This window comes from Tauraco erythrolophus, chromosome 16, assembly GCF_009769465.1.
Source record: "Tauraco erythrolophus isolate bTauEry1 chromosome 16, bTauEry1.pri, whole genome shotgun sequence".
Classification (NCBI taxonomy): domain Eukaryota; kingdom Metazoa; phylum Chordata; class Aves; order Musophagiformes; family Musophagidae; genus Tauraco; species Tauraco erythrolophus.
Genome location: NC_141480.1, coordinates 2,235,500 through 2,523,857, shown reverse-complemented (window position 1 = coordinate 2,523,857; position 288,358 = coordinate 2,235,500). Strand labels below are relative to the sequence as shown.

General features: G+C 44.2%; 2 protein-coding genes across 6 annotated transcripts; both read right to left on the bottom strand.

Moving 5' to 3' along the window:
* Positions 1 to 70,949: 70,949 nt before the first annotated feature.
* Positions 70,950 to 200,017, bottom strand: RAPGEF6 (Rap guanine nucleotide exchange factor 6). Of its 4 annotated transcripts, XM_086621717.1 has the most exons (31): positions 199,892 to 200,017; positions 172,695 to 172,765; positions 172,024 to 172,080; positions 170,609 to 170,692; positions 156,891 to 156,960; positions 151,079 to 151,222; positions 118,259 to 118,390; positions 111,424 to 111,607; positions 110,456 to 110,592; positions 109,347 to 109,505; positions 108,324 to 108,476; positions 107,643 to 107,807; positions 106,239 to 106,346; positions 105,672 to 105,875; positions 104,831 to 104,939; positions 102,604 to 102,847; positions 102,133 to 102,290; positions 101,069 to 101,083; positions 98,484 to 98,724; positions 96,625 to 97,008; positions 94,451 to 94,662; positions 93,262 to 93,385; positions 91,374 to 91,397; positions 88,525 to 88,745; positions 85,599 to 85,790; positions 83,989 to 84,123; positions 82,471 to 82,584; positions 78,926 to 79,151; positions 76,467 to 76,978; positions 73,362 to 73,673; positions 70,950 to 71,701 (listed from the first exon to the last, which is right to left on the bottom strand). In XM_086621717.1, the coding sequence occupies exons 1-31, from the start codon at positions 199,958 to 199,960 to the stop codon at positions 71,676 to 71,678; spliced, it is 4,986 nt and encodes a 1,661-aa protein (XP_086477843.1). In that variant the 5' UTR covers positions 199,961 to 200,017; the 3' UTR covers positions 70,950 to 71,675. The 4 variants fall into 4 exon arrangements, with proteins under 4 accessions (XP_086477843.1, XP_086477842.1, XP_086477844.1 ...); XM_086621716.1 differs by lacking the exons at positions 91,374 to 91,397; positions 101,069 to 101,083; XM_086621718.1 differs by lacking the exons at positions 83,989 to 84,123; positions 91,374 to 91,397; positions 101,069 to 101,083.
* Positions 200,018 to 219,673: 19,656 nt separating this feature from the next.
* Positions 219,674 to 287,460, bottom strand: FNIP1 (folliculin interacting protein 1). Of its 2 annotated transcripts, XM_086621543.1 has the most exons (18): positions 287,363 to 287,460; positions 256,343 to 256,469; positions 247,725 to 247,868; positions 243,268 to 243,368; positions 242,940 to 243,014; positions 242,309 to 242,400; positions 239,626 to 239,709; positions 238,581 to 238,652; positions 237,657 to 237,792; positions 236,924 to 237,125; positions 236,032 to 236,117; positions 229,699 to 229,845; positions 227,521 to 227,690; positions 224,544 to 225,966; positions 224,001 to 224,169; positions 221,966 to 222,163; positions 221,372 to 221,487; positions 219,674 to 220,388 (listed from the first exon to the last, which is right to left on the bottom strand). In XM_086621543.1, the coding sequence occupies exons 1-18, from the start codon at positions 287,449 to 287,451 to the stop codon at positions 220,310 to 220,312; spliced, it is 3,510 nt and encodes a 1,169-aa protein (XP_086477669.1). In that variant the 5' UTR covers positions 287,452 to 287,460; the 3' UTR covers positions 219,674 to 220,309. The 2 variants fall into 2 exon arrangements, with proteins under 2 accessions (XP_086477669.1, XP_086477670.1); XM_086621544.1 differs by lacking the exon at positions 239,626 to 239,709.
* Between the last annotated feature and the right edge of the window lie 898 nt (positions 287,461 to 288,358).

Sequence of the window (288,358 nt, the reverse complement as noted above, 5' to 3'; positions counted from 1 at the left end):
AGTAAGTCTCTCTCGTAACTGCATTATTCATTGTTCCATCGTCAGAAATAGATCTTGTCAATGAAAGCTACATAAATTATATTTATCCTGCAGACTTAAGCAGAGATGGAAGGAATCCTGCTAAGGGTTTGGTATCTTCTTTTTAAATGACATGTATTAATGTGGTTGTCAGGTGGAGAGAGGGATAAGGAAAAGATAGAGGACTTTCCCAGCATCTTGAGCAAATCAGGGACAGAATGGAATAAACTGGTAAAGACAATACAAATACTAACCTTCACTATGAAGGTGATGTTACCACTTTATTACAGTGCTTCCTGCATATCATGAAAACATAAAAAACTCTAAACTATAACAAAACTTAACACTATCACCAAGCAATTTCTTCCATAAACAACTAATTTGGGTTGCACTAACATCATCTCCAAAGATCCTTTCCAGAGTGGTCCTCTAGTAGATGCCAGAAAAGCCATTACTGTGGTCTAACAAGACCAGTGCACACACACACGTACCCTGCACTGGGACACAATACGGCACCTCTGTCCAAAGCATGAAGAATAACTGCAAAGTAGCAGAATGTGTGCATGTATATATATTTATCTAAAATACTAAATTGAGTGGCTCTCTGAAGATGATGTGTATTTTCATCACATTTAGCAGTCAGGACATGGCATGCAGCGAAGGATGTCCTTTCCCCTCTTTCTCCTACAGCTCTAAAGTCTGTGACGTGGCATTACTGCTGTTTCAGCCCTTCCTTATTAAAAGCTTTTTCTAGAGGACTTAATTTAAATGTACACTTTTGCTGCTCACGGCCATGAGTTTCCCAGGTGAGAAGGTTGGCTCTTAATGTCACAACTACCATCTGTTGACTGTCTGAGATGTTCAGGGGGATCTTTCCACGTGGTCTGATTTGATTTCTGCCTGAGATCCGTGCTCCTCTCTTTGGATGACATCCAGAAAACACCTGTGATTTTTCATTTTGAAATACCATTTGCAGCTTGCTACGTGCTGACTTGGGAGTTAAGAGATCCGTGGGGAAAGGAGCGACACCAGCACGAGCAATTTGTCATAATGACTCAGAAAATTACAGGATAAAATGTACGTATCAGCACTACAATAAAAGGAGGGTTCACTTGTCTCTCTCTACGTGGGACTTTCGGCACCAGACCAAGACCCCCCTCACCCCGTGCAAAATTCGGAGCACAAGGCAATGGGCCATGCCATGGTTTGCAGAACATTCCCAGATGATGGACACAGCCTCTTTCACCCCAAGAGCCTGCAAGACTGAGGTCTAAGACATCAGCAAAAAAAAAGCAGGAGCTCAGAGAGCAGGAAGGAGGTGGCACTTTATGGTTTGGAAGAAAAACGGTCAGTTGGGTGTGGGGAGGAGAATGAACCAGGGATTAGTAAACAAACACTGTTTTGGCCACCAGCTAAGCCTACGAACCGCTGTGGTCTGCTTGGAGCGTTGCTGTCCGCTCCGTGCCGTGACGTCTCCGCAGGGACCTGGCAGAAGATGAACCTTGTGAAAAGGAACAGGTCGGAGACGTGGCCACGGAGCTGGGCTCTCGGCCGCAGAGCAAGCTGCCAGGAGCAGCAGGGCTCTGTCAGCTGAACAGGCACAAAAATAGCTATAAACAAAAGTCATAGTCCAGCGAGTCATCCCCGGGAAGGTTACTGCAGCCAACCTCTAGACGTGGCTGTGGGTAGTTTCCCTTCATGTTCAGTAGCTGTTCAGGGCTCGGAAAGGGACCTCTGCCACCCTGGCTTGTAATATAATAATATATGTGTAATATCTGAAGATGGGGATCATCTCTCTGTTAAATTAGATAACAAATAATTAGATAGTTTTTAATTTACTTTATGAATCTTCTAGAGAGTAAACTGCTTACAGGCAGCTAATGCAATAAACTTACTTTATAAGCAGAGAGCAACATCTGTTAGAATGAAGAGACTGCAGCACACATTAGGATGCTGCGCACACCCAGCCGTAGTTAGAGTAAATGTATCATTAAGTTGGTATCCTTTCCCATTCAAAGCACACTTCCCAAGATTTATGTACTGCAGACAATAAGAGAGCGGGAGAATCAACTCGCGCTCGACTCGTCTTGCGTTCACCTCCTGTCCCGTGGCAAGATAACGTTGACAAGAAGGGTAGGACAGAGCGTGGAAGGTAGGTCACTTCTATGCAAAGGAAATACAATTTCAGTCCCACGCTCATCCAAAGGCATGGGAAAGGCAGAAGCTGTGCTAAAAGGGCATCGTCAAGGTCACAATATCAAGCCCTAAAAAAATTCAAGCCACTTTGTCATACGGCCTTCCTTGTGTACACATTGCTATCGGAGGTGCAATTGGAGGCAGCGTCCCACCCACCACCTGCCCAGTGTAGGCAAAAACCTGGATTAATATGGCTTCTAAAATAGTCTTTAATATCTTAGCTGAGTATGTGCAAACTGCAATTTTCCCAAAGGTTTGTAAAATCAACAAATTAGGCAAATAGAAGTGAAAGGGACAGTCTTGATAAAGAAATCTGCTCTTATCATGGATGTGATGTACCTATTCCAGACCTGAAGGGTGCTATAAAGGATCAACAAATGTATTTTCACTTGGGCAAAACAACATGTTTAAGGGAACATGTAAATCCACACACTTCCCTTTTTCAAACTTACAATGATATCACATTTTCAAAAGTGACCAGTGGTTTCTTAGGTGCCCTCTTTGTTTGAGTTGTAGAGGAACGTGTTTGTTGGAGGATTTGCTGCCGTTGATGCAGCATGTCCATATTTGCAATTGAACTGGCAGCACAATATGAAAATAAAACCAAATCAGCCGAGCAACGCTGCTGTGCATCTTAGCAGTAACAGAAAACCACACTGTCCCTTCAGGCAGATGAGCAGAGCACTAATGATATCTCCTGATGTCATATATGTGAAAGTTGCATTTTTATTGTAAATTAATCTACTGTGTCTGTCACACGTACAAACCCTGCCAGTGGTCATCGCACACTCCAATGCTTGCTTCTGGATTTCGCAGTTGCTGACTTCCTCTGTTTGAGGAGAAGGCAACACGGCAGTATTGATGGGCAGGAGTTTGGTGATAAGCACAGTTCATCTGTCTTGGTAGGAGAGAGAGCCAGCCCCTGGCACAAGCACGGGGCTGCGTTGCCCTTGTGCTCGCTGTGGGTGAAACTGCCAGGAGACCCACGGCAGGTTAGTTGGGGAGAAAGATCGTTGTAGCTGCATTTTCATTAGCAATCATGAGCTCTTATAATCCCCCTCTCCTTCTTTTTAGAGTCTGGGGCAAGTCCCAGCAAGGGCCACTGTGTGTATGGATGGTTTGTGTCAACATTTTCAGCTTTGCATCAACAGCTTCCCAGAGGGAAGATTAAAGGCTTTGGGGAGAACAAACTCGAACAGCAAGAAATAAAGGAAAACGAATCAACACTGGAGCCGCATCAGTCACCTATGCAACAAAATCTCCTCCCAAGACGTGGTGGAAAATGCAGCAAAGACAGCTGATTTACTCTTCCAGACAGAGCTATTGGAGAGCTATCCTCTGTGATGGGCTCTAGATAAGATGCAATCAAAGCTCCTTTGCTGCTGGAAGGTGTGTCTTGCTCTACATAAGGACATAGAGATACTGGCATGATGGATGGCCAAGAAACGAGCGTGACAATGCTAGCGCAAGTTTTCTGTAGGAGTTGCTATACACCGGTATCGGAGCTAACCACATCTTAAACACGGACATGAGGCCTTGTGATGTCCAAGAGAGTGGGAAACAAAGTGCTAAACCCTTGGAAGTCGTAGCCCTGGTGTACAAGAGCTTCTGGTTATACTTCACTGCTGTACTCAGCAACAAGCTGCTACAAAGACGTTTTTACCTCCTGAAGATTATTCCATCCTAGACTAGACTGTTATTAAAAATCCCTGAGGCTTTCAGCACTGAGGAGCAAACCCCTGTATATTCTCTACCCTTTGCCCAGTGGATGGGAAGAGTCTGCCTGTCCTGTGTCCTTCTCCAGGCAGTTGCCCACAGAAGCAGCTGGAGGAAATGTGTGAAATTCACTTTGACTCTGACTGTGAATTTTCAAAGTAAAGTTCAGCGCACACCTCAACATGGAGCTTGAGGTCAGCATTTGTCAATGAGCATCATACAGGAAACAGAGGCTATTCTTAATCTCTTTGTTCTCCTGGTCCTGAAAACATGCCTTTTCCCCTAAAAAACCCAAGCAAACAACTTAACAGAAAAGACTACGACTGCACACACTCCAGAGGATGACAAATACCTCTCTTTCTGTGTTCTGGACCTCACATATGAACATCAAGCTGTGCTTTGCCTGCGTGATCCAGAAGTAACCAGGAGGAAAGATACTGAAGGGTACGTGAGTCTTACTAGGAGAGCGTTAGAGAAGATGTACATCCACACCCTGAAGCACAGACCTGGAGCTCGTTCAGCTTTAGACAGGCCACACATTAACCTGTGGATCCTGCGATCACAGCACTCTGACTGTGAAAATTGGGTTGAATACGGAGCTTCATGCTCCAGATTTTGTCCCATTATCTGTGATTGGGTCATCTGGCATAGAAATACGTGTAAAAGAGCTGTCTCAAAACAGCTTTCAGCCTCACGGGCCGCTCAGAGAATTCCAGGTTCCCTACAATTCCCATATGTGCAGAACGACCTGTACGAGCTGTGACACGAGCTGCTCTGTGGGAGGAAGGAGGTAGCACCTTAAGATGCACTGAAAATTTGATAACTGGATTAGGCACAAAAAATAATTTCCTGAGGGGGCAAAAATCCACATCTTCTCTACTGAAAAGGATTTCTAGACCCATCTCATTTATCATGCATTCATTTGTTAAGTAAATATTCATAATATATAAATGCTAGTGTCACTTTAATACTCTGATTAGCATGGTACGTCTTTTCCTCTGTCTAGATAACGGTGAAAGTCATACTAATTGAAGTAATGTTGTGTGTCAAATGATATAGAGCTGATTTACTTAAGACTTGAATGTCTGCTCCAATTAACTTCCAAAGTAAATTGCACTGAAGTTCCTTTTTCTGTCTTTTTATGAAATAGAATGCATAAAAAGTGTATGTGAGTTGCAAAGCAAATCTGCCAAAGTTCTCTTACATTACCTCTCCACGTATTCACTGACCTTCTGCCAGTCGTTTCCAAAGAGAAGCCTGCAAAACTCGAAACTGTTATCCCCTGCTCCTGCAATAAACTCATATCTGTTTGCAAACACAAGATTGGTGCACTGTCTGGTTCAGGTTTCGGGCTTTTCCGTACCCTGCACAGCTGTTCCAGCAAGCAGCCACACGAGAGAGAAAAAAAAACTTTGTGAAATAGAGGATGTGAGCAGTATAAAGGCCATATGGTTGAGTGAAACAAGATCATTGTGTCTAAATTGCTTTTTTAACTGTTGCTGGATGTGTTTATAAGCCACCTTTACAAGTCGCACAAAAAAGCAGCACTGGGGTGGGCTACCACTGAAAGCCTGACCTTATTAACACCCCCTGTATCTTGTCATCTGGGCTAACATCACTGCAATACCTTGGACCCACCACTCCTACAGTTTTGCAGTTCAAAAGGGTGTTTGAAAAGTAGTTTACATGACAATCAAGCATCAATTTCAGGCCAAGTGAACGGGATGAACAATGACACAAAAGGAAACATGAGCTGGGCACCAACAGTAAAACCAGAATTATTTTGGCCACATCAGTTTCTAATGAAATGAAATAGAACAAAATGTTTGGTGGCTGCACAGATATTACTTAAGAGTAGGAGGGGGAAAGCATGAAGGACTGGAATCCTGGTTCCTTAGATTTTTATGTAGTAAAATTACTAGTTGAGTTGCTAGCACACTGCTTATATCTCAAGTCTATAAAAATTGACTGTAGGAGACCTTCTTCAGGCTCTGATTCAAAGCACTTCAGCCCAAGGTGTAACTCCACGCTCCAAGCTAAACTCCTTCATACTCAAACCCACACAATCTCCTGGACGCTGGGCACTTACTCACGTCGCAGTGATGTGAAGGGGAACTCAGATACAGGCTTCATCCCTCTGCTGAATCAGCTCTTAGCGGATCTGCTGGACTTCCACAGTCTGTAGTGTCAAATCCCAGGAAGAAGCTTATGCAATATTTACGATTTCCAAGCGCAAAGAGTGCACGAGGGGCTGTCCCAGTGGCTTTGTGGGTGCGGGTGCCTGGATCCCGCGGGGCTCAGCTGAGGACCACCACCACCGCCGTGCCCGTAGCCCCAGCCCCGGGCAGTCTCCCATCGCAGCCCAGCCACTCCTCAGCACTTTGTTCCACTTTAAATTCTCCTGATGAACCAGAGGTACCTGAGAAGGAACAAGTAAATATTTAATCTACTGTCTGAGTTTTACCAGGTAGTTCTGGGGAGAGCTATTGAATTTCTATCTGCAAAGATGATTTGTGTGCTCAGAATATCAGAACCTGATGCTCACTCGGGGATGTTCAGAAGAGCGAACTCTCCCAGAAATACTCGAATTACTAACATTTCAGCTGGTCTTTTAATGACTCTTGCCTAAGCCGAGGGTGCTTGATCAGTATTCATGCAACGGAACGGCTGGAGAAGCTGCAACCATATCCCTGAGTTTTCAAAGCCAGGAATGACGTGGATTGGCACCGATCAGCCGCCAATAGCAATATCAAATACACTTTAATCAATAGCAGCTGGCAGCGCTGGAACAGCTTTGGAGGTGCAGACGTGTGCCCAACCACACACACCAGCAGAGCGGTGGATACCAGTGCGGTGGCAAAGGGGACCGCGCTCCCACCGGCTCAGCTCCGGCGGCACAACCTTCGGAAGGACAGAAGCAAAGAGACTCAAGCCTGAACTTTCTTATTTTTAATTAAGTTAATTCCTCAGGTTACTTTAATTTAGCAATTTGTATTTAATTTCCTGCTCAAGGGGGGAAAAGGATGAGGAGAAACAGATGTTGCCCCCTGCTGTCTGTAGAACAAAAAGAGCCATGAAACTTCATCTGTCCACTTGATTGCTTTTATATTAAGTAACACAGATGCTGGAAGTGTGGCAAGAACTGAGGTATGTCAAAACATTAACTTCTGTTTTGTTGGTTTTTTTCATTCTGATTTGAATTACCCAGTAAAAATAAGATGGAAAATAAGGTAGTAAACCTGCTTGCTCTTCCAGCCATTGAATACACAGCAAACATCTGGTTTAGACTTTTTTTCTAATATATGAGAGAGGAGTGTGACTAGGGACTTTCTGCAATAAAGCACTAATTTTTCTAAAGGCTCTTTAAGCAAAGGTTTATTTATGTGCTTCACCCGTAAAGGGTCGGTGTTTCTGTTTCATAGTCAAAGTCATAACTGCTAAAAAGGGTGCAGGACTGATTTAATACAGGTTGACATAAATGTAAGTTTTGGCCACACTGTTCAAAAACCAGTCAAATGCTGCAGCATCTTGATGGATCCTCTATGCAGCTTGGTATGGGTTGCAAATGCAAAAAAATAGCTTTAAATTGCAAAGCAAAAGGAAGCAGGCGTGCTTCTGCACGAGATGGGGCAGTAAAGTTAGGGAAGAGAAATAAATTCTTCAGCTCTGTTTGGTTTTAGCCATTTTGTCAGATCTGTCAAACACATTAATAGATTCAGATGTGAAATTCTGTAGCAACAGATATATAGGTTAAATGGGGAACGGCCTCTTCTGAACATAAAAATCTATTAATCCATTTCTAGAGCTCTCTGGTTGTAGTCAAACGATTTTAAGATAATAAAAATGAAATTGCTGTAACTGTCCTTTGATTTCAAGTCAAGCCATCGTGAAATGAGGAGAGCTGAGAGCCGGAAGGCTGAGCCTGGAGGAAACACGGAGTGCTCGTCCAGAAGCAGCAGCAGAGTAGCCTTGGCCATTGTTTTGCTCTCCATCACCTCTCCTCCTGCTCTGCCAACAGAACCACTCTGGTCTCCAGGCTTTGGCTCACAGCTTCCACTCAGCTGTTCCTCACTGGCTCAGCCATGTCTGTTTGGAGATGATCGTCATCAAATTCGGTGGAGACCCTCAAGATCCCTTGGTTAGACCATTTACACTGAGAAATAGTTTGACTATTTCTGGTCACATTTCCAGCTGGAGGATGCACCTATCCTACATCTTATCCATGTAAGGATTGTTTTATCTACTTGGGTTTAACCAGGCAGAGAGCAGCGTGAGCTCTGCTTTCCGCCAGCCCCAGGGGCTGAGGGATGCTCAGGCCCAGAGGTTTGCCTTAGGTTTGTTTCTGGTAGAGAGGAGGAGGCAGTCTGCAGGCGTTAACTGGAAGAACAAAAGTCATAACTTTCCCCTGGGAAAGTGTGCCAGGATCACATTTTTAGGGAAGAGATCATTCCACTGGAAGAAAATTATACTGTTTCCTTCAATTAAAAAAAAAAAAAAAAAAGGATTTCAAATCATTAAAATATGCGAATCATTCTTTTATATTCCACTAGCTTGAAACCATAAAAATTTACAGCTGAAGCCAACTCCGTGGTGGGCTGACGCTGGTAAAGGAGACTAGACCATGACTTGTTATGTAAATAAGCCCATAAAAGCCTTGAGATTTTACATGGAAATCAGCTCTGCAACAACCATTCTGCCTTGGCTTTGCGGATTGTTTAATTTGTATGTACACGATTATGCAGCGTTGCTGCACAGAGAAGGCGTTTTATAAATCTTTAAATGATCAATCAGTTAAATAAATAAAGCATCTCTGGTGATGCCACACTAACTTTTTAGGAAGCGCCGCGTCCTTCTGTCATTAACCTAATAAGCTTGAATAATGTTTTCACAGCAATTACCACCAGTGGGTCAATGTCTGCTGTTAGCAGCCTTTCCTCCATGGATCATGAACATAATAAAGCATGACAGCCCCAGAAGACGGGTGTCAGAAGACGTTCTCCAGTACTGGTGCCGGGCTGCCTTAATGTGGCACGTATTGTGACAATAGATTGTCAAGAATCACTCAACGCAACGACAATTTACTGTCTCAGTGGGAGTTTTCTCATTTTGAGAAGTTCAGCAAGTGTTATAAGTCTGTAAATTTTATCAGACAGAAGAGGAAAGGACCTATATACCAAAGTGTTTTGGAACAAATAAAAGTTTTACCTGCTCGGAAACTGCTCTTTCAACTTGTGTTGCCTCTCCCTACGTCGTTACCTGTTGGCATTAGTTCACATGGGGTCAAGCTGGCACAACATTCGGGCTTTAAAGCATTTTGTTGCAGAAGAAATGCCAGGAAAATGTTTTAGAACAAGCAGTACTTGGCCACTAAACTTAATTAAAAGCAATATGATTTAAACCCAACACCCAGGGGTTACCTGGGGGTTGCGGAGGTTAATTGCAATTGTTACAGTATTACTTTCCAAACTCAAATTTTAATTTCTTGTATGCAATAAATCCTGTGAAGTCAGGTTAGAAAAAAAAAAAAAAAAAAAGCCCTACATACAAGACATGCATCTTCTCTCCTTCAAGTGTAGGAAAGCGTTCTGCAGACAGTAATTAAACCTCTCAACACCTTTGAAGAGCTGGAAAATAATGCACTTTATAGGTTGGTGGAACTGATTTTGCAGCCTTTGTGCCAGACCCCCCCCGGTGGCTTCAGGGTAGGTGTGGGAGCAAAACCACATCTGCTCCCGAGGAGCAACCTGGAGAAGGCACCTGCCCAGCACAGAGGGCTCAAAGCAACAGGGTCACTGAAAAGCCTAACGCTGCAAAATCTTCCGTTGTGATTAAAATGCACATTTTTCTCATAAATACATTGATAGGGTTTTTATTTTCTCATGCAAAATACATGCACAGACAAACCTGTCCACAGAAGTCAAAAAAAAAAAAAGAAAATCTTCCTTATTTTAACGGTGATATTTTGCCCTTACCTCCAGCCTAGGGATTTGGATCCTCTGTTGGGCGCTTCGGAATAATTTGCTCCCTTCTTTTTACCACTGGCCCTTGCAGAGTGAAACTATCACCTCCTCCAGTTTGGGAAAGGGAGCGGGGGCTTTCCACGGGCAAAGGGACTGCGAGAGCCCTGCTCAGCCTTCACGATGGGCACTAATCCCTTGGTGAGCGATAATGTCAGATTTCCTGAAAAATGCAGTTTTACTGAATGAGCAAGCAGAAAAAAAAAAAAAAAAATCAAGCTCCTACAAGCGTGTGACTATCTGAAGTCTTGATTTGAAAACAGATTTTTGTCCTTGTCTTTTAAATTCTTTTCTCCTGCCATTTTGAAGTAACCACCACCCAAGTCTCATGTTTGGTGCTCTAACACACAGTAAATTATTGTATTTAGTCTGTAGAATTTAACATGATTTATGCAATTGGGTGTTTGAAAAACAAACCCCACCTCTGTCTTTTCTTCTTGGAAACATTTCAGTTATTCCCAGTTTCAATTATTTTCAATTCCAGCAGTGTGATCAGCATATTTAAAATTCAATCAGCCTTCTCGTTTAAAACATTTCGTGTGTGTCACACTAACAATCAACAAGAGTCCTGAATTTAACATCTGTTCCTACTAGTAAATGGTTTTAATTTGAGAATTGAAAAATATATAAAGTGATTACCAGGCACTCAATCACAATGAATAATGTGTTTGCTACCAGCAGTTCTGTCCTGTCAGCAAAAACTCGGGAGAGGCAGAGTGGCAGAAAAGCAGGATTGCTAGAAACTGGGGAAAAAACTCAAAATATTGAAAGTGGGAGCAGGACGCTGCTGTGCCATACCCCTGGATAGACCCAGGGAGCACAGAGGTTGTCACTGGGGGGGACGTGCTAACTGGTTTGTGGGATGTTATGTTGGCTTCTGCATCTCATCACATCATCCCTCTGCCCGTATTCTTGCTTGCCCTCTGAAACCAGGTTGGATTTTGTCACTGCAGGAGGCAGGGTGGGTGCAAGAGCCGCAAACACTGCCGCGCTGGCTTTGTCCACCACCGCCTCAGCAAACATCCCCCACTTTGCTGGACGCTGACATTTCATGAGTTGAACCAATATTTTTTCCTGCAAGTGCTAAACCTGGTTGGCTCAAGAATAAAAGGAAAACCTGGAATCAAACAGCAGTGAGTCTGCGTGTTACGGAGCAAATCCTGCCCACGCTTTGCACGCGGACGGATCCCATGCCCTGCAGAACAGGTGTGCTTCTGCCACGTAGGCATGAGAAGGATAAATAGACAGCTCAGATACCACGAAGCAAAGTCTTGCTTTTTTTTTGCTCGTGGCAGAGGGGCTGCTGGGGCTGCTCTGCTCAGACCCAGCCGTTATCCCCGGAGACCTCGCAGCTGCTCCGGAGTCACTCGGCAGCTTCCCCAGGGAGATGCTGTCCTCCTGTCAAGTCCACAAACAAACAAAAAAATCACCATGTTTTAAAAAACCATGAATAGATATATGTGTTGTACATTATACAAATTTAAACAAAAAAACAAAACAAAACATTTTGTCTGGTTGGTTTCCTATGCGGCCAAGCACGTCATGCCTCTTGGGTTTTTTAGCAATCAAAATTCGAGCAAAGAATGATTTCTGTCCTTCTGAACATTAAAAGCTTTAATGTTGAAGACTTCACTGGGCTGGAGGGATTTTCACGCCGGGTGCTTCTGGAGAAAACAGGACTGAATGCCAACAGGTCTCTGGAAGAGCCTGGACCAAGAGCACAGACAGACCAGACGGGAACGTGCTTTTTACCCTAACGTAAAGAAATCGCATCTTCTCTCCCGTTTGATGTCACTGTGGGCAGCATTAGCACATCCTGGTGCAGCGGATTCATCCCCTGAAGAGGCCTCACCCCTCGACTCGACCCCGCAAACGGCACACGCCGCTGTTCGACACGTGCAGCTGGATTCATTTTACGTGTTCGTTCCTTCCCGAATCCCTGGGGAGGATGTAGGATGGCATTGCCCACCATCGGACAGACCGCCTGGCACCTTCACAAGCCGCTCGCCCCGTCGGGGCCGGCGTCTTCTCGTGCCCAACGTGCTGAGATTTCAGGGTGATGGACTGGTGGGGACATCCAGCGCTGCCCAGAGCACTGGGAACAAGCCCTGCCTTTCATTTCTGCTCTGATACTGACGTTTGACCTTGGCACTGGATGGGGGTTACAGCAGTTACCGAACCTTATAGACATGGAAACTGCCTGCACGATGTCTGGGGGCAGCTCTCCCTTTTTTTTGCCATTAGAAATGATTCCTTGAGGCCCACAGGTGGATAGAAGTGGTTTTGAAAGGCACCACGCCTGCCACGATACAGCTCCATCCTGTAACGCTTTATTCCTGACTCCTGACAGCCCCTCAGGCGATGACTCCAGAAGATCCAACGCACACCTGCAACACCGGAGAAAGAGGCCCCATCCCAACGCTTCACTCCATTGACTCCACCATTAAATGTCTTTTGGTATTTGGGGAATACGCTTTCTCTGCCCTGGGGAACAGGGATCCTGGGGCAGAGGTTTGTGCTACTTATCCAGGACACTTCACTCTTTGCACCCACATCATGTTATATCCCAGCGGTACGTGAACCCTTTTGTGAGCATCTGACACGGGCAAGCAGTGAGAAAAATGAACAGAAGTCGGCCATCCTAATGCAGTTGAACCTCACCAAGGAAAAAGAATGATTTCTTGCTTTTCTGAAGTGCACTGTTCCCTCCAAGCTCACCAAAAAGGGACATTTAATGTTGCTGCTAAATGCAATACCCGTTACAAAGATTATATACTCTGCACAACATCACTGACCTTGCTGGAATAAGGAACATTGTTCTCTCTTTTCATGTAGTCCTCACAGCAGAAATTGCCAAACTGCAACAAAAGGCTGCAAAAAAATTCCCCATATGGGATTTCGTTATTTGATGCTACGCTGGAAGCCCCATTACAGCCAACGACAGAAGAGGGAAGAGATTCGGCCTTCAAACCAGTGAATGAGCACGGACCTACGGATCCCTCCAGCAATGCTGCTGGGAAATCAGCACATTGACCAGTTTTGTGCCCCTCAGAGCAGCTCGGCAAGGTGTTTGGAGCAGGGATCAGTTCCCTGGGGGTGGCATCACACCTGGCACAAGGGAAAGGGCACCGCTTCCATGCCAATAAATAACAATAAATTACATTGCTGTCCCCATTGCTCCCACAGGTCAGCTTGGGTCTCAGCATCATCCTTCGGACATCATTGCAATTCCTAAACCACCCTTCGAGTCTCCTGTCATTACCAAGGCATCGGAAATTATCAAGGTTTTCATTTAAAGGAAAAAACCAGCGATACTCTGCATCGTGACAGCTGAGCCCTGGGGGCTGCTGGAACACCCTTTCCCCACACTCCATGGAAATATCTTCAGTGTTAAATCCATGCGTGCACCGAAGGAAGGGAGAAGCTGCAGTGTGCACTGGAGCACAACTGGTGATACTTGTCAACACACTCACGTTACAAGTGGTAATTTTAATAATTTTCAATCCTTAGAGAAATTACCAAATTCTGTGCAAAATTACCATTTTTTGAGGTCACCACACTCCTCTCAACATTTCTTTTATTCCAGAAGTAACATTTTTACTTGCAAATCTCTAATTCTTCCATTGCAATTATTTTAACTGTCATCGAACAGCAATTAAAACATCCTAAGCTGCATTCTCTCTGCTGCAAACATTACTGATATCAATTCCACTGAAGGCAATGCAGGAAAAAAAAAAAAAAATAATCAGTGCTTCCAGCTCATTGGACTTAACCCAGAAAAAAAATACATATTTTATAGAAACATCTTCTGATGATTCACTGTACAGTGAGGAGGAAAGGGAAATGCCAGAAGAAAATATGGGACAGAGTCCAAATTATTGCCATTATACTGACATCAAATTAAAGCAGTGAGCCAACAGATCGGTTTGCAGTGTCTAGAAATAACATTTTTTTTTGCCAAAATGTTGTTTTGTTGAGTTTAACACAGGCATCTTTTGCTCATCCCTTGGAAATACAGAAATCAGATCACGTAGCACTTTATTCCTAAGAATTAGTGCTCGTGGAGGTGACACCGGATGCTCTCTGGTACAATGTGGCACCTGTATGTGTCTAAACACACTCCGTAGCTCTTACTCAATAGGTATCCAGCCTTGCTTTGATATTAATATCAAATTACATATATTGATATTAATAAACTAAACCTCATGCAACGCTGCAGTCAGTCAAGGCCACATCTGGCGCAGTTGTTACCTCTGAGTGTGCCTAGAGGTGCAGTTAACCAACAGAGATACTGACATCTTCCCAATGCTGTTTGGACCTTTATTTTTTTAAAAAAAAAACCATTATTTTTAGCACGTTGTCAGACACAGGAAAACAAATGGAAACAAAATGGTAGTTATGCTGAAACATGGGGATATAGAAAAGGAATATTCACTCCTTTTTGCATGAGAAGTGAGAAAAGTATTTCCCTTCTCATATTTGCAGGCGACGCTCCATTCGGTTCATAATTTAGATGTACGATTTTGTACTTCGGATCTGCTCAGTCAGATGCACAACACAGTTCTTAATTATTTCAAAATGGCTTAACCGGAATAATAAATTTAGCTTTTGATCTAACGTGGCTGCCTGGCCCAAAGAAATATGTGGGTAATTATCATGCTTCCCAAGTGGAATTTTTTTCTTCCCCAAATCAGTCACTATTGGTCACACTCACAATGATCATTTGGAGTAATTATGATGTTTTGACGCATTGTTTCGGACAAGAACAATATGATCCTCTTAATGGAAATAAACCTACAGATTTTCTTCCCAGGCCAAAATGCAAATGTAGTTGGTCTGACAGTTCTGAACGTAATAAACAGAAGGGACTTAAAACCCCCAAAGTTAGGAACTTGCAACACTGATTTTCTAAACAACAAAACTCAATGTCAACCCTGAGCCCAGGCAATTTGTGCAGACTCTGGAGAGACCAACATAGTGTCTCCGCGATGAAAACCCAACGCCACCCAGCCAGGACCACACCGTGCTACCGAGAGCTGTGCCTCTCGTTTATTTGCCTTTTTTTTAACTAAGCAGAGAATTAATTCTGTCTTTGAAAGTATCTACAGTTTCATTATCATCGCAGAACCCTTAACAAGGTCATGGCAAATGGAGGTAAACGTAGATCAGTCTAGTAACGGAAGGGTCTAGCCATGAATATAGATTTTTGGTTAGAAGAAGAAAAATCAGTGTACTTCAGATACGTTTTTAAAACTTTTCTGTATAACAGCTCCCATGTGATATAACCACTCAGAATCCCACCTTCTCAGTCTAGCACAACCTTCTAACTCCCAACTTTAGGTAGCGAAGTCCTCTTCAAAGGCCAACAACCTAAATTAAAAATAACCAGCAGTAATAATATTGATTCATCTCTAGAGGTGTGTTTTTCACAGGTGTCCAGTTAAACTTCACGTAATCTCCTCAATTAGGACACTTCTACTCTCAGTGCAGTTACCCAAGTGCAGGTTTCAGCTGCATTTAAAGATATTCTCAGGTTTCTAGTCCATGTTCTGTCTTTGAATGCTCTGGGAAAACGAAATAAAAAAATAGGTTGCTGAAGCATGAACAAGGATGAAAAGAGCCAAGAAGAAGACATGAAACAAAAGCTCTGCCCCCAATCCTGCTCCATTTCATAAATCCTTGATTAAATGTGGAGAGGGTGACATAACCTCAAAAAAATTTCCCCCGACTTCTGTAGTATTTCAGATGAAAAGAAATGTTCCTTCTCACTTTCCTTTTAGTCTGAATATAGCTTTTTTTCTTGCTGTATTGGCTTTAAAGAAAAATACAGCTTTGCCTACATACTATGGTATTTCTCATTCTTTAATTGTGTGATAGAAACATGTCTGTTTGCACAAAAAGAAAGGGAAGGAGCAGCCCTGCACACAGCCCTGCCTTTTTGTAACGGGCTTCCTGCATGTTTAACTTGAAAATGCTCCCATAGCCTCTGTCTCTGCAAGCACGATGCCTGATGTACCAAAGTGTGTAGTAATACGTAGTGGGAACCAGATTGCAAACTGGGTTTGTGTTGTTAAAAAATGCACGATAAAAAATACATATATGAGGTACTACCTTCCAAATAACTGTCATATATGTATATATAAAAACATATATGTATGTATATATGACAAGTTTACCTATCTATATATGAAGAATAGTGTATCCAAACTATGAGCTCCTTAATAGAAAACTTTCCAAAATATAAGCAGCAAATCAGTTAAACAAAGCTCAGGGATGGCATCTTCTGTGCTGGAGCTGGGAGCTGTGAGTAATTTCCTCTGGAGAATCGCTCTAGCAAAACCAGCACAAAAGGTCCCATCCAGGTGACTTAACCTATGGAAGAACTAACCAAGGGACCTGCAGAAAATGCATTATGACTAACTCGATTTTGCTGGTGTTTCATAGGAAATGCATGATTGCAAACATCGGCCAGAACAAATTCACCCCCAATTCTCTTAGATTTACTGTTTGCTTTCAAAAGCACGGAGTGTGAGCTGATCACAGCAGCAGCCAGCAGCTGTTTTAAAGATGGAAAACCCTTAGTGGGTGGAAATAAGAAAGGTTGGCTTTGTCACTATTGACCATAAGTTGGTTTTCTGAAGACTTTGCTAGTGAAGCTGTCCTCCATCTCCGCTCAGCCTGAAGCTCACCCCAGCACCGTGCTGCTGTCACCGCAGAGGACAAAAGTCACCCGAGCCAGTGTCCTACATCTCTTTGCTATTCTGTGTCTCTTTTGAACACATTCACACGGAAGCGAGGCGGGCTAATCTGACTCTTATCAGCAATTGCCAGGGCTTGGGATGGTAACTTTGAATTAACATGAAGTGAGTAATTCCCCGAGTCCTTTGCAAGAGCTTTAAGCCATAGCTGCTGTACGAAATTATTCATTTCCCTTTGCTGTCAGCAGTCCTTTTATTTACCATGATTTTTCTATCCTTTATCCCCAGCCCTAATTTTGACCTTTAACTCATCAGTCGGGTTTTATGCTCTCCACAGCCCTCATAAATCTCTAGGACTCGCAGAGGCTGAGCGGAAGATGCTGTGTGACAGCGGGTACCGCTGCTCTCGCTCCCCGGCTCCCCCGCAGAGGGGCTTCATATCAAGACTGGTTTTGGCATGTCTGCATCCATCAGAAGTGCTGATATACAGGAGCAACCGATCATCCCTGGCGGGGCTGTGGGAAAACACCCTCGGGGGCATACGGGAGGGACTGGAAATACTCACCAAACTTCAGTTTGTCTCATAAACGTGCACATCACACAGACAAAATTAAAGTCTTTACGATGGGAAAGGCAAGGCAGGGAGCTCAGCTCAGGTCCAGTTCTGGCCCCGGACAGCCTCTCTCGGTCAGTGCAAGGAGCAAACAGACACATCTAGCAATAACGTTTGCTGCAAGTGAACCCACATGTCTCCATTGCCATTTGGATGAGTTTGTCAAACACACTCAGCTCCAGCTCCCATCTCGCCTGTGCTCCTTGATGGAGTCAGCACATCACGGGTATGAGATGTCACACCGTTACCCGCGACGTACCTGGGCCTGGGGACCAGGAACACCGGCGCTCATCCCTTCCTGCTGATGGTGGAAAGGGAAGGCAGCGACCACCACAGCTTTGGCTCCTCCTCCACAGTGGCATATTTCAGTCAGAATGGCTGGTTCTTTAGTTATTTCCTCATCACATATGATACAACACCACTTGTGTGAGAGCTGTTTTAACTAATGTGGGTTTTGCTACGGAGAACGTGAGAGAAAGCGCTTCGTTAATCAGCTTTCCTGCAAACAGCAATCAATGGGACTATCACACCCCACATGACCAGGAAAATGCAAATTGAATCGTTCCCACATCTTTCATTTATGCACTTTCCATCCAGGTGCACGGAAAACACATTTCTTATTAAATCCAAACCACGTAGTGGACATAAATTTATACAAAAGTATTAAATTGTTTCTTTTTATAAAGGAATTCTGGACGAGATTATAGATTCCTGGCTTGGATTGACTGCAAATTCTCCATCCTGTGACTTGATTAAAATGCATTATGAAAGAAAGATGGCAGGAAGGCAGCCTGCCTTTTCAAGGCAGGAGAAGAGTGTCCTGCTGAACGTCCTTCGGAGCGGCAGGAGCTGCTTCAGCCGACTGCTGCATCTTTGCTGCATGCTCAGATAAGCCCAGCTCCAGAATGCCACATTTTCCATTCCACATTTCCATTTAAAATTCCTGTTTCATGTGCTATTCTGAGACCGGTTACTTGCAATCTGGATCTTAATGCAAATATTTAAAGCCTAAGATAGAAACAGGAATAGCTAGCTCGAGAAACTGATAAAGCTTTAGAAAGTCTTTTATCTTTCCAAGTTACCATTTCACATTTGATTCAGCGTTGTAAGGAATTGTGCATGGGACCGTGCACGTGTTCTCATTAATGAAAATAAGGACAACAAGAACAAACAACTGAAATGAATGTCACATGAAAATGCAATTTTTAGTGAAGGAGAACATTTCCCATTGCTGAGCCCCGGGGGGAGGTGAGTGGGGAGAAGGGCTGAGCCGAATGCGAGGGCTCCAGCCACCCCCCGGCTTTCCTGGGGATTGCTGGGAGCTGGGGGAGCAGGGCTGGCTGGAAAACCACACCACCACCAAATCCTTTATATACATGTATTTGTGTGTATATAGACATCTACTTTAGGTAGATATCTATATATTTCTTACATATGAAGTTTACGTATATAACTTCAGATATATACATATCTATTGCAATAAATTATGAACTCTTCAACTTTGGTTTCATTCTGATTTGACAACTCTTTAGTTTTTCTGGCCTGAAACTACCCTTGAAACAGCTGATACCGTCAGCCTTTCTTTTGGGGAGGGGAAGAGCCAGTTTCAAGCTCTTGCACTGCCTGATCTGGGCAAGGTCTGATCCTGCACATGTTTCAGAAGATGAAGATATCACCACTGGGAAGCAAAAACCCCTCAAAACTTGTAGGAAATGATAAGGCTCAACACTGTCCTTTGCCATTGGACCTGCAGCATCTTTGACCCTCCGGAGCTGGTTCTGGCCATGCAGGAATAACCCAGAACTGACACCAGCTGCAGTCAAACGAACCGACCTCTTTCCCTTTTCGATTTGCTTTGCCCAGTGCCCCCAGTTGAGCAGTGGCCAGGTGGTACTGCCAAGACCTGCGACACCTTCCAGCACCCAGCCCCAAAGCCCAAATCCTGCCTGAGACCCAGCAACGTATTGGAGACAACTATTCCACTCTGTCCTGAGTGTGGGTACCGTGCTTCGAGGCTGGGGCTCTCCTCTAGCATCATGGAAAACCTAATTTTGCATCCTTTGCTAAGCATTTCACTGTCCTACACTTCAGCTGCTGCTTCCAGCAGGACTCGCACACCTGCTGCCATCGGCCATGGCACACAGAAATGTTATATGAGATCAGATCCAGGATTTCTCCTCTCTATACAGAATCTGAGAGTGTCCAGACTTAGGTATCTCACAGGAGGACACACAGATCCAGGTATTGCTCTGTATTATCCCTGACATTTGAATTAAGAACAAAGCACATGGCTTGAAACCTTTCCCAAGAGTTTGTCAGGTGTAATTGTGGGCATCCCTTGTAGCCAGAGGAATGGCTAATCTTCCTGGAATCTGTAAAGCTAACAGTTCAGATTTAGAAGAAGATTCCAAGAGGATGTTTCTGGATTTTGTTTTCAATTTCATCCTCTCTTACAGAGTTAACAGCAAAATATCCCTAATGTCGCTTTTATAGGGATAATGGAAGACACGTACCACAGCAAATATACCTCTAATAAAATAAGATGTCGGAATTGAATTTAATGAGATCCTGTTGATATCTTTTGCTGGAAAATCAACCTGTTTCTTCTTAAATTAACCTGGTCTCCAGTCTCTTAACACCTAATTGTTACTTCCCTAGTGTCTGCTAATGGGTTTTGAATCAAAGGAACGCAAATGATAATTGGAACTGTTTAAATTCCTTCTCATCGATTTGGTTCAGCAGTTTCCAGCTTCTTGAGTCTGGCTCTGCCAATGCACTGTGTGTGTGTGTGTGCACACACGTGTGCCTGTGTGTGTTCCCACACGTGTGTACGTGTGCACACGTGTGTGCCTGCCTGTATGCACGTGAAAATGCTCTGAAGATACACGCACACACATGTATGGCTCTGGTTTTGTGCTCATGCAACACATGAAACTCAGCTTTGAAATGGCAAAACCATAACAATGCATATTCAGCCAGTGCTAAATTTTAGTTTGCTGATGAAATTCTCCAGGTCTGTTAAAATGACATCTAAATACAGTGCTTTCTTGGGATTCAGTACGTATGGAACTAGCAGACTCTCATCTAATTTTTACAGTCCCATATACGATGATCAGTGTGGTGTGGGAAGCTGGGAGCTCCTGGTTGTTCTCAGGGCACGGTTTGGGGTCGGTAGCAGCTATAACGAGTACCTGATGCTGTACTTTATCTGCTCATATTTTAACCTAGTCCCAGAAAGTCACTTGCTTCTGAGCTGTCACTAGCTCCAGCAATCAACGACATCTTTGACAGTATCACCCCCCCCTCCCGTTTGGCCCGTTCAGAACTCTCTAAATAAATCATAAAAAAATGACTTTAGCATTCCAATCACACCTGTCTCCTCATCTGGTTTCAGTAATGCCAGCCGGGTGGAATTTATGCTCAGTGTAATCAATCCAGAGAGTTTCCTTCCTTGATTAATTTTCTGCCTCATATTTTGATCTGGTGTTAATTCTGCTCCTTCTTATAATCCTGCCATTTTGTCATCGGGGTGACCACGGGACAGGTTTATTGGCACAACCCTGTGCACTGGAGCTGCACATGGTGGTGATTGCCCACCCCGTCCCCTGCCCCTAGTTTCAGCCCCACCATCGCTCCCTCCCTGCAAACATAGGGGTCAGGGCTCCCACTGCCACAGCTGTGACTTCTTCTCCCTTCCCAAAATTTCAAGCATTGCCTCCAAGCAGGAGCTTCCAGTGTATTCTCTGCTCATTGCCTGCACGGTGTATGTTAATTCAGATTTTAAAATAGGCACCTCTTCAGAGAAAAATAGAGATTCCCTATTACAAGGGAAAAGAAGACTCCCAGCAACACCAGCACCTCCAAGACCCACGCATGCCTGAGAAACAGAGGGTTTATCTCTGCATAACCGTGGATTGGAAATATTCCTCTGCTCAAATGAGGAGATACAGCTGAAAACCGAAAGATACAAAAAAGGCAGTGCTTATAACACCCAGAGAGATAAAAGCAGTGTCATTCACGCTTACAGATATATTGGAAGGATTTGAAAAAATCCTGCAATTTGTCTCTTCTTCTGACAAGCAGAGGATGCTCGTGACCTGTTGCAGATGCAGGTAGTGTGTCAGCACAGACTCAGACCTCAGCACCGTGCTCGAGGGCAGGTTTCCCTGGATGGGGCATTTTTCCTTTGAAGTGAACACACCTTCTCTCCATTCCTTGCTGTAGAGCACAATCAGCTGCAAAAGCTTTAATCGCTCCATGTTGGGCTTCTTGGTCCTGATTTCCAGAATAGCAATTAAAAAAACCCCAGCAATTAAAAAGAAAAAAAGGCATCCCTGTTCTTTCTGAGCATTGACCTCTACGTCCATCAAGATGTGCTATAGATGTTTTCAGACATGGCTCCAGCCACGTCTCCAATATTTACTTAATGTTCAAGCAATCCCCGTTTTAAACCTCCCTTTTTTAAACACAGTTCTTACCGGTCACAGGGCGAACGTGTAGAGTGTGACATCTCACACTGTGTATCGCCGGAGGAAGATGTGATGGGACAAGACAGCGCTCTCCGTTTGGGATTCACGCTGTGGCCGGACGTACCGTCGCTGCTCGGTCATTACTGGGCAGAAGCTTCATTACAAACCCTCCAGAGCAGTGAGAGGGGGCACAACATTCAGACAGAGATCTCCACGGCTCTGCAGCCACACTTTTCAGCCTACAAACTGAGAAAATACACAGATTTTTAAGCTGACCCCAGTCCGTGGGCTCCAGGTAATCTCTTCTTCTTGGACTATGTGTAGCTGTGGCTCTCTGCACAGTGCTGAGATGCTGCTGTGGTCCCATTTCTCCTCTACCAGTGCTCTAACAGACAGCTCGGAGCTGGCCCAACGTCATCAATATCAGCCCAAAAATTTTGACACCAAACCAGGAGGGTGAGTTGAGTCCCGTGCTCTGGATCCACTGATGGAGCCAGAGATCTCGGAGAGCCCGGACCCATGCCATGAGAATCAGTTCATGCAGAGAGGTCATCACCCTTTGGATGGAGCCAAGACCGACAGGTGATGTGCAAAACACGACACAAGACAGCAGAAACTGAAGCAAGAAAGTGCGCTTTTAAACTGGGCAAGGTGAAAAAAAATTAAACTTTTTCTTTTTTAATGCTATCAGTAATTAGATTTTAAATTTTTCCCCAAAATGAGGATGTCTGAAATACAGATCATACTCATCATATGTTTTCATTGGAGAAGATAATACAGGTATTATATGGTGCAGCACACCTTGAAGCAAAGTGTCTTGATCCCACCTGGTTTTAATTAAAAATACTGTGAGCAGGTCCTCTGAAGCATATTGCATTAGTCCTTGCAGGTCTTCAGTCAAAGCCTTTCTGTAATCACAAGGTGCAAGGCAAGTTTAAAGTAACCAAATTGGTGTCTCCGTCATTGCCAGGGTTATTGAAAATAGGAACATTTTTATGCACGGAATATTTTATCGCTCAAGGCAAGTTGGATATTTTCTATCAGGTTATCAGCAGGCGGTAATATCTCGATGCTCTAATGCTACTGAAACAAAGACATCACAAAAAGCACACTGCACGATTTTTCTCTCGAGGAAATCTAATACAATATGCCACTTCAAATTGCAGTTACACGTCCTTACACCATAAAGAACAGCAGGTATTTTGGCTGCACAGCAGAACAATTCTTCCACATACGACCTTTCCCAGCTGCATGACGTTTCACCCTTACCTTTTCGAAGACAGCATTGTAAGACAAATATTATTAGCACACAGAGCTTTAAAATCACACTACCTGAAAGTTTAGGCTCTGGAGGAACACAGCAGTTCCTAAAGACACCAAGGACCACCAGGATGAGAAGTGGAGTAGACCTTCTCTTTTGTCTCAACAAGTATTTTAAATCCTTGTTGAAAAAGCTCCGAAATTACATTATGAGGGAAAGTATCTGAGCAAGTAAATACTCTGTGATTTCCCCTGATACAAGGGCATGCGAGTCGCTCAGACATTTCAAGATCACTTTGCAGTTCAGGCAGGAGCTGATGAACAGCTCACGATAGGTAATGAGGACAAAACTTCTTCACTTGGAGAGCTGGGAAAGCTTCCAACGGGAGAAGGGAGCTTTCCTGTTTATGTTACAAAAGATCCCTCGTGGTGTGAGGGCCAGGGAGTATGACCTGAGACACGTGTGCAGCCCATAGCAGTACTCTTCCATTGCTGATAGATTATCTATATAAAATGGCAAATATTAAAGAAACTCCCTGGTTTCTAGAGGAGACGACTTCATCTCAGTTTGCTTGGAAAGAGAAATCTTCCCTTATTTCATAGCCCAATCATAGAGAGTGGTCAGAGTCACAGAGGTGAGAAGGAGGAGAGCAGGAGATCTGCACAAATGAGGAATGGAGGAGCTCAGTGTCCACAGGATGGATCCATGTCTTAGTACCAAAGAGTTTTTCCAGCCAGGTATTTTGTCACAGACCTTCGTGCCGACCTGTAATGAGGGTGAATGAAGTTGGCATTCACCAGTTAATGCTGCTGGGGCAGTGAAATGATCACAGGAGTAAAATCTGGTCCTTCAAAAGAACTGATGGCCATCTATAAACTAATACCTACTGATATTGCTGACCAAAACAGCTGTTAGATGGAATAACAATGGAGACCTACATTGTCGATGTCTTTGTTAACTGCCCATCCCTCCCCTGCAGCGGTGCAAAAATCACAACAAAGCAGCAAACGTTACCTGAACCAGCCTTTTTTTGTAAGTGCTTTAGCCGCCCTTAATGAAAGAAAATCAAATTAAATAAAACCAAAACCAAACCACTAACACAGCAGGACAAGAATCAATTTTGCTTTAAAATGATTATTCAAACCTGGTAACGAGCTTATATAAGCAAAAATATTCCCAAGTTTTGCACTTTTCCTCCCCAGCCCTCATTGCCTGCCAGGTCTCGTGGCTCCGAGCAGAAACTCTCCACCCAGCAGCAGTCCTGCAGTCGGGCCGGGGTGATGGTGCCAGGACCACGGGTGCCTGGGGTGCCCAGGGTGCCAGGTACCGCCGCAGACCTGCCCAAGAAACTCGGAAACATTCAAGCAAAGACATTTCTGAAGACAAATATATGCAGCAGAAGTTTGTTTCCAAGGGTTATGCTCAGCCCAGGAACGGGGGTTTACCAGGAGCCCAGCATCTCCCTGCTGCGCTCAAAGCAATACCTTGTAATGAAACATCCATGAGAAAGTCTGTGCTTAAAAACAGCAACTTTTTTGTGGATAATTTAAACACAATAAGGAAGATGGGATTTGTCAAACAAATTGTGCATTCAACAGAAGCTGCTAAAAAGCTTCCACAGGTTACTGAGCCATTTTTAGGCTCAGGATGTCTTATGAATATTTCTCTGAACCGCCTGGTTTCCTACCAGCTGCACTAGCGCATCGTCCCACTAGATGGGAGTTGAATTTACATAACGTGCGCGGATCATCAGAGTTGTGATCATTTACATGAAACAAATGAGACAAATATTTAAACAAATAAACAGTCTATGGTTTTGTGAAAACATGATGACTGCATAATTAATTCTTCCCAGGCAGGGCGAATTCCTGCGTGGTTTGAATCGGTGTTTTCAGAGTGTGATGTTAAAAAAAAAACAGGAGAAAAAGCACTGGGGCAAGTCTGAGAAGATTGCCCTTCGTGATGCTGGTGCCTCAGCACTGCGACCAGCCAGGAGGACTTGGTGGGCAGTTGGGTGGGCTCCTACCCCATCCCTCGGCGTTGTCTGGGCATCCACAGCCCACACTGCCCACCAGGAAGGAAAAGCTTGCCATATCTTGAAGATCTCAGGGACCAAATGTTGCAAAACACCCCAGGGGTGCCCAACACTGCAGGTGGAATATCTCCTCTGCCGTTTCATTTTCTTATCCTCCTGAAATGCTAAGATTAATGACTTTGCAAAGTCTGCCCAAGCACTCTCTTCTGGATGTTCCACTTGAGGAGTCCTCGTTTCCTCAGCCACTTCCACATGACCCAGTCGCTGGGACAGTAAGCCCCATTTTGATCTGAAATTCTTCATATTAATAATGTCATACATTACATTTGACAGCCTCTAACTGATTCTCTGACTTTTATATGGCAAAAACTTCTGCTGGTGTTATTGGCTTTCTCTTTTTTATTAACTGCTCTGACTGGCAGCGAAATCCCCAGCAGAAACGGATGCTCCCGGGGGAATTTTTCAAAGGTTAGATCCTCTCATGCTGATGCAACATTTTTGTCATTATTCAAGAAGACAGATTAATCACTTAGGCCTATATCGTAATCACAGTAGGGGAAAAAAAAAAGTCAGACAGGTGCTTAAAAAAGGTTTAAGCATTTAAATATACTTCACAAATTTGGTCCCTGGTAATCAAGCACTGGAACAGGGAGAGCAGGACAGGGGGAGAATCAGACACAGGAATGGACGTTCATTACGAGCCCAAAGACAACGAAGCAATACAGCATCAGGAATGGAAAACATGAGATGTAGGAAACTTTTTTTTCATAACAAGAAGGCAGAAACTAGCACGAAGAGTATCAACCCTGCAAGCTCAATAGAAATAAAAATAATTCACAGCTTCTGAGGACACTGAAGCTGCAAGCCAAACTCACTCACAAATGGATTCCATAGGTTATGCTGGAAAATAGCTCCATAGTTTCTCCAAAGAACATAATGCTGTACTGCATCCCTACAAGGGAAACATCCAAGTGAAAACACACAGGCCAAGAAAAAACAACATACAAACTTCCCTGAAGTGATTCACCGTTTATTATAACTCCATCAGTCCACCTTGCCCTTCTACATCCACAATAGGATAATAGTTACTTTTTGGAGACATCCATTGGAGAGAATCCTCAAAAGGACTTGAGAGTAACAATCTGAATTGGGACATTTAACTACCTTGATCACAGAGACTCTTGTGATGGGTAAGATACTACTGAGAAAAGTCTAATGAAATTAGTTATGTTGAATATGCTTACGGTTAATGGAAGAGTGGAGCAAGAGCCATTTTAGCCATCTAACAGGTGAAAATGAGTAATTCTCTCCTGGAACGGCAACGGACCACAGAAGAAACCTTTTAAGTTTGCACTAAATCCATTACCAGCTCCCATTTGAACATCTCATTTTGGCTGCATAAATGGCTATTGACAATCTGTCTTCCAGAACTTACACACTAAAACGCTTTGTCTTCTGTTTTCTTGTTGTGTGCTGGAGAGGCAGATGGTTAGACCTCTTCCCTAGGTGGAAACTCTTTATTGGCAATACGAAAATGTGCTTTGAATATCAATCTCTTCCCAGGTGCACCTTTAGTATATCAGGACACTGGTGAAATAAAGGACTTTTTCTCTGATTTTCCTTCCTGAAGAATTTCTACTTTGCTTCTGCTCCAAAAATTCTGCCTTTAAAGGAATTTCTGCTGTCTCCACAAGCAAGTGATGCAACTAACACACAGACTTACTCCAAGTTTCTTTGGATCCAGATTACACCATTTCTACAGGTAGATGCGTGATTTCTTTCCCATAAGTTTACAGTGCCCCTGAGACAGCTCTGAGTAGGTGGAATTGAATGTTGAGAAGATAGAGCTGAACATTACCTCCAGCACAGGAAGTGAAGGTGTATTGGCCCTTTGTGATGACAAACTTCTTTTGTGGAGTTGGGCCTTGGCTTTTGAGTTCACACAATTAAGGAAGGCCCCAAAAAGAAAGGCCAATTTCCACCTGCCATGACTGACTGAATTGTCCATCTCCTCTCCCCAGCTCCCTTCCAATCCAGCTATGGATCATGCTCAAGGTCCCCTTGACTGAGCAGTGCAGACCAGCTCCTTTGGTTCTCAGAGGGCAGATCATTGCTGCCACAACAAGTTTATCTTCCATCGCACTGAACGCTCCCGGCTCATAAATTGTGCAAAGGTATATTTTGACAGGTGAAGTATATTTTCTTGTTGCTGAGCCATAGTGGAGCTCGTCTGTTCGAATCAGCCCCCAGATTGTTTACATTCCCGTGGCAGAGTCCTGCTCATCACAAAGTCAATACGAGGTCCGATTATTATGGTCAAAAGGCTCTCAACTCTCCAGGCAAGTTGACTGTTGATCTCTGAAAAACCCTGATGCTACTTGACTTCAGGCCTCCATGTGAACTCTAGATGAATGAGCAGAGCTGCTCCCGCGGGGCTCACAGGCTGTGTTTGTTCAGCACCACGTACGATTCCCTAAATACCATCGCTTTATCCATCCCTATTCTGGATTTTGTTGTAGGATTCTTAGTTTGAAGGAAATTTGGCTGAGAAAACGTGTTCCAGCTCATACACAAAAACACTCAAGGCAGCATCCTAAAATAATCTAAATAAAGTCATTCTCTTCAATGAGAGGCAGAGCTGAGAAACGAAGGCTCTTGGGCTGTTTCCATGTACATGTGCAGACAGACAACAGGGTAGTTTTCTTTGTAAACTTCGAAGAATCACAACAAAAGTGTTGGGACTGTGCTTAAATTCCAGATTTTTAATTCTGTCACATAACAAAGCTGACACGGTTTGTCTTCCTTCCAGACGCTGCAGCAGTAGCCAGCAATTTAAACCAGATCATTCCCTACTTGTCAGATTAGCATAAATCCCTGTCTAACATGCAGGACAAAAAAAGCTTAAAATTAATAAGAAGAAAGAGGAGATTGCCCAAAGTTATACAGACCATATTTAGTGTTGAAAGGTCCGATACAGACTGTTGGAATGTTCCTGTTAACTCCATGAGATGCTGAATCGTACTCTTGGACTGCTGCACGCACATGCATGCAAAAATGAACACAAAAGAGCAGCTCACCTTCTATCTCTGATCACTACTCAGCACAGAGAGCCCGGCGTATTATGAGAAAGTATGCATTTTAGAGGAATTTATAGATCTTTTAAATTTATAGATTATTTCTCGCAAAGAGGAATTTATCATAGTCAATTGAAAATGAAAATCTTAGTACCTTTTCATCCGAAGTAACAAGGAAATGCATTTATTCTTTACTCTGCAAATCTCCTTATTTCAGTAGACAGCACTTTTTAACTGCTGCTGTACATTTGTCATGGCAAAGGCTTTTCTTTTTCAGATCCCCAAATATACAGTCTTCTGGAAAAAAGGCTCTCCAATTGTCCTAGAGGTATTTTGTACAGGGTACAGACAGGGGGAAACGTGTTTTCACTGTTCCCTGAGGAGCTGAAGACATGATGCTTCAACAGTTAATTCTTTCCCTTCCTGAAACACACCTTGTGCCTGTACAGACCTTCGCTCAAATACACGGTGAATTACAACAGAATTTCGAGAGCAGAATCTGTCCGTCATCGTGGTGATAAAATTTCGTGCAAAAAGAAGAGTTTCCCTGTGCCCAACCATACTTACAGACATAATTGTAAAACTCAGCCAAGCGTCCAGACTAACCAATAATTTATTTGTCAAGTTTCATTTATTTGTCTTTAAAATGTTCAAGAGAAGATGTTGGATTTATTCTTGACATTTCCCCCCTGAAGATAATAGCTTGCATAAACATGGTATGAATATTCAGTGTTCAAGTCTTAAAATTTGGACTGTCAGTTAGTTACACAAATCATGTAGTATTATCGCTTTTCCTTTATGACATATGTAGCTAAGCAACAAATCACAAATTTAAATATTACATTTATTATGTTCTGCCCTTTTCACTGTGGTAAGTGATATAGAGATCTCAGCTTAGCAAGAGGTGAGTCACGCTGTCCTAGAGGTGGAGAGTCAGAGAAACATGTCAACTCAAAATCGAAATGATGCTGCCTATTCTGGATTAGAATTTACATAATGAGCATGATTGTCCTGGCAAGGCTCAATTTCCCACTTATTCCCAAAAAATGAATTCAAAATACCAAGAATGGGGTCAAGCCTGTACTTGTTCTTGAATTCAGATGATGATGCAGAAAGACCTACATGGCCATGGCCACCACTTTATTACCGGTTGTAAATTGCTAGAGCACCTGAAGAATTCATAAGAATTGCTGCAGTTCGTTGCAATCAAAAATGGGATGTGCTATGACAAAGAGCTGGAAAAGCAGTGCAAAACGAGGAGCTCTCTTCGAAAGAGCTGGAAGAGACATTTGTCATTTAAAACAAAAATTGAAGATTTCTAAGGGGAAAAATGGCAGAATAACCTTAGAGTAAGAGGTATTAAGGTACTAAAGGGAGTAACCTTTAAAGCCTGTCTACAAAATGGATCCCTGAAGCCCTGAATGATAATAGCAGAGGGGAGGAAGAGAACCAAGAAATAAATGAACATTAGTCCAGAAATCGCCCAGAGACGACGGAGAGTGCAGAAGTTTCATGCTAAACTATTTTATTTCTTTGATAAAACATGAACTTTTAAGCAGCACAGAGTACAAGAGGAAAGGGGAAAGAAAGGATAATAGGAGGGGAAGTCAATCTCTTTAAAATACATTTAGTGGTGTAGCGATAGGGGTAGGGATTACACTCAATTTAATCTGAATGGATAACACAGGCCAGGATATTATCTGCAGTTTTCTTAAAATCTCCTCTGAAACACGGCTTTAGCATTTCTTTCTGCAACAGCAGCTTTGCTCCCCGGCTGTGCCATTTCCCACGGCACTCCGCGGCTCAATTTAGCCTTCTGCAAAATGGGCCTTGTGACACAGCACAGGAAAAAAATAGTTTAATTCTAGGGAGAAATTGAACTAGTGAATAGGGTGGCAGGAGTCCTGAGCTGGTTAATTCGGGGAAAATTATACGAACCACTTGTGTAAAACAGCAGGGGATCCACCAGTAACAAATGTCAGCTGCTGCTGTTGTTAACCAGACAAGAAGAGATAAAAGGGACTGCAGAAAGACCTACCCAAAAAAGTCTGCTATTTGTGTTCACCTGCTTTGTGCAGCCTTTGTGAAGCTGAGAAACCATCCACAGTTTTGCAACACCAGGTTGCAATGACAGGTTGTATTTGTAACCTTGCAAATTAGCATACCTTGAGCTGTGTGGTCCAGATGGATTGCAGCTCCTGGCCACTCCAGCTTGCCGTCCTGCTCAAAGATGCCCGCTACCTGCTGTCACAGGGATGCAGGAATGGGTGACCTCAGTGAAATTCAGGAGTTGTTTGATCTGGATTCACTTCTCGTTCACTTCAGTGAATACCCCACGGCAGGATTACACCTCCTGAATCTCTCACCTCGCTTCATGTTCACGTCTTCTTCTGAAGTTGCTACCTAGATACCAGACTAAGATTATTTTACATGATCTAATAACACAGTGCCAAATATGAGATAGACCAAATAGATGAAGAAAATGAGTTCTATTTTTATGGCAAACTTCCTACTAGTGCTTAATTAACGACATTAGAGCGGCTAATCACTTGGTGGTTCCTACCTCCGCTCATTTTCTCGGTGGCACAAGGGCATGCGACAGGGGTGAGTGGCTGTAGCACGTCTGCTTGCAGTAATCTGTCACTTCACAAAGGGCTGTGGTGCCATTAACTGGGTTAATTGGGTTCATAATTGTTGCCAATCCAGACATCTGTGCTCAGCTGCTGTCACTTAAGAAGAAAAAAGAAGCTAAACACAAGTTCCTTGAAACGCCACCCATGAGAAACTTGCCCCTAGACAGCTTCTACGTCCCAGAGGAGTCATGGGGAGAAAGAGGGTGCACAGGGGAGAACCCTCTGGGCTGGTGAGATTTTCCTAGTTTCAGAATTTATCTCCAGAAACACAGTTTCCAGAATATGAACTCCTGATTCCCCAGAACAGATGTAGGGAAATTTCTAGGTAAATAAGACCAGAAACGCAAATGGGATTTGGCAAAGGAAAAATATCAGGGGAATGCTTTTAGCTAGCAAAACGTTTATTTTTGATTAATCTTCAATACTGGAGATGCCTCAATTCCTCTATAGTACCTTTCTCAGAAGAAATACTGGGAGGAAGAGGTTATTGTTTCCTGGCTCACAGGTGAAGAAATGCTACCTCTCCCTTTCCATAGGATGAAGAAGCTTTGATTTCTATGGGTGACAGAAGGGCTACAGGTAAATGGTAATTTAACTTAGTGAATGTGTTGCATTAGACTGCATCGTGTGAAAACTCAAAATTAAAGAGATTTTTATGAATGAGATTGAGAGGTTTTGGCTTTTCCTTTCCCTGTAGCTAACATTTAATGTGTAACTGTTCTCTGTGATTGACATTACGTTTTAGATGAGAGTTTTGTTTTGTTTTTTTCATCTGCTCTAGAGAATGACACTAAGTTATTTCATGGGATTAGCGATGTAAGTAATGTGAGTAGGTTGGTTGTCATGATTAGCAGAAGCTAAAGCAGAGCAGTATTTGCTAACTGCAGAGAATTGAGACGACGTGGCTGGCCCCAGTGGCTTATTAAATGTATAATGAGCTCAGGCAACTTATAAAAGGAATCAAAATTCTGTAACACAGGGAAGCAAAGTTCCTAAGTATCAGCATATTCCTGTAAGACTCTAAGGTGACATGAGATTATTATAAAGTATTGAGTGGACAGACATTTGACTGAACACATGAGCATAGGGAAAATAATTTAGGACAGTGTGTTTATCTGAGAAAAATTTCCAAGTTTGAGTTAACCAGGCCAATAATTATTTGCACTGCAATGGTGCTGAGGTGGGAATCAGCCTCTCTCCTTGAATCACAGACCATTTTTTCCAGCCACTAAAGTATCACCATTTGAATCTGTACATTGCTTCTGGAGATCTGTTTTGGCTTTCTGTCATCTGCTACACTGAAATTCTGCTGGCATCATGATATTCCCACTTTAATCAGACCCTGCTTTGATTTCAGACAGCATCCTCCCGGCTTTGCCTTGCAGACCTCTCTCTCTGCAGCCGTTGTCTCTCGGAGAGATCTCAACACGCCTGCCTCCAGCCTTCCCCTTTCATTTCACACGGTTGCTACCAGCCTGCGATGTAAAATAATAAGGTTTTCAGCAATTTTTAAACTGTTGACTTCTACAAAACACATACAGCTTACTTAGCATCTTCTTCCTACAAATGCAGTGCTTCCAGTGAAGTCAGGCTCTGTTTGTGTGGTGTTTACATGGTGTGTCCCCAAAGAGGCACAAATCTGGATCTCCAGAAAGCGTGGCTCCAGCGTGCTGGTTAGATATGGGGGCAGGTGGTGGACATCTCATCAGACACTGTAAGAAATTAGGAACAGCTGTAGGTGAGCGAGAGCACTGCCAGGAGCAGCTTTATCAAGGTTATCAGTTTTAGGGGTTTTTTCCTTGCAGTCAGGCAGGAGACTCCCCATTTCCATCAGGTCACGGGCACCTCCTCACTTCTCAAACCCAACAGTGCTTCTGTTATCGAGTCCAGCGCAGACACATCCCTGCTGCTTTCTGCTCATGCTTCACCACTACAAAGCCTGTGTTCCTCCTGCCTCCCGAGCTCCTCAGGGCTGTTTGGGAGCACAGGGCAAGACTCTACAGAGGATGGCAGTAACCTTTGGGTTCTGCCATCCTCTGAGCAGGTGAAGGAGCAAACGATGCTGTAAAGGGCAGTGCAACTGAGTGTTGCAAGAGCTCTGCACCCTTTTTAGCAGTTAACTCACACAGCATTGTTGCAAGAGACTTGGAGCAAATTTGCAAGATCTGCTGTTACCGATGCTCTCCAAAGCATCGCGCTGAGAGTCATCTCCTGGCACAGGGCTCAGCGGACACGTGGGGAACACGACGTACCACCAAAGGTGTCGGAGCAAGACTTACAGGAGTACAGCACAGCACGTGAACAGGCAGAGAACATCAAGCATGAAACTTGCACTGAGTATTAGCAACATCTGGGAATCTACCTCCTTTCCACTCCTCAAATATCCTTAAATCCCTAATTTAATTCAGGTGCTGGAATTGATGAGGATCTGCAAGCGAAAGGAAAATGTTAATTCGGCCCGGGCTCCATAGCGTTGTGCTTATTAGGCAGTTCTCTGATTTGGGCATGGATGGGCTACCTCGAGGCAGGGGGTTAACAGTTTTTCTCCAATAGCAAGGAAAAAGTTTTTTCATTTCCTTTTGTGGAGAAATATATACAAGCTAGGCAAGAGGAAAGCCTCGGTTCATGTAAAATGTAGGAAGATATAATGGAAGTTGCACAATACCCTTTCAAAGTACCTTAATACACATTAGGCAGACTATTTCAGCCACTGAATTCGTTCAACATTTCCCTACTTTCTGTTCAAAACTTGTGAAATATGGTGGTTTTATGATTAGAGCGCTGCCATTTATCGGTTTGACTTCAGTCATTCATTTAGCAAAAAAACCTTTGTCTGGCCAAAGAGAATAATTTCATCTCTGTCCAGCTGGGGAATATCTAACGGTGCTGTTTGGCCACAGCCGAAACTCGGGGCCGAACATACCACCCATCTCTTATTTTCATCTTATTCCTCCCAACTCAGAATGTTAAATAAATTATTTTAAATAGCCAGCCTAAAGAGTTCATTCACTGGAAGCAGCCAGAAGAAAATTTCCTGCTTGCACAGGAGATATAATTCCAGAAGGGAAGTGGCAAAAGAGACATTTACTATTCAATTACAGACCCACTCATGTGTCAACAAAGGTGCTGCAAAATGCAGTTTTGGATTTCCCTGTAAAAGGGGAGGCTGAGCACTCCGGGATACTGCAAATATAACATGGGCTGCCTCATCGGGGGCTTGAATTCAAGCCAGGTCAGATCTCACTGCAATGAAATAGCAGAAAATTTATCATAAATTACACACCACACCCTCTCCCTGGCTTAAGAGGATTTGAAAGGAATCTTACACATGCTGGTTTGTAACGACGATGAACTTTCATTATTTGCTCCAAATGCACAGGTCAGCTGGCAGGAGCAGCCGAGGGAACAAGAGCCAGGTGTTGGTGTGCATCTCCAGAGGGTTTGTCTTTCCTGCATGCATTAGTTGGCTACACACATGATTTTAAAAGAAACCCTTCGGTTTAAGCTGAAAAGGGGGAAAAAAAATATTTGGGTTAGTAATTTCAGGCTCCTTCTCAGAGCAAACTCTCTGCTCAGAGGAAGAAGAAAAGTACAGTCAAAAGACAGCGAATTAGCTGCAAAGGGCAGATTTTGACCTGATAAAATTGGCGTGGCTATTTAGGGAGCAAGATTTCATTAGAGTTGCTATAGCAATTGGAACAGTTTGACAAAACCTAATGAAGGATTATGACAGAAATAGAGAAGGCTATAAGCCGTCAAAAGCTACAAGAACAGAAGCTTCATAGGTTTCTGAGCAAAATCCCTCCGGAAGAACACTGATCTCCCTGGAAGATATCACACTCATTTCAAACATTTCTCCGGGGTATTCTTCACGGAGCAATGATTGCAACACAAAACTGAGTGCCCTCCCTACTGCAGAGAGTTATTCACGGATTTTCCTCTCCGAGAGGCACACTTTATTATTAAGTGCTTTATAATAAAAATGCTTGGCACTTGCATGGCACCTCTCATCACTGAGCAGTGCAGAAGTTCCTCCTGATGCTGCGTGTTAACCTCCTCAAAGTGGTATTAGATACACCCCATGGTTGAGTAAAGGGAGCCTGAGATATTAAAGGACTTTACTCCAGCTTTTCCAGGGATGAAGCAGGGATGTGCATGATGGGGGGGCTCCCAGATGCCCAAATAAACTTCATGGCACATGAGCAGCGGGTGCCCGAAGAGCTCTTGTCCGCACGAGGTACCACCACGGCGGGCAGATGCCACAAAACGTCCTTTGGATCTGGCTGAGCTCCTGTGTGCTGTGGTGTCTCTCCGAGGTGCAAAATCAAAGGTGCTCTCTGCAGTGGATGTTCTGAACTCGAACTCTGCACGGGGCCAAAAGTGTCACTCAGGAGCCACATAACAATATATATATTTATTCCATTCTATAATGCCCAGCACAACCTCTCCTGCCAGGGTAGAGGGTTTTCCCTCAGATTTGAGACTGAGAGGAAAAAAAAATTGCCTCCAGGTCAGCAGAGCACACTTAAAACAATTGCCAGCCAAATTGGCATGCACCAAACTGGTCCAGCCTGCAGCTGCTCATCCATCGCAAGAGCCCGGAGGATGAAGGCTTCCCACCTCTTCTTCAGCTCTTGGACCATCCCAGTTACTGCTGGTTTTGCTCTGCCCTCACAGTCAGGGCTCTCAGGAAGGTGAAGGGCACTGATTTTACGTGCAGAATTTTTAGATTCTTGGATGCGTTGGGCAGGAACCCTCCTGGTTTCATTAAGTGGGAACTGCTCCATCATGGGATGGATCTTCAAGGGCCAGACATTCACCTGCTGCAGGGAGTGAAACAATTTTTTCTTTCTTAGAGACTTTTGGGTTGAGTCTTTCCAGCATAAAAATCCAAACCAACAGTAAAACCTGTCCTTCACATAGTTGGACTAATGTTAAGGGAGTTAAATGGAGGATAATACAATACTGGGCTCTTTGAAGCCTCCAACCCCAGAACAGCCCCCAAAGCTTCCTAGAAGGGTATTGTAAATAAAGATTGGAATGAAAAAGTAGATTCCTTTTCAATTTTGTCCCAGCTGGGCAGTCAGGTCCTGGGTGGCCAGCCCGGGGGTGCCGAGGGGGCAGCTGGGACGGAGCAGCACCAACATGCAAAGCCTCTCTCTGCTATAGGAAACAGCAGATAAAACATGTTTCCCAAACATTCCCGCTAACAGCTCTATAAATTAATTGTCCCTGTTTGCTCAGATGTATCAGTCAGCTGCTGGTGAGGGTTTGGAACGTGCCTAAGCATCAAAAAATGTATTTTGACATTAACTTCGTTTCTGGCAGAAAACCCACAAAACATTTAACACATGGGAGGCTTCGACGTGCCGAGTCAGTACACGAGCCGCGCTGCCGAAGCTCTGAATCACTTTGGAAAAATTACTTTCCGACTGCTTTTGTCGGACAGGCACCAAAACAAACAGAATTGGCTCCCCAGGGTCGGTGCAGAGGGCACACACACACATTTACTGGTCACTGTATGGAACCTGCAGGTGATGTCCCACTTCAACCAGAGCCATCAGCCTGCTAGCAACTGTGGCTTTAACTAGATTAAAGAAATAAAGATGTTCTTAGGTGATTTGGAATATGTCTGATGTTGAAGTCCTGCCTTATTTTTATCCTGCTTTAAATACTTCACAATCAGACAAAATAATGGAATTTTAGTTTTTAAATGGAAGAGCTTTGTCTCACGACCCCATTACGCTCATTTCCTATGAAGCTCAGGATCCTACCTGCAGGTCCCACCTCACATTTGCACGCAAATATGGACGGAAACACATCTGGAATTCACACCCAGCATCCTGCAGTCTCTCCCTTCCCACGAGGGCCACCCAACATCACACCCCACACTTAGCACCAGTGAAGAGAAGGTGAGCAGGGTCCACCCTCAGTGTGCCAGCCCGGTCCGCGAGGCTTTGGGAAGAATTGGGAATGAGACTTCGTGAAACCTGCACAAAGAGATCAGGAAAATGGCATTTCCCAGCCGATGGGTGTGTGTAATGTACTTTTGAGCAGAAAACGGAGAAGAAAATACAAGGGTTTGTAGTGATAAGACCAGAGGTAATGGCTTTAAACTGAAAGAGGGGAGATTTAGATTGGATATAAGGAAGAAATTGTTCCCTCTGAGGGTGGTGAGGCACTGGAACAGGTTGTCCAGAGAAGTTGTGGTTGCCCCATCCCTGGCAGTGTTCAAGGCCAGGTTGGATGAGGCTTTGAGCAACCTGGTGTAGTGGAGGGTGTCCCTGCCCATGGCAGGGGGGTTGGAACTGGGTGATCTTTGAGGTCCCATCCAGCTCCAACCATTCTACGATTCTGTGCCTTCCACTCTGCGTTATTCATTCGGCTGTAACGATCTCTCCTGATACCCACTGCAAACACACAGGTGTGGGAGGGAGCTCCTGCTGCCCGTTTATCTCACTGTGGGACAGTTGGCACAGCACAGCTCAGCACTGAATGCCACTTTGGAAGTGACTGCTGTTAATTCATGAGTTTCACATCGAATCTCCCTTGTTCAAAAGGAAGGTGATAGCCTTACAAGAGGTCCATAATCTAACCATTTCTACAGAAAGAGACTTAATACATGCAAGGGCACGAGCAAGCCCTAAAGAACGAAATATGAAATTATAGTGGTGTGCATATGCAGAGGGTGGTATGCTGATGATCTGCCACATTTTGTGCACAGAAATTATAGTCTGGTTATCAATTATAATATCCTTCTGGCAGGATTTTTTTTTTTTTTCTGACTGAAATTTTTTGCACAATTATTACCAAGAAAAAAATAAAGAAATCCCTTTGGTTGGATGGGCTACGGTCCTGCATTATAACCCGCTTCAATTTTCCCTTTTGGTCCCTTGTTAAATGCTTTTATTTTTGGTAAAAAGCCTTTTCAGGATATTTGCAAAGAGAGTCTAATACCCAATACTGTGTTATCCTCATAGCACAAACACATTTCTCTGACAGCATGAGCAATTTGGAGGAAAAAAAAAAAAGAAAAGAAAAACTAGTGATAAGGGGAAAGAGATCTGTGTTTCTCTTCAAAGGGATGGGGAAGGGAACCTTTCCAACGCTTGAGGGAAGCGAACTCAGTTTTTAGGTTGTTCCAAGCATGTTAGTGATAGAGAATGAAAAATACATGCACTGACTTCTCTGTGGGAAAGGAAAAAGCACAGAACTGGTCCCAGGTCGGTTCTAAGGAGGCTCCTGGTGTGGCACAGCCAGGCTCCCGCTGCTCTGAGAAGGAGTGAATGGTTTGGTCATGATGAAAAGGAAAACTGAACCCACGTACGAGGGGCCATCCTAACTTCAGGATAGGCTAATACAAAACATGTGCATGCTTTAGGGACTCAACTCTAAACATAACTTTTCATTTTCATTCATTTAATCATTAAACTCCTCAAAATTTATTATGTTAAAGTAACAAGGACCTGGTTTTGTTGCAGAAAAGTAACTAGATGCTGCATTAGCATTTGATATAAAAAAAAATACACAACAAAAACCAAAACTTTCTGCTTTTTGAGTTGAGAGCAAATTTGAATGAATGTTTGTTGAAAGTCATTAGCAAGAAATAAAAGTTTGAAAAAAAAATGAACAAATCAAATTTATTTGAATCCATCCGGCTGACACACAGTTCTGCTATGGCTTTGGGAACATTTTCTCTGTTCCACTAACCCAGAAACCAAAAGGAAGTCAAGAGGCCTCCTCTCCACTCTATTTCTTCTGGCACTGAGCAGTGATTGATGAGAAGTTAGATGCCTGCAGAAACAGCAATACATCTCTCCACTGATAAACCGCCTGGGTGGGAAGCAGATAAGCCAACATGCAAGCAAGAAGACCTTGAGGTCACAACAGCTTTGGGCATGACAGGAGCTGCCCAAGCAACCACCTTAAGACACTGAGCAATTCCCATTGCTGGGAGCTGATGACACCAGGAGCTGGAGCTACACGGCATCAGCTTCCTTATCAACTACGTAAAGATTTTTTTTACAGAGTTGTGGCTTGAGATGGAACTGTTACCATAAAAGGACCAAAAAATCCCCTTCACAGGCTCACAGTTTCATACCAAGTGCACTACCACACTCCTCACATCGTTAAAATAGTGAAAAGAAAGCACAACGACGTTTGTGGGCTACTCTCACACCTTAGTATCTCTGCTTTCTCGCAGGGCCATTGATAGAACCAAACATATGAGCAAAGTGAAGGACAGGATGATTAAGGCAGGTAGTCATTCAGGCCAGCCTTAGCCCCATAACCCAATCTTTTCAGCCAACCTCCATACTCAATGAATGGCCAACGTGAATCCCCCACTCCAAGAACCTCTCTCTCTCTCCACTGACTGTAGAGGCAGGCAGGCAAAACCAGGCTCACTAGGCTAAGCTTAGCCCCTCTCAATACCTAGCAGAGGAAGTGGCTCAGAAAAATGCAAGGAAACGGTGATAATAACTGGAAAAGCAGCAGGAAGCCTTGATTCACTTAAAAGATAATAGTCACAGCATCTCCCAAACACTTCTCTTCATTTTCCTCCGCGCAGTCACCTGCCAAGCTTCTCTCTGCTGTCAATGCTCACTCCTACACTTTCCATGTGTTTAGGGTCACCACGGAGTAACTGGCTACAATATGTTTGGCACAGTCTGGAGTAGCTGGGGTCGCACCATTAGACTGTCGTTTTCTTAGAACTTCGAAAACAGCCCCAAAATAAGAAAAAGTAGCATTTGGGGAAGTTTTTGACATATGGCTACATGAGCAAATTTTAAACATATGGGCTATCAAATGCCTTCAAGATGTGTTAAAACCCATTCAGTGATCCCCAGTCAGTTATTACATAAGATTTCATAAGACAGAGGAGCTAGGTGCCCTTTTCAGCCTCACGAATAGTCCAGGGGCACTCTACCCGCAGGAGAAAGATTAGAACCCACCTCACTTAAAGGGTATTCATTAATTTATTCTCTGGGAATTTGAACAGTAACTCACTCACCTTTGGGATTTCTCATCTTTGGTTCTGATACTAAATTATATCCATTTGTTACTAAAGAATAAAAAAGATCAAAATACGTATTTAATTTAATTTCATGCAGGAGAGGTTCATCCACCCTCTCTTAAAAATGGAAGCAATAGTAGGTATTGTTGGTTATATTATCCCACTGGGAGACAGAAATAAACCTGAATCGCAACTTGCAATTTACTAAAACAAAACAAAAACTGGACAAAACGCTGTATCTTCTCTTTTTATAGCAATATCCAATGCAAAAATGACAACAATGGCAATTCATAACTATTAATAAGTAACCAACGATAGCAGATCTTTTGTAACGCAAAAAATTGTTATATAAAGCTGTAACATTTTTTTCCTCTGTGAAGTAAAGGGCTCCCTGTTGTCTTAAGTATTACAGTGAATCATGAAAATTATTCATTCCAAGGGTGAAAGTAATGGGTGGCTTGTAAGACCATAACTGTACCTTTTTCCTATAACACAACCCTAAATGAAGATGTCTGTCCTAACTTACACAACAGATACTCACCAAGGCAGCTCCAAAAGTGCACCTGAAATTCGTTACTGGAAACTTGATTCTGCCCTAGTAAAGACTGACAAACTGATTCATAAACCTGACTATGAGGAGTACACCTCTCCAGTGGGTGCTCTGGATAATACTGTATAATAATAATATAGTACTCTGGGTAATTCCCCTTCTGAAAATCAAAAAAAAAAATGCTACAGAAGGATTAGGGGCAGAGACCAGGCATGGTGGTTTAAAAGAAAAAAAAAAAAAAAAAGGAAAAAATAAAGAAAAGAAACAATTTTTAAAAGAAAACACCGGAGTGTTGGAAGGAACCCAGTTCTCCAGGGGTAGCAATCCCTTTGCAACCAGCTCCCTTTGCAGCCACCTCCTGTCTGTTTGCACCAGCTCCAGAAACTAAAGAATCTTTCAGCAAAAGGCATTTCTGCCAGGTTATCTTCCCCGGGGAGAACAGCTGGGACTCGATATACTTCGGTGATCATTTGCTTTACAAGGCTCATTAACACTTACAGAGAGTGCAGAAAAGTTTGGGTTTCACCTCTGCCAACCTGTTCACGGGCATTGCTGGTCCCCGCCGGGCTGGCGGTGCGGCGAGAGTCCGGCCGAAGGCTCCGCAGCATTCCCGGGAAACGGGGTGAGCAGCATGGACAGATGGGAGGCACGTGTGGGCTTTTGAATAGCCCTTCTGAAGGACAACCACATCAGAGACAAACAAAAGGAAGAGGAAAAGCGGAAGGTCACCAGGACAGTCAGATAAACATTAAGCAACGTTCAAAATAAATAAGGAGGGAGAAACCATGGGAAGCAGCGGCACCTTTAACCAGATTGCCATGGTAGAAGTAATGTGTTGGGAGAAATGGTGTAAGGAAGCGTTGGTCAGAGCTCCATGGCTGTTCCCTTTGGCAGTGATGTTATTCAGCCCGTTCCCAAGGTCCGTAACCTTCGAATTATCTTTGATTTTGAGCCACCTCTTGGGAATCACGCTGGCCGGTCACCATGCCGCGGGCACGGCTGGGCATCCCTGCTCGCTCCCTGCCTGCGGCATGGCTGGAGCTCCTCATTGGCAGTACCATCCCCACGGGGCAGCTGGCACAGAGTGGATTTCACGAATGCCAGGAGCTGGACCCTGTAGCCACGGTCCAGCTCAGAGGTCTTGCTCTGCTTTACCAAAGGGAGCATCCCCCCTCGCCCAGCCCCACTCTCGTGCTCGGAGGGGCTGCTGTCTAATTTGCACGTCCGGCGTGTTACGGTTGCAAAAAGGAGAGAGACCTGTTCTTTCCCTTGCCCTTTCTTTATTCAACGAAATGCATTGTGCTCACAGACTGCAACCCGAGCCCTGGCTGAATTTAAACTTTGTTATTTCAGTTTGCTTATTCGGTCTGCCATTTTCCCAGCCTTTTACCATCTTTTCTCCTACCCAGCCGTGCACATGAGAGGGAGGTTTGGCTGAAGGTCATTAACACTGTTGAGCTTGTCCAAACCCAGCCCCGCAGCACGTCCCCCAGCAGCTTTCAGGGGACTGCAACATCCCCATCACAGTGCTGTGCAAAACAGGGTGCTGGGGGAACTTCCCCCTCCATCCTGGGCGGTCAACCACCAGCTTACATCAAAGTACAATGGCAAGATTATAATATATGGAGGGATTAATATAAGGAGGAGACATTTTTAAGGGTAAAATAAGAACGATCGCAGCCAGCGTTGCAGTTCTTTGCCAGAAAAACTCTTCACTGATGAAGGCTGAGGAGGCAAAGCGTAGGACGTGACCCTTAGCAGAGAAGACTCTTTAAAACAGTCAGATTTAATTGAAACCCTTGGAAGCCCTTAATTTTGTGAGAAGTGGGCCACGTTTTCCTAACACTGAAAACAAGAGCTGTGTAGTGGAAGCATGAAATTTAACACTCAAAAGAAGGACTATAACATACAGTAAGTGCAAGCAGCCATTGAATTCCTTGGAAAAGCAGAACCAGAAGGATGGTTTCATCTGGGAGTGCTTCCTCCAGACCACCTGATTGATCTGATACTTGTGATTTAAGCAGCTACAGTTTCTGGATGTGACTACAACTCGCATCAATTGAGTCAAACACCACACGGTTCACAAACAAATATAAAACATTCAGTTGGACCAAAACGTTTTCGTTTGAGAAACCAGGCAAACAAGTAAAACGCTTAGGGTAGCAAAGCCACAGAAGTCTTCGGGGATAAGAAAGACTTACCTGGCCTCACAGTTTCCATATCACAAAGTAATTGTTGGCCAAATCAGAAATGGGACATCTTTGGTTAAAACACTTCGATAAAGCTGTTTCTTCTGCAGGCAGCAGTCGCGGGGGGACACTGTGGCTTGCGTTGCGTTTGCTTCACACCATCCCAGGTGCAATCAAAATTGGGTTTTCATATCAGCCTCTTCGTTAGTTACACGAGTGATTCCACCTTAGTGATGCAGAAAAACAAGGATGGCTGGTTAGCAGCTACCCCAACCACTCCCAATGCATTTGCTTGTCCATGCTGGAAACCAGCAATGAGAGTACAAGGTTATTCTGTTTGGGAATGGCACAGCCAAGTTTCACCCAGTGCATGCCGTCCACACCTCGTGTTTCTGTGTTTCCACCTGTATTCGGAGCAATGTATCCCCAATCACCCCACCACTACCACTTTTTGGACTCAGCACCTTCAGGCAACAACTTTTTCCATATGCTGACCAAGATGGGGCCCAACTGGTCTGTCCTTCAGCCTTTAACACAATGCAGAGGAGCTTAATAAAAATCAACAACCTCCAGCGAAACACCATTGCCCACAAACACCCCAGTGACTCCCTCCTCAGCGTACGAGCAGTCAAAAAAGAAAGACAAACAGAAAGCTTTACAGCAGGACAAACCACGTCCCGTATTCTTTGGACGCTCTCCACATTATAAATCCCCCACGAAGGTGATAAATGTGTGCACTTAAAACAAAACACACGCTCTGCTCCACGGGGCTGTTCAGCATAACAAAGCTGCCGGAGGGCAGCTAAGCTAAAATAAGCATATTGCTCTTATTGGCATTTTTTGTGGTCTAGGTGAGCGCACAGCAGCAGGGCCCCCCGATCCGCCGCTCGCTTTCTGCTTTGCCCTGCAAGGGCTCCCCGCCACGTTGGCCTGAGCAAACGCAGAGCGCGAGCGGCCGGGCACGTGCTCCGCACGCAGCGACGGGCACCAGGATGGGCTGTTGCACTTGGCATGCAAGGCTCGCCACCCCGGCAGTGCTGATTCCAGGCAGTTAGTGACATTTGTCCTTCTGTTACACTGACTCCCTTCCTAACACCTTCATCTCATTACCTGGAAGGTTACGTTTTACAGGAAAGATAATTATCGGATTCTGTCAGCTGCTGTTTGATTTCTGTATTCCGTTCCAGCGAGATTTTTTTCCTTATAACGATGTCTTTGCTAACGGACAGTCCTCCGTGCTGCCCATTTATAACACTTTCCCTGTTATACCTGCCAGACGCAGTCTGACACCGCACAACAAACATTACTGAACTAAACCTTAGCTGTAAAGTAAGCAAGCCTTATTATACTCAATTTTACAGTTGGGTAAACTTACATACTGGAGACATTTAAACGACTTTCCACAGCGTTACAGAATGAGTCGGTGCAGGCACAGAGCCTAGAAAAGTTCAGCTCTCAGTCACTCGCCCCAGGACCCCCTTCGAGAAAGGAAATTTATTAAGCGTGTGGTTAATGTTAAGCTTATGAGCAAGGGGGCATTAAGCCATTACAAAGCTCCCTTCCTTCGACATGCCAAAACCCTGCTGCCAGCCAACAACAGGATATTCATCGTGCCTTCCACCATCCCCACGGCCAGAAGGCGGCGGTGATTTATTGCTTTGCAACGAAAGGATGTGACATTCACGGCTTCTGGCACAGAAGTGGAGGAAATCATGCCAGGTTAGGGGGGGGTTGGGGCCCGTTTGACCCCAAAACTTAAAGGAAAGCTCAAGCAAAGTGATAAAAAATGATATTGCTGTCAGAAGCAGGACAGAGCATTTTACAAAATTCCAATGTCCCTTATAGGGATGCCAGCCATCCCAGGATTTGCTTTCCTCTAAAAAGCATCAGTCTCCAGAGATTAGCCAACTGATCTTGTATAGGCACCAACAGAGTCAGCCACTTGGAGGTGACAGCCACGTCGACGGAGGCCTTGGCTGTCCCACCAGCCGGACAGCTGCCAGGGACCGGCTCAGTGGGGAGATCCGAGCCTCAACCTGCAGCGCAGCCCGGGAGCTGAGCACCGACACATCCTTTTCCATCCTCTCCCAGCTGCAAGACTATTAAAAATCCCAACTTTTTCATGATCATCCCTTCTGATTACCTGGCTGTCTGTAAACAGATGCATTTTCCCTTCTAAGTGCCCAATTCATCCTCCCAGTTCCATTCGGTAGTGCTGCCGTGTCGCCTTGTTCACATCACTGGTCACGGAGACCGCAATTCCGTTGGGAACACTGGATTGCCATTATTGGCAGAAGGCAGGAGAAGGAGCTGGTGGTGAGGAGAAGAGGGTTTTATTCAGTAATAACCAAGGCAAACGAACATCTCCAGAGAGAATTGCACTAAATGCAAGTGCTGCAATGGAGGGAGGAGGGGACTCGGCGGTGTAATATGTGATTTTCAGGGTTTGGGGGGCAGAGTCTTCAGGCTGGTTAGAAAATCAGCTGAGGAAAATAGTCTGCGGTGGGAAAATTTAAACCAAAATTATTCCAAATGCAAGAAACTGAGTCACTGGTGTGTTTGGAAACTGCTCGAAATGGGAAATTCAGCTTAACCTGGAATTTGCCATCAGACAACACACATGGAGCCATGCTCTGTCACCTTATTTTAGCAATAATTAATAACTTGAGAAAACGAGAACTGATTAAACACTAAGAGAAGGGAGCCACTGTGTAATTGGAGTAGGAATAGGCCAGACTAGAAAGGAGTTGGGACTTGGTAACAAATCCATCCTCCAAGACATCCCCTCTACGCCAGACCCCAAGCCCAACCTCTCGTCTGCAAAGCCTCCAAACACAGATGGTGGCCCAGGAGCAGCACTCCTTCCCCTGGTTCTGCCTTACTTCTCCTGTCCTGATCGAGTTTTTGTGCTGAAAACACATTTCTTCTGGAGGAACAAGAAAAGGGTAGGACAAATCCTGGCTGCCTTCCAGTAGGCTCTAGTCATTTCAACATCAACCTGAGATTTAGACCCTGAAATGAATTATAAATGGACCGATTTTGCACTGTTTAATGAGGCTTGTACAAGGCAGAGTGGGGATTCCAGGTCTCCTGCCAGCTGGGGCAAAAGCCTTAGAGGTGCCGTGTGTTTCATAACCTGGGAAAAACTCCTTTGGGATTCCTCATCAGCAAATTCAAGGTGCCCACAAGCCAGATAGTCCTCTCACTTACACAGATACATTCACTAACCCACACAGAGGGAGGGAGGGAAAGGAGAACTGAGGAGAAAGCAGGTCGCAGGGAGAACTTTGAGGGTCTGCAGAGAGGGGCTGAAGCAAACCCTCTTTACTTTTTAACCAAATCCAACCGTGGATGGGCGAAGGATGCTTATGCAAACACCAGCTCGGAGCTTGAGCTCTCCTTTTGCTTTCCATGACACTTGCTGAGCTGGGTTTAACTAACATCCCCGGAGTTTTGTCACCCAACAGGACCATTTGGGACAGGTGAGGACACTGGCAATATGTTCAAGAGGGCTGCATCTTTTGTCTGAATCCCTCAGCGCTCGCCCTTCGCACAAACTTCTGCCAGATCTGTGAGGCCAGCAGTTCAGAAATAATGATGCATAAGTTATTCAGCCAAGGACAGCTGCCCATCATGTGGGACCAGCTCCTTTTCTCCCCATTTCAGCAGCTGCTGAGGGAGGACAAGCACCAACATGCTCTTTGCTCACCAAAACACCCGGGGAAAACTCTCCTTGCTCAGTCCAGATGACATTGCACCCCGCGTAGGAGCTGTGACATTAAAACTTTCTCAGTGCCTGTTACACAGAGACAAAGGAATGAGCTGTATTTCATCACGTGAACTTTACAACCAGAAAAATCGAGCACGTGTCGGTGCCGCTGCAATTTCATCCGCTCTCTGGTCTCCACAGCATATGGTCTGATGGTGCTATTCCATTTGCCGTCCCTGGGAGAGCAGTTTGAAACGGAGAGAAATAGCATGGTACATTTGAGTTTATGGGGTATTAAAAGGGCTACAGTGAATGGTAGCCGAGGCACCGAAGTGAATTATTTATAGTGCAATTGCACTTTCTCCTAAACTACCCTTCAGACGGGTCAGGCCTCGGACATTCGCGTTAAGGTCTTGTTAAATCCAAAGAAGCCAAGGCTGTATCTAACAATACAGATATCCCAGTTTTACATTAAATTGTGTTCAAGTAAAATTTCTTCAAAGTAACACTCTGAGAACGACATTACTCAGTTCTTGGGTTAGGGGCAGACACAGATTTTACATAAACCTCCCTTCATCTAATTTTTTGGGTGACGCCTTCTAACATCCCATGGTCTCTGTATTTTCAAAACGTCAGGACAAGACCAGACTCCCTCTCTTTCCCTGACAATACTGAATATGAGAGTTAGCCGAGGGATCTCTTTGAGCTCAGGTACCAGCCAGGTCCATGAAAATCTAATTTGCACAGAAAAATGGCACCAGTTCTGCACTGCAGAGCGCTGCAGTGGTTTGCTGCACCACTTTTATGCTGTTGCGATGTAGATCTCACGGTTTGCAGGAAAAAGCATTAGCCTTCCCAGGCTGAAGTTTTTCAGCTAGAGGAGGTCTCCCCTAACCGATGCAGAACCCAGACACTGCTCAGCACCCTGCCGAGCCCTCTTTTTGGTGGGTAGAGTTTGCTTTGGCCAGGCTGGAATCAAAATCAAAACCTAACAGCCTAGAAAATTAACCAGGGCTCTACAAGACAAAGGTACTACAGAAGAGGGGTCAGAACAAACCCTTAAGCGTAGTCAGGCTACGATTCTCCAGGAAACACTAATATTAAAGACTCCTCAGCCTACGTTTTCTATCCAATTATGAGCAGTAACGGCTCATCTGCAGGCAGGTGTTTCGGTTCCTGTCTTTGGGGCACAGTTTCATGGCTAGAAGGGGCTGGATTGCACGGTTAGATTTTGTAGCAGGGCTGGAAATCACTGCTGCCCTCCTGCCCTTGGACTCCTGAGCATCCTGCACAAAACCCCAGCCCAGCTGGTCAATGGCCAGCTTGAAGGTCGCGAGCAGGACGTTGGCTACCTGGGCTCTTGCACTATGGAATGAAGGCATCCCGACATTCCCGGTGAGGAGCGGCCGCCGCACTGCACACACTCCTCCTCTGCCTTGGCCATAAGCAAGCAGAGCAGAAATACTGCCTCAGCAGCAAACTAGTGGCTACATATTTTTATGAGACTTGATAGCACTTTAATTGATTTTATTGCAATTCATGGCATTTGCATAATGCTGTGAGTCAATAGGAGGACAGTGAAGCTGGAGGTTATGAAAAGCATTTCGGAGTCTCATTCTCAGGGAGCTGAGTCTATCCCAGCATTTGAACATTTCAGTTTTCTTATTTTTGGTAACGCAGTTGTTTTGCATAACTTTCTGAAGAAAGTAGCAGCTTTCTGAAAACATGCTGAGTAGCGACAGCATCTGACAGTGCTACCTAGGAAATACCTGATATCATCAACTGATGGAATTAAATCTCTAATTACAGGCTTTTTAAACCAAGAAATCAAATTCACCTTGATAAATTGCTCTGTAAAGAGCTTCTCCATCACACCAGAAGCAGCGCCACTGTCACGTTCTCCACCAGCTCTGCCCTCCAACTCGAAGTTGTTGCTCTTGTCCCGGGGACACAGGCCATCTTACCAGCCAAAGCACAAGATGTAAAGATGATTAACAGGACAATATTATGATTTAAACACAACTAATGAAGACCTTGTTACCTGTGAGGAATTCCTTAGAGTAAACGTTACGGAAGAGTTTAGGCGTTGAATCAATGCAATGGGGATCCATTTGAAAGGAAAACTTGTAGGTAAGTAAACGTAAGATTATGATCATTATTAGAGAGGGTTTTTTCCAGCACTGGTGGCGCAGCAATCATGATCTATAACTGCGTTAAAAGCAGTGCTCAGTAAACAAAACTTGGCCAGTGTCTCACAAAATGACTGCTGTAAACGGGAGCGTTGCCCACAGACACCTCATCCAACAGACTTTGCTGCCTTGGCAAAAATGGAACAGCCCCATGAAGGATTGGTTTCCATCATGCATCACAAGCCACTGCCCTCATTCCACTCACCAGCAATGGGACTGAACCAGGAGATTTTTCTTGTTCTCCTAACGGACTCCAACAAACGTGAATTGTTGGAATGAGAATTCTGATTATAAAAAAAAAAACAAAAAAAACCCAAAAAACCAAAAACAAAAAAGCTGTAATTAATGCTTGTTAACAAACTTGTGGAAGCAATCAGACTAACTTTCAGCAGAAAATAGTCTATCTTGATATATTATTATTGGTGGTGTTGTTATTGGTGGTGTTATGGTTAAACACGATCCTTTCTAGACCCTCCTGCTTCTCTGGGTCCAGTCTCACACACAAACATCCAACAGGCCAGATTTTTAGCAAACTCACACTGTACTTCCAAGGCCACATTACAGTGCAGGGCTTGCTATTTTAGTACCAGCAACTAAAGAAATTAAAGTAGCAAAACACGAAAGGGGGTAGGAATTAACCAATTCTAGATCAAAATCTAAATAATTGTCTGTTTATTCAAATGCATAAATACTTTTTTGGTGCTAATAGCAAACTGGTAGCAGCTAGAATTCAGCATTCCTTGAAAGTGAAAGAAGCAAAATCAGTCCTTTTATGGAAGAGTCTTTTCTTAGTTCCTCAGTAGCTACAACGACACCCAAGAAAACAAGGTATGTGATCACTGATCCATGGTTGGCTCTAACGGCAAAATGCCATGTTGCCTCTTTGCCTGGCACTGCGATGGCATCAGGTGGGAAGCAAAAAGCTGTCAAAAAGCACAAAGCAGGACTCACGACATCACAGGTGAGAGGGAGGGGTCAGAGGGAGATGGTCCCCCCCACCCTGGGAACAGAAATGGGAACAGCAGAGCCCAGCAGCCACCCTACAGCCCAGCGACCCCCTGGAGAAGCCCTGGCCAGCACCAGAGCAGGGACTGGAAGGGGCTCTGCCCCGTGGGCTGTAGCCAGAGGGAAACAGGTCCCACCACCCCACGCAGCTGCTCAGGGGTGGCTCTTGGGGGCTGGGGCAGAGCCACACAATATACAACAGCTCTGCTCTGTTCTTGCAGCTTCGTCTGGTCAAACGTGTCCCACATAAAGTTGCCATCTTAATTACAGAAATTGAGTAAAACCCAGAATTAATACTAGTCAATACTTGGACTTTCTTTCAACTGACAGTCCAAAAGCACTTTTAATTTAATAATCTTCACAGCAGCCATGTGATCGAAATGGGTTTCATTACACTCCTGTACAGATGAAAAATGCAGGGACAATAAAATCAAGTCACAATTCCTCCCTAAGCCTGATTTCGGGTTAGGTCATTTGGCAGAAGGGCAGCTGCAGTAGAAAGCAGAAACTGTGACCAAGAGGGAGGGCAAAATCCCACCCCCAGCTCTGAGATGGGAGCATTTCACCTTCCTGCCCCCTCGGAGGGGACGAGAGGCTCAAGTCATTCCGTGCTACGATTGGGTGTGCTCCACAAGATAAAATTACAGCTACAGATGGTCTAGACAAAAAACTACAGCTAATTTTAGCTTAGACAGAACCTCGTGAATGTATCTGGGGGAATAAAATTAGATGCACTTTATGTACTTTCTAAATTATCAAGAAGAGCTTACCCCGTAAATAAATGTCAGCCAAAACCTAAACTTATGCTCTGTATGATGCAGTTCAGTGTTTAGTTTTTTTGTGAAATATCACAAGTAGCAGAAAAGCATATTTCTTTTTGGTACATCTACACAGATGTATTTAGAGCTGGGTATTTTTTGTCTATCTTGTAAAATCCCATTATCACACAGTAATGCGTCCCTAGTACCCTTTCCAGATTATTATTCTGCTTTTCCAATTCTGTTAAATAATTAGTGGTAATTGCCCTAAGCAAATGGTTACCAAGCAATCCAATACTGTCAGTAAGCAATTTGTGCTTTTGAGATGCCCTTGTCTTCACATGTCTGCGTCAGTGGAGCCCAGAAGAGAGTAACAGCTGATATCAACACCTACTGCACTGCTCTCAAGGTTCTCGGGGGCAGTTAGCAGCAGGATTTGCACCACTGCCTACGGGTTTTGGTGTAGGTGCCACTGGAGAAAAGAAGGGCAGGAGGGTTGGGGTGAAGGATGAAGCTGCCAGGGGTCAAGGAAGAGATAGAGGCACCATCATGCCGTGGTGCCTGCCAGGAGGTGGTGGGTTGTCCTCCATCCCCAGACTTGCATCTGGTGAGGTTGGACAAGCCAACAAGTCTGTGGACTCGCTAACAAGTTGGTAGGTAGGGTCGAAAAGATCACACTCTCGGGAAGCAGGTCTGAAATGGGCGTCTGCGAGAGAGCATCTCCCAAAGAGACGAGGTGGAGGAGAGTGGGAAGGGGCTGTATCTGGGGAACGACCCTTCACATCCTTCAGCATGAACAACAGCTGAGTTTTCCAAATCAACCAGGAAAGCTTCCAGCTCACATAGTTATTTCTCAAGACATCAGATTGCCTGTTAAAAACTGAAAAAGCAGTGCTGTGCTTCTCCTCTGCGTACCTATCTCTTGTTAGCCTGAAAATTTGTGATTTAACGTTTTACAGTACTTGTGCAAGCTAAAAAACAAATTGGTATCTTTTAGTGAATCATAGAATCATAGAATGGTTTGGGTTGGAAGGGACCTCAAAGATCATCTAGTTCTAACCCCCCTGCCACAGGCAGGGACACCTTCCACTACACCAGGCTGCCCAAAGCCTCAGCCAACCTGACCCTGAACACCTCCAGGGATGGGGCAGCCACAACTTCTCTGGGCAACCTGTGCCAGTGCCTCACCACCCTCAGTGTTAGTGAAAATCCAAACATGCTGTGCTTACCTCAAACACACTGAACCACCGAAACACGGTACGTGAAAAGAAAACCAGAGACTTATTATGCGTGTGGCATCGCCGTTCTGCCCGTGGTGCATCAGCCCCTGATCATGCAGCCCAGGACCGAGCCCAAACGTTCGATGTCAAACATCAGAGATTTTCAAGCCTGCTCCTGGGAATAACAACAAAATAATAACATTAAATGATATCAAGTCTTTATACCATTGCATGCGACGCAGGAAATCCAGACTTACCTGGAATACCTCTTCTCTGGGATTAATTATTTGTATTATAGACAGTGATGTTCAGGTTGGCTCTCAGCAGTCAGCGGGTGTGAATGGTAAGTACAGCCTGTTACACGCCAGACAAAGGGCAATTTGCAGCTTTTACACAGTGGTATGCAGAATAATGACACTGTTTATGCTATTCAGTACCTTTCATATGAAGAATTTAAAGTTTTTTTGAGAACAGTAGCTCTTAAAAATCCCCGTGTGGGACACTTCACCTTTTCTTCATGGACAAGGGAGGCAAAAGCTGTGTTCAACTTCTTCAGACAAGGCTGCCGAAGGCGATGGTGTGTCCCCTGTGATCAGATGTTGTGATGCCAAATCATGGCTCAGGCTCCCAGGACTATTTTTAAAATAACACATGTCCTTCATGTATCACTGTCATTTTATTCCTAATTCCTCCATACTATCACTTATTTCATGATCACTTTTTCCAGCTGTACAAATTCTCTGTTTCATATAACACCTGTTAATGGTTTACAAAAATATATTAGCACTCTTAGTACTTACATAGCCTGGATGTGCTACTCTAATTTATGTTTTGACCCTTCAGCTCTTCAGGGATGAAAATCAAAACCTTCTAAATCTACTGAATAAATTGCCATCTTTATAATAAAGATATAACTAATATAATTCTAGTCAATTCAGAATATTGTGAAGTATTGCTCACGGCACCGCTTCTGGATAAAAATAAATGTTCAAACAATTTCATACTTCAGCACAGTGATATCTCTGTGATGCATCATCTCGGATCCACATAATTATGAAGTAAAACTAAAGTGTATTTTAAAAGACCTTTTTCTCATTTCTCATATATGTAAAAGCCTCATCACTCATGCATGCACGATCCCTGTAATGGCACAAGTGGCTTTGTAGCGTGACTATTTTGACAGTGTATTCTAAGCAATTTTTCATTCTCAGGGAGATCTTGGGTTTTTTCTTTTTCTTTTTCTTTTTTTTTTTTTACGACAAACCTAATAACCCATTATGCATTGCTTCTAGCAACATCCAAAATACTCAGTAACAATTAAAGGGAAGAGCCCTGCCAGCATCGCTGTGGCATTCACCAAAGCAGAGGTGCCTCAGCTGAAGGATCCTTGACCTGGATCAACCAGCCCAGCAGACTTCACCGAGCTCAGATCCCACCTCAAGGGAAAAGCAACCGCAGAGCTGACCAAGACAAGAGAAAAACCCCAAAAATACAGAAATATGGAGGCAGTGCTGACCCAGGAGCCTGATGGGGTGGCTGGGCAAGGCCACCACGGCTGTCCCACCCCAGCACTGTCTCCTGACACTCTTTCTCCTCTCCTGCACCCCAGCACACTCACTTGTCATGTCTGTCCAAACCTTCTCTGGCAGAAAGCCCTCAGACGTGCACCCGCCTGCTCTGCTTTTGCAAACTGCCACGCAGTACAGAGCCCCCAAAACCGGGTGCACAGCAGAAGCACCCCCACCCCCCCCCGAACTGCTGGTGACAATCAAGGTGCAAATTACTGTCCCCAACAATGCCGGACCAAGGTGATAGCACCCAAGAGCCCACCTGCCCCCGAGCATCCTCACTACCCCAGACCCACAGTCGGAGGGGTGTCAGGATTTGGCCACAGTGCCACTCTGACCCAGGTTACGTACCAACCAAAGCCACCCATCCAGACAGGCTTTGCCAACTACGCAGCACACACGGCACACAAAGTGGGCATTGTTTCACGCTGATAAGTATTTTACAGCTATATGTCCAATCTCTCTTTTGGATTTCAGTAAAATCTTATCAAAATAAATAAGTCATTTATATGCAGGATCGTATAAACACTCGCCACTCTGTCTTTGTCTTCCCGGCAGGCTACATTTGCCTCTCAGTTACCTGGATAAACAGATTGCTAATATAACCAATATATGTGATAATATTCCTAAAGCATCGTTTTCAAAAGGGCAAAATTATTTGACCCAAACAATTCCCAATATGCCTTACGTGTTACTGTTGATAGAAATCGCTCCTGCTTCTCACTTTAGCATAAATGAAAAAACAACTACAACAAAAACCCTTCAAAACACTTTTTTTTTTTTTTTTAATAAAAACCTGCAATTCTCCAGAAATTACTTTCTCACTGGCATGAGCAATTTTGACCTCATCATAGGTCTGAGAAGCTCTGGTTCTTATTTTAGAAACTGCTCAGATCTAGAAACGTCTGTTTTATCCAAAGTTTAATGTGCCACATCAGTCCCCACCTCATGGGGCACTAAGAGGGAAATTTGCAGAAGCATTTAGGTGCCTAAAAATGAAGATAAACATCCCATGGGACTTGAAATGAACGGGAACTGGGCTATTTTTGTCCCCCTTTGTAAGAATTCATCCGGGCTTCGTAACAGCCAGCAGCACAACTGACATCTCCATCATGTTCCTGCACAGATAGTCCAACACCCACCCATGGCTGAGCACCTGAGCGTTCAGCACGGTCCATGCGTTAGACCTGCTCCTTCAGCCACGTGGCTTGGGGATAAAGTGGAAAAACATCAGTGTGGCACATATCTTGTAGAGTCCTGGAGTTGCATCATCTCTACAGGAGATGCCCTGAGAGGCCATTGCTATCACAAAATGGAAACCCCTGAAGATGCGCGATGCGTGTGTGGGTCATCATCTTCAGTGGGCACTTCATTAATGGGTTCTCAGGGCTGACAGAGTGTTAATCTCTTGACCAAAGACTAGGACCCATTTCACTTCATCGACAGGTATGCAGACAGCTTTTAACAAGTCAAGATGGACCAGCACATTGGCTTTGCCTTCCACCATCCTTGACCTGCTATCTCAGCCCACCTTCAAAGCACTCCTGCCAGCCACCGCCCAGCACAGGCTCCCAGTTAGTACGGAAGGTGACTCCACTGGGGCGCAAGATCTGAAAAACCCCACTGCAGCTTCATGTGTGAGTCAACTCCAAGAAAAACCTGTCCAAGCCTTTGCCAGGAATTACATACTTGTGTGGTTACCCTGAGAATCCTCGCTATGGACTGATGGTCCCGTCGTTGGCATGGGTTGGAGCCTGCGGAGCCATGAGCCCTCTGCTGCCCTTCTGCTCCAGCACATCGGTGGGGCATTGTCAGTCAAAGTCATCTTAAAATAATGAAATGCCTTACTCCTGTTAGAAATAAAAAGTCAGCTTAGGAAAAGACAAGGCAGTGCAACGAGACCGCTGGTCAGGGATGTGGACAGGCAGCGGTCGGTGCCGTGCCACCCCAGCGAGCGAGCCCTTAGTTTGGGGCACCAGCTTTGCCCTTGGGGTGCAGCACCGACTTGTCCTAAGAAAAGTGGCCTTTTTACCCCGCTTAATCTAATTTAGATTTCACCCCGAGGATGCCAGTTCACCTTCTGCTCAGCCCAGATGCTGAGTTATGTCACAGCGGGTTTGTCCCCGGCTCTCCGTGCCCACCAACAGCCTCGCCACATCTGCCCCGCTCTCCGGAAACATCTGCATCCGCCGCCCAAACCCCTTCTCCCTTCCCTGACTGTTGACAACAGGTCTGTGCCTAAATCCAGAGTCTGTGCCAAGTGGCTCCGGGTTTGCATTCCAATCAGCTGGCCGAGAGATCTTTATTTCTGTTTTATCTGCCTCGCGACGTGCGCCACGGGCTAGAGACAGGCGGCGGGCAGCGAGGAGCCCTGCATCCCAAGCGGGGGTCTGGCACGCAGCGGCTGTGTGCAGGGAAACTGTAACAGGAGAACTAGGGAAATGCTGAGTGTCATGAACCTTCTCTTTCCCTGCCCCGCAGGCTCCACCGAGGCAAATCTGTACATGCTTGATTTTCATTAATAACATCAGTATCTGTGCGCTTGTACACGTACCACTGCAAGTTAGCTTTCAAAAAAAAAAGAAAAAGGAAAAAGGAAAAGAAAAAGAAAAAGAAGAAAAAGAAAAAGAGAAAAAGAGGAAAATGAAAAAGAAAAGGAAAAGGAAAAGGAAAGGAAAAGGAAAGGAAAAGGAAAAGGAAAAGGAAAAGGAAAAGGAAAAGGAAAAGGAAAAGGAAAAGGAAAAGGAAAAGGAAAAGGAAAAGGAAAAGGAAAAGGAAAAGGAAAAGGAGAAAAAGAGAAAAGGAGAAAAAGAGAAAAGGAGAAAAAGAAGAGAAAAAAGAGAAAAAGAGAAAAAGAAAAAGAGAAAAGAGAAAAAGAGAAAAAGAGAAAAAGAGAAAAAGAGAAAAAAGAGAAAAAGAGAAAAAGAGAAAAAGAGAAAAAGAGAAAAAGAGAAAAAGAGAAAAAGAGAAAAAGAGAAAAAGAGAAAAAGAGAAAAAGAGAAAAAGAGAAAAAGAGAAAAAGAAAAACCTGCGTATGAGTCTCTTCCCCACAAATGGACTCTGGGAAAATATCTTCTGCTCTGTTTTTCTGAAGTCATCAGACCACCCAAGATCTTTGGCTGAAATGTTCAAATTCAGGTGCTAAACACAGTTCAGTTCCAGATTTGTGTTTCAATAAATGGCCTCATTTTTTAAAAGCTAAAAACCCAGAAGATCTCAGAGTTACATTAAAGGGCGGCATCTAAGCGAGAAAACAGTTTCTCTCAGCTTTTATTTTCTGTCATTATTGTAAGTATTCTGCAGGAAGGGTTTTTGTCCTTGGCATAATGATATTTAATAAACCATAATGTCACTAATTTGTGTCGGTTTCTCACAAGGCTGTTCTGAAAGGCTCTATTCCTTTATTCCTGCGTTTTCTTAATGAAACAAACTTTGTTCTCATCCTGTCATCTTTGCTGGGGTCTTTCATCTGCTGTTCAGCTATTCTTGAGCTTTTCAGCCCATTCCATAAGCCGTGACATAGACGTTGCCAGATAAAAAACCCCAAACAAACTGCATTATCACCTCCAGTTAAGCAATCAGGCTAAGTGAACTCACCAGGGAACAGGAGTGTCTTCAGATCACTCAACCTGGGGTGTCTCTGCTCCCTTGGGCTTTAAATTTTCATTTCTTAGGTTGCCACAGGCAGTTACATGGACATTATTCCGGACAGAAATATTGCCATGGGTCACTCCAGGCAGCTGCTGGCGCAGCCCTGCAAAGCCAGCCCAGATAGTCTGGAGGAAACCCATGGAATGTCACAGCTGCTTCTCCAAAAAACCCACACAACCAGACTGCCCCAGTCCTCCACCAACGCATAAATACCTAAAGCCTCTGAGTTTTATATGCAGGGCACTGAGCTCAGTCCGAAATATGAAGCCACACAGGAGCAGAGGGACGGGATGCCCAGTGATGGGGACACATGAAGCCTTCAGAAGCCCATTGATGGTCTCCAAAGGTCTCCAGGCACCGGGCAGGGCAACTGCTGACCCCTCCAGCAATGGGAGAGGGCTTCTGGGCACGGCCAGAGCCAGCAACGAGCAGCCAGAAAATGCAATATTCCAGTCAATGGCGGTCTGGGGGATTAAAAAAAAAAAAAAGCATTTTATTTTACTTCTCATTGTTAAAATGACCTTTGAAAGGGATCTAATTTCTGGGGATTCACCCCACACAGATGCTCAAGGGGGTCCCGCTCTGGACTGACACCACATCTGGACTTTTGGCACAGGAATGAAAAGGGCAGCCAAAGGGCAGCCAAAACGTAGCATCGACGACAACTGTGACACACTGTGATCGAGTCTTTAAATCATGTTCTGACCCTAAATAATTCATCAGGCTCGGAGCCGGATAACCAGAGGTGAGGCACTGCGGGACCGGTGCCCAGCTCCGGGGAAGACACTTGCCCTTTGTGGAAGGGAAAAAGCTTTTTACAGTGACCAAAGGGTCGGGAGCCTTCTCCCTGCAGCAAGATCTAATGTCCATCTTAGCTAATATCTGAATTTCTTTACATCAAGGGCTCACAGGGCTACACTGGGGATGCTCCCACCCTGGGAGCACCCCAAATGCACCCTGAGCTTTACCCTCCTCTGCCCAGGGACAGCAGCACCCGCGTCTGATCCTGCTCTCGCTTGCTTCCTTTAATGTTAGTAGAGGTTTTAGATATTCCAGGGATTTTCTTTGTAAAATTCATAAAATGCCAGTTGAAGCGTCATTCACGTTGAAAAGCTGCCTCTCTCCATCAAGGCTTCTTGGACTAAACACAACAATATAACAAACATTGGCCATTAATAATTGAGAAAACTCCTTCCCTGCATGTTATTTTTCATGAGAATGATGTGTTATTAGTTTATAGGTATATATTTTTTAGCTGAAGGCTTTTTTTGGCAGCAATTTGGCCTTCACAATAATGGCCTTTACTGTATGTAAAGCCTTGGAAAAAATAATCTTTTTGAGAGAGGCTCGGTAGTGAATGAACCTGGTTTGGAGAGGGAATTTGCTTTACAGTGAAATAGGAAAATAGTGCCATCTCTTGGACTAACCGGCTCTGCCAGCATCTGGAACGGGTGTCGAGACGCCCGAAACCACTTATCACCTCAACAGCTGGATTTAGGTCTGGCTATTGCCGGCTCAAAAAGTCTTATTTTTCCCTAAACCCACAATAATTTCTGGCTCCAGTACATATGCAAAGGAAAGAACATCTATCCTGGAGGTCAGGGCTCTGGGGGTTCTCCCTTCCGTGCCCAGCTGCATCCCTACTCACACCTGATACACACAAGTGTTCGTGCCCTGGAAAAGCACTGCAACGACGGGATAGCAAACTTTTTCCCCCGGATCTCACTTAACTGAGACTCCAGCTGTAAACCAAAAGGGCAAATACCATCAAATACCTGAGCAGCATGTGCTGTTTCACAGCAATGCCTTTTCACAGGCATTTCCAGCAAAACCCGCTCACGTTAAATACCATCTGAGGTTTTTTCCTCTCTCTCTCTCAATGTATATATACATTATATACCTCCATCAATCCAGCCAGGTGCCTTGTAATCTTTTTGGCACTAGCAGTCAGTATTTAGCCAGCAGAAGAGTATTTAGCCATTCAGCCCCCCGTGCCGGTCCCCGCGGAGCTGCTCGCACCCCTCGCTCCCTCCGCACCAAGAACTCGGCTTCGGGGGATTTAAAACTGCTGATTTCCAGGCCCGGTTTGACAAATTTCCAGGATTAATTCCAGTGCAGGGCTCTGAAAATCAGGGGAGAGAATTTGAGCCTCAGCTCTATGTCCAATTGACGACTGATTAAGGGTAGTAGTAGCTCAATAATCAACTACATTAAAAGGTTATACTCCCAAAGTGCAACACACGGTATCGAGATATTTTGCATTCGTCTCATGAGTTTAGCTTTTAATCAGTATTTTTGTCTATACATCACCTTTTCCTTTCTGCTTTCACAAAGGAGAATCTTCAAATACTTTCCTTTTTATTCTATAAAACTGACTTATTAGAACAATTTGGTAAATGTTTATCGTCCCAAGAAAAAGACACATTTTGGAGCTATTTCTCTGGACCAATGAACATTACTCTACAGCACGGCATTGCACAATGCTTTTTTTTGTTTCCTAGAGTCTTGGAGAAAACAATATTCTAGTTTTGTTCTAAAGATCGGGAGTTATTTGACACAGAAAAAATCGTAGGTGAGCCAGCATCCAGACATGTCCTGCAATTAAGATCCTGAGTTATTGACTTTACATTGACATCAGGAAGTCTATTAAATGCTGCTGTGGGCAATATGTATTTGACATTGTACAGGTGCACAACACACTGGCAAAGCATCCAAATGAATGACAAAAACCTACAGAGCTGCAAAAATACCCTCCAGCTACAAGAACAGGACAAAGCTACATCTTGATTAGTCAGCAAAGGCTGCTGACGGCGGTGATGGAGAGTCATCACCAAGGAAAACTGCTGTTCAAAGGCAGATGACATCTATTAAAAAGTCACAAGAACCCAAACAAATAAATATGTATTGAATTACATAGATATACATATAGATATTGCTTCAAGACAAAACAATTGAAGGACAAAAGTCAACATATATTTAATAGAGTCATGTCAGCTGCTGAGCTCGGTAGAGATGTTCATATTCCATAGAGGGGAAAAAAGACATGTTGCTTCACAATTTAGCAGTCTAAACATTCCCTTTTCATGCAGGCTTTTATTATGTTGTTTCTTTAGGTATCAGGGTTAGTTTGGTTTTTTGGTGGAGTGTTTTCTTTTTCCTTTTACACAGATAAGCTCTTGCGGGGAGTTTCCTCTGACCTTGGAGACATTACGACTAGCTTAGCAATCATCTCGGATTTTATTCAAGCTTTAAAAGTGAGCAGGAGTGTTTGCACAGACATCACTGGGATATAGAGCTGGCTTCCAAAATGTTTGTCCTATAAAGACTCTAATGACATTGTGCCTGTTTTACTACCGCTGCAACGCGAAACCGTATCACAACTGACACCAGATTTTTATATCTGTAATGACTGTCATCTGCCAGCTCTACCCAACGCCTTATTATCTTGCTTAACCTTCACTTCCCAGCAATTAGAAAAAGCAATATTAAAATTCCTCCCTAGGCATTTGCTTCTCAAAGACAACAACTTGAAGCTTCATAACCGCCGGTAGCTTTTAAAAGAACAGAAATCAGAAAAACTAAAATGCAAAAGGAAAGAGAGGAAACCCAAGCTGCATCAATCATTTAACCATTTCAGAACATGTCTGAGATTTTTATTTTTTTTAAACACCTTTTAGAAGAGACAGCATTTAAAAACCAGCTGCACTGAATTAAATGCGTCATCTGGAATGGAATCTAAACAACTCCCCTGTAAGCCCTACACAAACTTTGTGCCACAGGATCTTTTTGCTCGACTCACTGCTTATTTGAATTTCATGAACATGAATGTAAGGGGTGTGTCTTCTAGGAGGATGAAAAAACCCCAGACAGAGATCAAATATTGTTCTGATGCATGGCAAGTATCATCAGCCTAAGTGGAAAAGGAGCTTACTGCAGATCCTGTCCATAAGGCAAGCAAATTCCCCGCAGCTCACAGAAGATATTGCAATGTAAAAGGATTGCGTTCTCTATCCAGGGCTTATTTCTCTAGGAATAGAAAAGGAACTCTTAATAGCTGCTGAGCTCCTCCACTACTTTCAAATCTCACATTTCCAGCTCTCACCCCTATGACCACTGACAAGTAGCAGCAGGCACGGAACAGTAATGTCATTTGAGCCCAGCACCAGCTCGTTGTAGCTCTCTCTGCCTCTTCAGCTCAGGAAGCCCCTTGGCAGGCAGCAGCCCGTGCTGCCCACAAACCTCATCGCCGAGCTGCCGCAGCAACCAGGCTCTGGTGTTCTGCTCTGGTTGGGTTTTTAAATAAAAATCCTGCTTACAAATAGAAATTTTAAGAATAGGGAAACACATCTAAATGGCTTTAGGAACCTCAATTCCCACCTTCAGGCATGACTTAGTCTTTCAGACCAGAAGTGCTGAAGTGCCTTAGGACACAGATAAGCAACGATAGGGATGCAGAAACCACCGTCCTCCCACCAAAACTGAGCACAGGCAGCTCCCAAGACCAAGTACATCTTGGAAATCCACTGCATTTCCCGAAAGACCTGACAGGCATTTACCTTGATTCGACTCCGTGGCCTTTGGGAGCCCACATTGACTCAAACACCATGGAGAAACCCAAGTTACTTGTTGCCTGGGGAAATTCCTCCGACACCCGAGCCTTAACGACCAGCCTCATGCCTCCCAGGAGGGTGGCCAGTTCTGACATCAAAATAACGTCATTTTAGTGTTATTACTCCCAATTCCAAAATCTCCATCAAAACATAGCAACGGGAAGGGCTTTCTCCTTTTGCTGTGTTATTGACTTATCACCCACCCTGGCTCATGTCTGAAATCGAGACAATAAAATCGAAGCTGAGGGACACAACCCAAAACCCTGAAGTGCATCGAAACAGATTTTGCTTTGCCATTAACACTTGATTTTTGTGAGAAGCAGAAACAGGATTTGTGGATAGTGCTCCACGACGTCGAACTGCGCTAATTCTCCTTGACAACTTAGCTAAGCACATCACAGTCTCGCCAGAAACTGGTGCAATTCAGCTCTCCCTCCCTGCCCCTTCCAAAGCCGAGCTAAACTGGGAAAACCTTGACATATTTGCACCTTACTCACTGCTACTTATCCTGAAATGCGTCTGGAGCGAAGCTACCCACAAAGCATCCAGGAGAGGCTGCTTTTCATCAAGAAGATGTAAATTGATGTCAAAAAAAAAGAAAAAAAAAAGGATAAAGATTAGAATTTTCCTAATTTTGTTAGAACTGGCTTTGCCTCCTTTATCCCGCTGTTGGAGGAAGGACCGCGGATGGGCACGGTAGCGTAGTGGAAACTGGTCCCACCTCCCACGTCCATCCCCCAGCAGTTGGCAAGTCCAAGAGTTCGGCGTTTCCTTTTTGCTTGTCAAAGAGGCCACGTACACACACGGCCTCCTTCTCCCCCAGCACTTAATATTTACACTTACAGGACTGACACGGTGATGGAGCTCAGCAATTCAGGCTCCGATGTTTCTTCGATCCTTTGCAATAAGCAGAACAACTATGTCGGCCTTAATGCTATTTCCAAGCACTCGAGCTGCCTGTCACTGAATTATTGATCTGAAGAATTCAAGCTGGCCACACATCATTTGCCCATTGAAAAAAATCTGGTGACGCTATTGATGCTCACCACATGCAGTCCTGGCTGCGTGATAGAGCGGGCACCCCTGCCCCGTGCCCGGCTGCTGACGGCACGGAGCCAACCTGGACCCAACGTCCAGACCCTATGGGTTAACATGCACCACGGGTCCTCCTCCCACCCACACTTTTCTTGCTTGGCAAGACTAGATGAAACGTTTAACGACGCCTGCAAGTCCTTCACGTTTGCGCTACTCGTCGGTGCACACACGGTGTAAACACCTGGTATCAAACACCGGCACAAAAACCACTGCACTGCACTGAGCTGCCGGGTTAGCCACCTGTGGGATAACAATTCACATTAAAAAAGTTAAACCAGAGCGTTTCTCAGGCCTTTGCTGGAGCTGGATAGCAGCAAATCACCGCCCATCGCAGACCCGCGTGGTGCCCGGCCGCAGCTCGGGCACCGCCGTTCCCACGCAGTGATAAACACCGCAGCTAAAACGCACCCGCAGCTCCCAGTTTGGAAGGCCAGGGCTGTGCTGCATGTTTAATTCCCCTCGAGGGCCCGGCTCACACCTCTCAGGGTGACATTCACGAGTCCAAACCACGGAGGGCACTTGGCAGCGAGTGCCAGCGCTGCCGCCCCCGTCCCCATCGCTCCCAGCGGCACAGGTCCGCTCCCTCCGGCTGCAGGTGACATTTCCATGTGGCAGGAAAGGGCACAGGTAACGGCAGCAGCAGCCACTGCATTTTTTGGTTTATATTTTCACCAGGCTTGAGGAGGAGAGCTCGAACAAAAGGGGAGCCAGCCCCACGTTTAGCCTTTTTAATTGGCTAATTTCTAATTGACCAGGTTTCTTCATTTCTGAAAACCACACCGTCACCAAAGGCTGATTTTTTAGTTTTAAACTGTAAAATTGGCTAACAATTCTGTTCTTTTTATCGTGTGCTTCAGTCACTAAGGGCTCTTCAAAGCAGCAAAGGTTTTACAGCAAAGTCAGTCATCGAAGTGCCTCCCCCTCGTCCCTCCGCAGTGAGACCAGCGCTGGAACGGGCTCCCCCAGACCAAGGGCAGCAGCCAGCTAAGAACTTTCTTAGCTCCTGTTGCTGCTGTTATTTTTAAAAAACATTGCTTTGCTGGTGATACATGAGGTGCTCTAACAGCAGCAGATTTCTCCCACCCGTTACTGCCAGCAGCATCGTTTAATTAAGCTCAGGCAGATGCCCGCTCCCACTGCGGTGGGCACCACCGACGGAGAGGGGGTAAAATAGCTGCTTCACCCCACACATCACTTCTGCATGTCCTTGGTTATGTGTTTGTTTGTTCTTCCTGATGTGAAATGTACTGCTGGAAAAAAAAAAAACAACCACAACAAAACATATGGCCTTGTTTAGAAGTCACATCTCCAATTACATTTAATTACTACTGCTGTAAAAGCGAGGGTGACTTCTATTAAATTTAATTACTTCCCTCCGCAGATGGCAAAGGTGGGTGGCCGAGGTGTGCCTCCCGGGCACCGTGGCTACTCGGTGAGAGGCACTGAGTCACAGCACCGGCACGATGCCCCTTGCCCAGCCAAGCTCAGAGGCAGGACATGATGCTGCAGCATCGATCACGGGGTGCTGCTGCTCCCCAAAACCTCCATCACTTGCGGGAGCAGCTGGGACGGGCACCCACATGGCACCCATGGAGCTTGGCTCAGAGTGACAGCACCAGCAGGCACCGGGTCCTGCCGAAACCTCCCCACACCCCGCTCTGGTCCTCCAAGCAGGAGCCTGGCACAGACCTTCCTTTCCATCAGCTTCGCTACTAACATAGAAAATGAAATGACAGAAAGCAAAGGAGGCTTCACATTGCATCCATGGGTTAGGGCCGTACAGTCCCAAAAATATGGCACATGGAGGTGGAGACACACAAGGTGTGCTCATCATCCCGGGCAAGCAGGTCCTGAAGGTGTCCATCAGCCTCTGCTATCCCAGGAGAGTTTTTTCCCAGGTTTGCAGCAGGGTTCCCTGATCCTTGTTAGCCATAATTCCCAAAGGATGGGTAAAACACCGGCCGCCCTCTCCCTCGGGAGCAGTGAGTTTTGCCATGTATCAGTGTCCTGCTGAAGGGAGAAAGGGACCTCTGCTGCTCCACGTGCACTCGCCGGCCCCAGGGCTACTGCGCTGCGGTGGTGTTCAACGCGAGTCGTGTTTACTAATAAACGAGTTTGAATTTATAATAAACTTGATGGTGCCTAACTGATCGGTCTGAAACCAAGGCAATTATCTGACACTCTCAGCCACGAGCCTAAACCAGATGTTTGAGTATATAAAATTATGTCGTGAGGTTTGAAATTGCAGATACAATTACAACCTTCATCTTCATTACTGCTCGTAAGCGTTAAATGCAACTACATCTACATTTGAAATTCAGTTCTTACCGTTTTTCTTCATCTCTCCCAAGCCAAGACTGACTTGCAGCATTGTCATACTGGTAATTACTCTCCTCCTCTGGCGAACGCAGGGGAATGAACAGCGGTGATTGTGGAACTCATTTAACATTTGTCTTGTACAAATAACTTGTTTCTTCCCGCGTTTCCGGGAGTGTTGGCTCATCCAGGAAAACAAAAGTCTTTGAGGCAATACCCTGGGGAAAGATCTTACGCTTTTAGGCTGCCAGGGAATCACAGAATGGTTTGGGCTGGAAGGGGACCTTAAAGATTGTCTGGTTCCAACCCCTAGAAGCAGAAAGCCAGAGCCAGGAGCAAGCAGCCCAGCAGTGACAAGAGCCCAGGGGAGGTGAAATAAATATGGGTCTTATTTCCTTTCCACTTACTTCTTTCTTTTTTTTTTTTTTTTTTTTTTTTTTTTTAAGAATACTCCTTACAGTTTGCATTTTCAGGGTTTTCTCCATAGCTACAAGAGCTGCTTTACGTACCCAAAAAAACTGCATCGGTTCTTGACACCACGTGCCTCCGGGACCTGGATCTGCAAAAAACCTAAAAACACTGCAAATTCTGGGACAAACCACAAGAGCTGATGCCACAGCCTTAAAGCACACAGGGAAAACATCACTGGCTCCATGTGCTCCTCTTAAACAAGGGTGATGGTGACTTCTCCAGCCCCAAAAGTGCAGGAATTTGAACCAGAAGAAGAGGGCAGTGCAGAGGGAGGGTTTAGCACTCCTGGTGCTCAGACACGGTCTCTCTGGCTCATTTTACCCTCTCAGTAAATGACAGACAGCAGAAAACCTCCGGCTGACCCTGCCTGCAGACCCCCGGGGTGGTGGGGACGGCTCGGGCTGCCGGCCCACCACCAGTGACGCTCCTCACCCCTCCTTTAGGCAAAGAAAAAGCAGTTTTCTGGCAGGAAATGTCTGCTAAACGTTTCTGGCAGGATATGTCTGCTAAATGAGCCGCCGTTTGCGCGAGGAGGGGGGATTAATCTCTCTTTTCATATTTACTTTGGAGGGACAACTCCCGACGTTTCTTTGAGCTCATAACACAGGGCATTACTGCAGTCTAACAGCAGTCACTAATTCTTCCCAATAAAACCTGATTGGTACTTGCTTGCCAGCAGAAAATTAGAAAATACACTGGATGAGTGCCCTTGGTGAATGAAACTCAAGTTTAGGTCGGCAGCTATTTGGTGCAGTGGCTGCTGGTCCAGGGGACCTGGAGCACACTGAGCACGAAGCTCTGCTCATGCAAGACCACTCCGACAGCTGCAGGTCTGATCCAAAGGCTTGGAAACAGAAAGGTGAGGATGGGGAGAGGTGCAGTATGTTGTGTGTTGGATTCCCGCTTCGTGGAAGGGGCAGGAGACTTCCCCAGTAGCTCAGTTGGGGCTGAAGACTTTCATGGGATCATGGGTCCCATGAGCTGCTCCAGGCAGCCGGGGTCCAACGAGCTGCTCCAGGCAGCCGGGGTCCAACACTCGTTTCAGGGGGGTGGTCACTCGCAGCCACCTCCACCACCAGGTCCAGGCTTCCCTTGCGCTGAGCCTGGCACAAACTATGGTGATTTTGGGACGGAAGCCTGGTTTTGCCAGACTCCATTTCCCCACAGCCTGGGTTTGGTAAATCCTCGCTCCCGAGGCGCAGAGGTGGCAGCGGGACAGACCTGGGCAAGGCTGACACTGCATCGGGGGCGAGGGTGCCCGCTGCCACCTCTTCAAAGTAATTTTAGATAAACAGCAACAAATTCGAATGCGCCAAATAGCTTTTAAAGCCACTATAAAGAAAAAGGAAAACAAAAAAAAAAGTAGAAAAGAAAAGCAGCTTGTCCAGACAAGCGAGGAGGGAGCCTGGAACAGGGGAAATGCACAGGAGCCGAGAAAAACCGAGGCAATGCTGTCCTCTTGTGGCAGCTCCTGTTTCTTCTTCCTTTTTTCTTTTCCTTTTTATCTATTTTTTTTTTTCCTAAAGATGAGTGGCAATTTTTCATTAGTTTAGGGGAAAAAAAATGTAAAAAAACCCTAAGAGCCTCCCAGAAAGTGCCTGAAATCAGAGACCCCTGAGAACAAAACTGAAAACTCCCAAATGGGGGAAATATGATGGTGAACAAGATGAAGCTCAGCTCTCATCTGACCTGGCAGCACCTCTGCAGCAGCACCCCCATGTCCAAGGCAGGGGAAGGGGCTGCACGGGGGGAGAAAAAAATGCCATTTGGACTGGGGAAGCAAGCAAGAAGCTGCAGGCTCTGCTTGTCTAAAAAAAAAAAAAAAAAAAAAAAAATAGGGGAAAAAAAAAAGTATTGATCCATAAGGTTCCCATGGAGCTTACCTTTTGGATGATTAGTAAATAAATAGAAAAAAAATGAAGTTCCAAGCCGGCCGTGGCAGCTGGAGCAGGCGGGTCCTGATGCAGCTCCTGCTCCCCTCGCCCGTCCCACCCGCAGCATCACACTGGGGGCTACCAGGGGCCGTGGGCCAGCCTGCAAAAATGAGGGGAAAAAAAGGGAGTATTTTCAGCTCTGTAGTCCCACCCTCACTCCCCCTACACACCTTTACACACATTTTGCAGGGTGCAACAGCCTGCAAGGCGCAGTACGCAGCCCGACGGCGTTTCTGCATCAGAAATTTGATTTGCATTTGATGCATTTTCTGCATCTCGTTCTGATTTTTCTGGGTTCGAGGTGGAAGCAGCAGTGCTGGGGCAGGGCCCCGGGCCTGGGGAAAGATGTGAGTCCCTGTCCCTGGGAGCAGAACCTCCCTGCAGGTCCACGCAGCCCTCGGTGTCCCCGAGATGACTCCCTGTGTCACATCCCCACGAGGGCTCCAGCCTGGGAGCGTCGCAACGCTCCTGCCAGGCTCTCCCCAGCTCCCACCCTGCACTGGCTGCCAGAAAGGATCTGCTTAAAACAATTAATATATGTAGATTGTTTATTGATTCCAACATATTAATAGATTGGATAATAAACAGTACTTTTAAACATTCTCTTAACCAAAAATATAACAAATATTTACAATCACTCAGTAAAAATACAAAAAGCATACAGAGGCACTGTCTTTCTAAAAGACATAAGTGTAAGAGGTATCAAAAAATAGGAGACAAACATTGCTTGTTACAGAATACTTTACAATCACTGACTTGTGCAGTACAATTGCTATTGGAATATCATTACATCTGTGCAGTTTTGCCAATATGCTCACATATTTAGAATTTAATTAATACCAAGCTAAACTGCATTCCAGGTATATCAAAAATAAAGATAAAACAATAAAAAGCACAACAGAAGCAAAAGCTGGGTGGGGAATTCCAGGTAGATCACCCTCTATACAAGCGTCCCAAAATATAATGTGTGAAGCTTTTCTAAAGAGAGAGTATCCCTTTTTTCTTCTGTGTTTGCGAAGGCAGTGGTAAGTTTATCCTTTAAAAAAAAAATTCTAATTCTAATGTTTTATAAAAACTTAAATGGCAGGTTCGCACTTCCACTGTTGCCTGCGATGGAAGGACTTGGGAGATGATGAAAGAGGTTTTGCAGCTCCTGCAAGTGCCATCACCAACAGGTTCAGCCCTTGGGCAATGGGGACACCCTCCACGCTCAGTGGGTGCAGGCAGCCCTCAGTGACCTGTGCACCCCATCCCGGGCAACGGGCTCCCAGCAAAGCATCGCTCACCTCCAACTCGTTACGTGAGAAAAGGCAAAGCCAATGGGCCAGGGGAGCGGCACGTTGCCCGTTGCCAGCAGATGCTCACCCATTCCTGCATGTGCCCACTGCAAAAACACAAACTGCAAACATCACCTTTCCGGGTTTTTGTTGTACATTTGGGAGATGAAAGCAGTACTCAGAGGCTCAGGATCTCATTTTCCCCTTCCTGCAGCTGGAGAGGCCAATTCAAGTTTACAAAACTGCTCTGCTTTTTCAGGAGTTACGTGGAAGTTCCAGATTTACGAAGCAGAACGAAATACTGTGCGGTTAAATCACAAATAGCTGAAACACGTCTTTCACCTGCAAGTCAAGAGCAAACAAGCAGCAGAAAGTGGGTAAAGTGAGGCAGGGCAGTGGAAGAACGTGACATGAGGTGTATCCCATCGCAGTCAGACCCAAGCTGGAGGAACCTGGCAGAGGTACCACGTCAGGAAACTGTGATCCAGACGACGTCACTTCGATAAAACAGCGCACAACAGGTCCTAACCACCGTCTTACTTCCATCTGAATTACTGAAAAAAGGGATAATGTCTCTTCAAATCCATACCAGACACACTACATTCGGCTATTGGCCCCGATCAATGTGATCGGTTGATTTAAAAACAAATAAACAAACAAAAACCCCAGCGAGGGCCAGCAGAGGCAAACCACACTGCGCAAGGCAGGAGAAGCAGAAGTAGTAGTAGCTCATTTCTCCATAGCTCATGGGTGACTTATTTACACCAGCTGTACTGGATAGTAGGAAAATATGATTAGCAAGACTTTCACTCACTTTACAAACTTTTCAGCGCCCGGAAAAGCCCTGCAGAACCGACGGATGCTGTTGATGTGCAAACACCACGTTTCGGGGGGTGATTTATTCAACTGCTCTTACGGCTGCCAGAGGAGACCCCAACCCGTATTCGAGCTTCTCCGTATCCTCAAAGACAGCACTGTCGGGTTTTTGGGGAAAAAGGAAGTCACTTGAGTAACAACCCCTTATCCCTCAGACTTTTGTTCAACAGGCTGAAGTAAACTACAGCTCAACACCCGAGGTGATGGGAATGGTGTGATTTAATTTACCTGGCACGACACTGACGGTTTTCCGATGAAACACGCAGCCTGTTGCACACTCCACGGAGAAGTTCACTACAGAAGCAACTACAGCTGACGGTGGGATTGCTAGGACTCGGATTTACATCCCACAAAAACATCAATTTAACAGTTATATTCTCAACATTACATGAGCTGAAAATAATCGCTCTGCCCTGCATTGCTTTGACACTTACATTAATCTTTACCCATTAAGGCCTGTGCAGGTTCGTTATATTCATTAAGGCCTCAAAAAAAGGAAAATTAATTTATCATGATATACCTCAACCGATCTTTACCATCTTTTTTTCAGCCATGCACTCCTCAGAAACTTGTGCCAAAAATTCACACAGCCAACCAATTAAGTTATGAATTCAGCATCCCCTCCCCAGCATCGCGGGTCGGTTACGTGCTCCGAATTCCCATCAACACGGGGGAGTTCCAGCCACACGCTGACACGGAACCTGGCACCGCTACCAAGGTGGACACGGGCTGGTCCTACACGTTCACCCAGCAGTACCAGTCCCAGGCTGCTGTGGGGAAAGCACATCAAAGGCTCTGGGTTGTTTTTGGTACTTGTGACGGTTTCAGAAAACGTTGCATTCACCTCGCACCCCCTGCACACAGACAGGGGAAAAAAAAAAAAAAAAATACAAACCAACCTTAAAGCTCTTCACAACTAGGGATATAGAAATCATTTTTGAGGCACTGTAAAAAGGACAAACATCATCTTTCTAGCTTAGGCTGTAAACATCACAACAAAGATTTACAATTAAATGTTTAAATACATATTCACACATTCATGTCCAATTTTAACACTAGAATGGAGGATCATGTGCTAGAAGAAAGAAAGAAAGAAAGAAAGAAACTGCAGGTATTTCCAGTTTTACCCCTCTGCGCTCTGGCTGGCTAAGCAAAAATCAAACAATTTATTTGACAACAGTCAAACTGGAGGATCACGTGTTAATACTGGTTGGCTGCAAGTCAAAACTGTCATTGACATCAACACCACCAGGATTTTTACCCTAGGATTTAAAAACCAAAACCTTTTGAGATCATCTGTGTTTCCCAGATGAACACAACAGGGTTTTTAACCCATCATAAAATGCACTATACTCTTACATAAGCATTATGTCATTTAATACTCAGTTTCACAAATTTTACTGTGAAATGAAGGTGATTTATAATTTTACTTTATTTTTTCAAGATAACCTTTGCACCCAAATCCTGTGCAACTCTGGGAAAAGGCCAGAACGCGTGGGATGATCTTAGAAGCCACAACACACGGTTTGGGTTTGGTTTCTAGCAGCACGCTTTGCATGCTGAGCTCTGCAGGGCAAAAACCAGTTAAAGCTCTTTCGGGAAAGCTTCAAACTCCCCTAACAGCTGCGGGAGCTACGGCTCCCACCTCTCCAATGACTCCTTACTAGGGCAGGAGAGAACCAACTATTGCCTTAGTTGGCTGGCAGCTAAAAAATTTCCAAAAATCCTTCAAGGGCAGAGGGATTTTGCTGGGTCCGGGAAGGAGGGGAGCGGCAGACGGCAGGGCTGCCTGCGGGGCTTCGTGCTCTATTGATATTGAACCTAAAACCACTCTAACATCCAGGTATTTCTGCATCTGATCACGTCCCATTTCTAGTTTTCTGTGTTTGAGAGCACAGTTTCTGCGTAGCTAATTTACCATCACATTGACCAAACATTTATATTAGCCAACCAGAGCACTCCCAACACAAATAAAGGAAATTCCCATCAAAAAAAAAAACCCTTAAATTAATAAATTATTTTCAGATACTGCAGCAACGTCCTTCGCTTTTGCTGACATTTTGATATATTTTTTTTTTAAAAGTTCATAAAATAACACTCTTAGACTTATAACGATCATGTAGAAAATAACGAGGATGGAAATCTGCCGAAGGGTTATATGGTATCATACTGAAGAATGCTTCCAAGTTTCAGGTGGTGGTGACAACTGGTCCTCCCGAATGCATGAAGCCTGGTCCAGCTCCAGATACCAATGTCGGTATCCAGGTAGTCAGTGGAGGCTCCTTGGAAACGGCTTTTTATTTCCCAGGCAGAAATAGGTTTCTTAGGTGGTGGTGGGATGAAGTAAGGTAGAGAGATGTAACCCAGCCCGTTCCATCTCGTCCGTGACAGAGGCAAACGCAACGTCCGAGGTGAGCAGCAGCAAGTTGTTAGCGTTGGCCAACAGAACCGTGGGGTCCTTCTCCCCACATCCCCCGCGGCGTGAAGCGGTTCACACAAACAGCCCGACGGTTAGACTGCTGATACTTGTTCGTCTTCTGCAAAACAAAACAAAAACCAGAAGAAAAAAAAAGAGTAATTATTCCCTCGGTCCCCTGCTTTGGAGGCAGAGGGTACAGAACAGTACCCAGTTATTTGGTTACAGTGGTGCTGTGAAGGCTTCACCACTTCATCGTGATGTTTTCACTCTCTTAATGATCGACCACAACATATTCAGCATCACCATTCAACAAACCCTCAATTAGACTGAGGCATGATATCATACAATAATGACGTGTTGCGAAACAGAAAACTCCAGATCTTCCGAAAATCATTAGCATGCAGCTCCCAATATCCCAAAAGCTACTGATTTGGGAGGAAAGCCAGTAAATTACTTTCCAACATGCAGTGAGCATTTGTATTCCAAATAAAATTAACCAGGCACTTTAAAAATAGTAAAATAGGTGTATCTAAAAAGTGTATGGTTAAATTTAGTTTAGAAAAATTCGGATTAAAATGTTTGAAGCAATTCCTTCCTTATTTTTACATCAAAAACATTTAATATCACAACTGAATTAATGCTGGGCAACTTTACATTTTACCCTAAGTTTGAAATGCAGTACTAATATATATGTTAAATACTCTTTATGTATTTCAAAGGGCCAGAATAGGATCATTTTGCATCAGAAATTGTTTTCATCTAAATCCACGCTCATTTTAAGCCAGACTGAAATTGAAGGAAACGACCACAAGATTCTAGTAAAAAAACGAGTTCACTAGCAGAGGGTACAGAGAGATCACATCAGCACACAGGTATTGCAAGCAAATCAGCAGATAAACAATCAAGTAGCAATTCCTCTATCTTGAAGTTAGTTTTGACACAACGTAAGAGCAGTCTTTTTCAGAAAAATCTCTTGCATTTTGGTCACCCAAATCACGCCGTGCTCGGCAGCGTTGGCTGTTGCTTCAAACAAGATCATGAAGAGTTTAACTGGAAGAGACACTGCCAGGCCAAGTTGGGCTGAGAAGTCAGGTTTTATCAAATGCACTTTTCAGAAGAACAGAAACACACTTATTTTGTGTATTGTTTTTAATCCCAATCTCCAGAAATCTCTGTTGAGCAATAAGGCAGCTTAACGCTAGCATGTGAGAATACAAAGGTGAAACAAGAGTTGTACAAGAACCCACCAAATCCATCTTCAAAATACTCGTTTTAGGTCATCATCCTGACGCTCATCCTAAACCAGCAGGACAGCAGTTAACCAACCCAAAAAGGCTGGAGTTTTTCTGCGTGTCCTTTGTAGCCTGACAGTGTCCCTTGAAGTCATCATCACCACTGAGAGTGGACAGATTTTAAAGAAATAAAGTAGTATCTACATGCTCTTAAGTGTCTCAGTTGTGCTTTGGGAGATCTCATATGTATATTTATATATATATATATGATTATTTGCATATAATTTAAAGTCTGTTCGGTGTCAACATGCTTTTTCTGAAGGGAAGGCATTCTTTTTTTTTTTTTTAAACATGTATACACATGCATACATATAGGCATGTGTATACAGCCATACAAACGGATTTGTATATTCAGAGATTAATCGAATTTTAATCTCCGAGAATGACCAAGAGAAAGCCCAGAACATCGTTGCGAAGTAAACACTGCACAGACCAGATTCACACAGCAGTTCACTTAACATCTACCGAGCCAGGTGTTGCACATACCATCCTCTTCACTATCTGCGCCAGTCATATCTGCTAGATTGGGCTTGGACGGCTGCCGACTATGCCACTGAGGCATCTTCGATGAGATACAGGCCACCGGTTCGCTACCGAGAGAAGCTGATGAAAGTCTAGAGAGGTCACTGTGCAGCATCTTTGACCTCTGCACTGCCACACTATAGTCTGGAGGTTTTAGGTGTGGGTGGTGGGGCGATCCTTCCTTTATGTCCGCTAAAGAAATCCCCATATATCCCGGAGGGGTGGGCGGTGGCTCCCTATACCTATCGTCCTTCTTAGGTGAGGTGACACAGTACACTGGCACAAGAAATAAGCAATGGAAATGTTAAAGAAGAAAACAAAGGAAACAAAACGTTAAAAAATCATGAAATGTTACAATGGCAAAACAGAAACTGATAACAAAATGCAAATGCAGAAACACTGGTTATAACGACAGCAGCAGATCTTTATGCTTTCATTTTATGTTTTCTACTTGTTTTAAGACTACAACCTCCTCTACCTTCAGCTTGCTATTGCAGTGCTCATTATAGTCCCTACTCCTGCGGCATCACTCCGCCGCGGGACGCGGAGCAGCTCTACGGCACGGCCGGAGCGCCCGCACGGCCACGCTGCCGGCTCAGCCTGCTGCCACGCTCCGTTACGGGCTGCAAAACGGAGTGAGAAGCAATTAAGGCAACTCGCCCAAAGTTAGTGCCAGCATCCCATCGGAAGAACTGTTGGTTGACTTCCAACAACATCCACTTGGTCACCCATCAGTGGCTTAACAGAAATTCATTATAATAAAACATCATTGCATCAATTCATAGTATCATAGAACGGTTTGGGTTGGAAAGGACCTCAAAGATCATCTAGTTCCAACCCCCCTGCCATGGGCAGGGACACCTTCCACTACACCAGGTTGCTCAAAGCCTCATCCAACCTGGCTTTGAACAATTCCAGGGATGGGGCAGCCACAGCTTCTCTGGGCAACCTGTTCCAGTGCCTCACCACCCTCAGAGTGAAAAATTTCTTCCTTTTTTCTAATCTAAATCTGCCCTCTTTCAGTTTAAAGCCATTGGCCCTTGTCCTATCACTACATGCCCTTGTAAAAAGTCCCTCTCCAGCTTTCCTGTAGGCCCCCTTTAAGTACTGGAAGTGTAGTAAGACTTTAAACCATCCAACCAGCTATACTATAGCAAGAAAAAAACCCCTTAGTATCACATGAACTGCTCCTGGGAGCCAAACTGTATACAGAGCCTGCATTTGTCACTTTGCATTTTTTAATAGTAAACACAGCTTATCATGTCCGTAGTTTCCTTCCCCGATCATCGGCAGTTCAACCCAAAATTCACTTTTTTTAAGTTCTTTCCCCTCCCACCCGCCCCCAGGTCTGGGGCTCATGCGCATGTTAAATTGGGCTTTTCCCATGTGCATGTTGCAACAGGAGAGTCTCAAAGCTAGGATCAGTTTTAAAAATTAGTTGAGTGAATTTGCATTCTCCTTGTGGATATATTTTAAACACTGGATGTTTATTGCAGTTTCATTTATTTCAGCAACTGTAGTATTTGCTTATCTTACAAGAACGTGAAAGGGTGAAAATGAAGGAGTATTTCTGATTGTGTTGTGGACTTCTGAGATTCTGGGTGCTGGTAGTTGATGGCCTCAGTACATGTTTGGGCTTACAGGAAAATAAAATTCCATGGAGGTAGTCAGGGTTATAGCAGATACGATGTGGGTACAGGCAGAGATTTATACCGATTAACTGGAACAGTTTTCATTTAACCAGCATTTAACTGCGCCTTGACAAGAAAGCAGGGGAAGCAAAGGAGGCTTTCTTCTCCCTGAAGGGATGGAGAAGGGCTGGGTCCTCTGAGCAAAACCCCCACCTTTGGTCTTCATTGGCTTTGCAGAAGGACTGATGAAGATGGATATATTCTCCTTTAAAGAAGAAAGCTTCAGGCTTCCTAGAACTCCTATCTAGCCTACTGTAGTAACAAAAGTAAGAGTAACGTGCCCTTTTGTGAAGTTCTGATTCATAATATTTTTCGAATTCTATCAAAATAAAACTTTCTAAGAGCCCTTAAGCATCCATAATTCTGTCACCCACCTTTCACAAGGAACCCTCCTTCCCAAGCAGCTGATGACTCAAATATCCACATCATAACGAGAATGGGGTGAAATTCTACCCAGTGGTTAAGGGAAGCCACAGCAGTGAGCTGTGAGTGAGTTTTCTTGCAAGGCTCCACCACACTGCCTTTCTTCTACAAAGCCAACAAGGAGGAACGCGATCCAAGACCTCCATCCTACACGCAATGTTTATTCAGGCAATTACCTTTGATAACATAAACCCCTCAAGCAATCTAGTCAGTAATTAAATTGCATTTCAGCTGCACCCTTGACTTAGTCTAGAAAGCTTTGCATTCCATGTTTTATCTTGTTCCTAACCCAGTTCCTTTAGTTTTGGCTGCTAAACTCACTAGGACAGGGAAAGAACATCTTGCTCGGCAGAACTATCCATCTTTGAAAAGATATTTTAAGTTTTTCCCCTTTTATGTGTAGCCAAACTGCAGTTGTATAACTAAATAAATAGCAGTTTAACACAGCGAAGATAGACAGGAGCTTCCAAAGACCAAAGCCCTGTGGAATTGAGGTGTCCCAGCTCCAGAGAGGTGGGAGAGCTCTGTACCACTCAACCATCATGCTATTCCCTCTCAGGTCCATGGAAAAGTCCGTATCATATGGACTTCAAGAAGCCATGCTCGTTGCTCCTTGCCAGAGGAACGTCTACAGTGGTGAGTGTTTCCAAAATCGTCCAAAAAAATAAAAGGTCATACTACTGAGAGGAACTGCCTGACGTTTTCATGAAGACAGCTCTCCCGCAGACCCGTACAGTGACTGGGAAGTGTGCTGGTTTATTATTTCAACCTTCCTAATGCAAAAGAAGGTGGCTTGAAAACACATCGTGTGCGTAGTGTTCTGATCAAACCCACACGTAAAGCTGAATTTAACATGCCATCCAGCCCCGAGACCTGCTGATGCCATTTCTTAACAACTTAATATCGCAACGAAAAACAGATGTAGAAGCTTCCAAGAGCTGTTGGCTTGGCTTACCTATCAGGCCCTTCTCTGTGCTCGAAGTAACAGTTTTGTAAGTTGTATCAGCGCCCGCTTTAGAGTCCAAAACCTCCGTCTGCTCTGCTGTGGAGGTCTCCAGCCCCCTCCGCTTAATGGTCCCATAGTTTGTCTCGTAGGTGTCTGACAGCGAGCTGGAGGAGGCCCAGCTCTGCCGAGACTGATCCTGCTCCGTGCCACCTTTCGACTGCCTGTTGGTTTTGGAAAAGGCTTCGGAATACAAATAAGCCTCCTCGGAGTAACAGTTTGTGGGATCGACTTCGGCTATAGGTCCGTCCAGCTGGGTGTGACGGTAAGAATTGAGGAGATCCCAGCTCTTCTGGTTTGGGATATTCTGGAAGTTGTCGTGAGAACTACTCGAGCATGAAGTCCAGCTCCCCCGGCCGCTATCTGCTGCCTCCACCATGATGTGCTCGTGGGAGATCTCCTCGTTGCTCATGGAGGACGTGAAGGCCATCCCTCGGATGAGAGCGGGCCTCGTGATTGACCAGCTGCAGGTGAAAACCAACAGAAAAGCAGGAAAAAATACACCTTGTAAAATAAGAGTGACGTACTCACAGAGACAACTACCTGGTTTTAAAGGCAACTCATCTCTGGTTTTACAACAGGTACGCAGGAAGGTCAAGGCGCATGGGAGCACTGACATGAGACACCGTTATTCCCGACACATTACTGCACACAGGTGGTTATTCCCTTGGGAATAACAAGTCTGCAACAGGCATTTACAGGCTTGACCCCAGATCTGTACAATTCTGGTCCACTGCAGCTTTCCTACATCACCCACAGCAAGACAGTGCCTGACCGAAGGCAGGAATTACCTCCCAGGTTCAGCCTACCACCACCTTTTTCATTAATGAACTGAAACCAAAATAAATATCTAGAATAAAACCCAACCCCTTCGTTGGCAGCAACATCAAGTTGTTTAGACGGAGTGGAGATAGTTGTATTTCAAGAACATTTGGAAATATTGGGCGTAAATAACATTTGTGGGAGCTGGAGTGACAGATTCTGAAACCCAAGCACAAAGTCGTTTAAAGAAACGGCTGCTAAAAGCTCTAATCACTGTCAATAGGTAATTAAGGGGGGGGGAGGAGGGAAGTACAGCCAGTTTGCATGAATTTAGAATACATGAAGTTACAATTGCTAGACATTATTCAAGTGTCTTAACTATTTCTGGTTAACAAATGCATGGACAGCACAACATTAAAATTCAACACTATTCCTGAGCAGTTTACCGACACGTTGTGAAATCAAAGAACATTTCTCAGATATGTGCAAACAACTTTTTTTTTTCCCCCCTTGCTTTTCTGTTTTAGAAGTTCCAGCATAAAAACTGCTTTCTTCCCTCGAAAACCCACTGAAACTAAGGCAGAACAGAACAACCACAAGCCATGACAAATCTGCTTTTAATTTGCAAAGAGAAGAGCGAGTTCAGAGCGCAGCAGCATCCCTGGTGCGACCCACTGTACTTCAGCCACCGCTGAAGGTGGCTTTTCCCAACCAGTATGAAGGGCCATTTCGCTCAACACACCACTACTGTTCTGACTAAACGTGTTCTCAGCACGTGCTGTGCCTTTTAGAAAAGATAATTAAGTCAGTTTATGAAGCACACCTTTAAATTCCCATTTTAGCCCAATGAAATAAACCAAATCACTAATTTCTTAAGAGCTGCACCACTTTAGCAAAGCACCCACTAATAAGCTTTTTTACAGAGGAGAGAACACCACAGAACACTGGTGTGTTATAATCAATTATACAGAAGCAACATACAGCTCTTTATAGAGTTTATTCACAAAAACCTTATACTGCTTTAGAGATGAGCTGTAAAAATTAGAAATGTAAGGAGCATCTCTCATTTACTTGAATCCACAACATCTGAGGACAGATGCTATTCCAAGAAGATTCCTACATATTAAATATTACGGGTCGAGGCTTAACTTCTAGTAAGACAAAATCAAAAATTTCCAGTTCAAAGCATCATCTCAGGACAAGTTCTCATGGCACTAAAGTAACAAGACCTTGTGCATGGAAACTCTGAGGAAGACAGTGGCAGAAAGCTTCCAGCCTGCCTAAGTAACAAATGGTAACAACAAAAATCCTTAAAAATCACATTAGAGTATGTTAAGTGGCTGGCCCTGCTGACTCAGAGAGAACTGATAACATCCCATTCTTGTTCTGCTGTCTCTCACTAAGAAGCAATTTGTTAAGTATCATCCCAGCTTTTAACATCTTCACAGTCACCTGCAAGAAACGTCCACCTGAACCCCACCGATGGGAACAAGCTGTTGCATACTCAAGTAATACTGGAAGTTTCTCAGGAAAACAAGCTCATCCCATGGAGAGCAGCCAGTAGTCTGACAAGAGCATAACCACAGCAGAGTCCATACCTGTGTCCTGACACCAGGACACCGAGCCCGACCAAACCAGCTGCATCTTACCCTGGGCACGGCTGGCCGTAGTCAGTCAGCGGCTGAGGATGCTCTTTCCTCTCTGTCCCCCCCGAATCCACCACAATGAGAGACTGGGACAAACTCCTCTCGTCCTGCAGCGCTGCTGACATGGAGTCCACTGAGCAGTTGCTCACGATGCTGGACCGGGATGAAATCTCACTGTGACTGGAGTCTGAGAAGTTATCAGATTTAGTGGAAGGTATGAGGGCGTAGCCTGAAGAAGAGGAGAAGAGAACATCACAGTCAAAGAGCAATTCAAGTTTGCTAAGTATGACGACGAAGTATTGACACACACATTTCAGCAAGGATATTTCAGAATTAAAAACAATCAAATCCTTTTTATATACAATCAGTCCACTGAAGTTTTTAGGGTACTAAAGCTTTTAGCATCTAGCAGCATCTGGCACTGACGTATTAATGTAACTCTGGTGACACCAATAACCTACCTGCAACTCCACTACTCTCCAGACCAGATGGTTGTACCTACATAACCAGGGATCAACAGTTACAGCATGAATAGTGGGTGGATATATCAGGTCTTTCTGATTCTGCAAACACTGAGTCCTCTTGTATAAATGCAGTGTATTTCCCACTATCCCTCTGCCCTACTGTCGTGTGAGACTCAAAAAAAAAAAAAAAAAAAAATTTTGGCAGTGGATGAGGAGATGCTGACTAAGGTAAAAGCCAGCTATTAGCACTCAGGGATTGGCCATATGGTCCACTGCAGTTTTGTTATCTGTTCCAAAATTAACAGAGCAGGAAGCAAAAATGGGAAACACAACTTTGGCAGGAGCTGGACCAGACACCAGCATTGCTCCCGCAGAAGGGCAACAGCTGAAGACCTCACCAGTTTCAGAGCAAAACAAATAATCTGTTTTTTCTGCTTGGCTTACCTTCCTCCTAATTTAGATTGTCAGCAAATTCACTTGTGTGCGCTCGACTCCCTGTGTCCGGGTCATCCATAAAAACATTGAAGAACACTGGTCCTAAAACTGAGCCCTGGGGACCACCACCAGTGACTGCCCACCACATCATTTACTGCAGCTCCTTGGGACTGACCCTTCTAGCCAACTGTTCACCCACAGGATTGTGTACATGTTGGACATTTTGCCCAGGAGGATACTGTGCGAGACAGTATCAAAAGCTTTGCTAAAATCCCAAACACCCACATTTGCTGCCTTCCCTTTGCCTTTGAGGTGGGTAATCTTGTCTTAAAAAGATATTAAAAGTTAGCAATGTATGACACAAACCCACGTTGGCTTTGACTCATGACCATGTTGTCTTTCAAGCGTTTTTCCATAACTCCCAGAATAATCATCTCCATCATTTTACCTGGCACTGAAGTGAGACTGACAGGCTCATCACTACCAGGGTCTTCTTTCTTGCCTTCCTTGAAAACTGGAATAACATTTCCTACCTACCAGTTGACTGGGATCTTCTCCAGAGCCCCAAGATCATTGACAAATAACTGAGAGAGGTTGAGCAAGAACACTGGCTGACTCCTTCAGCACCCTGGGATGAATCCCATCAGGTCCCATAGATTTATGTGCCTTCAGTTGCGGCAGTAAATTGAGGATGTTCAGATTTCAAGCTCTCTTCTCTCTCATCTCTTTAGATAAGTCCATGCATGACCTTATGGGCAGACCAAAGTTCTTTCTCTTGTGTCATAGGCAACAAAATCAGGAGGTGTCTGTTAAATCTGTTTGTTTTTTTAAAATTAAAAAAAAAAGCAGAACGTTTTGCCTCCAGTAACTCTCTGGCTCACAGTTGTGGTTTGTTCCCCTCTATCCAAGGGCAAAACGTCTTGGAGTAATGGCTGTGGTGGTGGGTTGTTTTTTTTTTTTAATTTAAATAATAATTTTTTTTTTTTAAAGTTCCCAGTGGGTTTCTCAATAGCAAATCCACTGCATGCCAGGAAATATATCCCTGCCTTCACCAGGAGGGAACAGTGTATGATATGCCTTACATTACATGCATAAAATTACAAAATTAGAACCTTTATTTGAAAATACTGGATCATCAACTGTTTCATGTATAGGTAAACGAGCATCTGCAAACTAATTAAAACATGGTCTTTCTTTACAAGAGACCATATTAATACACTGTTGACACAGTTCTCAGGTAAGTATTTTTTCCCGAATTCCTGCCCATCATTCAACTTCTCATTCGTTTCTATCTACATGTGCCTTTGAGTTGGACCATCATATATTTACATCATTTGGTGAAAATGTGAAATGACCAGGCACAGCGTAAAAGCCATGCCAGTGATACACACAACTTTATACAGAAGACTGATGCCATTAAGTCCGTAAAAAACACGGAGGTCATATAATATGGCATCTGGAGACATGGGCATACGTGCCACTGAGCATACAGCTCGTAATTTGAGAGGTTTCACAGCTTAAGCTTGACTACTGCTGTAAGATTTTATGAGCAAATATGAGCATTGAATATCAATATTATCAAACTAAAGACTTGAACCTTATGAATGAAAAATACGTATCCAAGAACAGCATTTTTAAGATTAAATTTCAGTTTCCTTTCCTTTGACAAGAATTAATACCTCAAATTCTTTACTTGGTCTAATGGACTCCTTAAAATTGATGAAACCATACCACACTAAGAAACGTTCTCACAAGTGTGTCTTAATTTTAAGACACTCTTCAAGAACTTCAAAGACCTGGAGAACAAAAGACTCCTCTTCATTAAAGAGATTAACACTATCTGAAAGCTGAGTCATTAAATAACAGCTCATGTACAAAAACAGACTAAATGCAGGCTTCAGCTGGGCTGAAAAGGCTGGCAGAAGATGATGTGACCAACACAAATATACACCAACGCTGGAAATGAGCACTCAATTTACAATTGATTTACATCATACGAGGGACTATCTAGAGTCTAATCAATAGAATGTTGCAGAACTTACTGTTTCATTGGTGCTTGTGAAACACTAAGTAACAGATCTGCCACTGTACCTGCTCCTTGATTTTCTAAACTTCACATTATTGTCTTCACTGCGCTGTAAGGGTGATTAGCTACAAATAACTGACACAAATATCTGGAAGGGAAGCACATTGAACAGCTTCAACATGTCAATGAATAACGCTAAAAGTCACTCAGATAAAATCAGTATATCTGATGCAAAGTGGACATCAGTGTCTTTCTTCTAAAAATACATCATATAGTCTTCCTCCTCTTTCTAGACTTCATGCACAGGCAGTAGGATGTCCACAGGTTGCTGTTGCTATAGATACTTGCTGTACTCAGAGCATCACTGTCTTTCTCCTTTTGGTTTTCACTCCCTTCTGAGGCTTCACTGTGCTCTGCTTCCCTTTTTGCTGCAAAAGCTGTTCTTTCCCTGGAGAAGCTTCTTTCCCTAAGTCTTCTAAACCAGGGTCTCTGCGTTCTCCTGTGCTCACGCTCAGCTTCTGCCTTTTCACTCTCATCCTCTCTTTCTCCCTTTTTTTCGCTCACGTCAGAACTGTCTCTTGCTTTGACAATCATCCAAATTTTCTTTTGTAAATAAGCCCCACCTATTCCGTAGCTGCGCTGTCCGCTGTTCTTGTTGCTGGTTTCACTGGCCAGCGAGGAGGAAGAGCCAGAGAGATTCATTTGACTGCAGTTATCTGACCTCTGGATGTTACCAACTACAACAAAGAACACACAGGCAGATCTTGGTGAGCAACAAGATAAATAACAGCAAAAATAACGTCCTGGTTTCAAAAGATTTTTTTCTTCAACCCTATTTGCATATCACTTGCGTATAGCTCAAAAGAAAACGACATCTAAGATTAAGTGGAATGTGTTCGTGCCTAAAATTATGTCTTCCTGCTCTCTGTGAAGCACCTAATTTTAGTTCCATGAGCTGTCAGCACTACACATAACAACAGGGTACGGATCACCTCCATCAAACTAGATCAGTGCTAAAAATATGCCGAAAGCAGGCTGAATCAATGAAACAATCCCAAAGAAACAAGACATTATTTTCAAAGAACCAGATGAAAGTTAACAAAAATGACACGTTTATAAGCGATGCTCAAAAAATCTCGGTGGAGGTAAGTTTGGCAACTCGAGTAATTAAGCTTCTTAAACATAATGCTGTGTTTAAGTAAAATGAGTGGCATTCTCCTAAAGGAAACAGTCTCTTGTGAAGGCAGAAGTGGACGGACCAGCACCATCTCCCTCTGCAGAGGTGAGAAGATGCAGTAAGTCCCCGTGCCATGCCATGCTGAGCCAGTGGCTTTGGGCTGTCAGTGAGTCAGAAGCAGCACAGAAGGGAGAGAGAAATGCCTTACACCATTCGACACTGACCACTGGCTGACTACAAAGTGGTGTTAAGAGATTCCAAATGAATTCCCATCCAAGGTTGACCAATGATGAAGTGATGGCAGGTCTTTTAAGACGATGACATCAAAAATAAAGGGATTCTCAGGGCATCATGATAGACAGGGACCTATACAAAGCCCTGTGCACAAGAACAAAAAAGTGAATAGCGACTCAAGGGTTTCGAGGGACGCCCTATTTTTGCAGCTATCAAAACCACCTGTTCTGGAGACCTGTGACATCATTTTATCTCCAGCTCCATCTCATCATCTGATATTCCAGCTGCCTCAGGCAAAAACGTAAGGAGCCTCGACAGCCGCAGCTTCTGTGCAACACTGTCGTCTTCCAGAAATCCCCAGGTCTGCGAATCCCGTTCACAAGTGGCCACCTAAATCCAAACTGATACACTGGCAGGTCTCAGCACTTAAGATCTACTGGGAATTCTGTCAGAAGCACTTCAGCAGCTTTTAAGAAAACAATTGTTCTCCTTTTTAAATAGTAGGTGACTTTTAAGGCCAAACCACATAAATACATTGAAAAACTATGTCTATTCATAGAAAGACATGATTCTACTCTTGACACGAATATTCTGAACTACTCTTTCTCTTACATGTCATTGCCAACAAATATCCCTGCCACTGCCCACCCTGGTTTTAGCACCGCACAGGCACGGGTTCCCGAGACGGATGCTGCCGTGCGTGCTGTGGACGTTCAGGCAGCACACGTACCTTTGCGTGGAGAGCCCTGAGGAGAAGCAGGTGGGCTGGAGTGCAAAGAAGATGCCATGGACATAGTGTCATCTGTTTGTTTCTTACTACTTACTTCCTCAGACAAGCTTAACGACTTCTGCGGGGAGCCTGTACCTACGAAAGCAAGAGAATCGTGTACTGCACAATATTCTTCTTTCAATTTGGTGATATCTGTTTAAACTACGAATAAGCACCATGTTGAACAATTACTGGAGTGTTCAGCAAAGAGAGGAGCAGATGCTCAGATGAATTCTGCATGTGGAGGCAGTCACCACTTCAAATTTGGACCAGAACAGCAGAGGCCACTGCTCCTGCTGGCTGCTCACCTGAAGCGTGTTGGAACACCCAGGTCACAACCAGAACCACTGCAACACACACCAGTCGTGGGTTTGGCTAAGGACCACACACTGTGCAATGTGTAAAGCTTGGAGGAAACCCTCGCCCACGACACCGTTGGGACAGTGTTAAAAACAATTTGCATGACAGTCAACAAGTCAGTTCAAGATGTTACAACCAGGAGCTCTCACATCAGCCCTCACGGGCACTGTACGGAACCTGGCACGTTTGGCACAACCAGTGCACCGTCATACTTCGCAAACTGAAGATCTGGTATTTCCTGTTTGCTATTAGAGCACCTTGCTGAGGACACAGTGCCCAGGAGTTGAGTTCTCAATAGTTTGTTAGATCAGCACCCAACATTTAACAGAGGAATGAAGAAACACCTCTCAGCAATGCTTCTGGAACATCTCAAGGCTTTTAAGAGGATACTTGACATAAACACTGACTGCAAACACTATGTTATGTGCTGCAATATACTGTTTTCTGAAGCTATTTTAATGGATATTGATGATCACAGAATCATTCCGTATCATTTACTAACTGCAGCTAACTTTATTTACTAACCCACAACTGTAGCTTTCAAATTATACAACAGTTATGCAAATAGATCAAAAGCATTTTAATACAGAATACTGCTCTGCAACGAGCAAATTTAGAGACAGAAAAAATTGATGCTCACTAGGAGCAGCTAACAACATACATGGCTCCATTCGGCAATAATGCTATTATAATGGTGTCCCATTAAATGTCTGTGACTTGTTTGAATGATTTCACTTATAATATATTATATTATACTTCATTTTGTCATGAAAAGAAGCAAGCTGTAAGTTGTTGAAAAGAAACAAGCTGTAAGTTGTTGTACTCTGTTTGTGCAAGATCCCTTTAGAAGGCAGAAATATACAGTAAAAGACTTAACGCTGCACATCTGATCTGTTCAAGAGAGAAGTATTAAGATCACTTTAGTTAGAACATATTCTTTACTTCAAGGGGAAAAAAGCGACAAAGCAAGAGCATATTTGGAGACAGCACCTTACCATTAGCTGTTTTAAGAAAAGTTGTGAAAGATTGTGCAAATGACTAAGTAAACAGCACACTCTTAAAACACAGTAATATGCTTCAGCTCCTTTAAAGTGAACAAAGTAAACGAAGCCCAATGGTATCTCAAATAATCCTCCCAGCTACAAACAGGTCCTCCCTCGTGTTTACTTGACCTATAAAACTCTCCAGACAGGTGAACTGAAGATACTCACTGAACGTGACATGATCCTTTGTCAGTCCCTTTTTCCGACTGGGGTATAAATTCACAGTTGGAACCTGCAGAACTTGACTCATCCTGTTTTGTTGATGCTGATGGGATTTAGTGGTTTGGCCAATTGATCTCATGGGTACTGGAGACATTTCGGAGGATTTTGCTCCTCTTCTCTCACTTAAATTCTTTGTCACTGTTATGGAAAAGTAGCACATAAATATCTTGCACTTCAAATTGCAGGATTATTACGGTCATTCCGAGTACAACCATCCAGACAAAGCAACCACGGAATGAGGCAGATAAAACATATTTGAAACCATTTCTATTCCAAACACATCTTCTCATTACACTGAAGAGCCTGTTATCTGAAATGGCATTAAAAAATCTGAACTCTTTGAAGTGTCATAGGGATACTCTATGAAAAAATGTCATTTGTTTCTGCAATTAGTCTGTATTTTAGATGTTTCTACATAAGGTGCAAAAGCATTAACAATGTCTCCTTCGAAACTACATCATGCCAGAGAAGGAATGGTTGTTCTGCAATTGGCATCAAAGCTTTCACTAGGTGGCACAACTGATTTACAACACAGGACACTGATTCCGTTTCTTCTTTAAACACACAGCAATTAATAAACTCTGAAGTTAAGGCCATCTGACTTCTTAAATCCCCTTGGAAAAGTCTGGATTGCAGCATTACTGCTGCTCATTCCTTCGGCAAGCAAAGGCCAGGAGAATCCTATAACTGAGACAGGAGATCGGGGAGCTGTGCCTCCTGCTTTTCTGCTCATGTGCAAAAAAACCTACACGCACAAAAACCATCCCATCTGCAAACCCACGTACCAGGCTCCCCGATTCATAGAATCATAGAACCATAGAATGGTTAGGGCTGGAAGGGACCTTCAAAGGTCATCTAGTCCAACCCCCCTGCAAGGAACAGGGATATCTCCAACTAGATCAGGTTGCTCAGGGCCTCGTCCAACCTGGCCTTGAACGTCTCCAGGGATGGAGCATCCACCACCTCTCTACTTGGTCAAAATTTAAACGTGGGTAAATGCACCAGGGAGGAACTTCCCAGGAGCAGTTCAGTGCTCCCACTCCACCCCAACAAAATCCATGAAGGGCTCAGCAGTCCCCTTGTGCTCCGCGTCGCTCTCCCATCCTTCCTGCCAGCTCTGCAAACTATAGGTGTAATCCCAACCAGATCCATTACCTGGGTGTTCTTTTTTTGTTTTGGTTTTGTTTTTCTCAGTTTTTAAAAATAGGTACTTCAATAACACGCCTCTCTAGTATAGATTTATTTGTATATATCCACTTAACCTTCATTTTCCTTTTCTGAAGTTTAAGAAAAAGAGGACTTGATTTGCTTAACTACATGGAGTAAAACAGTCAGTATATATTCCCTGCTTTTACTTCCAAATATCTATGGCGAGCACTGTACAAACAAGATTTGAAATTATTTATTTAAAATAATTGAAAAAACAACCTCATAACATTTGCGTTTGTCTCCTGGGCATAGTATGGCCACCTGTTATAGAATCATAGAATGGTCTGGGTTGGAAGGGACCTCAAAGATCATCCAGTTCCAACACCTCTGCCATGGGCAGGGACACCCTCCACTACACCAGGTTGCCCAAAGCCTCATCCAACCTGGCCTTGAACACTTCCAGGGATGGGACTGTTTGCACATAGGTCATCTATGGAGAGTTCATCCTGACATGCTTTAATTTATTGTTTCAGGTGGTTAGAGCATAAAAACCACAACGATGTTACCTCTAAGTAGAAGCATTCTGTGCTACCACATATCTGGCTGAACACAGCACAAGCAGAACACCTCTACTAGAAACATATGATGCTGTGCATATTTTTATTCAGAGCTACCTGTGATTTCTGGCGACCTCAGGCACAAGGCCAGTGTGAATACACAGAATTTAACATTTTTAAAAAGAGAGTCAAGTATGGCCATTTCCAGAATTCCTACATCGGTGCTACTTAAAAGGAAACGTTACAAAAATTTGCATAGGAAGGCACCCTAGGAAACAACAGGGATTTGCATTCTTAATATTGAAAAATGGGAAGGACTTAAAATTTTATCTTCAAAATGTCATCTCCTAGTCATGCTTTTAGCTTACCGAAAACAAAACAGTATTTGAGGACAAAAAAACATAATTAAACAAAAAAAAAACTTAAAATGCTGCATTTGGACAACAGAGAAGCATGAAACATTACTTTGACTAGCAAGGTTGCTACCCTTCTATTTTGAAGCAAACCTACCATTCAAGCAAGTGAAAATCTCTAAGGATCAAAATAAAATGCAATTATCATTTCTCATTTTTTAAATAAGAATTTACTGAACTGTGCAAGACAGCAGGTCAGATGACAGTTGGTTGAGTTAGACAGTTGCACAGGACTTCAAAACACAAAAACTGTCCTGCAGCAGCCCTCAATTTTTGACCGTTAAGCCATGTCAATCCCATCAGTCAATATGGACCTAACTTCTCAACAATCTTGGTTTATTCTAAGCTGTAATCCATTGCAGTCTCTATATTGATTTTGTCTCTTTTCATTTTCTTGCTGTTCCTATGGTAAACGTTACTTTTATCCTTCCTAATTCTGTACAAGGACAGCAGGGCAAGAATAGAGCTAATGTACTATTGAATTTCCTTCCAGACCGATGAAAAGACACACAGTTTAAGAACTAAAGGTCAAAATAGAAAACATCACTGAAGTTTTCTGAGCTCAACCAAGATCAGAAGATAAATGCTAGCTTGCTGAAACTGTTAGTACATGAAGTGATAAACAAGCACTTTAACTAGAGTATTTTATCTTAAAGAGAGAAGAGGAAGATCTTAAACGAGCATTTCTAGGGAAGGAACAAGATTTTTACAAGTTTCATAGATCACGCCACCGTTCTAGATCACTGTACTTACAAGTGCTATACGCAGGCTCACACTGAAGTGACAATATTTGGATCTTTTCTTCGTCTGTCTCTACGTTGAGGTTGGACAAGTACTGCTTCACTTTCCTCGCCATCTGGGCATCCTCGTACAGCTTCTTGGCATTCAGCAGGGAGCTGCGTCGGGCACGTTTCTTGTGAGCACCTCCCTGTACATCCAGCATGTTCGAGTTTGTGCTGCCCTGGCTGAGAGATCTAGAAAAGAAAAGAGCAAAGCAGTAAATTTTTAGTTGTCACCCGCCAACGAGGAGCTGTAGTAGCACACGCCAAAGCAGATTAATACCAATAATCTTCAGTTAGGGCTAGTGCATGCTGATGCAAATGAGTTAAAAAGATGAACAGCATTGAAACAACACTTGTCTTAAAATATTCTGGAAAACTGATAGCAGCAATTTGAGTCTAGAAGAGGACTGCATATGGAAGTGTGGAACTAGCAAGAACGAGGCGCAACGCTGCGTGAAGTACCCGCTCAGCTCTGCGAGTGAATCGCCGTCTTGTTCTGCAAAACCCACACTGCTTCCACTGCACAGTGCCAGAGTGGGCATACTGGGTGACTTTGTTGGTGGAAGGAATTTGGTAGGTACCCACTGAACGCGACGGGCTTACAACAGAAACTTCTTGCAACTCAGCTGAGTGCAGAAGCGAGTGACTGGTGTAGTCCTCTTAGAAAACTGAGCTTCTGACAATGTTTAAATTAGGGGAAACATTATGTTAAATACACAAAGTACATTATATTACACACTTAACTTTCCTCCAATTAAGTAAAAACATTCACAGAAGAGCAGCTCGTTAAAAAACATATCCCAACAAAAGTCAGGCAGGCAGTGATAATAGACACATGCGCCCAGACTTGCACGGATTTGCATCTACGAAAGACAACGCTCCTCAATGCTCCTAATGGAGCTGCCAATTCTATCAGCAATTGAGGCAAAAAGAAATAAATCCCAAACGGTCCACATACATCAGTTACTCTCCCTGCCAATCACTTCTATTCACACTGAATCAGTGATCAAAAAACTTGTCTGGTATAGTTCAAATATATACATCGCCTCTGGTTCAACTGTCAAAACTCCTATGGCCACACCAGTCCTAATCCATTTTTTAATAAATGGAGATCACGGTATATATTACACATAAATTCAAATGGAAACAGTCAATAAAGTTGTTAAAAGTTGTTAATTGTGGGTTTTTTTTTAAACATTCAGAAGAATAAGTTGATTTTAAAAGGCTAAACTATTTGTAAAGATGTTTATCAAGTGGCAGAATAAAGAACCTCCAGCACAGAAGAGCCATAAAGGCTAAAAGAGTCAGAATGAAACATATTGTTTGAGGAAGTCAAAGGAATCAAGCACACTGAGCTTAAAAAGAAAGAAGTGGTGGAAAACAGCTGACTGTAATTTTTTCAGAGATGTTAAATAAGTCAATCAAAGAGAAAATATGAGCTTAAAAACTGGCAGAAATTTGTAGCTTAATTACATAAAAAAGTAATGTTCTTATAGGCAAAGAGCAGCACAAGGCATGCTGGACTGTTTAAACCAAGGGGGCACTCCTATCTCCTACGGATAAGAACAAAGCTAATATCTATTATATAATGAAACAGGAAACTACGTTATATTTATTTTTAATGATATAAATATTTTATTGCTTATGTGCACACTGTTTTTCTTTTAAGTCCGGACTTGACTTTTTTAAGCAATTTAATGCAATTTCCTTTAAAAACGATTTTTCCTTATTCACTGGTGTTCACAGTAACCCCAAGGGTTAGAAATTATGGTGGGACCAGTTGGGCATTTCTCCCCGTGCGCTGATTATTGACCACTCAATGCTGCCAGTCGAGCTCTCCCTGCTCCACGGGCATCTTCCGAGTTGCTGATTTCGCACTGGGGACCAGTATCCAAACCTGCTCTCCCCAGTTCAACTAGCATCATTCCTGGCACTGTCCCCATCACTGCTGGGGGGGTAAACCCATTCTTGGCACAGAAGAGCCTGACAACTGGTGTTGCCACACCAGGCTTCCTCTGCGACGTGCGAAGCGGCCGCAGGGCGGGCAAAGCACCGGGAGTGTTTCTGCCTCCATCCTCTCTGTAAGATGCCCACGCACTAAAGTACAGCTGCTTTAAACCAGATGCTCAATGTATGAAAAGAAGCAGAGCTTCCAAGTGCAAAGGCACACAGGCTCAGGTACATGGATAACAGTTTATGGGCAAAAATAGACACAAGAATGCATAAAACACAGCTACGACGTCACCTTAAGTCACTGCCCCGTGTCAGTCAGGAATTCCACTAGCCAACCCCAGGACTCTCTTTTGTAGCCATTTCATTACTCAGTCCTTGCACAATCCCAGTGAAATCAATGAGGATTTCCATATATGAAATGTGAAATATATTTTAAACATATACTAAAAATAAATACTTTGAAGCTTGAACTCAAACTTCAGGGTGGAAACAACGGTATCATTATCACGATTCAAAGTGTCCTTATAGTTCAAAATGCAGAATCACTTAAACTTTTCTGTTTCATGTTAAAAAGCAAGTTATTTATTTCCCAAAATAGTTTGCCTTCCAATGTAACTGCACAGCAGGTTTTTTTCCGCATAATGCCCAAAATCAAATGACTTATCTAGTACACAAAAGCAACTCAGGATTTTTATAGCTGCGGTGTAACGTTGGCTGTAACCCCTTATTCCTGTTTTCCAAAAAGTATGTATTGCAGGGTTAATAAAATGCATGCTGTACTTAGATGCATGCACTAACGAAGAGGATGCAGTATGTTAAATTTGCATAATCTTTATTTATCTTAGTTGCATTCATCTCTACACTTACCCCAAACTTCTCCACCTCTTCTTCCTGTAAGCAAGAGCCATATACATTGAAGCATGTATTTGAACAGAAAAGCACAGGAAAAAAATAAAACAGTTGAGAGTCAGGAAGAAAGATGTAGACAGGAAAGAACAGAAAAGAAAAAATTTCTATACAGCAAAATTCTTCTCAAACAATAACACAATGTTTTAATGGAATGCAAGGGCAGGACTTGCTCAAATACTTTCATATGGAAGAACATCTATCAGTTTTTTGTTTATTTTTAACCTGCAAATTTAAAAACCAAACAAACGTTAAATTTTCCTGTTAAGTATCTCCCATAAGTCAAATTCGATTTTGACAGAGCGAGTGAGAAGTGTGTAACTTACTCCTACTGCAGAAAGCATGATTAAAGTAATTTATTCTTTGCATTAGGACTGCAGTAAGCATGTAAGAAATCATCAGCAGCACTGAAGTTTATGGTGGTGTTTTCTCTTGATTGCTTGCTGGAAAACAAGCTAGTTGCCAAATACACTCTGAAAAAGTAGATGCTTTATATTAATTGGTAATGAACTTGCTAGCAAGTCTCATGTTACCACTAACAAACATCTTTTTCTTGTTCATTTTTAATCTTCAAAAGCATTTATTGGTGCTTCATAACACAAACTGATAGATCAAACACCAGAGGCGATGAAAATGAATATAAATGATGTGAAAACATGGAATTATTTTCTTTTAATCTTTGGCACTATCTCTAGGATTAGATGCCTAAGTATTTTATGTCAGTGTGCATAATTTAAATTACGGTCATTAAAATGTGTTCTGTAATTCTGAAAAACATATTAAAGGTAACTATTTACTATTAAATTCATTTAATGATTAGACTTCATTAGGACTTAGAAAGTGCATGGGACAGCAGGGAAATTTAGTTATAGACTGATTTCATCTGTGAACACCAAAGCTTCTGAAAAGCAATCCTAACTTATCAGTAAGCAGTTTTGCATCTTTATGTTAAAAAGGAAATTTTGCTAATTCAAATCCAATAGGACGAAGGTGAATCCCCACTCTGAAACAAATCCACCTTTAAAGAACACTGACAAGAGATCTGTCATTTTTGTCTCAAACCTCGACTGGACCAATTTTGAAGAAAATACTTATGATTCCTGATAGTCAGCCTTGAAAACAAAAAACCAGACAAGATTCCCAATGGTCTGTGACTCCTCACCACTGGAAGAGCACAGGGAACCAAACCTCTATACGCTAGTTCCACTAAATATAACCTGGAGCTAATCAGCACCGGATTAGAAATCACAGTGCTTTTATTCTGCAGTTTGTTAACACAGAGCCTGATGACATCATGCATCAGAACAAAAAAAAAAAAAAAGAAAAAAGAAAACGAGAAAACATCCTCTACCTGCTTACAGCCTGAACATATCAAATATTACGTAGGTGGAGCAAGATGTATTTAGAACAAATAAAAAAAAAATATTTTGTTTGGTTTTAATATGCTACCAGTGGAGTTTTGTTTTGAAGGAACATTTTAGATTTATACATGGGTGATTTAGGTGCTTTTATATGTATATATATATATATATATGGTTTCCTCTCTAATATTATACCTCTCTCAAAATTCTACTGATACTAACGTTTTAATTAGCAAAAATATAAATCACTAGAATTAGAACCTATTCTTTTTCACTTTTGGAAGACAACAAATTAGTTTAGTAGTCATTAAAACCAGGTCTTGGAAGGATCAATTGTGTTGCCATAGTTTGACAAAGGTTGTGGTTCTGATGGGAAATGTCAATGGTAAGTTACACACCGAAATATTAACGTACTGACACACACACAAGCCCTGATCCCTACCCACTCCAAGACACCTTCAACCCTACTGTCTTTCTAAATTGCACACCTTTGTCTGAACATGACGGCCGGATCCATGTTTGCTGAGGTCATTCGGACAACTTGGCGAATTTCTTTGGCAATCATTCTGAGTTTCTCAAAATTTACCAGGCCATCCACTTTAGAATCATTTCCTGTATAAGCAAAACACACACACATATGAAAAAAAAAGAGAGTAAGAAATACTTTTTTAACCAGCGATGTGTTTCCAAGTCCCCCACATTACCCTTCCTCCCTCCCTGCCCCCCCATTGACAAAACTCTTTAATCAAAATAGCAAGAGAACAGGAGAATCTGGCAAAACACAAATGACAATCAGGCCCACAGACTACCGAGCAATGCTCTTGTTAATTTATTTCTAAAGTAACAAGCATTACTTGTAACAAGCATTTAGGCTGCCCAGGGAGGTGGTTGAGTCCCCATCCCTGGATGTGTTTAAGAAAAGGGTGGATGAACTGCTTAGGGATATGGTTTAATGGGGATTAGGGACGGTTGGGCTGGATGATCTCTAAGGTCTTTTCCAACCTAGAAATTCTATGAAATTCGTAGGAGGAAAAAGGAGTAAGTGAACTATGCCCATATTCATTGGCACAGACGTTAAAAAAATGCAAATATAGAACTGACATCAACAGCGTTCACATTCTGAAATTAGTTCAAATAGTTCTGAAACCTCACAACCAAGGACTGGGCATATTTGGAAATGCTTAACCTTAACCAGTTGTAAATAGAGCTTTGTGGAAAAGGAAAAAAAAAAAAAAAAAGGATTTTTTTTGAACAAAAACCCTTGAAAATGCTGAAAGCAAGAGTAGGAGGTGTTGTATCATCGTAGCTGTCTGAAAGCCACAACATGGAAGGAAAACGTAGAAACGCTGCAGCAACAAGCTTGTGTAAGAGAAGTATGTTTGAAGTAGTGTAACTACCAGTTAGCACACTCACCTACTCTTCCACCCTAAACCTTTGGACAGCTGATGAAGATTTAAGCATGGCTTTGAAAATACTAAAAATACCCATTTCATTTTTAATTTTTGTCTATGACCAGCCTCTTCCAAGTTGCATTTTATTTTACTCCTACAAAGGACGCATCAAAAATATCGTACTAGTGGCAGCTTCTTTTCAACCTTTGTTGAATCCTGGAGCACTGAAGAAAGGGTTAAAGCATGTTCAATGTTTACTTGATTGTTTTTCTATGTTTGACATTACCTTCATGCAGAAACGTGATATCCTTCTTGACAACGGGAAAAAGTGGAATAATGGGAGGCTGCATGCTCTGGCTGCTCAGGATGTTGCGGTATTTTGCCATGTTTCGAGACGGATCAAAAAGATCTTGAAGGTCTCTGAGGTGCTTTTCATACTTGCTGGGTAACTTTTCCCAGGTGCCTCTGAGACGCGCTACCGGGGCGAGATTTAAGCCACTGCAAGGCAGACACATTTCACATGAGCTGTTAGCGGAATCATCACCTTTCCCAAAGAAGCCAAGGGTTGGTTTTTGTTGTTTTAGGGATTAAAAATAGCTTTTGCAAGGTTAACTGTAAAGCTGGGTGAACACCAGGCTGCAAGTTCATAAAGCTCCGCTGTTCGCTCCAGTGAGCGAGCAGAACTGTGAAAGCACGACTGCTTCCTTTTCACAAGGAGCTGGTTTCACCACTCTGTAACACAGCACTGGTGCCCAATTAATTTAATTTAAGAACCACTTCTCCCCTGCAAAAATGTGCATCACCATAAGGACCAAAAGGGTGAAATATTAACAAGGTGAATCCATGGAACAGTAGCAAGGGAGAAGAGCACACAGCTTACTTATCCCAAGCAACAGTGGTGAGGCTCACGAGGAGGACGTTTGGAGAACTTGTCAGTGAGCACCAACAGACTGGGAACCAGAAGCAGCAGATATGCTAAAACTTGTTAGTGTGTCCTCATTCTCATTAAGTAAAAGCATATCCAGAACTAGCTGGATGCAACAGGAAAAATTCTAAAAAATGAAGTATATCCATCCTGCCTATAATAATTCGTCATCAACTTTGCTCAAGAAATTTTGCAATGAATGCAAAGTCCTTGTAGCTGCAGAACTGGAAAGTGATATTCTCCAGCATCCATCAGTAAATCCAAAATCATGCAATTACCAAACCTGCTATTCTAAAAAGTCTTTTTTCTCATTTTGAAAGCATCAGAAGCTTATTTTGTATTTATTTTTTATATAGATTTCTCTCCATGCGATTGTCAAATCACAAAGCCTTCTCTCACATGAAAAATCAAACATATGCCACCACAGAGCTCCTCTTTTACACGCTACATTAGGATGATATCCTCCTATTTCACGGAACATATGGCATCATATTGAGATGCAATGCAAGGCAAGGCCAGAAAGTGAACCCCTGTGGCATACGCTAATAAAAATATATTCCTCTGGAAACAAGGGTAAAACAAAAGCTGATTTATTTGCTTTTTTTTTTTTTTGACCAAAAACCCCTTCAGTTACGATCTGATTAGACTTAACTGAGAAATCAGAAGAGTCATTTCTTCATCTACAATAAACCACGAGGAAGTAGGGAGCAGAATATATGAATTAAATTCAGTAGCCACATGTATTCACCATGTAATGAGCAGCCTCAGTCCCAATGGTTGCCCAGTATCCGTTAAGGAAATTCAGGAGTTCTTTAATGTATGACTAAACAGAAGCCAATACCATCCAATAGACTGATTAGACATGGAAGAAAATATTTAAAAACGTATTTTTGAAGATAGTGCTGGGATACAGCATCAATCCAGACTCTTTGTCTGATGAATCACAGCACCTTTTTTTTTTCTTAAGGTAAAACCTGGGTATAACATAATTGCAAATAGGGGAAATGCTGAACTCGTGCTGTTAAAGTAGCATCTAGTATAAATCAGAAGAGAAAGTCTAAACGTGCAAATGAAGAGGGGAAAAAAAAAAAATAGAGAAGCAAGCAGGTGACAGGAAAGAATGAAAAGGAAAATTAAACAAGACTGATTTGAGGAAGTCCGTACAACGAAAGGAAGAAATAAAGTAATCTCATCATCGCAGATATGAGTCAGTGCACACTGAAAAAGTAACAATGACTGAAAAAACCAGGGAAATTGGGTGCCAGAATCACAGAAAACGACAGCAACGTTCAGGCAGGTTTCTGGAGCCCATCAATCAAACAGCGTTTTTGTCCCAGTCTCCTCGTTCCCTGCCGGGTAACGGCTAACGGAGAGACCATCGCGTCAACCGCTGTTGAAAAGCTTGGTAATCCCCCAAAACCACCCGGCACCACGGGCTGTCTCCTCAGGATACACCTATTCCTGTTCTTTCCCTTCGGGTTGACAAAGTGCCTCTGACAGCACAAACCAGATCTGGCAAACGGGAAGTGTTTTACCTTATAACCGCGAACATGGAATTGAAGTTCTTGCATTCCCGACAGTGGAGGGCGATTTTAATGAAATGCTTAATGATCTTCATCCTCTTGAGTTGGTTGGGCTCTGCTAAAATTTCCATGGCAACCCAGAACGTCTCTTGATTTATCACATCCTCGAACTGCTTCAGGTGAGCATTTCCTGTTTTGGAGTCCAGCTTATAAAGGTCATCGATGTATTCCGTAGGCTCGATATTGCGGAATAACTCGAAGTCTCTCATGGAGAGCTGAGTGGCGACCTCGATGGTGCTCAGCTGCAGGAGGGAAATCTGGCTCTCTCTCAGTAGCTCCTGAGCATCCTCATCGGAGCATAAGGTCTCCGTCTCCATATTGTTTTTTAGATAATACCTGAAGAACAAGCGAGTTACAATAAAACGTTAGAGATCATAGAATCATACAATCATAGAATGGTTAGGGCTGGAAGGGACCTTCAAAGGTCATCTAGTCCAACCCCCCTGCAAGGAACAGGGATATCTCCAACTAGATCAGGTTGCTCAGGGCCTCGTCCAACCTGGCCTTGAACGTCTCCAGGGATGGAGCATCCACCACCTCTCTGGGCAACCTGTTCCAGTGTTCTACAACTCTCATGGTAAAAAATTTTTTCCTAATATCCAACCTGAATCGACCTCCCTCTATTTTAAAACCATTACCCCTTGTCCTATCACAACTGGCCCTCCTGAACAGCCTCTCCCCATCTTTCCTGTAGGCCCCCTTGAGGTACTGGAAGATGTTCTTCAGAAGGTTTGTGAACACGAAGACACTGAATATACCACTTGACGTGGACATTGCCGACACCGCAGGGGTGTTCATGTGACAGTATTCCTGCATTACTGTTGACAACCCAGTGCAAGAGGCAAAGACAGAGGCAGGAAGGGACAGCATCACCTTGTACTTCAGCTAGTATAAACCACCATCATTCCTGAAGCAACAAAAGGTTTCAAAGCCGTTTTCACCTACCTCTTTGCTAATATTTTCTATACTGTACTCCATAATATGCTGTAGCTTTCACCTTCAGAAAAAGGTCAGTTATGTTTTCATTTGCAAATTCAGCAGCGAAATATTTTAAATAGACATTAGTCCTGAGAAATCTCTTGTTAATGTGTTTCTCCATTTCTTACACAAACTTAGTGTGGTTTCTTAGATAAATTTAGTGTGGCATATTAATAATATTTATGTGAAGCACACAGTATTCAGGAAATGAAAATGTATCTGGAAAATTAATTTCCATGGTCCCAAGCAGAGCACTTTCAGATACACAAAAGTTTATTCCTCGTAAATTCCCCCTGTTGCCTAGCAAAGACGACTAAAGAATTTTTTACTTAATGTAACTTTCTTCTGGTATGGATCAGGTCATCAGATAAAACTGAAGCACTTAACATTTCAGAAACATTCACAACAGTTTATATAAAAATGGAAGAATTTATCTCAGGTTAGCATCAGTTCATTGCAACATGACGTAACCGAGAAAGAAATTAATTGTACACTTTAATCCTCGAGTACATGTGGAAAGTGTCAGAACAAATATAACTTTTTTTTTTTTAAGTGTAAGCCACTATATATGTTATCCTGATCTGCTAAATTTAGTTGTCATCAAGCAAGTTTGCTGTAGATTTGGGGAGGGTTTTTTTGGGTGCAGAAGAGGAAGGTGAAACAAGGAAGGAAAGAGGAGAGGGAAGCACGAGTTACTGACGTCCACTTGCTTGTCCTTGCAACAGTCACCTGTCTGTTTTAATTAAAACATCCCTCCACAATTTTTCTTTTGGATGTTTGGATCCTAAAAGGCAAATAGACCCAAACCAAAACCACACCAAGGGCCCGTTTACCGTCCGTTGAGCTGAATCCTGTCGGCTAATTTGGAGAACTGATCCGGGAGCCTCCGCTGCTTGATGACTCCCTCGGGGCTGACGGACACCTCGCACAGGGAGTAGGTCTCCGAGGCTCCCGTCAGGTTGAACTCGTGGACGGCGTGACTCACCACCTCTTTTGCTGTAGTGTCTTTGCTGATGATAATGTAACAGCTCTGCTGATCTGCCTTGAAAACTCGGATTACTTGATCCGGGATATCTGAAACAACACACCACCAGCTTTAGGGATGAAGCTGCTTTTCCCTTGGAAAGACACGAGGCCGTTTACTGTATCATTCGACAGCCAGAAAACAGATAAACAGCTAGCAAGAAAAAAAGCCATGCTGGACTCGAGATGAACATTCCTTAGTTGTTTCCCCCCAACTTTCAGAGGGGGGAAAAAAAGACAACTCACCCCCTCTCTGCACCTGCACAACTGAATTAATTTCACAACCAAAGTACAAGACACCTAGATATGTTACTCAGCTGTACACTGTCCTTCTCAGCGTGTCTCCAAAACTTTGGCAGCATCATTTCTTCTTCAGCTCTTTTGTCTTTGCGAGGGCCAGAATGAACACGCATGCAGGGCATTGTTCCCGGGGACGGGACGCCACCGAGCACGGAGGATGTGGAGAGGAAAGGAGATGTGGCTGCTCCCATAACTAGCTGCAAACATTTACACTCGCTCTCTCACCCTGAAGGAACTAAGCTGCTGCCAGCAGTTAATTCTCTGGCTAGTGTACTTATTTATAGCACGTTTTATGTATTATAAATGCGTTAGAGAACAGCTTTATCGGAGGCAGCCTACAGCAGGAAATAAGCATCTAAAGAAACACGTTTGGTCTACAGCTTGGTGATTGTAAATAATTCACTCCATTGGTTATTGCAGAAGGCTTGATTTTCAAAATAAAACTGACTGGGGGAAAAAAAAAATAAGAGTCAGAGCGCACTCTAATTTAAAAGTCAAGGAAGAGCAGTTTTTTCCCTCCCTAAACTCTGAAAAAACTTTGTTAAGTTTTCTGCAGACCTGGGAAGGTGGGAGGCTCTCACTGAGCCCTCAGCCACATCTTCAGAGCCTGCAGCTATTCAAAATCCACGTCAAAGCCTCATCCAACCTGGCCTTGAACACCTCCAGGGATGGGGCAGCCACAACTTCTCTGGGCAACCTGCTCCAGTGCCTCACCACCGGAATGTAAAAAATTTCTTCCTTTAATCTAAGTCTACCCGCTTTCAGTTTAAAGCCATTGCCCCTTGTCCTATCATTATATGCCCAGAGAAGCTGTGGATGCCCCATCCCTGGAGGTGTTCAAGGCCAGGTTGGATGAGGCTTTGGGCAACCTGGTGTAGTGGAGGATTTCCCTGCCCATGGCAGGGGGGTTGGAACTAGATGATCTTTGAGGTCCCTTCCAACCCAAACCATTCTATGATTCTATATGCTGCATAAGGAAGAAATTCAGATCTCTTTTATGGGGCAGTGACTTTGGGATTACTTTTTCTTGCACCAGGACTTAATGGTGTTGTGAAGGCAAGTAGCAGGAATTTCAGGGCAAGAAGTAAGCAGGTAATTTAACACTCTGCACCAAAAGTTTTCTCCCATTGGAAAAAACGAAGCCTCAATAGCAGCTGTAAATACATTGGAAAACGGGAAGAAACAAGGTGTTTGAAAAAATTCTGCCTGAAAACCAACCCTACTAACAGTTTCGTTATTATGACTAGCACGTTATCAGAATAGTCATGTCAATAGTTGGGGAGCAGTTGAATCTGAAAAGCTTCATGCACACATGAATGGGGGCAATAAAAGGGAACAATAAATATTATGTACTCGTTTCAGAGTGAAAAGTGGTAAGAATGTCACACTGAATAATTTGGGAAAAGGACTCATAAAAATCATAATAAAAAAAGAAAAGCCAAACATCCGTATCTTTGTATTAACATAAATAAAAATCGAAACATACTCAGGGTATAAAATCAAAACTGAAATGCAACTGGGGAAGGGGGGAGCATCCACCATGCAACCAACACAGTGTAACCTGTAAGTGACAGGTGATGGAAACTCATACGACAAGCACATGTCTATCTTCATGGTCTTTGCTTTCAAGGAGGTAAATATTAATAAAAATTCTTTTCCTATGCATGATTCAGCTTGTGGCTACAACACAGAACACGTTTCAAGTTTGCATGCACAAAATTTTAGTTATCCAACAGAGGAACAAACTAAATCTCAAACTATGTTATCTAAAACTTCCAGTTTCTATAAAAGAGATGCAAGTAACCTCATTCCTTTAAGGGAAGGTCACAGAGAAGTGAAGCAACCTGCCGAGGTCACTCAGCAGGTCCAGGGCAGAAATGGGAATAAAATGCAAGTCCTCTCAGCCTCAGTCCAGCACTGTGCCCATAAAGAGAACCTCTGGGTTTGCTTTATTAAAAGGAAGGTTACTGGCCACATGACCATCTAATGCCCTCACAGTAATAACTATGTCAATGCAACGTACAGGAGTGTTACATTTAACAGGCAAGCCATGCAATATTAAGGTCTTCAGGATGCTCTACATCAGGATACTTACAGTAAAACCCAACAGCTGCGGGCAGGAAGAAAAGAAAAAAAATTGTGTCAACACCAAATCAAGATTTAGATGTTTACAAAACTTAAACAAGAGTATGTAGTACACTGGCAGAAATATTTTGGTTTTCTCTGCCATTCAAAAACGATGGCATATTTGTTATAGTCAACTTAAAGGTCAGAAGGACTAGTTATTCACTAGTTACTTGTATGAAATGAAGGTACTTAGAGAACATGTGTGTAGCTCTCATGCAGCCAGCAAGAACCTGGATTTGCAGCAAAAAGGGAACTTATTTGCTCTCGGTCTTTATGCACTTGATAGGATCTATCTGAGCACATCCCTTTTAAAGGGGAAACCTGCAAGTTTACATAAACATAAGTCATAGCCAGAAGGCACTTTACAAATATATAATTATGCACAGAACTTACACTTGAAGTAGGGAAACATGATTCTGACTTGACATGTTTACAGGCAGCTGCATATAACAACAAATGCCTCCTGCAGCCACCCCATAAACTGTATTCCTACAAGTAACAGCAATGAAAGCACAGACTAGAAATCTCAGAATATTTCTCAGTTTTTCAGACATACAGTTGAATACATGCAATGTCTGTAAAAAAATTACACATTAATCACTATGTTGGTACCACGACGGTCCTATTCTATCCACAATTCTGCTTGAAATATATATTGAAAGGTGGTGGGTGGACAAGTCAAATCACCAGGAGCACTGGTATTGGGAAGGGATGACAAAAGAGAAAGGTGCAGACAAGGACAATCTGCTTCCACCAGAGCCCTGGTAAGCTCCAGTAAATCAAAGACTCTCCGAGGTGGAAAAATACATTTCTTTGTAAAAATAAGCTAAGTGTCACATTACAAAAAAATGCAGGCAAGAGAGGTTCAGGCAGTTTGGATTTTCAGCAAATGTCCAGTTTGGACCTGTTTGAGCCACAAGACAAACAAGTAACTGCACTTGGTATGTTTGCTGCTGGTAAAAGATGTAATTTTCCCCCTGAACCAGCCGCCTTGTAATCATCCTGTAAATCAAGGTAACGCTGCTGGTTTACCTGAAGGATTAGAGAAATCCAGAATGCTGGTTGTGGGCTGCAACAGGTCAGGGCTACTGGAGGAGAGCGTTCCTGGAATGGGCATGATGGCCAGGCTGTGTCTGCACTGCCGCGTGCCCACGATGCTGTCGTCCTGCGACTGGCTCACGCTGCCGTCACTGCAACACAATTCTGCATCAGTTTCCTGCACCCCCCTCCTTAATTCATCTTGGGATGAATGGAACTAAGAAAAATCATGGCACTCAGATGTTTTAATTGCATGTTGTAGACAAGGACAGAGGAAAAGCATATTTGAAAGCGTTCACTGGGAGAGAAAAGATATTTTGGTTTGTTCTGCGTTTATAGGTCAGATTTGCTGCATTTTTTGAAAAACATAAGCAACATGGACGTAGCGACAGATGATATTAAGCAACTAAAGCAGCACAACTTAATAAGGAACTATTAGTTTTTGACCAGAAGAGTCTGACAAACCTGAACAGTTTTGGAGGCAAGATGCTGAATCGGGTCTTGTCTAAAATTTTCCTGATTCTGTTTCTCCCGCCAGATACAGTGTTTGCTTTCATTTTCTTGTTTCCTTTTTCACGAGGAAACATCTGTTCCACATCTCCAGGCATGTCTGGGATGGAATAACGGTTGTTTTTCTTTTCTGCAATTTTTGGAATATGTGGGATTCCATTCTTCTCTTGTCCTATCCTGCAGAGCAGCTCCTTAAACACTGTAAGAGAAGATACAATCATTGTGATTTACCTTTTGCACACTCAAAACTTCACAGCGAATTCTTCTTTCCCCTCAAACCTTTTGCTTCCCACATCCCTGCAGAAAAAGTGAACCAAAGAGTTACAAACCAGGCAACACATTGCATTTTAATTTTGATTCTAAGGGTGTGGGTCTTTTCCCATCTAAGTTTTGCTTTCGATTACCCTGGCAGAAAGAGTAACTCCTAAAAGTTCAATAAAAACGATGAAACATTCTGCACAGCAGAGTTCTCCTGATTACTTTTGAAATTAGCACATATTCCAGCAAATTTAATAGAGCTAGTCTACTGTTAGTGGATAGATAACAAGGAAACATTGAGGTCACAGCAATCATCTCTATATATTTAGCAACCTTTTCGTCTGCATCTTTTAGGTCATGGAGTGCAGATGCTTCCTCAAGAATAACTGCAAGACAGACTGATATTTTCCAAAACTGTCTTTGTTTGCTTTTAGTAACACTCCTGAACAGAAGCTGCAGCAAATTGCCTACTGCATTTATCAAACTAAGTCAGTCTAATACCAACACTGACATTCCCAAAGTAACTGCACGGAAAAGACAGTGTTTGTGTTCTTTGTGTGTCTTCCCACACATAAAAGGTGAAAACAAATTGTTCAAATTAGTTTATCAACACATATCCTTTTTTTAAAAATCTTTTTAAATCTTTTTAAACCTTTCAAGTCAGAAATTCAGTATTTTCTGTCTAAAACATGGCAATACTGGAAGAATGCAGAGCAAATTACTCAGACTGCCCCTATGAGAAAGGCAACCAGGACTTTCTGTACAGAAAATTCCAGTCAAAATGCATATCTCTGTTATGTAATAAAATTCAAGGCTACAAGCCTTCACAGTATAGATACAAATATAAGAACAGGAACTGCTTAATGTCAGCACCAGGCACTTAGCACTCAATTAAACAGACAGAACTGCTGAAAAAAGCTTCAAGACATGAATTGATTAAATTTTATCAGAGAAATCACCTTGAAATTATATCAGCTAGCAGGAAGAGAAGAGATTAGAATCCACTCATAAATGTACGTTGCTTACATTTATAATACAAAAGAACAATCTATCACTGTCTCAGTTACAGTTATGCTTTAATTTATGTCATTTCACACCAGCCTGGATCACCGGTTACCGTGGTCGTTTTATGCTTTTTTGGAATTATGTTAACGATCCTAGCTAACTGCTAGGATCTTGAAACTTTTTACCTGCATAATGATAAACATAAAATAAGAATTGAAAAGAAAATCAACAGTGAACAAGGGCAGCTCACTGGAGGAAGAAAATAAGAAGAGGAAACCATCAGAAGGTCTCAGACACAACTACAGAGGAAGGAACTATCTTGTGCACAGTCTCGTTCTTTCTGTAGCTATGGTTATTCTGCTGCCTGAACAGGATTATGGAAAAAGAACAGATGGTTTGACTGAGATTTTAAAGAGGTATTTATGTGTTTATACTCACGTTGACAATTAAAAGTCAACATTTATATGTCATACTGCTTTTTATATCTCCTTTTCAATTTTAGATACAAAGGAGATTTATCCTGTCGTTCTTACAGCCATTAGAAAAAGTTTTACCAAAGCTCAGTTTTACATTTTTGACGTTTTTTGGCAGAAACCTTTTGGCCCAGATCCCTTGGCTCTGCTTCAGCCACGGCACATGGAGGGACACTAAAGCTGCTTAAACAGCCATCTGAGGATTTCTCAGGGAGCAAAGAGCTGCCTACGCTGGCTGTGTGCCACGCAACGGGCAGCCCTTGGCACACAAGGACTTAACCGAGCAAACGGAGGCACAACGTGGGGACTTGTGCACAACTTTTCACTCCTGGAGCAAGCTAGGAAAAAAAAAAAAATAGGTGGAATCTTATTGCACTTCTAAAGCCAGAAAGACTGGAGGTTTTCTCCACGTACATAAAAATATATCATATATAAAGCCTACTCACCAAAAATGTTTGTTTTTACAGTAATGGAGAGATGAGTGTTGTTCCTTAAGATTTCCAGAGCTTTTACAAAGGTAATGTTCTCAAAATTCTGTCCATTTACTTCCATTATCTTTAAGAAAAAATAAAAAATGTGAACTATTAGGAGAACAACTGTTTACGACAGAGTTACAAATAGAAAGGTGATCACACAGGCACAGCAGGAACTTTCCAGAAGTTACCATCTTTATAGCAGTTGTAGCATGAAAACATTCTTTGTAAAGTAACAATTTTGATCATGTCAGTGAAGTTATATCTTGTAAACAAGCCAAGACCACTCGTTTCTACCTGCCAAATACTTCAACCACATTTACCTTCTATGATAACACGACATTCTTGCAATTAGTAACTGCTCCTGAATCAAAAGTGATGGATGATGAACCGTAGAACTGACAGTACAATCCAAGGCCAGATCTTCACCTGGTGTGAACTGTCATTGCTCCACCAGCCTCAGTAAACTGGGATGATTTACACTAGGTGGGAATCAATCCAACAAAACAATCTGATGGCTTCAACTTCGCCACATCTCCACTCAGAAACTTTCTTAAAATAACCAGAATTTGGTTTCTTTTCCCACTCTGTTTTTGAAATATTTACATATTTTGAAAACTTTTTAATAGAACTTTTTAATTTAACACCTGTAAACTGAAGCTGAACTGTGGCATTGACGATAGAATACTAGCCAGTTGTTTGCTTGTAGTAAACAGCCCATTCCTTTTGTTGGAAACACTCCAGTTGGTTGAACCAGATTTTCTTTTAATAAAACAAGAGATGACTATTTTTAATGAACTTTTTTTCTTTTTACCTGATCACCACGCTTGAGTCCAGCTTCTGCTGCTTTACTGCCCATTTCCACAGTCTCTACAAAAATACCAAAACCCTTGTCGCTTCCTCCAAGGAGGGTGAAAAACAGTGGTGAATCTCTAGAAGGTTTTTGCAGGGTAATTTGTCTCCATTTTGCTTTGGCAGCACAGGCAATATTCAGCAGTCTGAGATGCCCTTTCATTTTCTGTAACGCAGAAGACAAAACAGAGTGTAGTATTTCTTTTACTAGAAACAGAAAAACAGTTGTGAAAAAAAACAAAACACCCAAGTGCCAGAAAAAGGACTTATGATGCCATGTATCCAAATCTTACTAAATAAACCTTGTCCTCTTTTGCAGTAATGCAAAAACACATCAATGAGTGCTGTATCCACTATTTCACATGGGCTTTATATCTAAACACATATTTAAGAACAAAGAGGTCCATGTTAATAGCCATCTATTAACTGTTAGACTTACAGACTACAATGTGTTAGTCACTGGTAACACACTGGAAAATGAAAAAGTGTAAGAGTGGAAAATATGACCGTCATTCTTTTTTGCTCCTACCGTATCTTCCAAGTTCTTTTCAAATTCTTCCAGAAATCGAGTCATAGCAGGATCTCCTTCAAAGTCATTAAAATGATTATTCACCCACAGTAAGACCACTCTGGTAACCTGTAAAAAAAAAAAAAAAAAAAAAGGTATATATAATGTACATATATGTAAACATGATTCTTCTCCTACAGGCTTTAATCTGTGAGCAAAGAGGAATACAAGGGACATGGCAAAATAACACGACAGATTACTGCAGCTGTTAACAAACAGAAGCAGAAGACATTTACACTTGGAATCATCTTCTCTTTTCCTTTATTTGTGGAAACAAATGAAAAATGAAAAGCCAAATATTTTTGTACCTAATTGGCTACATCACCCAGTACGTACTGGTACACAAATCCATCTTCAGTTGACTCTTCTTTATGCTGTTTATAAAATTTACTGTTTTAAAGCACCCTAATGATATCCTTAAAGAAAGCTCTAGGAAGTACGCTGTGATAATAAAAAGCTTTCTTTTCAGAACTTTTAGTTTAATCTTCAGGTTGTTTTTGTATGTGCAACAGTTACTACCATTCATGACAAAGCCAGTCTGACAACTCTTTAATCCATCCATATTATAAAAAAAGGTTAATCTATAGCAATTTCCCTTCTAAAAATAAACAATTTCCTCTTTTATTTGCCGAGACAGCTTTATTTTACTTTACTTTTCTTAAAAAACAGTAGTTGCCAAAATGAACAGCATGGAAAAAGGTCAGAAGAGAAGCAGTAACCACAGCAAAAGACCCCAAACAATTTCCTATGCAAAAAAAAATTCAGCCTTTCGATAGTCTGCTGCGTTTCCTTCAGCTCAAAGCTGGCTAAGAATTTTACTGCCATAATTTTCAACAAATTGGACATGGATACAAGTTCCAGACAACGAACATTTTTCATGTGTACGTACATAGAGTTGAACCTCGTTCTATTTATGGAAGCATTTTTATCAACTGCACCTGTCTTGAGCAGAGTTTATTTTAAGTGCAGAGTTTGTAATAAGCTGCTGAAACAAAGTTTGCTCAACACACTGAAAAGCTCTACAGTGGAAAATTATGGAAGACAAGCACAAGACTGTTGTGAAAAGAAAGATGGTATGTCCAAGAGATTCTGAACACAACTTGCCAGTCTCTGAAAAACTTTTTCACTGGAAATGCAGGGATTTACACCTTTCAATTAAAGAGAAAACAGTATTGAGCGTTCTGCAGAAGAGCAGCAGTGTCACACCTAATCTAGGAGAGTACACTATACACATACACCACGCTGGAGAATCCCTTCTTGATACTAGTGAAAAATATTTTGCTTTAAAATAGCTATCAGCAATAGAAAAAGGAATCAATTCAGAGATATTTTCACCACAAATACTAATCTCAGACTCAAACCCACCTTATCCCTGAGGCTGTCCACTGTGAACCATTCCAAGAGTTTATTTCCAACTTCCAGGGGGCTTGTTAGAAACGTTCTGTAGGTTAAAAGGAAATCTTCGATGTAGGTTGGATCCACAATAGAATGTTCTTCTATTAAGTGCATGATGAGTCGCTCGGGTGTTGCCTTAAAAATTAAACACAAAAAATAACTGATATTTCTCATCACTACCTCTCCCTAGAGAGTATCTTCACATAACCATGTTAACAGTATGGTCCCTTTCCAAATTTCAGTTATGGAAAACTCGGGAGAAAACACACTATCGTGCTTAAATGAAATCTTCATGCTTCTCTCAGCCCAAATGTTTTGCATAGGTAATACCTGGCTAAAACAATTAGTAACTTCCCTAATTTTATTTTTAATAAACGGTTTAATTTCCTCTTCCAGATTACAAAACACAGGTCAATATATAAAGATGCACAAAAGGTGCTCCCAATACAAAACTCAATATAGCTGCTACAGGTCTAACTGTATTAAAAGGGAGATGGATGTAAATTTGTAAAATAATATAAATTCCTTCCAATCAATTTTTCTAAGCTGAGACAGATAAAACTGAGTGTGTGTTCTAGAACGAAACCAAAATTGTATTTATTTACTGAAAAACATTTAATAGATTAATGGAAAGCACAGAAAGAAATTCACCTTGATAACTATGTGTCCTTTTCTGGTTCCGCTGCGATCCAGCTCCCTGTGCTCCTTTACCATTACAATTTCTCCTTCTTCCTCCACTTTATGAGTGTTTTTTTCCACGTGGTTCAGAATCCTCCAGTAGTCTTGCTGGGCTATACACACAAACTGCCCCCAAACAACACGGGATCGTTAATAAATTATAGAATCGTAGAACGGTTTGGGTTGGAAGGGACCTCAAAGATCATCCAGTTCCAACCCCCCTGCCATGGGCAGGGACACCCTCCACTACACCAGGTTGCTCAAAGCCTCATCCAACCTGGCCTTGAACACTGCCAGGGATGGGGCAGCCACAGCTTCTCTGGGAAACCTGTTCCAGTGCCTCACCACCCTCAGAGTGAAAAATTTCTTCCTTAGATCTAATCTAAATCTCCCCTCTTTCAGTTTAAAGCCATTTCCCCGTGTCCTATCACTACACGCCCTTGGAAAAAGTCCCTGTCCAGCTTTCTTGTAGGCCCCATAAATATCCAAAACATGACTGTATCCCCGTCCCTGGGCTGCTTCGACACAATCACGACAGCACAGAATTTGATACCAACCCCACTCTGTTCTGCCCAACTACACGAGAGAGAAAGTTAGAAGACAGATAAAACTGGCCACCTTGTTCCATCTCCAAAAGGTTGTTCAAATAAAGATAAAGATATAGAGGACAAAGCCTGTAAGAAGTGGAAATGGATGTTTTCTATTTATCTGTTCTTACTGCACGTCAGCCACACACACAGCATGACTGGGGTGGACTAAGCTTACGTTCCAGCACGAAGCAGAAGTTCCTGTTTCTCACCTCACAGCAGTGTGAAATAAATCTCAGCTACTAAAGAGCATACGACTAACTCAACATCAGCAGAACTCTTGACCCATAAAATACCAACCTCCTTTTTTCTGCTCCTGGAATAAAGATCACACCTTAAGATGAAAGCAGTCTGTTTTCTTCTAGTAGATGTTTAAAAATACGAGATAGTTTTATAGAACTAATCTTACCTGACAATCATCGACTTTGGTTCTGACCACTCCATTCATGTACTGTTTGTCCAGAGAGGGAGTAATCCCAAAACTATTTCCCATACAGAGACTCTCACTCTTCCCATCAGGATAGCTGATTTCCACTGTGCCATTTAAAATAACATACCAAGAATCGAGCTAGAGGAAGGAAAAAAAACCCCAAATTTAAAAAGTGAAGTTAATTCAACAACTTTTATCAGCTGTTCCAATGTTCTTATCTCAGAAAGGCTTATTTTGTGCAGTCTCCAATTTGTTGTCACCACAGGTTTGCAACATTTAATTCACTAAAAGGGTGCACTGTGTCAGCAACAAAGATGACTGAAACAGGAATGCTTTTCAGCACTCTTCATTCATTTCAGAACTAATTCAGCAGGGAGGAACACTGATGGATAGATTGCTTTTTTAATCAGTGGGCTAATTGCTACAATATATTTATACCATTTATTGAGAGCGAACACTCTTCCCCTGGGTACCCACACTTGGTCACTACACGAGGTAAGAGGGATGACTTGCTCTGGCCATTCCAGATGTCTCGATCCAAGGACAAAGAGAGGTTTTGAGATAGTGATTCCAAGCAGCTATGTTGGGAGCCTGACCACTGATCACTTTGAACATGTCTCCTCCCACGGAATACGTATGGATAATGCTCCTAATTTAGACATCTGTGTTATAACACCTGCATTGTTGGGCAAGGATACCCCTCCACAGCAGTCTTTAAAGAAGCTACATTATAAGAGTTATTTTACCAATGGAAACGATGCATTCTTCTATGCCACAAATAACCTTGGAAATAAACCCCTCCAGATGTTAGCACTTAGCTCGTAACAACATACTGAATGCTGGTTTATGTCTCTACTTGGCCACGTTTAAGTCTTGAACAAGACAGGAACACACAGGCAGAACCTCCCAAAAGGACGGGCTAAGGTTTGGGGATTTTGGAATCGGGTCACAGTGAGAGAAGAATTCCCTAACTTTCAGGTGAGGAGAGGCTTGGAGATGGGATACAGATTTCCCAGCCCTTCACCCCCAGATGCCCCTGCTGACCTACCGCCTAGAGCACCCAAATCATCCTGTAAGCAGTAACTCACTTCTTGGCCGTCTTCAAGTATGATGGCTCCTGCTTGCTCTACCACTTCGAATATCATCACTGAGCAGAGTTCTCTCCTCACAGACATAGTCATGTTTGCGAAGGCAGGGAGCTGATGCATAAATTCCAATAATTGCTCTGTTAGACAAAGGAAACACTGGTATGAAGACTGCAAGCCCCCCAGGGGTTCCTTAGATACCTTACCCTCCATAGGTATATTAAATCTCAGTTAAACTCATGGAAAAATTGCTCAGTGGTGTTATAATCTCCATTAGTGCCTGTGGCTAAATGGGCCCAGTATGCATTTTGTCATCACCAGCCGGAACTCGGCACTACAGCCAGGTGGTGTTCTGATGGACTCTCACGGCAGCACTGCAAAAGCACTTCAGCTTCAAACACTGAGAAAAATTAAAAATACCCTTACAGTACAGTAATTATAAGCTTGAGAGGAGCACGAAATGATTTTCCAACACTTAGAGAAGTAATCTGAGGTACAGCACAACGCAAATTTTACTATTAAACTAATGCCAATTTCTAGTTAAACACTGCAGTAAATTATTTTCATCTTAAATGTTTTCCCGTTTACAATCACGTAAATCTTTACTGCAGTTAATACTATATTCTCTTTGACATTTAATAACTAATTCAACAGTTTCAGGCATTCAAAATTACCTTGCTACCTGTCTCTCCCTTATTATCAACACATACAATGACTGCAATACTTAACATCTGAAGCATCTGAAAGACTGTTTTTTAAAACACTTTCTCAGAAAAAATAGTCTCTCAGATAGTAAGAGGAGAAATCATTCAATTAACAGTATCACTAGAGCAAAGTCATCTCCAGAAGGCATCACTCATAACTATGAGGATATACACTTAACATTAACTCATTCAACAGTTTTCAGATACGCTTCTCTCACAGATGTTATATGATAAAGTTTTCCATAAAGATTTTTTTTCTCTCCTCACCAATATCATCATCAGTTTTATCTGCAGGCTCTTTCTCAAGGCACTCTCGCACAACATCTCGCCCTAGAAGTGGATCTGAAGTTCTGTCAATGTCTTCATCCTCCTCCTCTTCTTCATCTTCGGAGTCTACAGGTGCTTCTGGAAGACCTGTTAAATCAACATCTCCCATCTCACTTTCTGTAGGCTGTAAAGAAAACATCCATCAGACAGAGTTCAAGGTCTTCAGCTTTATGATTTATGGTCTTATCTTAATCAGCTAATACAACAAAAGAAATTCTGTGACCAACCATTCAAACCAGAAATAGTAATGGTGTCCTTTCTCAACACTGAAAAAAGCATCTTACAGTGAAATCTACAGTTACAGGATAGTACAAACACGTATCATTGGCATAAAGCAACATCGTGCTACAGGAATTATGATAACAAGTTCTGAAAACAAAATTAACATCCTAGGACATTTCCTCTCTTGGCTGATTCTCATTTAACAGCATTTACTCTTTCTTGCACACTCATGTAAACAAAATGGTTTTTTCACAATTCAACAATCTGCATTATTAATGAAATAATAATACAATTCAGTAACACCATTGGTTACCCAATGCCTGCAGACACATTTCTACTGTCATCAATAGATGGCAATAGAGACATCACACTCAGCAGATACAAGAAGCAACGGTGAAAGAGAAAGCAATACTGGCAACAAAACACAGAATCACACAGGAATCATTTGCAATAATTCTTTATGTAAAGTTTAAATGATGTAATTGCATGAAAATAACTTTCCAAACAGATGGAAGGCAAAAAAAAAATATTAAAAGTAGTTCCAACTTTTCGATTTCCACAGAGTAGTTGCTCAAACACTTTTTTTTCAGTTTAAACTAGTATGCAAATCATTTTTCTGTTCAAATTCAAAAATTTGAACAACAAGATGTGTCACTGAGAAGTAGAAGGCAATTATATAGAGACTTGCAAAAAACGGATATTTTTTTTTTTTTTAATGAACTCATTTACAATATTCACATTCACTTTCACTTTCAGATAAATCCCTGAGACTTTACAAAAGCACTGATGACAAACTAATGCATCAAATACTCTGTGTGTTTGCAAAACCTCCAAAATAAAGGACGGGCTCCCGTCCAACCTGACTTTGAACACCTCCAGGGACGGGGCAGCCACAACTTCTGTGGGCAACCTGTCCCTGTGTCTCCGCCCCTTTATCTTAAAAAATTTCTTCCTTATATCCAAGCTAAATCTATCCTTTCTGCAGTTTAAAACCATTCCCCCTTGTCCTGTAGCTACATGCCCTGGTAAAAAGTCTTTCTTAGAAACAGCCTTTATGAAAGGCTGCGATAAGGTCTCCCCGGAGCCTTATTCCCTTTTCTCCAGTCACTGGGGACTTCACCTCACTGCCAGGACTTTTCAAGTAAGATGGAGTAACTTATCAGTCAGCTCCATCCAGAACCTGGGATGCATCTTGTTGGGTCCCATGGTATGTTCTAGTTCTTCAGGTGGTCTCAAACCTGATCTTCTCTTGCCATGGGAAGGACTTTTTTCCCCCTCCGTCCCCGCCTTGAGGTTCAGGGACTTGAGAGATGTGGGAAGAGTGACTACTAGTGAAAACGGAGACAAAAAAATTGTTGAGTACTTCATCTTCCTCCATGTCACTAGTTCTTTCTGTCTTATTTATGGGGGAGAGGAGAGCATGTTTTCTTTAATCTTCTTTTTCTGACCAATGTACCTGTAGAAGTCCTTCTTGCTATTCCTCACATCCCTTGTCAAATCCAGCTTCAACTGTGCCTCATCTTTCCTGATCCCAACCCTACTCATCTGGGCAGTGTCTCTATATTCCTCCCAGGATACTCATCCCTGGATCCACCGGATGCATCTCCTTCTTGTGCTGTAGTTTGACCAGGAGGTCCCTACTCAGCTATGCTGGTCTCCTGCCTTCCTTGCCTCCTAAAAACCAACACTCATTGTAAGTGATTTAATGACAGCAGGCTGCACTGCCTCCATCTGCCCACACGCTCCATGTTGATGGGCTAATGGGAGACCCAGCGCTTCGAGGGATGAGCAGCATTTCCTTCTTTCACGAGAAAGAAAAATATTGAGTTTTAGATAGAACCTCGGACCTTTGAGACTGTCCTCATTTTATGAATTAGCCAGCAACGCTAATAAATAAGGCTTCAATGATTTAACACAAATATTTCTTTCAGAGGAGGGCAGTGATATATATAGGGTTAAATCTGTTTTACATTACATCACTTTACTGGCTTATGTAGCTCACGCTAACAGTTTTGGATTTAAGCCCAAGCGCAAATTGTGCTTGGAGAGTCTCAGCAGCACATGATCAGTACAGCCTTTTATTCAAGGACTTTTCTAGCATTTTTTCATCTAAACAGCCAGAATGTATATCAATTTTTCCAGGCAAAGTAAGACAGACCACAGTACTAATTGCTGCTTTGGTAACCTCAAGCTAAGATAACAAAACTGAGGCTATCGGTTCTACAGAAAAGTGATTCTTTAAAATTTTCGTTGTACGTCCTACATAGGACAATAAACAAATCTCTTTTCGTGATAAATATGTTCTGATTTGATCACGCTATGAAGTAAGAGAAGGTCCTCAAGCTGTGTTTCAAAGATCACGTGCAGATGGTTGACAAAACGTTGGCAGGCCAGGCAGTGCCGGGAGAACAGGAAGGATTTTGCTCCTAACGCCGTCTGCAGAAGCAGCTGCTCTTCCCAAGCACGATGTCCCAGCTGATTCCATTGTCAAATATCAAAACCATCCTTAATGGAAACATTTATGAACTACTAATTTACAAAATGAAACCAGGAGTTGCACTCTTCAAACCTTACACAAACACAGACTTTCAGGATTGGGTCCGTAGGGCAAGAGTATCTGCTGAGAAGGCAGCAGGGACAGACCCAAGTGGTGTGTGCCACGTAGATCACCTGGACAGCTAACACCAGATGACTGTCAAAGCATTTGTTTGCTCTTTAAAATCTCACTGTTATTACTCTATCCACAGCACTGCAAATTTTGCCAGGTGACACGTTTCAGCCATGTTCACCGACCGTTGGTCATGGAGATGCCCTCTCTGTACATGGCCCTAGGCTTTGGAAGCCAAAGACTAGTTAAGAACCAACCCTTGTGAAGTTCTGGTGATAACCACACATATTCCACGACGACGTGCATCAAAAGCATACACTGACAGAAAAAAAAGGTACTAAACATGCCTCATGTAACAGACTTCCTGTGCTGGAATAAATCCATACGATAATGTATTTTAGTACCCATGGCTCCTGATGCAACCTGCTATTAAGAGCAAGGGGTTTTTTTTTCCCCCTCCCCTCATGTCAATTCTCTCGGGAAAAATGTCCAAGCTTTTTTTTCAGAATTGATAGAAAAATGCTCAGTAAGTCTCACTCACTGATGCATATTTTATAGATAATCCATTTTAATATCAAAACCTTAACCACAATGGGAGTTAGTGCAGGGCAGTAACGTTGCTGCCCACAAACAGTATATGCTGCCAAAGTGATAAACAAAAGATTTTTTTAAAAGAGAAAGAGAGAGAGAAACTTTAACCACACCACTGACAGAACTACAGAAATAAGAAAACATAGACAAATTTCTTGGTTGTTAAGAGAACAGTATTGCAACTAATTCATTATAGCACACCTACATCCAGAGATATGATCTGGATTACCTATGTTACCCTGGCTGGCCACCTTAAAGCCTGCCCCGTGAAAGGGCAAAGAAAGATGTTTTCACTCTGTAATACCTGTTGAATTATTTTTCCCTGAGGATACCTACTACAGGCCAAAGCAGCTGTAGAATCCCTCATGTCAACTCTGGATGCAAAACCACATGGCTTCCCCTACTTCTGTCGGAACACCATAGCTCTTCTGAAACTGAACTTACTGTCAGAAACGGGTTGAATGAAAAAAAACTTTTAAATAAACCCACTTCAAGCAATTTAAAGAAGTTGTTTCAAAAACTCTAGGGAATAACTTTCTCTTTTTTCCCCTGCAGTATTCCAAGCAAGTTGGACTCTGCAATAACATACATTTGAACACTTTAACTCAGAAATACTGAAGGCTCCAACAGGGAGCAGTAACAGTACAAGAGAAGGGAGAAAAATATCTTCATAAATTTATTTTCCCAATTATCTGCAACTAACTGAGGGTTTAAGACAATGTGTTCACAGCAGTGCTTACAGACAGGACTCCTTCTCTGCTGCTCTCACCTTAAGCTCTGTGTTCACCATTTCCTGTTTAACATCCTGGGCTGAGAGGCAGCTGGAACAAATGAAACCTCATTTCAACACTATCGATGAATATAGTGTACACAGACGAACGGAAACCCTTTCCAAATCTTAATAAAAAATTGTTTCATTCTTTGGTTCTACTATTCTAATCATATTTTCCTACTCTGGAATTACATTTGCACTACTTACTGTAAAAATTAATGTTAAGATACCATTAATTCAAAAGGTCACTTCAAGGCGACGTTAATCAAAATCATTCAAAAATGCTCTTCCTCTGCTGACATTAATGATGCTCCTAGAGAGTTTGGCATGTAAGAGAAGTGAAGCTGACTGCAAAAGCAGAGCAGCATTTTCCAAACACTTTGCAAAAAGCTGTATTTTAATGTGCCAAAACTGCTCTCAGCTACTGAGCCAATATATTATTCTCAGAATTTAGGTTTATCGAGTATCAAAGATATTCTCTGCCTTCCTAATCTCATGATGAATATTGAGGGAAACACTCTTCTTTCTGCTTTCAAAATCTGTCTCTATCGATGTGTCACTGCAAAATAATGCTATGTTGAATGCTGTGCCATAACATTATTACACAGTTGCTAGCCCTGCACTTCTAACTGGGTGACAAACAGTAAGAGACTTCTCCAAAATTGCTATAGCTGCTGCAATAAAGCCCATAAAACACCCAGTACCTTCTGTCAGATTACTATTTGCACATTATGCATACAAGAACAAGATGGGAAAACTTCACTAAAAAAAAAAAGGGGGAAAAAAAACCCAACAAACACAACAGTAGGTTGTTGGTGGGGTTTTTTTTCCCCCCCTTATGACATGCCTGTTGCACATCTTATCTTCACCCACAGCTTATCGAATGCTTGATTCTCCAATGGCATCTTTCAGGATTACTGACACTGTAGCTACGATCACACACTGCTGCAATATTATCTTTGGAGATCCCTCCCGAGCCTAACAGTGGTAACCTGCCTCCGACACCACCTGGATGGATGGAATTCTCAGCAAAATTCCCAGATTCCACGTTCCCAGCAGGATGCAAACACAGACGGGCTAATGCCACTGAAAAGGAGATTCCTACCTGAAAGGCCCTCACTCCTCAAAATTAATAGAAAACCTGCAGTAATTTTCACATTCGTAAATTAATAAATCCTTAGAGTACAAAAATACATTTCACCACTGTTTATAAGCTACAGTGCATATAAATATGCTACTCTGTTATTTCTTCTAGTATATAATGCTCGTTTGTTTAACAATTACACTCTTTTGGCATTTTCTGAAAAGTAGCCATAAGGCATTTCAAACACGACTAACCACACGTGCTAGAGTATTCACTCAGTACTGGAACGATACTTTCTTTATCAATAATGTATTTTAAGTGCTTCTCACTTAGAGCAACCTCTCCAAACTACTCAGGTAGACAGGCAGGCAGACGATGGACAGGAAAACTGCCCATCAGCATCCTAATAGACGAGATGTTACGGTACAATATACAGACTAGTTCTAGTGACTCTGACTAATTAAATCAATTCTGTTGACTTAGAAAATTTAAAAGGAAAAAAAATAAATAAATCAAGATACAGAACAAAATATCTACCAGCACTGCCTCTCAGAAATCAGGAATTTCACAGAGCATTTTTAAAAGACTCCCGGGGTGCAAGCTACTCCTGACCTAGCTGACAGTAAGTAAAACCAAAGAAGTAGTAAGGTAATAGATTAAATAGGACAAAAAAGCATAAAGACACTTAATGTTCTAAAAGGATTTTTGCTTGTAATGCTTTAAAGTTACCTAGCAATGCTTTGCTGTAAGATACATCATTAATTTCTGGTTAGTGTAAAGAAATAGTACCCAGACAGTACCTGAGGGAATAGGTGTCTAAAATCAAGTTACACCTACATCATGCTCAAGAGTTGCTATACACTCAGTGTTGTAGTCAGATTTCAACTCAAAAGTGGAAGAGCTGTGCAATTACTGATCAAGACAGACCCAAGATGAGCATCCTCATAACCAGAATGAAAAAAACCCCATGAAATTAGCTCTGCATTTTGACACAAGGCAGGTAACTTACTAAGTATATTATCTATAAACAAATGAAAGTTATCCCTGGGTTTCAGTCAACTTCTCAGCAAGCAACACTAGAATTTCTACAGTCAATTGGTGCAGAAAGTGCATTTATTACCAAGCTTTTGTTTGCACAGCAGAACATCTGTTATTAACAATAAATACAAATAATCAAGGAAGGTATTTGAAACAAAAGAATTATTTCAAGGAATTAGTTCTGTTTCAGAAAGAAAGAAAATGACCCTATAAATCATCAAATGTGACTTTTGAAAGCAACAGCACACTTGTCAGTATATAAAGACATGAAAAGCAACAAAAGGAGCTTTACAAGAAGTTTGTTTCCCTCCTGTGTGTCTGTGGAGCTGGCAAGTCCCCTGAGCAACACAGGGATGCGCAGAAGCATCAAGAGGGCAAGTCTTGGATAAACTGCCACTGCTTTTGTTTATGGAATATTGAGTATCGAGGAAGGGAAAATAAGAAACAAATGCAATTTTACCTGGTAAATATCAGAGAGGCTGCTGCTCCCAGAATCACTGGCAATGCTACATCCCGACTGGCTTGACGGGACGTGAGTCACCTGGGGATGAGGATTGTCCGTAAGATGCATCTTGGTAAGATCAGCTGGAAGCTGTAAATAAAATGGATTTGGGGAAAGGCAGGAGAAAGAAAGGAAAAAAGATGTGTAAGTCTCATTTGAAGACAAAGTCATTCATAAAACTTTTGTTCCACAGTTGACCATTCACCTGTAACTCGTACAATTTGAGAAAAAGCTAATTTACACCAAGCTTGCACCTCCAACGGGATTAAGAGTGTGGAAAATGAGAGACAAACAGATGATGTCGGCCAAAGCGCCCACAGTTCCAAACATGAGCCTATGCTGCAATCCAATAGGAAGCAGGATTCCTGTTTATAAAATCAATTCGTGCCTTAGTTCAAGAATAACCTTTAGAAACATCAATATAGAACAAAAAGTAACGTGATCTAAACAAAAGTTTTGGTCCATAAAACACCTTACATCTGCTTTAAGAAAAAGAGTACACAGAAAGAGTATTATGCATTTTTGGTACATGTATGTACAATAGCACTTCCAGTCCATAAATCTATCTGCAAATGAACACATGTATATAGATTATAATAATTATTAGTGCATGATTGAAGCCCACAAACATCATCTACTGAAAAAAAGTAAAAATCAGCAGTAGGCTTCTGCAGAATCATTCACATGGAATATTACTAAAAAAAAACCAGTCCTTTAATTCAGATGCTCATTTATTTTCTGCCACATATAGTCCTAGTATTTTTTTAATTTACACTCAAATGTATGGAAATAATATTGAATCAGAGAATCATAGATTCTATGATAAATGATAAAATGTGTATACTATTCTTTAAAAAAAAAAATTCTGATCTATTCTTTAAAAAAAAAATTCTGATGCAGAAAAAAGAGTCAAAACCTACTCTGAAAGCATCAATTATGATCAAAATAAAAAGGTTTCTTCATTCCCACAGTCATGTCAGTCACTAGATATTCACTCCTATGAATGAAAAGACAATATTGTACAAATGTTGTTGATCCAATATCAACTTTATAAATACTGACTAAACTTGTAAGCACTGGAAACCAGATCTTCATTTGGAATCACGTTTTTACGGCCATTTTTTGAAAGGCACACAAGAGAAGCTCTTTACTGTTTTCTTACACTTTTCTGAAACTGTAAGCTCCACTCCAGGTCCCTCCAAACCTTTCCCGCCTCCAGGATTAAAAAAAAAAAAAAAAAAAAAAAAAAAAAAAAGCTTAGAGCACCTCTGACACAAGTAATAATTTTAATTATCAAAATTCTTAGGAGGAACATGGAGGATGTTGTGTCATCTGTAATTCCCAGTGATGTTCTCGTTGGCAATCGCTACTCAAACCCGACCATCCTGTGGGCTCTAAAAATCATCACAGGTTGTTACTTGCAAAGTAACTCTGGGAAGTGAGAGACTACAAAACTCTTTTTTTACTATCCTAATATTCCACATTACTCTAGTTTTGTATGTATTTTACTCACATAAAGAAGGTCTAAAATATCCAACCTCTAAATTAATAGCTGTGTTCGCATGTATTTGGAAAAGGAGAAAGTTTGAAAAGTGAGAGATTATAAACTTTCACAAAGTCCCACAGGAAAAAAAAAAATAAATCCAAGAAATAGGTATAAAATAGTGAACTTGATCCAAATACAAAGGAAACACAACGCTTTGAAGCCTATGTTTAGCCACCAAAAGGTTTTACAGGCTGAAAAAACCTATTCTCAGGATTTGAGAACAGCAAAAAGGTCAAACCACTCACTCAGCTGACAAAATTCAATCCAGTGGCCAAAAGGTTGGCTCACTCTGCCAGCGCCCGCGGTAAGCGCTGACGTACACCGAGATGTGACCTCTTCAACGACAACAGCAAAAAAAGTCTAAAAGTCAAGGAGGAAAGTTAAGATTTAATTTCATTTTAATTTGGATCACCAGCCGGTCCCTTTTTCAATCCAAATGAATATTTCCTACGGTTCACGTTTTTGTGCCACGTACAGAAAAGCCCTATCCACCTCCCAACGTTATTGTCCTTCAAGCCCGCAGCGATTTAGTCAAGCCACCGGTATCTCGGTGGTGCTGATGGAGGCTGCTCCATGGCTTTCCCCATCTCCCACCTCCGTCCCGCGCTCGGCAGCCCGTGCCGTGGGGGGACACCGCTCCTCCGTCCGCCGGCTCCCCCGCAAACACGCCGCAGAAGGATGCAGGGGCACGTCCCAGCAAGGTCAGCGCGGCGCTCGCCAGCGGGGACATCCGGCAGCGGCCCAGGGCTCGCCGGCACACCGCCAGGCAGGACTGCTGGCACCACCCATGTGTCAGCGTAAGTGAAAAATTCAGGAGTTTTAGTAAATCAGGACTAAATCAACCTCCGTAGATTCATTACTCCGAGCTTAACGAGACCACAGTTTTGCTGCAGACTCCTCAGTCTGTCCCCATCTTTACAATCTCCCTATTCCAACGACCGGCTCAGAGTTCAGCTTCAATCAGATTTCTTCCTGTCCAGGAGCAAGTCCCACGCTGGCTGTGATAATACAGACACGAGGAAATCTAATTTAAGCTCCCTGCTATCCAGATTCATAATGATGGTCAAACTTCCAAAATGGTTCCAGGAAAAGAATGAGCAGGACCCAGAGCAGAACTCAGCCCGTGGCATTTCCCAGGAGAAGGAGAGCAGATGCCTGCTCTCAACCAAAACCTGGTGCTACTGAAGCCCATTCTGGTTCAGAGTGACACCCACACAGGTACACATACAGTTTTTCTTCCCTAATCGACTTTAAATTTTGAGATTCTTGTGATGGAGGCTGTTCTATACACCTGAGTTAGGAAGTACAGCTGGAACAAGACCTGGCTCTCAAAAAAACTTGCATATGTTCATTGTATGCCGTTTTCACAAACAACACATTGAAGACCAACTCAGACCTTTGGGAAGGCTGGTGGGGTTTTATTTCTGACCAAGTCATTCATCACTCAAAACTGATCTTCATTCCCCCTGCCAGCACTCCCACTCATTTCCAGCACCTATAGGGCACACAGGCATGTACGATGCTCCGGCTGGACTCTGCAATATGTTCTTGTAAAAGACATTTAATGCAGGTTAGATGCAAGGAAACGCTGCAATATCTCTTTAAATTTGAGGGAGAGATAAGGTTTATTTGAGACAAGTGACCTTTAAAGTGCTGCTTGCCACTCTACTCAATCTCCCAAAATAAATCACAGCTTCTGCCTCTTGTATGTCGTTTTTATTACCCAAACTGATTGTTCGTTCCTTCGGAGCTCACTAAGCAGCAATACACGGGGAGGGTGTTTCTGCAACAGGGCAGCAGACACGGGAAGGGCTTGCTGGATGTCGTAGTGAAGTTGGTGGAAGCACCATAACATTGTCTTAACTACTGGTGAATAATGCTCACTTATTGTTCAACTGTCTTTTTTTTTGTGGGAGAAACTTAGGAACTGTTGTTAGAACTGCATCAATATCTTGAAAAATTATGTGTTAGGGAAACAAGTTCAAAACAGCAACGTTCACCTACATCCACGTTGGAGGCTTTCAGATGCAGACACGCATACCTGCATTACCTTCTGGCCAGTTGTGTGCCCCAGCAGCCACAGACAGGAAAACCTCAAACATCCCTGAAATTCTGATAGAATATAGAAATAGGCTACTTCCTCATCACTTTAAACCCTAACTGTGTGACCAGCAGGTCCAGGGAGGGGATTCTGTCCCTCTACTCTGCTGAGACCCCCCTCTTGTAGTGTTGCATTCAGCTCTGGGGTCCCCAACAGCAGAAGGACGTGGAGCTGCTGGAGCAGGGCCAGAGGAGGCCACAAAGATGATCCAAGGGCTGGAGCACCTCTGCTATGGAGACAGGCTGAGAGAGTTGGGGCTTTTCAGCCTGGAGAAGAGAGGGCTCTGGGGAGACCTTCCAGCACCTTCCAGTACCTAAGAGGGGCTACAAGAAAGCTGGAGAGGGGCTTTGGACAAGGGCGTGTAGTGACAGGATACGGGGCAGTGGCTTTAAACTGAAAGAGGGGAGATTTAGATCAGATGTAAGGAAGAAATTTTTCACTCTGAGGGTGGTGAGACACTGGACCAGGTTGCCCAGAGAAGCTGTGGCTGCCCCATTCCTGGCAGTGTTCAAGGCCACATTGGATGAGGCTTTGAGCAACCTGGTGTAGTGGAAGGTGTCCCCGCCCAGGGCAGGGGGGTTGCAACTGGATGGTCTTGAAGGTCCCTTCCAACCCAAACCATTCTGTGATTCTGTGATTTTGTTACAAGAAGGGATAATCTGGAATTCGAACACGAGTGCATCCGACACGCTGTCACAGCCAGTCCCTGCATCGGTGCCAGCACATCCTTGTGACTGACCTTTCCCAACAAAGGGACATTTAGCACCAAACCCCCCGCTGAAATGCCACACTGTGGTTCAGAGCTGTAAGGGAAAGGAAGTCAAGAAAACAGAAGCTCTGGTCTGCACAGCCACCTACAGCTCTGCCCTCCCACAGAGTCTGGAAAACACTGTCAGCGATTACACCAAAAACCCCTCAATCGACACGGGAATTTTTATAGAGATACTGCAAATTGCAATAGGAAAAAAGGAAAGGAAAAACACTAAACCTTCGGAAGCTTTGTCCTAATGGTATCATCAGTCTGTCTTGCTGCACAAACCCAGATGTGACAGCAGCCTGCACTGCTTTTTGTTCAAGGTATGTGAGATTTCCGCAGCATCCCGCTGGCCGGGACGCAGCCAAGGTCGGCTCACGGCAGGGACAGGGACAGGGCAGGGGAGGGCAGAGGACATGAGAGTGTAAAAGCCGGTTCTGAGTACCAGTTAATAGAAAACGACATGCACAAAAGACTGAACTCTACCCACAGCAACCTTGAAAACACCCGTGAGGTGAAGATTCCAGGAGGTTCACCAAAAGCTTGGGTTTTCCTATGGATTTCACGGGCGCAGCCACCCAGCACTGAAGCAAGGGGCAGCAGCAGCACTCCTGCTGCTAAATCTGAGAAACCCCAAAAACTTCAAACACACAACTGAACCAGAGAAACCCCAAAAAAACAGCCAGAGAAACTCCAAAAACCTCTACAAGCCCCAAACCTGTCCCTTCTCCTATCACACAACATAACGCAGAAACTCTCACGTTAAAAAACAATCAAACAAACAAACAAAAAAAACCCAAAAAACCCCAAACCACGAAGAGCAGTATACATTATGTGGTTTTTGTCCTGTCTGGACAGGAAGGATACTCAAGTCTTGCACATGTTATAGAAGACAAATTGCATCGAGAGGCTGATTGATGGTTCGAATGGAGAGGCAGAGCTGGGAGCAGCGCTGCTGCTCTCCACGGCTGGATGGAGCAGAGGGACGTAAAAACGCAGCAACAGGACGCTGTAAAAGCGACGAAGCATGGAGAAGAAGAATCTCCAGTCATATTTGTCCTTGGGTATCCTTGGAAAAAAGGATGGTGCTTGAGTGTGGAGAAACCAGCGGATGTCAGGGTAACGGATGAAACCCAGGGAGGTCGTGTGGGGGAAAACAAAGAATCAAAATGAAGAGGGAGGATGCAGAAGAGGACACAGATCCTACAGCATCTACCACTGCCCAAAGGTGTCCCAGGGGAAACTGCTCAAGGGTGCTCTGCACGACACCAGGAGACACACGTGGGGCCACACGGACCCTTGAGCTGAACCACTACAGACCTTTTTTGGCTAGCTAAAATCATCAGCTAACAACGGCTAAAGACAAAAGAACCAAAGAATTGGAGAGAACTAAGTAATACAGTAAAAAAGGTATTCACTTCAGTCACGAGTAATTTATACTTTAACTGCTAGTAAATTTTTTAAATGAAGAAAAATTATATCCGCAGTATCCCAAAATTACTGATTTCCTAACTAGCCATTTCAAACATGCAATGCATCTCAATAAGTTATTTTATTTATCACAAACAGTTTGAATAAGAAAAGAATGAAGGAACAGCGTGCAGTAAGCTGTCCGCAGAAACTCAGGATTGCACCTAAAAGCAGAAGGTTTTGTGGGCTGGATCGCTCCCCGGAGCCCAACTCCACCTTTCCCTTTTTCAGCCACAAATACTTGCAAAGAGTATCTGATTTGATTGGTTTTTTTTTTTTAAAAAAGGACAACTTGGTCTAATACAGAGTTACCAACTTTCTAAAACTAGTTTGGCAACAAGGACAGAACATTCAGAGCAATGCCATGATGAATTTCTCCCAGAGACTGCTGAGGTTTCTGACGCTTCCCTAGCAAGAACCATATGAAGTTTAAGGTCCTGCACCTGGGGTGGCATAACCAAAGACCTGTGAGACTGAGGAGCAGCCTTGCTGAAAGGGATCTGGGGGTCCCAGTGGCCAATAAACCAAATACGAGTCAGTGTGCCACTGCGGCAATGGAGGCAAATCACATCTTGGGCTGCACGTGCAGGGGCATCACTTGTAGAGACAGTGATCATCCCTTTCTGCTCAGCACTTCACAGGCTACACCTAGAGTACTGTGCCCAGTTATGGTCCCTACAATTCAAAAAGGAGGTGGATAGACTGGAGAGGGTCCAAAGGAGGGCCATGAAGATGATCAAAGGGCTGGAGAACCTGCTCCATGAAGAAAGACTGAAGGAGTTAGGTCTCTTCTCTCCCTGGAGAAGAGAAGGCTCAGGAGGACCTCATCACAGTATTCCAGTACTTAAAGGGCAGCTACAAAGAGGATGGAGGCTCTTTCTTCACAAGGAGCCACATGGAGAAGACAAGGGGCAACGGGTATAAGTTTCACCAGGAGAGGTTCCATCTTGACAGGATAAATTTTTTTTTTTTACCGTGAGAATGACAATCACTGGAACAACCTCCCCAGGGACACAGCAGTTCTCATCACCAGAAGTTTTCAAGACGTGACTGGACAGGGTTCTAGATAATCTCATCGAGGCTTCCTTCCCAAAAGGGACCACATTGGTGCCAACACTGATAACTGACCCTGCTGCACAATTACCAAAAATCTCATGAGACATTCAGTGTTTTCTGCATCTAATAACTATCGGAAGTGAACCAACCAGCTGATGGTCAGCTCATTTCCTCCTGGATAACAAGAAGGTAATATCCTTCTGTTTTACTACTTCACTACACTTTCATCACCCAAACCATCTCAAACTCCCAGTGGGGCAAGTCAGTACTTATCCTCCACAACCACAAAACACTTGGCAACAATTAGGACTACTCTGAACTTTTACACATCATTTTCAAGCTACCCAGTGCAGCAGACTGAACTGCACCCACTTGATCTCACCTGAAAGTATCTCATTGTCAAGGCACCCAGTTTGAGGTGAGGGATAACCAAAGATGCAGGCGAGACAACAAAAATTGCCACGCTACTGGGACACTGTCTGAATAGAGATTTCCCAACTAACACTAATTTTCTAAATTAATACTTAATTTAGCTTTGCAGTAGTATTTCTAGCTGTACCTACAGCAACATAGGCTATACAGGAAGTGATTCGTCAACTTTCTCCAAGTCTTATGTCTGTAATTTCGAAATTAATTGGCGTATAAATTCCGATGCAGGGTATATTTCACAAGCTAACGGACTGTTTCTACAGGCCCAAGCAGAGTGTGTCTGCAGTGCCATTCCCTTCCTACGCAAACATCATTTACTCTCAGCAGTGAAGTCACACAGAATACTTGGGAATTGAATTAAAAGCTAATTTTGCTATAACAGATTTTTGAGATTGCACATGCCTCGTACAACAGAGCAAATTACATGGTCTTTGACGAGATGACCACCAACCAACTCTTTTGAGAAGCACACTAAAAATGACTGTTAGCCTGAGGACAAATTTCCTTTATGTGCTCCTCAGGAAGGTTTGGCTAAAAAATAAGGCTACAGAAAAGTCATTGCAGAGTTTCTATGGAGGTAACCACTGAGTCCTAAGTGAAGGCATGTTGTAGGAGGTCTAAACTGAGACTTTTGTCTTTCTATTCCACATGCTCTCCAGGGAAAGGAATCAGAAGAACCTCTTTCGCCACAGGGACCATGCTCTTCATGCTGCATTTCCTATGTGACTTACTTTGGGATTTGCTGGTACCTTTCCCCTATGGAAAAGCCACATCTGAGCTTCTGTGCCACAAGTTTTGAAAATAACTATCAGTGTTTCCTGATAGAGTTTGGATATCCAAAAAACACATGTTGAAAAAGCATTGACAACATGAATTTGCAAAATAGTCTTGATCGATGGACACAAGACCTATGAATTACCTTCTCCTACGTGTAAAAGAAGCTTCACCATGTTTCAACCTGCAGTAAATGGTGTGTTTATTAAACATATTCAGAAACATCCTGCAATGAGGGCACTGACCAGAGGATTCACCATCAGAAAACAAATTCCTAAAGGAAGCACAGTCTACATAATTCTCCGGGTGTGCAGTGTCCATTACAAACTCAAATTAATGGAAAGAAAATGAGCAATAAGGAAGCAAAAGTTTCACCTCATTCTTTATTTGATACTCCTTGATAGCAGAGTTTTGTATCAATCTTCCCAAGTCCTGATATGGATGTTTACACCCGATCGATCCAGTCTGGACGCAGTAGAAGCATCAGGCTCCGAGGGAACACTCTGTCCTTTTACAGGCTGCGTAAGCAAATTTTCTGTCCTTGGTTTTACAGATTGTCAGTAACCTTATACCTTATTTGCTTTTCCAAAGTTCCCTGAAATTTTGCCAGCAAGAGTAATACTCAGGAACACGACGGGGTTTATTTCCATGAACATTCCCAGCCCGGTGCCCGCAGGCGGCTGCTGTCACCGCACGAACCGCCCCGCGCCGTACGCCAGCCCCACCGTTGCACCGCTAAACCCACCTCTCCAACTCCAAGGCTAACAGTCCCGATTTTAAGGCACATGTATTTATTATTTTGTTTATTGCTTGAGGTTTTCCCTGTTTTAAGCTGGAACTCATTAACACACCCTCGGAGCGTTAACTGGGATCACCTCTGAGCTTTGGGAAACGCTCCCGCTCAGCCCCCATCGCTCCCGAGCGGTTTGAGGGCAGCAATTTTCCCTTCTCACAGGATACAGAAAGTTTTTACTGTTACAGCCACGGTTAAAAATCTATGTGTGCCTTCGGTTTTAAAAAATGAAATTAAATTAAATTGCCCAACTGGAATGACCACTTGAATGAAGAGCTGTCACCTCTCCCTTTCAGTGACTCCATCCTTGCGCTCCCTTCCCGTGCCTTTTTGATGCCCTTGATTCAACACTTTTCATGCAGTTAACGTCAGAATGAAACAGTTCCACCCAGATTTCCTCCTTTTAATTCCCATTTGCACTTCCAGCCTTCGGATCCCCCTGTTTTTTGGCAGGCCTACCAGGAGGTAGGACTTCACCTTGCGATCCCAAGTACACCTCCCATACCGCCGGCGTTTCCTGGAAACCAAAGCCCTACCAGTGCAGAGGAAAGCTCTGCCTGTGGAGCCAGAGGGTGGGATGGGTTCCCTACATAGCTCGTTCAAGAAGATCTTAACTCCAGACGCTGGCGATGCCATCATCAGCTTGTTCATTTTCACAAGATAACTAATTTCTTTAATTAGTTGAATTTTTTTCTTTCTACAACCTAATGAAACAAGAGCAGCGATGCTTACTGCCACTGATGTACAGTCAGTCTCTCACCAAGAAAACCTTTCTGTATCCCACTTTTTGCTCTCATCCATCCCATTCATTCCATCTAAGGGAAGAAAAAAAAAATACCATGAACTCTGAGACTTTTTTTCTTGGCATCAGTAAGTAAATTATTTTAACCATCTCATATACACTGCCAGTAAAATAATGAGAAACCACCAAAAAACAACTGGAGTTCTCTGAAGTTATTTTGCAGAATCTTCCTTAGCCCTTTTTCCCAAGGATTTCTATAAATTAACTCTGGTTTATGTTCACCTTTTACATATAAGCGACGATTCTGCTCCAGTTTAAAAATGTTTCAACTACACTTAGGGCTGTGTTAATGGCAGAGGAGAAAGTTGCTCCTCTGAGATACAGAAAGAGGCCACTTAGGTTTCCACAGAGAGGGTAAGATGAGCCCAACCAAATTACCTATGCTGACATCAGTCCTCAACTAACTTAATGCAAACAAAAACATTTCCTCCTTAAAGACCACAGATGTTCCACCAGTAGTAGCAGAAAAGAAAATTTCTTCAGATTTTTAAAGAACAGCAATGATGTCTTTTTTTGTTTGTTTGTTTTCAAAGCCAACTGATGGATCAAATATTTGCCCAACAGGTTCAAATAAAATCCTGTAACCTTCAATAACATGATGCAAAGAAAAACAATGCCTATCCAGCTAGACAAACTTCAGATCACTTTCCTTTTTAAAACATACAAAAGATGAGCTTTCTGACCATTTATTTCAAAAACTTGTTTAATTAGCTGCAGGACATACTTACTCAAGTTATTATTAGTACTACAGACATGAATCTCAAAGAAATAAGGACCAAGTTGATACCATTCATGACAGCCTTGCAGTGCCCTGAAAAATATCCTTGTAGTCTTCCTAAAATAATCTGAGGCTTACCAAAAAAATCCAAATCAAAACAAAAGAACCAAACCCACAAAAAAAAAAAAAAAACCAAAACTAAAAGAATTAAAAATCCCTAGAGGCTGTTTTATGCCCCTAGCAGCCAAGAGCTTCTTGGTCTTCGTAGTTCCTACAAGTGTGTAGAAAATAAAATCCTCTAAAGTACTACGTTTCCTTAGTTACAATAAGGTGACATAAGGACAGAACTTCAAACTAAATTCTGGTGCTGCCTTAAACCACATATGTAATGCAATTTTAATTCAGTTTTCATATGTCTAAATTATAGATTACTGCTATGCCTTAACTCACGATAATGCCAAGTGTCTGACACGTAAATATCTCTGCTTTGGAGAAGAGGGGACTTCAGCTGTGAAAATTCACCTACAAAAAAATGTACTGTATTGATGAGAGCTCAATAATACTGGGACTATCCACCATGTAAACACAAGTTGCACTTTTCTTACAACCATCAACTAATACAGATCAACCCTTCCCTGCTCTACTCCCAGTGTAACATTTTTAAAACGTCAAGAATTGTGTTTTGTTATCATGAAAACGTAACAGGAATGTTCAAAAAGACTTCTTTTCAGTGCCAGAGTTCAAATTTTGCTGTTGTTCTCACCACTGAAAACTCATATATTACAAGAGTAAGAAGGGCCTCATCTAAATAATTGGAGTACCAACTGTGACAGTGGCTAGTGATGCTGGGAGCGCCGTAAGGAGCCCAAGTTTCTCAAGTCACTGGAACTCCGGCAGCCACACAGGTGACAGCAGCCCAACGTCTGGGGAGCTCTTGTCCCAAGATGATACTTCAGGGCACAAGAAATTCCAAATCTACATCGTGTTTCATCTCAGCTGAATAATTTATAAACTCTTCTATACACTGATTGGTAAAATACCGTGGTGATGATGGTCCCTCTCCACACATCCTTGGGCTGCTACAACCTCACTCCACCGCAATGACACGCAAGTAACAATCAGCTCCAGGGATGCACCTCGCAGGGCTATGAGGGCACCGATGCTGCAAGCCACGCAGGGCAACGTGTCACCTCTCGGCCAGGAGCTGCGTAAGGAGGCCCTGAGATCTCATATATGCAAAAAAAACCAAAGGAGCACCTATCTTCCATCTACGTTTTCTTTCTGTGTTTGTGAAGAAACGCATTCGTGGAAGCTGGAGGAGCACAAGAGGGTGGTCCTGGACTAGGCTGTAGCTGTAAGCAGAACTGTAACAAAGCAGGTTTAAAACAAACAAAGTCTAGGAGGAAACAAAGGAACAGATAGGTGTTTATTTGCATATTAGGCGCCAATTTCCGATAAAAACAATACTTCAGGAAAAGGCTTTTCTATTGAAAAGTCGGACGACGTGTACTTGCATTTAACCTCAACATACCCTACACCGGGTTGTAAAATCCAAGCTTTCTAGAGTAAAACGAGCCACACAGCTCACATTAAACCATTTTTACTTTAACAAACTATCAAGCAAAAAGTGCACTTCAGTTTTACAGAAAGTATCCTGCAAGTAGTTACAGAAAAGAGTTAAACTTTTAACTAAGTGTGAGAACAATCGTCGCTCATCAGTGCAAGCACTGAGGGATCCGAGCACTGAGTAACCAAGAGGCTGCGCTCCTACTCATCAACTAAGATGGAGAAACAAGGTGACCCGTCCGTGCAGGGGTGAGAAGGGGAAAAAAGGCCAGAAAATATGGAATAGGAGAGACCATAAATACTCTGAGGAGCTGGCTGAAGCTCTAAAAACTCAAAAGATGGCTAAACCACGCAAAGCAAAGCACTCAGGAGGGAAGAGGACCATCGGGAACCAGCAGAGAGGAGCTCCAGGGCCATCACCCACTGCCTGTGCCCGCACACAAACTCACACACCTGGGTGACGAGCACCCCCGGGTCCCACTCCAAGTGACGACGGGGCGCTCCGCACCGCCGAAAGCTGGGCTGGGAGCTACAGGCGTGGACAAAGAACGACTGGAGGGAGAGGCAATGCCAAGAGGAAGAGAAAGATGCTGTCAAAATTGACTGGGGGAAAAAAAAAAAAGCAAGTGAAGGATCAGTTACGCTATTTGCACTGAGAACATTTAAAATTCATCCTGCTAGGGCTACTTTCCATATAAGTGCATTAGCAAAGACAAGGATGACATCGAATCAAATCAAGGACACGCTACCCAAGCTCTGTTTTTCTTCTGAGGAGCTGAAAATAATCTTTAATTGCATGAAGGTTTCAACTCAAGATCTTGGAGATCAAATTGATGCCCTTTGGAATCGGAAGATGATGTTACACTGATTTTACTTACGGGTAACTAAAACTTGCATCATGTCCTTGTGAGACAACAGCAGAAATAGGAATGGGACTGAAAAATGACTCCATGTCTTCTCCTCTAACCCAAACACAAACTTTTACAGAGCAAATGTACCTTGTTATTATGCTTAGCATTATTAGATTTTATCTAAACAGCAGAAAGAGGAGGAGAACAGAAGCCTAGAGAAAATAAATTACTGTCTACTGTCATAAGACAACTTTAACATGCACCTGGGATCTTAAATGAAACTGTTTTCCTTCAGGAAAAAGCATTTTAGAGGCTTAGATGTTAATTCAAAACTCCTTATTTTCTATATAAAGCACATTATCTCAAAAAGCATCCCTTTTTAAATAGCCTCTACAGATACATTACCCAATCACTCCATATTTTCCCCATCAGACCCTTCTGTTACGCAAACAGGGTAACTGCGTACGCATTCTGGGCTTGGAAAATTGTTAGGATGTGCATAAAACTTCTATTACAGGCGAACCATATACACCTAAACCACGACGTTTAGACCTCTCTTTCACAGTGACTTCCATCATGCATCTATGTTTGAGATTCTAATACCACAAAGTGCATTACAGACGATTTAACAGACACTGGTAAGTCAAGATCAGAATTACGAAGATGATCAGAAACTTGTTGAGATACATTTGAATTGTTTAATTTTTTCACTTTAAAATATTGCATTGGTATCAGAGGAATTTAGTTTCATGTAAGTTGCACGTCTCTTGTCCTCGCAAATCCAACCAGTCCGTGGAAGCAGATCTCCACAAGACCGATGCAAAGTCCTCTGCCTTCCCTCATCTTCCTCCAGAGCCACAATGGCTTGACAGCTGGGACTGCTTTGATCACTGTTAGCCACACTCCTCGCTGCTTAACACATTCATCATGTCTGCTTAAGGATGCCTGCATCTATTTAGCTCACCTTCTACAGTCCATCATTCCAGAAAGCGTAGGGGCAGAGACTATTTCTCATGATGTTCTTCTGATATGGGATTCTGCCCTGTAATGGTACCTCCAGACACAACTGACAGAAGAACCACCATCATCTTCCTGCAAAGATGAAGCTGGTCATCTCTCTTGGACACATGTCCAAGTACCAGTGTAGTCTTGAGGAACACTGTTGACCTCTACAAGAGCCTGCACGGAAGGGCTGAAAGGCTCCTACAGCTCATCTTCAGATGCTCTGCAGAAATTCACAACTCTCCGAATTCTCCCTTTCTGTTTACCCTCGTTTCAGCAGCTCTTTATGCAGGAAAATAGGTTGCATTGATAACTTCACAGATGTCTACTCCGTCCCTTTTACTTTCGGAAGCCAAAAGCAACAGAGTTCCTGGGAGATGAGGGGTGCATGCCATGCAAACCGGTGTGGACACCTCTCACACTGGGAGAACATCTTCCAGGAGGTGACGGAGCTCCTAAAGCTGGCTTCTCCCACGGGTCACTCCACAGCCACACAGTTGAACTTCCTTAGGCTAAGGTTAACCTTCAGAAGTTTCTCCTTTACGTACCTTCAGGAAAGCTTACCCTTCTGATTAGTCATATGAAACATGACTTCATTTTGCTCTGATTAAATAGATGTATCATTACACTGTCACATTCAGAACAGCTACAACTACCACTGAGGCAACAGTCCAGACTATTGTCCTACACCAGTTTAAAAGCAACTAATTAAAGTTCTGAGATAGATATCTAAATAGATGTAAGAAATTTCAGATTTAATCACTGAGAAAATAAATGGATTTCAGATGATCCCTGTTCTACGGTAAGAAATAGTTTGAGTTTCAAAATAGTATCACAAAATACTTGACATTTTCAAGTTCAAAGTTATAAACTTGCATATGTAAAATTCTGACATCAGATATTTGTATTTATGGTACAAAGCTCAGACAAAACCAAAACAGAATGAACTCAGGTATAATTCAGCTCATCAGTGTGGTTGCTCCTATGCACATTTCTCTTCAGAGTTGCAGAACATGAACAGACCAGTTCAAAAGTTTGTAGGGGCTGGCAGGAGCTTCGGGGGTCTTTGTGGAGTTTTGCAGAAGGGGGCTACAGGTGCTTTTTCTTTTGTGGTTTTAAAGATAAGAGTTCTTTATTTATGGATTGGAATGCAAAACCAGTCAATATGTTTGCATCAGCCATTAAAAAAAAAAAAAAAAAGAAAGAAAGAAAAAACAAACCTCTCCTTCTCCAATATTTTACACCATTTCATTTTTGAATAGTAAATGAGTGAATAAATGGCTTGACTGGTATGGCAGCAATCCCCTGGGTATCATCCGCAGGGGGCCAAAAGCCCTTTAATTTTTTTTTATATTATTATTTTACCCGCATCAAACCCTTATTTGAGCACAGGGTTTCTTCTTTGGCCCAAACTACAGAAAGAGCAATCTCAGCTGAAATACCATGACTAAGCATTCCCAGTTTTTAAGCAATATTCCATACTGAAACCTCCTCAATAAAGGTGGTGCGGGTAAGCGGAGCTTAAGGAAACTGACCCTTCCACATTTAATGTCTACGGAGTAGGAAGGGAAGAAGAGAAGGAGCCTACATGTGGACTGGAGACACAGATGATGACACAAACAGGCCAGGATTTCCCAGCAGGAATTATCACTCTGTTGGGCACGCAGAGCCCATCTGCCCTTCAAGGCAACGGGCACCTGCAGCTCCGCTTCGCCCGGCGACGGGGGACTCGGCACGTGAGACACAGCCCAAATCCGGGATACACCCATGTATCTACACATGGATTTTGGCAACTGCAAACGAAAACCCTGAAGCTCAGCATTTTCGCCCCCATACACAGGGAGATGCATTTGGATTTTATCAGACATAAAAACCAAGCAAGGAAAACCATCCTGCACAGGGACTCCGCACACCCAGCTGTCCTTCTCCCCTGTGCCTTCCCACACTGTCGTGTCACTTAGACCCTAAACTTTCTGGGACCGAAGTCAAGAGCAAATTTCTTGCTCCAAAGTCACTGCTGTATCTCATGATGCTGAGAGCACAAGGATTTTGCCCGCTGCCTCCAAACCCCGCCGGCTTGCTCACGCAAGAAAGTTGCACAATCTTTATGCTAGCCTGCATGAGCTGCAACTTAAATACAAAATTGTAATAAATAATAACCAAAATATGCCTGGCCTCAGGTTTACAAGGCAATACTCGAGCCTTAGGTGACTACTTTTTGGCAGTAGCATTAATAAAACACCAGCAACTCAGCTAATTTTCTGCACAACCATACCAAATAGCAAGTGTCTGAGAAAAGTATATTTTTAAATTTCTTTAAAGGCTTTTATCTCAATAGCTGGGTTTGCTCGAATGTTCTAGATTTCATTATCTCCTTTAAAAGCAACACCCTCCCTCCCCAGTTTCACAAAAATACTGCGTCTTCAGACACACAAAATAATTTGTGTCCTTTAAAGCTAATTGTAATTACATAGTTCAGCTAAATAATTAACCAGTTCCACAATGCTGCACAAAGGAAACAAGCAGTCGAGCTTCATACAGCTTGAAAATTGGAACATCAGTGGGTTTCTATACCAGTAATTTCAAGTTAGCCAAATATGCAAGCAGTCATAAAAATGTTACACTTCAATACTACTTCCTCCATATTTATAGGCTAAAAAGCAAGCTTCACACATTTCGTAAGCAATTGGCATTTTTCATACGCCCTGTTAATTTGTAAGCTATCGGTATATGAAACAATTCCAAGATTTCAAGACCCCCATCCCCATTCCCGTTCAGAAACGATCCCACAGGATGAGCCCACGCGCAGGCAGGAGCTCAGCATCTCACCCGAGCAGCACCCGGGGTCTGAGACGGAGCGTTGGAACGGCACCGCGGCTGGCAGTACGTGCCAGGGAAACACAGCACACACAAAATCTTACTTACTTTGGAGGCCCACGGCTGCAGGCAGTTGGCATAACATCGAACAAGAAAAGCCATTTCTTAGGTTGGGAGGGGGAAAAGTTTCCTTTCTCAAACAAAAGCCACCGAAGAAAAATACGGAGTAAAATCCCTTCTGGATTCTCTTTAAAAATCATAAACCAAAGCAGCAAACGTACATGCATGCAACTTCTCAGGCTTGAATTTCACACTGAATTCGATTACAGCTTCCACTATAGCTGAGTAGTTTTCAGTATTGCAGTGAGTTAGCAGCAGCAGCAATTCCTATGAAAATGTTCCAGTTTTAACAAGCACATAAATTCAAATCAAAATGTTTCCTAGCTTTTCAAATACAAATATCCATATGTTCCCCCAGGCAAGAGGCATGTACCCAAAAAGTGCTGCTAAAATTGAATTAATTCTGAAACGGATTAGAACTGCAGGTTAAAGCAACAATACATTAAAAGGTGAGATACGAATTCTTCAAATTCCTTTTTTTCTCTTCACTAAAACGCATTTACGAGCGGCTTATCTTCGGGTCCACTTTTCAGAAACTTCACGTTCATATTGTAGATGAAATTTTGCAAAGGCTCTTCAGCATCTCAGGCGATTCAGGAATCCCACACCCCGGATATTAAAGTTTCTTCTTTATACTCTTGTCCATCACAACCGCAAAAAATCGAATTAGCGTCCGGATCGTAGCTCCAGGATATATGCTCTAACAGGTTTGCACTGTGGAATGTATTAAAAGCCTCTGCAACACAAACCCTTTTCTCTTTTGCCCCCCCCCCCTCCCCACCCCCCCCCTTCCTTTTTTTAATGCAGTTTACAACTCCGCAGTGTTGCTCCGTATCCTAACGCCCCGGTCGGACGGCAGGGTTAACCCACGCCTAGCTTTTCCAATTAAAACATTTCTGTAACGCGCAACAAAACGGTACGTCCATGGCTCCGGCGAGCCCGGCTGCTGGAGCCCTAATTCCTACTATCTTTGCTTGCTTCTCAGCAGCTCCCTCAGGAGAAGCTCCCATCGATTGGATGCTCCGCAGCAAGATGAAATATCTAATAAGGAGGAAAGAGAGTGGGAGGGGAAGCGAGCTAAAAGGATGACATCACCTGTATAGAAAGCCTTTAGAAACTGCATTAGATCAATTGGCTACTGGATCTGCAGATGCAGCCAGCAGAGCATCTTTACTGACCTCATCCACACACACGTATCGGCACAACAACTGCTCGGAGCACCCCTGCTCCACGTTAGGTTTTATATCATTTTATTCGTTTTATCATCTATTTATGCATATACTGTCACTCCCAATGTTTCTCTTTTTTTTTTTTTCCTAAATGAATCTCATGTATCTATTAACACTTTCAGCAGCATTTAGGTGGGTTATTTCTCATCTTTGCATCCGAATTTAGAAATAAGTAAAACAAGTATCTGCAGACATTCGCATGCGTACACAGATACACCCATCATCAGTTCACAATAAAACAATCTCTTTTATGTATGTATGTATGTCACACGAGAGCCTCAACACTTTTATCTCATCCTATATGCTCATTAGGAGATTTCTGTCTAGATCAAGAAGTAAATTTCTTATTGAAAGGTGAGGTTTATAATTCTTATAATTTTCATGGTTTGGAAACCATGTTAAAAGTTTTGGTGGGTGGGTTTTTTTTCCCCCTCCCTCAACCAAGTCCAATTCTGTTTCTAACCAAAATTGCCTTAATTCTGCAGTAGTCAATTTAGTTTTATTGTTTCTTTTTGCAACTAAAACCTGAAATATTTGCAAGCAGCTCAGTATCTTGGATGGCAGCCCAGCCATCTCCCTGCTGGAGAGCGGCTCCGAGGAAGCACCTACGGGATCCCACACCTTTGAGCGGGGACTGCCGTCGCGCTTCCAGTTCCTCGAAGGCAAATGACTTCTGCTCCCGTGCAAGAAGGGAGGAAAGCACGGCAGAGAAAGGGAGGGGGACAGAGGGTGCTGGCTCTGTTAAAGCCATTATTTAGTATTCTGGATCATTTAGTTCATCTGCAAGAAAGGGCACTCACTGTTTCCGTTTTCCTCTCTTTGGAAAGAATTTTCATCGCCATGTATCTCATTATTCCCAGTTTGCATCACACTTGAGGGTAATCCTCCAAAACCAAACTAGCCCTTGATGGCAGTAATTCCTGTAGGGAAGAGGAGCTTCTCAGAATGGCCTGGTGGCAGCGAGGGCCAAAAATCCCTTTTTTGTTGCTTGTTTGCTTATTCTTGAATATCGAATGGGAAGTTTGAGACAATCCACTGGAAGGTCTTTTCCAGCTACTCTACAAGGGGCATGTGGAAGAAGATTCTTACATTTTGGAAGCCAAGATGCACCAACTGGACACCCCACCCCATCTCAAACCACAGGCTCCTTCCAGCAGGCACCCACAAGTTGAATTCTTGCTGGCGTATAACCCAAGTTACAATGGGAGTTGCACCTTAACTAAGAAACAACCATCCCCTAGCACCTTCCAAAACTGTCTTAAAAGAAAAAAAAAACGGTATTGATGTCTGAATTTACTTAACCTCTATCAGACAATTAAAATAGATGGATAACGGACAAATAAAACAGATGCAAACAGGCTTCATAAATATTACTGGGTTTAATTTGTATTTAAACATAAATGAAGAACTGAACTTCATTCCTGCACTTGCAAAATTTGCAAACTCAAAATCTATTTGATTTGTAAAAGCTGAAAGAATTTTAGATAATTACTTCAGATTTTCAAAATGCACTACACCAGCTACATAAATAGCTGTTTCTTTTACTGCCCCTTCAATCCTGAACAATAGGCTGGATGTGTCAGCTTCGCCTTACGTGTGGCTGGATCGCATCTTTTCTAATAATTCACAAAAATCATATTCCAAAGCATCTTAAACATCAAATAACGCCACACTGATATATCTTCAGCAGCAAGGAACACCCAAATACTCTGATGCAGCATTACCTGTATCGCAGCTACCACCATCACAATTTATGGCAAGGAGAAAAGAGAACCCACCCAGCTAAAGGAAACCTCTCCCCGCCTGCACGCGCACCGATAGCGCACAAACTGCATCCCCCGGCTAACCGGGCAGATATCCATCTCCCACCCGCCGCGTTGTGCACGGAACCCAATCCGGTCGGGATTTTTGGCATGGATGCCGTTATTTTACAACTACTGTAAACACGAGCTCGAATCATGGGAACAAAATTCTATTTCCTTCTAGTTTTGCCTTTAAGTGAAGATGACATCATCGCTCTGCCCGTGCTGCCAATGAGCGCGGCGGCGGCGGTCCCGGGGGGCTGCAGGCAGCTCCGCGCCGCCCCGAGCGGGGGGAACCTGACCTAGTTCCACACCCCAGCTTTTGGGGCATCCCCCCCCCCCCTCATTTCGGGTTCAGTCTCTTGGCTTATTTTGTTTTTTAAAGCATGCATTTCTGCAGCCCCAGCTCCCCGCAGCACAAGGCTGTAAGTTTTTATAAATCGTGTGTTTAACGACAAGGCTCAAAACTAAAGCAACTGGGAGATAAAAAACAAAATAATCTGATATAAAGGCTGCTCCGTAGTGATCGTTATCAAAATATTTGTGGAGAACTGCAGCGGCGGGCAAAATCACAAACTGTAAATCATCAGTCCCATTTTAAGCCAGATTCCAAGTTTTCAGAGAACCTTAAGGAAAAAAAAAATCCTTCAGTCTACAATCTCTGAATTAAAGGTCTTTGTTTCTTAACACTAATTTCTTTCCATGCTTGAAATATCATTCTATACATTTCTATACGTCATATTCCCTTTATCCTCCTATAACGCTGCCTGAATCCTCCTGGCGGTTAAATAAATCTGCGTGTTCGGATTGTCTAGCAAGGCTAGGTCCCTGAAAAATGGGATGTTTTTAAAAGGAGAGTAAGGCCTTTCATAATTTAAACACACGTTCAGGGTCTTCTTTTATTTAAGGGCATCACGCAGGGAAGTTCTCCGAAAGCAGAGAGCACTCGCAGCCGACAGCAGGTACCCGTCCAGCAGCTCCACTTTTCCCTGATCCATGGGAGAAAGCGAAGCCCATTGTGCGGCGCCGGCGGCCGAGCGCGGATCTCAAAGCCATCACGGCACTGGCTGAAAAGGCAGAAGCCGCCGGCGCGCCGAGGCGAGGGGCCTGGGGCTGAGGGCTGGCTTTACAGACTTCTGTCCCTTTGTCCTCAGAGCTGGGCACGCCGTCCCCGGCCACGTCCCCCGCAGCACGGCTCAGCCACGAGCTGGTACCTTCAGCCCCTCTGCTCCCAAGGAGGGGGCCAGCGGATAAGGGAGCATCCCGACTCCGAGCCTGCGGTGGGGGCTGGGGAAGGAGGCCAGCTGCTTGGAAAGCAATCTGTCATTGCACACGCTCGGGCAAAGATGTTTCAGGCTAAAATAATTCATTTTAACACAGTTTTGCCAGCGGGAATTGCCGAACACAGCAGCATAACGCAGAAATATTTTAGCGTTACGGGCATTTGCATCAAGAGGTTATTTCAATATATGTGAGCACTTTAAATCTTTTGGGGAAGGCAGGCGATGGGGAGCGTGGGGTGCAGGACGCAGAGGCAGCTGCGGCACAAGCTGGATGCAGCCCTGCCCCGCTGGCACAGCGCGCTCGGCTCCGTGCCACCGGCACGCTTCTCCCATTCCTCCCCGCCGCTTGACTTAAGCATCTTAAATGAATCATCATACTTTCATGGCAAGGTTAGACCCTTGTTAGGGCTTCTCGGGAATTCCTGGTTAAAGGAAAAAAGAAAAAAAGAAAAAATACAACCCTCCAGCCTGCTCCTGACCCTTGTAGGAAGCAGAGGCAGGGAAAGCTGCACCGCCAGCTCCCGTTCCCCTTCAGGGTGACATTACGCGGCGCAACCGCATCCTTCTGCGCATCGCTTTCCGCGGTGGCGCTTACTAACAGGCTGCAGAAAAAATCCTACCGAAAGATCTGTAGGACTCATAAGTAGTATGAAAACACAATCCATCCTAAGGGAAGGAGGGAGGGAGAGCGGGAGGGAGCGGGAGAGGGAGGGCAGAGGCTGTCATCATCCCCGAAGTGATGTAAGCTTCTAAATATAGCACCAGCAATACAGAAGGAACAATAAAAAAGGCACCATGGATTCAATTTCTCCATCGCTTTCGCACTACCCCGACCATCTTTTTTCAGCCGTTGTGTTAAGCAGGGAAAGGTCATCTCCTATTTGCAGCAATCCAGATTTATATGGTTTATAACAGTTTCTTAAATGTGCTTATAAATGACAGCTCCCTCCTGCAGATCCGTGTCTGTTGGTGCACACACGCTCTGCGGAGTCGGGCAGCAGCATGATCAGCATCGCAAACAGGGACAACGCCAGCACAGGGGGAAGGGGGAAGGGGGAAGCCCCCTCTGCTACAGACTCAAACCAAAAAGTTCATTTCTACCGTTTGAACCAAAATGATTCATGGCAGGCTCCTCCCTTCCTTCCTGACATCTCATTTCGGCACGGGGTGGGGAAGTCTGGGAAGGTACACAACCCAAAAACCCCTGGTGATGAGAAGGAGGAGATACCAACCCCAGAAGGGTTGGTTGGTGGGACCGAATCCACCCAGAGATACTGAAAGGATGAAATCTCTAACATCCCACAGCAAAATTTCCCAAACACATTTAGAATTTCGCTCACTGAAATGTCACTTTGATCTATTCTCAAACCCGAAATCGCAGCCCAAACCTAACACGGACCTGAACATAATTTCCTCAGCTGTCACCTACCTGGGAAAGCAGTCAGTGTTTCACATTTGGAAACCACAAAGCCCACCAACAAACACACATATTCATTTTCATCCCCAAAAAGTTGATACGAAAGCCCAGACAAAATAGCGCTTTTTCTTCCCTCATTGTGAAAACTGTATCTCAAGTTAAAATGAGCAGATTAAGACCATCTAGAACATAAGGTACCAGCACACCTCTTGCAAGAAAAAGGCCTCTGATTAAATGACCTTGAGAATAATACATTAACTCCACAGATGAGGTTAAAAATCATTAAAATGCCACTTCCAATATTTCTTCTGCCATTTTTCTTGAGGATTAGCACCAAACTGGAAGCCTGAAAGCTGGAAGGGGGGAGGGATCTGACTCCTTCTACCAAATTTCAAAATTTCTCTCTAAGCAAGGGTGATGCCCAACAGCCAACTCCCATGTATTAGTGGCCAGAACACCCAGCCTGAAGAGTGTATGTGACACAAGCATCACCCCAGGCATGACATCTCATGAATGCTTTTTCTTCCCAGGAAGAGACTCGTGTCCGGAGGCATCACCCTGCTCTTCTGTGCACAGAGTCTGCGCCGACAGACTTGCCTGGGCTCAGGAATCCCTGTAGCATAGCCTGAGCTCGTAACGGCACGAAGAGGGGAGAAAGGGGTGAGTAAGGCACCAGCAAAAGTGCTGCCGAGGGCTTTACTGGAAGAGCGACCGCAGCACGACGCAGGGATCCCAAAATCTGCTGCGCTGGGGAGGCGCAGCGCTGGTCCTAGAGCAGCTCTGCAGGGCTTCCCTCATCAGATGGAACACTGCAGCGTAGTGAGTTCCAAACTTCCTCATTTTCTGGTATGAGCCAACCCTTATTGTCTTTGAAAACAGAAAGCCATGTACACTCTTGGAAATTTTTCCCCAGCATCATTCAGGGTTCCCTTCCTCCACTGAGAGCCAAACGGCAGCAGAATCCCAGTTATTCTCACCCAGTCTGAGAAACTGATGTCAACCGATAAAGCAACGGGCGGGCCAGATGCCATACCAACACTCCACGTTGACAAACCACAACTGTTAACCAAACTTTAAAGGAAACAAAATCAAAATCATGAAGACAAGACAAGCATTGTGGCTACGTCACCTCAACATAAATCGTAATCACATAAGAACAAAAACTCTAATACTCAGCATAGAAAGCAACTCTGACTTGCAAGAATAAAGTAAGTATCAACAAGGAATTGAGCTACAACGATCGCCCCATTTAGCCAGAGACCTCATTTAATCAACTATTTCAAGTATTTCAGCTGTCAAATACATCCCCATTAAGAAAATTTCCACATACCGAATGTAAAATTACAAATGCCGTTAAATGTCATTAGATAGCAATCAGTTCTATGCCAAAACCAAAGATATTCTTCTAGCTATTCTCTCGTACAGATAGTGGTTTTCATGCCAAGTTTTTCAAGGAAAACAGGGCATCCAAATGCTTGCGTTACGCACTGACATTTTCTGATGGTGATTTTCACTGAAAATTGCTCAGGATATTCTCAGTCCCTAACTTGGTCCAGAAGGCTTCTGAGGAACACGGCTGAGTTGATGCGAATTTCCACCTTCTAAATCAGAAAACCATTTTAACCTGAATACAAAGTCAAGGACAACACCATCACGGTCCTTTCGAGTAGTCCTTCAGCACTAGGAGACGTTCAACCCAATAACTCAAACTCTTAGTCAGGGGAGATTCAGGTTGGATGTTAGGAAGTATTTCTTCTCTGAAAGGGTTGTCAGCCACTGGAATAGGCTGCCCAGGGAGGTGGTTGAGTCCCCATCCCTGGATGTGTTTAAGAATAGGGTGGATGAACTACTTAGGGATATGGTTTAATGGGGATTAGGGACGGTTGGACTCGATGATCTCTAAGGTCTTTTCCAACCACGAAATCTACGAAATCTACGAAATCATCTACGAAATCATCTACGAAATCATCTACGAAATCATCTACGAAATCTTCAGGCTACAACACCCTGCACATGACTGCTTCTCCCTAAGGAGCGATAAACCTAAGCCTAAGTGAAAGGCTGAGCTGGCTACAAACGAGAATCCAACCAGGCTGCTACACTTCAGCAGAGCATATTGAACAGAAACAGCCCAGATGGAAGACAGGAAACAAAAAACCAGATCCACGCACGCTGCCATCTCCCCGCACGTGGGTGGCCAGCTTGCTGGCTACTGCCCTGTTGGTTCTGTACAAGGAGCCATTCGATACGTCATGTCCAAAGACTGGAACAACAACATTAAAAAGAAGGATCTGACAAAGAACTGCAACTCATACACAACAGATTTTTAAGTCCCCCAAAAGACTGGAATGCCTTTCTCGGGTGCAGAGCACTGCTTTTTACCATTAAGCACCTGGGTGACGTGATACGATTATGGGCTGTGGGCACAACCCTCACACATCATTCTCAGTCTAGTTTGCATAAGAGGCTGCTTATAAAGAATTAATGACTTTGGAATTGCCACCCAACCCCTTAAGGTCCATCAAAACAGAGATTAACTCTCTGAACGTGCTACATAAAATATTTTCTCAGGCGTTTTCCAAGGAACCCAGTTAATTTCTCCCATGGTGTAAATTTGTCTATGCGGTGAAAGGAGGAAGAAGAAGCAGGTAACTGTTTATTGTGTGGAGAGCACATTAATAACGACCCAGATTTTTATTTCTCGTGCATGCTAATTTGCAAAACATCTAGAATTTTTGAAAGGTTCTTCTACCACAAGCTGCCATGGAGCAACAACAGGCACAATGGGCCACCCCTCCCGCAGCACTGCCAGCACCAGCTTGGGTCGCGGTCTGAGCAACTCTCCAGTTCAATCCCAGTTAACGAAGTGTGGAGGTTTCCCTGCAAAGGACAGACTGTGCTCAGGATTCTTTTCCAAACTATTCCAGACTTCCTAGTGGAAGTTCTCAGCTACAAAAACACCGATGTGTTTGGACTGCAAGTAGGAAAAGAGCATAAAAATATCCACAAGTTTTTCTTGAATTATCACAGAATCATTAAGGTTGGAAAGGACCTCTAAGATCATCAAGTCCAACTGTCAACCCAACACCACTGTGCCCACTAAACCATGTCCTGAAGTGCTACATCTACACATTTTTTGAACACTTCCAGGTATGACAACTCCACTTCCCCAGGCAACCTGTTCCAATTGTTTGAACTACCCTTTCAGTCAAGAAATTTTTCCTAATATCTAATCTAAACCTCCCCTGGTGCAACTTGAGGCCATTTCCTCTCATCCTATCACTAGCTACTTGGGAGAAGAGACCAACACCAATCTCATACAACTTCCTGGCAGGTAGTTGTAGAGAGCGAGAAGGTTTCCCCTCAGCCTCCATTTCTGCAAGCTGAACCACCCCAGTTCCCTCAGTGGCTCATCATTAAGACTTGTGCTCCAGACCCTTCACCAACTTTGCTGCCCTTCTCTGGACGGACTCCAGCACCTCAATGTCCTCCTTGTTAGTGTGTTCAGTTTTGGGCACCTCACTACAAGCGCAGTTCTGCTGTTGGCTGCACTGCTGAGCGAAGGGAGGGGAACACACAAACCTGCTGCAGGGACAACATGGGGGTCCTGGGGCCCATCATCACCCCAGCTTTCACCAGCATCTTGGGAGGGAGCAGCTGTACAATTTAGTGTTCCTCTTACTCAAGATGAAGAAAGGTTTAAATAAAATCTTTGAGGCAAGAGAAGAGCAGAAAATTACGGTGTAAGGACTAGTAGGAGGCCAAAAAAAGAAAATAAAAAGAAAAAAAAAAAGAGAGAAAACTTCTTTAAAGCTGCTTCTTCAGCCAGGTAAAGGGTGGAAGATGAAGCCCTGAAGAAAGATGGGTAAGTCAGCCCTGTTGGCAACCTCACAGCGTGGATCCCCTCGGCAGCAACTCGGCATCCTGCTCCCGGACCAAAGCCGGCAGAGCAGGCAAACGTCCGTCCGTCCCGCGGGAGAACGATGCCGCATCCCAACATGGTGCCATCGCCCACTGCCACAGGCAACGAGAAGGGCTGTACGGTACTGCCAGCAGTGGGATTTGAGTAGATACAGGTGCTCGCTTAAAATAAACCCTCCCCAGTTTCAGTCTGATGTGGTTTCATTTGTGCATCGCTCTTAAATGCCGTAAAACAGCTGCAGCACATGTCACCTCCGAACTGAGGTGATGTCTGTAATTCACAGTTTATACATAATCTGCTTGTCAAGGCTGCAAAATCTTCAGGGAAACTCCTGAATGTAAGTTTTGAGTAACTACAACCACTCTCATTATGAATAAATCGGGGGTTAGATGTTGCGTATGCTGTTATTTTTTTTTAAATAAAATTTTAATCTGAAAAACACAGATTTCAACCGAAGGGTAGTATTTTCCAGTAAGCATTTTCTTATTTTGTGCACAGCCTATCCAAGTCATTACTCTCTGGAAACTGCAGACGCTCATTAATGGGTTTGGGAAGCACCAGTGGTCTATGGAAATTCCTAGGAAGATTTGTAACGCACAGCACGCTTCCAGGATTGGTGCTTTGTTAACGACCATCATCATCAGCAACAGAGTTCCAAGGAGTCCTTGACAGCAACGCTGCTGACAAAACAAGCAGGCAGAATCAATATATAAAACGAAATAGGAGCAAACACACATTTGGCAACGTTCCCTGCCGGTCAGTGCCGGGTGCTGTGGCCACCGAGGCTCCCGAGCGCATCCCACCCGTGAGCTGCATCCCAGCGCGGCCACCAGAAATTCAGGATGGAGGTTAGAGCAGAGAGCAATCCTCATGCTGTAAAAACGACGTCAGGAGGAAGGAACTCACGTTACCTCCGTGCATCACATCACACCTCCAGAAAGCTCTCCACAGCATTAATTTCTGCACCCGCTGAGTCCACAGCAAGGCTGATGGATTTCAGCAGGAGCCAAGCTTCCTTCGGATTCCTTCGTCAATAAAGCTAGAATTCTGTCAGGCATTTTTACAAGTGTCAAAAAGAGGAAGCGTGGACATAAACACATTAAAATGCAATGAGCTGCGAAGAGAATCATCCTCCAGCTCAAGAACCAGTGACTGTAGCCACTCACAGATCAGCCACAGCCTCATTAAAATTAACAGATATTCCAAATAAACGATGCCAGCTGATGCTGCGTCCGGGTTTAACAAAAGGCAGCTGGAGACATGTTAAGTCCGTCTTAGTTCTTTTAGATCGATCAAAGGTACCATTTCAGCAAATTTACCTGGAAGTTAAAAATAGATTATAACAGACCCATAGTGGTTTATAGCATTTAAAAGGAAAAGGATTAGTGATGGTAAAGAACGTAATGGGTTTGATCCAGTATATTGAAATGTGACTTAACTTCCTAAATGGTGAGATACCCTACGCTAACTCCAGCCCCTGACAGGATTACATTAAGTAATGATCAAAGAACAAGAAACTTGCCACTCAAGCAGGCTTCAGTGACAGACTTCTCTGAAGATAAATGCTTCTACAAGACTCCAGGAAAATTTTTACATGATGCAAGTATTCAGATACTGTCCATAAAACGTAACATTATAATAAATCTTTTAAACCTCATCATCCTCTTACAAGAGGTTAAAAAAAAAAAAAAAGTAAATTTGCACCTCTCAGAAAAGGGATTACTACTAAGAGTTTGATATTGATTTCTTCATTCTGTTCTACCATGAACTTACAATTGAAAAAATTCAAGACGTTGTCACAACTCCATGGAAATATTCATTACATCATACCTGCACTACTTTTAGATATACAAATATTCTTGATTTCAAAAAAAAAAAATCACAGAGAATTGTCAACAACGCACGTAAGTAATAAATGAGTAAAAAATTTTAACAAAAAAAGATTTGAGCGTACAACTTTGATGGTCATGTAGAAATTTGTATCAATTGTATCAACAAAACCCTATTTTGTTTTGATCACTGCAAGAAATATAAGTGCAAAACTTACTCTTATTTTTTTAATCATGAAGATAAATACTTGAACCATTTATTTTCCAATTGCTTGATCCAAGATCAAAACAGCAATTTAACTTTTTTAAGCACCAGAACAACCATTAACCATTTTTTCTTACAACTCTTTAGTTTGGCAGTCACCTGCTGTGCGGTCACAGAAGTTCAGGACATAGTTAAACAGAGATAACAATTACTTTTTCTTTTGTAAATTAACAAAAATACAGCTGCATCATTTATTGGGCTGAGAACTAGACTAAGAAGTAGAAATGACTAAGTACCCCAGGCGTGGTAACGCTCCGCTGCATGACCCTGGTTCCTGTCTGGATTCTTATCTATGTTACAGACAGTAATATGCACAGGGTGCATATCTCCAAAAAGAGATGCAATCATACAAACAAACAAGATTTGCAGCAGGAGCAGACATAATCAATACCAATGGCACTCTTCTTTCTCATCCATTAAGTCTGAGCAAGAGCTTTCTCCATACGACTCCAGCCTCACTTCTCCCCCCCCAGTCACTCTGGGGATGACATGCAAGACGCAGAGAGTTATCAAGTGACCAAAATGAAAAAGGCAGAGGCCAGAAATGCCCCGGGATGAAGAGATCCCGTGTGACTGCGGGGATGCTAAGACCTCACCTCGCACGTCACCCACCACGACACAGCCGCCTCCTCCGTCACTGCGTGGGCAGCAGGGCTATTTTGTGTCCTGAAAAAAATATCCGAGCAGCGTTTCGCCACATCCACGTTTATCCCCCAGCTCTTGCTGGCTAGCTGTGCTGTAGCAGGGAAAAACCCAGCGCCAGCAGAACCCCGAGACGGCGACCGGGCATCCCTGCGAGCAGAAGCCAGACCTCAGCCTCTCCACCAGCACATGCAACGAGTCCCACAGACTTTCTTGCACACGTATTGCGAGAACAAACTCAAGTCATTACGCACTTGGAAGACATAAACAGAAACATAAACCTGTTCGGTTTGAGTGAGATGACAGAAGAACATTGCCAGCCTATGTTTACTGTATTTTACTGGAAGAAACAAAAAAAAACCCCCCCCCCAAAAAAAAACCAGCTTTAAATACTTATTCTGTAGGAGATCAGTGCTCTTGTGAAGCAGCATTGCTCTATGAACCACAAAAACATAGTAAAGGAGTCCAAATGGTAACTTCTTCATCACCAAAGAAACCAACCAGACAATCCATTTTTAACATTAGTTCATTCAAGAAGAAAAAAAAAAAATTGAAGATACCCACAATAATTTGAATACCAACTGTCCCGACGAAACACAGTGAAATTGAGTATTAGGGCTCTTCTACTTAAGTAATAGGCCTGTGAGAAAGCAAGAGCCCCAAAGATGGTAACAATCATTTAAAATATTACTTAAAGTATCTGCCTATAAATCTTTATTTCATGGCCAATCACAGGGATTTCTCCGGAATGAATTCCGGCAATAACAAGCAGGGAGCTCTGCGTAAGAAGGAGATGCAAGCTCATGTCACAACCTCGTGGGTAATGTTTTATAAAAACAAAGATTAACCTTAATCATAAATCCTAATCACAGTATATTTAATGTGCAGAGATTTACATTTTAAGGAGTTTAAGTAGACATAATTCTCCTTAAAAGCAAACACGAGAAATCTCCTATTTAATCATGAAAGGAAAAATTCCGAGCTGGGATAAAGCGAGACTGAATTTCAATGCCTGCAGGATCCAAGTTTTCTTTAGAAAGCCAAAAACTACGCGTGTCAGAGATTAGGCATTTAAAAACTTAAACCAGCATCAAGCGGAGTACTCCAGCATCGCAGCACTGGAGCCGACTGAGCCCTGGCAGCCGGGCTGCAGAGCCCGGGGCCAGCAGGACTGGAGAGCCCTGGGCCAGCAGGGCTCACAAAGGGTCCGTCAGGCCACGTTCAGCATCTGTCAAAGAGCATTGAGCAACAGGCTGGAGAGGGAAACACAACACTGAGTTCATTCATCAGCCTTACGCCAGAGAGGAAATCTGCTGGCGAGTTTGGAAAGAGTTTTCCCACTCTGGCAGAAATGTTATTGCAAGTTCTCAACAAATGAAAGTTTCATTCACAACCCTCCTCCCTACCCTGCCCCCTCCCACACGGGTTACCCTACAAAGCCTGTTTCTCAAGAGCTTTGTGAACCAACAGCCACGTATGAGCACACTCATCCAGGTAAGGGTTAAACCTGGGCACAGAATGACCCATACCTCAGAAAAATTCATTATTTTACCAGCTTGTAATGGAATATGGAAAAATACAGGCACTCATTTTTTATTTACTTGTCAAACAGGCAGCTGGTTATCGTGTTTTGATTTCTTAGTCATCTACTGAGTTACAAATTACTTTTCGCTACACCAAGCACTGAGACTATGACACTTTCCAATTAGGAGCTTCCAGCCTACAAAGCAAGGATTGGTATTTCAACTCAGACTGCCGAAAACCCAACAGCTTGCAGATTTTCCATCAGAGAGGTGGTTGTTTACTCCTCACCACTTAGCACTCACTCATCCAGGAAAACACCTAGCAGCCTGAACAGGACTCTCTTTATACGTTCCTAATTAACTGACATAAAAGCAGATTTACGAATGTGCTGTTGATTCATCAATTCATACCATTTCCCATCAAATGTTGATCAAAATATATGTATTCGTAAATCTGAGGAAGCCACCAGCTTCGCAACATGAAACCAGACGCATGCGGTCCGTGTGCTCGGGCACATAAAGAAATAAATTAACGTAAAGAAAAATCCTAACGAGGACATCATTTGTTCACTGATCACAATCCTGCGACACCAACTGCTTGCATCCATAACTGAAAACCTCTGAAATTGTTCGAGAAGCCATATTAACTTGGTCTTTCTCAGACCAAAGATGTCAGAGTCCCTTCTCCTCGCCCCACCAAGCAAACCAACAGGTAGTGGCAGCATTGACCGCTCCTGGGGTTCTCCTCCTCTTAGCACTGAAGTCTGAGAATTATTTTCCATGTGCTTATTCAGAGTCACAGAAACACCAAAGAGACCGATTTTGCCATACACCGATTGGAATTTAATTCCTAATAAAGCTTTATGCACCACTGCCCAGAGCACGAGGATCCAACATGTCATCTCGCCAATAACTAATTCAGATGACTTATTAATGACAAAACCCAACACATGTGATGCTTCTTGAAATGAGATGGCAGACGACGTTAAACTTCAAGCAGCATGTTCTCTTCCTGCCACAGCAACGAGAGCTCTTCTGCTTACAAGACAAATGCCAAAGAAACCCTTCCTCACAGACATGCTAACGCTGCAGAGTCTAAAATCACCACCTGCGACCCAACAGCCGCCAACATGCAGAAAAAACAGCAGTTTATTCTGAAACAGAGGAAATCTTTTAAGTTTATGTCTAACCCCACACATCAGATATTTTGAAGTTCATCAACTAAGAGAGGCTTTGTACCTTCTGGGGAGATGAAAAGGAAGATGGGGGAAACAGGAGGAGAAGTTGAACTTGGTTTTTTCTTTTTGGTGAATGAAGACGACTCAAGGTTTGCGTAATTCAACGTTGGTACTAGTTTTTACCTTTTGATTTTCAAAGCAAATCAAAGTATCCAGAACAATTATTTTCAATGATATAATCTGTCTAGATCATCTGTATATCCTGCTACTAAGCAGGAAGCTCGTACGTGAAAAGTAATGGTAAAGAGAAACCTTCATAAAAGCATTGTGGCCTTGAAACCACAGCTGTACGTGCCCTCGCACAGCGCAGATTATAGAGTCTGTGATGTTAAGACCAGCAAACGAGTTGCTGTTACTCCTTCTGATGCTTGAGTTACCACCATGTTATTTTTAAGCAAGTAAACACGACCAAGTACAACAATGATGTTAATACTGTATTGAACCGCATTCGTGACGCACTCATTCCCAAACCATCGTTCAAATTTATTAAGGAAAAAAAAAGAAAACCACCAATTCCTACATCTTGCCAAAAGAACTCCAGGTAGAACCAGCAAAACCCAACAAAACCCAAGAATGACCATTTCTCGGCCCAGCAAGCAAAAACCTCCAAAGCAAAAAACCTCTTCTCTAAGTAGCGCCTGAATCTTCACTTCCACCTGTCGCATTCAAATCCAAAGCACTCTGCTGGTCCCCAACAAGAAAAAAGCGTTCTCAAAAATGACAAACATGGACTATTTCATCTCACCAGCTTTTCTCAATGAAACCAAACGCCAGCGGCCGCGCGGACGGCGCGATGCCAAGGCGACCCGATGACGGCGAGCAGACTCACCGACAGGTAACTGCTGGAATCCACGTTGTCAGTGATGGTCTGACGCTCACCCCTCTGGTTGATCTTCCGAAACCTCCGCCGGGACTGCCTGAGCGGGACTTCTCTTTGCAAGATGTTTTCCTCATTGTCTTTGGAGTTCTCCACCTGAAACACACGTTCAGGCTCCTGGTTAAACATCCAGTTCTTCCATATCACCGAAAGCCGATGGAGCCGTATGAAGCTCATGAGGAAGGAACAAACATAAGTTCAGAGCAGTTAAAACTTTTCTCGAGAAAACGACTGCAGACGTTTCGGAGAACCGCTGCTGCGTGTCTCAGAACTACGTTATTACAATGAGCCGGAGGCCACAGCTTCCTTCCAGGAAACAGTTTTTTTTTTAAAAAAAAAAAGTAAAAAAGGCAGACGTATCCTCTACACAATGTCACTCCTCCGCAGAAACGTTTTTGCACCCACACGTATCATACCACACGAGTTACAGACACTCCTCAAGTCTATCTTCAATATAGAAGTGACCATTTCTTTGAGTATTTACAATCTGCTAAAGGCACTGAATTATATCCTATTTTTACGGGTGTAGTTTTTAAAAATGTAACTCATTTCTAGCACCAGTTACAGCTAAACAACTTCAAATATTCCAGCTTTTTATAAACAGCTACTTCACTCATGTCATACTGACTTCTAATCGCTTCCAGCAGATCGTGAAGAAATAACTAGAACTTGATTCGTATCTGGAAGTTAAATATTATTTGTGACTAAACATTAAAAATTAGGTAAATTTATCTTGTTAGTAAAAGCCAACATGAAACCTTTTAATCTCACTAGCTACAATTCCTTTTTTCTATAAAAAGCAGTCCCATCCTTTCCCATTTCCTTTTGATGTTTTGGAAAAATATCTCCTAGCAGGAAGCAGAACAGACATGCATGCAAACAGGCTGCAGCCAGGCAAGAAGCTCCTCTACATTTACTGTATAGGAGTTTCTACTGTCCTCAATGATTGTATTTATTTTCTTCCCTTCAAAATTTAACTAGAAAATCCTAAATGTAAGATTTTAGAACTGGAACAGGAGAAGAACCTATGTGGTTTTAAGCAGCCCTCACTTCACATACTTGGATAAATTATCCCAAAATTAAAATTGAAAAGTTATAAAGGAATGAAAATCAGAAAGACTTAACAGACAGGAACAAGAAAGTAACCAAAATATCTAAACCATCACAAAAGCAAGATCACATCTACTTTCCACATTGCTTTTTCTAAACAGCTAAGTCTGAGGTCAGAGGAGGTGCAACCAGCTGGGCTTGCCTTGTAGGTTATTTTTAATCCCATATTGAAAAGTATACGTTGAAAACATAGGTTAAAGATACAAAATCAAAAAAGAAGAGTGAATCTCACACCACACAGCGTTGTCAAAAAAGAAAGCAGAAAAGCAGAGTTCCCCTCGCGAGGGACAACCACACATTTCACTAGAATTTTACTACCTGTTTGCAAAGGCACAGGACAATGAGCAATGATATCTAGCAGCAGCGTTGCTGTAAGCACCATGGTCTAAGGATTTAAATTAAAAAAAAAAAACAACACAAACAAAACAAAGATGTAAGCAGACAAACAAATAAACAACAACAACAACAAAAAATCCATTTAAAGAGGCCATTTAGCATCATCAAAAAAAGTAGTAAGAAACTGGATTTAGAAGCCCTTCTCACCTGGTATAAAATGTGGATTTCTAGTTAGCAATAATGTTGCTCTCAAATTATTCAGAAGGCTTCTGGAAGAAAGGAAGTTTCGTTCTGTGCAGTTACTCTATCAAATAACCAAAACTGCGTTGATTTCATTTTTAATTTGTGTACACGAGCCAAGTCAATAAATGCATTATTTGCTGTTTTCTCTAGGTTCAATCTTACGGGGTCACAGAAATAAAACCAGACCAACCTGGGCACCGAGGGCTCACGGAAGCGGCCAGACAACGACTCCTCCAGTACTGAGGACCCTCATAATTAAAGTCCCAACCTGAACAGGTATTTTTAAGGCTAAAGTAAAACAACCATTCGGTGAAAGATGAAGTTTTTCTTCCACAATTCTAACTGAAAACTAAGAAGTGAGCATAAATGAATTATTTGTCACCAGAAAGGCAAAACAGCCAACTGCTGGTGGGAACTCGGAAACCCAGACCACCTGCTTCCTTTGGTTAATGCCACCGCTGCCGACAAAACCAAAGCAGAAATCAGATCCCCACACCACACAGCTTCCAGTTTAGTACCACCAGCACAACCAGTATTTCAAGTCCAGCTGGCCATCGGATTGTTTATCCTTATGGCTTGCAAGAACGTTCACAAACGGTTCTGGATGTGCCGCGCACTGACGGGACAGGCAGGCCAGGGCTCCGTCGCACTGCTCATCACCCAGACGTGCTTTCACCTGGTTAAAACTACGAATTTCAGTTGGCAGAGAGCACGTTCGACCTCCTCACAACCCTCCGAGTGGGATGAATACTCCCACGGAGGAATTCAGCATCCCTGCGGACGCGGAGGGAGCGCCACTCCCCTGCGCCATTGCCGCTGTAGACGACTTCTTATTATTTCGTTTTCCATGTGTAACAAGAAGTTTCAAATAGCAGATTAACTGGTTGATTTCCCATCAAGGGTGTTGTGTTATTACCCTTGAATACTGGTCGCAGCAGAATGCTCCCATACAGCCAGTGTCACCCAGAGCAGGTAAAAATCGCGGAGGATCGTAGGTGGATGCTCCATCCCTGGAGACGTTCAAGGCCAGGTTGGATGAGGCTCTGAGCAACCTGATCTAGTTGGAGATATCCCTGTTCCTTCCAGGGGGGTTGGACTAGATGACCTTTGAAGGTCCCTTCCAGCCCTAATGATTCTATGATTCTATGACTGTCCTCAATTTCACTCTGCAGTCCACGCCAGCAAGGAAAAATTTTCCACCTCTAATACTAGGCTTGCTCGTCTGAAATCTTACACTTAGATCTGAAGAAGAAAATGAAAGCACCAAGGAAGAGCAGAAAGGACACTTCAGTACACTGAGATATGCTGCAATTCTGTGTCATTTTCTTTAGTGATAAATGGACCTATTATTAATGCAATAGATTGTTCAGCCTCCAAAAATATGAGCTGCAATGCCATCCACACACTATCTGTTATCCTCATTAACTTAAGTTGACCACATTTTATGGCCTTTAAAATGGGTCAGTTCCCAGAGGATTCCCGCTACAAAACTGATTTACATTCTAAAAAGAAAGAGGGAAAGAAAAAAAAGATATCAGTCAGCAGCAGAGAACGATGGTGTTCACTAAAGTAGCTAATTCTTTTGCTTGAAGATAAATATTCATTATGTATTAAACCTCATTAGTATGTTGCAAATTTAAAAAAAAAGAGAGAAAATAATAGAGTTAAGATAACTTAATAAGAATTAATCAGGGAAATGAAACTCAAGTACACCTTGTGTTAGTGCAGCTCGTTAGCAAGGTGCACGCCACCACACTGATGCTTTTTTCTCACCCCACTTGAAGTCCTATCTAGACAACTGACAGCTAGCAGTACCTTTAGCTGTATTTACCTATAACACATGCAAATAAAAATAATGAAGCGGCAACTTTGAGCTTTTAATTCTCTGATTTTCCTACAGAAAAATACACTGAAGTTTCAGAAAAGGATTTAAGATGCTTTCAAGTGTCTCTGTACTCTCATTGGCATTTAACTACCACTACAGAAAATTAAAGAGGTTGAAAATATAGAGGACAGTTGTCCAGGCTGAGCATTTGTCTCCCAGAACACCCAGCAGCATTTGAAGTCGCCAACATGGCCAACGGTGGCTTCTCCAAAGACTTTGACAGTGTGTTCCTCTGAAAACACTCATCCCAGTTTTAGCTACTCAAGTTATACACATACAAAACTCTCTAGTTTCTTAAAAAAATACTTTAATAAGGTCAGTTTCTCTCTGGTAGCATACACTGCACAGAAGCTACTCTCTTATTTGCATCTTCTTGGGTTTTGTTTTGGTTTTGGGGTTTTTTTTGGTGGTGGTGGTTGGTTGGTTTGTTTTGGGGTTTTTGGTGGGTTTTTTGTTAGTTGTTTTTTTTTTTTTTTTTAACAACAATGGTGATGATGCCAAAGAACGATGTAGGTATTTCTTAAGAATTTCAAATTATCATGTATTTTTGATGAAATATAGTTGATGCAACTTGCAGGGAGTCCCCAGGCAGCCCTGTAAGGACAGTCACACGCTTCCCATGCCCCCTTCCGACTGCTCCCCCTGCATGGTGGCTGCATGGCCATCTACTCGGCTTCTGTAGGAAGCAGCACATCAGGTCTGGCAACATCTGCAGCCCCAGTTACGGAGCATGAGAGTTGTGTAACTGGTTTATCAGTGAAATTGATCCAAACAGAGCAAATTCTTCTCTGTTACATCAACTTGAAGGATTACAGAGACACAAGAGGTCTATGAGTGAGCATCTGTCGTTCTGTGCCAGCAGGCACCAGGACCGTTGAGGAGCAAGGCTCCACTGGCCCCGAGCAGCGTGCACAGCCGCACTCTGCACACCAAATCCTTTGCAAAAATGCAAAGCAGCCGTGGCAAAGCAGAGCACCTGGGGCATTCACGAGACACAGCTGCACATACCATCACCCCAGCAGTCCTGTGGCATCCCTCCAGGCATACCTCTCTCCCCCAAAACTCCAGCTTAGAGAAGAGACTGGGTAATTGGGAACACACGAGTGAACTATTTCGCTCCAGAGGACTGAGACAGGCTTCCTGCACTCCTACCTGCGCTTACTTCATGACATGGCAGACTGTAGCTTAAGACGTCTGCTGCAGCAAAGAGGGAATTCCTGATCTATCCCAGCCTGTGAGCAGAGCCAGACTGACAAGAAGGGCACGTAGCACAGCACATTCGACATCCACGGCTGCTAGTGCACTGTGAGAACCAAGTTTCTCATAGAAGCTGAATGTTCACAGATGCAATGAATAACAGACATCACCAAATATCAGTTTTAATGTTCCTGTATCTAGATAGAAGGAAGCGACATCAATGGCAGTCTGGAGATCTAAGCCTGCTCAACAGGCACGTGGCTTCTCAGAACAACAACGTTTTTGTTCCAGCTCCATTAGCAACATCTTGTAAGATCAAAGTTGAAAGAGATCTTTGTGTGTCCCCAGCCACGCTTCTAGGGTAGAAACATCAGTCTGCACTAGGGAAAAGCCATCCTAATATTCCAGCTGCTGACAGTATGCGTGCATCAACCTGGGAAGAACTGAGTTACAATCCATACACACACATGAACTTGGTCGTACTAGTAAGTGTTCTGAAGATGCAGAAAAATGGTCAACGACAACCAAGCTGACACACTCTTACGTTCCTTCTCCGCTTACCTAAAAGCCTTCACACTACGTGGAAGTGCAAAGGCCAGGACTAAGAGAGCCTCTCCTGCCAGACCCAGCACGGCTGGCATGGCCGATAAAAAGCAATGAAATGAAGGATGGGGGCGTAAATAAAATATTCAAGATAGCAGTCTGTCGTTGCCTGACTCAGGAATGCTCAACTCAGCCGTAACTGGTAGGCTTTTGAAAATCAAGTAAGCATAATTTTAGAAAGAATGACCTAATCATCATCATCATTTACCCATCTAGATTAAATTTACATAGCTATTGCTGTTACGATAGCAGCCATAGGTATAATTGAAACCGAGGCAATTTGGCTGCAATTTTATAGAATACTTTACAATAAGCTTTCTGCTATAAAACAGAAAGAATTTGCTGATACCAGCAATAGATTTAAATACATTTGAAAAAAATCTGTCTTACCACAATCATTTCTGAAGGCTCCAATATGATACATTCGCATCCTCGTTTTCCTCCAGACTGCTTGCCAAAACTAGAGTGGGATGGAAAAAAAGCAAACGAAAAAGAATGAGATGAACAGCCTATTTTACCTTTTCAGTAATAAAAATAATTGGCAATGGTGCATGGTACAATATCCTTAAAAACAAAAAAGGACAAAAAAAAAAATTATGAAAACTACTGTGTGAAAGATTCTAACAAAGTAGTACCATTTTCAGTTTTTTTAATTTACTCAGCACTTCTCATCGTAGCCTGCTATGTAAAGCCTAAATATAAAGAATGTTCTTTTGTAAAACCATTATCACTTGCAGATACTCAAAACCACTCACAATGCATTTCAGCGTTGACAAAAAAACATTAGTAGAGTTTTAATTAAGCATTAAACAGGCTTTGTAAAAACAAACACACATAAATCACAAAAATTCCCAAGTCCTTCATCGCATGCAGCATTTTTAACGAGAGTTCCCTCAACTCCACGTCGCCCCTTCATCCTCCCAGCAAACGGGAGGACCCAGAACCTCCTCTAAGTCTGAGCCTTAACTTATGACCTCTCTCTGTACATTGCTTCTTGTAGCATCACAAGGAGCACATCAACGTTACAGGTTCTGTTTGAGAATTACAAAAACCACGAATGCACCAAAATGCGATGGGCGGTGTAATGCAGCCACTAAAGAAATAGGCTAAAAGCAAACTGACACGCTTCAGCTGATCGACTCTAAAAGGTGACCACGTTCAGGACACCTAAGAACAGAGGTGACTTCAGGGACCAACTCTGGAGAAGGTACCATGGAAGCAGATCTGAGGGTGCTGGAACTACCAGCAAAAAAGAGCTGAGCTAGATACTGCTGGGGGGTGTGGGGTGTGTCACAGACCAACAACCTCTTAATCAATGAATTTGTGACGGTAGCAGCACATGGAATTGAAAATATCTGGCTTCACATATTAAGTTTGTCTCCACTACAGACCTGTTAGCTTGAGTTAGGTATGCTCGACCTACCCCGTCAACTGAGCTCCGGAGAAAGCGATCCCATACTGACGTTGAATAAAAAAAACCTACTTGATTAACAGCATCATGGCTGGATCAGCAGTTCAGCAGTTGTAGCTGCTGTGTTACACACTCAGACTGTCAACAGCAGTCACGTTTTAACACGTATCTGCAGGTGAAATAACTGAAAACTCAGTTAACTCAAAGCAGAGATTAATGTGTGAATTAGAAGGAGGTTAAGACAAGTGTGGAGATGAATCCTAAAAAAGTGGGTCGGCTCCACTTGTTTTCACTAAGGTTATGTTTGGAAAGTACATCCAAAACCTCAGTTTCACAAAACATTTGAGTTACACCCATGGTCACATCACCAGCACATACCCCCCAAAACACGACCACTGTAGAAAACATTTGAAAGCCTCGTGCTTATGAATCACGTGTCAGGGGTGCCCACAAAAACTCTTGCAGGATACGTGTTGTTTTCAGGAAAGGAACTTAAGCAACTCAACTGTGAAGTCATTCAAGTGAAGATTCAGGGTATTCCAACAAAGAAATGATCGGTGTAATCCAATTAGGATAAAGTATTACAATTAACAGGAGCACAGCAGTTTAAACTGTCAAGCTTTGATTTTGCCAATGGTCTACTGCAAAACAACAAAAAAAGCCACTTTAAATGACATGATTGCCATGGAGTCATAAATGACAACTGATATTTCCTCACCCCATGCTACAGCAGGCCAGAGAAGCACAAGTTTGACACGGAAAAACGGCATTTTTCACACATCTCTAGCAAGCAACGCAGAGCTAAAATTTTGATGCCTTCTTTCATGCTTTTTCCATACAGCCCGTGATCCAGGCGTGACTGTCTCGTGCACTTGCAATACATCAAAAAGAATGGCCAAACTACTCCCACTATCACAACAAAGTTAATTTCGTTCAGAAAATACAGAAATGTCATTTTGCACGCAAGCTCAATGTCAGCTCCATCTTCAAGGCAAACTGAACTTCTAAGTTACGATTTCTACACACGCCAAACCCCAAAGTGAAATCAACTTTGCCAAAGTATCATTTGCAATTGCAAATAAGTATTAAACAGTTCTAATTCTATTCCATACAATAGAAAACTGAAGACCACAGATTATTTAAAAAAAAAAAAAAAAAATCTTAAATGCTAAAGGAATTAGGTGCAACTGCAAGATTCAGTTTCTGCAGCTTTTCAAAACAGAAATAAACACTATCGGTTTTATCACAAAACAGATTACTACCTATTGCCATATCCCCAGTAGTTCAGAAAAAGCTGCAATTTTCTGCTGAAGGTTGTTCAAGCACAGTATTTTTATTGCGTAACAACAATTTATCAAACTAGCGGAGGTTGAGGGAGGGTGGTTTGCTTCTCGTTTTGTTTTACATAAACACATCCATGAAATTCAGCTACTGTCAAGCTCCCCTGTGCTTGTGCTGCAACATTTGCTAATTAAGTAAAGGCAGTAAACAATAATGCCAGGAAAAAGAACACCGCTTGTAACAAAGGTCAAGCTCTTGGCACTATCATTTCTGGTCCATCAAGCACTTTACAACAACCAAACACTCAGAAAAGGATTATGTTCCAAAGACAAAACCCACCCTTCTAATCCTAAAGAATAAACGACTCATATTTACAAGTCGATAGGTCAAGTTTAATTACTTCCTGGTGCCCATCATGGGATGTTTCATCGATTCTACCACAACAGAGCTCCTTCACAAAGAGGCGTCATATGGTTTCTCCCCAGCCATAACAACCACCATGTTTTAAAACCACCAAATTTTAACATGATTCTTAATTAACATACCCAATCTGTTTCAGAGATACAGATTTTAACTTTCTTAATGGCTTATTCCATGCTTTTCTCTAGAACACCAAAGTGTAACGTCTCTCTCATTTCAGAGGTTTGCTGACATCAGCGTATTTCACTAAATCTGTCCTTTTTAACCAGGGCTTCAGAATTATGTTCATTCCTAATTTTCTTGTAAAATTACACAACGAAAGATTTAGAATGAACAGAAACTCAGCCCTGAAACCATTCACCAGGGAAGACTCTCTTCAGTAGCAACACCCACTAACATTAGGAACAGGCAATAAGAAAATATCATTAGCAATTACGTAAGGAAAGATGTACACGGATTTGTCTGACAGAAGGTGGTAAGTGCAACATAGTCACAGTTTATTTATTTTTTTAAAAATAAAGATCATTAATCAACATTAAAGTTCATCTATTTGCTTTATTAGTTTATTGTCACAGAATCAGAGTCTTAACTAGTTCCAAATACATTAAGAAAAATTAAAAATAGCCAGAAGCAGAGTGCATGCACATCCAAGGGAAAGAGAGAGGAGGCACTGGGAGGAGCAAGCAGCAGCATAACAGTCCCAGGGTAATCTAAATGTGCTTTGAAGAGATGGTTAAAGTCCTTGTGGGAATTTTAGGTAATCAGCAGTTACTCACATTTAAAAGAAAAAAACACAAACAAACAATTTCAAGCATTAAATTAATTAATAACGAGCATTGTGACAGTAAAAGAACAGAATTACTAGGTTTTGGAGTCACCTAGTTATGTCTAGTATTAAACCAGCCATCTTCTAGTTAACATTTACATTTTAAAAATCAACAGTACAGTACTTACAAAGGTGTGAAAATGCTTAAGAGATTAATTTATTTCAGTATCAAAATGTAAGAGGACATTTGGAAATGGAAAAGGTTAAGTTGAACAAAGCTTTGGAAATGGATGGAAGCAAAACTTGCTTGGATAGACAAGAGCAAGCTTTTGCATGGAGCATTCTTCCAAAGGAGAAGGAACATTTCTGTGACAACAATCTATTCAGAGAAGTCTTTACAGTCAGACTTCTAACACCCACCCAAACCTAAAATATGCTCCTTCTTTAGGAGAGACCACCACATTCACACAAGACCATGACCACGGAACTCCCTTCCTGGGGCCAGATTTAAGAACTTTAACACAAATACTGAAAGTGTGATAAAACATGAAATTAATGTAAATTAAACTCTATTTAGAACACAGTAAACACCTATGCCAAAGGACATACTATCAAAGGTACAACCATTAGAGTTTTAAATGATCCAACAATTAAAATCTTGCTTGATCTGTATATTTAATCACACATATTTTAACAGAGTCTTAAATTTAACATCATTATTCTATAGCTTCCCACCGTTGGAAGCCCAGAAAAATCAGTACTATGAACTACATTACGCTTTTTTATTTATAATTTTATTGTACACTCCTGTCACTTAATATTCAACTATTACATCTGCATCATTAATTTTCAGACACTCACTCACTGGCTTGCAACACTGTCATGGGAAAAAAATGTCTTCCACATACCAAAGGCGGCTTTGTTTACCCTTGATTTACAGATGCCTCGTTTGCAAGAAACCTTGTTTTCCTCCTGATTCACTGCTATTCGTAATTAAAAATGCTTAAGTAATTGCAGCATGTGAGAAAGGAATGCAAGTTAAACCGGTACCATACACCAACCACTAATGGGCGTCGAGGCCATGGGATCAGACCGGAGCTACCGAAACACAGAATCCCAGAATTGCAAACACCACCATTCCCAGTATCAGCTGTTTCACCTCGTTTCTGCCCCTTTTCCACTGCAGCATTTGCTACTGATGCTACTTGAGAATAGCCCAGTTTTCAAACTCGTGCCCGCTACCCAAAGCGCTGCAAGGTGTGAAACCTTCTTTAAGGCACCGGAGCTGCTAGAACAAACTCTACTTTTACAAAGCAAACTACTTCAACAAGCTTCCAACACAACACATTTTCCACCTAATAAAGTAGTTCTTTAAATAGGCTGTATAGAAACACTTACAGCTTTCTAAACACAAATGTTTAAAAAACGTTTAACATCCAGCTGTTAAGTGACCTGAGCATTTGGTGCTGAAATACATCTGGAATTTCAAGACTGATAAAATTCAGGAACAGCAACCACATTTAACTTGAGAATTTCTTGATATCAAGATGCTGAAATTATTCATTGCTGACGGTTTCTCATAATGCAATGCTCAAAATACAGTATACATACTTTAAAGGTAAAAACACAGGCTGTCCTGAACAGTGTTCAGCCTACAAACAGATGGAGACTGAGACCGAATGCCTTACTATTTATTTGAACACTAATTAGCAGACATCTTCGAATTCACAATATTCTACTACATCCTGAAACAGTATTTTCAGATATTTCACGCATCAAAGCCTTCAATGACGAGATGTCAGACACTTTTAAGATTTGTTCTGTATCTTCCAGGAACTACAAAGTCATAACATTATCCTGACTGGTTTAAGTTGGTATCAACCACACACATTTATCTGTGATTATCGATAACGCTATTTGCAGTAATACTGGGCACTGTATTACATGTGGGACTGGGGTAGGACACTGATATACCAGTTTATCAGCTTAACAAACAAAGGGTTTGCAGTTTTTTTTCCAGGTATTTTGTTCTTATGAATACATTTGTCTGTCAAACTGCCTGGCAGGTTGCTTTTAGGAACATAAAGATGAAGACAAACTGTACTTTTTGCCACTGCAGAGAGAACCCTGTGACCCCACACATCCAGTAACCTGGCTGGATTTCTCCAATGCAGAAACATTTTGCATGCAAGCACACAAGTTGGCCTGGAAGAGACAAGTTGCATAAGAAATGGACATGATGTTTGTTTGTTTGAACAGATGAAAGTGTTTTTTTCCCCACAGGTCAGGGCTTACCCTTCATTTGAAAGGCATTTCATTTTTCCTCTCCTCAAAGGGTGCCTCTTGTGCGAAACAGCTGTTCCAGCAAACACCCGGGATACGACTGCAACGCACCCGCTGCTCGGATCCAAAACCATCCATCCAGTTACCACTGAACGTGCCACACCAGTACATTACGAATGGCTTCCAACAGCCATCAGAGTATTAAACCCCAACCTAAATACTCTAAAAATGTAATTTTACCCTGAAATTCCTGGTCGTTGGCTGGGAAGTCCCAAAGAGGGGAAAAGCCGCGTAGCCGCACCATCGGCAGTAACGCTGCCGCGGATGGAGACGGCGGAATCTGCCCTTCTTACACCGCATGGCATATGAGGGTAATCGACACCGAAATCCTCATGGGAATAACTTGTTTTTCTGGGCATCTGCATGGAGGTCTTAATTTCTCTAGATGTTTCTCAGATCGACCATCATCTAAACAACTGGGCTGCTGGGGGGTCTCCCGGCTCCCTTCCCGGAGCGCGCGGTGACAGTCGGCACGGTACCGCCAGGAGCCCTGGCAGCAGTTTGCAGCATTCGCCATCGCACTGCAAACTGACTGTTTGCAAATGTGCTCTGTTTGCAAAATGGAGTAAGGAGATGGGGGGAAGAAAAGTTACATGAGCACAGACCAAAAGTCTCAGCAAATGCAAGTCGCAGGGTTTTCATGATGCTATATACTGCACAGGTCCTGAGAATTTCAAAGTAACTTGATTATAAAAATATTAGAACAGATAACTCCATCGGAAAATGGTTTAAAGGAAACCCGAAACCACAAGTCACATGGCTGAATCCAAAACACTGATTCCAATTAATGCTCAGTCATCAAATACCATGTCTGCGTCAGCTCTCAATAACACGTTTAGCAGGTTTATCTCTTAAGCTCACTCAAAGTTTTAATTGGGAATCATTTTGGAAGCTGTATAACATGCTACTCGATTTGTGGGCTGCAAGCTCAAGATGTCTGTGCCAATTACTTTATACTCTGAACACGATGATGTTTTGAGGCAGCCTGTATCTTACCTACCACTTTCTGTGAAGCTCTGCAGCTATTCCAGGCCATGTGACTAGAGAGTCTTAATAAAATTGCATTTTGGATATAAACAAATTGCACATTACCCTTTGCTTCCCATTTCACATCTCTTGGACTTTTTTAGTTTAGCCAATAAAAAAAAAATGAAAAAACTTATTTTTGTGGTGCGATCAGCATCCCTTGCACTCTCTAAAATCTCTATAGGGTGGTTGTTGTAAGAAACTATGAACAGAACAAAAGCAGATTACTGGAGGGCAGGGAACAGTGGACAAGATTATTTGGTCATTTAGTTGTGACCAGTCTGAATACAGTTGTCCTTCATGATGTACTCTTTTGGCTTGCTTAGAAGATTGCTCCATGTCAAAAAAGATGCACGACGTGCTCTTAGTTTGCAACTCCTTCCCAGCCCTTACTCAACGGCAGCACCTTCAACACGAGGAACTGCGCCTTGGGAGACCAGGACACGTGGACGCTCACCGGTGTGTTGCCTCTTCTCATCCACGTTCCTTTTTTCCTCAAGAGTATTTCCATCACAGCACTAGCACTGCCAGAGGAATTTCAATACAACCAACCATATCCGAATTAATTAGTTTAACAAAATACATTTATTGGTAGCGTTCCCAAGCTCTATTACAGTGCTGATTTACTTACTGGCTGTCAGGCAATGCTGCAAGTTACAGCCACCACTTACAGAAATACCCTGGGAAAACAGCACCTCATCCAGAGCCACAACGCACTGAATAACCACCGCTGGATAAATCTATCTGGTCTTGGTAAGTACTGGGACGTAAGCCTAAAGCTGTCGTCTTAAAAGCAGAAAAAGAGCCTACAACAGTGAGTTGCAAGGAGCCTGGAAGCCTGAAGCAAAAACACACATTGACAGAGTATCGTCCTAAGACCTCTGCAACTTTGACAGTCACATAAGCAGTAAGAGATTTAAATTGAAATTGTTTCAACCAGCATCACAATTAACAAACATTGGCAACTGCCAGTATGTCAAAAATTACGTTTACTGTACGCCAGCAGTGGACCAGTACACATCGGTATCTAGACCTGATGGAGAAAAAGCAATATTCCACACTACAGCCATCGGGACTCAAATGGCAGAGACTGGGATGGAGATGAGAAAGAAGAGGAAGAGCAGAGGCTCAGGAGCACTGGGACAGAGCTTGGATACAGCAGGTACACTCTCTGCAGAAAGCAGTGTTTAAGAAAGTTGAATCTGGAAATGAAGGATCAGTGGGAGAAAACTGCCAGTCTAGCTTTTACTGGTAGAAGCTGGGAACACAGGAGCTCTGAGCCACTCAATTTTTCAGTGAATGGCACAAATTCACCAGAGTTGGCAGAAAACAGCACTACAGGTTTTAGAAGTAAAACTGGCCTGGTTTTAGATAATACATTCGAGGTATAAATATATTTGAAAACAAAGCTACCTACATCAAAATTCAAATATTTCTAAAATATAAGAAATTTAAGTTGTGCAAATTGCAAGTTTTTAATCCTACGTTCTTACTTACCAACACTGACAGCCCTGTAAAAGCACAGAACTTTCTGTGCTTTTGGTACTTCACACAAAATAGACTGAAACACTATTAACAGTCACGGCAAGTTTCAAAATATATTAAAATATTGTTATTCACAAATATTAACTTAACACAAAAAAAGCCAAAATAATTTCAACCCAAACCACTGTTCATAATGAAAAACTGGAGTTCCTCATTCATTATGACAATTTGCTTGATATGAACATTTGCCTCTTCTCCTTTTACCCAAGAAGAGAGAGAGAAATGGCTGATTGAGTCATTGACACGTCTATAACTCTCGTGAAAAGATATCACATCACAATACAACCATGAGTCCGTTCTGGATAAAGTGGTTTTAGCCAAGAAATGCACTACCTGAACAGGACAGCATGGTATCTCCACTTGTGAGATTCTGGAAGAGCTGTTCCTGAATTTCTTGGAAGGGCTCGGCAAAGAGAAGCGTTTGTTCTCACTAAGACTACATCTTCAATGTTTCAAGTCTTGGAATTTTTCCCTTCGAGGTTCAATTCTCACAGCTGTAGGAGGCTGTCATCCACATAATTGGCTTCAAAAGTTCCTCCAGGCCCTTGATATCTTTCCTATGGCTAATCTTGCTGTGAGTAATCTCCTTCAAATATCCTGTTCACATGAATTATCTTGATTAACAAGTAAGGTTAACACAAAAACTCTTTAATTTGCTGATGTGATTTTCCTTCCACAAAATCCGTCAATCCTGTTCTTTTGTTCCAGTCATCGCTTTCATGTTAGAAGCAAATTCTTTTCCTACCATGCCAAATCTATTGACAGATCTGTTCTCCAGGCAATAGGGTAATCAAGGTTATGTCATCTTTGTACCTGATATTACTGATTGATCTGCTTCTTACCTTAAAAATCTTACTGGGCTTCTCTCATCATGATCATCAGTGTCAGAATACTGAACAGATTTATCGTACCTGGGTGCAAGTTTTACTCCTCTAATTTTTAAGCCAATTTTAAGCTTGCATACAAATTCATCTAAGTCGAACAAAAAGCCCTTCTCAAGCACACTGAGCCACAGCTTTCACCATTACTCATTCAAATACTTATAGAAAGTCAATAAAGCACTGACTTCCCATCTTCTTATGCTTCCATGGGGCTACACCTCTTTCAGGTCTGAATCTATAGACTATTTTATTTCAAAAAGATCTGCAGAAGAAAATCAAGGTTTCCCTGAAGCTCTGTTGACTCCAAAACCACCGAATGGTAGATAGTGGATGACACAAGGCGTGCAAAAGAAGGAGAACTTAACCAACATCTTCACTAGGTTAAGTTTACAGTTGTATTAAAGTCTTCTATCTGTCAAGGTAATCATGGGTCAGATGATAGAAAAAGGACAAATATTGTGAGGAGGTACCAGAAACAGGCAGTAAATCATCAACTTCCAGTCTTATTTATGGAGACTGAAAGTATCTCTCTAACAACCAATTCCAACAGTTGTTTTTCATACAAATATTAAATAAAAGTTGCTAGGCAGTTAGTTTACAACACAATCTTGAATTTTGAAGAACAACTGCCAAATATAACAGATTAAAACCAACAACTTTACAAGAAAAGGGGGCCTTAAAACTTCCTATTGCCCAGGAAACCAGCTTCCTCTAACTGAAAAATATCGATATCCTGCTTCTCACGTTTTACAAAAACCTCTTCCAGCATTCCGGGCAAAAAACCCCGAAGTTCTTTAAATATGAAGGTGTTTGTCAGATGCTCCAGAGGACAAACATAAAACTGAAATTACCATGTCAACATTACAAAGGGATAATTGAGAAGTGGAGGTTGTTATGAAGTGTACACAAGGACTCAGCTTCAAACTAGAACCCATTTGCTAACTATTATCTGTTTTACAAAACGCCTCTGTCTACTCAGTTCTTCCAGAACGACAATTATTCCAACCTGGCTCTTGACCTTTTCAAAGCACTAGGCTTTAATCTGGGGACCTTCTAAATTCTCATCCTTGGTAGTTATGATCTTCCTTACGTTAAGGATCCTGTCTTGGTCCTCATCCATTTTTCCCCAGGACATCCCAAAGCCATCATCAGTCTCCTGCATCACTTCTGCGCAGATGACACCTGTCTCACTCACCTCTGCTCACGTGTTGACACATTTATATCATATTCAACAAATCAAACAGTTCAGGTTTATCTGATGCCAGCGTCTGAGCAGCAACAAGCCTACCAAAAACCCAACTGGCTGGAAGGATGTCTCCATTCACTTCAGCAATCTCAGAACACTTCAAGCATGATAGATGGTTTACACCTAATGCTATACTGTGGGTCATTAAAACTCAAGCAAAAGTGAAAAAACAGAACCAACCAACTTAGTTTTGTTTCCTATCAGAAAGAATAGCTCTGTAATACCCAAGGCAATGAGAACGAAGGCAATTTTGTGTTGTGTTTCCTTACAGACGTGTATTTATGCCTCCTTTGAGAGTGACTCACATTATCAGGAACTTGGTTGAGGACAAGGAATAATGCATAACATTAAATATTACTTTAAATGTAATTAAAATGGTGCTAATTATAATTATAAAAGAATACTACTAAGTTATCTAAGGCACTGTTTCTTACGCAAATAATCTGCAAACAATTGAAAACTGTACAGTTCCCTCAACTAAAAGTGTTATATGAGGTATTCATATAACCAGGGAAAGTAATTTAAGTTTATCCCACTGTTTTAGAGCACTTAAAAGAAAAGTAAATAAAAAAAAATGAAAGTATCAAGACAGCATTATATTTTAAATTGAGGTTGGACAACGTATGTGTTAAATTTGAATGAAATGAAAAGCAAACTGTGATCTCCCCTCCCCTGTTCTCGTGTCCAAGCACCAATTCTCCCTCCCCACCCACATGCGTGGCCCCAGAGTCCCAGGGAGTTTACAGGCGGCCTCAGAGTCAAAAGCACTGGGGGAAACAAAAAGGCTCAAGGATTTTCACTTTTATCCTTTCGCACTCCTTAACAATAATTGTAGTTTATCTAATTGTATGTGTGTGCATTTCTCCTTCAAAACTCTAGCACATCAAAGCTCCTCTGACATTTGAATTTTTCATTTTTGCAATGAAGACACGGACAGGGAACAACTGGCTCTCCTGCAGAGGAGTGCATTCTCTTCCTTTTCACGTGATCTCACTCCTAAGGGGACAATGCACCCCAGGAAGCACATCACGTATACTGCAACCTGCCAGCAGCTCCATCTAACAGAACTCCGGGACCCTTTCACCATCTAGCAGCTATTTTTCCTCGTTATCCATAATAAAACTAGCTGTCATCTTGTGAACTAGCAACAACAGATGTTTTACCCTTTTTAAAAAAAAAAAAAAAAAAAAGCACAAAAAAACTTAACGATGTGCTGAAGTGACTTATTCCTCAAGTTTAGTAAAACAATTTCAGCTAGGTTTTATGGAAATACCAACTCGTATCCTCACTTCTGGCACTGTTGAACTCCAGTTGCTCACAGTGCATTTGGAGGTTACCACCCAGCCTATAGCTAACCAAAACTCAGTCCTACGTGTTCTTATCAGTACTTTCCATGAAATCCAAGCATATGAGCTGGAGTTGACATTAAGTCTATCAACCATGGCCAACTCACATCAAGTAAAGCATCGCTGATTCATCCGAGTCTCATAAACACCTCAGTACAGGTGCGTTTGTGAAGAAAGGAAATACATTTACTGGGGGTGCTGGTGGACAGCAGGATGGGCATGAGCCAGCAATGTGCCCTTGTGGCCAAGAAGGCCAATGGCATCCTGGGGTGTATGAAAAGGGATGTGGTTTGTAGGTCAAGAGAGGTTCTCCTCCCCCTCTACTCTGCCCTGGTGAGGCCACATCTGGAATGTTGTGTCCAGTTCTGGGCCCCTCAGTTCAAGAAGGACAAGGAACTGCTAGAGAGAGTCCAGCGCAGGGCCACAAAGACGATGAAGGGAGTGGAGCATCTCCCTTATGAGGAAAGGCTGAGGGAGCTGGGTCTCTTTAGCTTGGAGAAGAGGAGACTGAGGGGGGACCTCATTCATGTTTATAAATATGGAAAGGGTGACTGTCATGAGGATGGAGCCAGGCTCTTCTCAGTAGCATCCAATGATAGGACAAGGGGAAATGGATATCAGCTGGAACATAGGAGGTTCCGCTTAAACATAAGGAAGAACTTCTTCCCAGTAAGGGTAGCAGAACACTGGAACAGGCTGCCCAGAGAGGTTGTGGAGTCTCCTTCTCTGGAGATGTTCAAAACCCACCTGGACATGTTCTTGTGTGATCTGATCTAGGTGGTCCTGCTCCGGCAGGACTAGATGATCCTTTGAGGTCCCTTCCAATCCCTGACATTCTGTGATTTACATTAAGTTGGTATCTGTTCTTCATTGCTCTCATTGTGCTGTGCTCCAGCTGGAAGGGAAGCAGTCCTGCTGCAGCCCAGCAGTGACAGCACACCGTGGGAGTGGGAGAGGAGGACACGCTGGGGAGCACAAAGGCAGCAGCCGCTGCGGGAGCCCCGCTGCCCGCAGGAGACGGAGCCCATGGCAGAGCCACCACGCAGCAGGAGCGCCTGTGCTTCATCGGGTAAGGGGCAGCAAAGCTTTTATTGATCTCATCAAAAACTATTCAAACTGGCTACCAAGGCAAGTGTAAATTTTTATTTCTTTTTTTAAAGCCGCTCCTGTCTAGCCTAGAAGTGCAGCTTGAATGCAAATAAGTAACGTGCAGCTTCAAGATCCGGAGAAGTAGAATTTCTGAGTGATGTACAAGGTCAGGCAGAGTGTTACAGTGCAGCAAGGTACAGCTCGAGTCAAACACTCTGCTTGAGTGAAAGCATGTCGCAACGTTCGCGGGGCTGCGGCTACGAGATGCAGTCAGGCTCCTGTCACACGATGCTGCTGGGCTCTGTTGTCTGGCTTTGCATAAAAATCATGTATGCCATTAAATGCAGCCTCTACCCAAATGGTAGAAGTGGTGTGATCTACAGTCACGGTTTCTGAGACAAGGAGCTCTACACGAAACAGTTACACAACAGGAATTTGAATTCGGAGAGTCCAAGTTAACAAGCAAACTACAAATTCTCTTATAAACTTAAAAAGCCAAATGAGATTTGAAAACCACAAAGTGTAGTATTTCACACGGAAATTTCAACATGTAGGAAAAGCGAAAGAGTGGAAGAAATATTGAGCTAATTTCATTTAAATTCTATCTAATTTCAGAAAAACAAAATTAAAAAAAAGTCATTTTAAAATTGTGAAAAAATTTACAGTAACATCAACATATAAGAAAGCATTTATTAAAAAAAAATAAAAATCTTGCCTTACCTTAAATGATAATAACAAAAACAACTTCACCTACCTGCAAGGTGGTAAAAACATGGAATCCTTCATGAGCACAGATCCAGAAAGCAGTATATACCAGCATCTTGCAATAGTTTCTGAGCTGTAAGGAAAAAACACACTGATATCTACTTTCTTCTTACAGCAACTCAAAAATACGTTATCCAAAATGTTACTGTAGTGAAATAATAACCTACCACCCTACCAATTTAATTAGTAGACCGGAAATGTAAGAATGCTACCAAGAATTAACTTTTTTTTATATGTCTACATCCAGAATGTGTCTTAATACCTTACAATTTGACATTTAATTTGACTTAAAAATTCCTTTAATTAAAACAAAATTACTAATTTTCAGCAAAAAACCATTCCATTCCAATGAAAGTGTACATGAAAGTACAAATACATGACAGTTCCCATTCCGTGCTGAAGTTGATTAGCATTCCAAACGGACAGTAACATTACACGGAGCTGTCAAGCCTTACAGATAAAACACCAGACTCATACATTTGAGTCCTGCTTTGCCCTCCTCCACCTCAGCACATGCACGTGCAGCGTTGTCTCCCATCGTGCCACTCAACCGCCGATGGACGGATCCGGGATCTGCCAGGGATGTGCCAACGTTTCGACCTACAGCCCGTAGGTCCGTACAGAAGTTACGGTGTTTTCCTGCGCTGGATTTTGCCTCTCCCTACAGCGCTCCATCGACGCTTTCCAGCTACAGCCCAACATCGCCCTCCTGCTCCAGCACACAACCCCACGCACACGCATTGACCTGGCACTGCAACAGGTCCGTGGCACACGTGCACACCCGCCACGCCAAATAGGAGGTGCCATCTCATTTAGACTCCAGTGTTCTGGAAGAGGTGCCTTATATAGAAAGCTAGGATTAGCTGTGAGAGGATAAATACACCAGAAGCAACGCTAAAATATGAGGAGAAAAATGTATTTGCCTCCCAGCAGGAATATAAAAAGAACTCTCAAATACTAATTCTAACAATTTAAAGTAAAACAAGAGATAGCGTTTGAGCTCTGACCCTCCTGAGGATGCTCCTCCAAGGCACTGGGGCTCCCGACGGCGCAGGCAGTGGCAGTTCCAGGGACAGAGTGCCACCTACTGAGCTGTCACCACGGCTCCCACCAACCGCTGAGGTGACAATACCTGCTTTTTAATTGATCCTACCCGCTTTTTAATCAATCCTGCCAGGGCACGGACACCTCTGCTGCCCGTGGGAGCCGTGCTGACAACTCACAGGCACCTCTGAAATGTCAACATCACCTCCTGTCAAAGCTTTAACCAGTCTGGCCAAGCCTAAACGGTGTAAAGTCTTATATTTACACGTACTGGAAAAGCAAGCGATGCGTTACAGCATGCAGAACAGTGGGTTTGTTCACCCCTCTGCTGAAGAACTCCAACAAACGACACGTACTTACCAAAAGAGAACTTGGTTGCCCTTGTACCTCTCATAGCGGGCACTCGATGACATTATTCTGAGGGAGGAGGAGAAGTTTAATTTCAATTTTAATCCATAAAGATCATAAGCCATTAATCACCACATTTCAGCAGAATCGCTTTAAGGCTCTAAGACCTCATATTCAACTATTTTTTTGTTCTAAACAAAGGATGTGCTTAACCATAAAATTCAAATTATTACAGTGTTCTTCATTATCGAAACAGATAAAATACAGCATGTTCTCTAAGTGTTTAAATCACTCCCACACACTGGAATTACCCATAGCAACAGAACCGAAGGCACTAAAATACTTCCAACGCACTTTTTGTGCTTTGTTGGCCTTCTGTTTTCTGTATCCTGACATCATCCGAATGTCTGGAGCATTAAAAAGCTTTTGTAACCTGGAGTTAACATAGGGCACTGTCTACACAGTCCTTTGCAGACAAATGGGAGTGAGCTCTGCCTTCGTTCTCAGCAAAGCTAATTAGTACAGATTCCACACCATGTTATTGCAACGACTTAACCCAGCAACGGACGTGGCCAACACTGCCACCTCGAAGTGCAGGCAGACAGAAGCTTTGTCATCCCTACAAAAATAATCCTAGGTACCAGTTGTGCCATACAACACCACCGAGCTCCACAGCACTTTACCTTAGCTGGTGTTCCCTGAAATGCGAGAGTATGTCCAGTCCATGAAGGAAAGAATAGATAGTATTTAAGTCCTAAAAAGAAAGAGGAAAAAAAAAAAAAAGGCATGAGCAACTTCATTCACAGCGCATAACCACTTCAGCATTACCTGCTCAGATTCTGCAATAAGTTACACAGACTTAGGAGACATCATTTTAGAGACAAAGTCCAAATGAGTAGATAGGTGAGGACACATGCAGGCTTTAAGAACCGTGTCCACGCTTAAGCTGCGGAAGTGAAAAGAGTGAAGTTCAACCAATGCATAAACACTTACCTGAAAAAGATTTAGTAAGAATATCTCTGAAAATATTATTTACATGAACAGATACAGCAGCAAGCAACATGTGGAATAAGCCAAATAGGACAGTCCCATTCATCGAAGGTCAAAAATTGCTGAAACCTTGTAACACCTCTTTAAAGAGAGAATTTTGCAAAATTAATTTGCTAATAGCAAAGAACCCCAGAGAAAACCTAAACCACGTAGCCCAGCCACTACATATGGTGCAGAGAATCACAATACCTGTTTATAGTAAAAGTGTTATGCTTAGAGAGAAAAAGCTATTTCTTGTCCACCTCAGACCACGCTGCTAGCCCTACTACAAACTCTACTCCATCCTGCTGCCTAACGCAGTCCAGTCCTTGACAGGAGGGTCACATTAGAAGTTACTCCAAATACTCTTTGGCAAAGATTAAGACAATGAAGTTTTAGATTTGTCTCCCACTTCCTGCTACTAAGACTCAGCATCACATCAGAGTCACCCGTGAGCAACCACAGAAGCAAACAATTTTTTTTTTAAGCAACAATATTAAAACACGTAGATTATTTCACTTTAAAAACTGGACTTTACATAGAAGCTGTAATTAGGAGACACAGCTGTTGAAACTTCTCACTACAGAGAATCCTCTTCAGTCACAAAAATATCTGTGCTGATGGTGCAGACCACATGCTAGGGAAAGTCTCACTAGGGCTATTCATCATTTAATTTACTATCCTGAACAGGTGGGCTGTTAGCATTAAACACAAGCACAACAAAATCATTATATACCACACAGCAGTCTCTCCAGCTTGGTCTTGGAAAATATGTTCTGAATTTTCAAGTGCTGCATTTATACAGTGTTTACAAAAGATAAATCAATATGAATGCTAGTCTCAGAATTTACAATGGATTTACTTTTGAAAAGTTCTTTGGCTTAATAGTCAATGTTTAGAAATATAACGGATATAGACTGTTATACCAAATGAAAGGTCATACGTAATTGCAGGCCATGTAAAACTAATAAAACTCTGATTTTTTTTTTTTTAAATGTCATTACCAAACCCCACAAAAAATAAACAGAAGGCCTGAATGCTTAACACATACATTTATAAAGCACCCGTTTCACAGTCCAGTCTCATCTTAATCCTCCAGCTGTGAATTGCCACAAACTTGATTTTCTTGGTGAAACACCCAAGAGCACTAGCTCTGAATCAGACTCCAAACACATCACTTGCTTGTGGTGATCAAGGTTGAACACCAAAGCCTGTTAGGAGATGGCCACCTGGCAGCCGCAGGGTCACCCGAGGTATCGGAGCAGCTCCGCTACTGAGCTCTCCCCCTTTCCAAGAAGGAAACTGCCTCAACTTCACCACCAGAAAACATCAGGCACAGGAATACAGCAACAATAACCTCCAACCATCGTAGAATGGTTTGGGTTGGAAAGGACCTTAAAGACCACCCAGTTCCAACCCCTCTGCCACAGGCAGGGACAACTTCCACTACACCAGGTTGCTCGAAGTCCTGTCCAACCTGGCCTTGAACACTTCCAGGGATGGGGCAGCCACAGCTTCTCTGGGCAACCTGTCCCAGTGCCTCAGCGCCCTCAGAAGGAAGAATTTCTTCCTTAGACCTAATCGAAATACAGTGTCTTAGTAGCTGATAGTATCTTCGCAGTCAAAGAATTCATGGAACAACTGAAATAAAACCCGTGTTCCACATTCTTCCCTCTCCACCCGGACTGCACCTCTCCTGGGCCAGAGGAGCACTCGGCCGGGCAGGCACCGGACGGAGGAGCAGCAGATGCTCACAGCTCCCGCTGACACTGGGCCACCAGCCAGGGGGGAGTCAGCACTTGATGTTAACAGCTAAAGCTGAGTTTGTCACTCTTCATAACTCACTGCATCTCTATACGCTCTCCTACATTTTCTGGTATTTTTCTACACAACTGCGACTAAGATGTAATGGAATGTCTTTAAAACCCGTTTTAGATTAGCAGTTCTACTGTCATGAGTCACAGAAAACTGAAAGCAGAACAAAAGCTTATGTTCGTGCTTAATTGCAAAGCTTTTTAAGTTGTACACAGGAAAAATGACCACATCCTTACTTGAGAATCACTCCCTACAACTGCAGGGAGCGCAGCCCCATAACAGGTTAATTTCCCACACTCCACCTGCAGCCGGGCTGGCCAGCAGGACTCCTGCACCGACCCACCACGCCGATGAGGAGCTTGCTGAATGAACAGTTGGTCAATTAAAGAGATAAACATTTGCTTAAAGGGATTCAAGCCTGGAAAGCATCCCTCAGCTCAGCCTTGGGCTGCCGAGACGTGCAGCAGCAGAGAGAGCAGCTGAGCCAGAGCCCAGCACGGAGAGGGAAGGCAGAGCTTCCCATTCCCCATCCCAGCAGCAGGCGTTCGCTGACGCTGGCCAGTGTTACCGCTTTGATGTCGATAAACGGAATGAGAAACATCCTGTTGTTCACTACTCAGCCAGGTGGCTCTCCAACGAGCTAAACGTCCTAGCTACTCACACATCACACTCTACAGGGGTTTTTAAACCAGGATCTGCAACGCTCTCCCTAAAAATAACTGACTCCTAAAGCCATCGCCTCTCCTGGTCAAGCGGAGCCGGTGATGGGGCTCACTCCGCGATCGCATCTCCCGGGAAGGTCTGCGGCCGCCGCTTCCCTCCGCTGCGCCGGAGGTACCGATCCCGCCTGGTTTATGTCTTGGTGGAATAATGTGGGTTTGTTAGTTTAGATGCTTTACAGCAGCCAGGTGAAATTCTTCCTCTCCCCCACGTGCCACTTCAGAGTCTAACACGGGCGGTTACGCGCAGCTAACCCAGCCCAGTTTTTCCTGATAACGGGAAAAATCTCACATTGATCCTACTTTGGGAAGTTTCTTCCATTAGTCCCGTCTCATTTAAGAATAAATGCTTACAACAGCACTGAAGTTATCTCTCAAAGACTACACTCAGAGGCTCGTTTTATACTTTTGCAAGCAAGGAACATCATTTAATCCCACGGCACTGGAGGCGGCGAGCGAGCTCGTGGACGCGCTGCCAACCCGGTGGCACCGCGCGCCCGAAACATCCCCCATCAGAGATGAAACCTTCATTTTCCCATTCCAGCTTTATAAACCTGAAAGTAGGATTAGAAGCCATTGTTTTTAAAAAGTGGATTTATGTTGCCACACTGGTTATAAAGAGCAAACACATCATCACGGTACAAAGGGCAGAGATTATTTTCAGATACCCACTACGAAAAGAAAGGGCTATAAAAGGGCGATGCCAAAGGGCAACAATCAGCGCTGCAGCAGCGGAACGCAAAGTATTTGATGAAAAGTTGCAGACCCTTTCCACATTCTTCCCTATAATCTATTTATATACTTCTTTCTGCAAAAAACCAACCAAAACACAATTATTGATGAAAAACAATGTCTTCACATACTCTAAAACTAGGGACCAAGGTCAAAATTACTTTATTTTGTAATATTTATTTTCAGAGCTTTTCATCGCTGAAATAATAGCTGAAACTAAAACACGGTATCTACCTTTAAAACAACATGCCCACACATATTCTTCGTTTTTGACAGAAAACTACCTTGCCTAGGTTATTTAAGGAGAAATTAACTCACATTTTTAATCCAACTAGCTAAAACCGCAGCTCCAGTGAGCCAAGGGAAGGAGGGAAGCAAGAGGAGTTGCTCATCTTGCTAGGAAGGAGGTTTTCTAGGCTACAGGGAGACAAAACACGAGCGCCACGACCACAGTCACCCCGCACGAAGCTGCCTGCGATGGGTTCTCCTCTTTGCCTCCAGTTCTCACGGCACTGAGTCCACGAGCAGAGGTGTTCTCAGCTCTCTCTCTTCATATCCTTCCCGTGAAGGAACCGCTGTACGGAATAACAGGCGTTTAAGCAGAAATGCAGAAATCAAGGGCTCGCTCTGCCGACGGCAGCGTTATCGCCGAGCCCGGCCAGGGGGAACGTGTGGTCCAGCGTTTATCACCCCTGACACACGCATCCTTCCGACAAAAAGCTTAACCAGCTGCTAAGCCACAGGCGGTGTGAAAACATGGAGATTTTAGCAATGGTGTGATGTTACATAAATCAGCTTTTTTTAATGGTAGTACCTTCATCCCAATATCCTATGAAGTGCGCCACTCGGATAACTAGACCGCTCCTCGTTTTCCCTGCCAGATGCCAACTCGCGCAACTACCACAGGATGCCACAACTGTAGAATAAAGAAAAATAAAAGGAGCACCCGTAGTGTCAACTGAGAACTCATCACATGAAAGCAAACCATAAAGCTACTACCATCGGCCATTTAACCCAAAACATTTTTATATGAAAGTAACTTGCTACTTCCCATTTTTAGGGCAATGGTGAAATACTAATTTCTTAGTTGACAAGAAACGGAACTTTTAAAAATAAAGAAATAACTAAAAAACAGCCAAAAAAATCATCACGAGACTATAATCAAACCTCAAAATTGCTGGGGAAGTGGTGACCATCCTTGGTTTTGTTATCAGCATCTTTTATAAAATACAACCAAGATGTGGATGCTCCCGAACAAGTGCAATAGTGCAGAAGCACCGAGCGCTGCGGGAAGCGACCCTCTCCCCTACGGCCACCTCCACCCCAGCAGCACGCCGAGCACTGCAACAGCCTGTGCACCCTGTTATGAATCCAGGAACCTTGTTCAAGCATAGACTGCTAGTGTCCTAAAGCTAAAGCGATTCAGGAAGCCACCTTTGAAGTTTATTCGAGTTAACTTTTAACAATTTAATGTCCACCCTCAATAAAGAGTCTATCCCTGCCTCTGTCACTTGAGCTGATGAGTGAAGTTTGTGAGTTTGGATTGTTTCCTTCTGTTTCACTCATTTCTCTCCCCATCTTTTGTCTTTAATCCAGAAAGCAACTTTACAAAGCTTGGAGTTAAGGATCCATCTCAAGTATGGAGTTCTGAACACGGTGTTTTCCAACCAGCAACAACAAATCCAGCCAGTACAACTGTCATTCACGTGAACCACCCTCACGCGCTGCAAATCCACAACAAGGTCTAAGACAAATCCCGCTGCAGCGTTAAAAGCGGGCAAAAGCAGTGTGATGCTCTGGAACGAGGATGGAATGATTGCATCAAGAGCAACCGTGCTTTTGATAAACACAAAATGAAAACCTGATGCTTTAGTTGACATGACCCCAGCCAGGTGTCGCAGTAACACATGATTATTTTAAAACACTAAGCAGGAAATCTGCTCTATTTCTCAGGAAACTCGAGTAAATTGTTCTGAAATGACCTCAGTCGCAAATTCTGATAAATCTCACAAAGCGCTGTGGTCAGCGACGGCACCGAGGTCTCAGGGAAGCTATGGAAAACACAAATCCCCACCAATTCCCTTTAGTACTGCCCAGTACGTGATGTGCTTCGTGTCGTATGAAAGGGGAGAGGCAGTGCAGACCCCAACACTGCCCTGACCGCGGGATGGCCGCTCGCTGCGGCGGGGCCGGGATTCACCGATCCAGCAGATGCCTTCCAGCTCCTCAATCCCGACAGGCTTGGGCTTCATAGATGCCCTAGATCCACACTGAGCCTTAAACGAGGGGTCCCAAAGAAGGCAGGCTAGCAGGTACCATTCAGCCAGTCCCCAGTTTTGCACAGGGAATGAGAAAAGAGCAGAAATTCGCACAGCAGCACCAGCACTTCAAAGCCGCCCGTAAGAAACGGCTGCATCAGCAAGTTCCAAACAGATTGCTCTCACACGCAAACCTGTCCCAAAGAGCTACGCAAAACCTGTCTGATTCCACCCCAAACACATTCAATTCCTGCTGCAAGCACCCAGGGCTGGCTCACTGCAGGCTGCCCACACCCAGCCCTGCCCAGCCACCCGGGGCTCCCTGCTTCCCGCATCCCCTGCTTCTGACGGAGCGCAAAGGACGGCTGATGGGATTCTGCACCCGTGCTTTTTCCAAGGGAAGACAAGACAGTTGCTGGGATGCATATTTCATACACTTCAGAGCAAACAAAAATGTTAGCATCTTCTGAAGATCTGTTACAGATTCAGCTGCATTACAGACAACACACTTTAACAGAAACAGGCACACATCTCTGCCTTAGGAGACAACAGTTAAACCGCATGGTAACAGCTTCCCAAATTCCACTGACATTCAAAAAGACCATCAGGAAGGGAATCTTCCCGAGGAGGAAGCTGCATGGTTGGAAGGCGCCACAATCTCCCTATTTGTGTGTCACATCGAGCTGCTTCTTCCTCTTCGCGCCTTGGTCACCACGTGCCAAGCGAGAAACAAGGCTGGAAACGAACTTTCGCGGCATCGAGCGCCCACTTGGTATCAACCAGGATTTTATTGTGCTCTTGGACAGTGGCTGAATTTCTCTGGGTTAAACTTGCTCTGTAAAGGGCCCGGATTTCAGTAAAGCCAAGAGAAGAAGTTGTCGGAGCACGGAGAACAGGCTGTGTAAGCTGTGAGTAGGAGGCTTCCCCCCAGCCTGCTGCCATTCCTCGCGTCGCAGGGATTCCGCAGGCTCCTTAGGCAGACTGAATGCAGCTTTTATTAGGAATCCTGTCAGGCTCAATAAAGACTTTGTCATCCTTTGGGGGGTGTATCTGAAGAGAGGAAATGTTACTCAGCACGGTTTATGGTTTTCATTGCTTCCCTTCCTGTTACTTCATCGAAGGCTGGAAGCCGCACCGTTGCCTTTATTCCCTGTTTAAGGCCAACTGTAAAAATAGCAGTCCCAAATTCTTTCCTGATAATGTAACACCAGAAATAAAAATACAGAAACATGCTTAAGTCCTCTGATCCATGTTTCATGTATTCAGCTGTCTATACAGCAAATTCACCACCACGGTGATGCCGGCTCAGGGAGCCCAGCCCGCGCTCCCGACGCCAGACGATACGCACCGTCGGGAGGAGCAAAGTTTTGATTTGTACTAAAGTGCAAGTGGTGCAAAAGAAGATGAGCACAGGAATCATAGAATCATCTGGTTGGAAAAGACCTTCAAGATCATCGAGTCCAATCGTTCACCCTGCACTGTCAGGGTCCCTAAACCATGTTGCTCAACACCAATGAGGACTCTTCGCTTGGAGCTGGACACCATACCTAGAGTAACAATTCCCTTTAAAGTATCTTCCTATTCAGCTGGAGGTCTTTTTAAAAGAAAAAAAATAATAAAAAATTAAATACAAGCATTGAGGCTCTATTAGGGAGGAGAACGGATGGATTAGTCAGTCAGATGAATGAAAACGTTCTCAAAAGACTTAAACCATGTCATTCTCTGTAAGATATTTTGTTGAAGTAGCACTCATAAGGAATGAGGCATCGTCATGCCATGTAAGAAATACCACCAATGCAAAATGCCTAATTAAAGCACTTCTCATACAACACACTAGCAGCAAACTCCTGCATCATCTTAAGTCTGAGACTGCATCCAACAACATTTGTATAAAATAAACTGGTTCAGTCACTTCAAAATCATATTCTATTATTCAGAAAAAATAGCATATATTCCCTAAAGGAGTTTTCTGCCTATAGAAAGGGGTGATGCTTTTCTGGCCTCAATTGCCAGTCTACTCACTTCAGGCGTTTGGAGCAGCGCTGAGTTCTCCTAAGACCCTGCTGAAAATCATCATTTGTAACACAGCATCACTACACCTGATCTGCTGAACAGCTTCAAATGACCAAGAACTTGATTCTTAGAATTATAGTCTTTCATATGTCCACAACGTCCTGGTGCACATGACCATCGGACAGCTACAGACCGTATCACAACCGTGACACAACTCCTGCCTAAACTCAAAAATTTACATTTACCCATATAGATGACAGATACTGTTTTTTCCAAATGAGGAAATTTCAGTCTAGTTATTATTTTTACACAGAAGAAAACAGATAAAAAAGGACTTAATTTCCTTCTTTTGTAAATAATCCAGGAAGCAATTACAATTGGCAGCATCAGTTAATAACAATACAGCCAACAGTAAGAATGCTAAAATCTGGCTTTTGTTTTTGCAGACTGACAAAAGTAACATTTACTCACTTGGATTTTTATTTTTCCCCCCCTCCCCTGCAAAAGTAGTAAGTCTCTCAATGGGTCTAATAGTTCCCTTACACATTATTTCCTTATAACATACACACAACAGGGCTACAGGCGCAGACTTAAGAATTACACTTCACTCCTAGGAATAGAAGCATCCTCAACAAAATTTGAAAAAGCCAGACTGTGTTGAAGAACAGAGGCCACTAGAATTGCTATTACAGTTTATTTATAGACTCAAAGTACCTCCGTTCAGCAGAATTCTGAAAATTTAAAAAAAAAAAAAGCAAAGTATTTCTACATGAAAGTAAAAGAAAAAGCTTCTCTACTCACCAATAGGTCCCCACACCCCATACAGATAAACACCTTCCATCTAAGAACTCTGGACTATGTCGATATAACACTTTGGTAGAAAGAAAAACATTTAAAGGAATGAGGGAGGGGAAATTTTGTATTATTTTTACTGCTGTTTCATCACACTGAGTCAGCATTTTTAAAACCCTGACTTCACCAGAGGGGAAAAAAAAAAAAAACAAACAAACCAAACTTCCTTTGGAAAAGCTGATTTTGCAGAGTGAAATACCAAGGGCTCTGAACTGGAGAGACGGGAACATCAAACATCATTGCTTCAAAGTGAGCAGCTTATGGAGAGTTTTGACTATCTGAAGCATAGTTCAGCCCTTATCACAGTTCAGAACAAAAGTGCAGTTATGAAAAAAGGATCTTCAAATAAAACATTACCATAAAGTTCCCAGACACTCATTTAGTTTTAAAATATCTTTCAGACTTACGTGCTGACAATAGAAAACCAAAAGCAAGCTGCCTCGAAAACACTGAGCTCCTAAAGTTCAACACAACGGGAAGCTCAGAATACCCAAAATTAATCTCAATGTTTACATCTATCAAAGAGTAGGATTCCATACCAAACATTTTTCAGTAAGAAATCAAAGCCCATAAAAGCAGCCTCCTTACCCAGGCTCTTGAAAAGTCACCCAAAAATCACCAAGTGAACAGGCAATTTCAGGCTTCCCGTTCCACCAACGCTTTGGTAGTCAAGCAGCAGACTCCTTGTCGAGGGGAACTATCTCCCTTCCAGAGGACAGGCAGCCACCAAATAGCAATATTTCAGTTAAACCTTCTTAGTTTTAACTCCAAAAACATCAGCTTGCCTGAATCACAAAGAAACTCCCTGCTCTTTTAAGAGAAGCAGGCAAGAAAGTACCAACATGAAACTTCCTTTTAAGAAAGAAAAGGAATTGTGGTAGGAAAGGTCAGAACATTGAAACGCTAAGAAAAGAAGGTATATTCTTATTAAATAAGAAGTTTGGTTCAGAAACCTGGGGATGAGGAGGGAGGAGGCGGAGGATGAAACCCAAAGGTCAATTCTACGCTTGTCAGTAAGGACAACCTGGGAGTATGTCTGCACACAACTTCGTCACCTCCAACGCCTGAGTTCGTTACCTACATACGACTTTACTCTCATCGTGGACAACCCTGCAGTTTTTGTTCTTTCCCTTCCTCTCGGACTAGAGCTCCACAAGCTACTAATGGAGACTAAAAGTCCCTTTTTTACTGAAATGTAATCCTGCTAACTCTATGAACGATTAGGACAGGATGGCACAGAGGGGATGATGTCCACATGAACACAAACTGGTCCCATGGACATGGCAAGCAAGAACATGCTACGTACAGCGAGATAGGCAGGTAGATAAACAGGCAGACAGACAGTTAATAATAATGCATAAAGGCAGGAAGATGTGCTATTCTGAAAACCATGGCTTCCTCCTCCCATACAAAGCACTGAGCAACTGCTGTTTCATGTTTAAACACACACACTCTGTCGTAAGGATTTTACTCACTCGTTTGCATCACGCTCTCCTTGACGCATCTTTGCAGCCAGCAAATGTTACTATCCAGGTCCCCTAACTATGGCAGCTGTTCAGCAGGCATCTCAAGCAGAGAAAGACTAACAGGCAGAATCATAACACTTTACTGCAGTTTGCTTCCATCACATTAATCTTTAAATTTTTATGCAAATTGGTAAGAATATTGTTATTTTTGTAATGCCATATTTATGATTTTGCAGCATATATTTTCACATTTCTTTGTGAAGTCAAGCAAGCAAAAATCATGTCTGCCAGGAAACTAGGTTCTGCTTAATAAACAATAGTGAAGACAAAATGAGATCTCTTATCAATATTGTCACTTAAGTCACCCACTCAATATCTAGGTAACAGAGAGGAACACAGCTCTACAAACAGTCTCAAAATGTTATAGTCACCACACTGCTTCCAACTAAAACGTTCTGTGTTTTCATTCCACAGTGATGACAATGCACCAGCACATTAGAAAAAACATAAGATTATAATTGGAGAATAAAACATCACACAATGGCAAAGCTCTCCTACAACCTTTTTCAATAAAACCACTGGAGGAAAAAAGAAAAATCAAGCTCCAGCTATTTTATTCCCATAATAAAGCCATTATGAACTACAAAGGAATTCCTGTAGAGGACAACAGTAATCTGTTTACTGGTAATTCCTCCAGCATCCTAGTATTAGGGTAACCAAGCACTACCAAACACAGCAACCCAGGAAAGTTACTGTAGTTTACAGTAGGCTATATCCCTTAGAGAACTAAGTTATCTCAATGCAGATTCCCACAATTAAATTCTGCTACTGCCACAACTACTACAATACCCTCTCACATGCAGAGAAACACTCACGTGCTTGTGTACGTGGGTGTCCAGGTGTTGGCAAACACGCACACATCCCTCACCAAACAGAAAAGTGTGATCAGCAGCTCTGAGCATCTTCGCTTGTAGCAAAAAAAAATAAGGCAGGTTTACCCTACTGCTGCAGTTGAACGCAAACCACCACAGCAAAACTCTAAAAAAAAAAAAAAAAACCACACCTTGCCACTGCTTTAAGGTCTACTTTTGTATTTCTCAACAATACCCGTGCCATAAACCACAAAGAAGCTTACAGATCCAAATCGAGGAGTTGTATTCCATGTATACATATTCATCTATCTAGGTTAACAGGTTTCGAGTTTGAAATCAAATCAACATAAATATCAGAGGCACAGATACCTGTGCCCTTCCCTCAAATTACAATTGATCATTGACGCATAATGGTACAAAGGAAATAATTCTAATTAACAGCTTCAACATTAGGAGAAACAACAAACGAGGGACTGAATCAACCGCGAGATAATATTGCCACTCAGGAATTTCTAGCTCCAAATCCTACAGCCTACCCACCGGGCACCCAGCTTCCCAAGGTACAACAAATTTCACGGCTAACGTGCACAGAATCACAGACAAGATGCAGAGCAACTGCCTTCTCCACCTCCGTCCTACATCCAGCAGGTACTAATGATTACTGGTGAGACACGGGCTACTGCGGGTGGGTTGTGGTGTATTGAGGTGATACGGAAACCTCTGCTCCTCCAGCCAGCCTCTCCATCCTCAGAGAGACCAAAAGCTTTAGAGGCTATAATTACCTTTAAATACAAACCCAAAATAAGCCAATCTCAACTTTCTCATTCCTATGAAACCATGATCAACGCTAATTTGTAATGCAACACGCCAGAGATGCCTCCAACACCTCGCTCTTCCAGCGTTATTCAACCGCAGCCTCTACGGAGGTACAATAAACCCACTTTTAAACAAATCAGTATTCCATCTAAAAAGACGACTTCTGCTTTCAGACAGCAAGGCTACCATTATTCACTGATGATCAAAAAAAACACGAACCCACCCACCTAATACTGAACTTAATCTGAGTATCAAACTTCGGCTTAGAAGCAGCAACACTTAGAATTTAAGACTCAGACTTTTGACTCATCGCCTTGCATGAAAGGAGAAGATTCGTACAGGGTGATAAAAGGCAAAGTCTGGACCCAGCAGCAGAATGCTGCAATAAAGGATTACACCACCCCGATCTCCGATGGAGAACACACATTGTAGAACACAGCCCACCCCCCCAGGAGAAACGGAAGGATCCAGTATTGCAGTTCAGGGACTTTACACAATAATACTGAAAATTAAGACATCCCTGCTGCGTGCTTTCTTGAAAAGCAGGGCACTTAGAGCGTATTAGCCTCTCACTCAATTAGCTAGTCCAGCACAGTGCTTACCAGGTGCACTCCGTACCAGTGTCAGAAGGAGCAGAAGACCTTGTAATCCACAGCTTCTCACTTTATTACATAAGCATTCAAAACTGAGAGCGCTATGTAATTATTTCAGATAAAAATACATTTTTTAAAAAAAAAGTTTGACTAGAGCTTGGGGGGGGGGGGGGGGGGGGGGGGGAATCAAAGCAACACTACTGTTCCCAATACTAACACTGAACTCTGTGACCTCCAAATTCGACGTAACCAGATTTGCTCGATTTAAGAGCAAGGGAAATTCTCAGCTTTTCTTAAAATATAGTTCTGATCAACTCTGACTGGTTATGCAGCAGCTGTTGCCTACAGGTCGGCTATACTCCATAATCCCCTTCTTTTAACTAATGCATACAGGTGGGGTAAAAATCAACCCAAAACAAAGCAGAGTTCCTCTGGAGATGTCAACTCCACCCAAAAAGCACAACCCCATGGCCCAGGAGTCAGGCTGACATGGCAGGCTAGCACAGACACGCAAGCTAAGAGGTCCTTCCTCATGATCACACCAGATGGATTACAGCCCTTAATATCTACACTACAATTGCTCATCAGTTAGGAAGAACCAGCACATTTTGAAGACTCTGCCAAGCATCTTCTAAGTCACATATAATGTCATCTACAGAAGAGTTTCCTGAAGGAAGCACTACCATCCAACACAACTGGAAGCAACAAATCTATCTGACAGGAGGTCAGCAGTCTAACATCAGACTGCCAGCTTCCTTCCTACTTCAAATGGGAAAAGGGAACAGAAACTGCTTCTGCAACAGTTAGAAAGACCACTTCTACTTATCCAAACCAACGCAGCCTTCTGTAGGCTGGGTAACGTTACACAGAACTCTGAGAACGTAGGGCAAAGTGAATCAGATTTAAGTAGAATATCCTCCTTAGATGACCCACCATACCTAGCATTCACTGGCAAGCACAATCCTTTGTGACAAGAGCATAAAAAGTAAATAAATTTAAAAAAAAAAAAAAAAAAAAATCAATGGGCAACAGCAGGAGTGATCCCATCACCTTTTAAGGCTAAACATACAATACAGTTTACAAAGGCAGCCCTCACTCTCCAGCTCTTTCAAAAGCAAATTGTCAAGGTGAAAAACATTACAACGGGTCTGGAACTACATCTTTGAAGGAATTCATAGTTGGCCAACAGGCCAAACTGTACGTGTCTGAAACAAAACAAACACCACAAGAATTCTTCCCCTCCAGACCAAAAAGACCAACATTTGAGGCTCATTATTAATCAGACTATGAAGGATGGACAGCTTAAATGTCAATGCTTTAATGAGGCACAAAAAGATTACAAAGAGAGAATCCCTTAAGGCAGTTACTTTTGTTCTATTTAGCAAGAATTTGCTAGACTCTCTTAACATGCTAAAAGATAACCAATAATTAGCAGAGCTGAGGAACCCAGAGAAACCAGATGCAGAACGCTAAATAATTTGTGCGTGCTTCCCTGAACTAAGGGTATTTCCAAAATACTGCATTGAAATCATCAAAAGAGGAAGAAGGGTGTATCACAGTTTCATCAAACAAAGGAAAACCCTCTATATTTTAAGCCTGAGGTCATTGGAACAAGACGACCTCCTAGTTTTAGAAACAGCTTGTCTGGCATTACTAGCATGAGCAAAACTGTTTTGTGACAACGGCAAGCCTCTCACAAGAAAGGACATCAGAGCTCCAGGCATCCTTTATAGATCTCTTCTCCAATACACTTCTCAATTAAAACTAATTTTTACATTTGCTTGGGGCAGAGACGCTGCAAACTGGAAGTTTATCCAGAACGCACGGTCCTTGGAAGCGTGCAAGTTCTTCACCATGGACAAGACCACCATGAGCCACCTTTGAATGCCAAGAGACTCATTTCCACCTGAAGACTGCCAGCTCTTCACTCTTGTGATGGGAGTATAAGGGACGCTTGGACAACTGCTTAAGGATATCTGCCTGCCTTCCTTCTGCTCCTCCAAAGTGGTAACTGGACACAAACGGGCAATATCTGGGCACTTTTGTCCCAATTCCCTCCCACAGTGCACGTGCATCCAAGTTCATTAAGAGTGAGTATTATTTTATCATTATTTATTCACACTTTAAAACAGATACCAGTTCTCCTTACACGAAGCGATGCAAGAATTGGTTTTGTCAAAATAAACATAATGGAAAAACTCCCCTGTAAAGATTATACAAAATCAGTTTTTGTATACCACTTGAAGACATTTTCTTTTTAAAATTATTAAATTTCTACCATGACTTTTATTCAATATGGTATTTTAGGGCTTTAATACTGTTTCCATGAGGAATTAAACACCTACACATCTTGACTGCTTGCTCTCCACCCTTCGCAGTTTTGGAGAACAAAAGCAGAATAGAAATGCATTTTTCTTCTATTTGGCAACTTTTCTGAACGCCAAATGTACTTGCAGTTCTCCCCCACCTCCTTCCACACCCTCTCCTCGCCCTTCTTCACTATTCTAGTATCTCCAAGGAGTTCCTATTGCAAGGTCAGTAAGGAGGCACTGGGCTTGCCTTTTAGCTCAGATTAACAGTCTTGTAAAACACACCTTTACTACCTAAGGAGTCCCTGAAATTCACTGTTTAAATTCAGATAATAAAATAGAAAATAGGTTTTTAGAAAAATGTTACATTACATATTTAAATTTTAACTCATTGGTGAAAACTTCTAGTTAAATTATCCCTCCGCAGACGAAACTAAGTGCATGACCCCACTGCGTGGGGAAAGGTATATACTAAAGGAAATAAGTTCCAATAAAGAATTCCAGGACTCAATCATAATTTCTGGTTTCACTCTCAGCGCTGTCACAGCTGCCATTCAAATGAAAAACCAGTTTTTCAGGAACAGTAATTGGAAGCAAGGATAGGAAAAGTAATCTCAGAGCAACACCACTTCACACGCTGCCTGGAAGATCCCTGGGAAACAGCCACCCTGATTCCCTCTATTTGCTCCTTTAACAAGGTTGAGGGTTCACATGAAGCCGAAGCCTTATCACCTTCTGAAAAGAACCAAACAGAGCTTGACACTGGAGAGTCACAAGTCCTAGACTGCATGGTCACCAGTCTGACCTTAGCAGACTGGAGCACGCACCAGGAGCCGCTGCGGCACGCTCCCCGCCGTGCCGGATCCCCACAGCTGTTCTGCACCATTAAGAGTCTTCCGTGACAGCAACGTTCAGAAAACAGGAGGCATTTTCCAACCTCCTACAAGCTAAATTTACCGCCACCCTATCGTCACAGTTTAGAGAACCAGGCCTTCAGACATTTGATCAATAATAACGTTTGACCTCGTCTGCAAAATCACATCTGCTGAGCCCTAAATCCTGCATTTACTGTGAAGATTATCACGAAACAAGCTGCTGCGATCTCTGTTCTTTAGTTACAGTTACTTTGGCCAACAGCTTGAAACAGATCCATAAATACTATCTGCGTGAGCTTCCAGCATGCTCCGACAACCACGCGGTGCAAACAGCCAGTTTCTGGTTTACAATAACCTCCCAGACACAAAAGCCTTGTTGACAACTTTATCGTCAGGCCAGAAAACCCTAGAACCACTGCGCGCATCTTCTGAAAAAAACCCAACAGAAAGAACAGGAAGGATGTGCATGCCTTCCAGGACATGCTTGATGCTACAGAGAAAGGGGCCGCGCAAGGAGGCATCTGAAGGCAGATACGCGACAGCGTTGATGCAACCCAAGTCATAGAATCATATGGTTAGGGTTGGAAGGGACCTCATAGATCATCTAGTTCCAACCCCCCTGCCATGGGCAGGGACACCCTCCACTACACCAGGTTGCCCAAAGCCAAAGTCAATGCAGAGGCCACCACAAAGACCTGCCCAAGAGAGCAAACCTCCCTCCGACCGCCCCGACCGCCCCAACCGCCCTGCTGAGCCGTGGGAGCTCTTCCCGGGGGCTGCTGTCGGGATAGACCGAAGGCACGAGGCGGTGAGAGCTTTTCTCATGCCATGCCTCACGGGCAGCAGCACCGGCAACTAAACCCTTCCCCAAATATGAGCGGTCCTTGTCAGAGATCAGGCTGCAGCACCGAACCTCCTGGTTGCACTTTCTGAATCGAGGTGAAGGAAAGAAGAGCGAAGGATGAGGGACTTGGGGAAGGCTTTGTGCCTCAAGAATAATTTCAGAGGAAGACTAGAATCTTGGATGTATTCTGGAGATGTTTGATTAAATACTCCTACCTACACCCACACCAGATTCTCAAATTCCTCTAACCAACAACCAGCACTGAACCAACAGGCACAACGCTAAGGAAACCAGAGCTGGAGTATCTCTTTGTATCGAGATTCTAACAGAATGAGAAGCTTAAAAAAAAAAATAATAAAAGGCAATAAAAAGAGGTCAAACCACACCTGGTAAAAGCGGTTTCAGACAAAGCTGTTCCTACACATACCAGACACTGGACACATTAAAGCACGACACAAAATACTCAAGGAGCATTTCTTACAGGCCAAGGACTGCTCTTCTAGAGGGAAGGTGAGTGAAGATGTCACCATCTGCCACCGCTAACCAGGGAAAGGTTTCTCCCCAAGATCTGCGAGCAGAGTCCCACGAGCACCCTCTAACCTAGCGAGCTCCACCAAAGAACTAGCAACACACACAGACCACCATCATCTTTCTTCCTCCCATACAAGATTCATACATGTAAGAGTGTCTCAGAATATAATTTCCTTTAAAATCCTTATTTTATATTTATCTTTCAGAAAAAGATACCTAAAAATCACATACACAAGGTGTGCAGTAGACACCCACCCATACGCACACGCAGACGGAGAACACTCATAGAAAGCAAGCAACACTGACCCACAAATTAAAAAGCCAAAATGTTTTGTTACTGCTTTTGTTGTGGCCCTACTTCCTTCAAATGAATCCCAACAAGCAGGAGCAAGTAAGATTAGGCAACAGCCTCCAACTTTTTTGTGCAACTACAGACAAGACAGATAACATATGCTCATCATACTCAATTAGGAAGTTCAGATCCAACAATTCCACCAAGTTTTAGACATAAGAAGTGCTCGAAGTTGTGAGACCAGTCAGCACACAACTGTGCTCACCAGTCTCATTAACAGTATTCCTCAAGCTCCCCGAGGATCAGACTTGCAGCTCTGTCTCAGCTAGACCTAACCACGTGCTCTTTTCTCCAGGGAAGCTGGAGTAGCACGCTGAGATAAGAGCACTACACGATTCCAAAGGCCAAGACAATGGTCGAAGACATCCGTTCACTCGTATGCCCTAACAGAACCACGTTCCTACTCACCGCTTCATTCTAATGAATCAGAACTGGAAATTACATTCCAGGATGGTGGAAAGGCTTTTCACCTTGTCATGCGTAACTCAGTGACTCACTAAACACAAACCCTGAAATTTCTGCAAACAATGCCAACACACAGAAGCAATTGTCCACAGAGTTATTAGAGCACCGTAATTGGATCTTCTCTTTAATACATCCATGCTCCATACAGCAAACTTTACACTACATGAAGGAATTTGCATTAGTCATGACCCAAGAGCAGCAGTTGGGAATGGAAAACGAAGTGAACCGAGTTGGTTCTGGCTGGCTACTGAGCACAGAAGACAGGCAGGAGGAAAGGGCCAGGGCAGCTCGCTTACAATAACCCTTCCAGTTCTGCCCACAAAACCAAAAAGCACCACTTGTCACAGAAGCAACATCTGTACGCTTCTGCTCTTACAAGGCCACAGAGGCAAAGGTATTGCAGCGTGCAGCACCAGCACAGGCAGAGGTGAAAGCCTGCTGAGATCCATACCAGCGGCACCAAGGGCTCTGGTTTAGAGAAGCAGGTCCAAGCGGCCACTGCAGATGGAAACGCAAGGGTCTGCCCACCCCGGGGACAGCAGCAGCACGTGGGCCCAACTGCCCTTCTCAGACCCATATTTAAAGGAGATGCCTTAGAAACCAGTGTGAGCATAATCATGGAACATGGAATGGTTTGGGTTGGAAGGGATCTCAAAGATCATCTAGTTCCAACTCCCCTGCCATGGGCAGGGACACCCTCCACTACACCAGGTTGCCCAAAGCCTCACCCAACCTGGCCTTGAGCACTTCCAGGGATGGGGCAGCCACAACTTCTCTGGGAAACCTGTGCCAGTGCCTCACCATCCTCAGAGGGAAGAATTTCTTCCTTAGAACTAATCTAAATCTCCCCTCTTTCAGTTTAAAGCTATTGCCCCTTGTCCTACCACTACATGCCCTTGTCCAAAGCCCCTCTCCAGCTTTCTTGTAGCCCCTTTAGGTACCGGAAGGCTGCTGGAAGGTCTCCCTGGAGCCTTCTCTTCTCCAGGCTGAACAACCCCAGCTCTCTCAGCCTGTCTCCATAGCAGAGGTGCTTCAATGAAGTTTTAACTCCAACAGTCAGTTTTAACACATCACACCAAGCCAAGCACTGCAATGCTTCCAGGAGTAATGTTGATTATTTATTTTACATCATAACGACGTTAACCGCCACATATCTATTTAACCAACAAAAAAGTCTTGATTGGACCTCAGCTGCCAGGGGCATGAGAAACCATGAAGTTACAGCCATCAGATGGAAGAACCATGTGTGTTCTCAGGTATTAGCACTGCCTTAGGTGACGAATAAAGAATGTTCAGTCTAATTTACTTTTCTGCGTTTTTATTACAAGTCTACTTTCTTCAGCATTTCACCCAACCTGGAAGGCAAAAAAGAAAATGGTTTTCGGAAGGATTTTTTGTGGGTTTAGTTTTGGTTCATAATGCTCTCGTGAAAATAATTGATCAGGAGAATTCATACACCTACTTCAGGGCACCTTAAGAGTCACAACGTTTCCCTGTTTACACGCAAATTTCTTTCCTCCTCATACCCCTGCTTGAATTTTCCTTTCCAGGACAATCTTCAACATCCTTACCCACAAGATAGGTTAATATGGACATAGGCTATAGAAACAAAAATCTCACCAGCCCAACTATTTTCTCTACTTGTTTAATAATAATTTTTTTTGAACAAGTAAACTTTGTTAGACAGACTCTAAATTTAAGAATAAAAACAATTTGTCAATGACACTTCAGTAAGCCAGTACATGTAGTTGGAGCTAAAGCAGTGCCCTGAAACCTGATTGATTTGGTTGGAACCACGAATCTATATTTGACTGAAGTCATCAGGCCTTTACTGTTAAGAAAGCTGGAAAAAAATATTTATTCCTGCAAACCACTAGCAAAGTTTCCTTGCAGGTATTTCTAGACAGGTAACAGCTGCAGAACAGCCAACCCAGAAGACCTCCTTTGTGAGTAGGACACCTTGTCCAAGACTCAACATTATCTGTGTCTCTGTGACATAATCAAAAGACTAATGAACACCACAGTGAGTCTTGCTGCTGAAAGCACAACAAAAATAAGCTCAAAAAATTGGTCAAAAAACAAAAAAACACCCAACTTCTTCAGACAGACATTGAAGCTCTTATAGCCGAATATTTACATATATTAACATGTGGTTAAAAACTGGTAAATGCTCCAATATTGTATTTTGGTTAATTTAAAACAACAGATGGATTTTGTTTTTTAAGTGCAACTAATTTAGGGCTGATTTCAGCTTCAGAAAGTGTTGTACTTAAGGTTCCAACTAGCGATCATCTGAATTATTTGGGTACTGAAACATATGCCAGGGCGTTGAGTACTTCTGGCTAAGAAACGGGCAAACCGACGGTACGGCACGAGCGAGGAGCTGTGTCCACATGGCAAAGACAACAACTGCAGCAAAATAGCCAAATATCACCGATTTTAAGTAAGACTTTGTGAATTCAAAGTTGATCCTACGATAAATAATGCAAAAGGAGGTTATTCTTAATTATCCAGAAGAGAGATTTGACCCTGCCCAGTCTCAGGGAGGGGGACACCACGTTCTACACTACTGGTCTCCCAGTGGTGTTTAGCAAGACTGACCGACCACCAGCAAACACGCATGGACTGGTATCTACTTGAATTTTTGGAATAAAATACTGAGACGTGTCTATCGAAGAACTGGAACAGGTTGCCCAGAGAGGTGGTGGATGCTCCATCCCTGGACACGTTCAAGGCCAGGTTGGACGAGGCCCTGAGCAACCTGATCTAGTTGGAGATATCCCTGTTCCTTGCAGGGGGGTTGGACTAGATGGCCTTTGAAGGTCCCTTCCAGCCCTAACGATTCTATGATTCTATGATCATCTCAGAAAACAAGGTGCAAACACCGAGTTTATGAAAACGAATTATCAAGAAACATTTTACTAAGGCAGTACAAGAGTTGGCACGCTTGGCTTTTCTTATGACAGGAAAACCACAGGTCCAATTGAGATGAAGACTCGTGATACTACACCGTATTGAGAAACAGAATAATAAGAGACAACTACCCACCCAAAGCACAAGACAAAAATAGAGGAAAATGTAAGCACTAAAAACTTCCTAACTCATCAAGCTGGCAGCTGAAGAGACGCAGCTCTCCCAAAGCTCCCAGGCTTGTCAGACAATCCTCCAAGATTGTCAACGCTGTATTTATCATGAGCTCAAACACATTAATTTAATGAGCAGCTTGGAAAAAAAGATGGTTTTGTTTTACCTTCAACTGAAAGCTATGTGGCAGGGAAGTGCAGGAGGAAGAGAGGTGGTTTATTACTGTTTCATTAGAAGTCATGAAGAATTTCAGGACCTGTTTCATTAACAAAGAAACTATATTCTGCTTGTGAATGAGACTCAAACAATCTTAAGAGCTGTCAGCCACCAATACAATATCCACCCTTGTCACTCCTCAGGTTCTGTTCTGAACTTTGATTTTACTAGACGGCTATAAAAAGCAAAAAGCTTTACAACACATTTTATTTAAAGAGACTAACCTAATACTTAAGAAAACCTCACAATTCTGGGTCTTTTCCAGTCTTAGATGCTGATAGAATATGGTGTCAAGGAGGCAGCACACCGGACTGGAGCACGTGCACTCTCAAGTCTTTCTCTAAAGCTGCAGCTACTCGACATTTTTGCTAATAAACCAACTGATTTTTTCTGCATTTGATTTTTCAATCATACAGAATGAAAAGAAAACTCTGTCACCTTCACAGGACTGCTTATAAAGTATTCCCCATAATATTACAAGGTTTTATGTCCTTGTAACTGTAAATAAGAATTGCTGTCATACGAGTACAGAAGGGCAATCTGCATCAGGTACACCACGACCCAGCCAGGAATTTATGAGCAGTAAATGGCAGGCACGTCAGTACGTGTTTGCAATCCCTTTGGTTATCTCCCAGTGACAACTAATACATCAACTATAAAGGGCTCTTCTAACTTCCAAGCACAGTCGTGCACAACGACACAACCGAGTCTCTGCAGAGTAAGGGATACGAGTGACGTTGCACTGGTCAGCTCATCTTTGACATGCAGTTTGGGCAGGTCTTCTGGCAAAGACACCAAGGCACAGAGCTACAGAACAGTCTTGAGTATCTTACACCAGGTAGCTGCTGGTTGTCCTCAGCTGGAGCTCCAGAACTGCTACTCATATGACAGAGTCTTAGAAAGCATCAGCTGTAACAGAATGTATCACTAACACAAAAATAGGAATGAAAACAGAAGACAGAGATTAGGTAGTAGAAAATTACAGCAGGAGTCAGGTTTCCATCGCTCCTCTTCCCTTGTTTTGGAGGCCCACATACTAACAGTAAGGAATTTCTGTTAAATACAAACCAGCATCTGCAGCTTCCTTTAATACAAATTTCTTTTCGGCTTTCAGATAACTGCAAGCACCTAGATTTTTGTGGTGATTCTACAATTCTGGTTATGTTAAATGGTTATCCAAAACCAACACTGTTGTTACATGAGCACTGCTAAAAGCTCACTGCAAACTACAGAAACAATGGATTTTAACAAAGGCTAACCCCCTGTTTCACCTACCGAGTTTACAGAAAATTATTAAAAGGATGAAAAAACCCACTTCAAAATACCAGTTATTTCTGGAAACAAGAAGCAGATGTTCTCCTCTGCCTGGCTCAGCTGTGCTACAGTACAAGAGTGCCTTTGTTATGCTGTCGGCAATAATTTATTTTATTTATTACAGCCATTTTATAATGCCCATCAATGTACTATTTGTGCATGATTTAGATCCATGCAGATCTATTTCTCTATATATAAGTCATCAAGAAGCACCACATACACGCTCCAAATAGCAGACCCTGTTATGACAACTGTGCAAATTAGTTTTTTTCTCTTTCCACTGTATTAATAAAAAGGGAACAGGAAGAGAAGGAGGAATTAGTATTGCCAAATAAAGTCGAATTAACATTAATCCAGAATTACTGAAGCAAGACAAAGTTAAGAAAATATAAGAGCTTAACAGTATAAAAATAAACTCTAACTCTTTGAAGTCCAATAAAGGCAAAGCTTTCTGAAGCATGGAAGGGAAACACAGTCCAGAATAAAGTCATGAAGAACTACAAGGAGACTATGTTGGGAGGAGGATCCATTATAAATGGAAGGGAACACGCTTGTGGGGTTGGGGAGGGGAGGAGAAGGAAAGAGAAAGAAAAGGGAACATAATCATTTGCTGTTTTACCCTATCAGCCACTGAGACCTCATGTGTGGTAGGCGTTACACCACTCCCCAAAAGACTAACATCACAGCCTTTGTATGGATCTGATAAGGAATTCTGGGCCTCAAAAAACTAAACCTTTAATAAGAGAGCATACACGGTGGCATAAACATTCGTCCTTCCCTCCTACTGCTTTGAACAAATGACTTCCTTCTATTAAAACATTCCCAAATTACTAATTTAATATGCCCACCTGCGACCCCAGAAACAGGCAGGATGATGTGCAAGACAAAGCCAAAGCACCGCGCAGAAATACCCAAATCCCACGTTCCCAACCCGCCAGAGCTGGAGGATCTGCACACACAAATATTCACACGTTTCACACCGCAGCACAACCCTGGGAGACAAATGTCTTAAATTTTATTAAATTAATAATATTAATTATTATTTTAAAATTTAAAATAAAAATATATAATAAAATATATAAATAAAAAACTTTAAAATAAATATTAAAGTATTAAACAAGTGTACGAAATCCTACAGTTTAAATATAGGTCTGACTATTTTTTTTTTTTTTAAGCAATTAAGCACCCAATTACTGCAAATGTTTCCTCTATCCGACAAGGCAGCGCACACAGAAGAGATGATTTGTTGGGATAATCTGTTATCAGAACTAACATCTGACAGAACTCCCGCAAATTCCGCACTTTCAGGCTGAACCTGAGAGACAGACAGACAGACAGATTTCCACACGGTGTCAGTGCATGGGCACACTCAATCCGTGCAACCGAGGCTGACGTTTTACAGAAGTGGGACTTGCCTCCGAGAGCAGTTTGCCACACAGGTGGGTATCAGCCCACGGGCAAGCATCTTTCTCGAAAGACTTTTCACGAGAAATCAGCTTGCATCACCTATCTCTGCAATTTTAGGATGCACCAGGGCAGAGGGAAGAAAAAGAATTCAAAAGATTTCCCAGACTTGCACAGCACCAACGAAAGTTTCTAAATGGAGTAACAGAACAGCAATTACATAAACACGTATGCATCGTTAAATATTTGCTACAATCTCCAGTTCATCAAAATAATTCCCCCGCCAAATCGATTAAAGATTATAACACATGAAGTATCTGAGCAACAACCACCAAAAAAAAAAAATAATCAAGTGTGTACATGTCTAATATGCATAACTTATACACTTTACCAATTAACCAGCACAGGAATGTTACCACAACACTGAAAACTTGCCCTAACAGAGATTTTCCAAACAAAAATATTTGTAGCATCAAGAATTAAAAATTTTTACTTGAGCAAGCCATCAAGATAATTCCCCAAAATAAGTAAATTACAAAAATATTTTAATATCTCCCTCCTTAGTTCCTTAGATCATACAAATTAAAACATTTTGTCAAGAAAAAGTCCTAAAGATCAAAATTCTATGGAGAGTCGTACCATTTATAAGTGAAATGGGACGTGGGGGTTATTTATCTGTATTTTTCCAGTGACTGCTGGACAGGTGATAGTTATGATGCACCAGACCATGCTACTAATCAGTGCAGCCCCAACCCTGTAATTTGTAATGCCCAGGTGAGCTGCTCCTATCAACTGCAGGGTCAGAAATGGAGAGGGAGGCAGAAAGGGACTTAAAGCGATTGAAGCTCATGCGGTCCAACAGCTTTGGCTCATCATGAAATACCAATCACATTTTGGGGAATTTTGGTGTTTGTTTTTTTTCTTCCCTTCTTGTATAAAAATGCAGCCAAAGTGCACGCGCAGCCCCACGCAGCCGATTGCACATGGGAGGAGCTGATGATACCTTTTTACAAGAGTAGGAGGGGAGAAATGAAGCCACACTTTTTGTCCGTGCCCAACTGGATACTTCCAGACAGGAGTCACCAGCTCGTACACCCTGTGCTGGGACACCCGAAACTGGGGGCTGACCCTAATAGCTGTGCCCAGCGGGTTTTGACTCCCCTCACCCACGTTTTGCAGCCAACAGAAAAAAGCTGATAAATCGGGATGCTCAGCACAATTCAAAAAAATAAAAAATTGACATGGCAATTGTTTCCTCCAGTTCCGTCATCACCCTATATCCATCTGTCATCACCTCTCAGAGCATATACTGGGGAGCTCTGGCAGAGCACACCCACACTGGGCAGGTTTGATTCCTCACTTTGTGTCTGAACAGGTAACAGGATCCAGAAAGGGGGACCACCCACCCCCAGACACACCGCGCTACTGGGAAGTGCTTTCTTAAAATCAGGTTAGTTTCCAAATGCATACAAACAAAAGCACCCCACGAAAACAAAAGTGATTTGCTTGTGATTATCTGCTCAGCAACAGGTAACACGAACAGAGACCCCAGTCCCACCAAGTTTTTTTAAGTAGGTGTTTAACTTTAATCACAAGTAGTCTCACTGTGCAGCGTGCCTGAACGTCTGCCAAAAAAGGGTCGGATTAACATGGGACTTAAGATTTTTTTTTAAAAATCATTTTAGAGGTGCTATTAGCTAGATTAGCAAAGTTTAGGGTGGTTTTTTTTTTCCCCACAATTGAGATACCTTGACAAATTCAAACCTGCATGCAACCTTGATGTGAGTCTCAATGGGAATCTAACACAGATCCACGTGAACTCACAAGCGTGGCTCAGTGCAGACAGACATCACAACAGCTGACAGTTTAACTTTACATGGTTAAGCAAAATATTTATTTTAAGGCAGTTTTAGCCAAAATAAGGTGACAAGCCTAAAGAATCCCATGACAATTGCTGGGGGGGAAATCGAAGATGCCCAGAAAAAAAAAAAAAAAAAATAAAAAGACCAACACAGCTGTGAGGCATCTGTACTGCAAGAAGCAGCAGCGGGCAGATGTTTCGGGCCAGACCAGATTACTTGTTCCCCAAAGTCAAAGCCACGACGAGCCAGCATGGTATGCTGGCTCATGAATGACACTTCTGTGATGAACCCAGTTGCCCAAGACTGCAAACCACACCAGCAAAGGAATTTTCCTAACTGGAGACTACAGCTGAAGAGAAAGAAAGGAAGGTCTGAAGCAAGAGGGGAACGATAAAAATAAGAACACAGAAAGAACAGAGAGCGAACTCTTTTCTGGAGACTGCCTCATCATTAATTTAGGGAGCAGGGACACAAGGAGGGATGTATCAGATATCCCCAAGGCAAGCAAACACTGCAATTGAACGTGTATTTTGCTCACTTACAGACTGACTCAGAGGGGAACTGGGGTCCCTGTCCTGCCAGGACACTCTGCAGCACTTCTCCCTGAGCAGCCTCCTCATCATCAACTTACAACGAAGACCAGGCAGGACGTTCTGCTCTCCATGAAGTATCAAGGGAGAACAGATGTTTCCCGGTCTCAAAGGGACAAACTCAAGAGCGTACCATTTCATACCACTAATTCCTGAGCATATTTAAAAAAAAAAAAACAAAACAAAACAAAACAAAAAGAAAAATCACAGTAAGGGAAACAAACTGAAAAAGACTAGGGTAAGCAAACAAACTTCAATCAGCCTTTCAGTGAAATGCAAACGCTATCAAACATATTTCATTATTAAATTAAAGCTCCATGACATTACCATTCCCAAAAATACTTGCCTGATTACAGACTAGCTTGTGGGGAAGGGACAGAGAAGGCAGTTAATTGGAAAACGTGTTTTATTGTAGCTAACCAGCCTCGCACATTTCTGCACTCCCACTCACTGGAGAAGCATCTCTTTATGAAGTCTGCGAAGCATAATTACTTCGGTTTTGTTTAAATCTGCATCGCTGTACAGGTAAGGAAAGTCTTTCAGCTCCCTAACTTTTCCCAGAAGTTTTGCATCACTGAAATACCCATAATTTTACTTTCCAGTGATCCACCTCTTCTTCCTACAGCTTGCTGAAGTAGCTCATAAAGCGTCTCATGGCCATACTCAGCGTGTTTAAAGCAGTGCTGGTCTTGAAAGGCCCGACTTTGCAAAGCAGGAATAAATCAATAACGCAGCTCCGCAGAGGAGAAAAGTTTGCGAGTGCCAAGCTCGTCCTGCGCACCCAGCCTGTCGGAACGCAGATTTCCGCCGAGGAAAAAAACAAAAATAAACAAAAAGAGGCAGCAGGGAAGGAGCTGGAGCCGCCTTACCTCCGGAGTCCTCTCCGCTGGTTTCTTTCGCAAAGCCTGTTTAATCCTGGGGTCCACCGGAGCGGTCATCCTACTCCCCTGCTCCTCCCGCTCCGGGCCTCCTCCGGAATCGCTGGCGGGGGGCGATGCCCCCGGGCGCGCGGGGCTCTCGGGACGCCGCGGAACACCGCGATCAGCCTCCCGCTCGGCAGCGCCGGCGCGGAGCGCGGCCCGGCCCCGCCGCCACGGGCGGCCCCTCTCGCCGCTGCCCCGTGGCGGGGCGGGGGACGCGCCCCGAAACTTTTCCCCGCGCCGGGAGCCCGGCGGAGGCCGCGCCGCCTCGCACACCGCCGCGGGCCCGGCAAAGGAGAAGGCCGAGGCGGGAGCGGGGACCGGGGCCGGGGGCGGTGCGCGCTGCCGGGCTGGCTGCCCACCAGGCGGGCGGCTCCTCCGCGGCGCTCGGGGCGCCTCCGGCTGCCGGCTCAGCAGCGGCGCGGGGGGCAGGTGGCGCCGGCTCCCGCCGCCGCGTTCCCCCAGCGGCCGCCGCCGCTGCTCCCCATCGCGCCGGCCCGGGCGGCGGCGCGACCCCACCGCGAGCACGAGTCCGCGCGGGCTGCGGGAAGTTACCGGCCGGAGCGGGACTCTCTGCGCCCGCCCGCTCGGCCCCTACGCCGAGCGGCTCCGCCCGCCGACGCCCACAAAGCGACGCGGGCGGGTGAGGAGTTTCGCGACGCGGCGCCAGAGACTCCTTCGACTCGCCCCGCGGCTGGAGCCGCAGCCCGGCCCGCTCCTCCCCTCAGGCCGCCAGCAACCCCCGCCGCCGTGCCGGCCCCCTGCCCCGCTCACCCACCGCACATTCCCCCTCGCAGACAGAAATTCGCGACGGCGGGCTCTTTAACCCAGAGAATCAGCAAGAAAGGCGAGGGGCGGGGCGGAGGGAAGGGCGGGGCTGGGGCGTGCACTCCCCCGCCCGCGGTAGGGTGGGGAGAGGGCGGGGACAAGCCGCGCGCAGCGAAGACTCGCGAGGGTTGGGAGGGGCTCGGCGCATGCGCGCTGAGAGGGCGCGGCGGCGGGCGGGCCGGGTCGGGCGGCGGCCGCTGGGGGCGGAGCGCACCCCCGCCGGAGCGCACCCCCGCCGGAGCGCACCCCCGCCGGAGCGCACCCCCGCCGGAGCGCACCCCCTCCGGGGGCCGGGGCCGAGGCCTGAGCTGCCTGTTGGAGCGGGCCAGCGGCCCTCCGAGGGCCTGGCCGGCGCCGGGCGTTCCTGCGCCCTGTGTCTCCTCACAGAGGGGCACCCGCGGCGTTTCACCTAAAGACACCTTCCGCTCCGCCTTCAGCTCGTTTTCTGCGTTCATTGCGTTTCGCCATAGGACGGGACGTGCTTTCGTTCCCCTTTCAGCGGCCGTGGGCAGCGATGCGTTCTTGTCACGGCACCCCACGGTGGCCTGTGGCTTCCTCGCCGTTACTAGTGTGCTTTGGGTGCGTTCCCGCCTTTTCCTCACAGTCACGGTTCAGACATTACCTACTGGAGGTTCTAAAAGGCTTCGGGCCCGGAGCTGTGGGGTGGAGATGGCCCGGGATCGCGCCCCATCCCTGCGCTGCCCACCGAGGCCTGGCACAGCGAGCAGCACCGGGGCGGGGACACCCACCTCCCCAGTTTGGGTCTCAGCCTTGAATGAAAAGCAGCCGTACGGCTCAGAAGTCCAGTGGGGTTTTTCCAAAGGACCTGGACTGGTTCCCAAGTCCTCCCAGGACAGGTTTGCGGTGACACCGCACAGCAGCCATGTATCAAACGTGCCTCGGAGGGTTTACTTCCTTGCCCCAAGTCCAGTTTTGTAAATTTATGAGACCAAAGCTATGCAGGCACGCAACTTGTGTTTGTCCTTTTTTTTTTTTTTCTTCCTAATAAACAAGCGTATTCTTGTTTCTTCCCTTTCTCCAGCTATTCCTTCCCGTTCTCTTTGCCGCTTGCCCTTTATGGCACAATTGTCTTTGTTGTACTGAAGGACTTTATTAGCCGTTCCAAGTTGGTTTATGCTATTTCTAGTGTTTCCTCCAAAGAAAAATCTGACAAAATGTGAGATTTCCTCAACTATAGACTTTTTTATTGCTGTGCCTCGTATCATTGCAGGCAGAACAACAGTGGAGTGGACAGCCCAGATCTTAAAAACATCTATTCTTAACATCACAAAGTCATTACACTGCTACCACTAGAGAGACAATATAAGATGCTCTCAAAAACGACAGTCAGGTAAGGACACAGTTTCAGTCCCATAGAGTCTAATTTGTTTGGGTTTTTTTACTTCATTTTGAACTTCCGTGGTAAAATTTAACATTTCCAAATACCAGGTCTGTTATTGTTCCAAAGGTCAGAAGTTTGTACTAGTTATTTGGCAGAACACGTTATCCTTTTTCAACTTCAGTACATAAAATACTATTTCCAGTAGTGTGGGAATCTTCTTAGATTCCCTGCCAGCAGCCCAAATCGAAAAGCTCCTAAGGAGGACAAGCAAGTAGAAAAGAACTGAAGCATGAATTATTAGGAGATTCTTTTTTTTTCTTATTTTTTCCTTCATGCCTGATTTTTTTTTTTTACCAGAGATGTAGTAGTGAATCAAGTAATTTTTTCTTTCTCACCTCAGTTTATAGTTAAGCATCACGTAAAAGATTAGTCGATACTCCCCAAGTGCAGGTGGCTGGAAAAAACGTAATGAGTCTGTTCTCATGGATCTGTAACAATTAAACCCTAATCTCTTTTTTTTTGAAGGTAACTCATTCTTTCCTCTATTCTAGCTGTTCAGCATTGCTGCAATCAAAATGACACAGAAGTGGACACTCAACATGGGAATAAAAGTAGTAGCCTAAGAACTCTTTTTTCTTTGGCACACAAATTATCTTTCTTACGTGCATCAGCCAAGAGATGCACACGGAGCAGAAAGGTGGACAGAGGTGCTCAACAGGAACCAAAGCTGCTGTTCCAATTTAATTGCTTGGCTCAACTGACCCATGAAACAAGATGGTCCTCACTCCACGAATACCTGAATGTGGGTAGGTAGTGGCTCTTAAAGCTGCAATTATTCCAGGGGCTGTTTTAGCCGTCAGGTTTGTTTTCCCAAATATCTGGAGAACAATGGAAACGAGTGTCATGATCCCAGCTGCTTACTGGTGTTACGGCCCATGTCTCCACACGGCAAAGCCTACGTAGTTAAACACAATTAAGAAGATTTCACAAGTGAGTAATTTCAGGGCTGGGATTAAAGGATGTGGCAGAGCAGGATGCCTGTTGTCTGTGCAGAAGGGAAAATTTGCTTCCTTTTTGTCTGGATTGTATCACACTGCCCAAATAAAGCATCATTACTTCTCGCCTAGTTTTTTATTTACTGAAAATAACAGGATCTCTAGTCTTACCTATAAGAATCGAAGGTGTCTTGCTGTTTATACAGATGAGTTGTAATCCTAGGAGATTCAATGTTTCAAACATCCGTGGATTTGAGAAGATCAGCTAAATTACGAAGTACATCTCCTCCTCCTGGTATGTTCCTTCGATTGTTTGGGTTCACCGACACTCCCAAAGATGTCTTTTATTCTCGTGCCTTTCACCACCATGTGCATATCCCAGATTCTTCAGAGTAAAACTCAACTTCCTCATCTCTCCCACTGGGAAAGATACACAATCATCATACACTGAAATATTTTTACTTGTATTTTTATGTATTCTATGCATTTCTCATTCCCATGAGTTTTATTGCAGCCTAGCAATTTCCTTCCTCTGTTCTCCAATACGGCTGTTAGGCTATTGTGTTGGATTTCTTAGCTTTGGAAAAAAATTCCCCTTCGGAGATTCATCCACATCATTGGCAATGACTACTAGCTAAGTTTGTGGTTAGCACGCCGCAGGGAAGACACACAAACTAATTCTCTGCCTGACTAGAGGAAAACAAAATGTTCTGGGGTCCCCCAGTGGGAAGAATCCCTTCAGACTATTTTACCATAAATGCTTATTCTGATGATTAACTTCCCAAGTAGAGCACGTTCGTGGCGGTTCAGTGAAAGTGTGTGAAATCCAGGAGGCAAAGGGAGAACTGGTAATTTTTGGGCGAGCGCACCTTTTGCAGGAAAGTTGCATTTTTGCAAATGGCGCAGCGCTAACCGGACACCCAGGTAAGAACACTGATCTGTCAAAAGCAGCACTTTGCAGCTCAGAATTTCCAGTTCTGAAATTATGTCCCGGACAATGTGAAATACCAAGTTACTTTTGCAAAATCAAAAGTGAGAGAGTCGTTTTGTGTTGTACCACTAATTTCGCTCCTTCTGAGGCAAAGCTCCCCGCTTCCTAGAGCTTCGGTGCAAAGGGCAACAGTAAAATGTAGAAATGAAGCACGAGAATTGCGAAATCTTTGTCTTCCTGCTGTATCATAATAAAATTTGTGAAGCTAAAACCCAGCTTTGTTCTCTTTAAGTCGAGACTAGCATGGCTTTCCTTCCACGCACAGATTTTTCCTGACGGGTGCAACTGGAAAGCCCCGTGCACATGAGCAATGACATCCTCAATCAACAGGACTGGAAGAAATGGGAAGCCCAACAACTTTTAAACGTGCGGATACCACGCTTTCTCTGCCCAGGCTTTACCTTCAGCAGCGATTTTCCTGGCTTTTCTTGTTCCCTGTCACACATCTTGGATGGTCCGTGACGTGCTGAGCGCTGGTGTGAACATACTGTGAATACAGGGAGCCTCAAGATTGAAAGGTTTTGAGATCATATTAACATGCAAAGAGAGGGGGATGACAAGCCCCAGCTGCTCCCTGGAGCAGACTGAACCATAGCTCCTGTGTGGAGGGATTAACCCTTTCCTACACCTTGGCTCCCAACCGAAGGGAGCGTCTCTGGACTGAGGGTACTTTATGGGATCTCCACGGGAAAGGCTTCATGGAGGCCAGGTGGAAATTCTGAAATAACGAATATATTCATGCTGGAGGATGCACAGTGGGCTAGGAACGTCGCACCCTGGCCATCGTGTCAGGCAGTCCCCAGCTTCTGGTGGTTCCCAAGGGAGGAGCAGCCTGCTGAAGGAAGCGGAGAATTGGGATATTTGCTACTCATTTACCAAGGCTGCTCTGCAAACAAGGACGTGCCTTGATACGGGCTCTGAAAGCTGCCAGGGAGGACACAGAAAGCTGTTTATATGGAACAGCACCAGCCATCCCGTGACGCTTACACGTACGTTCTCATCTACCTCATTTCCCTTCCGTGTCCAAAAGTGAAAGGACACATCTCGGGAAGGGCATTCCTGCCCCTCGCTGGCTGCCGAGTGACGCGAGAGGTGCAACCGAAGGCATGGCTGGCTGCCCGTGCTGCGCCCGCCGCCCCCCTGCCGCGGAATTACCGGGCTCTGGCCCGTGCGAAGGAGTGGGATCAGGAGGGAAAGGATTCCTGCCAAGTCTCCAGAGCATCCAGCCTGCCCCAGGCACGGCGTAGTGTCCAATAGTATCAAAAACGTCTGATAAAACAGAATAAGAACTGACAAAGACATTCAAAATCGTTATAAAATACCATCTAAAATAAAAACAGCTGGTTTGCTCAAAGCCAGAAGTTCTTGCCCCAAACAGATACACATTCTGCAGTGCAACAGCTCTGTTTGAAACAGGCTCTTTTATCAAACGGGTTGTCTGCCTTCTGCCATTTTATTTTTACTGTGCACAACCCACAGATATTTGATTCCAACCCCAGCACTTTGTTGGCAAAAGCTAAAAGAGCATATGGACCTGTCTAGATATCGGAGGTATCCAGCAACAGCGTGCAGATGTCCTCTAGTCTGAAAAAATTAAAGATGGGGGCGGCGGGGGCAGGGGGAAACCTGCCCTGACAGGAGGCAATCTGGAGTCTAGGGACTACCTCATTTGCATTCTCTTTGTTGTTATAATCAGGTTAAAACTTCAGCTGAAAGATTTTCTTCAGCTGTTGTAGAGAACCTCATGCCGAAAAGGGAGGGTGGGTGAGAGAATGGGCTGGGGCATAGAGAAAAATAAAGAATAAAAAGAAAAACCTGCAAAGAAAGAACACTCTTGCCATGGGAAACTCCCCACCAGTCATCTGGCACCCGTAGCCAATTCAATATATCTCATTCCAAACGTTGAATGTCTCTTTCATTCATTTTTGGGGTCCGCTTAAAGTTGTACAACCAGAAGTTGCGAGATGGTTTCACAAACAGTGGGGATTTTGTGACTGTGACCTGTTATAACCCAGAGAGAACATGCCATGGGATTTGTGTTTTCCTACTGAGTAGTTATTTTCAGAGGCAAAAAGCCAAACACTTGCATAACTCAGTATTACCGCTCTGTGTATCCATGACATTTGTAAGTGGACACCACTTTGGCCGGCGATGTTGAGCTAGCAAAAGAACAGGGCATGTCTACGGAGAGGAGCCAGTTTAAATATGATAAAGATTAGAGTAAATAGGATTTCAGTCCTTCTCCTTTTTTAAGTAAATGCAGTAATTCTCTGAGCATGTACAAAAATAATAAACAAGCTCTCTGCTGCCAAATAACAGGCCAACAGTCTAGACTTCTTAACTGGCAATCAACTAGATGAAGAAATTGTGAATAAACACCTGACATGCTGTTTCTCTGCTTTATGCAGTTGAATACGTGCTACTTTTTTGAGAAATCCTACGAGAACTATTACAGCATTTGAATCAAGACCAAGGCTGGGGAAAACTTCCAGTTCTTACCGTTTTCTTGCTGCTGGTGTCAGTGCCGGGGTACTTTGCAACCGTGGGCATTGTCCTCTTAGCCGAGAGCAGTGCAACAGTTCAGCCAGCGGCACATCAGCTTCCCACTTTGTATGTTTGTAGGAAGAGACGTGTCCGTGTGTTTGTGTTCCTCTGTGTGTGTATAAACTATAATTTGATTACGAAGAAACGTTGTAGACTCAGTTCAGGCCTGGAAGCCAGGAGCGCTCGGTGAAGTCATTGCAAAGTTATGTGGGCCAAAATTCCCTGTATCATCCTCTGGTTTTAGCCTCATTCCGATGCTGCTGGTGTGATTTTTCTGACGAAGAGAGCACAAACAGCTCCCGCTGACATTACTGAGCGAGCAAGTGCTCAGCTCCTCCACGCTGTCCAATTGGGTCTCCTGGCGTCGCAGCGCTCGGTGTCAGGCGCGGTTGCTTTTATCACCTGTCTTCGCACGACGACGTACATCCTTATTATTCCTTATGATCTGCTCCCCGGCTTTTAATGACCCTACAGAGCTAATGAGATGTTTAGTTCCCCCACCCAAGCGCAGCCATATGGATGAGATGGTATCAGGCCGCGCGCTGAAACCATTCCATCTCGGGCATGCAGAATATCCAGAAAGTTCCTGTTTTCAGCGTGTTGGTTTTAGTCTTCAAATGCAGAAGCGTATGGCATACTCACATGATGTCAGCAGCATAACAGAACAAACTGTCTTCTGCAGACAAAATCCTGTCTATTTTTAACTTGAAAAAGATCTGCAGATCTTCTTCCACTTTTCCTCCCTTCCTCCCTCCTTCCCGAGGCCCCGGACTTGGTCATGTCAAGCAGTAGTTCTGTATCAGAGATGATGCGGTGGCAGGGGATGTGTCCCAGAGCCTCTTCCTGCAGCAGACAGCTGAAATGCTCCTGCTGAGAGACCACCAGACTCTCTTTTACCTTCATGAACCAAAAGCCAAGCCATCCAGGGATGCTGGCGTCCTTCCTCAGCCACAGGGGAGGGACACGAGTGCGGACGCAGGAGAAACGGCCTCATTAGGCGCAGAGCAGGAGCTGAAGGTGCAGCGTGTAGAGTTAGACTCCTCCTGGAAGACCTGCTCGTTTCTCCTTTTGACGTTCAAAACGGGGAGGGACCCTCATTGCAAACCCGCCGTCCCACCCCGAGGGTCTGCCACGTCTCCCAGCAGGGATTTCACCCGGGAGGGGAGGCTGTGATAACGTATGGCAGCTCCTGCGGTGCCCATGGGGTGTGGGGGGTGAAATGTGTAACTCCATCCTGTGCTTTTCCAGTAGGTGATTGTACCGGTTGGGTTTTCACGTGCTAAAAGTGCAACCATTTGTGGTCTTCCTGGAATGAAAGGAAGCCTTGTGTACGAAACACAGGAAGAATTTCCTTTACTGTAACTGGTAGGGAGCACAGGAAATAAAAGCAGAAGAGCAGCTGGATGAAGGTCAGATGATGGCATGAATCATACGGTGATGCAAGGTGCCGAGTGCGCGGCTCAGTGCACCGCCCAATCCAACCAGATGCCACCCAAGTAGACAAATACCACTTACCTGCCATTGCTTACCCCGCATGGAAGTAATTTCTCTTGCTCAGAGCAGAACAGGCTGCCTTTTTTTGGTTTCTTGCTATGGTACTGTGAATTTAAAAAATCAGATATGACAACAGTGATGATATTGAGGCAGAAGCAATTTCTTTAGATTTTTAGGCATTTCGTTCCACCTAGGTGAAGGCTGAGACACAAGCATTCCCCGGTGGGAAATACTGAGGCCACGAAGATGATCAAGGGCTGGAGCACCTCTGCTATGGAGACAGACTGAAAGAGTTGGGGCTGTTCAGCCTGGAGAAGAGAAGGCTCTGGGGAGACCTTCCAGCACCTTCCAGTATCTAAAGGGGCTACAGAAAAGCTGGAGAGGGGCTTTGGACAAGGGCATGTAGTGGTAGGACACGGGGCAATGGCTTTAAACTGAAAGAGGGGAGATTTGGATTAGATCTAAGGAAGAAATTGTTCCCTCTGAGGGTGGTGAGGCAGTGGCACAGGTTGCCCAGAGAAGCTGTGGCTGCCCCATCCCTGGAAGAGTTCAAGGCCAGGATGGATGAGGCTTTGAACAACCTGGTGTAGTTGAGGGTGTCCCTGCCCATGGCAGGGGGGTTGGAACTAGATGATCTTTGAGGTCCCTTCCAACCCAAACCGTTCTGTGAGTCTATGATTCTATGACGGAGGCTGCAGTTGGGTGTTGGCAGAGCTGGGTCTGGAAACACGTTTGCTATTGCCACGAGGAGGGGGAACACCACGAAATCCACGCGGAGAGCTGCCTGGCCTGCAGGAAGCACGTTGACTTCCAGAAACTCCGTGACACCAAGAATAACCGTGTCAAGGAAATGTTATTTTTAATGACTGCGTATGAAATGACTGCGCACCCTGAACCAGCACACTGTAACTTCTCTGGAAAGCTGAGTGGGGCTCACTGTGTTCTGCCATGGCGCAGAGGAGCTGCCCTCCAAGCACCCTGGCTCCCCCCGATGCACTAGGAGTACTCTCAGTGCCATACCAGCACGCGAAAAGCCATGGGTGGTACCAGCAGATACCTCAACATCTGAATTTTTCCAGTTGTTTCAATGACTAATATTTTTCTCAGAGCTTTGGCCAGTGGGCAGATTCTTTCCGTGGAAGTCTGCGTTGTGTTTAAACAGCCGGGTTCCATTGCTGTCTTTGTGCAAGACAGAAGTGCCTTTGCCCTAGAAGTGTTTTCTTTGACATAAACAATTGCTGTAGTAGTTGCTGTCTTGTGAACTACTAATTGAGCCTGTCTCCAGGAGGGAATTACAAGTGTCCTGCACTTGTTAAAGAAGGTATCAAGAGAAATGGAAACAAGTTTGCAGGCTTGCAGTTAGAGAGATCTTGAGGTAGCAGAAACCACCCCAGAGTTTTTTCCAGTTGTAGTCTAAAAGAAGGATTTGCACACAAACGGTAAAGAATCTGCAACCAAAAGCAGCAGTAAGAGTATTGCAGGAAGTCAGAGAGTAGAGCTCAGCTGAATCATAGAACGTGGAATGGTTTGGGTTGGAAGGCACTTTAAAGATCATCTAGTTCCAACCCCCCTGCCATGGGCAGGGACACCCTCAACTACACCAGGTTGCTCAAAGCCTCATCCAACCTGGCCTTGAACACTTCCAGGGATGGGGCAGCCACAACTTCCCTGGGCAACCTGTGCCAGTGCCTCACCACCCTCAGAGGGAAGAATTTCTTCCTTAGATCTAATCTAAATCTCCCCTCTTTCAGTTTAAAGCTGTTGCCCCTCGTCCTATCACCATATATCCTTCTCAAAAGCTCCTCTCCAGCTTTCTTGTAGCCCCTTTAGATACTGGAAGGTGCTGGAAAGTCTCCCCAGAGCCTTCGCTTCTCCAGGCTGAACAGCCCCAACTCTCTCAGCCTGTCTCCATAGCAGAGGTGCTCCAGCCCTCGGATCATCTTGGTGGCCTCCTCCGGACTTGCTCCAACAGCTCCATGTCCTTCTGATGTTGGGGACCCCAGAGCTGAACGCAGCACTGCAGGGGGGTCTCAGGAGAGGAGAGCAGAGCAGAGGGGCAGAATCCCCTCCCTTGACCTGCTGGCCACACTGCTGTGGATGCAGCCCAGGACATGGTTGGCTTTCTGGGCTGCCAGCACACATTGCTGGCTCGTGTTGAGCTTTTCGTTGACCAACACCCCCAAGTCCATCTCCTCAAGGCTGCTCTCCATCCGTTCTCTGCCCAGCCTGTACTGGTGCTTGGGATTGCCCAGAAGCCTGTGTCCATGATGGGAATCACCAGCAGTTGCAAAGGCATCTCCGGGGCCTGGCCAGTAGCTGGCACTGATGGATCATAAGTGGAGATGGGTGCCAGAGACAACCCAAAGGCGAAGGGGTGGTGACCGTTGCACAGCCCACCGGTGACGGTGGTCCAGCAGATGGAACTGCTGGTAACACCACGGGCAAGGAGGGGGTTACAGTTCTGTTGGGGAAGGTATTTTCCTCGCTGAGATGGCGATGCCGAGCCCGCCACGTGCTCCAGTAATGATGCTCAGCTGCCTCTCCAGTTGACAGTCTGAACAGGAAACAGCCGGATCACACAGTAATTAGAAGCACTTAATGAGCTCTCAGGCTTTGACTGGAAGGGGTGAAGGCAGAGGACAGACACTGCTGATGGAGGACATTGCCTGTAAAACCTCCTCTGTTGTACTGTTCTGAAAAAGAGGGAATTCGCTCCATATTTCTCATCCCGATGACTTGCGTGGGCTCCTGCCGAGGTGCCCCTTCCTTGGTGGCCCAGAGGGCAACCTGCCACAGGAACTGCCATCCGACTGGGCCAACAGCTTCCCCGTGAGTGCTCCCGGGAAAACACAGACAAGGATGCAATGGGCAGCTACAACATATTCCAAAGGTTGTATTGACGTTAAGGATTATTTTCCCCCGAAAAACGGGAGTCTGAATTCATGGTTGTGAAGAGCTGCAGCTGCCTGGAGCAGCGAAGTTCTCACTAGCCCAGGACACAGCCCTCGATTTTAATACTAAATCAGTTCAAGCCTCTGGTTCTTAAAAAAGTGTATCTGTTTCCGTGGGAAGAGCCTGCTTTTCACTAACCTATAATTTAAGAAATGGTTCGCAGATTTAAACTGTATTTTGAAAAATAAATTTGCCTCCAGGCTGATGGCTTTTACAGCCTCACCAGCTTCAGAACAATGTCATGGGAAAAGACAGAGATCAAGACCTTTATTTAAACTGTTGGAGCTGTACAAGAAAAACAAGCCTGGAGAATAAAGCACACGATCATTAATTATTGCAGCACAGGCAACACAGCTGTAATTATCTTGTTCGCTGAGAATGTCTCCCGCAAATTTTATCAGTCATATTATTAATACATGGAAAGAGGAGCCCTTATTCTTTCTGCTCTTTCGGTAGTGATCAAAATTAGACAAGATTTCTAGTTACAAGCTGCTATTAATAAATCTGCTCCTTGAAAATTTGGTAGCTAATTTCTTAGGATTCAGAGCACTCAATAAGCTTTTGAAAAATATAATTGCTCGTGGCTGTAATTTTGAAGTAATTACAGAAGAGTTGCTGAATGTAGTCTTTTCAAACGCATCGAAGTTCTCCAAAGTGAAAAGCATCTCTGGCAGGAGAATCAAGCGCACGAACCCATTTGTACCCCCTTCCCAAAAGTCACTGTCTCTAAACGCCTTTGGAGCGTAATGACCTGTCGCAGTCCCCACAGCAGAGCCTTCAAACGAGGGTGTTTGCTCAGGAGAGGTCCCACCACCGCTGCAACATCAGCGCCGGGAGCCGACCGAGTCACTTCCCGTGGTCACCCCTGCACGGGCTCCGGCTTTGCCTCCGTGCGCTCCCACCGCTGCTTTCCCCGCTGCCTCTGGGCCCTTTAGAAACCATTTTTCTTTTGGTGACATCAGTGGAAACGTTCTACAAGTTCATTGTGTTGGCCAAGAAAACTAAAATAATTTAATGCCTTTAGGAAGTAAGATGCTCAGTCTCCAGGAGAGGCTCCCACCCAGCTTTTCCAGCCCAACTACATACACTTGCATAAGAAACACCAGTTTCATTTTCTACCCCACTCAAGGAAAACATTTGTTTTCCATTAACAGACTGGGACAAACCCCACTGTCAGCTCTCCCACCTGGCCCCAGTGATGCCGCGAGCGATGCATCCGTATGTCCCAGAGCTGGAACTTCGGTCCTACTCGAGAAGGAAACACCACCACGAGCAGCCCCACGTCTTGCTCATCGCAACTGCTCCAAGGCAGCAGAGCCACGCGGGATGTGGGTTTCCTTAAAAAAAAAAGGAAAGGCTTCTCCGGCCCCGCGGGGGTTCCCCCAGCCAAGCAGCTCCCTCTTGTTCACGTGAGGTTCTGATTTTGTAACGGGAAAAAGATGAGCCAGGGGAGGATGTTTCCCTCCTGCCACCCCCACTCTGAGATAAGAAAAGTTGAAGACTTTTCTTGGTCTATAACTTCATCTCTGAGAAGACGTATGTGCAGAAAAACTGTTACCAAAGGAGCCGGGTTGAAGGTCCTTAGGGAGAACAACAGTGAATGGCACAAAGGGTGGATCACCCCGGGACCCCCCACCAGCACTGAGGCTTCACCGAATCACAGACTGGTTTGAGTTGGAAGGGACCTCAAAGATCATCCAGTTCCAACCCCCCTGCCACGGGCAGGGACACCCTCCACTACACCAGGTTGCTCAAAGCCCCATCCAACCTGGCCTGGAACACTTGACACTCACCTCCCTGCCCAGAGCCCGGCCGGAGCTGGGGCACCCCCAGAGCAGCTGTGCCACAAGAAACAGGGATCTGCTTATCTCCTGCGCTGCTTTGGAAATCTGGGACCAACCTATGGCCCAAATGCTTCCTTTGGGACGCGTCCATAAGGACCTGCTGGCTGCTCTGGGATTCCTCATCGACGCCGAACGGCAGCGGAGCTCCACCGTGCTTCCCAGCTCCGACCGGGAGTCGCGGTCCCTCGCCCTGGGTGGTGGTGGAGCACCCAAACAGCCGCTGCACCATATTGCACGGCTCCAGTATGGAATTTTGGTGGCAATCTGGCCTTGGGCAGCGAGTACCTGCTGCAGGACCGGAGCAGCCAAGCCCCGGCGCGAAGCAGCCCCGTGGCCACGCTCACCCCGCACTCCGCCGGGGCCGGTACTCGGCACCGCGCCCGCCGCAGCCCGGATGGTGCCGATGGGCCAGAGCCGTGCGGTGCTGTGCCCACAGACCGGCCGCAACGGGCACTGCACAAACCCGCGGGGCCTCCGAGCAACAGCGCCCGGGCGGAGGCAGCGACGTGCGGCGACGTCCCGGCCCGGGAAGGGGCACGCGCCGCGGTGCCACGGCTCGGAGCTCCCATGGGAGGCACGGCCCGGGGCTGCTCACCGCAAACGCTCGTCGCGTTCCTCCGGTTCCTTCAGCCTCCACCCGCGGGACCGGCGACTGGCCGCCATCCGCCGCGCTGCTGCCCCTTTCCACCGGCGCAGCAGTTCCCTGGCGCTAAGGGCTCTCCGTGCCCGCTGCGGTGCGTTCCCCGGGAGCGCAGGCTGGCTCCCGCCCTCGGAGCAGGTGTCTTCGGCTCCAGCTGGGAGCGAACAGCTGGAACGGGCAGAGGTCTAGAAATCAAACTCTGCCACTGTACAAACAGTTTTGGTAACGAAAACAAACAAGGACAGGGGAGTGACACGCTTCCTCCCGCTGCTCTGCTTCCCAGGAGCAGACGGGCTGCGGGAGAGCAGCGGAGCTGCGCGATGCCCACGCAGGTGGCACGCGGATGGGGGTCCCACGGAGCCGTTGGTTCGCAGAGGCCGCACGCATCCGGCGCAGCAGGACGGGCAGCGGGTGTTGCTGAGGCAGCAAACCCCCCAGCACGGATCCCTCAGGGAGAGGAGAGCCACAGAACCCCCGGACACGACCCTCGTGCCGGCTCCTCAGCAGGTTCCCGTGGGCATCCCCGGCTCCGTGGGAAGCTCCACGCTGGCACTTGCTGTGCCGGTCGGGGCAGGACCTCGCACCGCCGTACTTCGGTGCTGAGCCGCGCGTCGTGCGATGACGCTGGCTCAGCACAGCTGAAACCTGGAGGAAATAGATTTTAAATAATGTTTTTCTGTTAGGGAAGGTGTAAAAGGGCACGCTGCAGGTCAGCAGCGAACCCCAGCTCTGCAGATTGGGAACTGGGACGTGCCTCTGGTGTTACCGGATCCAAAATCTGTCCGTGTTCCCCCTCGTCTCCCCCCAGAAGGCAGCAGGACTGGCAGCACCAGCCATGGGGGTCGCTGCCCTGCTCTGGGGGCAGGACAGGAGACACCCCCGTTCCTTCCCACTGATCCCCAGGGAGGAGGAAGAATTAACCACCCCTTTAGGGGAGACACCGGGCACATCGGACACAGCCAATTTACCTCCAGCTCCTCTGCCAGGAGAGGTCTCGAAGCAAAGCCCGCGCTGCTGGCGAGCCAGGTCTGCTCTGAGAGCCTGGATAGATCCCACCAGGATTTGAACTTGTGGTTCTTTGACTGTCCAAGTTGAAAACCAGCGATTCCAGTAAAGCAGCGTCTCCAGCGAGCACCAGCAGCACTTTTCAAAACCTCGAGCACTGGTGTGTTCAGTTTCGCCTTTAGCAAGAACAGAGATGATGATGATGATGATGTACACAGGGAAGGCAGGAAGGGCATTCCGTTGGTGAGCGGAGCCTGTAACCGCTCCCGTAGCCCATGAAAAAAACGGAGGGGATGGCTGGAACAGAATGTGCGCGCTGCAGTGCACAAACAGAGGCGTTCCGTTCAGCAGAGAGCCCAGAGGACGTGAGCATCTCCAGGGCGTGTGCCCCATTCCAATACCAGTCCCGAGGCTGCTGGTTTTTTAAGTTTAAGTCATGTTTGCAGAGAGAGAAGGAAGCGACAGCAGAGTTCCGAGTTTGGGAGCTCGGAGCATCCGTGCAGCCGACAGCGACACGAGCTGCTTCCTGCCCCGGGGCTCCGAACTCGTCCTGGGGTTGCTCCGCGCTGAGCCGCGCAGAAAATAATCACGCGGCATCACACAAGGGATGGAGGATGCCGTGGTGCTCGCGTGCCTGTGGCTCACTGCCCTGCCTCTGCCTGGGCCACTGAATTAGATTTCCCTTCTTTTTCAGGAAAAATAATGGAATTACAGAGAAAGGAGTAACAACATATAAAAAAATATTGGTTAGCAAGTGCTATATCCCAGTCTTGCTGGAGAGGTAAAAAGGAAATCAGTTCTGGGCATTAACATTGGTGTTTTCTGGATGCTGCTGTGATTTTGCTGCAATTTCCTGACAACACAGTCGCTTGCCAAACACCCACACAGACACACATCACCGGCTCACCGCGTGCATCCCGTCGGGAGGGCACCCCACGACCGTCTGCTCCGGTAACACGGAATTCCCTGTCCTCTCTTGGGTGGAAAAACACTGCAGGAGGCCCGACAGCCCGTTCGGAGCAGCGATGCCCGAGCGTGTGTCACCGAGAGCCGCGGCGGAGCCTCCTGCCTCTCTCCCCTCCACTGCCGGCAAAGGCTGCGCGTCTCCTGCCGCGGGTGCCGCTGGAGCCGGGTGCCACCCGCTCCGCACCTCTGGCACTGCTGTGGGATCGTGGGCTCTGCCTTTGGAATCCATCAGGGCTCGGGCCCAGCAATAAACCCCTGTGTTCTAATCATGAAAAGGCGACTGATGCTCCATCGAGTGCTTTTGCATTGTCCCACCCGGACGGAGCATTAAGCCACTTGGAATGAGGCCACTCGGGATGGGGACTGAGAACGCGGAGCCTGAGCAATGCAGCGTTCCCTGCTGGTTGGGAAAGCTCACAGTGGTGTTACAGGACCACGTCAAACACCCACGAGTCTGTCGTTACAGCTTCCATTCCTCCTGCAGGTGAAAAAATGCCAACTCTGGTACCAGGCACCTTTTTACAAGGCAGGACTTGGCAGGTGCAAGTGGAAATCCCGGAAAGCTCCGGTCTGTGCCGTCCCGCTGCGCTGCCCGTCGGATCTGCCGAGTCCTGCCCAGCAGCTGGTTTCTGCAGGACGGGACCAGGGGCCACTTCCCTCTGCTCGTGCCCCGGCTCGTCCCCGGGCCGGTGCCCAGCGAGGGCACCTGGGCACAGCCTGTACCAGGAGAGCAAACCACGAGAAAGTGTATCGAAAACAGCGGAGGCAGCTACTTCAGGCAAAGCAACGTCTCCATCTTTCCCTGATTATTTATTCCCTCTTCAGGAACACAGGACCTGTATTAATCTGAACACTCTAAAAGCCGTCGTACGTACACTCTGCTTCATCTTCCCAAGTTAATTCTTTTTTTCCTGTTGTATGATGATTACTTCACTTTTCCTGACAGCAGCACTGCATCATAATGTGAATTTATATTTAATAAAACCTTACGAGCACTTCTCAATCACCTTTATTCCTGCAGCAGCCCAGAGGGAGAGAGAAGGGCTTGTAACTGAGCAGAGAGGCACAAATATGGTAACTTCTAGGAGAGGAATTACAAACAGTTTACGAGCGTGACAAGCTGCTTTGCAGGTAATTTTGGGAATGGATGTATGGAGCAGTGCAAGGACCCCACGGCTTTATGCATATACCTGTCCTCCTTGTGCAAAGTGGAGCATCAGTACGGACCCTCAGGACCACCCTCCCATCCTACTACCATTTTTCAGGCCAACGACATTGACAACTGACAGGACAGCAAGTTCAAACACAAATTCCTACTTGGAATGACTAATTCTGCAAGAAACCCCAAACGAAATGGCGGCAGCACCTCCAAGTTCCAGGAAGGATGCCCCAAAAGGGATGCGTGACAGGAGACGGACGGATGAGATGGCTGCAGTTTATATGCTCACCAACACTCTCCATACTACAAGTATAAAAAACAGACACGAAATGTACCAGAAGTAAATTGACATACTGTATTTATTGCACAAATTTCCCCTAAAATTGGGAATGGTTATTATAATACAAGTGCACATCTTGGGAAATATATACAAAACCAGAAGAGATAACAAGTATGTACATTTTACCCAGCATTTTACAAGTACCACCATCTAAATAATTTAGAGAAAGCAAAAAATTGTCATAAAACATCTATAACAACCAATAGGGAGAACATACGCAAGGTGTAAAATTCTTTCTTTTCAATATTTTTTTTTGTTCTTAGCAGCCCAGAGTTTGCCAATTGCAACAAAACCAAATTTGCTCATTTGTGTGCCTGGTACACTTAGTTTCCAGCCGGAAAATTAAGACATGTTAATGGAGATTGGTAATAGTGGAAAAAAGAAATCAAACATTAGTTTTCTAGTCACATAAAACGATCGTGATATTTAAAAGTCGATGCTGTAGCCCTGTAAAAGATCCCTTTTTGTATTATTTAACAACCAGACATACGTACCACGTTGTTTGCGTACCCTAAAAGTTACCTTATGGAATAACCTCCCATCAACGAGGGTTTTGGTTGTTTTGACCACATGGGCCAAACTGCTGGAGAAGGTGCCACCGCGCGGCCCCGGGGGCTCTGTGGGCACCGGCACCCGCGGGTGGGCGGAGGACGGGGAAGCTGCATCCGCGGCCGCTTCATCCGGGACCGGTGAACACATCGCTAGGACGACATCAACGGGCTGTGTTGGGCAGAAGAGAGCAGAGAAGGGTGGGTGCCACCCAACAACCACCTTTTTCCCCTTCTCAGGTTAATTCTGGTTTCGAGCTGCGTGAGGGCCCTTCTCCAGCAGCACACCGGTTCTGAAGCAACACCCCCAGTTCACCTAACGATGGTTAAACGGAGGGGAACGCGGTGTTTTCCTGGAAGGATGCGTTGACAAGCACAGTCCTGGGAGGTGCCAGGAGTACGGAGCGGTGCTGCCCGGCTCTGCGGGCCCATGCTATGGAGGAACCCACGTGAGAAGCCTCCACGGAGGGACGGGCAGGGGTGCACCCACGGGGTTCCTCGGCCAGGAGCAAACTCCAGCCCCTGGCAGCAGTGACATCGCCAGGATACAGCCCCAAATCCATGTACAAGGCGCAGAGTCGTAACTACCGGCTGTATAACGTATCGTAGCAAAGAGTTAAAACCAGTCATGCTCTGAGCCCAGTCCTACATTTCATCAAAAACGTGTTTACACAACTGGGCCCCTACGTTCTGTGCTCATTCCAAAAGCCAGATGTAACATAATTGTGTGGTGCAGAAAGGACGTTTGAAGAACAGGGGAGAAACATACCCTTGGATCTCGTATTAAACACGAGTTCCTTCCCTGCAGCAGTCAGCGTTGGATTTTCTACACGAGAGAGTTTCAAATGACACTGCCTACACTAACGTTTGGTTTACTCACTGATGTAGACTCAGTCCTACATGGAAAGGGGTGTGGGTTTGCCACGTACATCTTCCCTGGAACAGAGCCTGAAGTTACAGATTTTAAATATTACTGACAAAACGGGTGAAATCCTGGCCCCAGCGAAGGAAGGGAGGAGAGCACTGTCGTGGACAGCGGTGGGGCAAGGATCTCTCCTGTTGTTTTCAGGTTTATCAAATGGCTAAAAGAGATTTGTCTTTAAAATACCTCTGCAAACACCACTAGCAGGCGTGCTACCCTACTGAAAAGACGATTACAGAACGACATATTCGCAGAACTGTTTATAGAGTTCAGCACCCAAGGGAACGCTTACTCCTACTTCTGTGGACAACCCATGAATTTCAATACACTGAACGTAACTGGTGAAAACAGAACCTAAAAATCAGCAACACTAACTGGCTGCCAGGACAAACGCGCAAAGAAAAGCCTCTAATGAAGTGTCCAGTTAAACTGAGGTAGAAGAGCCTTTGGAAACACAATCCACCTACCACTGTGTATTTACACTACTTACACCAGGTTGGGTCCACCAGCTGTTGGTACAACTGTTGTATATACAATGACAAAAGAGTGATGGCTGAGCAGAGGAGAAATGCTGAAAATAAAATAAACAACATTTCCTGCTGGTAATTACACAAGGGAGTAGAAAAGGGATTAGAGTCATCTGCGCCAAGGGTGTATTTGTCAAAAAATAATTTTGATACTACTATACTATGGTGTAATCAATGTTCATTTTTTGTAGAATCGTTTTAAAAAATATATCAATTAGTTACCTGAGCAATTAAGGGTAATAGTCTATTAGTTTGTGTTTTTTTCCCCAATGCTTTGGTACAATTATTTCTAGTTCATTATCTCAATAGCTGACTGACTGCTGTAAAAAAGAATATGATGTTGCAAGAACATTACAGACCATAAAAAAGGTAGAGGTAATAGTCATGTCATTCTGGGGACGCCACGGGGAAATTTCAGCCAATGTTCTCTTTAGATTTTTTTTTTTTCTTTTTAAACATTTTGATTACGCTGTGAAAGAAACGCATCACTTAGTATAAAGCAACATTTAAACATTATAAATATTTAATACTGGTTACAACATCCGGCCAAGAAAGAAGAGAATCTCCCATCGCTGGTTTGCCTGTTGGCCTCTTCCTCCCTCCTCCCTGTCCCCTGCTACACCCCCCACTATTCCCTCTCCCCAGGAGAAAGATCATAAATAAATTTTCAGCTGAGTGTCATTAATAAGCTTTTTACAAAACAAAACCAACCCCCCCCCCTCTAACCCCTGTTCTTCCTCTGGGAAGTATCCAGAATTGGACTATGACATGAAAAAGTAGAAGTTGTTTACAAATCACTGCAGCTTGAGAATCACGGATCTTCACGAGATCCTCACCAGCAGAAGCCAGGCTGAAGCCAGCTGCTGCATTCTCTCGTTCAGTTTATAATTGGTGATGTATCATGTATTTCTCCCAGCAGTTCTTCCTCGCCTTCCCCAGTATCAATTACAGTTCGCCACTGTGGCAGAAATGGATAAAAAACACCCATCTCCAGCTTTTGCTAAAATCCTTGCTTTTCTGTGGTTGAAATCTTGGGCTTACTCATTTTTCTTTTTTTTTTTTTTTTCCCTTCTTTCTTTATCCTTTCTTATAAACGACCAAGCAGGAGAGGAAAAGTCTCCAACTGTTTGCATAACGTGCAGTCATACATGGAGGTGCTGCAGCTCAAGTTTGTTTTAGTTGCTTCAAAGAGAAAGGAGCCAGAACAAGTTGTCTTCCACTTTTGTTTCCAGAGCAGGGAAAACAGTCAGTGTCTACGGCCTCTGACATTTTAAAGTAGTATCTGGGCAACATACGGAGAGTGAGTGCTTGCCACAGCTGCCAGTAAAGGGAGGTCGCTGGATTCAATCCTAAAAGGAAGCAGGAGAGTCACATTTAATCTAACCAGGAACGTAGCTGGGCTGAACACGTGTGTTAGTGCCCACACCACCTGCCCATGCCCACGTGCTGGTGCTGGGGCCGTGGGCGGCACAGCTCCAAGCAGCAGGATGTTCTCCAGGACCATCGAAGCCCATTGCCAGCTGGGTTCCACACTCCAGACACCGGAGTGCTTCCAACATCTCCTCCAGATGTGCCTGCTCGCGCTGAGGAGCGACAGCTCTGTGCTGTCAGTGCTGCCTTAGCTCCTACCTGCATCCTGTCTTTTTTTTTTTTTTTCTCCACAGGGCCAACAAACGGGTGAGACAGCAGATGGAGGGAGGAAAAACAGCAGATCCTACCCTCGAAGCAAAGGAAGCAATATTTGGGGGACAAGTGCAGGAGCAGAGGACTAGGCTAAACTACTTCTGCAGCTACCAAGGAAGCCTTGGCACCGTGCTGCAGCTCACCCCGCTGCAGCTGCTGCCCCGTCTCCAGCTCCACACGTGCTCCGTGTGCCTTCCTGCTCACCCTGTGCTTCTCTGCATAAAAAGATATTCAGAGCCTTCCTATAAACACCCCACAAATAGCTTCTCTGCCTGTGCCCCACACCCACAGAGAGGTTTTATGTGCCTTACATGACACAGAGGCTGTTTTCTGCCATGTAGGGAAAGCCAACCTGGAGGAATCAGGTGCCCTGCGTTGTTCAGTGATGACTGACCAACTAAGGAAGGGGCCTGATAAGCTCTGGAGTGCTGAGCCCATCTTCCTGCCCGGGGGGAAGGGAGAAAGGCTGGGGGATCCTTGGGATCAAGCAATGGCTAAGGAGAAGCCTGCAGCCATGGGTGATTTATGCCACACTGCGGTTCCAGTCCCGTTTAGGAATCATTTCACTGTGCTCAGGACAAGCCCAGGCAGAGGATTTGGCACCAGGAAAGCCAGGGCAGCACTGCTCGGAGGGAAGCTGTGATCTTACCCCAGCACCACGCCGAGCTCCTTGACGTGAACTCTCATCTGGCCCTTGAGATACTCAGACAGCATCTTGCTTTTGAAGTAGAGCTCCTGCAGCCGATCCTCCAGGTGCATGACACACTAGAGAGCAAAGGGAGTTGCGTCAGGAGCAGGCAGCGCCGTTACCCAAACTGCAACCAGCCTCGGAGCGAAACGGCACAGACCCCCTGCGTCTGCTGCCTCTTCTGTGGCCGTGTCCAGGTGAACAATGAGCGAGATAGTCACTGGCAAGACTCTCACTTTTGAGCCGAAGCCTCCGATTACATGTTAAATCAGAATTAATGTGACAGCTGTCTTGATCGCAAAGCGGCGCTGAGATGGACAGCTCGAACAGATACATAGAATCACAGAACGGTTTGGGTTGGAAGGGACCTCAAAGATCATCCAGTTCCAAACCCCCTGCCACGGGCAGGGACACCCTCCTCTACACCAGGTTGCCCAAAGCCTCATCCAACCTCTGGCTACTAAAATTGTGGCTACAGATAAACAAACTAGGCAGAATCCTCTTTAACCTATGAAGTGAATGGATGCTTTAAAAACCATCACCACTCATACTTACAAAGTTTGGAGATAAATTATGCTTGTAAAGCTGAAGAGTGGAATGAAGCAGGTTGGAGACGAGACTCGAGACTAACACTTCTTTTCCCAGCTTATTATCAATCATTCGTCGCTGGCTACTGGCCACTTGCACCGTCCATTTGTCCGTGTCTGCAATAATGCAGACAGCTTCTGCGATCGGTTCATCCAGAACTGGATGCTGGAAACACAAAACCACAGAGCTGAACCCTGAGAGTGACAAATGACAATGGTCTTTCCACAAAACGTCGCTGTCCTGGATGGCAGGGATAGCGTCCCAGACACGGCTGCATCTCAAATACAGCAACACGTGCTAAGAATTGCATTCCACCTATTAAAACCAGAGCGTTATTGTGAGCAAGGCACAGTCCTAGAAGGATAGTCACCATTTTACATCTTCTTCCAGGCTTCCCAGTGTGTCACTGGCTAACAATTATGTCTCTTGGTATTTGATATAAAGAGTTCTGACATATCTAAAGTATATTTTAAACCCCTAAAACTGGAAGTACCGAAGTCCAACATGCTGTTCAAGACAGCTGTTACCGAGGTCGGTTGTGTTCCCAGTTGTCACTGGTTTCCTTTACGGAGTGCCAGCAGAGGGAGTGAGGACCCAGCCTGCGCACAGCTCCTCCAGTCCCTCCAGGCAACAGTTCAGCTCTCTGAAGCCACAGAGGCTTTAAAAAGGGAGTATTTGGAACCCCACTCTCCTTCCCCAGTACATTTTTTTGGGCTGGACTGTTGGGAAACATCTCCTTCCAGAGAGTCCCACAGGGACTCCACACAGGGCTAGGATGCAGTTGCTATTATACTTGACAACAAGGATATAAAATCTTGCTCGGACCTTTCATGTCCTCAATCTTTGACTTTTGCAACTGAAATTTAAGTCTGCTGAGGGACACACACCGCTGTCGGGTCATATTTCAGCTACATCTGTTTCATAGCAGCAGCTACCTCACGCTGAAGTTCAGTTAAATTTTACAAACAGCTTAAACATTGAGCCTAAACCACGATGGCCTAAACCAGCACCTAGGAGAGCCCCACAGGGAGCAGAACTCCCCCCACGCCCAGGGCTGGGCAGAAGGAAAGGGGACAGTAGGGTTGAGATGGTCACAGGAGGGGTGGCGGTGATGTCTGTGTAAGGTGTGATGCACCTTGTCAACTCCAGAGGTCTGGAAGAAGGGGACATTTCGGAGGCTCCCAGGGGAGCGCTCAGAGAAGCGGGCTGCCTGCTACCAGTCTGTGCATGGTCCTTCCCCATTCCCTTGGGAATAAACTAGAGGGGAGCAGGACCACACTCTTCAGTGACAGCCTGTTTTCCACTCCTGTCCTGGTGACTGTAAAAGGGGTAGGAAATACCATGCTTCCCAGTCATGCCCAGTTCATCAAGGGAAAAGCTTCTGTAGAGAAGAGATGATTTCCAGCACAGATGAGAAGTGGAAGTCCCCTTAGGACAATTATTTTCATACAGGTTCCTCCTTTTCCAACAACGCTGGCACTATCGGACACTTTGACTACAATCCTAAAAAAAGGAGTAGTCTCCCCAAAATACTGAGCGCTGGTTAGATGTGCATGGGGAGAGGAAGGAGCAAAGGGAGCTTCTGCACACCTGCTGCAGCAAGACTCCATGCCTGGGAAGAGATGGACAGCAACCTCAGTGTTTGGTCTCGTTTAACATCATTCCATCCTGTGGGCACGCGACCATCGGCAGGCTGCCGTGCCTACAGGAGACGACGATTCCTCTTTGGCTTGGCACAGAGATCTGGCTTCCCAAGGGCACGAGCCTCTCAGCTGGATTCAGCCCGAGTCTTAAGTTTTTGTGCTCCAGATTTGCAGTGAAATAACCATGTTTTTCAAATACATTAATTGAAAGAGAAGAAAAAAAATTGGTGACTTGGGACTGGAGAAACCTGAAGGGAGCTGCGGCAGTAAATATTTCCGCTTCCAGCAGGTTTGTACATTCAAAAACATTTGCCTTTCCCTACTGTGACAAATACATTTACCAAATATAGCTTAATTACCTGCACAGCGTGAGACAAATCTGACACCAAACAGTGCCTCAGCTTTTCATCGCTGCCTATTCCTTGCAAAACGAAGTCGGGGACGTAAGATGAACAGTAGCCACCTAGTAAGGATCTTCCGAAATTGGCAATACTGGGCTGGACAGAGTTCACTTCAACTAATTTTGACCTGCAAAAAAGGCATATCGAAGAGATGTACAACAGTCAACACCAAATTCAGCTTACAGAGAGGTTGCATTCTCACATTTGTCCTATCTCTTCTAGCTTCCTTTTACAAAGAAAGAGTTTCAAGTCAGCTCCTGCAGTCAGACCACTGTGGAAGAAAAGGATATGAGCCAAGATCGCAACACACAATTAATATTTTTTTCCAGACCACTGATCTCTCTATATTCTTTTACAACCAGCAGGCTCAAGAGACAGCTACTGTTCTTCTACTGTTCTTCTCCAGCTACTGATGCCAAGTCAGGCTACGTTCCTCCAAACATGTGACATGAGAAGAGGCTCCATCTTTTTTAGGCTCTATTTCTGCTGAATAGTACTTACCCAGGAAAAGGAATCTCATATTCTTCTGCCCAGTCTTCTTGCTCTCCTCCGTAATAGTTACCGCTTGGTCTAGTTAGATCGTGACCTGTGTCCTCACTTTCGCTGTCACCCAGGGCACTATCTGAACTCTCATTTCTTGGAATGTCCCAATCAATTCCCGGGGCGACTTTTTTCTCCACGTTTTCTCTGTCCCCATGGGGGACGCGAATAGAGATTTTCTCTCTTTGGTCCTGCTCATTAAAGCAGTTTTTGTAGGTCTCTTGTCGAACAGAGTCCATAAATCTACAAAATTCGCTAGGTGGTTTGCTGGTCTTTGTACACAGCTTTTTAGAAAACTCTAAACTACTGTTGTGAGCAAGGTCTGCAGCTGCTTGCCCTGGAATATCATCAATAGTCCGGGTTTCGATTGAACTGTCATCAGTAAAATATTCGTCAAACAGACTCATGCTCTCAGCGTTGTAGGGATTTGGATTCCAGCTCTGATGCTCACTAGCAACTTGAGGAAAGGGTTCAGCTGTCCCACGGTCTCTATTTTGGTCCTCAACAGTTTGTTTAGCTTCACAGTTCTGATCAGCAGACACTCCTTCCTCCGTTGCTGGCGGGCTGTGATGCCTAGCAATTTGTTCCACCACTGCCTGACTTCGGAGTTCGATGTCTGAGTCGGGCGACATGGAATCTCCGATGAGGAAAGTCACCTTTGTCTGAGCTTCAGCAGCGCTGCAAGGAAAGGCGTCGCAGAAAAGCTTATCCGGCGGCTTCTTTTCCACCGCGATGCCGGGTGACCTCGCTACGCTGGCCGCCTGGTTGCCCGATTCCAGCGAGTCTTCGCTCCTCCACGCGTTTGCTGTTGGCTCCAAACCAGATTCCGTCACTACACGTTTTTCTGGTGAAGCTGACCCAGTGCACACCACAGTCTCTAGTTTTGTGTCCAGGCAGGGTCTTGGTTGCTTGAGGTCAACAGCATCTTCCTGGCAATCGTCAGGAACGATAGTCCTGTTCTCATCTGAAGAAGTCTCCAGCTCTACCTTAGGAGTGTTTTGTGCATCTTCTCTCTCTGGCTGGGAAACACCTTCTATGTTTTGTGCAAGGGAAATGGGACATTTGCAATATTTACAGCTGCAGTTAGGAGTTCTCATTTCTTCAGACTCCGTCGGCAGCAAGTTGCCTCTGTTCTTGTGCATCGTGACAAGCACATACTCAGATTCTTCTACTTCTCCTTTCTCCAGCGTGGTAGTTATAACAGTTCCAGGCATGACAATGGCTTCGTCTTCCCCATTTTCTAGAAGATGCGTCTCTTGAAGTTCAGAGCATCTGATGAAGTAAGTAAGGAAATAAAGCAACCTCTGCACCAGGTCATGCCTTTTGCCAACCACAACTGTTTTGGCTAATCTCACAGGTGATCCAATAGCCCCATACAGGTCACCTAGAACAGGAAATAAACAGACAATTATTTTGCATCTTTAAAATAAATTATTCTTAGAATCATAGAATGGTTTGGGTTGGAAGTGACCTCAAAAATCATTCAGTTCCAATCCCCCTGCCATGGGCAGGGACACCCTCCACTATACCAGGTTGCCCAAAGCCTCATCCAACCCGGCCTTGAACACTTCCAGGGATGGGGCAGCCACAACTTCTCTGGGCAACCTGGTCCAGTGCCTCACCACCCTCTGAGTGAAAAATTTCTTCCTTAGATCCAATCTAAATCTGCCCTCTTTCAGTTTAAAGCCATTGCCCCTTGTCCTGTCACTACATGCCCTTGGAAAAAGTCCCTCTCCAGCTTTCCTGTAGGCCTCCTTTAGGTACTGGAAGAAACTTAGAATTCTTCTAACAGGCCATTGTCGTGGCCACTTTTCAAAGGCCGGGTCTGCAGCAGAAAAACATAAAGCAGAAGAGGGAGGACAGCTATGCTAGTAGTTTGTTTTCAATACAGAGAATCCCAAAGATGCTGTTGGTATCGTATGTAAGGTGACACGCTGGTCAGGGAGACATCTGATCTCACATATTAGGGAGCATTCGCACCACCTAACTTCAGTGCCTAGCTTTGGAGGCTAGTCTCCGAAATTCCTTATATAGCCACGGGTGAGAGGAGGCATCTGCTCTGAATTACCCTGGATAGTCTGGAAAATAAGCTGAACTTTTACCCACCAAGAGAAAGCTGTAGGGAGAAACAAACCCATGCCAAGAACGAGGGCAAAAAGTGACAGTGGCGGGCGCACAGCTGAAGCCAACCTCCTTCTCCTCCCTCTCCTGGAGCTCTGCTATGGGTTGGATGGCTTGTTTGGACTGCACTCCAGAGTCACCTGGGGAAGTGTCTACGAATGTGCTGTTCTGGACGTATGAGGGCCCTGCACAAATGCAGGGAAGAGGGGACAAGGGATTCAAGAGACCTCAAAGGCCAACCTAACCACAGCAGATGCCTGGAGTCCTGTGAGCTCTGAAATCAAGTCTTCTTGCCAAGTCCCTGGCCATTCCTGCCTGTACCAGAATAAGGCAACCTCACAAAACTTTCCTTTCCCTTCCCTAACCAAATTCCACGAGAGTTTGTGTGCAGAGCAGGACAAACCGATCAGAGAGTAGGAAGCTCATCTCCTCTTTACTACCCTGCAATTAGAAGACAGTCTGACTGGCTACTCAATGGACCAGGCTTTGAGACCCTACCCAGGGGGTGCCTAGTCATGATTTCCTGTACTGCGTCACTCCTTTGCCCGCTGTATTGAGAGTACATTCATTTCTCATCAAAAGATGGACTTCCTTGATTTGCTCTTTCCAGAACCAGGCTTTCTGATAGCAGCATCCCAAAAAAATAAAAGTTGATTTTTCTTATGGAGGGAGGACCAGAGGAAGTTTTTGTCTCGTTTTGAATTAAAACCGAAAAAATTAACTTGGGGGAAGGAAGTAACGAGCATCCATAAAAACCACCGTGCGCATACCCATAGACATAAAGCTGTTGGATGGTTCAGAGACGTTTGCCACGTACCGAGCTGTGCCCACAGTGGGTTGTATGGATGAGTTTTGGCCAGCATGTCCACGCTCTGGGAAGAATGCTTTTCCAGGAAGATTCTTATAGGCGGCTGGCCATTCGGCATGACGGTGGGGACCCAGGCCAAGTGGTTAGTCAGGACTGCAGTCAGTAAAGCTGGTAAAAACCTGAAAACAAAATGTTTGACATCATTTTTTTTTTCCAGATACAGACTCTGGATGTTAAACTGGCAGCAGTTCTACAGTCTACATGGATCGAGGATTGCAGAAACAGCCTAAAAGTCAGCAGAGATCATCCCTTCAGTCTTAGTTCTTTGGGGAGAGAAGAGAGGGCTCTACCCTCCCTCCCACCCCTTCAAAGCTCTTTTTTGGAACACACATTTAAAGTAAAATGAAATATTTTAAACTTGTGGCATCTCAGTTCCCCTGTTTAGCAATAATTATGAGACTTCCTATTTTGCAAGCTTTAAGTTGTAAAACATCTCAAAACCAACTTACTTTCCTCACTTTAAAAAAACAGTGGCATTGTGTGGCCTCTGTACTCCAAGAAGGAGACCCCAAACCCTTAAGATCTCTGATTATTGATGAGAAGGAAGTCTAACTGCTACCAAACCTGTAAAAGAGCTAGGTGCTGTAGTCTTGCATCTAACTGCTACGCAATTTAAGCACATATGGCAGCTCCTCTTCAAAAATAAAACCCCTCAAAGTTCTGTAACACCACCAATAAAAGCAATAGCTCAGCCAGAAAGACTGCGTCCTTACCCCAGCAAACCAGTTTTCACTAGCGAAGCAAGTAAGGCGAAAAACCTCTCTGAAAAATGTTAACTATCTGATTTATTGTAACGATAGCGCCTGGTTCCTGCTCGGTGGAGGAAAGGCCTTCCTTCCCAGTCCCCGTTCCTGGCAGGAGCGTGCAGGAGTGCTCCAAGAGCCGCCCGCGTGCCGACAGATGGTGCTGGCGGCCGCCGCAGCGGCTCCAGTGCCTGGGGAGGAACACAGTCAAACACCACCGAGCCCCAAAACAACACTGTTGGAATAGTTTACAAGCATCAGGAACCCTACAGTTTAAATTCACCCCTGTTTCCTCGCTAGGGACAGCGAAAGGAGGAAAAGAGATTTAAAACTGGATTGTACAGGACATAGGGCTTGATTTTACTTTTGCTTCCATCAATGTAAATCTTACTATAGTTAAAATAAAGCAAGAAAAAAAAACCAAACTAATGACCATTTAAAGGTCACCACGACGTAGAGGGCTCAGAATGGCAGGGACTGCAGGAGCTAACCCCAGGAAAAAGTTTCTGTTGCAACATGAAATTATTTTAGGAAAATACATTAGAACCCCTAACAACTCCCTAAACTTTCTCCCATTGCACTGAGGCTGGAGAAGGTGGACCGTGCTGAGCTGATTTGTCCCGCTCCCATCTCAGAAAGAGAAAAGATGACAAAGTTGGTGGCAAAGCTGGAAGACAGTGAACAGCAGCCCCTTCCCCACCCCACAGAGAGCAGTTTCCCCGGAGCTAACAGCTGGTCTTCCAGTGCTATTCCCACTCAAACTTCACATGTTTGTGCTCGTTTTAGGACTCTGATGGAGCCAAACGCTTTAAAAGCTTCCCCTATTCATGCCCGGGGGAAAGAGGATGAAGTGTTGACAAAAGAGTAAACTTATCAGATTCTCCCCAGTTTATCAAGAACTTTGGCTTTCTCAATTTTTAACAACTGCTCACGGCTTTGCCTCGAGGGCAGAAAGGCGAGTCCTAATGAAGCACACCACTTCTTCAGCGGCGTTTTACAGCAGTCAGCTTTAACAGCAATTTGTGGTCAGACAGTATTGCAGACATGGCTCTTCCTGAGAGTCTAACCCTGCTCATCATATGATAACTGATTTGGGAAGGTAGATAAATGCGTTTCGTAAGGTGTGTTCACCCCCTTCCAGACATACACACCCATCACGCGCTTCCTATGGACACGTTTCAAATGTTTAGCCTCCACCAAGATTTAAGGATTGTGGGGAAGCAGGCACTTAATAAGACACTTTCTTATTTCTTTTTTGTTTTAAAAAGAAGGTGCTTATGGATGGTCTTTTGATTCTTTGATTACCTGGATTTTTAAAGCAGATTTAAAAATTGGTTTGAAATACAAAGGCATAAACACATTTAAAAACTAAAATCCACCATACTGGTTTTTAGAAGCGTTTTCCATCAAGAAAGTGAATTCCTTCATGAAGCGATGGCAAAGCTGGTTCTTTTCTGGTGTTCCCGACATCATGGTAAGCCAGACGGGCTCCCCAATCCGTGGCATCATGTAGAGATTGCAAATAGTTGTTCTAGAAAACAAAAAGAATCCAGAAGAGTAAACAAAATTACCAAAGGCAGAGATCCCTATTCAAAGAGCGTACTGCAACACTTAGTTCCAGCTGTCATTTCTATCAGAAACAAAATTTCTCTCATCCACCATTATCCAAACCACATTGTTTATTAAATAGTTAGGAATTCACCCTTCCACCTCGAAGAGTTAAGGTTCTTCTGCATGCACCTGAACTGATCCCAAGCACAGCAGCATTCACTGGCAAAAGTCAAGAGCTGCCCTGTTCCGAATGGAGAAGAAACAAGTTATTTTTTCTCGTCGTTATCTCCCTGCTTTCTCTCCATTTCATTCTAAACATGCAAATCCTCCATAGTTCTGCTTGATTTATGACTAGGGCAAGTTTATGTGCATCTGACTTATAAAAATACTGTAACTTCCTCCTTGCTTTAAAAAACTGGTGCATCTCCAGGCCAAACCCACCAAAGTGTGGATCTGTAGAGAAGGGGACCAGGTTACTTCTTTAGCTTTTAATAAAGCTTATGAGAGTCCAAGCTACCCCACAGTTTCAAGGATTACGCACCTACCCACATCCTTTCTGACTTTACAGAGAACAGTAAATGTATGATTAAAACTTGGCTTTGCAGTAAAATACCAGATTAAAACCCCTCAGATTACTGTTAAACTCCTCTACAATCTAAACAGAACTATAGTTCTAAGTACAGTGCCTACGTTATGACACTATGGGAACCTGTATTTTCATACAAGCCTGAAAAATACCCAAAACAACAAAGGAAATGACTGATCAGTTCAGGTTTCTCCCCACCTAATGCACTACTTTTTCTAGAAGAGATCTTTTTGTTTTGCAGGACAAAGATTTACATTATCCCACTATCCTTAGCACCACCCCTGATTTAGAAAGATCTTCTCTAGATATGTTGGTCGAAAAATTTACAGACTTTTCCAAAAGTAGAGCAATGGCCGTGCACAGCAGGCAGGCAAACGCACTCGAGCAGCAGCTGCCAAATCTTCCGTGGTTTAGTGTTTAAAGTGAAACTCCCAGGAAGCGAGAGCCCAGCACACAACGGCACCGGTACGGGGGGCGCTCAGGGGAGGAAGGAGTTATTCCCTGGTTACCCAGCAGAGAAGAAAGCAGCTGTAAGGTGACAAGACCCCCAGAGCAGCTCCCCACAGGGCAGCCAAGGTGACCGTGCCGGAGTCACTGGGACTGCTCAAGAAGAAAGGGGGTGAGGGGGACAATGGCATTTTCTACCTTATTTCTTCTACCCGTTTTCCTTAAATACAAGATCTATCCTGTGTGTTCACAAGAGTCAAAATCAACCCTGTCCTCCTCAAAGGTGAGGTTTTCAGATGTGCCACAGGCACGATGGGAAAACCAGGAAACAGTCAATGGGCTGCAGAGGGGGAAAGTCCAGTTACCTTTGTGCTCAGCTGACCCACGGCACTCTGGGGCTCACTGTTTGCCTCGGAGCTGGTCCACGCTCCCCTCTGCTGCTGCTCCCCTCTTGGGAGGGCAGCACGGACTGATTACAGACCGGGGCACGACGGTCCTGCCAGTGGGGCACACAGCCGGGGGGATCCGGAGGGTCTCCAGCAGTGCAGCGCTCTCGGGGCACTGGGATCTCGTGCCTTGGCAGCAGTGAGTTGGGACCAGAGGTGGGATTAAGGGAAATCTTTCTGTTCACAGCCCATTCACTGGAGTGGATGCAAGAGGCCCAAAGAAAGGGAGAAATCCCAAGTCCAGTTCAAAGCTCGGTGAGATTCAAAGCTCAAAGCAAGTATCGAAACTTACACCTCCCAGACACAGCTGACCTTAGAGGCTGAAGATAAATCACACAACTTTATGTAAAACACAGCTTATTTCTCCTTCATATGCAAACTAACCCAAGCCAAGCCTCTTGCAGCTTGGCTGTTTTGAAAAAAAAAAAAAAAAAGAAATTACTTCTCTACTAAAACCAACATATTAAAATATTTGTTTTTGTTGAAAAGATAGACCGAGTCTTGTGATTCGTTATTTACTATTCTGGTAACCCTGGCTGCATCTGCAACTGATAGTGTTTCCTCAGAGAGCGATCAGATTGCCCTGGCCGGCGGCCAGCAGGCATGTGACTGCGGCGCAGGGAACCCTCCATGCCAGCGCGGGCAGCAATGGCACAGCAACCAAGGGCACGGATGAACTGCTTCCCAGCTCTGCAGGCACCCAGGGAAACGCTCTCCTGCCATTTAGTAAAGAACAAAACCAAAACAAAGCGGAAAAAAAAAAACCAACCCAACAACAACAACAACCCAAAACACTACAGGGAAGTTAAATGGGTTTAAAAAATAACAACCACTAAAAAAAAAAAAAAAAATCAAATTGGCCGTCTCAGCTGCCTGCAGCATCAGCCCCCTCCCCTCTGCTCTTCCAGCATCACGCAGCAGCGTGCAAGGGGAAGTTGAGTTAATGAGAGAACCTTTTGGGGGTTCCAGTACACTTCAAATGGTTTACATATGGAAATGCTTCTGGGAGGCTGAACTCCTGGGCACCTCGACACCCACCACGGGCGGGCACAGCAGGCACCAGGGTCTGGGGGAGCCCCCCAGGAAACACCTTCGTGTCTCACAGCAGCTCGAGACCCAACGAGGCCCAACCCAGCTGAACGAACACAGAGGGCTGAGCAACACCACCCCTGTGAACCCCCGGGGGTCTGCCTGCTCTGCGGGCACAGCTGGCACCGCAGGCACCACGGCAGCCGCTCTCCGGCCGGCCACGAGCGAGGCGGTGTGCTGCTCCCCGCGTCACCCGCACCCAAACCTCCCCGCTCTGAGTCCCAGTCCCAGATGTCTTCCCCTGGTGCTGTGCAAACTGAACAAGATGGATGGCTCCTCCTAGATGGGGGCATCCCTCTGCAGCCCCCTTCTTCCCCCAGGGAAGCACCTCCGACCCTCAGCACCGTGCTGCGACAGCTGCTCTGCTGGTTCAGAGCTGCGATATAATGGCAAAGCTTAGCGTGTCTTTAGAGACTGTTTTGAAAAAGAAAAAAACATCAGTGGCTTATAAAACTTAATTCACAAGCATTTGTCCCCTATCTTCACTCCTTCCTTCCAAAGCTGATTTTTCCTTAAGGAAAAAGGAAGCAAAGGCAATAATTGGTGCAGAGAGCACAGGAGCAGGGAGCCCCGTGGGACTCCCGTGCTGGCAGCGGGGCCGCCTGCGCCGCCGAGCAAAACGCACCGCTCGCTTCACAGCAGCATAAGCTGCTTAAAAATTACTGGCATAAACCAGGCTCAAATTTGGCTGCCAAGAAGCAGAGAGAGGTGTTTCCCTAGGCCTTGTGCTCAGCGTTTTCCTCGCCAGCCCGAGCATTTGCCCCACAGGTATCAGCCAGATGCACGATCTGTGTTATCGATGTGCTGCACCGGCCGCAGGAGCCGAAACGTTTATGCAAGTACAGTAGCTTATTTCATAAGTCATGTGTCTGCACAGCTGACATCTGAAGAGAGCCTTAAGCCTCTAAGTCAAGTGTTAATAGCTAAATCCATTAGTGCTTCAGAAAATTAAAAATGGCTGTAAAGCGAATAATGAGGTAAGGGCAGGCCTGGAGCTGGGCACCAAACCGATGGCAAATTTATCAATAGCATCAATTTGCAGAAGCAGCCCGGGCCGTTCGGAGAAGGCAGCTTTGTTTTTCCCAGGATGAGACAAGAGCAAAGGAAGGGGTCTGTTTTGCTGTCTTCTTCTCTCCTCCTCAATCCCCAGCACCAGCAGGTAAATGCCTGTAAACACCTGCTGACCCTGCAGCCAGCTCCCTTACACTAACCCTCCTTGCCAGCTACCAGGCTGACCCACAACCTCAGCACCAGAGCAGGACTTCTGGGTGGCAGGAGGCTACGGTAACGACTGGCACGCTCTCTCCTCCCTTCTCTGATCAGCACAGCAGTGTGTAGCCAGTCCCCCACACCCTGGTGATTTGAAGTTACTCCAATCATCAGAGGAGTGCACATCAGCTACAGTTGAGAACCTCTAAAAGTCTGTTGTTTTTTTTTTTTAAATTAAAAATTCTTCTTAAAAAAACAACAAAAAAGGACTGCAATGAGTTAAACCAGCACAGGATTTTAGAAACACCAACCCACTGAAGTCAGCAGCCTTCTTCCCTCCAGCAGAATTTGCTAAGAGGGCAGGAATCAAGGCAAGTCTCAGGTTCACCAAAGGACTCAGGCTCCTGACTTCCCCGTGACTCCAGTGGGAAAGCAGACGCCTAAAGAGATAACAGTGGCCTAAATGGGTTTGCTGAACCTGTGCCAAAGCATCTTTGCATCCAGCCTTCAAGTATTTAAATAACGTCTTTATTTCTTTTTTTTTTTTTTTTTTTTCTTACTAGACACATACTGCATTGCTTTGAAAAGCAAGTAGCTCTTGGATGGTACAGAATGCTTTTCTCGATGGCAGCAAGACACCACGGGGGCACGACGACCGGCCCGGGCTGGGGGCACCGGCTGGAACGCGCCTCTGAATCCACTCACTCCAAAAGAAAAAATAATTAAAAAAAATCCGCAGAATTGCCAAAGTCTGCTGCCCCAGGAAATTCATTTATATGAAATTAAACTGGATTTAATTTACCTCGTTACACTATTAAAGAGTAATATTTATATCACCATGGAAACCCCTGCATAAAACTGGTAGACACACACATGCTTCCAGTGCTGGTTACGCAACGGCCGTGCCATGGGAATGATCCTGTCTTGCAGCGGCTCAGGAGAGCCCAAATCCCCCCGTGTCCCGTGGGACATTATTTTCCTCCTCAGCCCGACAAGGGTTCCTCATCCCATCCCAGCTCAGCACTGCCAAGCTCCCCTCCAAGCAGGAAAAAGCTGGCACGGGGGATTTGCCTTATGTTTCCAGGTTTTTTTTTCCCTATGCGTGACTCGGGATCCGTGCCCCTCCCCACCGCTCTGGAACTGTTTAACTTGGAAGGACAAAGGAGAATGGGCAAAGTCCACTGAATGTATCTTGAGAGGAATGTTTTGGGGGAAGTTTTGGGAAGGGGAGGTGGTGTTATCAGGGGGTGGCGACGCAGAGAAACAGCTCAGGGTGAGAATAGGGAGGAGAGGCAGAGCTGGGGGAGCGGGGGAACCACCGCGGCTGCGCGGAGTTGCCGAACTCGTCTCGGGCCCCTGGGCAGGATCGGCAGCTCCCAGCAGTCACGAGCTCCCTCTGTTCCTTCTCTTGGCACTGCTTATCCCATCCACCTCTCGCCGCAGGGCCACGTGCTCGGCTCTTCCCTGCCTCCCGTCCCTACCCAACACATCCTCTGCCCTGCCTCCCAACTGCCCAGAAGCGAGGTTCTAAAAAAAATTTAAAAACTTTAAAATATACTGTGCCTTCGTCCTGCAACGCCACCTAATCCATGGCATTCAGGGAGTTAAGTGCAATCATAGAAAAATGAGCGAGCCCTCGCGATCCTTCACTGTTCGGTACAATGCATGCTGATGTCAAAACTTTCTTTTTACATCAGAGCACTGCCTTCTACAACAGCTTTAAAAAGTAGCTCTAAACTGGTTGTAAAAGGAAGCAACCTGCCACTCCCATCTGAGAAGAGATGAATCACTTGAAACAGATGGATTTCATCTTAATTCCCTCCCCATGACTTAAACGATGGAAAGAAAATACAGTTGAATGCCAGGGATGCGCTTATCTGCGTTGCTTCATTTATTAACTGTTGAACAGAGATGCTCTGCAGGTACTGATGGCAAGAGATTGCAGTACTGCATTTTATTGTGTGAAAAAGATAGTCCTCCTTTTTAGTAGCTGGTTATCTGAAACGCCTTTAAAGCAGACTTCAGAGCAGGGGAAAGGTCTCGCTTTGCTCACACATCAGGAAAACACACACTAGAGGAGGATTTCCCTAACATGGCTTTGCAATTCTTTTCCTCCTCTCAACGGGCCACTGAAGGTAATTCAAGAGGTTGCTGGGAGCTTCATTACTACCTAAAGCACAGAAGACTTTGATCATCTATGTCCTGTTCACACTGGGCTCTGGTGGATATCCACACTTGACAAAATCTAAAACCAGATTACAATGGCTTGCTAGCCAACACCTTTATTGTACTTACTTTTGCAGAACACTTGAGCCATTGCAAGTAACTTATCCTGCACTAAGAAGATCCTTCTAAAACAGACACAAAACTTAGAAGACAAACTGCTCACCTGAATTCATTAAGGGCATCGACAATTCTGTTATATGCCAAACTCCGCTGACTGGCATCAGCTGATCTACGACTCATTTTCATAGCCTTGAAAACAACCATTAAACAGATAAGTAACACACAGCTACAGAAACACAGAAAATGGAAAACAAAGTCATGTGTTTGACTTTATCACTCATGCAACTAGTCATGCAAATAACTTTTTTTTAAAGTGATAAAACGATGGTACAAGTGCCAGTTTTCATATCTGAGGAAAGATAGGTGAGGCACATGCAGTTGCAGCTTCTTCTGTGCTTTTCATCATTCAAGGCATAAAAGGGGTCAAAGTTTTCACTGCAGTGGTAAAGTAACCTCGAAGTATTTCCTAGAAGGGAGATCTGAAGCAAATCTAACTGCATATTTGAAACTTTGATCTTTGAAAATTTCCTACACATCGGCATCAGCAGGTTAAAAAAAAAAAAAGAGAAAAAAAAAAGCTCGATATTTATTTACAGCTTGGAATAGCCTAGAGAGAGGTTCTGACCCTGCGATCCACTAGACTCAGATACAGCTGATGCAAGGAGGGAGAGGTGGCATTAAAAGCATCTTTCTTCCTTGGCTGATCCAGGGTTTGCTGGGAGCTTCCTCAGCCTACTGACTGTCCCAGCTTTCAGCAATCCCCGCAGTGTAACACAGCATGCTCTGTCCTCCCCCTGCGCTGTGCTTTTGCTAGCAATAAGAAACATCATCAAACTTGCTGCAGAGCAAAGCTCTTCTCTGGTGCAATTCCAATACCCAACAGCAAGTTGATCCCACTTTTGTAAACTAGTAACAGGAGTTAGGAATTAAATCTGACAGGGCTGGGGGGAACATACAGCAATACAAGTGCAAGAATCAAAAGAGACTGTGTTTACCTGCTCTATTGCACTCTTCAGTTTGTTCATGTGACTCTCAAAAAGAGGAAAGTGTGAGAAGAAGAACTCATTAAATTTGTTGTTTTCATCTTCATCTCTTGAGAGTGAAAAAATAACTCCAATTGCTATCTTTTTCTTCCTAACGATTCCTGGGCTCGGACCAGAGCTGTCATCTGACAAGTTAAAGCTTTCATCCATGGACCTTGAAGCATGAAAAAAATGAGAAAGTTAACGTAATCCACTGTTTAAAGTTGTACCTTGGTTTCCTGTGTAATTCAATTCTTGAACATTTAACTTCAATAAACACCTTTTGTTTGCACGTGTTGTCAAATCGTCACCTTTGATAACATTGACTTTGCCATTTTTTACAAGCAACCATTAATTGATCCTGCAATCACAGAAGCTGGAACCAGATTCAAAGCGTTTGCGGGATCAGAATATGTTATTCTCGTTCCCTCCCATGTCTGCCAAGAATTTGTGTTTTGAGTAGGATTTTAGGGCTTCTTCTCCTCAGAAGTACAACCTACAGGTTTACATTTTGCTGAACACTGCAAACAACAAATGCCATGAAGAAAAGAGATACTAAAAAAGATCAGGCGTTACTGACTTACACCTCTGTAAATACCCCACAGAAAGCAACAGCAAGAGCAGATGCACGTATGCAAGAGCAGAACCAAGCTGACAACGGTGGAAAATTTACGGGCAGCAACCAGCATTTTCATCCCCAGCTCACCATCGAGGGAAGACCCCATTCTCCAAGCTGGTAGTCTGGCTGCGACGCCAACGCCGCTGGTAACTGCTAGCACAGCTTTTGTTAAACGAAGAGCCCGGAGATGGAAACGGAGTGATGAGCAGACTGCTAAGAGATGCTGCAATAACAAGAGGAATAAATAAAAATCTCTCCAGGAGAAAGAGCATTTGGAAAGTAATACCAGCAACTGAACGAAGCCCCTCAAGATGAACTGGTGTTGCTGCTCAAGTGCCTTCTCTTTTGCTTATCTATGTTTCTTATCTAAAAATAACCAGTTTATAATAATGTTAACAAGACATACAAGCACTACCAGGGTGGGACAGTCCTGCAGCTTTATATAACAGGCAACACACAGGCTGCACCTTGCTTATCAACCCTGAGCATCATAATAAATAATAAATCAATAATAATAAATAATAAATTAATAATAATACAGAATAAATTCTTTGTGGAAAGGAGTAACATGACTCACAGCCTTTAACAGCCTTTCCAATCCCAACCTGAAGTGCCCAATATCCTGAATTTGGGGGGAGGAGAGGGGTATGGCAGAGGTGAATTCACCTTTTAATGTTACCGTCCTCCTCACTTTGGAAAGGAGATGACGAGTATCGCTTAGAAATGCTGCAAACCCCCTTCAGTAATTAATTTGGCTTGCTTATTTGCAGAATGCTTTAATAAATTGCACTGCTGTTAAGATTACCTCCGTGAGGTTCCTAACGCAACACCCTTGACACCTACAGCGTTTGTACATACACGTGTAGGTATGCATTAATGCTTATATATAACAAAGCAGAACAATCACATTTCAGCACAGGAAAAACTGTTTGATGATGTCTAGACATCTCAGTGACGAATGTCACTGAATACTTTGGAGTCTACAGGGTTAACACATGGAACTGACATTACCAGATCTTGCTATACCGCTGTCTCTGTCCTCATTCTGCTCCCTCCCAGGCATATCCATAGGGTTGCTATGAACTGTAAAACAAGGAATACCAATTAGCAGGGGGATATACAGTTCCTTTCTTGTCTGCAGATCTCCATGTAATTAATGAAACAAAAACATGCTCATTAATTCAGATCAACAGCACTGCACAAGGCCATCACCAAGAGAGGCTGCTTAGCTGAACAAACCAAAACACTTCTCTGAAAAGCCTGTGAAGTCCATACACCTATTTTAGTACAAACTAAAACTAGTACACTTTGTTTCTTTACACTGATTATTGTTCAATGAAATTTTAATATACCAAAAGGATGTTGGTCACATTGGTAGTACTCAGTGTACAGACCCACCAAAAAACAATACAAACATGACTTCATTCATATATCAGCTTTCTCAGGTATTTTATATATATATAATTTTGAAAGGATTTTACAATGCTGTCGTGAAGAAAAGAAATACTTTTAAATTGCGAGCAGTGCATTGGCTGTTCAACTAAGCCATAAGCTGTCCAGATTCAGTCTGCATATACACAAGATCCAAAGTGTCTCAGGCTCAATAGTCTTTGAATGTGATATATTTCACAAACACGTATGTGAAACAAAAGCTACTCAGCCATGGAAATAAGACCCAGCCACTAAAAGCAAGAAATCTCTATTTTACATGAACCTAGGTTAGCTTTAGTTGTTACAGTTTGGTTGAAACAAGTCCAGATCAAAATAGTTTGACACTATTGCGAAATATTATTTCCAGAAATATGAAATCCACCATTAAATATCTCTGTTTCCAAAACAAAACAACCAACCAACCCCAAAGAGGACTATTAAAATGCCTGCTGTCCTCTGGGGATTTAAAGCATGTGTCCAGAAAGGTAAGAGAGCAGACATCACTGAGCATTTTGCATTTAAAAAAAAAATAACTAAAAATCTTATTTCCAGGGCTAAACTACGAATCCACAGCATTTTGTCACCCCAGCTAGACTAGGCACACAGCACACGGCACACTGCAAACCTGCAAAGAAAGAGGCGCTCCGGATCAGGCGGAGCGGACCTTGCTCTGAGAACGCCCGCCTGGGGCTGCAAAGCTGTGCAAGACCTACGTGGCAAAACGTAAAATACACATGAAAGAATGAGGTTAGTAAAGCAGAACAGTCTGCGGGGAGGGGGCCAGGGCAGGGAGAAGATGTAAGCCAACATAAATGCAGACCAACGTACACAGGAGAACGGCTCTTACGCTTAACAAGAACGCTGATTCAAGGATACAGCTCACAGTTGGACTATATAATATTTACAGAATTAAAATAATAGACCCAGCTTTACACTGTCTCCCATACAAGGATGGAGTTTCTCTCCAAGGACATATTTTTTTTTTTTATAAAAAGAAGTTGAAAATGACTAATTCATGCCGGCTCGAAGCCTAACTTGATCACAAACAGGAGATTCATGGTGGAGTACAATGTTTGTTTTAACATCCACACTGGTGGGGTGGCTGAGGAACACTGTTGCTGAAGATGATGGGGAGGGAGGGGGGAGAAGGCAGGCAGAAATTCGTCTGAGCAGAACCAACACAAAATCATAGGCTGCATAGTTGTTCTGAGGACAGCCAGTACATCAGTTTAGTGAAATGATCACACAGAAAATAAATGTTAGCAGTCTCAGTAGTCCATTTTTAAAGTAACACTGGATTGTAGATGCACCAGCGAAAGAGTGTATTTATTGTACACAGAGCCAGGAAAAACACATGGGTATTTTTAAAGGGTTAATTGCCAGTCCAGCTCCTAAATTTGAAGGTACTGCTCACTCAAAGTTTTCTGATTTTACAAAACACAAGGGCTGCACCTCAGCAAAGCTCCCTTCCATTCTCTTACATCTTCACTCATTAAAGGGAAGGACATGACCAGTGCTGCTTTTTTATTTTTTTTTAAACCAGCATATCTGAAAAAAGCAGCTTGTAAATAGTTCCCAACCAAAACACACAGGCCCTTGTCCTATGGCAGGCTGGAGAGAGCCAGAGGGTCAGGAGCAGCCTTGGCTGCTGAGCACAGCTGCTGGAGACGCTGCCGTTACAGATTAACTCCTTCCCCTCCTTCGCCCGTGGTTCCCTCCGCGCCGAAATGGGAACTGTAAACAACCACTGGAGACCCGGCTGGAAACTTGTGCAGCTCAATTCCACAGAAAGTTTCACCATCCTCTTCCAGAAGGCAATCCCATCGCTGCTTGCTGCACGTCCTTGCACCGAGGTGCCCACGCCTGCAGGCCAGCTCTCGGGGCAGTTATCCTTTCTGTCCGTGGGGAAGAGTCACCCTCCCTCCAGAGCCGGACATGGATGAACGTGCAGCACTGGTTACACCTACATCATAGTGAGTCCACACCTCATAGTTGCACTATCCGAATTTGAACTTGCAGTTTAGATTGCACTGGTGATAGAGCAAACTTTTGCCAAGCACAAAGCACAACAGAACCCTAAAAGCAGATGAAGTGAGTTCCTCTCTTTTGTATCAGGTACCTCATTTGCTCCTGCACTGTGAAAAATCACAATTGAATTCTGAAAGGAAGACTGAATTTTAAGGAAAATGGATCTTTTTAACTTTCCTGACTTATTAAATTCAGGAAGCATTTAATAGATAATAGGTTCTTACAGCTTTAATTGGCTACCCTTATAAACAGACTATTGGGAATTATTTTAACAAGGTATATGGCTTTCGAGCCTGAAAAGCATTTAAGCCCAAGCTTAGGTATAGTCTTATCCAAGTCAGTGTGAAGGAGAGAAGTAAACACACCCAACAAGAATTAGGACCATGTCAAAGCTAGAAACCCAGTTAGAGGAAGGAAGTCATCAAATCCACTCCTTACTTCCAAACCTAGAAAAGTGTATTTTACAAAGAGCAATATTCTGGAAAGCAAATGTAAAAAGCAGCTCTTTATTCCTCTTACTAGAACAGACATTTGCTTGGAAAGTCAACAGCCTAAACCAAGGGAAAGGAAGGATCTGAAGAGCTCATCAAGCTGCTATATTGGACAAATGAGCCCTGAAGTACAGCATCTTTACTAACAGCTCTACCATTCCCATGGGCAAAAGCCAAGACCTTCCCCTCTTTCTGTAATCTAATGTTCATGGAACTTTCACCCACAGTACTTCCACGAAGGCTGAGAAACAAAGATGCCAGGTGGTTTTTCAAGACTGCTTAGCTTCCATGGTCAGGCAGAAAGAACAGAGAACAAAAAGATATTTTGTTTAATCCAATCAAAAACTCCAGCTCAACAGTGCAAGGTTAACTTGGACTAGTATGAAACACACGGCCACACGTGCTCAGGTGGCCAGAGTACAGAACAGAATGAAAATTATTAACGAAAATAAAACTGGGGAACCGAGCCAGGCAGAATCAATCCTGCCTCATCTGAGATATGCTGCTTAGAAAGTTCTACAGACTTATTTTCCAACATTTTCTATATTTGAACTGAAGTATAACCAAATATTTCTATTATATATTTTATATACAGCTGTATATATTGAACCACCGCTAATTCCTTGAACTGTCCAATTTATTCGCCTCCAAACTCCACCAACACTAATTTTGTTATGTCTTTAGCTTTCTTTTTTTAAACAGATTTTATTCTATTTAGAAGACTTTCATATTCTAGAATCTATGATTACTCAGTTAAAGACATGAGGAAATAAATGCATTTGTAATTACCTATATTCCCAAGAAGTCCATTCATAATTGTACTGTGGTCAGGCTTTAACGTATTGCTGTCTTGATTAATGAACTCAAGACTGTCCTGCAACCTATAGCAAACATAAAACATATAATGAAAGCAGTGATTTGCATTTCAGTAGGATACAGTGTTACTTCATTACGCCCAAATGGAACGGACAGGATAAGGACGTAGGCTTCCACTAGAAAAAGCTTTTATAGCCTAAGCCACCCTTCTCAGCTGGGTCAATTAACACACAGAAAACTAAACACTGAACCCTCTGCAGTCAGATGTTTTTGTAACACCTTTTTCTTCATCTCGGACTGAATTCCCCAGCTCCAGTGTTCTGTCCTCATCCCTTCTCCTTTGGTGACTGCAGGTACTTTGTACCTTACAACATCCAGCTTCACCACATCAGCACTAAAGGAATGGTTCATTCATTCGCGTAAAGCAAACGGAGGTGAAGATAACCGCACGGGAAAGGTGAGGACACTAGTGACATGACGTCACAGAACAGGGAACAAGAAGTTATTTTGCTAGAGAAAAATCCTGGAGGGTCAAAACCAAAGTCTTCTGTGTTCTTACGTTCACCCGCTTGCGCGCAATAGATACCATCTGTAACGGACTCACGTATTCAGACTTCCGTAGATGCTGCTTCCAGTGCGAGCTGTGAAAACCTTGCTGAGCATGAGCTGAGGAGGCGAGCTGGAGGACAAAAAGGAAGATGTCAGTCAGAAACACAGGGCCAAGACAGGCTTTGCTTTCCATTTCACAACCCTTCGGATTTTATAGACTTAAACATGACATAGCAGCCTGTTGAGTCGAAAGTGACATCAGAATAACCTGAAAGCAAACCCAGAAATTCCTTTCATTCTGCACTTGTGGCATTCAATTCATTACATTTTAGCACTAAGGAGTAAGTCTCCTGAAAAGATCAGCACTAATAAAATAATCTTACCGGATCTGGTGAATTTTTAATGTGGAGCCCTTGTAGCTCATGGCCACAGAGCCAAACATCATCTCTCCAAGCATGTTAGCATCTGAGGAGCACCGAGAACCCTGAAAAAAAAAACCACCAACATTTGTTTTTAAGCATTTTAGAAGCACGTTTCAATTAAAGCAACACACGATCAAGGAAAATCTTTATTTAAAAGATAAACATGCGAAATATCTTGCTGTAACACTGTTGAACACACTAAGTTGGACAGTTCAATAAAGGTAATGCTAGTGTAGAGAGTGCTCTTCACATTGGCTGTGAGCTAAAGCACTAAGACCATCAAGCAAACCCAACCCATCTCCAGGGGGTGAGGGGAAGCAGATCCAAACTGCCCTGAGTCGGGGACTAAAAAGTCTTAAGAGTATGACAGCATACTTTGCTCAGAACCAGTAAGCCTAAACCTTGCGTCTGCTTGCCAAGAAGAATCACAAGTTCACTGGAGATCTTATGCAGACTGTGCACTGGGGCCAAGCTGGACCAGTGCTTTCTTGACAAAGTCTGATTTGCAACTTATCCATGGATGGTATTTTATATTGGATGCATCTTTCCCTGGTGCTCCGGTGATGGTACCAGCAAAGAGCTGTAGCATCATGATGCCAGGCTTAAGCTGTGCGATTCCTGCATCTGGGCTGGTGAGAGCTTGCTGCAAGGCATACTGGCTAAATACAAAGGAGGAACGTCACCATGCTGCATCACAGGCTAGATCAAACACCGCAGACAAAACCCTGAAATTAAAAAGTTACTCAGGGCAATCAGCTGGAGACTGCTCAGCTGACAGTCACCCTATTTGTATACTTCCAATGACTGAGATTACTATCCCTTTATCCAGGGCTGTTCCATCTCGAGGCTAGCAGAACGTTAGTGCTGGCTCGCCGTCTGTGCCTTGCCCTGAATAATTTCAAATCTCGTGATCAGTCACTCGCAGAGCTCAGGCGGTTCAGGGGTGAGGCACTCGGGTACTGTGCAAGAGAGCAATACATTTCCTTCGAGGTGCATGGTAACTAATAACCCTTCCTTGGAGTAATCCTTCAATCCTTAGGGACCAAAAGGTCCCTAAAACCAGTCAGGGAAATAACCTTGTGTTTGGAAAATGCTAAGTGCCATACCTCCATATCCCTTATCCAAGCTCTGAACAACCAGGATCCTCACCCAGATCCCAACACAGGCTTGGAATATATCTAAGCATTTTGCTCAGCACCAGACAGGGAGCTCAGAGGACAAACAAGGACAGGGCGTCCACACCATGGATTCCCACCAGCAGTAAGGAGTGATATGAAAATGACCACTCGACGTTTCTGCTCACGCTAGCCCGCAGAACAAGGGCAGGAACAAGGGAATGCTCATCAGCCAAAAGGCGACACACTTACAACGCTTCCCAATTTTTAGCTCTTCTCGAGCACTCTCAATTAAGATGATGGTACTTTAACAGACATACTCTGAACCTCTGAAATCTGCTACCAGTGCAAGAAAGACAGGCAATGACTGAAAGTAGCAACCAGTTATAAAAATGAGGATACAACTGCAAGGTTTGTTAGCGTTCATATGACAGGGCAAAAGCTGATAAAAAAAATCAAAACCGCAGCTAATGAGCTGGGTCTCGGAGAAATTTCCATCTTTACCTCCTGGGATACTGTACTGCCTACGTGCACTGTAGGCAGTACTGGAAAAACGAGACTTTAAAATCAGTCAGAATGACCCAGCAGCTCCAAGGAAATAAAAGGATAGATGTTAATGGCTCTAGGAAATTATAGGTCTGCCAGCATCATGAAATCTTGAAGTAAGAACACGGCAAATTACTACAGCCAAATGTTATGATTGTTATTTTTAAATCTGTTGCAGATCTCCAGCTGAAGGACTCACGCTGAATAAATGACGAGGCCTTGATGGTTGGTTTTGGTTTCAACTTTCTGCTGTTGTGAAAATCTAATTCTAAAGCCGAGGAAAAATCTTTTATCTTAAAAGCATTGATTTTCTTTGTCAAGCAACCAAATTAAAAAAAGCAAGTGAAAACCAGCCGCTTTCAAATTTAATTATAGGGGTTTCCCTTTCCTCTGAAAGACAGAGACAATCAATGCCGAAGGCAAAGAGCATGGTAAGGTGCACCCACGGCCTGTTTCAGCCTGGCATTTCATCGACACTTAATCACAATAATTTTACCATGTCTAACAGAAGATGCACATATTTAATGCATTTAGTATGGAAACACTGCTACAGCTCAACTCTTTGGGCCTTTAATGCTGCAAAATAAAGGTCACTCAAGACCAAAGTAGAGTGCAATCAACTGAGGAAAGGGGTTAAATATTAAAACCTCAAACAAGAAATAGCCAAGGAGCATCTGGCAAAAAGGGCACAACCTCCAGCACTGACAGCCTGGACACAAACCAATTCCATAGGTCATGTTTATGAGCTCACATAAAAACGGATCATAAAAACACCCACAAGTGTTTGTTATTGCACATTACCATGTTAGAGGTAGTAAAATCTGCATGATTTGGAAATTCCACTTCTGAATATTGACAGCATTTAATATTCCACTTACTGTACGTACTGTCCTATCAATAACTAAGTAGATATGCAAATTTGAAACGCAGTACAGAAATACACGTCAAATGTCACGATCGACGAGTCAGACTTTCAGTCCTGCCTACACTGACGAGCAGGTACAGAGGTAACACTACTATCACAACGTACCAGTAACTGGGGGCAAGCTTAGAAACATGTTCACCTTCATCTTCATGGATTCTAATTGCATTTGTGAGGGATCTGGATAGGACGTAATTAAAAATATGGAAGCCTGCAACAAAACTCTGTATTTCACCTTGCAATAAAGTTGCTCATATATAGTCAAAGTGTATTTAAGAATCATAGAACAGTCAGGGTTGGAAGGGACCAAAGAACTATTTTAAAAGTCCTACAGCGTTGTATTATTTGGGCTTCCATATTATAGGAAAAAAAAAAAAAAAAAAAGAACAATCTTATAAATACTGCAAGCACATGCAGTAACTTCTGAGGTTACCAGACACAGCAGTGAGAAGATGGGAAATGCCAGGCTGACTGGTGTCTGCACACACTTACCCTGGCCCTTCTGCGTACACGACAGAAAATTTTATTGTGCAGTAAAGAACTCTCGTATTTATGGCTCTCTGCTCACTTGCTGGGGAAGCCTGGAAGGAGCACAGGGAACACGGCAGACAGCTTACAACAAACACCAACTTTTGTGTTGGTTGTGGAAGACCAACTTCAGCTGGAAGTTTCTCACACGCGTTCTGAGCCCGTCACAGAGCCACAGATCACTCCAGTTCAACCCAGTAAGATTTTGACTAAGTGATACGCAAGAGGAAATGGGGACTCAAAAGGGAAAACTTCCCACAGCTTTAAAACCCACTGTCATGCCAAACACTAAAATTCATCTCCTTTAGTAATGCTGTCCGTTGTTTGCACAGAGCCTGCCTGATTGGATGGATAATTTTGGGATAGTGGGGGGCATCGTTTTTCTTGGTCACACAGTGCACGAAGGAGGTTGTTTTGTGCTGGAAGGAAGCTGCTGACAAAAACGTCTCTTTCTTTCACAACCGCAGCTAAACGCCCTTCCAGGAAGGGAGGAATGGAAAACAGATCTTCAGCCACCTTAGTAAAGCTGTGGAAAAGAGTGTGATGAGAAAGAGAAAACAAGACTATGCAGCTCGCCAAATATAGCAAGAGCCAACGTGACAGTGGGAAAGTCAGCACTGAAAGGTGCTTCATTTCTATCTACGGGAGATTAAGACATCAGTAGTACTGTACTCCAGAGCAGGTTGTGGAGATAGCAGCTTCCCTCAAACACACAATTACTTCATTACAAAGAGTGGAAGGGCTTAGTTCTATTTTCGGGTGGCTTAATATAAAACACTTGTGATCCATGGAAGAAGAGATGACAGAAATATATCCGTGTCAGATGACTCCAGCTACTCTCATGGCCAAAATCTCTTATGTAAAACGTAACTCAAGTGCACTGAATCCCTTGTTATAAAGCTGTTACACAGACTACCCGACAGACAGCCCATTTCTCTGTTATTTCCCTGGCATTCAGCAATAAAGCAAAATAAACCACCTCATCTATACCAAGGTAAGATATTTGTGCCAAGTCCGCACGTACCGACCGAGTGTCATCACCCAGGTCATAAGGCAGAACAAATGCCCTGGAGAAATCGCTGCCATTCAAGACACACCCCGAGAGAATCAGCTGGTTGGTTTTAGACTTGTTCAAACCCAAAGCTACAGAATTAAACACTACTGAGTCAGAACCAAAGTCTGATTTTGACTGAAAACTGCTCTCCACCGCCAGCCTCTAATTTCAAGCATTTTAAAACATTCGATACCTGGGTACTGTATTTGACATGGGTTATGCCAAAAAAAAAAAAAAAGGAAGAGTGACTCACCTGGTATTTTGGGCATTGCTCTTTTGGGTCAGAGAACGAGGAGGATGAATTGATTGAACTATCCAAGGAAGAAGAGCTGTCTCCTCCAGGCTTCAGTTGGCAACATTTCCCAAAAACTCTCACCTGAGCATCACTGCAGAGTTTCTGAAATACAGACAACATGTGCCACACTAAGATCCACGTCCCAAAATCGCTGTTTAGCAGCTCTGTACTTACCTGTTCAGGTAAGATAATTAACAGCTGAAAGGCTTATGCATCAGGAAAACAGTTAACAATATTTGTTAGTGTCTCTTGCAGCGTGGCTGTACTGGGAAAGCTGAGCTGGTCTACTCCCAATTAGCCAGGAGCTAACAGGTCACTCCAGCTCCATTCTCCTAAGTAGCCATCTGTCTCTGAAGCTTTACAAATGACTTTTTTAGACCCAGGATTAGGAGAAAGGACGGTACCAAAGCGTTTAAAGGAAGAATGGCAACAATAGCCTCCAGCTGTCTTCATTCTGCTCCCTGTGCCCACTGGGGTGGAGGTGACACAGCAGGACGATGGGGACGGCCCTCCAGATTGACAATGCCAGCCAGATCACGACAAGGAGCGGCTCTGGATGTATGGGAAAACACACTGATTGGAAATAACTGAGCAAGAACAACGCGGAATTCAAGAGAGATTCATGTTACAAGGATAAGTGGAGAGGCAATACATTATTTTCATAGATCTCTCCCTAGCTGTGTGTAAGTCTCCTGGTCTTTTTAAGTAGCACAGAGGGGACATGTTCCTCCCGTCTTCACTAAATGATGGAGAAATGGTCCACAGGGTGATGGGTGATTTCTGATAGAGATGTAGACAGAAGAGATAGCAAAAAAAGGGAATTGGGAGGGCTCAGATGGAGCTGGAACTGACACACAGGATGGGCAGGACATGTGTCCACTCTACACACGCAGCGTTACTGATCACGGGCACAGGAGACACCCCACTACTTTGTTCACTATTTCTAAACATCTGTGATGTCCCCTGTGAATCTCAGCATCCCGGGCACAATCAGCATCCGTGCCAGTGAGCGCTGTTTACGCTAGCATTAGGCAACCCTCTTCACCTGAAGATCTCAACGTATTTTTCATATCCTGGTTACACTTCAAAGCACTCACATAAGGCTGACATTATTTACATTTGCTGGCGGGCAGCACTAGGAGACAGAAATAGTCTACACTGCTCAAAATTACATACTAACTCTGTCCTAAGGCTTTAATTAACATTTTCTATACAATCACCGAACCACTAAGAGGAAGGTGGAAGCAAAGACCACTGGAAGCAAGGTTCAAGGGACCGATGGAAATACAGAATTGCTGTCACATGTCACAGCTTCACCTCTGGGCTCACAGGTCCACATCACAAGTTCCTCCTTCACTCAAAACCGTATGTCTCAATCTTTAATAGCTATGAAAAAGGAAAAGGCAGAAGGAAAAGTGTGGAACACCCAAAGCACAGGGTGTTAACTTCATGACTCTGCTCAACTATCAGCAACAATTGTACAAAAAGACAACTGCCCTTACTGCCGTGGAGGGACTTCGATGAGGGACGACTTGGGAATCTCACACCTCTGTCCTAGGCTTTTTTCCCCCCTAAATCTCACCCACAGTTACGACAGGTGACTTTTATTGGGCCCTAACTGTGGGTGAGATTCAGCAAACCAGCAGAAAACGTGATGGATTTCCGAGCTCCACGCCGCAGCGTGCACCGCTGCTGCCATTAGAGAGCGGCTGCCGCAGAAAGCCTGAAGGAAAAACGTGCAGACAGATCCGTACTTCTGCGGCAGAGGGGAAGGAAGCACTCACCAGCCACTGAGTCCTGTGCTTTACTGACACACACAGCCTCTCCTAGTAGTATCCTCTCATTACGACATGGGGGCGAGTACGCTGAATTCATGCAATACGTAGATTTGCTAACGGTTAGTATCTGTGGCTTGAGCACAGTACACAATGGCTGGAACACGTGAGTGATCATCATATGACTTCAGTAGGAACTCGTGAACTAGAATTGCATTTTATCTCTGACACAAACAACAATGTCCTAGGCTAGGCAAGCGTCATGTGATAAAACCACATAAAATCCACAGGGTTACAGAAGCTTTTGCAGGCAAACCGCACTTCAGCTTGCATTTTCCATCAGATGTTGAAAGTTCCTTCTAAAAAGTTACAAGTATAACTAAGCTTCCTTGAGACTGTAAAGCCAGTAAATGTATTTCTACAGGTGAAAAAAAAAATCTGTGCATTAAAAAAGAAACAGGCCAAGTTTAAAAAATTCTTAAGTAATTTCTTCTCATTATTGCTGCATTTCTCTGCACAGCAGCTTTTCCCAGATCCACTGTGGAGTGTGGTATCTTGAAGCAATAGTTGTCTAATTTAAATAGCAAACCAGGAAAATGGCTGTTGGGTCTTTGCAGTGGAGTTTAATGAACCAAGACTCCTGCGAGGAGCCTGTAAAGGAGGTCAGGATCTTTCAGGTACCGCTTTTCAGAACGTTGCGAACAGCAGATCCCTCCTAAAACACAGATCACTGACAAATTACGGTGTTTGCTCTTCTACAAACTGAGCTTAAGAATAACCTGTTGGACAATGAGATCAAGCACCCGCAGTGCCCCTCTCCTCTGCAGTGTCTGACTCCAAATGTCAATGAAATTTTAGATGCTACAAATCTCAAGATATTACGCATCAAAGCAGTGGGATTAACTTGCATTCCAATATAATACTCCGAAGATATTCAAGCCAGGCTTCCAAAAATAAAAAGGTAACAATTATTTAAGAACTGCACAAGGGAAAGTTTCAAACTCGTGGATTTTCTTTTCAAATACACATAGTTGCAAGAAATCAGCTCCCTAGGCAAAGTGCTGCTGGAGTGCTCCAAAACGCTCCCTTTTGCTGGAGAGCAGAACATCTGCTGGAAGGATGCCGCGGGCAGCTGCCGCCCCGGGCTGCCACGCTGCTCTCCCCACTGCGGTCACACTCTTTGTTCTTCCTCTGCCAACTCGCTGCAGATACCGCCCAGCTCCGAAGACTTCCTGGCAGTCACAGTTCTTACATTCGGGGTCATCATTTGCTGAAAGTCTTGGAGACCTTTCAGGTAGTACTGAAGATAACTTAGAGCAAAATGTCTTTATAGTACGACAGGGTATGAAGTCGTTTTCTTCTACAGTTCCGCTTCTGGAATCTCTTTTCTCCACCTCTATCAGCAAAGACCTTTAACTCTTTGTCACAAGGTCTATAAATTCCTCAGTAAGTGGATAGAACATGCCTAGTGCTGTGCACAGGAAGAGGAATTTCTGCTGAGCAAGTTTTGGTTTGGGGATAAGACAACAGTTGAAAGGAGCCTGGTGCCTTGAACTAAATCCAAACTGTGTGCATGTGTGTTAGGGCTGTGAGTGACAGAAGGAAAAAGAAATGTCATCGTATGCTTTACTCTTTCCTACCTCTCTGCAACAGCAGGTGCTCAAATACCACTGTGATGGTAGTGACAGAGAAATCTATATATCCAAATAAAGTTGCCACTCTTCGAGAGCTCTGTACCTCATTTTAGAGCAGGTTATTTGGCAAAGATGAAATATTATTCCCAAATAGACAAACTAACTCTTTTGCTTCACGTGTGTTGGTCTGAATGTGTAATTAAACACATGCAGCCACCTAGGATATAACAGTAATATGAACAGGCATTCATTCCTTCCCTCCAACGCTGCTGTAAAAATCCAAGTATCTTTCTTAAAATGCAGCTGTCAAGTGCTACATTCTTCCTTTATTTCCAGACTTGTCAAGTTCCTCCGTTACTGAGAGGTCAGTGAAAGAAGTAAAGACAACTCCGTGCTCCCCCACACCACTACTATTCTTCCATTTCTGTTTAGGGAGAACAAGCAGAGCTAAGAAGGTGGGACTCACGTCTCTGCTTACATCTGGTGTCTTCATCCGTCTGCTCAGCCTGACTCACTGGAAATCTGTCCACCAAGAGCCAGATACAGACCAGAGCCTCCATTTCACACAACTCACCTAGAAGCAAAAGGCTCACTATCCAGTTACTAATCCCTCAAAGCAATTTGCTGCTCAACATTTAGCCAGTGCTGAAGTATATCAGAACACGTGGCTAATCCCGGCTTGTTTAAAGCAGCATGCCATTTTTCTGCTTTGGGATAAATATGACATTTGGAGTGAAAGAAATTGCCACAGTAGGAGATCAAGTATCAGACGACCTTTCAGTTAAATTATCCCACAGATAAAGACACCTAGGTTACATGGCAAAAGTAAACTTTTTGCTCCCAAAAATCCAAGTCCACTGTTGCACCTCTAGACCTCAAACTGTGCCTCCTGGACCACTCCTTCTCTTTCGTTTCTTTGAAAAGGAAAACAAACCCTGCTTCTGAAAATCCTCTTCTGACTCTGGGTCCTGGGAACAAGCCACTGCCCTTGTCTGATTTCTTGTTTTTCTCCCTTCCCAGTTAAACCAGTTGAACTCCAGATCCCGCTCAGCACAGTGCACAGCTTGTCTCTTGCATCCTTTCCTCCCTCCTCTTCCTCATGGTCCCTTGACACCCCATTCTTCCTCCCTGGCCTCCACACCTTCCTCTAGGCTGATCTTTAGACTTAGAAAAATCTTTCAGCTTCTCACTTGTCCATCAGCACCTCTCTTCAGTCAAATCCCTAAGGTTCCCTTCCCAGCTGCTTCTTTGGTCTTCTCCCCACTTCTTCATGGCCACATTTCTGTGGATCCTTATCCCAGCGAGCTGCTGGCCCTTGGAGCCAAACTCCTCAAGCCAAGCACGGAGGAGTCAGGAAAGGCAGAGCCGAGCCCGAAAGCTCAGTGCTGGCCCTGGCCAGGTGGCCTCTGCACCTCAACGAGGAAAAGGAGCTGCTTCCTGTGCTTGGTTTGGAATTCCAACCAGGCCCAGTATGACAGCTCTCGGAGGAGCGTACCTGTGCTCGCACACGGCTCTCCTGGAAGCTCAGCACAACCCAAAAGGGCAGACGTGTGCGGGGTCTTGGATGGCCACGGGGCCCCACGGAGCGGGACGGGTGGCACGTGCGAGGGGAAAGCAGGCGGGAGGTGCTGAAGGAGCAGACACGCACAGAAACGAGTCTATTTGTAGAAACCAGTCACAGGTTGTAATGCTATCGCCTGCGAATCCAGTAATCCAGTCCCATTAGAAACGAGACACTTATTGGTAAGAGGAACAAACTGAAGTAACTCTCTAGAGGAGACAGTGGAGCGAACCCACGAGCTTGCCTGTGGAAGTACTTTGACACCCAAAAATCCACGGGATGTGGACGTTTGGGTGCGGACCAAAGCTGTTTAATAAAGGCACTTAGTAATGTCTACTCCTATCAACGCTGCCCTGGGATACTCAGTATGCAAACGTCTGTTCGGATACACTTGCTCACGAGCTGGTGCCACAGGGCTGGAAAGGGCAGTCACTCTCTTCTGGGATACCCTGGCAGAACTTGGGCAGGAGACTTGCCCAATTTTCTGATGCTCCTGAGGCAGCAGCCCTTCAGCTCTGCCTACAGAGCCCGGCCGATCGATAGCCCATCCCCTGGAAAGCCAGGGAAGAACCTCTCCTGCTCAGCACCAAAAAAGGTATAGGACTCACAAAGGGGAAACTCTCTGCCTCCCCTCCATGCCAAGTGCCCACAGCTGCCTAAGGCAGATCTCTGCCTGGCCTCGGTGGAAACGCCTGGCACAGCCCGCGGCCAACATTCCCGGTGCGGCAGCCGCCAGCCCTCCGAGTCACCAGACTGCTCCTTGGCTTTGCTCGCCAAGTTTAACTCCAGCAAGACCTGAGGAAAACATCGCTTCTCCTGCACAACCGAAACACTTCAATGGCCATATTGCAAACTCTCAGCTGCCTTCTGCCTGTCTCCGGACAATACCCTCCCAAAATCCTTGTTTACCTAATATTTAGCTTTATTGAAGACATGAAGAGGCTGATTTAACAGCCGATGAAAGCAAAAAACCCTTATTTGTGTTAGAGCCACGTTTCCCTCACAGATAACGTGAACCTAGTAATGCTTTAATAATTAGAGCCCAGCTTGGTGTGAGCACGAACTCTGCAGTTCTCACTCATCAGAAAGTCAGAGCCCACTGTTTTATTTCTTGAAACATCTGTGTCTGGAGAAGTTTGCTTTGATGCTCCTTAAATTTTACACCCGTATCTTCCCTTACAGAATTGAAATGACTGAGCTACGTTCAAACCTTGGTCAACCGCACACAACTCTTGACATATGTAGAGATCAGATATATAAAATAGAGCAAAGCATATCTCACCTTGCTGCAGCCATACAACTCTTACATGATAATTGCTTTCACGTCTCGTAAGCAACAGAAAATGGCAACTGAAGAGCACGGCAACATAAAGCAAACTGAAACCCTCTCGGTTCCCCACGTTAGACTGATTAGACTTCAACCAGAACGGTCTGGCCACCACTAGGCACTCCTGCAACCCTCCCCCCAGCGTTATTTGTAAACGTAGAGGTATAAATCACGTTAGGAAATGGGGGGGAAGGGTTGGGGAGATGCAGAAAGCGTTGGCTTTTGTGGGGTGGTGAACAGACACCCTTTCAGAAGGGAGAGTGCCCAGCCCACACACGTCTTGCTGCAAAAGGGCAAGAGTGCCTTGGAATGTGCTTAGAGCCAAGATCTGGCTTTGTATAGGCAGGGTGTGTCTCTGTTAATGAAAATCATGATAAAGAGCGAGAAAAATAAACAATGCAATTCCTTGAAAATGGCCAGTACGTACTGCTAACTGTACAAGCCTGTACTCAGCTCACAGCAAGCCGAGCCGAGGACTCTTCTGCACGTTTTTACCCGCATAACGTTTCTGCTACTGCAAAGTTTTGTTTTACGAGGAAAGTTTTGCCTGACGTGACGTTATCTGAGTGCTGCAGAAGGCAGCTATCATGGCAAGCAAACGGTTCAATATATTCTCTTTCGAAGTCTCCTAATGCCACAAAAAAGAAGAAATATATCAAGTTAGTAGAGATGAGTGCTGGGCATTTCCAACACCCTGGGAACAGTCTTTCTCCACCAGTCTCACACGGTCATTGCACAGAGATGGTGAACACAGCTATTTCCCTCCCCCTTAGCAAAGAAAAATAAAGGAGAGATTAATATGGAGCCACAGTAGCTTCACTGTCAGCCATTTATTCTGTTACTGTTGAGCTGCCACGGCCAATGATCTTTCTGAAATAAACCAAAACAGTGAAATTTGCAAGTTCACTGTGCGAGTACAGATCCGTCTTAAAGAGGTTTTAGGCTTTCAAGAAATCAATTGAAATATGGCAAGGGGGTTTATACTGTACAATATCTTTTTTATTAATGAAGTAATACTTTGTAATTAATGAAGTAATAGGAATACGCATAGCCAACAAATTGTACCAATAAACCACTTCTAAAGATCTCTTGTCTTTAAAAAACTATTTTCCTGCCAAGAACACCTAGGAGATCAGGAACTTATAATTTATAAGGACATTCTAACAAGTTAATGTTAAAAAGAAAGATGCATTTTGTTCAACATTTGTGAAACTTGCTTTACTTCACAAATTCTCAAAAAGAACTAGGAAATTGGGATCTTGATTCACAGCTATAAAAGCGCCAGAGTAGGCCATGGAGAAGCTTGGGAGTCAGTGCCTGATGAGACACAAATTGACTCCCAGAGGTCAAGATATGCAGAGATAGGAAGCACTAGGGACCAGGATGAGAAGCATCAGGCTGGCAGCATTCAGCGATAGGCTGGAAGAGTCTACAAAGCTGGATGAAGGATCTTCTGGATGTACTCCAACACCCAACAGGAAAACCAGGGCTTGGAGGTAACATATTGTGTGTATTCCTGCTTACAGAACTTAGTAGGTCCTACAGGTAAAAGCAACCGGGATGATAAACTTCAGTTCACACAGTGCTTTCTGCTTGCAGAGCTTAAAATGGTCTGCAAATGTTTTTAGAGAAGGTGAAAAGGAAGTTCAAAGCAGCAAAATAAGTTGTCCAACCTCACATAATATGATAATAGCACTGTGGCTAGAAATTCATCTTCTGGCCAGAGCCCTTAGAAGGAAGTATCCTCATCTGACTACATCCATGACAGTTTCAATTAATAGATTATCATGCAGACCATGCCAAAAGGAAGAACAGAGGAAAAGTTTTCAAGTAACTTTGTGGGAAAAACTGTCAGCAAAGCACAGAAAGGACGATTGGCAAAAGCTACCAAACAGCACACGAGAGGACATGGGACTGGGAGGACCTTCGGATTAAGAACGCAGACCCCACCACGGCACAAAAGCAAGCCCATAATATCAGTCCATGCCCTGTCTCGGCCCCCCAGCATTGCCTGCTGCAGTCCCGGGAAGGAATCCTTCTCTCTGAAAGAGCAGCAAGTAGACAAGCACAGGAAAAAAGATCACTATAGTATTTAAAGCTGGTGAGAGTGAAATCACTGAAGCCTGGATAATTTGCAACTTAACAGGCATTTAAATATAGCCCTGCGTATAACCGACGTCTCAATGTTAATTTGAATAAAACACAACATTTGTGATTTATCCATCTTGCCATTTTAAAAAATACAAAGCTATAACTGTGTGAATTAGTAAAATACTCACCGACACAGAAACATCCTCTATTTTTCTTTTAGCACTGGAGTCAAACAAGACATTCCGTCCTCTTCTCTCGCAGTCCTGATACACAATCAGTCGGATCTGGCTTGGGTCAAACTCCGGCAAAGGCCAGCTTTAATTGAAAAATAAAAGAGCAGAAGGATCAATTACCACACACTTTATAACACTGTTCCTTCTACATTATCTGTATATACAACTTGATTAAAACATAAAGTTGAGCAAACGCAATGCCATTTCATCAAACCCTTTGATCCTGCAGCCAGAACTATGCCTTTTGGTTTTTTTTTCTTTCCCCTACACTCGCTAAATTACACCAGCATGAATGGCACCAACCCACTACAACCACATACAATGACGTGCGCAGCATTACTGGCTCTTGTGCTCTGTCTTGTGATATGTGATGTTTTCTTCAAGTTCCAGCTTTGTGAAATCGAAGTCATAGAAGAACTCAGCTTTTGTGTTTAAAGACAAAAAAAAAAAAAAAAAGATTCCCTCATGCAAGTACTCATACTCAATGCAAGTACTAAAGCATTCACAATTCAAAAGCAAAAAGAAAAAAGTATATATTCATACTGGGCTCTCCCTTAAGTAATGAATTTCTGCATTTGCAGTCATGAGTTTTCAGCTTCACGGGTTGGTAAAGCACTGAAGAAGTCCACAGCTGAAAAAATGCAAAGTACCTTTCCTGCCCTTCTTCAGGTTTCAAGCACTGTAGTAACGTACGTGTATAGAACCACCTGCAGTAGAACTACAACGGTCATACTGATAGATAAGCTTTTACGCTGGGGAGCAGAGAACCACGTGTAGCTCAGTCTTGACTTCATGCTCAGGTCCTTGCTACATTCCGACTTAGGAATAATCTCCACTTAAGCCACTGGGATTGAAGGCCGTGCTGCTGCGTGGGTCAGCAAAGCACACGCAGCAGTCCCCTTCGAACACACCTATTCCCAAAGTGGTTTTGCAGGCAGTAAAACAAGGAAAGGAGCTTTCCTGAGCATCTGCCTCACCTATTCCCAAAGTGGTTTTGGAGGCAGTACCAAGGAACGGAGCTTTCCTGAGCTTCTGACTTCAGAGGAGCTCTGCAAAGGGGGAACTTGCAGGGCTCAGGCTCCAATACCATTGCATAACCTCACCTTTAAGGGTGCTTTGTAGACACCATCTTAAATTTCCATTTTAAAAAGCCAGCCATGGCTTTAAAGCTCAGCAAGCATTGTTGCCCTGGGCTTGGGAATTCATTTTCACTGATAACTTCTCAGTTCTTGGAAGACAGGAAACAAGACACCTGCTCTATCCATGAAACCAACAGGAATCATCTTTCAGCTGGTTATGTGCCATTTCCTAGATCAAGTGAAATTCTGTCCTCCTTATCCTTGGCTTTTTAGGCAAAGCAGCGTTAGCACAAAACCCCAAGAAGTGAGAAACGAGGCGCTGGAACCTTCCAGCCATTAATGAAGGATACAGGCTCCCAGTTTACAAGAAAGAGATGTACATTTATTTCAGCAAAAAGACACCCATGATTGATAATATGGATTAAAGTAAACCTGCCATGCTAGACTCAGTAAGACTACAGTAAATCTTCCTCTCCTCTGTCCCTCTAATTCACCAACCAAAGGTTTCTTCCTCTGCGCCCGTGCTTTGTGTGCTCAGTACGACGATTTGTCACCCAACAACTTCTGTAACTGGTCACAGCAGAGAATCCAGATCACCATGGTTGTCTATCAGCAGTTTTCAAGACTGTCCAATATAGATTCACAGGCTTTACAACGAGTCTAGTCCCAGCGAGGTGGAACTAAGCACCAAGACATACAGTTACTCGGTCTCTTGAGAGAGGAAATCTGTTTCCTCATCTGCTCAGCCCCACCATTTAGCAACAGGAGAGAAAAACAGAAGCTGTAGAGAAGATAGTGTGCAACAAATGTCAAAAGCAACTTATTACAAGAAAAAAGCTTGAGCAACGTGAAACTAAATAACCTGATGTCTAGATGTGGGGGCAAGGAGTTGCACACCCACTGTTTGGGCACCTAAAGCCAAGCATCATCCACAGAGGGACATGTCCAAGCGAAGAACAGACTGCAAACCAAACAAAATTGTGTTCCAAAACCCAAGTCCAGTGACAAACTCAGAGTAGAGCTTATGTTTATGGTGGCTCTGCTAATGAGCCCCGTCTTGCATTTCAGAAAACGTGAAGAAAACAAAATCCATATTGTTTGATGCACGTTTGAAGTGTCATCAACAGGGAGGCTCAAAGGCACTGCAGCTGGGAATGGTCACGTGTAGGAGCCCGACTTCAGCACAAGGTGAGGAGGCAAGTGAGCCTGCTGGGTAAACCTTCTTCCTGGAGGAACCATCTCCTTATATTTAAGTGAAATCAGTGGAAACCTGGAAACTCATTTTGTTTCCAGACAGGCCACTGTGGTTCCTTTAAAAAAACAGCATGTGACAACAACAACGACGAACTGCTTGCCAAAAAGGTGCTATCGCTTGCTTCACCCTTGCAACGCGTTCGAATTTCCTTCGCGCTCAGACAAAAGCATCTCTTCCATTACCTAGTGCTTTTGATATTTGACTTTGAAATTACTGGCAAAGAAGGGCAGTAGCTGTTCCAGATCTTAGGAAAGTCTACTTAGAAAAAGCCCCAAGAGCAGATTACACACTAAGAGGAGAGAAAGCTAAATATAAAACTCTTGCTGTATTCGGAAACACATCTGATGAAGGTAACAAGAGCTTGTTTACTTCTCAGCTTCTTCCCATGACATTTTAACTTTCTCTAGACAAGCATTTAGCAGATACCATCCATTAGGATTTGTGATAATTCCAAATAAGCGCTATCTCTGTTACATAATAGAGTCCTTAAGCACATTTCAGCCTTGCAAAAACATTCCCTGGCAATAGCGGGCCACTTCCCAAACCAGAAGAAACTTTGGAGAGAGCTGGGGGAACGTTCATTTCAACAGACAGTAAACAGAGGCAGGCTGGCACCTCCGGCTCACCCCACCACCTCCCAGCCAGGCACGTTTTTCTGGAGGAAGCGGGACCTGGAGCAGCTTTAAAGTTCCACTCAGCTCGATATCCGGAGAGATTACCCCGCAAAACACCCAAATTCCTGCGTGCAAGATGCAGGGAGCATTCTCAGACATAACAGGGCAACAGCGCTGCTCTTCAGCTAGATGAAAACTGACCTAGATCTTCTGAATAAAATTAGTTCTGTTTATAAATGGAAACTAACTTTGACGTTTAACTGATGTTTTCTTGAGATTCTTACAGGAAAACCAGGAGATGTAGAATCAAATGTTCTAGCAACGTTAATGACAGGTGAGTCTCCATCTCCCACGCTGTTCTGAAACGATGCTTCTCTTAATGAGGACTTTTTCCTGCGTGACCTATCTACTGCTCTTTGATCTTTCCTTGAAACTGATTTGAAGAAATTTATTTAAAGAAAAAAAAAAAAAACAAAAAACCCAGAACAAACACAAAAACCACCACCAAGAAAACCCCAGCAATCTTTTTTTCACCAGTGGCAGTGTTAGTGACTTTGCCGCACAGTGCTGCGAGTTCACACGTCGAGCAAGAGAAGAAATAGCGATAAACAAGTCATTTCTGAGCAGGACCCCAGTCCTGGGGAGATCTCCACTACACAAACGGTAATTCCTCTAGAAGGAGGTGTTCAGAAACACCTATAGAACAGGGCAGAAATCATTGATGTCTAAATGCTGTGTGAGATAACGCAGAGACAAACCACACAAACCCAGACCTCACACCATCACAGACTGGCTGAGGTTGGAAGGGGCTTCTGGAGATCATCTGGTCCAGCCCTGCTGCACAGAGGCTAAGGCAAGGAGAAAGCACAAAGGGAAAGGAATTACTGGGGACAGAAAGGCAAACTTCCATAGGAATAATGATGAAATTATTAGAAAGTAATAATAACAAAATCAAGGTCTGAAAAATCATATCTTAATGCACGTTCACACTTAAGCCCTACTATTGTTCAGCTCTTCTCACTCACCTGTTCTGTTTTCCTGCCTTTTTTACATTCAGCCACGAGGAATATTATTTGTAGTTCAGATTTACAGATCCATTACATGCTTTCTGACATCTCTGCTGCGAGTTGCATGGCAATCCAGAACTCCAAGTTCTCTAGGGATGGATTTTCTAATTCCTGGAGTTTATTATTGCCGTATAGATGTTTCTCAGCAAAAGGCAACTGAATGGCTTTAAATTGGTATCACTACACTCTGCATGTTTTAACAGATGAAATAACAGACACAGAAATCCTTCGTTATCACTCCACCAATTAAAATACAAGATTTTTCCCCTGTAATTGAAAGCAAGTACAATCCTTCCTCCTTGTTTCTACTACAACATGAACAGCACTTCTTCGTAACATTAAGGGTTTAGTTTAATACTATTTTTCCTCCTGCTTGAGTCTTTACTTTTAAAACAATTTCATACTAACACAGCTGAGGTAGTATCCAATTACTTTTTAATAATTAACGCAGATATTCTAGAATTCTCAAGGAAAAGCAATTGAAGCCAATTGATCAAGATATTAAACAGGTAGGAACTGTAAAACAGTTACTAAGAAGTAAAGTTGCTCAAAGAATATGACTAATCATTGAAAAAGTAAGTTGAAACTATCACTCAATCTATTGTTTTCCTACATCGTGTTACCCATAGTTATAAAAACTGCCTGGTGATGAATCACTTCCAACTATTTTTACATGCATCTACGCAAACGATATTTATAGTTTATGCTAGCTTATCTGTTCTGCGTGTTTTTCATGTTAGCACCTTTCTAAAAGGCTGACAGGAACGGCCAGGGCAGAGCAGACGGTGGGTCCACCTCGCCCCGTGCCCTCCTCGCAGGGCTCCACAGGGAAGAAAACATCTTCCTTTACTCCTGTTAGATGAGCATCACAACAGAGGTGCAGGGATCCCCAGGGCTTATCTCCAACTCCTGCAGACGGTACTCTTCGTGTCTTATTGTTGGTACGGTGGTGCTCAGACCCAGCCAACTTCTACGCAAGCCTGGGACAGAAAGACTGTCCCTCTCTTGAAGAACTGACATTGTAAGACCGTTCCACTGGGTGCACTGGGATATTTCAGATGCAGATTAGCTCCACGTTCCACGGAGATGTACACTCACATCAAAGCACGCTCAACTTTACATACAAATCTAGTCGTATTTAGGATCCTACTTTGTTATAGGGAACGTGAACAGAAGCAGAAGGCAAATGGTCCTGACCTAGTCCAACCACCATATCATACACCTCTCACCTCTGACTGAGATGCTTTTTCCAACACGGGAATTCCTTCTCCTGCCCAAATTCCTCTCCACATTTCTATTATCTGTTACTGGATTTTTTTTTCTTTTGGCCTTGAGAAGATACAACAAAAGCTGGGTACACAGGACATGAGGAAAGTATTAGATGTATTTTAATACATTCTTATAGCAATCCAATAATTCGCTTATTATTTGACCGTTTCTGTACAAAAACGCTGTGTAGGTCTTTCTGAAAGAGCACAACTAATTTGGAAGCAACGAAAACAGCCCTGTGTGGTGTGTTCATGACGCTTCCAGCTTTGGAAGCCCATCCATTAGCAGAGCTTTTTTAAAGAGGCATGGGCAGGTTAGCTATTTTTTAATAATAACACCTGAAGTGCCAACGAACTTCACCAGGATTCCTGTGATAAGGATGATCCAGACTGCACCGCTGATTTGCAAAGTTGGCATTTTCCGTGAGAGATTCAATTTAAATGCTGGTGACAAAACATGACCGTAAGGCTGTGAGGAGGAGGAAGATTCCCGAAGCAGAGAAATCATGGGGCCTGTACTTGGAAAAAATTTTGCAAGATAATTGTCTTCACAAGAGCTGAGGTCACTGCAGGGTTGTGTGACTGTTGTGGTGAACGTCTGCTGATTCTGCAGAGAAAATCGGCGTTTGTGCCTTGACCAAGGCCACGGAGGGAGCCCGTGATGATGATTGCAAAGGAGTTCACCCAGCACCCTGGCGATGCTGCCCTCTGCCACTCTGACCTCAGCTGGGCTTTCGCAAAAGTCAAACGACTTGGACTCTGGGTTGGAGCTTGGAAGAACTGATAGGCGGGGGATCATCTCTGGGACAACCACTCATGACGGATGACTGTCTCTAGCAGTTACGTTTTTAAGGTTTATCACAAGGAAATAATGTTTCTTCTTAAAAAAAAAAAAAAAAAAGAAAAAAAGCCAAGCCACCCCCTTTTCATTTCTTGAAAGAGAGTGGCACGTCCACAGGCGCCGCAGCACCGCAGAGGTCAGCTCCATGCTGCATCTATAAACGTGTCTCGCTCATTTACCAGCTTAGCAATCCTCACCTTGAATAGCCGCTCCAAGAAACTTCTCCTGCTTATACTAAGCACATACTGTACACCAGGCACCTACTCAGTCAGCCAGATATTTCACACTCAGTGTAATAAACTTGGACCTAAACTTCAAGTAGCTTCCAAGGTCCTTGGCTCTGTCCAATTCTTTAACTGTGTATGAAGCTGACTTCAGTTTGTTTTCATTTTTTTCTCCCTTCTACCAAGTCACTTGGCTCTCAGTACGGTACCTAATGTATACTCTGAAGCTCAATACATGAGCCAGGTGCCTTTCCACAAGCAAAAAGACGTAATATATGCAGGTTAGGCGCAGTCTAGTCAACACATTAATCATAATCTGGAGTGTGATATTGAAAATAAGAAGGTTGGAAGGTTTTGTTAAACCTCCAACTCAATGCGCATCATGTTGAGTAACTTCACAATTTATGATTAGTATTAGTAATTTCACAGAGTATTTTTGGGACTACTCCACGTATGTCCTTTCAAAAAGTACCTGCTCAGCTTTCAGCTGATTTAAGCACATATATGCATGCAAACATATGCACACACAAGCTCTGTGCTCTTTTGAAATACCTGTTTTAATAAAAAACACAAACAAACAAGACACAGCTCCTTTCAGCTAAACTCACTAGCACCGAACACAATGTTTTACATTATTCAAGCAGACTGCACTTCCCTTTGCAGAATTACAACAGATAGAATCAATTCAGGGGGAAAAAAAAAAAAAAAAAGAAAAAAACAACAAATGTTTGTGCCATTTAGCATATAATTATAAGAAGAATCATAAAGAAATTAAATCTCTAAAAGCATCACATCTCTGAAAAAGAAATATTTTCATCGCAGCGAAAATATTAAGCTTTCAAATAATTAAAATAATCTCAAGAACTGTGCAGCGACCGTACCTGGGAAGCATCTTTGTCCCCCGAGCAGTTCCACTTTTCAAAATCCCTATAAACTCCTGTTGTGCCCGGCTGCCAGCTCAGGTTAATAATAGCAATGAGCCATATTCATCCAAAACCACAAGACTGTCAGGTGACATATCAAGAGGTCCGAATTTAACTCGAACAAAAGCCTCTCCATGCTGCAACGCAAAAGGCTTAATCCCAGCACCAGGATCACAAAAACCACCTTAAAGCGAGCAGTTTGCTGAAGCGCAGGGCAGACGTTTGCACCAGGCTGCGTTCGCGCTGCCCTGGGGTTTCATAACCCAAATCCTGCCCCTCCATTCCGTGGCACAGCTCGGGATTTCTGCTCCAGTGGATATCGCCCGGCTTCCCCGCTTCTTTGTCTCTTCCAGGGCATTGCTGCAGAGGAGATCAATCTCATTTCATCGGGAAGCTACGCGCTGCTTTGGCAGCCGCCGGAGCGTACATGTCAGTCCCATCTATCCTCCTCCTCCTCCTCCTCTAGCCAACGCGATCGGAGTTGAGTCTCATGACCCAAGTCCCTTGGCAACTGTGGCTGCCATCCGGCACCTCCGCGAGCCGCGGCCGTCGGGAATTCAGCCTGCTGGGACAAGAAGTGGGGGTGGCGAAGCAAAGCGGCCTCCTTCCAGCCTGCACCCCCAGCCTTTACATTCCTGGAAGCGACGGGATGCTTGTGCCGGAGCGCGGGAGAGCGGAGGCGGAGGGGTGGCATCATGTGAGCCAGCTGTCAGCGCGGGCCACCTGCAGCCGCCATCCGTCGCCGCTGAGCCCGGCGTGGCTGCTGAGCCCCGCGCACCGTTTCACCGGTAAAACCACGGCCCTGGAACGCCGAACTGGGCAGCTCTGCTCCGGGTATGGCAGCAGCACCCGCTCCCCCTCCCCAGCGCTCCTATAGGAACAAAGACAGCACTGTATGCCCTGGAAGGGCTCATTAATATTACAAGGGAAGCATCGGGAGCGTGCAAGACAACTCGATGGCAATATATAGGGGTTTTCAGGGGGGAAAAAATAATAGCAATAATCAAAAAATATAGGAAATAATGCCCATGAAGAAATCCCGACCAACCTGACAGCTGTAAACAAGGTTCCACGATTGCGCTCGTGGTATCTCGGGCCATGCTAGGAAGGCTGCCCGGTACATCACAAAAGCAAAGAGCTGGCTATTTAAAGAACTTTTTTTTCCTCTAAATTGCGGGGGAGGAGCAAGAGAGATGGGGAGGGAAGCGAAGTTGGAACCAGGCATCCAAAAAAGCAATGCACATTAAAAGCCATCAAGTCTTGTCACAGGTATATGTGGGGCTAATCACTCATGCTATTAATTTTGTATTATCTGTGGACAAAGATCAAGAAATAAATAAAGGCAGGAGACCATAGCATCACAGCTCCTACTTCAGTCTTTTCAGTGCCTCAAAACCTACCAGTTTTGCCAATATTTCAAATACAAAAACAGCAAAAATCCATTTATCATCAGGGTCTCCTGTTCCACTGCACCCCTCAACACAAAGTTTTGGGCTATTGATGATTCCCGTGTCACGGAGTGGGTAAGCTGATGCTCTCGTCCCAAGACCCAACAATCCCAACGTGCCAGGAGGATGTTTTGCCACCCAGGACGGATTCCACCAGAGAAGACTGAGCTCTCTCTTTTTCTACATATCTCCCGGATTAAGTTCAGGGAGAAATCCTTCATCTGATGACACATCAGCAGTTTTCCTGCTGGCTTATAGGAAGGTAATATTTTCACCTTTGGTGCTGGGCAAGTCTTTTGACACGAACGCAGTAAAACTAAGAGATAGATACTTATTCAGTTCCAAATCCCAAACCACTCTCTTTTGTGACCACGTATGTTTTATAGGAAATTTCTCAGTTAGAAATGAAGAGTTGAGGTCCTGACCCCAAACCAACGTACGTTATAGATCTAGCTTTTCATATGTGACTAGTGCCAAGGGATTCCATGGAATTACTCACATGAGCAAAACTGGGCGTGTGCTGTTTACAGGACCCATGCCTTAAAAACCAAATCTTGCTCTTTAAAGCCTAGAATGCCAAGCTTCAGGAGTTGCAGGCAGTAACATCTGACCTCTGCTACCTTCTTCATCTAGTCAAAGGAATGTGCACAGTCACCTTCCTCACCTGCGTGGCAAAGGCATGGCTCTCTAAAGGTTACTGATGTCAAAAGTGACCTTTTTTCTTAGACATGCAATGGTGAGAAGTTCAGTGCAATGTATTATGTAAACATTTATTTACAGGAGTAACATCTAAGGTTTCCATTTTACCTCAGGGTAACCTGATGCGCATTAAAGACAAGTGCTTTGAAAGCAGACCCAGCCTCCATCCAACTACTGACCAGGAAAAATATTGGAAGGAGTTTCTCTTCAGAGACAGACTCAAAGGGTACAGAGAGTAAATAGTGCTTTAGTCAGATCAGTGAATATTTATCGCTTGAGAAAGGACTTCAGATACTCAATGTTGGGTCAAACACACTGTCACCATTCCCACATCCAAGACAATGCTCAGGCCTCTGAGATTAAACATGCAGCATCCTCTTCTCTTGGTGTATATCCAGGCACAGCGACCATCTTATTTACTGATCTGGAACAGAGGAGGTACGTTTTCAAAAACAACATCTCATTCTAAATTTCTGAGGACAGTGAGGTGTCCTGATCACACTAGTACGTGCCTGTAGTGTTTTAAACCGGAGTCCAAGCCTGCACTCAAATCCAAACCTACTGGCTGCCAACTGCAGACACAAATCCCCATTCAGGGAAGGTTCAGGCTTTGCAGGGAAGGGGGAAGATGCACAGAACCGTACCAGCAGCTTGTAGTGCAGAGGGGCACGGCACAGCCCCTCGGCCACCTCTCCTTGCTGCTTATCTGCACTGTTTCCGGGGGGGGAGGAATAAAAATAAAACCCAAAAGAGGCCACTGGTTAGTAAAAAAGCTATAATTACAATACTGGTTGTATTCCACACAGAGTAACTTGGTTTCACCTATACTGCGAAAGCTTTATGGGGTTTGCAGCAGGCCTATGCCATCTTTCATTGGAAGGTACCTCCAGAGATGCAGTTGTGTTTTTTTTTTTCTACCCCCCTCCAATTCCAAAAAAAGTCCCTCATTTATCACCTAGGTAGTATTTGGCTTTGGCAGGGAATATGATACTCTCCATCTCTTTGAAAGGGCGTGGGCTTTTTTGTGTGCGTGTGTAAATTTGAACTGGAAAACAAAGCTGGTAATATTATCTAGCTTCAGAAAAACAATTAACAATGTCAAAAAACAAAGCGGTCAAAATCTCCCGCGTTAGCCCATCACCTTCCAGAGAGATCCTGGGAGGGCACTTCAGTATCCATCCGCATCCCACCGACTGCAGATGGGAAGGATGCGGGTGACGGTGTCCAGCCGCATGGAACAGCCAAGAGGATGAAGTACATCCCCCCCAGGGGGTTCTGTGCAGCCCCCCGATGCCAGACTGGGGCTGCAGCTTGTTCTTAAGCCAAAAAAATAATAAAAAAAAATCCTCCCAACAAAACAGCACCAAAAAAAAGTTACTTTTTTCATTTTATCCAACGGCATTTCTGAAAACATTCAGAATTACTGGAAAGGCTCATATGCACCTTTAGGGTATAAATCATCTGATTTTAAACTGAGGAGACAATAGTTTGCACCAACCACAAGCTAAAAAAGTAGTGAAATGATTCATTTTTGTCCTCCACTGCCTTAACAAGTTTTTTTAGTCTTTCTCTTGAAAGGCTTCCCTCACACACGTCGTAAACACACACAGCAGAGAGCCAGCAAACCAAGAAATGTTTATTGCTTAGTAATGCATGAAGGTAGGAGCTGGAAGCCACACTAGACAAAAAGAGAGAAAAAAAAACAATTAGGATTTTATTTGAAATCTGACTAGAAACACCTGGATACCATTTCTCTACAAAATATTTGCCTTAGAAGGATTATCACTTAGCTAGATTTTTAAACACAAAAAACAGTGCTTTCTGTGCATTTTTGTATCCCTGCAAAAAAAAAAATCCCACTGAATTCCTCACTGCTGGAGAGGAAGAACGGACAGCATTAAAGCCTAAACCCTGTGTATCCGAGGGGAGCACAGACATACCTGCACCACCAGGGACATGCACACACAAACGAGCCCAGCCCAAGGCCAGCAGAGCCAAAACGATGGGGAAGAGCACTGCAAGCAGTCCGTAGGGTTTTCAAAACCTAAACCCGGGCCCCATTTTCTTTAACAGAAAACAGATTTTAAGATACTGAAAAAAAGTGCTTTTCATATGCAACCCAAAAGAAAAAAAAAAAAAAAAAAAGAAATCAGAGAAACGAAGTTTATTTGTAAACTCTTCATCCACAGGATTCTCACCTGCAGCAAGAGGTCTCATGACTGGAGTAAACTCTCTACGGGCGGTGTAAAGGATATGAAAGATGTAAAGGATATAAAGGACGTAAAGGATATTCGTATAAATACGAATCTGCCTTGGAGCATTCCTGGAGGATGCAACATGGAACATTATCTTTCTTTTAAGAACGTGGATGCTGAGACGACAGCAGACTGACAACTGTCCCTCCTCTGTTGTAGTTTTTCAAGTCATGATAAAAGATGCTTAAAATAAAAATAAACTATCCAAGTAAAAATCTGATGGATGGTTAAGCTCCTGGAACACTCGTGTTTGTTTTGTATCACATTTCCAATCGCAATCCACTATAAATAAGACACCAAACAAACCTCCATAATACCAACTGGTACTGCAAGACAACAGAGCATTTTCCCCCTGCCAAACAGTTATTTTATTGTGCACTCTCGGGTGCGCAGAGCAGAATAATCTTGTGCTGTAGCTATTAAAAATAAAGTGTAAATAGTTCAGTATTGTGTGTGTTTAATGGAAAGTTGGGAAGGACAAAAGTTCCAGTACAAATTGCTTTTGATGCATATAAGCAGTTGTTGAAAATAAAGAATTTTTTTAAGTCACACAGAATTATCTAGTGTAGCAGAGGAATGTTGGGGAGGGAGGGGAAGTCTTCCTCCTCTCCCTTTATACGTTGAGTAGTTCTGGAGATTTCTACATAGATTCTTCAATCCTTAAATCCACACACAAAGCTAACTTCTGTTTTCCATCCCCTCTTCAAAATGTGAATGACAGTATGACACTCCGTGAGATGCAGCCATGAGAGTTTCCAGTGGACAACAAAGCCAACTCAGCCCGTGAAAACCAGCATCTACGTTACATCTGAGCTACCACTGTGGAGAATTACTAATATGATAAAAAAGTGACTGTTCCACAGTGCTAGAAGGAACAAAACCAAGTTCACAGGCTTAGATGTATCAACCACAAAGTTTATTGCTTGGGTAACTTAATGGTGAATTGCTGCTTTTTATTTCGGGGATCAGGGATATTAATAGATACAATAGAGAAAAGAACATGTTTTAGAGTCAAGGTTGACTGCAAGAACTCTGTTGCCATGAAAATGAAGACTTCTTAGAAGGATCGCTATAGCTCTACCAGCACTATCAAATCTAATATTAAAAATAAACCTTTCAATGACTTCTGATGTCTCAAGAGTATGTTGGTTGGGGCATCCTGACATTTTCATCTTTTAATAGACAAGCATTGAATTCCTTGTATTTATCTTCAGCTTAAAGAGTCTTTAAGGCTTTAATTTTCATGCTCTTCCCAGCAACTCTAAGGACTATGGCAGTTTTATTTTCTGCTTTTTACACAAGTGAAAGCTGAGATTCTCCATACCTTACTTCAGGAGATATCAAAAAAAGCTGCAAGGTGCATAAACAACCTGCTAGTGTACTCAAGCTGTGCCTGACATGCCATGTGATTTCTGCACCAACGCTGAGTAAACACATCTAAATAAGTGGGTTTTTAATCAGATATGTCAAGAAATAAATAACTTTTTAAAGGCTAAAAGACTAGAATGCAAACAGCCACAGTTTTTTATTTCCTGCTCTTTAACCCACGAGCTGGGCAGCGGTGCCAGGGTGGGCGCGCGGGGCTGGGTGATGCTGTGCCCAGGGTCCCAGGAGGCAGCGGGTCCTTGCCAGGGCAGCTGCCCAGACCCTGGGTTGTTTTTCTTGGGCTCAGCAGTCCCAAAACCCAGCGGGTTCGCAGCAGGCAGGCCAGGATGACCCCTGGTGGGTATCTTCAGCCTGGAAACATTGCACCACGAACCACGTCGGCAATAAAACCGCCCGCTCCAGACCCAGGTTCTGCTGCACAGCCCAGCATGTCCCACCTGGGAGCCCACCGCTGTGTCAGGGTGGAGGCAGCCATCTGCTTACCCTGATCAAAACATCCTGTAATACTTGTTTCATGAGTGTTATAAGGGGAAAAAAGTACTGCCTTGGTGGTGAAAGTCATCCAGCACGAGCAGGCAGCGTGGGGACTGGAGCATTCCTTGGCTGTAGGCCACCACCATGTAATTGATTAAGGTGGCTGCACTTGTGACCCAGTGATAACTGAGAGCCCAAGAAATCTCCACACAAGTATTTGCCACTCAGAGATGGAAAGCAATTGTGATGGACCCTTCAGAGTGCACTGTGAGTGGAAGAATTACAACTAGTAGTAAAAACATAAAGAACTCCCCAGACCACTCTGAACTTCCTTGCCCAACATTCACATTGTCAGTTAAATTACCAGGAGTGTCAAATGCACAAGGACTACAACTTCGAGCTTTCAAACTCAAATCATTCCAATTTCTCAAGATTTTGTCCAGTACTTCCAAGTCCTCTTTCCCTACCCCAGGTCTCACTTATCTGCACAGACAGCATTGCTTTAGCCAAGGTTTACATGATCTTTTTTCCCTTGGGGAGGCGAAAAAGAAAAAAAAAAAAAACACAAACAGCAAAGCTGCAGCTGTTCAGGGTTCCTCAGAGAAGGAGGAAGACAGATGTAAGTAGTTATTCTCCAAAGATTCACAAGGATCAGTGCCTGAGCAGCATTTTACTGTCCCTCATGTGACTGTTTAATTAGGTGTTGATTCACTCAGTCATGAGACACAAGGAAACAGCAAGCCCTAACGTCAAAGAAAAAGTAATGCCTGTTCTGCCAGTTTCTGTATTAGCAAAGCACAAAGGGGACATCCAGTTCTGAGAAGCAAAACTCATGTTTCCTTACCCATAAGCCAAACCATCAAATCGCTTCAACCTTTCCATATGAAAAAAAAAAAAAAAGGAAAAAAGACATCTCAGCGACTTCGGAGCGAGATGCTTGTGAACTCCCCGATTATTGTCCACGGTCAGAGCTGAGATCAGCTTCAGCGTTTGCAACCAGACCTCCTCGGCCGAGCTCTGCCAGCCCTGTGAGCAGGGTGTGCCCTTCCATCCCATAATCCAGGTCCGAGCTGCTTCGGGATCTCAGGCTTTCTTCTGGGGTTGGTTGCTTTGTTTGCTTTTGAAAAAAGAACACAAGCTCTTCTGCTACGGCTTTATTCCTGAACACTAACAGAATTTCTTAGCTGCCTTATTACCAAAAAGCTTGTCTGTTATGGGGTCCGGTTGCCATAGCAACAGGCTTTTAAAAATATCAAAGAAATTTTCAGCACATGGTAAACCAATTTCGCAAACTGTGTCTATTTGTAATAGGAAAAGCTGGCAGACAATTATTTATATGTACTCAGTTCAGCTGAGGTTTGACGCAGGGATAATCCCAAAATGCTGCTCTCAGTCCAAAGCCTGGTGTTGTAGAAGATTACAGGGAACTTTAACTTGCTGTGCTACCAGGTCATTTATAAAGACAGTCATGCAAAATTCCCAGATGATGACCACTTTTCCAACAAAGGCTACGTTTAAGATCAGTGTGTCACTAAAATGCATTAAACGCCGCAAGCTTTTTTCCCTGAAGAACACTGCCTTAAATCTTTGATTTGTAACATTTTAAACATTGTGTGTTTGCAGTCATACCCTCATTTGTGTAGATTTTACTCAAAAAAAAAAAAAATCAGAGTCTGGATCAGCAACTTATTTAAAACACATGCCTAATGCTAAGCACATGAGCAGTTTCACTGGGAGCAATGAAACTACTTACATACTTCAAGTAAAGCACATGGCTTAAGCAGAGTGCTGACTCAGCCTTATTCCCCCCTCAGATTTCACCAAAAACCCGGCTCAGTTACACAGGAACAACTGCAAACTGAAGACAGAGGATGATTGTACAAACAGGCATAACAAATCCATACCTATGGAATGAAATCCCAGTCCAGCTCAGTAGTACCGATACCCCACAAGCTGGGGTGGATGCTCGTGAATAGTAGATGGTACCATCTACCACGGTAGATGCTCCCCGTGAATTGACACCTCTCTGACACCACCATGTTTGTCACTCATGATCTAAGCATCCTCCAACACCTCCAAAGGTCCGACGCCATGCTCAGCCCAACTCTGCAACCTCTCTGCACACAGAGGGGCCACTTGCTTCCATTACAGCTCCGCGCCTGGAAGCCTTTAACCAACCCTCTTAGTTAACCCTCAAACCACTAAACCAGGAATTTCACTGCATTTCCAGCCTAGTGCCAGGCTCTGAAGCAGAAACAAAACAATCGGGAACACTTTCAGAGATCTGCTAAATAACATTAATGAGTATCCAGGTGGGTTGGATCTATCCTACAGCTGCCTTTCAGGAGGGAAGACTCTTCTAACTTGGCTCCAGCCCATGGACTGAACATCCCTCCCTTACTGGCTCTACAAGTTGAACAGGCCCCTACTTAATTTGCGGAAGGGATGAGATCTTGATTTGCGTAGATATTGCAAGAGTCCAAGACTACTTTGAGGATCCTAGACTGCTCAATTCTCCAAGGCAAGAGTCATGCTGCTCAATTGTTTTCCAAATTAAGCATGCAAAGGTGACCTGAAACTATTTCAGGTAGATCTATATAGAGCAGACACTAAAGGCCTTGCCTGACTTCACTTTTATGTAACTCATAAGGACATGAGGACAAATAAAAAAAAAAATCAGATGCTTGAACAAGCCACATGGCCACAAACTTCATTTAATATCTGCAAAAAAAAATGCAGACTGCTAGAAAATGGAACAGCCTGGCACCTAACCAAGGCACTACAACTGTGAAGTCCTGGATACTTTGGTTCCCCAAAGCAGAAGAGCACTCAAGCATGCGTTTAGCTGTCAGCCAGCTCGTCGTCCCTCTGATTCTGAAGGAGCTGCTCAATCTTTACATCAAGCTTAACAAAGTGCTCTACTGTGTTTGCAATAGAGTGCTTTGCTCACTGCCATGCTGATTCCCGAAATCCTGCCGATTTCAGATTTTCTGCTGTCCCCTTCGGGTTCCAAGGTCTCACTACATGCTCGCCATCTTGGGTTTCTAAGGATGGTAGGAACAGAACATAGAGTGTAGGACTGGCCATTGCCCTGAGGTGATTAATCAAAAGGAGCTTTTCAATGCAACTATCCATCTAGAGGGATTTTCCACTGCACAGCAGCTGAACTGGTCAAGTCGTACGGAAAACTCCACAAGACAAAGAGGTGCAAGCTCTGAGCATCTTTTGAAAACAGCCCCTGTGTGCCCACACAACTTTTCTTACTGTTTAAGTCTTGGTCTGTGATAAAGAAACTGGAGGTTCAGCTTGGCATGGCCTCCCTGGGTATCAGCACCGAAACTCGCTCCGAACACACACCTTCCTTATCGCGGCACCGAGCCGGAACACACGCTCCAAACCAGCTCTGCCTCACAGCTCACAGAATCAACAGAAACACTTGATAAAACCTCCATTGTTCCACTGGGAGAGGTTGTACTTAATCACGAGATATATATATATTTAGTGTATGTTCAGTAAATCCCTTCTTGCCGGTGGTAATGGATCTGACGAGAGCGCAGTTGCAGACACTCCCAGCCAACACAGCTTGCCACCCGCTGTGGCTGGGGCAACTCCTGACTGTCTCCCAGAGGGACTCTCCCAGGCTTGCAGCAGAACAAGCTATTTCCCAGCAAGCTCTGATCAGCTCAGCATCAGCTCTTGCATCTTCTGTAGTTCACGTCCCGCAGTCTAACATGAACAAAAAACCCATTTATTGTTTCCTTTCATTCCTGTGGAGTGGCAGACTCAGCTTTTCCTTCTCACTCAAAAGCATTTTCTTGCCTCATCTTTTTTCGTCCCTATTCAGCCCGTCCACACGAGCATCTGTAAGATGTGGGAACTCGAAGCAGCCCAGTGCTGCGGGTATCCTGCTATGAACCAGTAACAGCACCACATGAAGCCATTTATTCTGCTGCATCAACAGGAAAGGCAGACTCACGTGCTGGACAGCAATAGCTGTCAGTGCCACCAGGACGTTTTGGACTGGGTTGTTTTGTTGGATTTTTTATTTATTTATTTTTATTTTGAAAGGAGCTGTTGGCAAAGTAATCGCTCTCTTGGCTCTTCCTTTCCCTTTCCTCCCCCCCTTCTCACACTACTGCATGTCATTTCTAGTGACACAGCAGTAACCCCAAACAGGATGCACCCTACTGCTTGTGGCAGGAGGAGGAGGGGGTGGTATGGCACCCAGGGGACACGTTCAGAAAGGAGAGGCGGCACTGCAGGTCTCAGACGGACAAAACTAAGAAAATGGAAGGGAAAGTGAGCTGGGCTTCAACTCCTTTCTTCTGCGCGTGTGCGAGCTTACGCATAAATACTAGCTTCCAAAGCAGAGCACCAACCAACAGGGACAGTGATGATGAGGAAGATACATTCCGAGGCTCAGGGATCACCAAGCAGAAAGAATCCTGTAAAAGGTGTGCACTAAGTCACGGCAGCACCATCCAACGGCTTCCAAGCACCCTTGCACAGGTCCCACTGTATCTGTCTCAACACAGAGCAGCTCCGAACCGCCACCGCTTTATACCCAGCATTTCCAGCCCGACTTTTCCTTTTTGTGCTCAGCAGCTGCCACTGGTCATGTCACACCTTCCAAACAAAAGCCCCTGCACCCCTCTCCCCTCTGCTTTGCTGCCACTGTGCAGAAGGTGGAGCGAGACCACCCACCAGCCCCGGCCCCTTTGCTCCATTATGATCCATAAGCTGGATCCAGCTGCTCCAGCACTGCACTGATAAACGCAGGGAACACTCTTTCCATGTGGGCAAGAAAAAGTGAAATAACATAAAGATGATAGTTCTCAAAAGTCTCTCCATCTCCTCTGTTGCTCACATCTTAGCTATCTCAGCACCTACTACTCCCCTAAACCCTGACGCAAAAATCTTACAACTATTTTTCTGATCTAAGAAGCACACGAGTCTGTCCAGTGTCATACTAAAACAATTTGGGTTTTATGTATGCACATACTGAATTTACCTGGCTCCCTGCTGGGTGAAACACAAAAGACCTACACAAAGACAGCAGTCAAGCACTCCCTGAACAAGGTGGGTAGGCTTTTGCTTTAGGGTCTTCCAATTACTCTAAGTTTACACAGGTGCACGTACACTCCATGACAGCAAATGAAGGCACCTGGGTGTATTTTGAAATATACATGTATATTTATACGCACACACACATATATATATATGAAACAGAGATCTGAAAGTAGGGTCTGTCTTGCTCTTAGGATCTCTTTCCTTCCAGCATAAATATCCTTTAGCAAAGCTCAAGGCTGAGGCACCGAAAGCCTTCAAACCCCACCGAGTTACGCTGAGGATGCTCAGGACTCCATAGGCCTGGGCCGCTTTGTATTTCCCTTCATTTCCAAGTTTCTCTTCTTTTTTTTAAATTTTATATAGAAACAATCTCTTGTCAGACTCCCTGTTCCCTGTACATTTTACATTTCTCTGTTTTCTCCATCCATACAGATGAGAACAATTGCCATTAGTGAATTTTACTTTATAATTTTTTTCTCCAGCATGGGTGTGGACTAATGTCATCTCCTGAGTGTAATTCAGCTGATTTGTCCGGCTAGCTAACAGAAAAGACCAGTCTTTAAATGAATATACACCAAATCCAGGTGGAGGGGAAAAAAAATAAATTAAAAAATAATAATCAACAAACAAACAAAACCCCAAAACCCAAACAAACAAAAAACCTAACACCTGGCGTTTTACCTTCTGACCCCAATGTGAAAAAAAGTCTCACACACACACAAAACCAAGCTATCCGGCAGTTCTGGGAGCGTTCAATTGAAAAAGAAAATCTGATGACACATTTTAAAATAGATACGTTTTCAGACTAAAATAACTCATTTGAAGATAACTGCACATAAGATACTACAAAAAAAACACGAAAATTTAAAGCAAGTAAATTAAATCAGTCTTATACCAAAGCGATATTTGCTTATCTGAAAAAGAAAGTTTGATAAACATTTCTGTTTATATAAAGATATAATTCTGTTACAGTCTCGTAAGAATTTATTTTAAGTTGCTTAGATTTTTTTTTTTCTAATTCTATACTTTTTAATTACGTCTGTTTTGGAAAAAAAGAGGTCACAAGTTCATGATTAGCATCTCTTATATGACTAGAATACACATGTAGTTAAGAAACCAACATGCTCATTTTCACCACTTCTTAGCCCTCCATGCTGTCAGTACAGCAATTTCCTTTTCTACCAAGAAAGCAGAGCAATTTCCAGTAACTCACAGCAGCTGAAATATGTTTAAGTACCGAAAAAAACCCAACCACCTTTTTCTGTCTGACTATTGAAGTTGTATGTCAGAGTTTGGGCTGCCTTTAAATAGAAACGCAGTTAGCACTGTAAGCCAATTCACTGTCCTAACGTTGGAGGCATTTCTTTAACTCCGTCTTAAGGGGTAATACTGTTATTTTTCCTGTAGGAACAAGAAAATTCTGGCAGACTTTTTCCTGAAGGAGCTTCCGAGGACAGCACGCTCACCCCGTGTTCTGCAGCCTCTGTTCCCAGCACACACAACCACACACACTTTACATCTGCACCTATTTTTCATTAACACCTGAACTAGCACCGGTTTTCTACCAATTTCTGGGATCAAGTTTTCTGAAAAGGAGTGAACAACCCATTCGGCCAACTCTCCAAACGGCAAGAACGTTTTCTAGGTATGTCTTTGGGAGGGTGGAGGCAAAAAAACCTGACGTGAAATCTCATTCCTGTTTGATAGTTCATTTCCCAGCTAACTGCTCACACGTGCCTCCTTCTGACTTACTGTCCCCTTTCATAATCACCCCCAAACATGGCAAACCAAGTGCTGAGTCCACAGTCTTTGGAGGTCAAATGTTTTCTTGGGATAAGGCTGTGCAAGGAATGCACGAGGCAAGAGAAATGTGGGCATGCAGTAGATGGTGTACATTGCTAGCTAGAAAGCAGAATAATTCAGCAAACGGAGATGTTGATATTCTGGTACTCACAGGAGTTCAGACTGGCCTTTCTTGTGGTCACACTATAGCTGTTCCCTGAACAAACTATGCAGCCACATGTCTACTGTCATCTTCCAACACACCCACACCCTGGCCATCCCCACGTCTCTTCTGCCACAGCCACTGGAAAGAGCAACACAACAAGGTGCAGCCAACTCGGAGCTTCTCGAGTACTAACGGGCAGGAGGCACCCAACAGCACGTGCAGGATTTTCACTGAAGTTACAGAACCTCAGCTCACTTGGACTTCTGATCTCGCATTCTCCATCACACATGACTGAAGTCGATCGAAAGGTTCCAAAATTACTAAGAGGGGAGCGCTGGAAGGAGCGCAGCGCTGCGTGAGCCACCATTTCCGTAGGTGCGCAGGCCAAAATCAAAACAAAGCATTTAACAAAGCAACTGCTCCTACGGGCGATGCTCACACACACAAAAAAAACCAAACCACTCTCTCTCTCTCAAAGTGGAAAATGACACAGGAACTAGGGCGAAGATACTGCTCTGGCTCAAACAGGCACAACGCCAGGACCTTAAGTCAGGGCTGAACTGAGCTCAAAGTTTCTTCATTTATCAACTAAAACAGATGGCAGAGAGCTGTCATTTGGCTCCTGTTTCTTTCCAGTTATACATCACACAAACTGAAAGGGTAGAGGGTTTGTGGTACTATTAGAAGTTTTATGTTTTGTTGACATTTTGGCTGGAGCAAGGGAAAGACATTCGAAGACGCTGCTAACGAGGCAGACGCAGCTCTGGAGGAGTATCGAATACTACGAACATCCAGAGCAAGAACAGTACCTATATTAAAGGAAATACGATTGTTTCTGTGATGTATTTTACTCATTTTAGGCCAAAATCACTGCTGACAATGTTGTGAAAACATCCTGGAGAAACACAGCGGGATCAGTGGCGTGTGATGGATCGTTTCCGTGCTTCAAGATCACGGCTTTCAGCAAAGGCAGCCTCCCAGCTCCGCGCTCCTCCTACAACCCCGCGGAGAGGCGTTGGGTTGAAGTGGACAGGGGCTGTCTGCAGCTGAGCTTGTTGTTACTGACACTGGCATCGCTGCAGAGAGTCCTTCACCTGTACAAAACGGGTGTTTCTTTCAAGGCCACAGTTTCAAAGATAGATGATACACAAAAGCTGGAGGATACCCAGATTATCACCCCAAAAGCGTATCACAGAATGTCAGGGATTGGAAGGGACCTCAAGGGATCATCTAGTCCAATCCCCCTGCTGGAGCAGGACCACCTAGATCAGATCACACAAGAATGCATCCAGGTGGGTTTGGAACATCTCCAGAGAAGGAGACTCCACAACCTCTCTGGGCAGCCTGTTCCAGTGTTCTGCTACCCTTACTGGGAAGAAGTTCTTCCTCATGTTTAAGCAGAACCTCCTATGTTCCAGCTTATATCCATTTCCCCTTGTCCTATCATTGGATGCTACTGAGAAGAGCCTGGCTCCATCCTCATGACAGTCACCCTTTCCATATTTATAAACATGAATGAGGTCCCCCCTCAGTCTCCTCTTCTCCAAGCTAAAGAGACACAGCTCCCTCAGCCTTTCCTCATAAGGGAGATGCTCCACTCCCTTCATCATCTTTGTGGCCCTGCGCTGGACTCTCTCCAGCAGTTCCTTGTCCTTCCTGAATGGAGGGGCCCGGAACTGGACACAATATTCCAGACATGGCCTCACCAGGGCAGAGTAGAGGGGAAGGCAAGACTGTTTAAAATAAAGAGCTTTTACACGTAGTCAAACTGCTCGAGTCCGAAAGTTTAATCACTTGATAAGGGCTATGAAATTACTTTTTCAGAAAAAAGAGAAAACTTTGCACAAAGACATTGTACTCGTGGAGGCATGCTATATGCATGCACCGTTAATAGTCTATATGTAGTTTATGTAGTATTTTGTGCTGCAATTCACATGTTTGAACAAGTTTCTCTGTAGCGTATTGTATTCTGAATAATGGTATCTACAGAAGCTACTGGTTTCAGAAAAGAAAAAAGGTCTTACGCAAACGTGCAGAATTACCTCAATTAAAAGCTTCAGTTGAGCACCAAGCAACAGCACAACGCATTGTTGTAAAAATAAATAAATGCTTTTTGATACAAAGACTAACCGTTCACACTTCTACGGAGCAGAACGCATTTGGGCAGGTATTTTTAGAAGGAAGTGATTAATCCTGCAGAGAGGATCCTGCCCCTTTCCAATGCAATCGTTACGGTCACGTTCCTCAGGCACTGCAGAATCCCATGTCTGTTTTGTGCAAATGAGCTTTTCCAAAGCATTATTTCCCATATATGAATTCTGTTACTACTCGGTGTAAGGTGGAGTAGCTGGTGCATTATCAAGTCATTTACAGATGACTAAAATTACTTCCTGTTTTTAATGGGCATAACTTTTTTTTTCCCCTCTAGCAGATATTTTATAGATTAAGGTTCTCTAACTATACCAAAAACGCAAAATTTTTCAAGTCCTCAGAGACAAAGAGTGCTCTTGGCCGACTCTGGAAGCCCAGCACAGCCACGCTGTGGATTCGCTGGTGCAACTGAGCTCTGCATTTTTCCTAACGTTACTCACGAACATGTGATCTTGCAGACATTCTGCTCCAGATGTAGCAACAGGAGGGAACGCAGCCTCTGAGCATGAAACCACCATGCGCGTTACTTTCCACTCGTAAAACACGCTTCTAAAGTGGTCACCTCCAGTATTCAGCCAAAATTACAACACAAGTTTCAGGCTCTAAGTCACACTGGACCAGTTTACTCCAGAACAGAAGCATGAATTCATCCAAGCTGTCACCATGAGCGTACACTAACTCAGAAGCATACACACAGCAAAGGATAAACCCCTTTGACAACACGGAGACAATCCATCCACCAAGCAGAGTAGCCAATCCTCCCAAGACAGCAAGGTTTACAACACAAGACATGTAAACACACCCTCAGTCATCAGAAAGTGAATGGTGGAATTGTTTCGGGAAAGGAGAAGACCTCACAGTGGACAAACACGTACATACATCCCATGCTCTTGGCACATCTTCACGCCCCTACGACCTCACCTGGAGAAGGAGGGGAAAAAGCAATACCCTGAAGTTTGCAGAAGCACCTTCTTACAACACTTCCCAGCGTAAACCAAGTGTAAAGAATTTTTACTCTAGTACACCTACACGCACATTTCTGGATACATAGAAACCAGGGCAAGATGTCAACACACTCTTCCTCTCACAGTGGAGGTGATGGGCCAGTTCACCCTATCTCCACAGAACAAGCATGGGAGCAGGGTCTGTCAGCTCTGTCGGGTTAAACCCATGAGGACAGCAGATATCTATGCCTTCCAGAAGGAAAACTGCCACATCCCATCAGGAATTGAAGAAAAACTCCAAGTAAAATCAAAGGATTCACCTGATCAGCTGGCAAGATCCAAACCAGTACTATGGCCTGAAGGTGTAACCAGCGGTGATCCCAGCGGTAAAAAGGCACCACCTGATTCACTTGCTCCAGCCTCTCCTCAAAAAGATTTCTGAGAGAGGAAGGAGTTGAAAAGCTGGAAGGGGAACCAAGAAAGCAGCTGCTTCAAGGGCAGCTTAGCGAGGCAGGAGACCACCAGCCATCCTGAGACAGCCCGTGCCATCCCAGGCGGAGGAAGCGACGTGACAGGCTGGGAGGAAGCCGAGCACACCCCGACGGCACTGACCTTGTGACGTCCACCATGGGCAGCGTGACCTCGTGATGCCAAGTTCTCAAGTCACCGCAAGATCCCAGCCACCACGGGAGATGCCAGCAGGAAAGGCTGTCAGGGTGACCCTTAACCTCTGCGTGAGCTCACTGCGTATCTTTACCTCCCAGTAAAGAAGTGGAGAAAAAACGAGCAGACAGCTTTTGCAGTTCATGCTCCCTGTTCCACAGGCAACGGGAAGAAGCTGAAGCGAAGCCAGGCTAGGCAGGGTGCGTTCCCACCAAGGCAGCGGAAAATCCTCCAAGGCACAAAGTCAAGTAGGCACAAGCACCCCAACAGTTTTCAAATTATTTGGTCATTCTCTGCATTTGCATGCACCTAACACGATGGGGGTACTGATACAAGTTAATTCCTTTGGATCTGATGATACCAGTAAATAACAACCACCAGCTGCACCACCGAGCCTCTGGTTTGAGGCTCCTTCAGGCACTGTACAGACCCAGTTTGCAGCACTGGGTCAGGGCTAGCATGTCATTTTCAAGGACATGCTGGATCTTTTAGGAGCAACACATGCCTACCTGGAGAAGTACCTGGAGACCTACAGAGTGGTGTCAAGGAGGGCTCAGAGAGTGTGGCCCCTTCAGCAGAAATTGTCAAAACGTCCTCCATGCTCCAGAGGTGCTTACTGGGACCTATTAATTTGTATGTCTCTGCTTCCAAGACGAAAGTTGACTTAAAGCACTGGAAGGTACAAAAAAGCTCAGATGACAGGAAATGCAAAACAGAATTTGGCAAAAAGAAATACTTTAGAAAACAGCCATGTATTTCAAAATACGGGCCAAAGTCATCATAGCAATGGAGAAAACTGTGCATAAATCAAAGTGAAATATTTATTAAAACTTGCTACACTCAAGCTAATGATTGCAACCAAAAAGCCAAAAACTCAGTTCTATTACAGAAAAGACGGATTTTTTTTTTTATTAAAAAAAAAAACCTCAAGGGACATTAAAGGGCAGAAATGAGCTTAATAAAAACACGAGAACATCTTGGATGTTTAAGAATTTGAATAGTCTTTAAAAATTATCAGACGAAAGCGTTTTAAATTAATTCATCAGATAACTGGAAAAGATGAAAAGCTGGAGCTATTACCAAATGAAGGCCAGCTAAATCTCTTTTTGAAGCTAGACCCTGAGGTGGTGAAATCCCAGGATTTCTACAACTATTGGTGAAAGACTTGCAGAATGCCAGAAACGAACCAATACTAAACCACATTAATTCACTAATTGGGTCGGACTGGCTCGATGCATTGACAGCACCCTTGAGGAACAGCTTTGCAAAGCCTCGTGTGGAACCATTGTGAGAATGAACGTTGTGAGAATGTGTCACGAGGACGGACACGACGGATTTGCTACCCCGGGCTCAGCCAGGCTGCACCCAAAGCTACCTGCTGCTGATAAAAAAGCCTTTGACTGGGTGGAGTGGGATACCTCGTTTGCTGTGGAAGGTTAATTCAATGAGAATTTTGGTAGCGTTTTTGCCAGTTCAGTTGTTTAAGGTCTCTCCCAAACCTCAGACCTGATGACACTACGGTGTCCAGACACCACTGGCTCCGAACTCCTTCGGCATCTCATGAAGCCATACCTTAAAAATGGGAAGTGACATGGCAATCTGTGGTGGTCAGCCTTGCTCTGAGCACAGGAGGAACAGATACAAACCAGTCCCTGTAACAACACCACATCATTTACGTGACCGGTGCAGCCACCTTCAGAAATAACGTGAAAACTTACCATGAAGTTTTGTGTGTAAAACTTTGAAAAAAAAAATAAATGTAAAGAATCATAGAATGGTTTGGGTTGGAAGAGACCTCAAAGATCACCCAGTTCCAACTCCCCTGCCATGGGCAGGGACACCCTCCACTACACCAGGTTGCTCAAAGCCTCATCCAACCTGGCCTTGAACACTGCCAGGGATGGGGCAGCCACAGCTTCTCTGGGCAACCTGTGCCAGTGCCTCAGCACCCTCAGGAGGAAGAATTTCTTCCTTAGATCTATCTAAATCTCCCCTCTTTCAGTTTAAATCCATTGCCCCTTGTCCTATCACTACACACCCTTGTAAAAAGTCCCTCAAAAGTTGTCCCCTAAAGACAACTTTCCTGTTCCTCCTTCACCTTACTCCAGCCTCCACTTTAAAAAGTCCCCAGCTATAGATCGTTCAGATGCCTCTGAGTCTCTTTGCAGTTTATTTCAAGTTTTATTTCAGCTCTTGGTTCAAGAAGCACTTACGCCTTTGTAAGAAAGCACAGAGCATTTTCACTGTGCAAGAACGATGGCTCTGCCGAGGAACCGGCTCGTGAAGCATCTTTGTGCCATACTGCCCATTTCCAACTCCAGCTTTATTGCAATTCCCTTGATGAATTCCGCTGCCAAAAATTACGTGAAAGGAATATATCTCAGGATAGCATTTAAAGTCCCTGCCACAGAGAACAGAAAGAGTCTGGGCTGATGGGGGATACCTGCCTAGACAGATTTCAGGAAATCCTACTTTTCAGCCAGCCTTAGGCCTTTCACATCTCGGGAACCTGGCAAACTATTCTCTCAGTAAAGGAGCAGCATATATTACAGCAAGATCCCAAGAAAGGACGTTTCCAGGATGACTGAAAATGGCTTTCTCCATAAATAAGGAACGTTTGAAGTTATTTATTCCTATACCTTCCCACTGGGAAAACTGCACCCATTCTCAGAAATGCCCAGATAACCAAAGCAAACCCCTAAAGCAAGAACGTGCCCAAAGATACCCCCCACCGTTGGTACGACTCGAAACTGGAAGGGGTTCTTTCAAGCTTGAACAATCACCACACAGCTGTACCTCGGCAACAGGTGCTTTAACAAGAGCAAAACCGAGTTTGCAAACATTGGTGGAATGCCCCTCAGGGTGAGATGGTTTTTCGAGCTCCCTAGATTAAAAAAAAAAAACCAAAGAGACACTGAAACTTTTATTGAGCTGTAGTGTAAAAAGAACTCCTAATTAATAATCCCTCTGTCCCCCAGTGCAAGTGGGAAGGATGTCTAGAGATACAAGGGAACAAGTATTTGAACTTTATACATAAGACGGAAAGAAACTCTGAGCTTCCCTCCTACATCCCACCCCAAAATGGACCAGTCCCATAATTCAGTATGACAGGACCATCCCTCTCCCTCTGCAATAGATGAACAGCGCTTCGAGCCCAGTTACTACCTCGACGGAGACGCTCTCCTGCAGAAACCCTGCTGCAGCCCTTGCAGCTGTATTTGCCACGGCAGCACTGCAACCTGCCTGAGTACCAAAGACACGAAGCCTGAGACCTCTCGGTCATTTACTGAGCCCGTTTTGAAGAACAGAAAGGTGGTCAGCAGTGGTTTAGCAGCTCCTTTTTCTCCAGAGCACTGAAGCAGGCCCCTAGAAAGCCAGAAAACGAATGGTAGTGCAGTGGAATACTTTGTGTGCCCATCTAATATTTAGCATAAATGTGTGGCTTTAGTTTAAGGAAGTTTTTGTAAGATTGTTTCTATTTTACCAGGGAAATTGATCAGAAAATTCCAGAAGAGGGTTCGTTTAATTGCTATTTAAAAGTGTACATACATTTATAGACATGTACAGCACACAACTCATGTAAAAATACATCAAGCTGTTCACAACAGGAATATTTTGATTCTAAAATTCTAGAAAACAACATTACCTGAAGTCTCATATTCCTAATAACTGTAAGAGCCTCAGCCTGGGCTGACCTCTCCTGTCACCAGCAGCCACCAGTGCCAGATGCTACAATACGGCCAAGAGCTCCTATTTATAGTAAAAGTTACCCTCAGGGAAAATCCACTCACGTGAGTATTATTTGCAGCAGGCAGCGGGTACTCTACACCTTGGAACTTAAGAGTTTGTCTCGTCTCTAGAATACTTGCAGGTGTCCCTGTGCTTCTTGTAAATAGATTTTACCACTGAAATTTTGAATATTCTTGTTCATCACGCGCATGTCGAGCTGTATCGAGAGACTTCAGTCTAAGAACCAAGCCTGCCAACTGCCCTCGATTAAACTAAAGAGCTAAAATACTAATATGTAGTGGATCTCTTGTGATTTCCTAAGGCTTCTTCCTTAAAATAAACTGCTTTAAAAAAAATATGTATATAAGGCAAACTGGTACTTTACTGCTAACTTACATGTCACATCACTAGAACTGCTAACCTCTCCAGCACTCTAGTTCTGAAGGATTTTACACAGTTTGGCTAGACCCAAACTCATAAAATTTCACACACCCACAGCACAGAAAGAGATTCTGGCCAGGAAAACAAACAAACCAACAACTAAGCAAAATACATTTTCCCCAAAAAGTATTATATAATTTTTTTTTTTTTTTTTTGAAACAGTGTAAACTCAGCTTAAGTAGAATTTGTCTCCTGGTAAGTTTTCACAATAAGCCTGACAGAAATGCAAAACATCTTCAGAGTCAAAAAAGGAATGAGCATCAAAATCATCCTTAAATGTTCTGATGTCAGTGCCAGAGTAGTTGGGCTTTTCTAAGTACATATTATCACAAAATATATTAAGAGAATGTATCTATTTTTTAAGGTTATTCTACACAGTCTCCTCAGTAAGAGGACCAAGCTTTCAAAGTGAAGACAGTCAGAAATAACAGGGCTCAGGATATTCAGACAGTGTTCTGTTATTTAGAATATAAACAGATAATAACATATCAATCCATAAACATAACCCCGCCCCACCGAAATTGGTGAGGCTGTTGCCTTCAGGTTTACTGGAACCAGGAACAGCCTGAAAATCCAGAGTGCTTGTTCCCAGTCTCTGAAGACCCAGCTGTAATAAATAACAGCCTTTATTTTGTGTATTATCCAAAAGTTTCACCAGTAACTGGTAAGACCATACATCGTGAACATTAACTAAAGACTTATCCCCATTTGGAAAATGAAAGCAGCCATTAGGCAACATGCCTAGAGGGCATCTCTATTATTCTTCAAAAAATAGTATTTGGTTCTCCTAAGCAAGAGCTGGGTCTCCCACCCCCCAGAGCCTTACCCAGAAGAGCCACGAGCCTGCTCCTGGATTTTATAGCCCTGAGTCCACAAAAAAAAAAAACCCAACTGCGAATTCACTAGTTACCGGTCGACGGTTCACATCACAAAGTGAAACAGCACTACAAAAACGGGGGAGAGGACAAGTGACACATCTTTTTTAAACTCTGCTTCCAGTTTGGCACAGAACGATGCAAGTGAAGAGGGAGGAAGAGACCTTGCAGAGTACTCACTCTTGGTCCTTTCAACGCGGGCATGATCCCCATGGGTCTGCGCTGCAGCACAGCAGAGGGGTGTGCGAGCAGCTGGGATCAGTGTCTTTAAAAGATGTGTGCCACCAGTTAAAGCCCTGGACTTCAGTGGCCAGGAGCGTGTCCAGACTCTGTAAGGACTCAAAAACACCCACCAATGTTCTGTGGAAACTGACACGCTCAAATTGCTGCACATCTACTATTAACCACCTAAATTGTATCACTGCAGTTAAAAGGAATATTCCTCCACATAAAATTAAGCCCATCAGCACCCAAGAGATCTCCCTTCCGAGAGCAACCCAAGGGCTGATCATTTGTAGGCAATAAATTTCACGGCGGTGGGTGGGAGGAGAGCGTTACCACCGTTAGAAGCGTTTTGAGAAGCGTAACTCTTACTAACGAAGCGTGTTGTGTTTGCATCCCAGTCACAAACTCAGCGCTTTAAAGCGATTTTGCAGGTTACCCCTTCGCCACGCCAGCCAGGACGGGACCGCATCGGCTGCAAGCGTTACCCGCTGATGGAACAGCGCTGATTCCACAGCCGTGAAAACTCCCTGCTTCCAACTCCCCGGCTCACGTCCAGGCCCTGGTGCAGAAGCGCCGAGCGAAGCTTCTCCCCGCACCAGGTCCCCACGCAGGACCGTGAACCGGAGCTGTCGCCAGAACCCCACACCGAGGGGGTCGGAGCCCCCCCGCCCCGGGGGAGGCAGAGGCAGCGCTCCCGGGGCCGGGCCGCCTTTTCGGCCTCCCCGTGCGGCGCTTGGCACCTCTCGACGGCTCCGCGTTCGCTGCGGTCAGAGCATGACAAATTTCACGAGAAACCCTGCGCCTCTCGTGGGCAGCGGCCAGAACTTCACGTTTTCTCTCCCGTTCCTCCACGTTGTTCCCTGGGGATCGCCGGTGCCCTGCTCGCCCCGAGCGGAACGGAGCCTTTCCCCCCTCCCCGGCCCGCAGCATCCCCGGAGGGAGCCGCGGGGGCCCGCGGCCCCACACCCGCCCCGCCGGGGGCCGCCGCTGATCGCGACGGAGCGAAACCGACAGGAAGGCGGCGACGGACCGGCCCCGGGCTGAGCCCCGCTCCGCGGCCGGCAGCCCGGGGTGCGGGGGCCGCCCTGAGGGGAGGCAGCCCGGGGTGGGGCGGGGGAACCCAGCCCAGAGAAGCGGCAGCCGAGAGGAGGCAGCGCGGCGGCCCCGACGTGGCGGCCCCGGGGGGCTCCCGCTTGAGGGGCCCGGGCCGAGGGCTGCCGCGGCGGGGCGGGGGACAGACACCGGGCCGGCGTCAGGCGCCAGGCTGAGGCGGGCGCCGGAGCCGCGCCGAGCGGCCCCGCTGCAGCACGGGCGGCGGCCGAGGGGGAACGGGGGCGGCGGGGAACTCGGCGCAGAAGTTGGGGTCAGGGGAGGAGGGCGGCCCCGTCCCGCTCACCTGAAGACACAGTCGTCCCTGGCGTCCCGAGTCGGGGAGATGAGCCCGTGCTTCTTGTTGAAGAGCTTCTGGAAGAGGGTGGGCGGCATCTTGGGGCGCCGCCGAGGCGCTGGGCTCCGCGCAGCGCCGTCCCCGCGCCGCGGCTAGTTCCGCCCGCCCGACTCCATTCGGTGTCACAGTCATATGACGGACATTAGTCACTCGGCGGGGCGGCAGGGGCGGGCCGGCGGGCGGGGCGCCGCGCTGACTGGCGGCGGCCCCACGGCGGGGGCGGGGGGGGGAAGCGGCCGCGGCGGGGCCGCCCCCGGAGCCCCGCGGCCCCCAGCCGGGGAAGCGCCGAGCGGCGGCGGCGGCTGGGACGCGGGGAGGGAAGCGCCGGCCGCGGCGGGGAAGGGGGGGGGGTCCCCTCCAGCCCCGCTCGCCCTCCGCAGCCGGGAGCGGGTGGATGCGCCCGCTCCGCCGCGGGTCTATGTCGGGACCACGGTGTTTCCCTTAGGGGCTGGGCAGCGAGGGGGGGTGGCACCACCCCGCCCTTTTGTTTTGCTTCTTCAGAGGGAAGTTAAAGACAAGCACCAAAAAAAAAAAAGGAAAAAAAGAGGTCAAGATCTAGGTATGCAATTCTTCTCGTTGGGAAGAATTTTAGGGATTTCTCGTGCAGGGATGCAGCAGGGACAGGTGGCTTTTAGCCCCAACCTCGAATATCCGGCCCCTGCCCCCTTTCTTCCTCCCGGGTACACGAAGTGATCCTCCCGCAGCAGGAACAGAAACAGCACGGCTCAATGTGCTCGATTCCAAGCCTGCAGGGAAGGTGGTCCACGTGTGTCTGCACGCAGAGGAAGCCCTCGCAACAAATAGAACATCCATCTGCACGTAATACGTGGCAGGTGAATCCAGATCCAGAACAGAACAGCAAAAAAAAAAGTGTGACAGATTTTATAAAATCGAAAAGATTTGTGCATTTTTGCAAAACTCTTTATTGGTAAACGCTCAAATGAA

Coding starts and splice junctions, on each gene's coding strand:
- RAPGEF6 (XM_086621717.1), bottom strand. CDS start 199,960: ATGACCGCTCCGGTGGACCCCAGGATTAAACAGGCTTTGCGAAAGAAA. Junction 172,081..172,694: donor TTCAGGGAACACCAGCTAAG/GTAAAGTGCTGT, acceptor CTCCTCCCTCAG/AATAATGTCATCGAGTGCCC. Junction 76,979..78,925: donor TACGGCCAGCCGTGCCCAGG/GTAAGATGCAGC, acceptor TTTCACCTGCAG/CTGGTCAATCACGAGGCCCG.
- FNIP1 (XM_086621543.1), bottom strand. CDS start 287,451: ATGCCGCCCACCCTCTTCCAGAAGCTCTTCAACAAGAAGCACGGGCTC. Junction 229,846..236,031: donor GATGCCCTTAATGAATTCAG/GTGAGCAGTTTG, acceptor TTTGTTTTCTAG/AACAACTATTTGCAATCTCT. Junction 220,389..221,371: donor GAGCTCGGCGTGGTGCTGGG/GTAAGATCACAG, acceptor GCTTCCTTTTAG/GATTGAATCCAGCGACCTCC.